Below are 220,198 nucleotides of genomic sequence, written 5' to 3'. Positions count from 1 at the left end.
GCAGAGAGAAGAGATGATAAACTGGCTGATCACACACACACACACACACACACACACACACACACACACACACACATACACACACACACTGACTCTGTTCTGCTCCAGTTTACTCTACTGTTTTCTCCTGCCTGATCCTCTCCTCCTCCTCGCCCTCCCAGCCTGAGAGCTGCTGAATATGATGAGAGGCTGAGAGAGAGAGAGAGAAGAGAGCATGAGAGAGAAGGAAAAAGAGAGCAGCTGTGACAGAGAGAGAAAGAGAGAGAGAGAGAGAGAGAGAGAGAGAGAGAGAGAGAGAGAGAGAGAGAGAGAGAGAGAGAGAGAGAGAGAGAGAGGCAAAGTCAAAGACAGGAGTGAGAGTGATAGAGAGACAGGAGGTGGAGGTGTGGAAGAAGCTCCTAAAAATATTCTGCCTGATGTTTCATGTTGCTCCCACATCAGAGTGCTCTACCTTCACTCAACAGCCTCACACACAACTAATACAACACAGCTGCTACTGTGGATCAAGTCCAGGTTCACAAAATACCAGGATTCATTAAACTTCATGTTTTAAGCGTCTTGTATCCACATAAAATCCATATGAGACCTCGGGCTGAAACAAGCCACATTTCCACTCCCACACCGCTCCTTCTCCAGTGGAGTACATGTACAGCAGAGAAGGAGAGGTGCAGCATCACTGACGTTCTCCAGTGAAACAGCTTGTTACAGCTACAGTGACTGAACCCCATCATCTAAATCATCACTACAACCACTGCAGAGTCAGACAAGAGGATCAGCCTTCTTCACATGTGTAAATGTGCAGGGGGGATGCACATGATTATCCGTTTTAACTGTTAACCGATAACAAGAACTTTGATTAATACGATCGGTAAATTTTTTTAGCTCCTTATGTCGTCAACTCATGGGGGCGTGTCAACACGTGCAGACTTCCATGTGCCATTAGTCATATTTCGCAGCAAAAACTTACACTGGAGGACTGACAGTATCAGCCAGTTACGCAGCGCAGTCCAATAGCCAACACGGACATAAATGTGCATCACCTGTAACGCAGGACGCGGTGATCTCCAGCCCGTTCACCTGTCAGAGGAGCTCTGCTGTCCCTCTCTCTTCAGCCTGGTGTTTGGCTGCACTTTGTATAAGAAAGAACAGTTCAACATTGGACGATCTGCTGTAACGATCAGCTGAGACAGAGCACAGTGGATGTGGCGCTGATCAGCTATTGCAACGCATATTTGTGTATTTTATAACAGCAAAAAACAACAAATTGTAGTTCAAGTTAATAGTTACATTTCTCATTAAGTAATTTACTTTACAAACTACTACTTCCTGGACATAGTTAGTTACTAGGGAAAGTAACTTATGCATTACTTTTTTATTCAGTTCTCTTATTAATGTGCAGATAGGCAGTTGTTTTGGTGTTCCTATGGCACAGTGTGGGACAGTGGGGACAACTGTTAATGATTATCTGTCATTTTGCTCATTATCAGTGGGACAATAAAACACCACTTTGAAACTACTTCTGAACAAGGTGTGTTGTTTGGTTCAGAGCCTCAGGAGAGAATCGCTGTGGACATAGTTTTCATGACTGCACATAGACGACAGATTAGTATTCTTGTCCTTTATCTCGAGGAGGGAAATGTAACATCTGTATTTCTGTGACAATAACCTAAACCTTGAATGCACCACTGTTTTGTGGGCTGGTCTTGTTGTGACCACGCTCACCATAGACACCAAAAGGTGATGGTCATAAACCGTATGGTCCTCTGAAGTTGCCTGCTATATTCACATAAAGTAACGAGTCCTGTTTAAATGGAAATAGTTGTAACTGATTTACTTAATTTGAAAAAGTAATTAGTTACACTACTCATTACTGCAGAAGAAAATAGGAATTAGTGTGTTACTTAGTAATTTATCACTGCACACCTAAATTCTTTCTCTCCTCACTCATTAAAACTGCAGATCAACACATTTAACATTCTTCTATACAGAAACAGTATGTGGTTTCAACGTGAAGCTGTGAACGTAATGAAAAAACAACAACAAATCAACTGATGGGTTTCCTGTAATATAGCTCCTATACCTATACCCTCCTGTTTTTCTTTTTTAATCAAACCACAATCCATGTTTAAATCAGTTCAAATAAAGCCTGTGACCTCTGAATCTCTAGATAGGGACACTGCTGCACCCCACACACTTCCTGTTGGAGGCTTTGACTGCAGGGTTACATAAAACCATCTTTATGCCTGCTGCATCTTCACAGCAGCAGAGGAGCCTCACAAACGTGTTGTCAGGGCTGAATAACCATGAGATCTGCTCTGAGATCAGCTCTGAGTGATGCAACGCCCTGAGCCTGCAGGTATCAACACTATCTGATTTTGACTGCTGCTGCTGTTTCAGAGCTGAAATGATTCACTCGCATCTGATCTTACAGTGAATGTTGGAAACTGAGCCACGGCCTCAGGTGGGATGACAAAATCCTGAGTAAACCGATCCCAGTTCTGTGGACAGGTGAAGCAAGGCCTGACAGTAAAAAAAGCTGTTTTAACAAAAAGGTTTTAGCCTACAGATATTGACTCCAGAGTTGTGTTTTGATTAATAATAACAGAATGAAACTATTCTGATCATCACTCAATCTGCTAGTTATTTTCGAAGAAATGTCAAAATGCCACTGGAATATCTTCTTTACAAGAATGTACTGTAGGCTGACCAGATGTCCATGTTTCCCAGAGTCCAGCCACCAAAACCTTTATTTTTTCATCATTTCTAGACAGAGAAAAAGTTAACTGGCTCACTCTTTGTTTAAGAGATCGTCAATGGGGACCTCTTTGATGGAAGGGTTCTTTCTCATTATAAGAGCGATCCACCAAGATTCAAGTGCACTAGAACCTTTTAGAACCATGTGCATTGTGCTGTGTCCAATATATTTGTCATCAAACTAACAAAGAGTTTATTTGGACATGTCCTGTACTTGTGCTAGCTGCTTAGAACTGTTATATATTGAAAATATTGTCATTAAAGGTGTTGAGAAATGGCCGTTTATCCTGTTTGTCGCGCCTCCTTCTACAAGTTTCCACGAGTTGCCGCACGAGTTTACCCGAGTAAGGAAAACAGATTTGATTGGTCGTTATCGAGCGGGCGGGATATTCAATGCTTGGGGCGAGACCAAGCTCGGTGTGTGTGTGTGTGTCTCAGACGTTTGATTGACGAATGACAGATCCAATATCACTGGCTGATGAATCGTGAGCAGCGTGACGCATAATTCATGTGCCTGCATTATCCAATGCGAAAAAAAAAAACACTTTCATCCCGGATTTACTCGAAAATAGAATTTTGCACAAAGTTTGGATCGTCTGATAGATGAGTTATTACACTAATTTTATGACCCAGAGTGGAATCAAATTCATTTTTCTTTTCTGTACACCTTTAAAGTCTACAATGATCTAAACCAAACGAAATTAAAGTCCAGATATAACCTCTAAACAAGTTGGTGACAAAACAAAATCACACCGCTGTGTGCATCACAAAACCAGAACAAAAACATGATGTTTCATGTTGATAATGTTTGCATGTCTGCATACAGTCATTAATCTCTTGGATAATAAGTGCAGAGTAGACGCAAGACAGAGAAAAACGCAACTGTTTTCTGACTTTATTTAATTAATAGTTACCTGTAAAAAGTTTTTACAGGTAACTTCACAGTTTTCCACCTCTGCTCCCTCTTTCTGAATGACTGCTGGTGGACTGAAAGGTGACAGGATGAGGCAGAGTTTTGACTGGTGGACAGGACAATTAGCAGTGAAGAGCTCATTACGCAATCCAATTATCAGCTCTAGAAAGGATGAGTCACTGACAACAAATAAAAGTCATCATCATTATCATCATCTTCACCATCACCATGCGGAGTCTGTGTTGGGCGTCCGCAGAGTGAAGGAGAGTGGGGGAGAGGGGGAGAAAGTGGATAGGAGTTTTGCTCACAGAGAAGTCTGTTGTCCATCGACTCACAGCTCCAGGACACAATCAACAACTGACAGGCTTCATGAGCCTCAGATGAATCAGATTCATTCACCCTTACAACATCACCAAACCCTGGGTTCACATCAAACATGGGAGCTCTCTAGACTCCAGGCTCTGAGATCAACATCATGTGCTGTTTAATCAGAGACTTGAAGTCAAAGTTTACCTCAGTTGATACCCACTGATCTTTTCCACTGAAATCAACTGATGTAAATGCTGATCTGTCCTTTAATTCAGGATAACAATAATTAAAGTCATGAATATGATGTGTGGCAGCCACATGTGAGTCCACATGTCCCTGACTGACTGACTGACTGACTGAACATATAACATAAGTGGCTGGAGTGTTTTTTATCACTCCTTTGCCTATCATGTTAAAGGGATAGTTCACCCAAAATTCAAATTTCACTCATTATCTACTCCCTCATGTCGACTAAGGGCTGGGAGAAGTTTCAGAGTCCTCCGTGTCTTCTCTGAGTTACAGCGGGGCTCCGTGCAGCACTGCATGTCCATTTAACGGTTGCGAACGGAGCTCACTTTTCTTCGTCCAAAAAGACACACCAAAAAACATCCAAATACCTCCATAGTGCTCGTCTGTAATGTCCCTCTTGTATTGAAGCCCCAACATGAGAAATTGTTCTGAAAAAAATTAAATAAGTATATGTTTTAAGCTTGTTTGTAGCGGAAGCTCCCAGCACTGCTCTTCCGTCATTTGGTCCGTCCAAATCTCGCGCGATTTGCATTGATACCCAGTCCACGGCTCCGCAAATCGCGCGAGATTCTGGCAGAGCAACACTGGGAGCTTCCGCTACGCTTTCTCATGTTGGGGCTTCAATACAAGAGGGACATTACAGACGAGCACTATGGAGGTATTTGGATGTTTTTTGGTGTGTCTTTTTGGACGAAGAAAAGTGAGGCCCATTCGCAACCATCATATGGACATGCAGTGCTGGACGGAGCCCCGCTGTAACTCAGAGAAGGCACAGAGGACTCTGAAACTTCTCCCAGCCCTCAGTCGACGTGAGGGTGAGTAGATAATGAGTGAAATTTGAATTTTGGGTGAACTATCCCTTTAATGACATGTCACCGGCCGGGTCAGAGTGGGCACCCATCTAGTTTCTGCAGGCTTGTGCTTGCTAAGGAGAATCACCACTGTCTCTGAGTGATCGTTTTGCAGTAAACACAGCTCAGTCTCTGAGTTCTGGTGATTATCTCAAATAAAATCAGGATTTGACCATAGGCAGTCCAGACATATGGTATTGATGAAGGTTTTTCAAATTCTGTCTTAATAACTGGGGAAACCTATAATTTCCAGCGATTCTGGAGAGTGAAACTGTGGGCCGTTTACACGTTTACACGTCATCAAATTGTATTTTACATTAACAGAACTTAAAATTGAATTATTTTTTGATTAACTGAAATGTTTAAACTCAGACAAGTCATGATAGTATATTGAATCAATAATAATCATAATTTGTGTGTCATCCAAGTTCAATAAAACAACAATTACAAGTAAAAAGTCTAACAGCATCTCAGAACTTGATTTTTTATTTCACAACAATATATTTCAGTAATGACTAAAGGTCCCCTGAATTAGTGTTTAGAGTGTGGAACAAATATTTCAGGTCTGCAGTCTTGTGACATGTGAACGTGTGATGCTATAAAAGACTAATCCTCCTCATCCAATCAGTTTCTCTCTGGGCCCGTGGCCAACGTGTCCAGCACGTTTCATAGACTGAACTGAACCAAAGCTGAGGATCAACAACATCGTCATCGGTAACCAGGCCCTGTGTCTGTGCGTTCACCGACACGTGGAGAACGTGAATGCACCACCACGCTAAATGTAGGCCTACACTCCCAGCAGAAAAAACTAGGTCAATGTCTTTAATTACTGTCGTGTATTTGCGTCCTCGTACCTGCACACTGGGACTGAAAGCAGAGACAGAGAGGAGGACGAGGAGAAGTATCTTCATCTCCATCATTCACTCATTCACTCTGAGTCAGTCTGTCCACTCCTGCTGCAGATGTTCCTGCTCCACAGAGGATTAATCAACAGCTTCATGCTGCAAAGCTGACGCTGATGATTTGTATGTGACAAATAAAGTAATCTTGTATCTTGTATCTTGATAGGTGAGGACGTGAGGGCTGAAGAGACGACCAGGTTCAAGGGAATATTTAACCAAACTGGATCATAAATACTGATCTTGTGTGTCGTCACTGTAGCACATGACCCTTCCTGGTCTCTGCTGAACAATGAACAATGTCAGCTTGATAACTTATATATACCGTCTCTCATATTCACACACATACACACACTGAAGGACAGGAAATCCACTGTGGCAGCACCACAATCGATCTCACGGCTCATTAACACCCAGCAGGAGTGTGTGTGTGTGTGTGTACAGTTCAGGTATGTTTCCCAATCAATAGACAAACTGCTTCATCAGAGGGCAGCCGAATGTCAGCAGGACACTTAAACCACCATGAAACCATTAAATAACCACAGAACAACTGCACAGTACTCAGTACACACAGGACACACTACAGAGTATTGTGTAGTACAGGTGTGTGCGCTCATCTGGCTAAAGGTAGAAGACAGATTGCCTCCTCATAGCAGAGCTCTGTGATGAGTCGTACACAGGTTTTCAAAGACTAAAATCACACATCACATCACATTGATTCTGCTCGTCATATTCTCTCTAAATCGTTTGAAGCAATCGTTGTCTTTTCTTTTAGACCTCTGTGGTCACAGCTGACTTCTCTTCACCGTGAGAAGCTGTCAAACCCTGCGTTTTTACCGAACAATCTAATTTTACTTCCTCTGTTTGTCTCAGACTGTGTTGACGGCTCAGGTGATGTTTCTTTGAGCTCTGTTTACAGCTGCTCTGGTAGGAGCTATTTCTGACTCGATATAAAGTTATGTACTATTGTTTAATGTAATGACAGGAAATAATAATAAATCTGACCAGCTGCCACAACACTTTTTCTGGAAACCGCAACACTTGAATGCCAAATGTGGATTAATCCTTTTCTTCCTGTTTGATAAAACTACAGTGAGCAGCAGGACATAATAGAATTAATTTCATTACTACTACTAGATGCTTGTACATGAAAACTGTCCACACTGTGGGACTATCCACTCTTATAAAGACTGCTGGTGTGTAAGACTTGTTTGAGTATGCACATGTGGTTTATTTGCAATAAGACAAATATAAATAACACCAGACTAATTTCTCAGAATTATTCAGCACGCACCACAAAAGAATGCTTTTACCCATCACCCCCACCACACACACACACACACACACACACACACTGACACATCCTCACACTGCAGCTAAACCAAAAAAAAAAAAAAGCATAGAAAGATGGGAACAAACGGTAGTGTGGGCGATGGAGAGGACAGCGGCTGGATGTTCAAACCAAATAAAGACACTTGCTGCATATCGGCAGCATCACACTCTCAACACCAAACATACAGAGCTGTATATTCAAAATATATTTAATATCACAATCCTTCAGTTTCTTCTTGTGACTCATCTCACAGAACCAATATAAACGTTGTATAAAAGTCCTGAATCTGGAGAGACTGGACTAGTGTCTCCATCACTGAAATGCTGTGGCATCCTCCTTAAAGGAACATTACAACAGTATTGTTCTTTTCTTTTCCTTTACCTCTTTCTTCTCTTCTTCTTCTTTTTCTTCCTCTTATTTTCAAACAGCCCCGTACAGAGGAATTCAGAATATTTCACATTGCATAATGTAGCTATGAACAGATGATTCAAATGAATAATCCAGCTGTGATGGGGAATGCAGACAGGATTCATTAGATCAATATTCTCTATCGTCTCTTGTCCTATAAATGAACTGCAGGGCTGCAATTAAAAATCTGTCATTGATAATTACAGCAACCAATTACAGTAATAATACGTCATAGAACACTGACAAAGAAGCCAGTGCATTGTCATGTTTTCTCTGATACTCCGTTCAGTGGCATAGAAAAGAAGCAAAGCCTCACAAATTGTTTCATCTATAATTCAGAGTGCAGACTAGCGACACACAGCCAGGCAAGCTGCATCCACAAACACTCTGTATGATGTGAACCCACTGTCCTTAGTTTGTTCACGTTGAAAAGTCCAGAAATCAATCAGAAAACAGAACAGAGTCCCCTCATGACTCATAACAGCATCTAACGATCACTGTCATTCATTCAACTCTCTCAGTTAATTTGTTGATCATTTTTCTCTAATTTGTGTTGTCCATATAATGGCACAACAAACCGCAGTATGTCCATCACTGACAGTGAGAAACTGAACATCCTCCAGATGTGACCAGTTCAGTCAGCCACAGGTGATCCAGATGTGTCTGCCATAACTGTTTCTGTCAGGGGGATGAATAAAGTTTGAATCAGTGCTGGACCAATTAACTGCAGCCAGTTTACGCAGCTCAGTAACACAAGACTGGAGATATGCCGCCATCTGCTGGACATCAGGACAACTGCAGCTCACAAACTGACGCTATGACCTGTACTGTTACTATGACAGTAACTACTACGACTGCAACACATACTACTAGTGCCACTACTACTAGTACTACAGTACTACTACTAATACTACTGTTTTAGAAGTGCAGTTTAAAGTCGTGGTCTATCTGACATAATTTGTCTGTCTAAAAGATGTAAAACAATGGTGATCACAGCATCCATTCATTTGTGTGTGTTAAATGTTTGATGATGAATCACTATTTCAGGAGATTCCACCATGCAAAATTCATGAATCTGAAAAAAGCAGTGTCTTAAAGCACACATGTACACAGAGTTTTTTTTTCTTACAGTTGATAGAACATGAGTGCCTCACATATAGTAAGAGGATTTACTCATGGACACAACATGACACCATGTAAAACACCCCCATCCTCCTATAGCAGCTGCATCCCCACACTAAAAGCCCAGCTGTGATGTTTGTTGTCATTTTGTGTCTTTTTGTGGACACCTCGACATCATTTTGTCTCTCCATGGCATCTTGACCTCTGACCTCTGGTGGGCCTGTTTGGTAATCCATCCATGACGGTATCTTCTGTATTTACTGTGTGCTGTGCTGTCAGTGATTACAACACTGAGCCTGATGATGATGATGATATGAGAGTGTGATCAGCAGAGGGAGACAGAGAGGCAGGGACGGGGCCTTTCATATGAGACTGGGCTCTAAACTTTACAGTTTACATCAAGGCTGATCTTTGCTTATTCGACTCTTCTCGACCTATTCGCTAAATATAGCTAAATATAGCTTCACAGTCACAGTCAGTTTCTTTTTTTGGAGAGTTTCATGATTTAACAGCTGGTTGTTGCACACAATGGCGACTGAGATGTATGAGATGTACTAACCTCTGCCACAATAGCAAAGTACCTAATGTTCTTTTCAAGGAAATGTCAGCTATTTCTATTTTAGCTATAAGTAAACTTCGAAGGACCTTTTGAGGTTTAGCAAATTAAGATAAGGCTGTCCCAACCACCAGTGACCATTGTCTTTCAAGCTAGCTGAGATCATGAAAAGAAGGCAATTAAAACTGGTGGACATGACCAGAGGGAACCTTTCAAGGTTTGTGCTCTCCAAAACGTTTGGCCCTGATAATGAAGACAAAGCAACATCCATCCATCCATCCATCCATCCATCCATCCATCCATCCATCCATCCATCCATCCATCCATCCATCCATCCATCCATCCATCCATTGTCTACTCCTTACGCCACAGGGAAGCTGTGGCGTAAGCTGTGCATTTGTTTTCAACGAAGCCGGCGAGAAATAGAGCAGTGCATCACGTTATTTATCATATACGATGTAACGTCTAAATTTGTGTAGTCCTATCTGTCATAGACAAGACATTACAGGTTACGGGGCACGTTTGTGTCACTGTGCCCCAGAGACGAGAGCTGGGACACCGGGTCGGAGGCTCTGATCTTACAAAGTTGGTTTTTAGGCCAAGACACGCTATGTGGAAGGCAGAGAGCCTCCATTCTCCCCAAAGCTGTTTAATTAAAGTGAAACTGTAGCATAGTTAAGCTAAAAATCCGGCATAGTTCCTCTTTAACGCTTGTTTCAGTTAATGTAAGAGGCATATGTGATTTCACCAAAAAAGAAACAACTCAATTTTCTTTTTGTTTTGTAGGCATCTTACTGCAGATTTGATGCTGTTGCAAGAAACCCATTCACATGATGAAGACAATAAAAAAGAGATGATGACAAAGTGTTTCTTTCTGCAGAGTCACATGATGTCGACACTGTCTAATACACTCGGGACGGTGGATATACGAGGTGCTGAAAGAGCTGAGGAAACCCACAGCTGCTAAGACAGAAATACATGACGCTGTAAATATAACTGAGACATCACTGTCAAGGTCACACACAGTTGAATGTTCTGTTTCTGTCACAGGTAAAAAATGTTGCTCTCTGCGTCTTTTCCTCTGGAACTTGAATCGAGGACACTCACACACCATCTGATCCAATAAACACACTCAGGTGTTCTTCACAGCTGATCTACAAATGTTAGTCCAGTCATTGATTCTAATGGTGAGTGAGCGAGCGAGCGAGCGCGCATGCATGTGTAAAGAGACATTTGAGACATGGGACGTGGTCAGCTGTGAGCTGATAAATGTTTGAGACACCCGATCAGAGATGTTAACAGTGATATTTATAATCTACTAATAACATGATGATGAGGTGAAGGAGGAGGAAGAGGAGAAGGAAGAGGAGGAAGATGAGGAGGAGGAGGAGGAGGAGGAGGAGGAGGAGGAGGAGGAGGAGGAGGAGGAGGAGGGGGCGGTGGAGGTATAGGGGGACCAGAGCTCAGTACAGTCTGTATACACCTACACTTACAAACCTTCAGCCTGAGAATAACTTCTTACAGTGTCCACTTCTGTAGTGTAGTGTGTAATGTGTGCAGTGTGCAGTGTGTAGTGTATTGTGAAAGCACAGTGCAGCACTGTGTCTTTCGAGCCAACCTGAGCAAAAGCTGAGTCCACAACCAAGCAGGAAGACAAGTGACTGCATAGCAACATTTCTTGACATTAAATAATAATTTGATCCGGCTCCATGCTGCTTTAAAACTCCCATCAAAGCACAGGGGCCTTTGTTTCATGACTTGTAGCCTGATGACTTTACTGCAAACAGCCAATCTCCTCCACAACATTTGTGTCCCTCTGTACAATTGACTGTGGAGAGGTCACCGCTCTGCACTGGGACACACTGTGGATAAACTATTCATGTATATTTGCATGTTCTTGTCAATTATTTGCATGTTGTCTGCTGTTGCCTCACAGCACCTGCACACAGACACACTGAGTTTGTTCCAGCCACTGTGTTCACTGAGCAACCACAGAGCTCGAAATATTTACACACTGTGAAAACACACAGAAACATTAAAAACAGATACAAACTGTTTTCCACTGCTTATCCAGGCTACCTGTGGTGTCCTTATGTAGTTGTGTGTACTGTAGGCTACATTAGCATTGTCCATATACTGTATATTTTTATTTTTAACAAAAACTTTGGCATCAGATCATCACAGCTGATTCTGATTTATCGTGAAACTGCTTTTAAATGAAACTCTCACGTGTCTGTTTTCATCTCTTAAAGGGATATTTCAACATTTTGGCAAATTTGCCTATTGCCATAATCTCCATAGTCTTAGGGGTAGGTTCATTACCTTTAATTGTTGGCGCAAGCTGTTTTGAGACCGGTCACTGGACCGGACACGTTTCCCTCATCAAACTCAAAACACAATCCAACAACTCCAAAACACTCTCGTGGACAAGTTGTGACCTGCACATTCACCACGCTATGATGTCCCCCTTTGCATGTAAACTTGGACAAGGACAGAATTCTGATGAGATACTCAACTCGAGCTTTGAGCATAGCTTGACTTAGCATTGAGCACACGCACTGATTGAGTTTTCAGGTAAACACCCAGAAAAACCAAATCATGAAGGTTTAAAGGGGAACTCTTTTTCGCTGTTTTGCTAACCCTCCTCCCGGCCATGTGCATTTGTTTTTAACGAAGCCGGCGAGACAGCAATCCATGGGGCGGTGGATAACGTTATATATCATACGATGTTACAACGTGTATATTTATGTAGTCTTATCTGTCATAAACAAGAGATTACGGGTTACAGAGCGTGTTTGTGTTGCGGTTAGACGAGAGCTTGGACACCGGGTCAATAGCACTGATCAGGGTTGGTTGGTGGCCAAGTGACACTATGTGAAAGGCAGAGAGCCTCTATTCTCCCTGTAACAAGTTAAAAGTCATTTATTAAACCTTCACAATTACTCTGAAGCTGTTTAATTAAGGTAAAAATGTAGCATAGTTCCTCTTTAATGGTGGGTTCAGGTGGGTGGGGCTTGGGTCGTGGCTGAGAGAAGTGACTGTTTTGTTATGACATCACAAAGTCACAGGAAGTCCTGACGCGTCTCTCTGTGGACTGAGGCTTTGATATTTCCACAGTATCAATATAGAACCTAGACCTGCTATATAATCACAGAACACATGAGCATCTACCTTTATACTGTGTGAGACATTTAATTTATTCAATTTCTTGTTACCTCACTGTCACCACTGTTATTCATGTATTCACTTCATGATTATACGCCATGGTTTTGTGTGTGAAGAGATTCTACTTGACAACTGAAAAATCAAAGCAAGCAGACAACAAGTCAAACTAACTCTGACGTTAAAGTACACCAGCCCATACTGCTGGTATCTGCCTCTGTTCTTGCTGGTATCAATGTTAAGTTAACACATCATTAAATCTTGAGTCTGTTGCAGGTAGATTTCCTTTAGGGCATCAGCAGAGGTAAGTAAAGCCCAGCATGGCGGTGCGGAGTGGACTCACCCTGCTGGCTGCTCTCTTTGTGAACGCTGCCCTCCTCCTCGTCTTCCTCCTCGCCTTTACTGTCCCCTGACAGCAGGCGACGGAACAGGCTGCAGTAACGGGTCATCGTGCCCACAAACCTGACTGAGCTCAAAGACCAATCTCAGAGGAGAAGAAGAGTCCTCCAGCAGTTAACTAATCAGTCAGTCAATCAGTCAGTTAATCACTCAGTGAGGAAGATAATCAATGAGCAGTCGCCTCAGCGAGCAGAGAGGTAGTTTAACAGTCAGAGGAGGTTCACACGGGTCAATCCAGCCTCTGGTGCGCATACCTCTGAGAGCTCACGCCCATGTGACGACACAGCACCCTGCTGCTGTCACTGACACGGAGCTACAGCCACACGGACACAGACACCAGCAGGAAGCAGAGAGGACTCCTCCCTAAACCTGGTCGTCCTGGACTCTGAGCGTCTCTGTCCAGGTGAGGTGGTCCTCTAATGAGACAGAGTCCTGGCTTCAATTCAGCAGCTGCGCATATCAACCGCGTGTCTGTTGTCATAAGAGTCCTGAGACAAAATATATTCCTGTCATGAGCGTGAATCATTTCACATAGTTCAAGCGCCTGATGCTCCACATGAAATTTATTGCAGCACAGCCTCCAGTCGCACACACACTACACAACCTCCAGTCACACACACTACACAGCCTCCAGTCACACACACACTACACAACCTCCAGTCACACAACCTCCAGTCACACAACCTCCAGTCACACAACCTCCAGTCACACACACTACACAGCCTCCAGTCACACAAACTACACAGCCTCCAGTCACACACACTATACAGCCTCCAGTCACACACACTATACAGCCTCCAGTCACACACACACTACACAGCCTCCAGTCGCACACACTACACAACCTCCAGTCACACACACTACACAGCCTCCAGTCACACAAACTACACAGCCTCCAGTCACACACACACTACACAACCTCCAGTCACACACACTACACAGCCTCCAGTCACACACACTACACAGCCTCCAGTCACACACACTACACAACCTCCAGTCGAACACACTACACAGCCTCCAGTCGCACACACTACACAACCTCCAGTCGCACACACTACACAACCTCCAGTCACACAACCTCCAGTCACACACACTACACAGCCTCCAGTCACACACACACTACACAACCTCCAGTCACACACACTACACAACCTCCAGTCACACACACTACACAGCCTCCAGTCACACAAACTACACAGCCTCCAGTCACACACACACTACACAACCTCCAGTCACACACACTACACAACCTCCAGTCACACACACTACACAGCCTCCAGTCACACACACTATACAGCCTCCAGTCACACACACTACACAGCCTCCAGTCACACACACTACACAGCCTCCAGTCACACACACTACACAACCTCCAGTCACACACACTATACAGCCTCCAGTCACACACACTACACAGCCTCCAGTCACACACACTACACAACCTCCAGTCACACACACTATACAGCCTCCAGTCACACACACTACACAGCCTCCAGTCACACACACTATACAGCCTCCAGTCACACACACTACACAGCCTCCAGTCGCACACACTACACAGCCTCCAGTCACACACACACTACACAGCCTCCAGTCGCACACACTACACAGCCTCCAGTCACACACACACTACACAGCCTCCAGTCGCACACACTACACAGCCTCCAGTCACACACACTACACAGCCTCCAGTCACACACACACTACACAGCCTCCAGTCGCACACACTACACAGCCTCCAGTCGCACACACACTACACAGCCTCCAGTCGCACACACACTACACAGCCTCCAGTCACACACACTACACAACCTCCAGTCGCACACACTACACAGCCTCCGGTCACACACACACTACACAGCCTCCGGTCACACACACACTACACAGCCTCCGGTCACACACACACACTACACAGCCTCCGGTCACACACACACTACACAGCCTCCGGTCACACACACACTACACAACCTCCGGTCACACACACACTACACAGCCTCCGGTCACACACACACACTACACAGCCTCCGGTCACACACACACTACACAGCCTCCGGTCACACACACACACTACACAGCCTCCGGTCACACACACTACACAGCCTCCGGTCACACACACACACTACACAGCCTCCGGTCACACACACTACACAGCCTCCGGTCACACACACACTACACAGCCTCCGGTCACACACACACTACACAGCCTCCGGTCACACACACTACACAGCCTCCGGTCACACACACTACACAGCCTCCAGTCACACACACTACACAGCCTCCGGTCACACACACACTACACAGCCTCCGGTCACACACACTACACAGCGTCCGGTCACACACACACTACACAGCCTCCGGTCACACACACACTACACAACCTCCAGTCACACACACACTACACAGCCTCCGGTCACACACACACTACACAACCTCCAGTCACACACACTACACAACCTCCAGTCACACACACTACACAGCCTCCGGTCACACACACACTACACAACCTCCAGTCACACACACTACACAGCCTCCGGTCACACACACACTACACAGCCTCCGGTCACACACACTACACAGCGTCCGGTCACACACACACTACACAGCCTCCGGTCACACACACACTACACAGCCTCCGGTCACACACACACTACACAGCCTCCGGTCACACACACACTACACAGCCTCCGGTCACACACACTACACAGCCTCCGGTCACACACACACTACACAGCCTCCAGTCACACACACTACACAGCCTCCGGTCACACACACTACACAGCCTCCGGTCACACACACACTACACAACCTCCAGTCACACACACTACACAGCCTCCGGTCACACACACACTACACAGCCTCCGGTCACACACACTACACAGCGTCCGGTCACACACACACTACACAGCCTCCGGTCACACACACACTACACAGCCTCCGGTCACACACACACTACACAGCCTCCAGTCACACACACTACACAGCCTCCGGTCACACACACACTACACAGCCTCCGGTCACACACACACTACACTCCCCCTGATGCCTCTACTGCACAGTGTCTGTCAATGATGTGAACTGAAAACTGACCTTGGATCTGCCATTAATGACTCAATCACACCTCTCAGTGATGGACAGACTGACCACAGCTCAGTGTAGCACAGACCAGACCAGCATTAGATGATGCTGTGTCGGCTGTGTGTGTCTGGTGGTGGTCAAAGGGACCGTTTGGCGCACAATGGTAGCCAAACTTCAGTCAGTCAGTCTACAGACATAACTTACCACCACTGGTGTGAATGCTGTATGAGTGAATAATGGTTTCTGTAAATCGTATGGTTAAAAAGGCGCTATATAAATGTAAGCCATTATTATTATTGCTGTACCGAGTCTGGGCACCTTTGGTCCTCTGGGTTCAGGTCTGTGTTTGGGTCTGGAGTCCTAATCTGGGATCAAGTCTGTGTTCAGGTCTGTGCTGAGGTGTGGACTCGGAGTCCTGCTCTGGGTTCAGGTCTATGTGTACATGTGATCCTGCAGTAACAGGAGAGGGGTTATTCTGAGAGTGTAAATATGAGGGCGTGGAGGGTGAACATGACTATTTATATCAGAGACCAACAACCTGACTTACACAGTTATAGATCCTGAGTTCATACAGTGAGGACCTGGGTCTGTAGACTGCAGCCAGAACCGTATCACTCCAACATGAATCCAGAGTGAAGAGAGAAGAAGACTGATGTTTGTCTTGCTTTTGTTGCCGCTCAGTCTCTGAACCTTATTACCAGTTTCACATTGAAACACCAAGCTGAGGTTTAACATTTACAAACTCTGGAAACCATGTTGGGAAAAAAATGTTTGAACACGACCAGTTCAATGTGAACAAACTTCATACAAACAAGTTCAAAGAGCAAAGACACAAGTTCAAACTGAGCTGGCTGATCACCACTGAGTCAGTGTGTGTGAATGTGTTGCAGCTCTGATGGAGAATTGGTGGGTTAATCCCTGCAGTTGGACTTGTCAGGCATCAAACATCTGCCATGTTATCAGGTTTCTTATCTCATGAATGGAGATCTCAACAGTAACAGCAGCAGAAGGTGGCTTATATTTTGAATATAGCTGATGCCTGATACCTGGTTAATACTTATCTACATTTAAAGCACTTGAATATGATCACTTAAGCGTACAGTATGTCATGATGACCTAATAAAAACTGGCATGTTGACATTTAAGATGTATTTTGATCATTCCACCTGGTAGCCTCTGAGCTGCACAGGTAAAGGGGACATAGTATGGAAATATCACTTTTTGAAGGCTCTTTAACATACTGTATGCCTGTGAATATTCTCATTTGTCCAGGTCATCGTTATCCCCACAGAAGTTTAAATCAAAAGCAACAAGCAGCAAAAGCAGCAAGCAAGCTTTGGGGATAACATACTGTATATTTGGGTGTTTGGCGTGCCTTCGGGCCCCCAAAATGTGAGAATTGACAAAGAAATCTGTAATTTGCATGTTCCCGAGGTTAAAACCCATGTGGTTTTGCGAGCTGTTCCTTCAGTCGTCATACAATGATGTCATTAGTTTTCCAATTTGCATATTACCACCCTACCTGTGAGTACCGGGGTGGGGCACGGTGAGCAGTGGTTCATTTGCATTTAAAGGGACAGGCACTGAAACCAGTCGTTCTGGACAGGGACATTTTGAGCAGATGAAAAGAGAGCTGTGATGTTTGATCCTTGGGGTATTTTGACTGAAGCATGTCACAGATATGTCTTCAAGACACCTGGGAACAGCTAACTACTAACAGCACAAAAGATAGTTAAAGTTAAAGATAGTTAAATGCAAGAAGAAGCTTTGTATGCCTGTTCATACATCTCATAAACTCTTGGCCAGGTCAAATAGAAACAAAATTACTTCTTTAGTATCCATTTGTAATGAAAAAGTTTGATTTCAGAATCACAGAATCGTAACTGAAATATCTCTTGATCAATATTGAGTGTCCCTCCTGCCCCTGCACCTGCACCTGTCACCTTGACCTTGTACTCTTCCTGTGTCGTTAATGTGTCCTGGGAAATAACAAGCTCTTTCCTTCCTCTCCTCCTTACTGGCTCAGGACCACAAGATTGGTGGGTTGTCCCACCCAAGGCCTGTGTGGAAATAAATAATAATAATGTCCTTTGCAGGTGCTCCAGTGGAGAAAAACCTCTGCCAAACTAAAACAATCTTACATGTCTGTTCAGCTCTTAATAACGATACAAACTAGATCCAGATTATTATCAAAATGTATACATTTAATTAATACTCATAGATTAATGTAGATTAGATTAGATTAGATTAATAAAGTCAGATTTTGATACATTAAGATCCTGGGTTTATTCTCAGAAAATCAAACGGAAATGATGTTTAGGGAAATTATCTTTTTAAAGGGGAACTTTGCAATTCAGTCACTTTTTCCCTGTTTTGGCCCCTTGTTGTTGGACATAATTTCACTGTTGTAAAAACTCACCACTATCCCCCACCCCTGGCCATGTGCACTTGTTTTCAAACAAGGCCGGCAAGAAGGCAATCCATGTCCCAAGCAGTCCATGTTTCATGCAAGACGAAAAAATCTGGGACATCGGAGGTGCTGATTTTACAAGGTTGTTTTTTTGGCCAAGAGACCCTAGGTGGAAGGCAGAGAGCCTTCACCCCATAACAACTCATTTAACTACAATTACTCCGAAGCTGTTTAATAAAGGTGCAAATCTTGCATACTTCCTCTTTAAAAATCAGAGTTTAGCACCAAAACAGTTTATCTCTGGATGGGACTTTGACACTCTCCACTGAACAGTTTGGTCAAATCAGCTGGGTATAAAACTGCTGACAAACAACAAACAAACAAACAAACAGACAAGCTGACTTCCTGAGCGGAGGTAATAAACTAAAGTGGATGAGAGTAGAGTGGGATATGGACCCATCTCTGCTGTCACATCAGAGCTCTATCACACTCAGTGATGGCGCTAATGGACGTAAAGTGATGATGAATATTTCAAATGTGATATCAGGATCAATACCTGAGCAGCAGTTAGTGCACTGATGTACATTAGAGCTTCTTCTCTGCAGTATGACAAACTCTGTGCATCCTTTATCAGAGTTTACATCACTACACCATAAAATAGTGTAGTAATAGTTGTTGATACTTTGTAGATTCATTTTTATGCTCTAGAGTCTAGCCTATATTTGTCTATAAGAAATATTCAAAGATGAAAAACTTAAACGGTCTCTAACCTGTATCTGCTCAGTTACCAGCCACTGTTGTTGTTGTTGTTGTTATAAATATTCAGACAGTTAGAAACATCTGCAGCCTGCAGAGTCATTCAGCTGTTTGTATTCTTGAAGTAGGATACACACAAAAGCAGAAATGTTTTCTTTTCATCAGAATCAAGCACTACATTTGCTTCTATAACTCACTCATTGAGAAATTGATCACATTTGCATAAACCTCATTTCAGCTGTGAATGGATGACGACGCTCCCTTTATCAGTTTGCATAAAAACACAGTTTGCACCACAAGTGATCAAACACACATTTAGAGTACAATCACTCTGAATGTAAAGACCTGTTTTACCCTCAATTTAATTTACTGGGAGGAGAGATTGTTAATGAGGCTCCATTATTAATTAAGGATGAAACAGTTCACCGAATGCCAATAAATGATGCAAACAAATGACAAACACAGTTATTTCTGTTTATGAAATGCCAAATTACAGTCTTATGTAAACATAGCAAAACCTGAGATGGTAATGAATGAAGTTACATTAGAATGGTCATTTTTCTTATGTATCTTGGATCACTGTATAAAATGATGTATACACTCAAAGGATCCATCCGTCCATCCATCGTCATATGTGTGCAGGGCAGGGTCAAGGGGGTTGGAGCCAACTGGGCTTTAATGATGCACAACATTCTTAACAGTCTTTTATTTTCTTGTGAAAATCTTCCCTGACTTTATTGTCTATTTGAATGTTTGTGATTCTGTTTGTGTTCATAATTATATATTTATATGATACATCATCATGACATCATCATCATCATCATGAACCTGACCATCACATGGTGTCTTAGTGAGAGGACAGCAGCTGGACTCGGACACAGATACTGATGTGTGATGCTGCTGTGTCACTGCAGAGTCTGTTCTTAGTCTGACCAGCAGGGGGCAGGCAGCAGCAGAGGACACAGCATCAGGGCGTGACAGAGGGGAAGGGGATGATGCCCCCCATCCCCATCAGTAACTGCTACCTGTATCACTGCTTCTCGTTTTGTCCAGCTCACTTCATGTATAGAATTTTTATAGGATTACTACAATATATATATAGATATACACACACACACACACACACACACACACACACACACACACACACACACACACACACACACACACATATATATATACAGTATATATATGTGTGTGTGTGTGTGTGTGTGTGTGTGTGTGTGTGTGTGTGTGTGTGTGTGTGTGTGTGTGTGTGTGTGTGTGTGTGTGTGTGTGCGTGCTTGCTTGCTTGTGTGTGTAAAGCAAGGGAGCAGCTATGCAGCAGTGTGGGTGGGACAGTAAAATACTCACAGCCCATCAAAACAGTGCATGTGTGTATATACTCTATACTCTCACCTGAAGGCTCTCTATCTCTCTAACGCACACACTGGAAAAATGTGAACATAAATTAACATTAAATACATTTTTGTGCAGCGTTCAAGTCCAAACACAGAACTCAGACTTGCTGATCATCAGACAGATCATGGAGGTTTCTCCACCGATTGTGTTTGTTTCCACTAAATGCCATCACACACGCACATCAGCCAAACATGCGGCTGAACACACTGCTGAAGTATTTTAGTTTTAACATGTTTGATGCACTGAAGGTGGAAATGAAGCTTCTCATGATTTGAACTTTATCAGCTATAAATAGAGTCGGGCACTGCTGTGTTGCCTTCACTGTAGGAAAACACTCAGGACACTAGTGCCGCAGGTAAAACTACAAGAGTCTCCTGACTCTGTCCCACAGTAACATTGTTGATAGACTGAGTCTCCTCTGGACTGCAGCAGCTGTGTGTGAATGTGTGTATGGCTGACCTCTACTCCACAACAATGTGTATATGAGTAAAGGAAACTGAGGAGTTGCAGCATCATCCAGAGACTATACCCTCCACCCCCACCCTTGAGAACACCACTATTACAAAACTATGCCGTCATCAGAGAGCCACAGACAGACAAGGGGAGTGGGCATGTGTCAAGACAGACCAACACACTTCTGTGGTGAGTCTAAACCTGAAATTGAATGACAGTAAGAAACTGCAACGACCACTGTTTTGTTTTTTCCTCAAAACAAAGGTAAGTTACAGGAGATCTGCTCACAGCTTTGCTTCCCTTCCACCGTGTCCCATCCAGCATTTATTTCATCAATAATAAAGTGAGTTCCTGGAGTTTACTTTGTACTTTGTACTATTAATGTCAGTGGGATTTTTAATGAGGTTGTGGGTCAGAACCTGGACATTCAGGTTTCACTTCAGCTCTTCAGACTCTTTAATTTCCTGTCACATACAAACAGGTCAGAGGCTCCAGGTGGGGACTTTTATTCTGACAAGGTGGCAAGTGCTTCCACAGACGGTGTGTGTGGATGGAGATGAAGCTGGAGCTAATGGGAGTGTGAATGCAGCAGAGACATCCATGGTGCTGCAGCCACAGAGCAGCACAACATTATGGTTCATCAACCTAGATCTACAACACAGCCAATGTGTGTGTGTGTGTGTGTGTCTGTACGTGTGTGTGAGTGTGAGAGACCATTTTCAGAAGAGCCTCATAAATAACTGAGAGGTCTGCTGACTCTCTCTCCACATGACGATACACTTTAAGGGTATGCTCACTCGCTCACTCTCCTCCTCTCTCTCACACACACACTCATTTGCTTTTTCTCTCGCCCCTCCGCACTGTCTCCATGGCAATGCTCTTAAAGGACCACACCTCATTTTTATAGACCGTCCTGTCTGTCAACAAAGGTTGCATTATGGGAATCTGGACGACATCATCATTTATCACTGTAACCATTAGCCACGTTCCAACACTAGCATCGATTATAATGAGTGATATTAGGCTCCATGCTAATGATGTAGCACTGAGAGGTGAGCACTGCAGGTTCTGTGGTGAACAGCAGCACAGACGCAAACTTCTCACACAGACGCAAATTAATCTGACAAAAAGATCATTATGACAGTCTTTTTTTTTTCAAGGTATTTGTTCGCCTTTATTCTAATACTGTAGTGACAGTGGGAGAGAGAGGGGATGATGCAGCAAACCAGCCAACGGTGAGAGTCAAACCCAGGCTGCTGCTGTTAGAACTGAACCTTTATGATCCATCCTCTGCAGGTGAACCAGTGAGGAACAATATAATGATCATGTTCTGACTCATGATCTGAATCTGAACATGTCCAATCCGATCCAAGCTCGCTCTGATTTTATTTTGAAAGTCCTAACTGGAAGTTTGATTCATATTTTGACTCCTCTTTTGGATGTTTGTCTGTTGCTGTCCTATGTCCTCCACAAACTGTATCACAACCAATCACAGTTTTTGCTTATAGACTGTTTGTCCATACAGCTGTTCTTTATTGATGAGGTGCTGTATGTACTTTAATTTGAAAGCTCAGTTACAGTCGTCCAGCTTTCTGTCCCTCTGCCTGCAGCCACGCGCGTCTCTGGGCCTATGGAGTAACTCTTGGGCAGCAGCAGGAGACGGTGGTTGTGGTTCTGCTCAGGTGGAGATCAGGTTCATGTGGGGCTACACAAAACTGACGTAGGCTTCGGAGCTCCAGCTGTTAGCCCCATCTGTTAGCAGGCCAGCTGTTCAACAGTTAACGTGGCCTGGTCTACATGTGCAATGTAGATCATTGGTCAAAGTAAGATTGTCCACACTATTCATTAGGAATCTGAGGTGCTTTACTGTCAATCTATCTACTGTGCGCTACTGTTCCTATTCAAATAAACATCAGGCCTAAAGAGAAGCTAACAACACTACAACACCAACCACCTGAAACGCTGTAGTGAGCAGATAAATCACACAGCTGTGATTTGACCCTCTACTTTCTATAAATAATAATATATTAAGCATATTTAATGTTTTACAGCCAGTGACTGAAATAATCTGTCATAATGACCTTCAAACATACAGTATTACTATTCCTTCACCATCTTACAGCAGCTGTGTGTCTGTGTGTTTTCAGATATGTGTGTCATACAGCTGAGCTCTGCACCAATTATTTATAATGGACAAGAGAATAATGGAAAATCAAGGGCACTGGTGGATAAAGCAATATGATGAGTCAAAGACTCATTACAAGCCTCAGAGTTTAGATAATACAATCTTCATCCTCTCCACACCTGGCTCTGGTTTGTAAAGTACTCATCTAACACAGCCTCAAGTCCTTCTAAACAGAGCCTCTTTATTCTCACCTTGTATCATTTGCAGAAGTGGAACTGTTGTAACCCTGTGGGCCCCAAATCTTTTCAAACCCCGGCTTTTCTTTATCACTAAGTTATATATGTCACTCAGACATCTGTACAGTATAATGTGATTAGTGCCACACAAAAAAACAAACTAAAAACAAACCCTTTTTCCCCCGCTCATTTTTATATGAATAAATTGCATTCGTCTCTTTGGGTTGTTGATGAAGTTTCTGTCTTCATGTGTTTATGAGTTCTGCTCGTTCTCTGGAGTGTTACAGTAAGGGTTGTTCATCTGCAAAGCTTGTGACTAGTGAAGTGGCCTTCTTCCTGTCCCAGTGACGGTCAAGAAGGTCACGGTGGCTGGTCTTAGGCGTTCGGACGCGTATATGTGCGGTCAAACAATGAGCGCCCAAAACGAGATTCCAATGGTAAAAACACACAACATTTGTTAACAACACTTCGTAGTGGCAGGCAGGACACAAAACAACACATCAATACGGTCAAAAACTGTTTGCCTTCGACCAGCAACACCTGGCACTGATTGTCCTCAGTTTAAATGCACCCCCATGACCCGAAGTGCGTGACGCCACGCCCACTTCCGGTGTCAACGGAGGTTACAACAATAAAACCTGCCACATACTAAACAAAGGCAAAAATGGCTCCTACAACTAGTATCATCTCACTGTCTGTTTTCTGTCACTACAACCAACTTCTCTTGACTGAAGAAGACATGCCACGCCTCTGAATCAGACTCTCTGATTGGCTGTTACAACACCCACTGGAGCCAATAGGAATGTGGAATTGAGTAACATGACTCTGGACAGAGACTAGAAATATGACAAATCCAGGAAAAACTTCTATCATGTGGTCTTGCTGTCAGGATTTGGCCAAGCTTTTGTCTCTCTTTGTGTTTTCCCACTCCCTACAGTAGGTGTTTGTGTTGTCTTGTTTTCCCTGTCTGCCATTTCCAGGGCTACACACCTGCATCACATGTGCCTGATGATTACCACTCATGTGCACCTCCTTGCAGTTTATAGCCTGGCGTAAACTTCCACTCCCCACCAGTTTGTCGTGGTAATGCTCTCGGCCTCATTCTCTATCACTATGGTCTTCTTGTGGCTTTGACTTTTGATTGTCTCTGGATATTAGCTCATTTTCGATTGTGTTATACCGTTGTCTTGGACTAACTTTGTATTTTTGCTTCCCAGCCCTGCCACCTTCCTGCCCCTGGCCTTGGCGCTCCCAGCCTCAGCATCTTCCCTCACGACTCCTTCACCTGTCCTGGATCCCTGTCGTTGTCTTTGTTTGCTGTCTGTCACCTCACTGTATATTTTAGAGCACACACTTTTGTAAATAAAACACCACTAATTCACTGAACTGCATTTGGGGTCCCGTTTCGTTCCATTCTGGTATTTAAATCCTGACACTTGCAGGATTACAATACTGTGCATTTTGCTACTGTTCAAATTTATAGCAGACTCATTCATAAATGATTTAATTTCACGTTAAAATCACATTTAAAGAATGTAATAAATGGATGAACTAAGAAATTAAATATAAAAGACTGGGTGAACGTCACTGTCACAAAATCTGTTTACACAATACAGAAAGGTTAGTCAATCTCCATGCGCTTCATTTTTATGAATAAGAGTAGTAATATTATTATAGAATGATAATGTAGACATAATACTTCATTTAACTCTGAGAAACACACAACCACTGACAAAGACTGACTCACACAGACTGACACAGACAATCAATTATCATTACTATTATCAAAATTATTAAATTTCTGTCAATAATCAATCTTCTTGTGTAAAATGATTCATAGATGAGCTGCTGTAAAATGGAAAGAAACACACATTTAAATTTTAAAAGAATCATTTTCAGCTTCCTTGTGTGGCTGAAGCACCCACTGCTGTAACTGCCTGTATGATGTAAGAAGAAGAGCAACAATCTTTTTATAAAAATGCACTGTCAAGTTTGAATTAAAAGAAAACCTGACTCCATGACTCTTAGGATGGATGGAGACAGAGACAGAACCAGTGCAGAGAACAAAAGGCCATAAAAAAGGGAGGGGCACACACGCGAACACACACCCGACAGCCTGTTAGTGCTGAGCTCAGCATCTCCTGCTGTTGATGTCCTTCTCTCACACAGTGGAGGAGGGGATTGTGTAGTCCATTTGTGTGTGTGTGTGTGTGTGTGTGTGTGTGTGTGTGTGTGTGTGTGTGTGTGTGTGTGTGTGTGTGTGTGTGTGTGTGTGTGTGTGTGTGTGTGTGTGTGTGTGTGGCTGATAACTGAGGTCTCGTCATGTGTTAACTGATGTTTGGGGTTCTTGGCGTTTAAGGTCAGATGGGATGGGATGGTCATGATGGAAAATGCCTGGTCTGAGAGATGATTGGTTCAGATGTTGGATCATTACAACGCTGACGTTGAATCAAGAAGATGATAAAAGTTAACTTGTGTCATTTTACATATTTTGGTGATCATCTTAGTTTCCTGATGGGCTGACAAATGTGATTCTCTGAATACCAGATACATCTTGAATAATGGGATATTGATTCATAAAAAAAAAGATATTTTAATATGAAGCTGTGACCCAGTTAGTCCACAGCTCCTCTGATCAGCCTGAAGGCTGACATGTACTTACTGACCCATCTGCATCCTATAAACTGTTGGTGAAAATAAATGAAGTACAAGTCCCACCTCTCTGTTGTGGGCCTCTGCCAGCTACACAAGGAAACATGGATCTGTTCTCTGAGAAATTCATTCATATCTTGACCTGAATACTGAATGAAACTGAATTAATACCTTGTGCGTTGTGAGCAAATTGAGACCCAGCTTGAAGGTGCGTTCAGGAGCGTTCTCTTTTGACACTGTGGATGCTTACTGTATAGCCCAGACCCCCCACACCACCCCCTTCCTGTGGCTGTGTGTTATTGTTATTGTAAAAGTAAATATGCAATGTTTGTTATTATGTGATTTCAGCTAAATCATCCTGAATCAGTCTTACACCCCCCCACACACACACACATACACACACACACACACACACACACAGTAGACAGTATTTGGCTGATGAATGGAAACACAAACAGAAATCGACAAGAAACACACACCTCCTCTGGGACACTGTGTGTGTGTGTCCACTCAGTGTCTCAGGTTACTCTGGGCAGTAGGTCACTACAGTCCTGAACGTTGTGGATCTGATCCCAGAATCAATATAACACCACACTTATTTGTCTGCTGTAAATAAACATACACTGAAACTGAAGCTGTCACGCACACACACACACACACACACACACACACACACTACTGTTCTCTGGTGGTTATGTTAGGTGACGCCTCTTCAGGCTCTGCCCCATAGTCAACCGTATAACAGCTGATCCAGACAGACCAAATCCAGAGCAGTAGGGAAAGGTGACTGTCCAACCCAATGCGTGGTGCGGCTGTGTCACATCTGGAGAATAAACCTATTGGCTATTTTTCATGCAGAACCGAGTCAAAACATTCAGAGAGAAGACCTGTTTAAGTCATATTCACGTCATAGCAGCTGCATGTGGAGACAGTGACACGTTTCCTGCCAATAGGAAATTAATTGATACTGAAGAGGAATCCCACAATCCAATAACCTGCAAACTCTGTGTATATGCTGCAGCAGCTCCACAGCAGCTCAGCAACACCTGCTGTCACACTCTTACCAAACATCCAGTGTGTTCCCTGCTACTGTTGGATATGGACACACCCTGAATGCATCAGGCTTTTAGAGCCCTTAGGCTTTTCTTCCCTTACTGTGTACCAGCAAACAAAAACTGGCGGATCAAATACATTTATTACAGTAATGCCCAGCTGTGTTTCTTGGCCTTTGACCTGCACTGGGACAACTACATGAAATCTGTGCAGACTCTCAAAACAGAGTGTATAAGACTCCTGCCCATTCCTTAGGAAAAATTGCTTATTCGTGATCAGGTTGTTGTTGTTTTTTAACAAACAACTTTTTGAAGAACTGCAGTCTCCTCCTGTGACCTTGACTGTTGGTGTGAAGAAAGCAAAGCTTATTTCTACAGCAAAAACAAAGTGCTGCAAAGGATAATATACACTAAAACACAAAGAGACACAATATATAAGCAGGGATTGAGACAGAGTCACAGAGTTGACAACGAGGAAATCAGTGAATAAATAAGTGTCTTTAGCTTGGTTTTAAATCTGTGTAAGTGGTTCCACCTTCTAGTAAGAGGGACAAGAAATGTGCTGGATGAGAACAAGGTGTGTGATGTCAAGTGGAGTCAAACCATTAAGAGCAGGGTTTTAAACTGGACTCTGAGGCGAAAGCATCCAGCTGCAGATGAGATAATGACGACTGAAGACTGCAGCCTGAACTACAGTGGTGCAGCTGTGATGTAGCAAAGGCATCAAGACAGATCAAAGATAACAAAAAGATGTTTAGCATGACACTTTATTTATGATCAGTCATCAATAATCAGACAGTGGACACTGTCTCTATCATGTCCTCCAGCAGAGGATCCACACTATTGGTCAGTATTGTTCTCAGCTGACTGGTTATCACACAGTCACAGTTGTGAAATCAGATGTGCCTTCTGTATAAAATGAGGAGATTCTTCTTCTTGTGCTTCATCTGCATGTTTCCTGACACTTCTTCTAAGAGATGATCATGCTTCATGAGCAGCAGGTGAAGTGCACAGAAGTAGAAAGTTCTAGTGAGGCCATCATCTGGTACGTGACCTTGACCAGGAAACGGTCTGGTCTAGGCCTGGGACAATCAGCGATCAAATCGTGTATTGGCGATTGGAGGGTTGCTAGGCGATTTGCTGGATATCAAGGCTCTACCATGCATTAAGAGATGTTACTGGGGGATATACTACATGAGCCCTGTATACAAACAGACCTACAATCCACTTTCTCTCTTCTCTCCTCTCTCTCTTATCAGCACACGGCGCATCTCTTTGATGCGAACGGACACAGCCCGTTTGCTCATGCTTTGGGGTTGTTCAAAAGAGTAACTGCAAATAAATATTGTTTTAATGTATGTTTTAATGTTGTGGCGCTGCCGCCTTTGCAGGTTAAAAGTTAATGACAGCGTCTTGAAGTGCAGGAGCAACATGCAGCTGTGCTGCGCTGACAATCTTGTTCACAGTAATTCAATCTAATGTCAATATAGATGACTATATACTATATATGACTGGTAGTGATCAACGTAAGACACGTACCAAGGCTGTAAACCCACGTGGCCCCATGAGAGAAGGCTAATACAGCAGATTTGCCTCTGTGTTGTGTAGAAGGTAAACACCACAGGACCCACTGGAAACTGTAAGTGTAGCTGTGAGTAAACAGAGCATGGACATGGAGGACCTCTGCTCCACTTTAACACCACAGTGAAGTCACTGAATGTTAGACAAAGACAAACATGGTCCCAGCAGTTATCTTGTCTTTTCTTATCTCAATTGGTTAATCTTTCTGGTCGCTTTTGAAGTCAAACAAACACTGAATATGGTTCATTAGCTAACACCTATGGACAATTAAGAGTCACTAATTAACCTGAAGCAGGAGGAAACCCAGAGCATGAAGACTCCACACAGCGAGCACCAGCGTGAGGCCACTGCACCACGATGCCGCCCTTAACTCTTTGTTTGGACAAAGCAACAAATGTGATGTCACTGGGCTGCAGGAAGTTTTAACTACAACAGGTACTTCTCCTGCTTTGTGACATTTTATAAATACATCAATTAATCAAGAAGATAATCAGATACCTGTAAAAATAGAAAATAGAACAGGAAATGTTAACCTGTACCCCCCACAGTAAAAGACTCCAACTGATGCAGAGAGGATTTAACAGTGACGCAAGTCCTGTTTATAACACCACAGCTCAATGTGCTGATCTGACCAGCCGCTTTATATTTAGTGCACAGTCATGAGAAGTCGTCTCCACCTGAACGTGAGGAGACACAGAGAGCGGTTATCAGTGCGTTGAACAGAGCTCAAGCTGGAGCTTGTGCTGAGCCACAGCTGCAGTGGTATTATACAGCGTTTATGTTATGAGCTGTCTCATGAACAGCAGAGAGCTGACTCACTCCAGCTTTTAACTCTCGTCTCTTCAGTTTAAAGAATCACAGACGTTTCACTGACATCAGCACAGTTTCCACTCGGCCTCCTCTCACGGTCCAGAGACACTGCAGACACAGGGAGCAGTGTCGTGCCGAAGGACACCACTCCGGTCTAGGCTTTAACACCAACAGTGAGATCCCGTTCACACCAAATCACGTGAGTTTGATGTGGATCAGAGACAGAAATCTGCTCAAACCTCTGGAGGGGAAGGTGAAATTGACACATAGGTACAGTAATCCTTTCTGCAGAGTGTGGAGATCCACTCATACATCCACAGTCAGCCTCCTCTGTTCTCCACTGACATAATGCATCACTACCATCTGTGTACATTTATTTGTAATCAGATGTGTGATGGAAACAACAGAGACACAGATCTGTGAGTGTGAGTGAGTGGAACTGTGATAAATCATATTTGGATTTTAACTGTATATGAAAACACTTAAAATGAGCCCTGACACTGATCATTATCATTTATTATTTATTAGCCAAGTTCAGCTCTGTATATAAAATGAAACCTAATCTGCCCACAGGTAGTCATCAGCTCTGATCTGATTCATCTGATTTCAATCCACAATGACCACAAGGATTCAGTTACATTAAAGCAGATATCAGTGGAATGTTTTTGTTAATATAAGTCCTAAATAGTCCTATTTTCCGTCAGCAATCACTTACATGAAGTATTTCAGCCTAAACACGAGTCTCTCCGTCACTCTGCTCTGCTGTAACCCGAGGAGAAAATTTTCCTTGTGGGATACAAGTGTTATCCAATGAGGAGAGAGAACGGCATGAAGGGCTGTGTGTGCAGCCAAGGGATGCGCGTGAATGTGGTGACGTAGCACGAGGACCAATTGATGCCTGACAAGGGCGGGGGCTGCTAACTCATGGTGCGTTCAAAGAAACTCGTACTTTGTGTTTTTCCTTCCTGTGAAGTCATACCAGTTCGATCTGGTACGAGTTCACGGGTCGGAAGTTACGAGTGGCCGTTATAGGGAACTTTCACAGACAACAGGATGGTAAAAACACGAGCTACGGGTTACCTGGAACGCTACCAAGTCGTAGTTGTGACTTGAAGCTGTAACTTACGGTTTCAAAAGCCTGCCTTGAACGCAGCATTAGCCGAAACGGCCGTGAAGCTGATATCTGCTTTAAGTGAATATCAGTGTTGTACGAACCAATTCAGCATGGGAATCTAGATTTCTTCCACATTCAACCAGTGAGCACCTCTGTTTCTTTCAAAATGAACCCTCACAAATTGGCTCAGCTGTTAACAATTTGGATCAAGGTTTTATTTTCTTTGGCTAATGGAAAAAAACAAAACAAAACATGACACATCTGTATTTTAGACAGGAATAATAATTAAAAATCTCTGCATGTTTTAAAGCTCCAAAGGTAAGTGTTTATAATAAAGGAAGATGTTAAAGCTCCATACAGTATAAAGGTAGATGTCCATGTGTAGTGTGATTATAAAGCAGCTCTAGGTTCTATATTAATACTATGAAAGCACAGAGAAATGCACACTGCCTGTATTTAGACACCAAGCCCCTCGAACCAGCTGTCAGGACTTACAGTACTGTGACTTTGTGATGTCACAACAAAGCAACAAACATCCTCAGCCATGCTCCAAGCCACGCCCACTATACCAAATCGAACCTTGCAGGATATCTTTCACTGTTTTATTTGAAATCTCCTGGATTTTTATTGGGTCACTCAGACAGTCAGAAGAGGTGGTCTTTGGTTCTTAAACCACAAATACATTTTTTTGTGGATCAACACTTCAAATTAAACACATATGGAGCTTTAAATGAACTCAAACAGCTTCATCAGCTGAGTGACAACGTCCACTGTAAAATCTGTCACTGACTCATCAGGCTGACAGCTGCAGACAGATGTGCACAGCTGTTCAGACCGAATACAGTAGAATCTACACACTCTTCACTCTACTCCGACCACCTCACATCTCTCAGCTGGAGATAACAACGAACATAAAACAGATCTCAGATCAGTCTGACATGTGTGGGTCTGTATCCATCCTGACTGACCACAGTCCAAGGATGTGGAGTATAGGGAATTTGAAAACAATCAACATATTGGATCATTCAAACAAAAATCATAATTATTAAGTCATTCATCTGCCAGCAACAGCACAGATTAGCAGGTTACACATGTACAGTCTATGCACTGCAGAGGGGTCAGAGGTCAGAGTCAGTTCCTGTCAAAACTAGTTGATGAGTCTGGTGCCGCTGTTGATGTTTGTGTTGTACATTTCTGTTTGATGTCTTGTTTTTACTGTTGTCAACAGCAACATGCAGAGGTTAGCTCGATGCTTATACGTGCACCCTCACAGTTTACATATGCTAATAACCGTTTCCACTGAGACATGCAGTGACAAAGATGAGAGGCACAACAACACTTTGCTGTGACGTCAACTAACGACATGATGAGGGTGAGACAATATCAAACACCACAGACAGCAGGAATCAAACCAGCTGCCTCTACTGGTGACTGGCCCCTGGCTTCAACATCAGCTTCAACATCTGGACCCCGGCCCAGAGAACTAGAACTAGACTAAAACTCCCAGAATGCATCACTCTGTATGGAGTCCTCTTCCAGACACACCCAAACACAAATAAACACACTTGAATCACGTCCTCCCATCTGCCTCTCTACTGCCTTACCTGTCTTTGTCCTCAGGCCTCATATCTATCTCCCATGCAGCCTCCACCTGTCTCTCGTTCAGTTGCTTGGCCCTCCTGTCTTTCTCTCAGTCCTACTGTCTGTCCCACCTGTCTCCCTCTCAGCCCTAATATCCATCTCTTGGCACCACCTGTCTCTAGGTTTCCCACCACTCTCTATATGATGTTTGCTGCCCCTCAGCTTTCAAATCTTCTAATTTGACAGCCCTGTCCCTGTCTGTCTCTCAGACATTTTGCCACCGTTGCTTTGTCTGTGCTCCTGCTGTTTGCTCTCCCATCAGTCTCCCATATTCAAATTCAAAGAATCTTTATTGAAAACATGACTGTGGTCAGTTACAGCACTGTCAATGCGGACTGCATACAACAGCATCACAGACTCTGTCCAACTCTATTGTCTGTCTCACCACACTGTTGTGTCTCTCCACCCTCCTACCTGTACCATGCCAACCGTGTTGACCTGATTCTCTCTTAGGCACCTCCGACCTGTCTGTCTCTGTGTCACCTGTCAATGTGTCTGTCTTTGCTGTCTTTCTGTTATCATTTATGTCTCTTAACCGTCCTGTCTCTTAAGCTGGGAACACACAATACAATTTTCATAGTCATTGCCGATTTAGAAAGGACTTGAAGCCAACTGAATGCACCAAAATCTCGCGAAAGCTCTCGTGGGATTGACAGTTTAAGGAGTGCAGATGTTTAGTGATTTTCACAGATGTGGTTAGTTGAGTTAACTTGCAGCTCGCTTTATTAGCGTCCTGCCAACAACATACAGCAGCGAACCGCCCGCGAATTGCCTGTGAGCTGCTGGGCAAACATGTCAACACACTCAAGAAAGAGTAAACAAACATGGAGGACATGACATGTTGTTTGCGCAGCTATCTGCTGTGAGAAATCCATTAAAAAGAAAAAAAAAGAGGTTAGATCAAGTTGTGGAGGACTCAACATTGGTTTCTGACGCTATTTCCTGTGTCCCACCTCCTCTTTTTCATTGGCTGTTGGCCAAAAGAGTTAAAGCTCCCGCACACTGTCTTCATTTTTATTTGGGATTACACAACGTCTCGGTCTTGAAGACCTTCATCAGGTAGTATTCAGGTGTGGACTGGGGGAGCATCTTAAATAGATTAAGTGGGCCAACATGGGCCAATCAGAACACATCTTGAGAAGACATCATGGAAACACAACAAGAGTCAGACCCATATTAGTAGGCTACATGAGTAGGCTAAACAATGAGATAAATAATGTTAATCAATGTACGTATCTGCCAATATAGGATATATAAAAGCTATAAAAGCAGGAGGAAGAAAATCATCGGTCAACTTAACGTCGGTCCTCTCCGACACACCTGTCTATCTTTGGAAGCGTTCATCAGTTTTTTTGTGTTCATTGGCTGTTGGCGACATGTGTGCAGTTGGGTCGTTAACCACACATACCTGAAAAATTCAAACATGTTTGAATTGCTGCGACTGAAGTTCGTGGGGTCAGTTCACCTATTGAACTTGCCAATTTGAGTCTGTACCCCATCACATACTAACAGATTTCTGCGTCTACCTGCCATGCTGACCGTTCCCAACTAGTGCTGACTGGTGCAGACCAGGCCCAACTGTGGATCGTGGGTAAAATCGTGGGAAAAAATAATGAAGTGTGTCCGTGTAACCATGTGTCAGACTTGCCTGTCTGTCTTCCTGTGCTGTTGTCTCTCTCTCTACTGTTTCTACCTTTGGAGCCTCTCACTTGTCTCTCCGACCTCCTGTCTGTCTCACAGCTGCGCTGTCTCTCTCAAAGTCCTTTTATCACAGTCAAACTTTCATGTCTGTCTCTCAGCCCTATCCTACCTGTAGCCTACCTGTCCTCCTCGCTCTGCCAGAGCTTTTACCAGTCTCTCTCTCTCTCCCTCTTACCTGTCTCGCTGTCCTTAACTGCCCCCTGTCCAAGTCTTTTGTCAAATGTACCTTGTCTTACCTGTCTGCCTACACCGTCCTGTCTCTTTGTCCAGCCTGTTGTCTGTCTGTCTGTCACCTGTCTCTGTCTCTTAAGTCTCTCCCTCAGCCCACCTGTCTGTCTCCCTTTGTGTTTTGCTGCATCAGCCTGCTCTCAGCATTTCAGGCGTATGGTTAAAAACAAACACACAGCAGAGCCACACACACACACACACACGTACGTACACACACTGCACCCCATCCCATAATAACCACACCTAAAAGCTCCAGTGCAGCTGCATTCAGGATGTGAGCAGCAGTGGCAGGCAGGGCAGCAGGATACCGCAGTACACTTCTACCCAACATGCATCACTCCCTCTTTCCTTCCTTCCCTCCATCCATCCATCCTTCCATCATTGCTCCATCCCATCAACATCTCCACCCCTCCACCCACCTCCCCTCCACGGAAAAAAGGCACCAACTTCCTCCCATACATCCCTCTATTCTCAGGAAACTTCCACCCATCCCTCCATCAGCATCCACCCTCTCTCCCTCCGTCCATCCTACCTGCCGGTGTCTTCTCTTTGCCCTCCATCTCCCGGTGCGGTGCGGCTGGTGTGGTCTTCTTGCCCCCGTCACAAATCCACTTGCCTACTTTCCTTCCTTGCTCTCCTTTCCTTCCGTTCTTTCTATCCTATCCCTCCTTTCTTCCTTCCTGAGTCAGCTGTAGAGTCAACGAACGTCGAGCCGGAGAAAATCTGATCGCTGATCAACTGATCGATATCGGCGGGAGAGAGGAGGAAGAGGAGGTAGAGGATGAAGAGGAGGAGGGAGCAAGGAGGGAGGCAGCAGGAGGAAGCGACCCACGCGGATAAAAACAGAAGCAAACCGCGGTGTTTTTTTTTCTTTTTTCTGGGAGCCTCCTCGGTTCTCTCCTCTTCTCCTTCTTCTTCTGCTTCTGTCTCTTTTGCTCCTGCGGACGTTCAGGCTCGTGCGTTCACCTGTGCCGTCTCCGCGCGCGCTACTGCTGATCTCGCTCTCTCTCTCTCTCTCTCTCTCTCTCTCTCTCTCTCTCTCTCTCTCTGTTTCTCTCTCTCTCTCTCGCTCTCTCGCTGCCCGCGCCGTGTTGCTGCAGCTCGAGCCAGGACAGCACAGTGACGTCATCACCGGGGGTGTTTTTAAGGTGACATATGAAGATGATGGCGATGATGATGGTAAAGATGGTAAAGATGAAGATAATGTTTATTATGTTAGGAAGGATGACAACCTTCAGATAATTTATGATGGGACCCTACATGTGTGGAGGTGTGGGGGGGGGGGGGGGGGGGGGGATCACTTCAAGGCATCATGGGATGAGAATGTCACCCGCAACCTGTGACACACACAAATGTGGACTCCAACACTATCTCCAGTCTTTGCACCATCAGTGACATTGTAACTCTGTATGTGTGTGTGTGTGTGTGTGTGTGTGTGTGTGTGTGTGTGTGTGTGTGTGTGTGTGTCTGTGTGTCTGTGTGTCTGTGTGTGTGTTATATGCTCCTTTGCCTCTAAACCAGCTCCGGTTCTCACAGTTCTTCAGGTTCTTGTCATGCAGGTAGATTGTTCCAGCATCTTGGAGAACCTGCCTCGGTTCTTCTGTGTCCTCATGTGATCCAGACCGAGTCCATGATGCTGAGATCAGGTCTCTGTCGGGTCCAGACCATTTGATATATCGGGACGTCTTTGTTCTCTATCACTGTGTATCTTGTTTCATCCTGCGCTCCAAGATAAATCTGGATCACTCGTACTCCAGTAAGGGCCCGACGATGCAGGGTCTCCATCCTGCTGTGGCCTCTGGTGCAAGAATACAAACCCCTCTACATCAAGGCAAGGCAGGGCAGGGCAAGGCAAGGCAAGGCATGGCAAGGCAAGGCAAGGCAAGGCAAGGCAAGGCAAGGCAAGGCAAGGCAAGGCAATTTTATTTGTATAGCCCGTTTTTACAAACAGTTTGTCTCAAAGGGCTTTACATGGCATCGTAGCAACATCCTCTGTCCTTAGACCCTCACATCAACTGAGGAAAAACTCCATGGAAAACCCTTTTAACAGGGAAAAATCGGAGAAACCTCAGGGTGAGCAACAGAGGAGGGATCCCTCACCCAGGACGGGCAGACGTGCAATAGATGTTTTTACAGACAAGACAGTTTACAGTTTATGTCACATCAGTCCCACAGTAGCTCAGTGATCCTTGTCTAAGAAGGAGCTGTTGTGGGAGTCTTATTAAATCTAAGCTACAGAAGTGGACAAATCTGCACTAATATGTGTCAACTTCCAGAAACATGGGATCCAACAGCTACCATAATGCACCTGGAGAGTGTCTTTCATTAGAGCAGCATCTTTCAAGCTCCTCATGTCCAGTTTGTAACAGACATTTGTATCATCACCATCAGTTAAACTAAAAACATTAGAGCAGATCAGCTCTTGATTTTAACATGTGTAAATGGAGTATAAATACAAGCAGATGTGAAGGGACTCTAAAACTTACAGTGTCCTTAACGAGAAAAAGTTGTGATGTGTGATATCTGAGGCTGAAGAATAAAGAGAGGAAACATGACATCATGACATGGATGAGAGCTGCTCTGTTGAGCCTGGATCAGTCTTACTTATTTTCTGACCAGTAATAGTCCCTCATAGTCTAACTAAACCCCCAGGTTTTGGCAGAGAGGAATAGCGGAACAAATTAAACATTTGTTAACAAATAGCCCATTATTTTCACTATATTTCATGCCACACCACTCAATTACATTTCTATTTGTAACATGGATCACTGCACTAGGTCTGCTGCAAGGAGGTGACTCTGGCAACATCACACCCTGAAAAACGTTATCAGTACTTGATATTGCTGCTTGATAGTACTAACCAGTCTATGAATTACATTGTAGTATAAGCTCACATGTTGAATACAGGTCAATGACAAAAACAGTTATTACAGGCTACTGTGTATTGGCTCAAACACTCTAGTATTAATGTACCCACCAGGGCTTTTTGCAGTTATAATACATTCATCCATGCAAGACACCACAATAAATAAAATATGCAGTTTTTTATTACATGTAGGTGATGAATGTGTGAGCAGATTGGGGAGTGCATCATGTGTTACTGTGCATCCAGGTTTTGAACCTATTCCCTTCAACACTTTCACGCTGCAGGCTGTTTATGGGACAGTTTCAGAAAATCCAGTTCAGTTTATACAGGGAAGATTATTTACAGTGCAGTATTATTTTTTTAATTTATATTAACATTTACTATCGTATTAATAAAATCTGCAAGTAAACAATGGAGACATGTCTCACATATCACCAACTTAAAACAAAAAGGCTGACCATTAATTATTGTATATTCAGTGTATCCACAGCTGTCAATTTCACATGTTCTTTTTAGTGCAGGATGGTTCATCATCACACAACAGAATTAATACAATACAGATTAGACTGGGAAATATAGCAGCCATGTTCATGTTTCTTTATCCCTATACATTTCATCATACTACATTCTATATTATTTGCCAAATCAGTTCCTACATTTTCTCTTAAAAAGGGAATTTTCTGCTGAGGTCACAAACACAAGCGTAAAAAAGCTCAGAAAATCATTAATATTTTCCATTAAACCTGTGACACTAATGTGTTAATATTTCTATATTTACTGTATGTACCTCTGTGTGTTTCCCTCCTCTTATTTCCTCTTGTCATGGCTTAATATTTCCTTTGTGCAATAATAAAAAAGAGTAAGAAATACTGATTCAATATAGAGATTAGTAAACACTGTAAAGAAAAGAGAATAAAACATGTATCCAGTGTTATTTTGGAAACTTCTCTGTATCTGTATCATGTCACCACAAAACAAGAAAATCCTTTGACTAGAATTAAATCAAGTTTGCGATAATTCAAGATTAATTGTTTTTTATTGGTATGTGCAGCTCTTACACATTGCTGGTTGTTTAAACACTGACTCATCTAAAACCCATCGAACTATTATAATGTTCAATTCAATTCAATTTCATTATCATTTTTTGTTGTGTTCAGTGGACGGAGCATCTGTCACTGACCAGCAGGTAACCAGAGAGCTATGCGTTTGTTGTCTGACCAGCAGCACACACTGAACTGTGTTTGTGTGTGTGCACAGCATATGTTGCATTTATATTTGGAGGGCGATGAATGTTTTACTGTTGGCACGGCAACTGGTCTGACGATGACGAGGAGCAGAACAGAGGGACCAGGTGGAGGACAGGTGCTGAGACAACAGGAAGCAGTAAAGCAGAGTCACCGCCTCATAGGCGTATCCCTCCACCAAGCTTAGAGCCCACACCGTGCCTGTCCACACTCGTGATGGTGTGAGTGAAGAGTAGAGAAAACAATACAACCAACTCTATCAGCCACACTAATGTAGAATAAAATGAGTGACACGGTAAAAAGATCTGATGAAAAAGTTCATAAATAACCTGATTGACTGAGGACAGAGGATTTCTGATGTGACTTGACCTTGTTGCCCGTTGTGATCCTGGTTCCTCTGTTTGTCGACTTTATCAGTGAGTTCAATAAGAGAGACTACAGAGTCAGTGTGTATTCATTCATTTGGCTGAGGAACATAAAGCTGCAGCCATGAAAGCAGACAATGCCTCAGACATGGACAGTAGCACAGAGGAAGATGAGGAGGACACGCAGCAAAGGGCCACCAGGCGGGGCCACTGCAGCAAGGACTAAAGCCTGTGTTTATGGGTTAGCCTCATAGACTGTAAAAGGTTAGCCTGCTATACCAGTTGAGCTATACAACGTCCCCAGGAACAACCTTCATAAGTGCTGGTCAGTTTCTTCTTCTTTTGGTCGTATGTGTATCCTCTGTAGTTTCATTGCTTTTATTATGTTGGTACATTTATGTTCAGAAACCCAGCGTCTCTACAACACAGTGAAGACTTCTGGTGGAGCTGTTGACACTGTGACTGAACACCTATTCGAATCCTGACTGGACTGCATCAGCAACCAGCTGGTCACGGAGACAGAGCAGTCCAGCTGAGACCACCAGCTGACCCAACGCTGAACTGGACTGACAGTGAACTGAACTGAGGCTCAGAGAAACAATGACACAGCAGTTTGAATTATTTTATCAAGTGCTATTTACACCAGTGGTTCACATGACAGGAGGAGATAATGTGTTCGTACCAGCAGTAGCCTTTCAGATCACAGCTCCCTCCTCACTGACTGGACCCCACCCTTCACCTGTGGCCTCTCACTAGTGTCCCCTGGTGGCAGTGAGGGGGACATCAGTGAACTGGCTTATAGACTCCCAGTGGGTTTGACTGGGTTTTGCATTGTGTAAACTAATTACATCCAAACCTAGTAATTTTTTTTACTTGTGTATGCACGTTTCATTTCTTTATGTTAATTATTTTGTGAAAACAAGTCATTATCCTGTGGCCACAACATCTTTATACTGTTCACACAAACCTGTTTTATACAAGATGGTCAATTTTAATATTGTGTGCACAAGTCCTATACCTATACATACAAATAAACTAACTGTATACTGGATAATTTTGTGCAAATTATAGTCTCTTGTCTGAAAGATAACAACTTCAAATGTGTTGCTCTTGCACACTAGAAAAATCTGACTTTGAATTAGCATCTTCTTAACCACTTTGAAAATTGTATTTAATGTTATAATAATAATAATACATTTTATTTAATAAAATTTTATTTATACACAGTTGGCTCTGTGGGGACCAGTGCCTTGCTCAGGGACACTGTCGTCATTCATAACTTGGGCCTGTGGTGATCAGCATGAGCCTCACAGCAGATTCTGCAGGATAATGTGACTATCCACCATGGAAGCAGATGTTCCCCGTGTCATCTTGTCACTGCTGGACCACAACTTTACTGTGTGTGGTCCAGAGCTACTGACAACTGATTACAAGACAGAGTTTTTATGAACAGAAGTGACCAAGCACAGAGCCTCTGGTTAAAAGACTTTATGATGATTCTACTGTACAGTGAAATATAGTGGAGAACCTTCACAGAGGGGGGAGGAGCTGCCATCTGAAGGGAAACCATCCAAGTCAACATTGCATAAAGAAATCCAACATCAGAACAAAGCAGAGCAGCAAGATACAGAGAAAATAAACTCACAGTTGAAAGGTTCTGAACAGAGATAGGAGTAAGGTCAAAGGTCATGATGCCCAGAAGAACAACACACTGATCACATTTCCACCGAGCAGGAGTGTGTGGCACTTTTATGGTGTGAGAAACCTCTGAGAGTGTGTGTGTGTGTGTGTGTGTGTGTGTGTGTGTGTGTGTGTGTGTGTGTGTGTGTGTGTGTGTATGTGTATGTGTATGTGTGAGTTGGTTTGTTAGTGTCCTGTGGTTGGTTTGTGTCTCACAACCAGTTTCAACTTCTCTTAGTGTCTTTTAGTCTTAATGCTACATGATATGTGTGTGTGTGTGTGTGTGTGTGTGTGTATGTGTGTGTTTTCACTAATTGCACTTGAGGATGGGGATATGGAGATTACATTGCCAGTCAGATGTCTGTAGGTTATTTGGCATTTTTTTGGAAATGCTTGGGTAAGGTTACAACAAAAATACAGAAACCGGGACTGATTCACCTTCAACACCACCAGCTCAGGACCAACTACAACTCCCATGATGCTCAGCCCTAAGCACACAACAACAGATGTCTGTTTGCCAAGTATCATGTTGCAGTTTTCTGGCTGGACAAAGGGCAGAGCCCCAGGAGCATTCTAGGATCAGAGCTTTGGGGGTGCTGAGTACCCAATGATGGGACCTTATTATCATCATGATTATAATGATTATTATTATTATTATCTGACCTGGCTCTTCCTGCGCTCTCTCCCTCTCTCAATCTTTCTCTCTTCCCCTTGGCACTGACAATCATACACAAATATATTGTAATCAAAAAGAAAATAAGACATCATTGGTCAGCCAGCTGAATTTTGTCAGCAGCTTCTACTTGACCACATATTCACAATTTGCTCTGTTGCCTTTAGAAAAGAAAGGTGGTGCAGGCATCTGGTTAGGAGGCTCCCTGGCAGCTGCCACTGGATGATTATCAGGCCCTGGGGTAGACTCTGAATACGTTGACTTGTGAAACTAGAAAATGCTTCTAGGGAAGGGGACCAGTCTGGAACTGTTTGACCTGCAGCCACCTTGGATAAGGGGAAGACGATTGACAGATTATTGTGAATTCAGTACCGTATGTGAGCAGAGAGAGGAGAGAATATACAGTGAAGCTAGCTGATACTAAATAAATATTAGGTCCAGCCAGATACTTGCTTTAGTTCTGATCTTTACTGTTTAAACCTACACTAGCAGAAGCAGAAGTCTTGCATTGGATTTTGCTGAGGGCTCTTTGGAGTCCAGAGCTTTAAACTGTGGCATTGATTGCACAGAGACAGTTGGAGTTGTTGGAGAGAGATCAGGGAGGCAGTGGGATGCAGGCAGGAGGAGGATATGACGGCAACCTCCTGGTGAGGACCTTCACAACAGGCAGAAGGACTGCAGACGTACTCACTCACTCTCGGTGCCATTTCTTCAAGGAATGAGGACACTTGAAATATATGGTGTGCCTGATGGGACGTCCCACCCTGAGCTTCACGCCATTAGAATAAAGGTTACAATGTTTCTGATACCTCTTCATTATAAACATCTATGGTTTCACATCCTGAGCTGGTCGAGATGAGTTGAATCTCCATCCGATCAAAACATAATAAAAAATATTCGGAAAAAAAAAAGTTAGGTTAAAAAAAACACAGTAGGTCAAACAAAACAGTGAAGCATATTGACACGTGCGATCACTTCTGATCAAAACAAAGAACATGGAGGAGAGTGAGAGGAGTCAGTGGAGAGAGATGCCAGTGATATCATGTAAAGAGAGACTCTGTGACAATTTACAGACGACGGTCACACTGCAGCGGATTCACCTGAGTGTTGAACAGTGGCAGAGTCAGGCTGAGGACACAGTGACGCTGTCCGATGTGTTCGCCGACAGGCTGGATTTTAAATTCACCGGAGAGAAACACCGTCTGCTTTCACACACACAGACACACACACATGCTCAAAGCTAACTCTGTATTGTACCTTCAGTGAGTCATTAGCTTTAGATTTAGTGTTACGCAGCTGATGCACACTCTCAGCTCTGACTGAGACTAAACTGCTGGAGAACCATACTGTCACCATGTCATGTCTCCAGTGTGCCTCAAGCCTGTATGTGTCTGTATGTGACTCCAACTATCCCATCAGCAGTTTTCCTTCAGAGTGGTTCAGTGAGTGAACAGCAAAACAATTAAGGTGTGTATTTGGTCTGTAGGTCAATTTGAACCTGATTTTAACAACTGTCCCCAAACTCCACACGGGAACTTTAAACTTCCTGTTCACTGACATCCAGCAGTGCTTTTAGCAGGTCCTAGACCTGAAGTCAGGCCATGATCAAAGCCGTCAACTCAACTGTTTGAGAACTCAGGTATTACTGCAGTATCACTGTGTACATCCTACTTTTCCACTGGTTAACACACATATTTCAAATGCACAGTATGACAGCTCCTCAGTAAAGTGACACTGTCTAATGAAATGATACATCATTTCAGAGCCAGGACGAACACGACGTCCACCATCGAGAGGAGAAGTGTTTTTTTTTGTAGTTTTTTTTTTTTGTACATTCTGTGCAAAGTTAGACAAAGAGTTGTCCACATATCATCATCATCATCATCGTCGTCGTCATCAGTCTCCGTTTCACCTCTGTCTACACATGAGCGTTCAGTCAACTTTCTTCTATTTACAGTTAGTTTCTAAGACGTTAGTACCATCGTCTCTCAGCAGGACTAAGACATTCTTCAGAGGGACAAAATCCACCTTCAAACAGAACTCATCATTTTCACTCATGGCTCTGAGACAATATGCACCATTTGGCATCCCCACCTCCTGAAGGTGTGTACAATCTCATACAGATCAGCCTCGTCAGACAAAAATAGCAACCTTCCATTAAATTACAAGATATTCTCTTATAATTTAGTTTTGGTGATTAGATCATATCTTGGAATAAATCTTACGATTTAATTAAGAGAGGAGCAGCCATCACTGACTCCTGAGAAAATTATTGTGAGGAACATTCAGTGAGAAACATTCAGATAACATTAATAGTTATAACTTAGCATCACGGTCATAGCTATGACAATACATGATTTGCTCAGGTTTAATTATGAGAAAACGTTTTTATATATGTATTAAATATTTTGAAATATGTCTTAATTATTCTAGAAGTCTTAATTCCTGAGAAGAAAAGAGCAAAAAATTAATTAAATAATAAGCTTGATAATCACTGATCAATATTCTGTGATCAAAAAAGAAATTACAGAATATTTAGTGTAACTTGTGCATCAGTTACAGTTCAACTTCTTTAATACATAAAATGTATTAATGATTTTTTGCTCCTGCAGTGGTAATGACTGGCCGGTGATTACATCATATTTTACATAAATCAAAGCAAAACAAATGTTACCTTCATGCTACCTGGGTATTAGAGGTTAATAGAGGCTGCTGTGATGTTTTCAGGAGGTGGTGGTCTGATCTCATTTCCGAAATCCCTGATAATCATATGAAACTGCCGTCAGATAGGAACATGAATCCCATCTGAAGGTGGATTTCACCTCGTCCTTCAGTTTTAAAAACAACCTGCTGCTATTCAGCTGTCTATTTAAAAGGCATTCAGCAGGTAAAAAAAACACAGGGCACACAGTGAAAGAGGAGGGAAGAGGGGAGAGGGAATAGAAAAATAAAAATAAAAAACTGTGGCAGACACAACTAGACGATCACCTCACTTCACTCTGTGGCAGAGAAACATAAAAAATGTAAAAAATAAAGTTTCAGAGGAGGAGGGGCACCAGGTGAGGAGGAGGAAGGCAGAGAGAAAGAGGAGGAGTAAGAGGAGGAGGAGGAGGAGGTCTGGGACAACGTTTCTCAGTCTCAGAAGAATTTGTCGTCGATGCGGAAGTGAGGTCGCGTGACGTCGTCGGGGTTGATGAAGACCGAGATGGATTTCCCAGGATTCTCCGTGACGAGCTGCTGGAGCTTCTTGGCCAGCCGGTCGTCCGGTTGATTCTCCCCGCCGGCATCAGACTGTGGTGACGGCAGGTTGTTGGAACTGCCTCGCCACTGCAGTTCCACTGTCAGCCTGTTGGCGGCCTTGGCGTGTTCGATGGTGGTGCGGAGGTGCTCGGCCGGGTCGGAGCGCACCGAGGAGAGTTTGCGGGCGTGCAGCATGGCCGTCTCGTCCGACAGGTGCTCCAGCATGTTGCACTGAGGAATGAAGTAATTAGGACACATCTTGTTGACAAGGCAGTGCTGCAGGTCGTCGATCAGGCCCAGCAGGAAGTGGGCGGAGAAGTCGTCCTGCGCCAGGTAGTTGGCAGGGAGGCGGTCACACGCCCACAGCATGATACTACGGAGGTGGTAGGGGCTGATGGCTTTGGGGCGGGACAGTAGCTTGATGATTATAGCTTTACAGGCCTGGTAGGCCTGCATCAGGCTGGAGGAGATACACTTCTTCAGCTGCACCTCGCTGCGGGCGAATGACAGGCGCCACTCGTTCTCCTTGCGGCCTTTGTAGGAGCAGGCGGGAACAAGATAGAAGCCGCTGATCACCTCCTCCTCTGTGATCTTCCCATCCCAGAAATGGTTCTCCATCAGCCAGCTCTGAGCAACTGCCGGCCAGCCTTTAAAGGACACCACAGGGACGATGTCGTACAGCATCCGACTGCTCCCAACGCCCAGGATGACCGAGATGATGGTGCCATTCCTCTCCACCTTCTCCACTCGGGGCATCCCTCTCTGCGGCTTCTTCTGCACCTCCAGCAGCACCAAGGAGATGGACTGGTAGAACCAGTCGGCCACCAGCGTCGGAGAGAAGAAGTAGTTGGTGGTCCCGTTGATGTGGTCAACGATGGTGCAGCAGTCCTTCCACTTGTTGATGGTTACTTCATCAAACAGGCGCAGGCTGAGCCAGGAGTGGCCCAGGGCTGAGTGCCTCATATCCAGGGTCACCGGCTGGTTGCGGTCATGGAGTTTGAGTGCTGGGACCAGCAGAGTGAAGTCCATGTCGTAGTCTGTGCCACGGGCGTAGACGCTCAGCTCATCCAGGTCCATATCCACCACACCCTCCCGCACCCCGCCCGAGAGGAGGAGGTACTCGTTGGCCACTGGGAGCTTCTGGTCCAACTTCTGGACCATTCCTGAGTTACAGAAGACATAAGAGTGATCATCATATTAAGTTACTACATATTTTCAGGCAGTGCCCCCTTGGATCAAAAGGTTTAGCATCGGGGCAATGTGGAGCATGATCTATATCGATGTTCGGCCCAGATGATCTGCTGATGCGAGGGGTTTACAGATCAAGTCTCTAACCTTACTAACTGCTCACAGACTCATCAGAGGCCATGAATTGAAGATTTGAGGAGGTGCTTCAGTTGATGTGGAACCAGTGATCCCTGGGTTTTGTTATCTAGACATCTCTTCATTTTGTAAAACTACCTAACACAACACATAATGTCTCATCAACGTACTATTGAATTATTACTGAGTAAGTTAGTTCCTGAGGCTTTTTCTCTTGTGGTGTAAACCCAGTTTAAATATTTATGCCTCTGTGCCACAACAGTCAGGGCTGGAGGAATTTTATTTTCAGGTTGTCTGTTCACTAGGACTCAAGGATGAACTGATTAGATTTTGAAGTCAAAGGTCACAGTGATCCCACCTCGACTCAATGATGAACACCCAGAGGAAATTTCTTATAATGCTACATCAATTAGATCTTCATTTATGGCATGGATGGGATTAAGAACATCAGCGGTTTATGCTCTTCCCTTTCTAGGGTTTGGTAGTAGGGTGGTGGGTAATGGCTCAGCCTGTGTTAATTCCTCTTGCTGTTTTCTTGAGAGCACTATCTGTCACTTGACTCTGCAACTGCTGCCACACAAATTTACCCATTACAGAAACCTACCAAACCCAATGATGTACTGATCATTTTTGGTTGCATTGCAGATGGTGCATCAACCTCACACACTTTGTAGAAGTTCCACACAGCTACATATTGATCTGATTTGAGGTTTTAAAGTTATAGCCAGGTAACTAGAACCGTTAATACCAATCTACTGACATATAAATAATATTTATATATATATATATATATATATTTTTTTTTACAAAGATCATTTGACCTATCATAACACTGACCTCCATGGGGTTTTCAAATTGTGCTCCACATGCCCCCAAACATTTTGTTTTATTAATCAAGAGAACAGCAAATATGAGGTTAGCCTACACTTTGACTGGTTGACTTTGTGTACGACAACAACAGTAAACTCAACCCAGGTGCAAACTGTAAGTGCCCTCTTAGCGTCTGCCTTTACCCAGTCCTGACTGACTGAAAATATAATATAATTCTGAACCTGTTCACCCAAAAACCTACTGGTTGACACTGCATTTCCTCACTGTGTAATGTTTGAGGCCGATCAAATGAGCAGTTGTTGATAAAAAAAAAACTATGGTCAGAAAGAGATTCCTACATCTAGTTAAACTTAAGACAAGAAAACTATTCGGTATCACCTGGCTGTCAGCTGATTCAATAGTGGAATCACTTTGGGTTTTCAATTAATTTGCTGACAATTAGAGAGATATAGAGATACTTAAGACACACAATTTGAGGTCAAGGCGTGAGACAAATGATGGCTCTTTGAGGACACAATTAAACAACTATGGGTCCTTAAGCACAGGGACTGCAGACTCTAACAAAGCAATAAATCCTACACTGCTCCAATTTCACCAAAGTTAGAGCCATGAAGTCATTTTTTACCCTGTCACTCTTGTCACTGATCTAAATAAACTCCACATGACAAACACAAGCTGTGAAAACATTCGGACCAGTTGTTGTTCCCTGTCTGGATGTTTCAGAGACTCCAGTTATTTCTGTGTGGACGTCAGACAGGATGAGACAGATCTGTCCACACACTGATGGTGAGTTTGGTTGAGTGGTTGAGTGTGTGTGTGTGTGTGTGTGTGTGTGTGTGTGTGTGTGTGTGTGTGTGTGTGTGTGTGTGTGTGTGTGTGTGTGTGTGTGTGTGTCTCTTAATCCAGATCTTGGAGGAGGTCCAGCAATATAAAGAAACCCTGACAGGAAATGTTTTGCTGATCAGATCTCACATTCCCACATCCTGCATTTTTCCTCTTCCTCTCACTCAGTTTCACTTTCTCTCTGCTGTTAATAATGTTTTATGAAAGTAGTGGAGCGGCCTCACTCTGTCAGGACACACAGTCTCATACATCATTAACTCTGCAGGAGGGGTCAACGACGTCTGACTGGATCTTTCAGAGATGCACCAAAGATTATTGAGGATCAATGAATCACATCACTTAATAGTAGATTAGCTGTGATTGTGAATACACAGAATTCCCATCTCTATGATCGCGGCCTGCAAATCACGTCCTCCAGACATAACACAACAAAATATGAGAATGAACCAAAAGACAGTGAGATCTCAACAATCTGTAGGTTTGTTACAAGCCAAGTACTGTTACATGGATCTTACATGAGTCTACAGTCAACTTGGGTACAACATTGAGTTTGCTGATTGCAGACTGGATGTTGATAACTGCTGCTGAATCCAATCCAGACTTTGACATAAATCAGTAGACTATAATGTCATCAACGTGCATCATCCATCTGTACTGGTATGATGGTGGACAATGAATGTGACATTTCATGCTGCACTCCAATTGGTTGGTGAGTAAACAAAGGCCACATTATGATACGGTCAACCTATATTTCTGCCACTATCAGAATTTTATCAGGTCACAAGACAGCAGCCATCTTTGAACCCCCCTAATACAGCAACATGGGGCCGAGCTGCTTTCAGTACAGCCCATAACTGAACTTCTGGCTGCGTCCAGATCAACTGTGCTGATTTAGCAGGGTGGTCCAAGCACACCTCAATCCAAAGTTATCCATTATTCATATGAAACATTAGTTGTGGATTTTGGCCTCGTGGTGAAAGATAAATAACTGATATAATTTTTTATTAGGCTACCTCAAGCCTTCAAAGGTGATTGTCTGCTGTGTCTAGGTCTAACATCACAGTAAACTGAATATGTTGAGGTTTTTCACTACCGCTGATGCAACAAGATCTTCGGCAATGACACTTTCTCTGGGATATTGTCTTTTGGTGGTTTGTAATCTAAACAATTCAGGAACTCATCTGTTGATTCAACCTGACATCTTGGACCAAATTTCATTTTCTCACTGTACCTGAAAGCAGCTTGTTCTGACTGTTTTTGTACTTATAACCCAGTAGTAGGCCTACACATCTAACCTGGGGAAAGTCTTTGAAGCGGATGGACATATATTCAAACCATAACAGGTTAAATGATCTGACAAACAACATGAGGTAAAGCCATAGAAAAGGGTAAAGCCTATGCTGCTGCACAGGTAGACCCGCCTCTACACCTTCACGGAACAAACAACCGCATCCTGAATCACGGCTCAGATCAAGCATCGCGCACTGATCCTCCAGCTCCACACCTGACTGACTGCACCTGCGTCTCCACCGACTCTCTGATATTAGATAACACAAAGGTCTGAGGGATCAGAGTGGGCATTACGGAACTGGCACCGTTTACCGTAAACCCGTTAAATAACGGGTTTCATTGTGTGTGTGTGTGTGTGTGTGTGTGTGTGTGTGTGTGTGTGTGTGTGTGTGTGTGTGTGTGTGTGTGTGTGTGTGTGTGTGTGTGTGTGTGTGTGTGTGTTTTTCCTCCCTCACCCAGCATAGAGAAGATGAAGTCCTTGGCCGTGTGGATCTCCAGCGCCCGCTGGTCGTCGTACTCCCGCTGGTCGTGCTTGCTGAACTCCTGGATGAGCCGGTTCAGGTCCTCCATGCGGGCCGCCGACCTGAAGTCGAGCTCGGGCCCGGCTGCTCCGCCGCCGTGCGGCAGCCGTCCGGCGGCCATGGTGGGGCTGTTCCCGAGGCTGCCCGCCGAGCCAGCCCGACCGGAGAGAGCAGGGGCCGCCATCTTTCCTCCGCGGTCACGCACAGGCTTACTGCTGCTGGTCCTGCTGCTGCTTCTGCGGGCTGCACCGAACCGAGCCGAGTCAGGCGACACCAAACACAACCACCGGAAACAAAGGCGCCACTTCCGGTGCTCACAACCTTCAAAGTAATGCGTTTCTTCTTGCGGGGTGTGGGAGGGTTGCTGCCACTGAGTTAAATAAATTGTTTTGTTCAACCAATCATACTGCTTTATTCTAAGGCTTCAAACTAAATTCCAGTTTATTTCAAAACAATCTCTCAAAATGTTTCCTGGAAAGGAAAACATTATATGATAGTAAGGCAAGGCAATTATTTGTGTAGCACAATTTACACACCAGACAATTTACAGAGAGTGTTTTATTTTTATTCCCCTTGTCATGAAAACTGAACTAAAACCAGAAAATTTAGATTTTTTCTTTCTTTTCCTTTTTTATTTATTTCTAACTTCTAAAATACAAAGTTTATTTATTTTCACGTTATTCCTCCATTGTTATTTCCACGTAAGTCCCAAGGCATTAAAGAATCAAGTTTAAATTTAACGTGTTATTAAAATGATACAAGAATACAAATACTACAGAATATTTATAACCCAAGCTAGGTAAAAATGAAAGAAAAGAAAACTGACTGAACAAAGAACAGACAAAGCATAATTAAGATGCGTATGTGTATACATCATAGATCAATATCTATGTGTATTATTATTATTATTATTATTATTATTATTATTATTATTATTATTATTATTATTATTATTATTATTATTATTATTGTATAATAAGAGATTGAAACATAGTGGTCTATGTTTAACTCGTATATTAATATAAAACTAATAATAGTAATAATTTTCTAATAACAATAAGAGTAGATTTAATACATTTTACTGCGAAAGTCCTAGACGGAAGTTTTAGTATGTGTTTTTAACATTAATGCAGACTTTTATTTAATTACAGGAGTTGTGCAGTTTCGGTGTCTGTCCTCCAGGTGTCGCCTGCCCCCCGGCCGGAGCTGAGCGGCGTTGACCCGGACATGAACGTCCTGCTGCGGGTAGAGAAAGGTCGGGGTTACCGGGCTCCAACATGGCGTGGAGGAGCTGTGCTACGCTGCTCAGACTGACCGGAGAAGACGTTTTACGGAGCTCCGTGAACGGCGGCAGGTGAGTGAGCCCTGCCGGGAAGAAGCAGCCTGTCCAGGCGTCGTGACCAGACTCGGTTCCCCGCAGTTTGCTCCGATAGCGTCAAAGACAGTGTGTTTAACTAGCGGGCTAACATTACCAGGGCAATTAGCAGCGCAGAGTTTGTTTGTTTCTGAGTGTTTCCCTCTCTGTCAGTTTCTACCCGACTTCCTTTGTAATCGCATCAATTATTTTTAAGACTGTGTTTATGGGTGATGGTAAGTTATAGCTGTCAAAGTGATAATGTGGAGAGTCTCAGTTCAGGATTTGTTTTCATTGTGAGTGTGTTTAAACAATATAAACAGTGACATTGTAGCTGCAGTGGTAAAAACCCACACAGTAACGTTAGTGTTTTTCATTCTATTATTAGTTTGGCAAGGTAAATAACACAGGGAGCATCTTGTTCAGTTAGTCCACACTAAGTATAGTGTTTAACTCCTTGTGTTTATAAACAAATGACAAAAAGCAAGCACAAACAAACAATAGGCCTACATTTAATGACCAGAGGACGCGCACCTGCTCCACATCTTGAAACGATACATTTCATAGCCTCCACAGAGAACATCTGTGGATTTACAAAATAGTGTAACTGTGAGCAGAAACAACTGTAGCACAGCATATAGTTGAATATGGTAATATAAAGCCATTTCACAGCCACAGCCATTGTTACAGGCTATATTGCTGAGTGTGTAAACACTTTCACCTTTTTCTACTGTGTGTAAAAAAAATCAGTCTCTTCGTTTGTCTATATGATCTGTGGTGTCAGTTCTCCATGTGTGGTGGGTGCAGATGTCCTCAGGTGGTCACAGTGGTTGAAGTTAGTTCTCTCTCTGTCCAGGAGGTGGCCTCACAGCTTACAGCAGAGATGTGGCTTCAAGAAAGTTTCCAGAAAACCAGAATCCAAGAAAGTGGAGGAGGAACTGGGATCCTCCCACTCAGAGTTATCTGAGGCTGTGAGCCAGCGACGGACCTCTACCCCCCACCATGTCCAGGAGCCTTCACCCAGCTCCCCCCGCGCCTACGGTCGGCTCATCAGACCGCTGGTCTTCACCGTAGGGGTAGGTGATGCCCACCTGTTTGTTTTAGTAACATCATCAGGTCAGAGGGGCGTGACGGCCAGGTGTTAACTCCATGTCAGTTTACAGGCTGCTCCTTCGGCTCAGCGGCCATTTGGCAGTACGAGTCTGTCAAGTTTCGAGTCCAGAGCTTCTTCGACGAGATCAGAGCTGATTGGCTGGAGAAGCTGCATCCTCAAAAACGAGGAGACATCCGCAAAGAGGTGAGAAATTATGACAAGAGAGAAGTGAGGAAAGCTGTGTGATGAAGTTGAGTAGATCACACTTCTTAGCGTTGATGCATCATCTCATACAGTATGGGCCTGTCCCAATATGCACACTCCATCACACTTACACACGTGGGCACTTTCACAACTTGCGCAAGTGTGTCGCATTTCTCCAACAACCAAAAGTGCAGCGCGCTTGATTTGCACTTTACCCACACTTAGGTTAAGACCGCATTGGAGCGGTATTTGGCCAAGTATAAATCCCACAATGCACCAGCTGGTGAAGTCTGCCGTCACCGGGAGCCACAGGCTACAAGCCACGTTTGGGAAATGCCATTGAATAAAGTTAAATAAAATGAATTTGACTTCCTATCTCATAAATTATGACTTTTTAATCTCATATTTTACATTCTTAACTCATGTGAATATTTTTCATCACGCTCTGTTTAATCCTATGTGTTTATCTTTTTTCTTTCTTTTTTTTTTTACTTACCGAGTTGGGCTTACACATTTATGATTTGAATCTTGCGCATAGAGACACGTTTGGAGTAGATGAAACTGTGATCCAGCAGCACTGTTTATCTGTTTATTAAAACTGTTGCTGTGCTGTGTGTGTTGGAGTTGTGCTAGTGTGCACAATGACTCTCAGATGACAGGCTTCACTTGTCAAGTAGTCTATGTCCCGATTGCTTTAAATTTTGCGCTTGGCCACTTAATACATGCCTGCACACTATATGCAAATGTACGTTTCTCGAGCAAAACATCACCAAAGTGCTTGCGTAACCAAGCACACTCAGCCAAGTGGAGAAATGGGAAAAGCCCCTATGTTAGACCGAAGGGGGGCGGAGCCATTTGACCTCTCTGTACCTATTGCCTAAACCCTGATTGGCTGTTTGTATTTCAGATCAACCAATGGTGGACCAGCTTGAGTGAGGGCCAGAGGACAGTCACAGGTGAGATGACTGACACCAGGACACACACACAGCATCATTCCTGACTTCCCTGATTTCACCCATCCCTTTTTCCCAGGGATCATTGCTGCTAATGCCATGGTGTTCTGCTGTTGGAGAATACCATCTCTGCAGCGCACCATGATCAAATACTTCACCTCTAACCCTGCGTCAAGTGAGTCCGCCTGCTCCTAATATTTTAAACTCACGTGCTGCTGGAAAGTCAAAGCAGCAGTTTGATTGCTGTGGTTGCTTTTGAAGAGTAGCTGTTGCTTGTCGTCCACCTGCAGGGACTCTCTGCTCTCCGATGATCCTCTCCACATTCAGTCACTTCTCTCTCTTTCACATGGCGGCCAACATGTACGTCCTCTGGAGCTTCTCCTCCAGCGCTGTTTCCATGCTGGGCAGAGAGCAGTTCCTGGCTGTCTACATGTCTGCAGGTAGGTCACTTTAAAACTTTGGGTGGTTTCCAGGCATGGACGTTTCTATTGTGAGTTTAACTAATGTCACCCTCTTTGTGTCCAGGTGTCGTTTCAACATTTTTTAGTTATGCGAGCAAGATGGCCACAGGAAGATTCGGCCCATCTCTAGGAGCAGTAAGCAACAATCTGTTTTCTTTAAAATGTCTTATAAAACTATTCATTTTCACAATGCCCTGTAGCTCCTTCCATGTCTGTTTGGTGCGTACCAATTAATCTGACCAAGATATACATAATTTAGGATAAGTAACAATCAAATAGTACAAATAAGGGTTTGGTGAATAAATAGGTGCTTTGTAAGTAGGTGCGCTTTCTGTAGAAGAAACATGTAGAATAGGTTTAGAGCACCGATTTCCAAATTCAGTGGGTCCATGAGATGACTGGATGACTGGAGCTAAATAAGCAATGATTTGTGTTTATTTTCAGGACTTTTCCTATTTGTTGTGAGATAGTGGAAACAGTTTGGTCTCAAGTAAGTAAATAAACAGCCTTATGTAAAAGTGACAGAACACAGAGGCTGGCTGGTCTCAGGTCTTAGTTTGTTTCATACTCTGTAGAAACTACAGTTATTACTGCATGTAAGTCAGACAGGATGAGACAGATCTAGCCACACAGTCAAGTCTGAGTAATGTGTGTGTGTTTTCAGTCTGGAGCCATCATGACCGTCTTGGCTGCCGTTTGTACCAAGATGCCCGAAGCGAAACTGGCCATCATCTTCCTCCCCATGTTCACCTTCACTGCTTCCAATGTAAGACTCCACCCACATGGTTCACCTGACTCACCTGCTCCCCTCTCATTACTATCTGACCCTCTGTGTACATGTCCATGCAGGCTCTGAAGGCCATCATCGCCATGGATACGGCAGGCTTGGTGCTGGGATGGAAGTTCTTTGATCACGCTGCCCATTTAGGAGGAGCCCTGTTTGGAGTGTGAGATGCTTTTATTGCTCAGCAGTTTCCTATCAACTGTCATTTCCCATCATGACTATCAGCAATGTTATCATTATGAGACTTTTGATATTTATAGCCAGGCCTTCGTTCAGGGCTGGTTTACATCAGACAGGCTTTTATTTCTGTTTGATTGTTTAAAATGGATTAGAAAGAATTGACCAATTGAGAGTATGAAAATATAATTCATGTTGCAGTGTTGAATGGTGAGCTGAGAGAGACAAGATTAACTTTATACTGAGCTCACATGTCATAGTGGATGGTCTTCTGTCTTTATCATTTACTCTCTCAATTTTAGATTTTTGATTGAAATTCTTTATTCAGTCGCATCACACAATAACATTATCGACACAAAAAATTATCGACAAAATAGTGACTGAAAAGGCACAGGCAGAAGCATGATGCTTATATTAATGCCTGTCCTACATACCAAATTAAGCTACCCAGCATTTTTACCATATAAAACATAAAACACAAACATAAAACAACAACTAACAAACAAACAAGCTAATGAACAAACTAAACTAAACCAGAGGAAAAAAACAAACAACAAAAAAACGGAACCAATAAGGTTACCAGTATTTAAATATATTGTAGTAAATACATTTTTAAATAGCAGAGAAAAAAAAACAAAACAAACAAAAACAAAACAAAAAAAATAAAGCTACCCAACATTGTTACAATATGAAAAACAAACAAACAAACAAGCAAGAAAACAAACAAACATAAAAGCAAAACTAAACCAGAAAAGGACCAGAACCAATAAGGTTACCAGTATTTAAATATACAGTGGTAAATACATTTTTAAATATCAGAGAAAACAAAAACAAAACAACAAAAACAAATAAACATTAACATTTGTAGCCTTCAAAAATTGCCCTGCATACCCTTTTTTTGTAAACCAAAAATGAACTGCACATTCGTAAATCCAGGTTAGCATCATTCCATAGTTTAACTCCCACAACAGATATACATCTCCTTTTAGTCTCTTTTCTAGCTTTTTGTACAACAAATTTACAAACATCACGCAAATTATATTTTGACTCATGTATTGAGAAAAACCTTTGTACACAGACAGGGAGTAACTTTAATTTAGCTTTATACATTATTTGCATTATTTTATAATAAACCAAATCATTAAATTTCATAACATGGGATTTTATAAACAATGGATTTGTATGTTCATAGTAACCAACCTTATTTATAATACGTATGGCTCGTTTTTGTAGGAGGACTATAGCATTTACTGTTGTCTTATACGTCGAGCCCCACACTCCCACACAATATGATATATAAGGAAGTATAAGTGAACAATAAATTAAACGTAGTGCCTTATGATTTAATATATTTCTGGATTTATACAGGATTGCTATTGACTTTGCAATCTTTCCTTTTATATATCTAGTATGTTGTTTCCATGTTAATTTATGATCAATAACAACCCCTAAGAATTTTATATCAGATACTCTTTCAATTTCAGCATCACATATTTTTAATGTAATATCCCCATAACCCATACCCCCATATTCTTATGTCTTCTCTCATTTTTCATGTGTGAGTAATCTGAGTGTCTCCCTGCTCCCCGCTCCCCCTCCAGCTGGTACATCCTGTTCGGTCACGAGTTGATCTGGAAGAACCGAGAACCTTTTGTGAACCTCTGGCACAACCTGAGGACTCGAGGAGGACCAGGAAGAGGAGGAAACGGAGGTGGCACCGTGTGAGCTGCTGAAACACACCGGGACTGATGGAGGGGAAAGAAATCCAGAATAAATAAATGTAAAGATGTATAAAATGTACAGACGTGCAGAGAAGAGACAGAAGCTGCAAGCTCCTCTCAGGACCCCTGCACTGTTCAGCTCTGTACAGGAAGCATGTGGAAGTCATGATGTGTCATGTAACAGATGGACTTAAAACTATAATTCATATCCATATTTATCAAATAATTTTATATAGACACCAAGCAGATTCATTATTTAGACAAAGATGAAATCATCGGATCAGTAATGATCATAAATTAATTTGACCAGTGCCAGGTCCAGTATCTTAAGACTGTAAAACAACAAGTCCAAACAGCTTCTGAAAGAGACCGAGTTCAGCTCAGAGCAGTGGTTTCAAAATGATCCAGACACCGTTTTACATCTTTTTTGTTGATTAACAAGTGCTCTAATGAAACATGCATGTTTTCTATAGGCCAGTGATGGATCTATTGTGTAGAGCTGATTTTCATGTAAAGAACGTATCCAGCACACGTTGTTTTATGAGTTAAACCCCTACGGTTAAACCAGAGGAGAACGAGGAGGAGTTGCAGTGTGTCACTTCTCTATGACAGTTTCACTTCTTTTCTAAACGTCTTCAGTTCTGCTTATTTATATTTGTTGGTTTTCACCAAAGTAAAAGAGTCAAAGCTGCTGATTCTGATGGCGACTGATGCTGATGCCTCCACTCTTCACTGCCATCATAATGAGGCTGCTCTGTTCAGTATAATTGTGTTATGGGTTGAATGTTGTTCTCTTGAATATTCCTGAAGGAAGAAAAAACAGTATTGCGTCCAATCAGGAATGTGTTTGGAGAAAACTGAGTTTATAAATCTGAATATTCACACATTACTTCAGATGATGTTCTGCTCTGTGGGTGTTTGTGCTCTCATCTGTCTCTGTGCTGGACCTGAGCTCCAGTCTCCTGCAGGCCCCTTCTCTGCTCCTGGATCTGGTTCCTCCCCATTTACACTGCAATACAGTGTATTGAACAGGATTTGAACTCTTTGTGCTACTCATCTACTGACTATATCTATAGTCTGTGTGATAATAGATTTAAATGGTTACTAGTGTTAAGAAGCTCACAAATCAGAACTGACCCAAAAACACTCAGTCTGGACTGAAATCTGGTTACCTGACCTTCCTCACAGCATTCAGGTTGTTGGATTAGAACAGCCTAATTTATTTTCCTGTTAATCTGCGGCTCAACAACCTGACAAATGAGTCAATAGAGAATTTGTCAGGTAAAGTAAGATGATCTTCCTACTCACCTAAATACTCTGAGTGCCTCAGTTCCCACTACGATCCTCACACTGAAGAGCACCAGAGGTAGAGACAAAGACAACTGATACCCATGCAGCACTCCATGCATGTTTTTTGATTAAGATGGTCTTTATTTATCCCCAAGGGGCAAATTGTAGTGCAGCAACAACCACAGATAAATGCAAATGCACACACTTAAACTACAATAACAACACAGTAAAGTGACACAAATACTGAAGATACAAAAGTGAAATAAGAAAAATTAATCACACAATAAATAGCATTAAAAATTAATAATAAAAAAAAACAATGTAAGAAATTGGTAGATGACATTTGTTGCATCAAATAGTTAGATACAGTACTTTATCCCCCAGCAGAAATTCAGGTATGATGATGATAATAATAGTAATAATTAAAAACAGTGAGTCCGTTCATGATCCACTATCCTGCAGTGAGATGAGATGTCGCTGCTGCTGTAGCTTCTCCTCTCATCTGAACCAGTGTTATGGAGAAAACTCATGATTCTGTTTTCAGGCAGGCATTGATTTAAAAATTTGAGCAAATGTCATTGGCTCGAGTCAGATGTTGCTATATCCAGATTGGCTCACAAAGAAACACAAATGTGTAATTTTCGACCTGAGCACCGCCCACAGCCAACCCTTGAGAGAAGCTCCAAGGTAAAAAAAACAAAAAAAAAACAGCTGTAACTTTGATGTTTTTTCACAGCTCAGAGGAACAGAACAGCAATATTCATCATCGGAAAGAAATGTGACAAACAAGCTTTGAAATTTGTGAGTGGTAATTGAAGTGAAGGGTTTCTACTTTATCTTGCCTGTAAGTTTAAACTTTCACTAGACATTTGATGATTTCATTGTGACCTGCAAACATGACATTAGGTGATAAACACAGCAACAGTTTAAGGTTCACATACTGTCACACAAACAGCGCACGCTAGACAACACACTCATGGCACAGTTTACTGGCCGCTGTACACTGTGGATCTGTGTGTGACTTTTAGACGGCCTGATATTATACTGATCTTATTTTAACTACAGTATTTATCTTCCAGTTTTACTCCGAGGTGCATAAATAATATAAAGACGTTTTTCATTATTTATACCACTTTTCCTTTGGAAGAGGCCTTCTTCAACTGGGCAGGTCACCTATTAATCCTAAACCTGATTAGCAAAACCTATGAATCAGAAGATAGTGATGTAGTTGTCAAACAGCTCTAAATTAGTTTTCTGCCACTCCATTAATTGATATCCCTGCAGCTCTAATGGAGTATGTCTTCATGAGCTCTTAATATTTCTCCAGCTGTTAGTTTTTTTTTAAAGTGTCCAGCAACAGTTGCCTGTAACCTTGAGTGAAGGGCACTGAGCTGAGGAGATGGACTCCAATATCAGTATATTGGCCGATGATGTAAATGCAAAGCAAAAACTTCATGCAGATCCCTGATATTTCTTTATTAGCCCCAAAAGATTTTCTGTTTTCAGCCATGTTTGTCTGGAGTCTGATGTGTATCGTTTGATGCTTTCCATGATCAGAGATCTGTTCTCTGTGAGTCCTCTTTTACTTAGTTTATGAGCAATAAGATGATACTAGCAGATCCATCTCTACTTGGCTGATTTATTGGTCATACTCTGATATTTTCAGGGTTGTTTAAAATAATTTGTGAGATTCAGTTTCAGTGGCATATGCTCGTAACAACAAAGCCTGAGGTGAAACTCTGGGAAAAGCTGAACCGCCACTGAACACACATCAGTATCGACATTCAGGAATCCCAGAGTTCACTGACCTTGAAGACCAACAGACCTCAGAGAACCAGACCAGGTTCACACATCACAGAAAGCAACCCGACAAAGCAGCAGGAGAGAAGAAGGAGCAGCAGAGACTGGAATCCAACAGAGACTTCACATTGACCTGCTGATCTGAGCCGACGGTAAGAAGCTGTGTTAGAGAGGCCAAATAAAAACCAAACTGTCGGATCACAGCACAGTGACCTGTTTGGTGATGATGAAACATGGACGTTAGAACCTGAAGTGGGACTCCTCACTCTTAAAACAGTAAAGGTTATGAACTTGTCATGAAAGGTATTTCAGATTTTTGTTGGTATGAAAACATGCAATTTATATCAGGACGTGAGGTGAGTGGGGTCATTTGGGCAGAGTGACAACCAAAGGTTTAATGTAACTGACTGTGTTAGAAAAGGGTCTAAAGCTGTAGTGTTCAAATCTGACTAGAAGTCATTAAAAATACTGATAAGAATTATGAATCCAGCAAAATGTTTTATCTGTTTAAGTAACATTAATCCATAATTGTAACATAATTACTTACTTTGATTTTATTATTATCTTTATTTTTATGTGCCTATAACTACAAATCCATCTTAAAATAGGAACATTCAAGCTTTTTTGGATATTATAATGAAGACAATACATTATCAGACAATGAGAGGCTAATGATAAACTAAAATTATAACTTTGTACTTTTCTATACAGTATGTCATGTAATGTCCACAGTATACTATATGAAAACAGTATCCCAGTATGTAATTTCATATTCTCTACAAAGCCATTCCTTTATCACAAGCTGGCCAGATTTCAATGCCATATATTCCATGTTTACTAGGAATGTGTCATCATTGGTCAGTGACCTCTGAATGGAACAGCAATAAATCTACCGTGACCTTGGATGGGACATGTTACAATTTGTCTGAAAATCTTGGATCTATGAGTGCAAGTCTTCTATCTCACAATGGGACAGCCTTGTCTCAGAGTTGTCAAACTGAAATGCTGAAATTAAAACACAGCACAGAAAGTAGCCCTGTTTGATTCTGCATCCCATAAACTGGTGGACAGGTGGCCTCGTGGTTGGATTTGTAAACCCAACCAATTATCAAGTAATGGGGTATGAAGAAGCCATGTGCTTTGCCATTTGAGACAGGATATATGGTGGATACTATTGTTTTTCTGTGTGGAAATTATTGTTCTTGTAATGTCAATATAAAAGTCCACAAAGATACAGGTCATGGCAGATATTTGCTAATTGCAGCATTGAACAAGCGGAAATGCAAAGGACCGAGAATAGAACCCTGCGGAACTCCACAAGTAATTATTGGCCTGATGGACTCGTGGTTCTCACATGTCTCCAAACATGTTATCCACAACTACTTGAGAAGCTCACAACATGTCTGTCAGGGGGTTTCTCTGCCCCCTCATCAATAAAGATCCCCTGCTGTCCTGCAATTTGTTTTCTCTCTGAGCTGGTTGGTGTTGATGATGTCTTGCTGTGTTTCCAGGTGTTCCAGGTGTGAGTGGAGACATAAAGCAACAGCAGCATGGCAGTTGGTCTGCAGATTGTAGGTCTGGTTCTGGGGGTGGTGTCCTGGTGTCTGCAGTCCAGCTGTACATCCTCTCAGGTGTGGAGGATGAAGAGTCAGATGGAGTCACTCACCACCAGCCAGTGGCAGTTTGAAGGTCTGTGGATGAGCTGTGCTGCTACTGCCATGGGATCAGTCCAGTGCAGCAAGTTCAAGACAGTGCTGGGACTACCAGGTGAGGACTCAGCACACAAACAGCTGCATCAGAGTTAACCCTTAAAAAAAGATTTATGAATGGCTTATTTTGTTATTATTAGTTTTTATATGTGAAATGGAAAAATACAAACATGTTATAACATACACTGATGCAGGCTCGCTATTTGGTTCTAGATCTAGTTAATGTTTCTACTCATTAAATTTATTAATGCATAGCCACTACTTATCACTGGCGAAGGAAGTCGAATAATGACTTTACAACAAAGACTCCTCTCATCAGTTATGTGTGGTAGTAACTGATAAATAAATGGTTGTATATGAAGAAACATGAAGATGATGATGGAGACAGTCAGTTCAGTGACCAGCAGGCCACAGATCAGTGTGAACGGTTGCATTTGCATCCTCACTGGGCTATAACACTATGCAGCATCTTAAAGAAAGGCAAGTTAAAGTGAAAGTAATATTTATGAACTTTGCAATTGAAATAATGTTTCTCAGCAGCCATGTTGCCATTTCAGCCCAAAATGACTGATATTATTCTATAATTATGGTCTCTGTCTTCTCCATCATTAAAAGTGTGTATTTCTGTTCAATCACCAGCTTTTTTTTTTTTTTTTTAGCAAATCCTTACAAAGATGTTTTTGAGTTGTCAATGCTGCTCTGTTCCAGCTTACCTACAGGCCTGCAGGGCCCTCATGATCCTGTCGCTGCTGATCGGTCTGGCCTCCATCATCGTCTCTGTGCTGGGACTTAAGTGCACTAAGATTGGCCAAACCTCAGAGCACACCAAAGACCAGATCGCCCTGAGTGGAGGAATCATGTTCATCCTGTCTGGTATGTGGCTGCAAGACTTTAAAGAGTTTAAATACAAAATTCAGTTATTATAGAGACCTATTACAGTAGTTCATCAGACCTGTAACATGTGTGCTGGGACTTTTGCCATGTGGTCATTTTCTCATTCATTCAGAAATGCTTGATGGAAGAGGACTGTCAGACTCTAATACTTGTCATTTATGAAACCTCTTTTATGTTAACATTATCAAATGACAGCAATGGAAAAGGGTTCAGACATTCAGACCCAGGTCAAATGTTTTGGCAGCATATGCAGTGTATTCATTGGCTCAGTATTAATGCAAACAACAGACAAGATACAACATACAAAAAACATACAACACTCAGGTGAACACATTAGTTTTCACCCCTTTCCCTGCTTGGATGCTTTAATTCACAGCACAGCGCAGAAACAACACAACTACACTGCTCTCTTGGAGGAAAGAGTGAGCAGCAGCCCTGAAATAAGTTTCAAAAAAACACAACCACAGATCAAAGCATCTCACATGGAAATCCAACACTGACAGTAGCGCCAACTAGTGGATGAGATGTGATTGATCTGAGCTCCTGTCCCATTTCTCCACACTTGGCTCAGTGCGCTTGGTTACGCACGCACTTTGGTGACGTTTTGCCGGCGGAACGCATACAGTGTGCAAGCATGTATTAAGTGGCCAAGCGTGTGGGGGGATATTTAAAAGCAATCGGGACACACTTGACAAGTGCAGCCTGTGCCATTGCGCACAGTAGCACAACTACGACACACACACACACAGCACAGCAACAGTTTATAAACAGTGCTGCTGGATCACAGTCTCATCTACTCCAAAAGTGTCTCTATGCGCAAGATTCAAATCATAAATGTGTAAGCCCAACTCCGTAAGTAGCCTAAATAAAACAAACAAGAATAACGAAAAAAATAAAATAAAAACATGAACAGAGCATGATGAATATAAAATATGACATTAAAAAGTCATAATTATGAGATAGAACGTTAATTTCATTTTATTGAAATTAATTAAATCGCATTTCCTAAACGTGGCTTGTAGCTCCCGGTGACGGCGGACTTCACCGTGGTGCATTGTGGGATTTATACTTGGCCAAATACCGCTCGGATGCGGTCTTACCTTAAGTGTGGGTAAAGTGCAAATCAAGCGCGGTCGTTGGAGAAATGGGACACACCCAAGTGTGTAAGTGTGATCGAGTGTGCATATTGGGACAAGCGCATCACTACTTGCAGTTGTGTGTGTCCTCAGTCCGAACAGAAAGGGAAATTGGACTGGCAGTGGAACAAAGGTCAATCAGCTATGTATTTATTTGTTTAAACTTCATTCAAAAAATATCTTGTATCTGCTAAATTTAAATAAAAGAGTATTTCTTCTATTCTTGGTCTTTTTTGTAACTATTACAGGTTCAGTCTCTGTCTTTGGACTTGGCTCATTCTCTGATGAAGCCATAAATAAATAAATAAATAAATAAATAAGCTTTTTTTTTTTATAGCATTTATTTGAATAGGGACAGTGCATATTAATGAACATTAGTATAACTAAAAGAAATACTGCTGTAAATATGCCGGATTATAGCCAGGCGGCTAATTTGCGTCCGACGTCCCTAATAAATAAATAAAATACAGCAGTACACCACAAGGAATAAAAACAAAACAATAAATACAATACATATAGCGAAATACATAAAAGTGCACTACACAGACAAGAAAGACAAAACAATAAAAACAATGTTAGACACGGTACTTGGACAGGACAAATATTAATGTGCAAGACATAACAGTAATACAACATCCAGACAGCACATAAGTAAACAATTAATCAGTCAGTTAATGGTCACACTCTTGTGTGCCCTTAAGCCACTGCTTAAGATTCCCTTTGAAAGAGGAGTAAGTGGGACATTCCCTTATAGTGGAGGGAAGACTGTTCCAAATGCCTCCCCCCACCACAGACAGCACGTTCCTCCCAAATGAGGTGCGCCTGTGGGGAATCTCGCAGTCACCTCTCTCGCAAGCCCTGGTGCTCATGCCTCTCACTGTTCTTTTTTTGATGAACTCTTTCAGTGGTGGTGGAGCCAGACCATGAAAGCATTTATACACAGAGCAGGCCATTCTATACATTTTAAAACTTTGAAAACTTAGAAAATTATACTTTTTAAGGACATTGCAGATGTGAAACGAAAAAGGTTTTTTGTCCAGAGTCTTTAGGGCTTTTTTGTAAAGAGAGTCTATTGGTTTAAGTGCGGTGGTACATGCCAGTGACCAACTCGTAAAACAGTAATCTATGTGTGAGAAAATCATACAGTGTAAAAACATCAGAGCTGCATTATTAGTTAATGCATTTCTTATTTGTCTAAAATTTGCCAAATTATATTTAACAGAATTGATTACTTTTTTAATGTGCTTTCTGAAAGAGAGTGTAGGGTCCAGAATCACTCCAAGGTATCTGAACTCGCCTACCAAGGCAAGCTCCTCCCCTTTCAGAAACACACCAGAATGATCTGACCTGAGTGGTTGTTTAGCAAAATACATACATACACTTTTCTTAACATTTAAGGCAAGACATGAATTAGTGAGCCAACCCTGAACATGAGACAAAGTTGTTGTAAGAATCTGTGCAGCCTCTGTCATGTTTTTAGCGGGAGTGAAAATAACCGCGTCATCCGCGTACAGCTGTGCGTTAACACCCTTACAAACATCAAATAAATCATTAATATACAAAGAAAATAAAAGAGGTCCGAGTATCGAGCCCTGGGGGACCCCCACTGGACAGCTCAGGTAAGGGGATTTGACACCGCCAACCACCACGCACTGCTTCCTGTCGGCCAAATAAGATTCAAACCAATTTAGGGCCTGGACAGAAAAATTAAATTTTGACAGCTTAGCCAGCAGTACCCGGTGGTTGACCGTGTCAAAGGCCCTTTTAAGGTCCAAAAAAACAGCTCCCACACAACTATTCCTGTCCAGGAAACATTTGGTTTTTTCTAAAAACATAGTTATGGCAGATTCAGTTGAATGGTGCGTCCGGAACCCAAACTGCATCGGATGCAATTGTGTGAGACCACTGTTGATGTGTTCTATTAGTTGAGTGGCTATCCATTTCTCCAGTATTTTGGAGATTACAGGAAGAAAACTGATGGGTCTGTAATTATTAAGTTCAGCTTTGCTTCCCGATTTAAAAATAGGGTTTATAACGCTCATTGTTTTTGTAGTCAGTTCATGTTCTGTTTTCTCCTCAGGTGTCTTCACTCTGACAGCTGTGTCCTGGTATGCTGCCAGAGTCATCAATGACTTCTACGACCCGCTTGGAGGAGTCAGGTCAGTAACACACATATTACATCTATCATTGTCAGTGATGATGATGATGATGATGATGATGATGATGATGATGATGATGATGATGATGATGATGATGATAACGTGGTATTCTGGTGCTGCAGGTTTGAGCTTGGCACTGGTCTGTACCTGGGCTGGGGGGCCTCTTGTCTGGCCATACTGGGAGGATCGATGCTGTGCTGCTCCTGCAGGAAGACCCCCCATGTCCGTCCTGCACGGTAAACCCACAGCACCACACATGAAGTACAGATGACCTTTATCATACAGACATTTTTACAGAATACTGTATTCTGATTGGCTGAAAGGTGTATTGCAGACACCCCATATGCAGAGGCAACAGTCCTTGCTGCAGTCGGCCCAGACTCAAATCCCACATCAGGCAGCCCTTTACTGCATGTTATTCGCCCGCTCTCTGCCTCCCCATTTCCTGTCTCTCAACTATACTATCAAATAAAGGCAAAACATGCCAAAAATATAAAAAATAAAAGGTGTTCAGTCAGATACAAACCAGAACTGACCTGTGGGAGAACTTTTCACAGCCCAGTGGGGTCATCAGAGCAGACGGACAGGTGCCTTACGGACTGAGGACAATGAGTGTGATATCAAATATGATGAATATTTTGGTGGAAGTCTAAACTGTTGTGCTGTTGAGTTGCTCTACCTTCTTCTAACTATCATCTCTGCACTGTTTGCTCCTGCAGCCAGTTTTCATACAACTACTCCACAACAAGTCGGGGACCCAGCATCTACAGAGCAACTCTGGCTTCAGACAACAGCAGCACCAAAGCTTATGTGTGACCGTCCCTGACACTGCTTCTTCCTGTCTGACTTACTGTCACAACTCAGACACACAAGCATCATAGTAATTCAGCAACATGTTGAGTTTAAAGAATCCTCTCAATTTTGGACCAAATCCTTTTTTTTATAAATACAAAATTTAAACAGTGTGAGTTTTTTTAATTAAAGAAATGTCAGTATGATTTTTTTGCCCAATCATTTTGTATTATTTTATATCAAATATATATATTTGCTGTATATTTACTCTTAAATTCTGTCTGTAAACCTCTGACTGACTTGATTTCTCTGTGGACAACGTCTGCTGGTCAACACTCAAGGACAAATTGGATGTCACCTCCAAAAATCTCAGCCACAAACAGCTCAGTCTGATGACGAATATCCTCTCCAGACTGCAAGCTCTGCTCTAATGAGAACACAGGATGCTTTGTGTGTAGTACATTTCTGAAGGATGGTTTCTACAATTCCTGACCTTCTTTGTATTAATATGTCATTTCATTTCTTTGAATGATCTCAATGCTTTATGTCTCTCACCTCATCTGGCACACTTGGATGTTTAGTTTTTCATGTGTTATTTCTTTATGTTCTTGATCTAAAGTGGTGGCTGGATATATGGTTGTGGGTTGTTTTGTTGCTAATGTCAAAATAAAATAAAAAGTTGAAAAAAATATTGGTCAGTTATTAGAACATTATCTTGTTTATTAGTGTTGATCTAAACTTTTCCTATGAAGACATTTTTATATGTCCATCTGTCTTTGACTATATATTTTTGTTTAGTCCCATTATCATGTATAAATATTCACATTTTCTTAAAATTAATAATTCATTTACATTAAATGTTTGTTACTGAACACTGGGGTTATCTTGAAATTATATTTGATGCAGTTCACCTCTGTGCCACTGGACGGCACCAGATCACTATCTATCATCATTACAGCACATCTGTTAAAAAGATGAACAGCTGCATCACAAAATATCTGGTTCTTGAAGATACTACAGACATAGAGACTGAAGAGACAAGCCACCTACAGCTCCCACGGTTCATTGCAGCAACAAATATCCAATCATAGAGCGTGAAATTTTGTCATTGAAGCTGAAGATGATGCTTTGTAGAAACCTGATCAAACAGTCAGTTGTCTATGTCAGATTCATTTCTGGCACTGAGTTTGGCATCAATCCAGCTACCGTGGGAACAAGTAAAGGTTTTAAATTTATATGGCTATTTGTATGGAGCCCAAAAAGGTGATTCAATGTTTTCAATCAAATTATGCTTGGTGAGATAATAAATGAGCCCAAACTGCCTCCTATTCACAGACTCTTCACAGAAATTGTGTGAAATGTTGTCATAATATGGCTAAAAAACAAACAACAGTTGACCTTTGACCCTTGTCCTGCAAAATTAAAAATCATTTGTGCCCAAATTAAAGAAAGTGTGTTGAAGTGTTACTGAGACATTAAGTCCTGGGGACAGAGGAGGACCAGTGACAGTCAGAGCTGCTGTCATGTTGTTTTTGGTTGCCTCTATGTCCTAAAAAGAATATGCTTCCAGCTCTGACATAATAAAATATAATGAGCAGCAATCAGCACTAATGTACACACAGTATGTAATCATGTAATCATGAGCCATGTTCTATGCTTTGTGGAGTGTGAAATGACATATAACTGAAATATGGAAACAAACAACAGTTTGAGATCTATATCTACAGTAGTTTACTGAAGGAACAACTTCTGAGTGAAAAACAAACATGGAGGGCAGCCCACCTTAAATCTCTATTTGGGGGCCACTGAGCAAACACATAGGTGGTCAAGGGCATGTGTTTAAAATTACTATTCTGAAGGAAAGTTAATAATATCTTGATGAAATCAGTGAAACAACAACAGAGCAACAGAAGACGACGACAAACAATGTCATGTCAATGTCATTGTTTCAGTCTGGGGACTAGGGCCCGTGAGGGGGGCGTGGGGGGCTTTCACATGTCTGTGTCCAGGGGCCGGTTGTGTCATAATCCATCCGTAATCAGTGTGTACAGTTTGTGGTTCCGGCAACTGGACCAATCATTAAGTCAAGGGTGTGGTGGTGGTGTGTGTGTGTGTGTGTGTGTGTGTGTGTGTGTGTGTGTGTGTGTGTGTGTGTGTGTGTGTGTGTGTGTGTGCGTTTTGTGTGTGGCTGGGGGCTGGGGGCTGAAAGGGGAGGTGGTCGGAGGAAGAGGAAAAGATGACCATTTCCCGCTCCAGCTAGAAAATAAAACAAACAGGAAACAGCTCCCAGAGCTCCCAGAGAGCTCAACAAGGAGCAAGTGGAAGTGGACACAACACCAGCAGACAGAGGAACAGTAGAACTCAGTAGAACCTGGTGAGCACAACGTCAGAGCAGAGGAGAGCAGGAGAGTAAAGGGCTGCAGAGAAACAGAGCAGAGCTGACCTGAGAACAGTAAAACCCTGTAGAGGAACATCAGGCCTGAGTGAATCATAATAGAGCCCAGTAGAACTCACTGTGGAGATTAAACAACCAGCACAAGAGCTGCTGACCCGGACTTACTGACATACACACACACACTGTTGCACACACGCATACACAGACACTAACGTGCACACAGACACTCCAACGTGCACACACACACACACACACACACATACTGTATGGATGCAGAGATGTCACAGTCGTGAGAAGTCGTGGATTATTTTTTCATTCTGCAAAAGAAGGTAAGAACCGCCTTGACAATCTCTGTCTCTCCCTCTGTCTCTCTCTCTGTGTCTGTCTCTAGTGTCACATTAAACCTTTAAAGTCTTCACATGAAAAGATCTAGAGAGAGGAAGTAAAATGTTTCCATGGATTCAGTGAGTTACACTGTCGGCAATAACCCCAGCCTTATTTTTATCCTGTATTTGGTCACCTGTGTGCACCTGTCCCTCTCACATCAGTATCTTTTCCTCTCCCACTCTCTCTTCTCCAGTATACTTTTTATAATAGAAAGTGTGCCAGTTGTACAAACAGCCCAGGTAATAATAATAAATCCAAATAACTTCTTTATTGTCTGCTGGCCTCCACAAGAAGCAGGTCTCACAATGCTCCACTTAGTTTGAGGCTGAGAAAGAATGTAAAAGGAGTTCATGTCAAAGCAATGTCCTCCCAACAGACAGTCAGAGTTTCAGCAGCTGAACTCACACACAAAGCTGTCCACAGTCCTGAAGTCCCAACTGTGCTTTTTGGCAGTGTTTCAAATATCATATTTTCTCTTGATAACATTAACAACCTTAATCATTTGTATACATTCATTTATATTCAGGATAAAATTATTTCTTAAAGTCTGGAACTGTGCGACGTCTGTCTGTCTGTGCTGCTGTTGAAAACCACTTTTGTATTCCCAAAGCAGCTTCAAGCTAAAGCAGCTCTTGACTTATTGATTTAGAGCGTGTCAGTCTTAACTTTAGGACTCATTTCTCTGACTGAGAGTCATTGACAAAACCACTCAGCACCAAAAAGAAGCAGCTAAGTGTAGGAGAAGTTCGTGGAGAGGACTCCTGACTCACTGAGAGCAGATCACAAAGAGCTGCTGTCGCTCCATGTCACCATGTTCTGGAAACCATCCATCATGCTGAATGACTACAGTTTCAGTTCAGTTCTTGAGTTTTTGCGCTGACATCAGCTGTAAAATGCTTTCTGAATAGAATACTGGCCCAGATGTCAGTGTTTCCAATGAGTTCTTACATGAAACAAAAATAAATGTGATTATGCATTTTAATGTTGTTGTTGTTGTTGTGTGTGTGTGTGTGTGTGTGTGTGTGTGTGTGTGTGTGTGTGTGTGTGTGTGTGTGTGTGTGTGTGTGTGTGTGTGTGTGTGTGTGTGTGTGTGTGTGTGTGTGTGTGACAAAGCATACAGTTGCCATGGTAAAAGTTGTCTCAATTGCTAAATACATATTTATCTTAACTCAACATTTACTGAAGTTTGGTATGCAGTTTGGATCCCATGCTTTAAACACATCACACAGTATATGAACCTGCTCATCCATTTCAAGCAACAGACATAATTGGCCTTTCCAAAATACTAGATTTAATTCTCACAAAAGCATGTCTGACAAGTCCCTTTGAGTCAAAAACTGTCCTTTTAACTTTTCCCATCAACCAGGAACTCCTTGGTGCAACTGTAATCAACTATGATGATGTCTCCTGCTTTCAGATTTCTCCTGATTACTGTCCACTTTCACCGGTGGAGCTGATCAAGCTGGGCGGGACTGCTGTCCATTTTTTATGAAGATGGATAGATAGTTGGATAGATTATTTGATTATTTTTGACTGCTGCCACAGAAAAATGGCAGGACTGAGCATGGGCAAACTGGGGCCAGTTGTCTGACATGACCCTGTCCGGTTGCCAACACAGCGCAAATTGAGTCTTGCCTTGTTTTATTGTTGTCTCAGAAATCTGAGTAGTGATGATCAACCAACATCAGATCTTCTCTTTAGGCCATGCACTGTGTTGAAACAAATCTTGGCTCCCGATCTGCCAGGGGCGTGTGGGTAGTTCATGGCTCTGTGATTGTCTCTTTTTGCTGCTCGGCATACTCGTTGCATGTTGTGCACCCTGCATCCCACATTCCAGGCCAGTATATGGTCTCCCATGCTTGTCTATGAGGCCTCGGCCCCGATGTGACTGCAGTGTAATCTGGTAAGCATTTCAGCATGTAGTGACTTGGGGATCACCACTCTCTGTACTCTAAACAACACTCCATTTTGCACACTTAACTCTTCTTTAACACGCCATTAGTCTCTGACAGCCCGCCCAATTTCATCCCTGACAGCTCGCCAACCTCTCAAGATAGTAACCTTCACAGCTTGCAGCTGACTGTCATCGTCTGTGTGTTGCTGCGTCCGTAGCAGTTACATTGAGGTACTCTGTGATATTTATGTGATCAATTACCAGCTGCTCGTCCACCATACTGCAGACTGTATGCTTCACATGCATAGCACCTGGGTGTCTGCTGAGAACAACCGCCCTCGTCTCGTCCATACAGATAATGATGGAAACCTCAGCACAGTGTTTGCCTTCCAAACACTGTGCTGAGGCATTCCTTCTCTATCTGCGCATAGTTTTGCTCCGTAGGTGTGAGTGTCCTTGAAGCAAAGGCAATCGGCTGTCCCGCCTGCATCAGACAGCAGCCCAAGCCATGCTGGCTGGAATCGCTCTGCACTGTGATGGGTTTTGACAAATCATAGTGTCGCAGCACTGCCGTCATTGTCACCAGCCGTTTTATCTCCCTGACAGCTGCCTCATGCTTTGGCAGCCAGTGCCACACTGTGTCCTTGGCAGAGGCTTGCATACTTCAAATAGCTGCAGAAGAAACTTAGCCAGGTAAGTGACGAAACTGATAAGTCTTTGCACACCCGTGACGTCAAATTGGGTTGGCATGTCCAAAACAACTCCAATATTCTCTGGGCAAACTTTGAGACTAATATAATATGTGGCCATGGAAACACAACTTGGCTACTTTAAACTTAATTTTCTTGACACTGAGCCACAGTTTGACTTAATCAGCTTAGCATCATGGTCTTTGACTGCCTCGTCCTCACTGTTGCCACAGCCTACAACAAGAACATCGTCTGCTATAGACTGCCACTGACACATCAAATGGAGCCCTCAACCATCTCTTCTGGCTCCAGGGGGTCCAAAAGGTGGTCAGGAGTCCACTGGCTTCATCCAGCTTGCGCTGCAAAAAAGCACCAACCATTGTGAACACTTCGGCTTTGGGCAGCTTGTAGAGCACATCCTCCAGTCTGGGCATGATGTAGGCACCTAGTTGAGATGGTGCAGCCGTCAAGATATGCGCAGTTTTTCTGGTCTTTTGACGATATCCATATTACTGATCCAGCCCTATGGGCTCACTGATTGATGTCATGCCCTTCTGCTTTGTACCTGGCCAGCTGAGCCTTCACAGCTTTCTTCATGGCCTGGGTAACGTAACGTCCCTGTTATGTGGTGCACACTGCACCAGCTGAACTCTCTGGAGAGTACCTCCACTGGACGCGTGAAGACATCTTAGTATGCTGTGATGACTGCATTTCTGGAGAGAGGCATGGTGAGACTGTTGTCCACCGCGTTGAGTCCTTCTACTCTAAGCTTCTCTGGGATGGTGAAGCGAATGAGCCCCATCTCTGACATGGACCCTGACAGAAGTGACAACTGCCTACAATTGTAAAATGATCCGGCTTTCTTGTGTCCATTTGTGTCAGCCACCGCTGCCATTTCCGGTCTTGGTTTGTCGCAAGAAGCAAGTATGGTAGAAGGAGAGGGAGATGGCTGGAGTCCAGGTCAAACTAGACGGCTCTGGAAGCAAGGTGTCATTGGAAAACAGCGCCGATCACTTCATGAGTTTTGGCTGTAACTCCATGGAATCAGCTCCCTTTACCTGGGGCTGTCAGACTCTCTGTTTTCCGACCTGTCTGCTCCCAACTGTGGAGCTGTTTCCACCACCTCCAGTGACTGGAATACGCCAGTGCTGTGGAAGGAATCCGCATCATCTTCGCACTCTGTGCAGGCTCCAGATTTTTTGTTCTTCATTTGAGCTTCTAATTATTAAAGTTGGTGAAAAATCCCTTTTACTGTACCTTTATCTACCATCTGCCTGGCACAAATGGCTCATTTGAAACTGACTTCACTGACTTTCTGTCCACTATTCTCAAGCTATCCAGATTTTTCATCGCTGGTGACTTTAATATGTTGATGATGTCTCCGACAATTTTGCCTCTAGCTTTATTAACATAACCTGATTCAACATGAATCAACTCATACAGACAGCGGAGGGCACACACTGGATCTTGTTTTTACTCTGGGTTTGAGTATTGACTGTGTACCCTCTGAGGATATTTTTATTACTGATCGTAACTGTATGTTTTTTGATTTGTCCGTTAATCTCGATTCCATACCCTGCAAATGCATCATCAGCTCTCACATCCTTAACCATCTCTTTACTGGAAAGTTCTCTACTGCTTTCTATTTTTACTCTGCTGTGGACAGTGACATTGACACAACGGTCCACTCTTTTAATGAGCACTGCCTTTCAGTCCTGGATGAGATGGCCCCTATTATAACCAGGCGAGCCCCCGTGATCAAGTCCTCCCCATAGATAAATTACACTATTGGTTCTGAAAGGGTCAAGCAATTATGGAAATTCTCTCAACTACAACTACGTGTAAACTATCTCTATTTATTTGAAGGAACTTTTGTTGTCTTTTGATAAGGCAGAAGGAATGTGCATTGATGTTGAACAGTGTTACCTGGAACTACACTGAAACACTTCCTCACTCCAAACCAACAACTAATACCATATGACCACAAAACAAACTGTCAATGATAAATGGCGCTTACAGTGACTGAATTCCTGACCTGTACATAAAAGTATCTCCTGTTACCACTGACTGTTTCCTCAGCTGGGTGTGTGTACTGACTGACAACTTCCTCTTAAAACCTGTGTGTGTGTGTGTGTGTGTGTGTGTGTGTGTGTGTGTGTGTGTGTGTGTGTGTGTGTGTGTGTGTGTGTGTGTGTGTGTGTGTGTGTGTGTGTGTGTGTGTGTGTGTGTGTGTGTGTGTGTGTGTGTGTATGCATGTCCATGTCGATGTGTGTGTGCCTGTGTGTGTGCTGACAGACTGATACAATAAGGGTGAGTTCAGGTCATTAATACTACCCGCTCAGTCAGTACAAGTCTGGTCCAAACCCTGAATCACTGTGCTGCTACTTACTGAGAAATCCTGCCAAGGTGAGCCCTGTGCATGCTGGGTGTAAGTTATCATGCCGTGAGCAATGCAGTCAGAGCCTGCTTCCTGTTTTAGTAACACAACATCCAATCCCATCAAAAAGAATTGTAATACCAGACAGAAAACTGCAACGGCAACAACAACAACAACAACAGAACAAAACTGTTACAATATTCAAAAGCCAGACACAGAGTCTGATCTGGATCAGTGAATCTACTACGCCCTGATCCCTGTTTTCATACGTTTTCCAATGGCGAGTTCATTGCAGAGTTTTGTCCAAGATTTGGTTCTGGTCAGTCAGGGCAACTGTTGCATACAGTAGTAGGCTATATCTAAACATTAAAATGTGCTGCCATGTACAGAATCACAACTAGTCATCGTAACCAATGAGAGAAACATCAGCTCAGCTAAGGACCCTCCTGTACTGTGACTTATTCATCTCAACTCACATCTCCACAAACCACATTTACGAAGCAGTAAATGTATCGTAATAAACACTTCATATCCTGTAATATACAATAATCTACTCTATTACTACTAATTTGAAAGGAGGCACACTGTTAATTTATTATTGAAATGTTCGGTTATCATTAAAATGTGTTTGTACAGGAGCTCACAGGCAGAGCAGTTGTTGTAATAAATCCCGTATTCATTCAGCTTATTGGTCTCAGACCATCAGCAATAACAAAGATATTTCAAGTCAGATCAAATTTCATCTTCCAAAAGCTTCTTTTTTTTTATCAGACAGTAAAGCACCACAGACACAGAGACAACACTACCGAGACGCACTGATCGGCTGGACATGGCAGGTGCTGGGCAGGGTCTCCCCCTCTGTTAGAACAGTGCTGAGTGACAAACAGGCATCATCTAGATGGATAAACTGACAACATATTAGGAGTCTTCATGGCCTTAACTTTCTTGCCTGAAAACAATCAAAACTTTATGAAATTAAATTAATGGTAAGCATTGCTTGGAAAATTGAGATGCATGATGGGTGATGCCATGACGTGGCTCTACTATGGCTCTCTGGCCCATGGAAAAGCAAACCAGCTCTAGCTCCAGCCCAGAACTAGCACCAGGTTCATCTTGGTGGAGAAGGGTATACGTGATTCTTTCCTTTAAATGGGCTGGTACGCACCAGTACACAGGACAGGCACCTCTGTATATTACTGCTCAGCATAGCATCACTGAACCAGCACTTCTCACCACGGCTCCACTTAAAGCACCACCCCTCACTGTTCAGGATGAGAAGAAGAAATCTTCTTTTGTTTTTTTGTTGTTGTTTTTTAAAGTTAAACATGTAACAGCACAGAACTCGAACCAATGAGCTCTCAGACTGTTGAGACTCCTCTGCAGTTTACTGAACCAGTCACATTAGTGTCTGATGTTGTACCTTTGCCTCTTGGGGATGTGTGTGGGGGAGAGAAAATGTGAGGAGTGTGTGGTTAAGAGGAAAATATAGAAAAGAGGAGAAGTGGATTGAGAAATAGCAGAGTAAATACTCTTTATCAGTGCTGTGGACAGAATGATTTACATCATCATCTTTTCTCTTTTCCTGCATCTCACAGAAACAAAACACTTAACTTTCACAGCTCTTAATCAAACATGAGTCAGGTGAAAGACTGGAAACCTGCAGTCTCACCAGATGACTGTGGTTTGTCCTTTTGTGTCCTCTTAGAAAAATAACAGCTGTTATTTTAGACCCACGTGAAGTGTGGTGTGTAGTGTAGAGCGCAGCCTGCACCACAGAACTGAAAGCAAACGGCAGAACTTTGTGTTTTGATTCTGTCTGTGAGCACCCTGAATATGAAACTTAATTCAACCAGTGACAGCAGCAAAATCAGACTTCTCCTTTTCTGACCCACTGACCCAACACATACCCACTTTTGATAATTTTACAGCTGCTGATTCAGCAACACAACTCTCTACTCAGCATGTATCTAAGTTTTCTCTTTTCACAGTCAAGGGTCACAGACAGTCAGCACTGCAGTAAGTTCTGCCTTTTGTGGTTATTGAAATCATTCACAATATGGAGACTGAGATCATCTGAACCTTTTACAGTACACAATGTGGCACTGAAAGTCAAGCACAAAGCCACAAATACTTATATTTGTAATGTTGTGTTATTGTTTGTCACACATTTGAATTGGGCATTTAAATCAAGTTTTATATCGACTTTAACTTTGTATTTATTTGGGTTCTGGTTTACTCTTTAGAAACATGTTTGTGGTTGAAACAGAGGAAACAGAACAGGCGAACAGGTGACCAGGTTGTTACAGAACCAAGATAACAATCTGTTCTCACAGTTGTGCTGTTCATTCATTCAGTTTGGCCCCTTGGGTTTGTGGATGAATATCTGAACAAGGACACACAACCACAGAACAATGTTGTTGTCTCCAATCTGAAAGAGCTTGCTCTGATGTAGGAAGGTTGGGGGCTTGTTACATGTCAGTGTCCCAGGGTCTGTTGTCTCTTCATCTGTCCATGGGAACATTAGGACAACAAACCTCTTCCAGCATGAAATGGTTTAGATTTAGAAGTGTTTTTTCTAGAGTTACTCAACGGGCTCAGAGTTGAGTAACTGTGGTGAGTCTGTGACCCTGGAGGATTCTGCTGGAGACAACAGTGTGTGTGTGTGTGTGTGTGTGTGTGTGTGTGTGTGTGTGTGTGTGTGTGTGTGTGTGTGTGTGTGTGTGTGTGCATGTGTTTGTGCGTGCATGTTTGTGTGGGGCAGAGATTTGACAAGAGATAAGAGAGATGAAGGGCTGGACTGTGGCCACAAGCCCACGCCGGCACATTTCAAATCAAAATTAATTCTGATATCTTCAGAGAAGTAAGAAAGGATGTTTGTGTGAAGGTGAACTGAGCTTCAGATCAATATTGTTCTGTGGAGGCTTCATGTTATACACTGTTGTATTCAGTTAGATCTTTGACCTGACACGCTGTTGTAGAGGGTGGTTGATGTTGTCTCAGATGTCCAGTATGTTACACTGCACGTGTCTCTCAACAACAGTCCTGAGTGAGTCCAGACTCCTGCCACAGTGACAGTCCCAGTCTTTTTAGCTGTGTTGTCTAGTCTCCTTGTGTTCAGGTCAGACCTGCTACTGCTCCAGCAGACTGCAGCATAAAACAGTTCAATGACCATCACTGTCCCTCAGACACAGTCACGCAGCCTGAGTGGTTGTCTTATCAGTTAATCCACAATCCAGGACCTGAAGCAGGTCACCTCAGTCCCTTTGAGTGTTAAATGCACTTTTCCCTCCCTCTGATAAAAATTCTGTAGGCTATTTGTTTTTGCACCTCTTCATATAGTATTTATGTATTTCAAATGTATAAATTTTTCTGCCTGCCACTTGGAACAGTAGTGGCAGTGGGGGCCAGCCAAAGTTTGTTAAAAAGAAGTCAGTCAGTTGTTGCTCAGTGCTTCATGACAAAAATGTCAGAAACCATTATGTCTAATGTTAATGTTACTAAGTTGGCAACAGTAAAAAGGCAAAGCTCCTGCTTGCCTTTTTCTCAACAGAAACGTAGCGAAAAAGGGTGATTTTCTGCCTCGGCGCTGGTCTCATATTTGGGTTTAAGTAAATATTTTGGAAACCGTTGCAAGTTAAAAACAGGAATCCCTTCTGCTTGTCTCAGAAAATCTTTCAATGGGCAGAAGGAAGGTATCTGGCCAAGCTCAGAGGCTCACAGTTCAAACAAGTGAACAAGGTTGTCTACAACTGCGGAAAAAAAATCATGTGTGTAGAAAGTAATTTGTGGCCGGGAGCAGCGTGTAAGAAGAAACATGTCAGTCCATTTTAGACAACTTCTCCCACTCTAGCCGATGATGTCACCTGCTCTAAGCCCAAACACTCTATGCAACAAACACCCATTATGATCTCAAATGTCTCCAAAAATAATCATCGTCATTGAACACTGATTGATCAAGAACATCAAAACATGGAACAATCCATAAATATGCAAGACGTGTGTCTGTATTTTAAAGTGTAAATGGAGTCTGTAGGTGAAAGTATGCCAGAGCAGTAGTCGTTTGCAAAAGTCCAATAATTTGTTCTTTTTCTGACTTATGTCACAAAAAAATGGTAGAGAAAAGTAATAGCACCCTGAGAGGGTTACCCTCTTGCCCCAATAAATGTAAAAATACAAAAATTGTCATGTTTGTTTTTTGATTATTTGGTTATTTATTTCAAGATTTTTCCAGTTCAGGGTCGTGTGTGACTCAGGGCAAGGTGACAAGGGTTAGTGTGTGTGTGTGTGTGTGTGTGTGTGCATTCCTGTGGCTGAGAGTCACCAGTCATTCAGCTGGTAAACACACATCTCACAAAAGAGCTGACACAATACTCAAAAGAGCTGACACAATACTCATTAACTCTACTTTCAACACAGGTCAACACACACACACACACACACACACACACACACACACACACACACACACACACACACACACACACACACACACACACACACACACACACACACACACACACACACACACATTAATAAGTTAAGTTCCCTGTTGAATGAAAAGTGACAGATTTAAAGGATTGGCAGAAAAAAAGAAAGAAAACACAACCATCAGAAAGTTGTGGACCAGGCCCTGGACCCAGGAGGGGCTCTGGTTTTTCTTCTGGAGCACGGCCAGGGTATCAGAGCTATGAAACACTCCCAGATGTCCAGTTATAGAAGGTAACAGAGTCTTACTGTAACATAAACCTGACAAAACTGCCCCATGTGGATGTGAGTGAAACAGGAAACATTTTTGCCTGTAGTAAAACAACATTCCCACAGTTTAGACCAGTTAAAATCACAGTAACAATACTGTCCAGACAGACTGTGGAGAAAGCTGCAAGTGCTGCAAGGGAATGCTCCACAGTCATTGAACCTTTAGTCCTTTTTCTTCTCATTACAGTAAAAACACAAGTGGAGGGTGTCGTTCAGTCTGAAGCTGTTCTTATCAGCACAGTTGTAAAGAGTGGTTATCTGAGTGACTGAAGCCTCCTCCTCCTCTGACCCCTCTCATCAACACAGAGCTGCTGCTTTTGTTGTTGGTCCAGTCTGGGATTGTTGTAGCTGAAGATGCAGGTCAGCAGTTTGAGAATCACTCAGACCGACAACATGTCACAGTCACTGTGGTCACAGTTGTGCTCATTTTGATATTTGATGTGTGAACATTAACCGAAGCTCCTTACCTGGATCTGCTGCTGCCGCATGATTGGCTGATTGGATAGCCTAATTACCCCGATGAGCAGGAGCACAGTATTCTCCCTGTTGCTTTCACATCTTACTGGTTTGGCGCAGACCTTCAGATATTTTCAGTTCACCATAAATCAAAATTGTGAAATTATTGGACCATGCTCCAGTAGTCCATACCTCATATAGGCTACCTAATTATTTGGTAACAACAAACGTTATTACAGCCATCTTACAAAAAAAGAGTTAGGCCTAAATTCTAATCAAAGCCTTCAACGTGTTTCCATCATCAATACAAGGCAGAAATAATCTCAAGTTACAAAAACAGATCGTTTTTTGTTTGTTTGTGTTTAAGAATGTCCACGTTTCATATGTTCCATCAAAATCTCTCTGAATTCAAATCAACTCTGTTGAGCTGGTAATGCGCCGCTCCCTTCTTGATGTCGACATTTCCGACTGCGCCTGAAGGCAGCATGAGCGGTCCACCCGGCGCCTCCCTGCTCTCTCCGATGGTCGAGCAGAGAGAGAGAGGGACTGATCGACACTCTGCTCTGCTCCGTGACGGTGCGACTCTCCCCGCCGCGTCTGACGCTTCAGCCCGGTTTCTCATGACGCCTTGATCCGCTGCTCCGCCACCATGACTCCGTGCAGTAAGTCAACTGTTTTAACTCGGTGCACACCTGCACACATTTGGAGTTTTATGAGGTCAAGATAAAATAAAAAAAGAAAAAAAAGTAAAGAAGTTAAACGTAGAAGGTTAAACACAGCACAAATTTTATATTTTTCAGTCATAAAAGCAGATTGATCAAATATATCGTTTATTGTTGGTGTGTGTTGGAGAATTTAGCCTATAGGTTACTTCTTCAACTGCTTAATCCGCTGATATAACAACTCTATAACATGTCAAAGTGAGTTTCTAAAGTCCAAGTTGGTTCAGGTCTCTCTTCAAACCTCACAAACATATTACCAACTAAAAACTGATAACAGAAATCTTCACACATGAAAAAGCTGAAACTGAAGATTTTGATGTGTTTTTTCTTGGCTTTTGACTTTGGAGGAACAATCAACATTTGATTAATCAAACTTCTCTATGAATCAGCTGATCTGACTGATTAGTAGTAGGCTAGAAATCCTCAGATGTGTCTGAGTATAGGCTACCTGATTAGATTCGCTGTCTTGTGTGGAAGTTTGATCTGCTGCAGGACTGGGCTCAGGTGTGTTCAGGTGTGAAGGACAGGGGAGGTCAGATTGCAGATTCATTGACACTGAATGATTCTGGTAACCGTTAAACCTTCGTTTGGTCTCTCAGGCCTTGTTCAGAAGCCAGCCCAAATATCCAATTTATTGCAAATCTGATCAGAATTTGGTAATACTGTATATCATATGCTGATTTAGTAAAGTTGCATATCTATTGCTAATTTACCTAGTGCTGGTCTGTGAATGCTGCTGAAGGTCAGACACATGGGAACACATGTAATTGTCCTGAGTCACATAATGGCAGAGGAGATCATGGGGAGGAAGAGGAGGAGGAGGAGTTAGACTTCAGATATCGGATATTGATTGAATTCCATGCCAGTGTGAGATGACAGGGTGTTGAAAATTGAAAATTGGTGAAGTGATGATGAGAAGAGAAGCTGCAGTTAGAAATGTTAACACGTGATAAACTCTGGGTGCTGTCTGAATAACAGGAGTCATCCTCAGATTGTTGACTGACCTCAACTGATTTGTTTGTGTCCACAAAGAGTTTGTGTTGTCTTGCAGCTCATGCATCTCTGGCATGTGGCTTCATTCAAGCCTAGGCTGTCACACGGCAGTGCTGCATTCACTGACACCGACTGCAGCTGGACTTTAAATGCTCCAGAGTCTGTCCATCCAACATCTTTTTTTCTTTTTTTTTCCACTTTCTCAACTTTTCTTTATTACTTCACCTCTCTAATTTTAGAGGGTAAAATGAGGGGTGAATGTAATGCCCCCCTGCCCTGCCCGCCCCTCACCTCAATTAAGACCAACAGGTGGAACACAATTCAGAATTTACTCTAAGATGAAGGGGGCAAGGGAGAAGTGAGAAGTGAGAATTCATCACCTCCATACTATTAATTGTGGTCAAACCATCATGGTTCAACCAGTCATGTCCTGTGAGAGAGGAGCTGCTGCACAACGCCTCTTTTAACGGTCATATAGCAACATGCTAGCTATTTTTAAAGCTCCTCAGACTGTGGCTTCTTGTTTTGTTGTGGCATTTTCCACTACAAGAGGTGACATAACAGGAAAAGTGAGCAGCTGCTCTAACCCAAGGTTTCCATAGTGCTGGGCGATTTGAAAATCAATCAAATCCATATCATGACTAACTGAACATTTAAATTCAATTACATGTTCTGTTTTTAGCCCTTAGTTCACTGACAAGGTTTTTACTATAACATGCTCAACTATTCTAGCTGGATATTTTTTCTAATGAAAGAGTACTCTAATCTTCGTTACTTTAAAAAATGATTGAATGAGACAAACGCAAATTAAATATTTATGGTTACTAATTGAACATTTCAGTTTTAATGTAAAAAGTAGAAAATACATGTCAGTCTCTCTATCTCTTTTTGAGCCTTGCCTTGCAAGTGCTGAAACAGATTGATGGTATTATCTTTAGTTGCTGGCTTTTCTTTGTTCAGTGTTGTCTTCACTAAAGCCAAAATGTGTCTTAATGATGGACACAGAGTTTTTCTTACAAGCTGCAGGAGTTACTCAGTGGACTTGGTGCTTGGAGTTCTCCTCCATGTTTTTTGCTTCTGTGTTTCTATTAATTAGTCCCAAATGTATTGTAATTCTGCACAACTCTGGCCCTTTGTCAGCTCTGCAGGGTCCTCCTCCACCTTGTGGTTCTGGTCCTGTGTGGGGACTGTACTGGACCTGAACCTGAATATGTTTCTTGTCAGACCGAAAACCTCAAGCCTCTAACCCCATATTGCTCATCACAGAGATCTGTACAGACTGTAATACAAATTAGTTAAAATGTGAGAAAATGTGTGAAAATAGTGAGATGTTCCCAAAAAGCTCAAGTGAACATGTTCAAATAGCAGTTGTAAATATGCAATACATAATATATAATATATATATTCTCAGACAAAAACTGATGTTGTCTGTCACTCTTTCTCTAACACACACACACACACACACACACACACACACACACACACACACACACACACACACACACACACACACACACACACACACACACACACACACATGATTAGACACTGGTCAAAGTTTTAGTGTAATAAAACAGACACACCCTCACTTTATAGCTAACTGACAGGATACACAGCCCTAATTCCAACTCAACTACAATGAATATACAAACTTTCAACATGCCAAACTAAACACCAGTAGTCTTATAGTAGCTATTTCTCCAAAATGTGACACAGGACAGACTGAGAGATTGTGGGTAATGTTGTTCAAGCAAAGAAAAATCTAAACTGTTGTAAGGTTGATTTTTGTCATTGTTGTGAGTTGAATACAGTTGATTATTCCTGTCAAAATCAGGAAAGTTAGAGTGGAGGACTTTCTCCAGGACTGAGTTCAGATTGGACCTAGGTCCAGTGTTGATCTCTCAATTTTTACACTACATTTATGAGCCTCAGATTTGTTTAATCAGGATCCAATCATTAGATCTGGATCTGGATGAAGACAAGTAAAACTATCAGTAGGTTTTCTACTTTGACGCTTCGAGTTTGATTTCTCCTTATCTGAGGGAGTTACTTAAGGGCGTTGCACAGAATCTCTCTTTTTTCCATAGTTATGGTAAAAAGATGTAATTCTATGGACATTTTACAGCCTTAATGCAACTTTTTCCATTGAAACTGTTTGGTGCTAGCATTAAAGGGGAGGCAGCAACAATAAAAGAGGGCACAACTACACTATCCTCCTGTTCAGATCCTGACTTGAAGTGATTCTTTAAGATAAGGAGAAAACTTTGACTAAAGTCAGGTCAACATTTAACTTCCACTATTTTTATTGTAAGGGAACCTTAACTCAGGCTCTCAACTTCTGCTTTTCCTTTTTTGTGTAGGGGTCAATGACGTGATGCAACCCAATGTCAAGTGGTGTAACTGATATTTCTTTCATAAAAATCTAAACATATACAGGAAAATATATCGGGACTGATGTGGAATAAGTGAAATTCACTTTTGCAATGCAACAATATGTTTCTTGACATATTTTACATAATTTATCACACATTATTTTGGAAAAAAGGTGTGTTTTTAGGATATGTCCTGCTCAGTATTCCCAAAATGTATTAAAATTTAAACATACAGACACAGAAAAAAATGTATTTCAGTTAAATATTTTCAGAAGAAAGTATATTTTTTATTAGTACACTTAAATCCGCTGTAGGTGGATACAAATACTTTCATCATTCTTTTGTTACATCATCTGATGACATTTTAGGGGCATTTCAGTCTTACTTTTGTTAAAAATGGTTCAAATGTAGGCTACATTTTAACAAATCTGATGCATGCTTTTAAAACAATTTTTAATTGAATTTCTGAATTGCGCTTGTCACTGACCCGTAGACATGGACCCATGTGGAGCTGTGACAGATACAAACTTGACTTCCAGTCAGTTTAAATGAACAAAGTTGAGCTTCATGTGAACTAAGTGTTCTCCATGGCAGATGTGAACTCTCTCAGACTCAACAACCTTCATTAGGGTACTGCTGCTCAAGTGTTTCACTGCTTCCTGTCTCCACTGCAGCCACACCCCCTCTTTAGGGGAGAGATAATATTACATTTTTCTGAGCAGCTGTTCTCCCCCACACATTCTGCTAAGGCAGCAGTTTTAACTTAATGAAAGACAGATGCAGTGTAGGTAACTGACCGTGCTCAGAGCAGGCTCTTATCTGAAATCATAGCTGGATTATGTGATAACCGGTGATTTGATGATCAGCCCTTAAATCATTTGAATCCACAGTGGAGTTCTGCAGATTGAGATTGATCAGTCAGTCAGTCAGTCGGGACCTGCTCAGTTATTCTGGTGGTGCCCTCATCATTCCTCAATATCTGTCATCAGCCTGCAAGCAAACTTATGCAACCAGCTGTATTATTACAGGATGTGATGGTGCAGTCTGTCCTCTGCGTGTCCTGAATGTTAAATACCTGCAAAACCCTTTTAACTTTCTCCATATGTGAAGAAGAAACTCTGACCAACAGATAGAAAAGAGAGAAAGCTCTGTGATCAGTCATGATGGTGGATCTGTGATGTTCAAGAGGTAAACAGAGGTAACACAGCCCTGCTCTGATTTAATCTGCTTTAGATGGCTGTGTTCCCTCTGTCCCCTGCTCCTTTCATCGTACAAAACTTTTGTATTTTCCTTTTGAATTAAACCTCTTTCTTGCTCTTTTCAATTTACAAATGTTCACAATTCACATGTAGCAAATATTAGGTAATAAAAAACAAACAATGAAATAGATTAAAGCAGACAGATTTCTTAGTGTATTATACAGACTGTCGTCTATTGTGGATGTGTGCAATAGACTGACCGGTGACTCTAAATTGCCCATAGGTGTCAATGTGAATGTGTGAGGTTGTTTGTCTCTATATGTATGTAAGTATGGATGGATGGATGGATGGATGGATGGATTGATGGATGGATGAAAGGACTGAGATATGGGCCCCAAATCTTCCTTAAAACATCGACTATTAGCTCTGTGGATAGGATGCTCATATGAAGCCACTTTTTAGCCACCTTTACTCTGTTCATTAAAACTAACTGACACTCTTTTTACCTCCAATGCCTTAACACTACTCTGCTTCCTGTTATGAAGGATAGTTTCAGTTTCAGTTGCCCTCCCTAGCATTTGCCTGAGTTTTTGTTGCATCTCTCCTCTCAAAAAGATACAGTGTTTCTGTAAGTCCCATTAAAAGATATTTAGAACTATGCTGATTAGTTGAATGCACACTATGGACATCATCCTCTCAGTCCTCCTCCTTCTCGTCCTCCTCCTGACTGCTGCTCTGACTCAGCCGTCTGGACTGTGATCACACAAAACAGATAATCAATCATAATGGACCAACTCCATCTAGACCAGACCTGATGCAGAGGTGGCTGATGGGACTTTGGAGCCATTTAAGTTCTTCTTTATCAGAGCAGGTCAGCTTTTATCAATCATCTACTCTGCTGCTTCTTGACTGGAAGCAGTCAGTCTGAAGAGTGTGACTCATCAGTGTGGGGCTGAACGTTTCAGTTTATTGACTGCTCAGGTGTCACTCTACCAACCTTCCTCTAAATCTGCTGGAGTAGCCTAGTGCTTTGTGATTAAAGGAGTAGAAATGACTCCTACAATGTAAGGTTACAGTTCCAGTGTTACTGGGTGTCTTTACTCTGTGTTTTTATTTTTGATATTTGTTAAATAAAGTCCCTGGCGAGTTTGTTTAAGAGGTGACTTGTTCTGTTTGGAAAACAGCTGATTTGATCTCAGCTGTGTCTGTGTCCTCTATCCGTTTCTTACACTGCAGTGTAGCTATGAGGAAGTTTTGCTAGTGCTGTATAGCTAATGCTAGCATTAGCAGCTGTTTGGGCTTACTTCATTGCTTTTATCTCCAGAGGTGGACAGAAACAGTTGCATTGCCTCTATCTGCTGTCCTACTGAAGCTAGCATGCTAACTGGCTAGGGCTGTCTCATCACTTTCTGATAGAGTAGGCCTACATCTAATGTCTTTAAACAGCTCGTGTCAAGTGGCAATGACTAACACCTACTCCCAGCAAGAAACCACAAATCAGCAGCAGAGAAAACTCATTTGCTCAAGTGTGAGGTTCAATAGCACAGAAAGAAAATAGGCTACTCCAATAAAAGTTTTTTACCTGACTAAAAACACAGCTGCATGATATTCAGTGTGTGTGTTTTTTTATTTTTTATTTTTTAACTTTGTCCCTCTCAGCAACCTTTGCAGAAACTCTTCAAAGTAAATTCACAGTCACTTGACTATTATATTTTGGTTGGCAAAGGTCAAAGTCACTGTGACCTCACAAAACTCAAGAATTCAAACACTAGCCTACTTAAGAGCAGCTGGAATAGTTTTAAAATACAGTGTTTTGTTAGCACCTGTATATGGCCGCCGTGACAGCAGCACCGTGCTGTTGGCTGATGAAGTGGTAGCTCTGTTTCTCAGCAGTGGTTCTGTTGTGGCTGTGTCCATCAGTGAGCGTCGTTATGAGCATGTGTGTGTGTGTGTGTAAACCTACACATTTCACTATCCACAGCTGTGGAGTATCTCACTGCTCCACTGGACCTGCCCGCAGTTAAAAGTTCGTCCCATTAAGGTTTCACTCACTGGTGACACAGGAGTTGATAGTTACTCTTGCCCCATCCCACTCCCACAAAAATACTGCTGTCATGTCTATCCCATAGTCTTCAGGCATAAATTAAGAGATGCCGTGAGAACTTGAAGCTCTTCTGTTACTGTTTTCTCTGCTTATTCATATTTCTCCTCAATCCAGAATGCAGCAGACAGGACATCTCCCACCTAGACAATGCCCCCATATTTATAACAAGTTCCTTTGCAGCATTGATACAATCTGTCTCTCTACAACAGCAAAGGGTTTTACTGTAGCTGCACGTGTGAGCAACTTTATTGGCAAGACTCCATGGCCTCTGGCAATTTGCATTTTGTGAAAGATGTTATTTTTTTGCATGTCTCCCAGCAGGCCACTTGTCCCTGACTCTCTTAGTTGATGAGAATTTTACATGTGTTGCAAACTGTGTACGTCTGTTAATGCCGTCACTTTTCATCCTCAAGAACTTGTTTAAAACTCCTGGCTTCCCCAAGAGTGTTGACAATAAAATTCAAAGATCACTGTCCTTCACCCTCCATTGCAACACTGTCTTTCCTGAATCCAAATCCATTGTTGTTGATAGTATTGTTTTTCGCAGCTGCACCAAGTGTTCATGTAAACACAGCACAACTGGTCGGGTGGCGGCCGGCAACCAACCAGCCGCCAGAGCAGACAGGGGATAATAAAAAAGGTGAGGGAATGACAAGTATTATGTTCTTCCATCGAGTGTTTTCCCTGTCTTGTCAGCAGTGGTTTTGTTGTGGGTGTGTTGATGAGCAGTGATGAGTAGTTGAATTACTCCCATCCCAGGGTTCCCATCGGAAAATTTGTCCTCCTCTAATCCAGAGGTCAGACCAGCAGGATAATGTTCAGAAAAGTGACATACCAAATCAGTGCCACTTTATGTAATGTGACGACCATTAACAGAGACATGTCACGTCAGTCCTTCCTTTAAGTTATGGGACCTCATAGAGAGAAGAGCTGAGTGATGAGCTGTGACTGTTCATCACTGACCTCAGTCTGCAGCTCTATAGCAACTTTACTGGCAGAGAAAAGGAGTTCATCACATTACCATTACACCACTTACCATTCCTGTGCGTGTGTGTCTCTGTGTGGAAACATACTGTAGCTGCTGCCTTGTTCACTGTCTGGTTGTACATGGTAATTGTTGCACTCTTTAAGGGTAATTTTCAGAATGACTGATCAAACCATATTAAAGTTCACATTTACACTGGCACTGTCAGATGTGCTTTAACCGGACTGGGAAGAAGAATAGAGTTTAGCTATTCAACAATAACCATCATCCTCATCCTAAACATAGATGGAGACCCATAACCACCAACAACTGGACTGAAGTCAACAACCTCTTTATATTGTGTTTCTTTTGTGGCTTATGTAGTAGATGGCCAGTTCAATCCTCTCCAGTCACAGTGTGTGAATATGGAAGAAATATCAAAAACACTCTCTGTTTAGGGTTCTGTGAAACACTTTGGTCAATTAGGCCGGGGTAGTGCAATATACGTGCAGTCCACCTTGTTTGAGTGTTTGGGGGTTGAGAGTGTTTGTATGCTATTTATTATTTAGTTACGTTTGTCCTTCACAATCACCACATATTCAACTGTTGAGGCAGTTTTTTTTTTGTTTTTTTTTATCTCTGTGACAACTGCACATGCAAGGAAATCGTCCATCATGTTGTACAGTGTGTGCTCTCCTCCAGTTGTATAACAGATTATCATGGAGTCATGAATTAGACTCAAACAGAACAGAGTGATAAAGTGTGAGCCAGAAGTCAGTGATCAGCTGTCAGCTCCTTTTATTAAATGATTCCTGTTTGTATTTTTAAACGTCCTGACTGTTCTCACTGTTTCCTCCAGCAGACATATATCATCTGATTATCTATACACTCATTAGTCATGAAAGACACACACACAGACACATACTCACAGTCACACTCACGCACTCACACACTCTCTCTCCACCCATGCTCGAGGTCAAGGCTGTGGGCTGGGCCTCCTTCTGATTGGATATCTGCTTCTCTTCCTTGTTTCCTGTTTGCGTGTTGTGACGTTGAAAGGTCACAACCTCTTAACCTCTTAATGTGACATTTATGTTGTGTTGAACATGTAACCATGTGAGGAAGGACGACACACATGCAGTTTCTGAAGACTGTTTTACACTTTGATTCGGCTGTCCTGCGAGAAGTGTGAGCTAGCTAAAAGAAAACGTGAGCTCTGTTTTCTCTCATTAGTTCCAAGTATCTACATGTTGCTCACACCTGCTGCAGATGTTCTTGGCCAATCAGATCATCGAACACCCGTCTGGCATGGTTGGATTATATGATTGGTGGTTTGTACTGGGATTGACAGGCTTTGTTTTCTGTACCTGAGCTGTTTGCTTCTAGAGGGCGATACTTTCACAGCTCAGCAATCTATCATCTCATCTGTTCGGATACTACGTCTTTGGGGCTTTTTCCCTTTAATTGATAGGACAGTTGAGAGAGATGGGAAATGGGGAGGCAGAGAGAGGAAATGACATGCAGCAAAGGGCCACCGCCGGGGAACTGAACCGGCTGCAGCGAAGGCTGAAGCCTCTGCATAAGTGTCCTGCTCAACCCAGTGAGCTATACGGCACCCCGAAGAAAACTTTTTGATATTCCTCCACAGACTGAACGTGTCACTGATGGAGAGACCTTTTGACCTGAAACACTGATGGGGCAACAGGATACTGATACATCTGAACATGTGTTTTCTTTTCCTTTCCTACAAACATGAACTTTTCTCTTTGTATCATGGTCACAGTACATGGACCGATTCAGCAGCTGTGTGTATGGGTCCCCTTATGACCACCATTTACCCATAACACCCTTTATGTGCAGAGACATTTAAATGCAGCCATCGTCTAGACTCAGATGTCCTTATGTTCTGTCTTCAGTCTTGTCTGATCCTTGTTGGTCTTGAAGTTGGGCCTTTCCATTGCACCACAGACTGTTGAGTTACAGAGACCCAGGAGTCCTCACCTCACTCTGTCACACTATCGCTGTCCTTTCCGCTCCAATTGTTTGTGTCCAGCAGCTTCCGCGATGCCCTGGGACCCTCTTGAAGAAAACAGATTGTGTGTGAGCGCCACCAGGCTCCGTGTGGGTTTCCTGAGCCTGCCGCCGGGGCTGCTGGGTATTTATGGAACCAACACTACTGAATCACTTCCCACTTTGCCCCTTCATGCTGAGCACCAGTGTGTATGTGTGTGTTTTCCTTAGTTTCATGTGTATGTGTGTGTGTGTGTGTTTTTTTCCTTTATGCTCGTTCTTATGGAAGGCGTGTGTGTGTGTCTATTTCTGACTGCAGCGGTGTGTCCTGTGCTGGTGAGACTGGAAACCAACAGCATGAACAACATCCGCTCCCATTCCACTTCACACACGCAAACACACACCCATCCACAGTCAAAGTTTCTCTTTTCACCTTTTATCCAGTTTGAGACGTGAAGTGAAAACTTTCCTCGTTTCTTTTACAATAGTGAACAGAGATGGGAGGAGTCAGCATCAGTGTTGATGTGGTACCATTACTATAACAACATAAAACACTGTCTAATGTTATGAAAAATTAAATTAAGCTAATTAAGTTGTGTAACGTACCTGTACTTCAGTATTGCAGTAAAAGCATTCACTTACTTTCCACCCCTGGTTTGGTTTTTAAACAAAACTGAAGACTCTGAATTACTTAAAGCAGAAGTAAGCGGAATGTTTGTGTTAATATAAGTCTTAAATAGTTATATCTTCCGACGGCAATCACTTATATAGAGTGTTTGGTCTGAAACACGGGTCTGTCATTCACTCTGCTCTGCTGTAAGCCGAGGAGAAAACTTTCCTTGTATCCTACAACCTTTATCCAATGAGGAGAGAGAACGGCATAAAGGGGCGGTCCTCTCTGTGTGTGCAGCCAAGGGATGCGCGTGCATGTGGTGACGTAGGGACGAGGACCAATAGATCCATGACGAGGGCGGGGACTGCTAACTCCATCGGCTGACAAGAAGTTAGCCAAAACGACCGGATCGCTTACTTCTGCTTTAAACAATCAAATGAGAGAACAATTATATTATCGAGTAATGAAGATGAAGATCATTGACTTCACCTCTATTATACAAACCAGGACACATGAGTTATTAGAAAGAAACACTTGTACTTGAAAGGAGAGTGGAGTGGAGCTGAGCTGATGGTGTGGACTTTGAATTAGGGCTGCAGGATTTGGTTAAAATAAATCATATTGTAATTGTTGCTTGATTATAAAAGGAAAATACACAGATTACTGCTCATTTTGAAACATATTTCTCAAAGTATTAAAATGTCCTAAAAAGCAAAAAAGATACACGCACATCCAAAGTATTACAGGTGCAGGACTAACAAACAAACAGACTTTTAGAAAAAGGGTGAAGTTCCTCAAATGTTTGTTGTAGGCTGTAAGATCAACGTTTCGATCACATAGATCTTCGTCAGGATGTCAGAACCTCTATGTTCACACCCAGATATCAACTCCATCTGCAGTTATCTCATATGTTCCCTTCTTTGTTTTAAGATGTATTAGTGGAAATATTGTCTTAAGATAGTTGTTGTGAGAGGATATCAGCAACACCTTTGTTTCACAATAACCTGAAGGTTCAGAAAGACTGAAACGTGTTTAGTAAAAGTTGTTTCTCTATGTTTGTCCTTCAACTTTCAATCCTCTTTTTAATTATAGAGTCTGCAGGTTTGTTTGTTGCAGTTTGTAAACACAACATTCAAATTGGGGAAATCATCAGTCAGGATGCCCACTTCCTGTCTCCACTAATGGTTTCACATGAATCCTCCCAAACAGTCATTAAGAGACGTTGCTCATGACAGCAGGTCATCAAACAGAGAGATGCTGTTCTCAGTATACATTCAGAGCCATTGTGATAAGAGGAACAGCGTTGATCTAAAACAGTTCACTCCGGCCTGAGGAGAGTTTTCCATGAATCATTACAATGAAATGACTGATCTCTTCCCAGTAAAACCTCCTCCTGTTAATGTTTGATAAGTTATTACTTATTAGTTTATGGTTGTGGGACCATATGACATCAGACGTTTTATACCAGGGGGAGCTGCTTACTGAGGAACAGTGGGACCTCCATGTTTTATGGTGTGTTTGCAGTCCAGCGTCAGCATTGTTACCATGGTTACCTCCAGGCTATTACTCTGATATAAACTGTAGAGTTTCATCATGTTTAACACCTGGCAGCCAACTGCAGACCTCACACGAAGGTGATACTTGACTCGCTACAAGCTTCGTAGAAGTCAAGGACAGCTCCTGTCCACAATCACACCTATTGACATGACAGAAGCTACACATACAATATTAACTCAAAATGATTTATGTGAGTGAAATGGCCTTGCCCTGAAAACGATGAAATTCCTGGCCTGCTGCCAGCCAATGAGAGTGCAGATTTTTCACTTGTCACTGTAGTTTCAGAGTCAGATGGGAGTCCAGAGAGGTTGAGCTGATCCTTGAACTCAGGGGTCATTAGTGAATCCTTGAGTAAAGAATCTGCCAGAAGAGCGTCAGTGTGGTTGCTGAGGAACATACGCCTGGCAGCCAATCAGTAATGAGCTGTGTCTGTTGACACGACACAAAGTCAGATATTAAAGCATGTTCCTAGTTAAACTTTACCTGGATTGGATTAACAATGTTAGGGTATCATTTCACAATTATGTGGAACGTTTGGGTGTGTCCACATTAAAGACACAAAGCAACAGCGTGATGTGTGTCAGCCACAGACCAGCAGTGTTAGGTTTTACTTCATTGTGACTTATATTGTTTAATGCAGGGACAAATCTTTAACAAAGAGTTTCCAAAGTGAACTGACTGCACCGCCACTCCATTGGGGTCTGTTGGCGCTGTGAACCAGACACAAGTGGACTCCAATCTTAATCTAACGTTAGCTCGTACCAAACCAGTGGTCTAGATAGTTGGACTATAAAGTGACACTTGGAAATAGTTTCCATAGTAAGAAGCTGAAAACATTTGATTGTATCACAAACTGCCACCTCACCCATCCCCAACAACCTGTAACCAACCTGGGCATTTCTCAAAAAGTGAAGGATGCACTTGTGTTTCTATATGGTTACTATACTGTATGTCACCAAGTGTTTGCCTCGGTGTCGACCTCTGTGTTATCTGAGCGGCTGTCATAAAGTGACTGTCCCAGTGAGGGTGGAGTCTTATCAGCAGCTCAAAGGCTAAAAATGGGTTGACACCAGTGTCTGAACGCAACACGCTCATCAGGTTGTTCATTGTAGAAGAGATGCTGCATTGGAGCACATTATAAAAACAAGCTGAGTACTGATACACACCACCACAATTCAATTAATAGTAAATCAGGGAATATTCACAGAATAATCATTACTGGAAACTTTTGATTATATGACATATACATTTATTTGATCCATTTTATTTTAATTCATAGATCCTTTTTAATAGAAGAAGTTGAAGGGCCAGCACTCACAAAATGACCTTTAGGTAGCTTTAATGGAACAGGTGGCGAGGCACAAACGTTTCGACAGTAGCAGTCTAGAGTCATACTCTCAGCTGCTAGTCACTTCCTCTTTTCAAAATAAAAGCTAAAGTATATCTAAATAGCAAAACACACGTCATCCTAGATCCTTTTTACGTAATAATCCAAAAGCTCATGACACGCAACAGTGTGTCTAACAAAGTAAGGCTAATGCTTTAGGTTCGTCTGGAAGGTTCAGCTGTATCTGACCGCAGATTGATTTCACTTCACTCTGACATGTAAAGGATAAAGGTCATAGGTCATTTCATTGGTACATGTCTGAAGTGTTATCATCTAATTGATTTATTTTGTCGAAGTGTGTAATAAAATGCTGGATGATTTCAATTTTGACATTTAACCAAACTTTGTTTTTTTAAGCTCCATATTTCCCTCTTTTCTGTGTTTTATTTGAAGTGTTGCAGCCATCCATTTTCTACACCAGTTACCAGTGCATGGGTGGGGTACACCAGGTCATCAGTCTATCACAGGGCCAACATATAGGGATGAACAACCTCACACACTCACATTCACACCTGCAAAATTTAGAGTCACTGGTCAATCTAATGTGCATGTTGGACTGTAGGAGGAAGATCGATATATTTGTGATTTTAAGAACCAAATACTATCTTAGAGTATTTTTACACAGAGTAAGCGGTTCTTGAATAAAGTGGACGTTCCTTCAGTGTGGTCAGGAGACATCTACGTTCACACTGCAAAACAAATGTGGACACATAATGTCGTGGGCCATCTCTGAACGTGGTCTGAGTGATCAGATCCCAGATGTGTCCTGAATTCATCTTGGGTGCCTTCACACCTAAGCTAAGAGCTGACCACTTTTGTTGAATCACCTGAGATGGATGTTTAATACCAGGTCTGATTTGGGCCGTTGATACTGTGGTAGTATAGATACAGAACCTTGACCTGCTTTACAATCAAAGAAGACATGAACGTCTGTTGGGACCTTCATGTTGGAAGTTTGTTCTCTCTCATTTTACTTTTCTGTAACACACTTAAATTGTGCCGCCTGACTTACACATTGATAACTAAATCTCCCTCCCCTCTCTCCCCAGGATCCTCTCTCCCTGCCCCCCCTCCCCCAGCTCCATCATGCCCATCCTTAAGAACCTCCCAGTGCGCCTGAAAGGCGGTGGTCCAACTCTAGACAACGCTTTGATCCTCCGAAGGATGAGCCTCAACATCACCCCCCACCATCACCATCACAACCCCTTCGATGATGATGATGACAGCCTTCATGACAGCAGCGCCCATGGCAACCGCTGGTCACCCGGCAGCTCCCTCCTGGATGGAGATGTGCCGAGGGACCGCAACCCGTTTGAGGATGAGGAGGATGAGAATGAGGCCAACGAGGGCAAAAAGGGAAGCGGAGGAGGAGGAGGAGGTTCAGTGAAGGGTGCCTTCAAGTTTAAGTCGCCACTGAAGACTCTGGGAAAGCTGGGGAAGACCTTGAGAGGGTCGGGGAAGAGCAAAGGAAGTGCAACCCCCTCCCCTCAGGGGTCGCTGCAGGGAACCCCTTCACCTGCAGAGAAGAAGAAGAGGGGGAGGAGGAGCTCTGAAGGAAGTCTGCTCAGGTACAGTGGGATAGAAACTGTTGAGGCAAGGTGGGAGGGGAAAAAGGGGTTAGACATTTGTTGAAGTAACGAGAGAAGAGGTTGAGAGGGACAATTGATTTTTTTTTATTTTGATTTTATAAATTCATGCTTGCAGTGAAGATGAAGCAGAATATATAATAATTATGGTCTGCTAAGAGAAGGATGAGGGAAATGTATCTTATTGGGCAACAATATTGAGATACAAAGCTACAGGGAATGATTGGACAGAGAGGGACATGAGGATGATTTCAAGGTAATGACGAATGAGGTTGGTTTCCCATAATAAAGACCAAAGTTTGGGGTTTAGGTTAATGGTGGAATAGAGGATGACTGTGTATACTTTCCCCCTTCATGTCCCTCCCAGGTTTGCAGGAAAATATCGCGACACCCTCAGTTCCTACAAGGATTCGTTCACCAACGGTGAGCTGAACTGTTCAGAGAGCGAGTGTGACTCCACCAGCCGCCGCTTGTCCTTCATGAAGATGGTGGGTCTGGGGAAGCTGAAGAGGGAGTCCATGGCCGACCACTCGTCTCAGGGCCCAGAGGAGCAGCTGGTGCAGGAGGAGGTGGTGGAGGAGGTCAAACCCAGAGAGCCACTGTCAGGTAAGAAAAAAGAAACAATTGACTCACACTGACTGTAGACTAGACTATGTTGAGATTTTGTGTCCACTCACCCCATCCCTGCCCACAAGAAACTCCAGCTCAGCACAGTGTGTCTTCTTGTCTCTTCTCTGGCTGTCGACATGACAAGTAGTGTTGACTCTTCATTCATGACTGTCAGGGGGTTTGAGACACTTCTGTTTGTGTCCTTGGGGTTCTGAGGAGCTGAGTCCTGAACCAAGAGTGGAGTTGGACTAGATCAAGCGACACTGAGGAGTTGAATTAAGTCTGAAAGAGATAGAGGAGACCAGAGATTCTTCTTAGAAACACACTCTCTCTCCCTTCGTCTGTTAACGCTGTCGTCCAGCTTGTTTTCACACCAGCCTGAATGATCTTATCTTTGTCTGTCGGCAGTCCACCAGCTATTTTAGACTCCAATGCCGACAGTAAACTGGACGGAGTAGGGGCTGGGGGAGTGGTCTCTCTGCTTATAGTGCCCCCAATGCCCCCCTCCACCCCCACTCCTCAGGTTAGTGAAGGTGACCTCACAGCCAACTGGGTCACATTGTGATGCTGTAATTTCCCAGGAGTTCACACAGTGTGTGTGTGTGTGTGTGTGTGTGTGTGTGTGTGTGTGTGTGTGTGTGTGTGTGTGTGTGTGTGTGTGTGTGTGTGTGTGTTATAGATCATAAGTATTGGGCTGGTCCTGGAAATTTTTTAAGGGCGTCTATTGTTTATCGCACCCTGTTTACTCTCCTCTTTTCTAATGAATGATTTGAATGTGTGTGTGTGTCTGTGTGTCTGTGTGTTTGTGTGTGTATGTGTGTGTGTGTGTGTGTGTGTGTGTGTGTGTGCGTGCGTGCGCGCTTTCAGTTCCTCCACACCCTTGTTTACACGTTGAAACACTTGCTCTGCTTTATTATTCCCACTGTGTTTCATTAGAACATATTGTGTGTGGTAGATATAAATAGATCGTAAAGGTATGTCTATTTTTATCGACACCACTTACAATGAACGACACCCTTCTTTAACAGTGCTCTTCTTGTAAGAAAATAAACAAAATGAGAACAAATTAATCATTATTTATGTTCTCATATGTTCTCAGTTAACATTACCAAACCTCGCTTTTCACTTTTCATCATTTACCAATGTTCATATGAGGTAGTTCACTATGTGTCAGCTCCAGGCTGCAACTAACAAAACACACCAGACTCCATGAAGGATGAACTGCGAGCTGGTTGGTTGTAAATGTATGTGACAGACTCTCTGTCATATACATGTTTCTAGAGATGCACTAGTTTTCACCCTTATTAAACAAAAGACTGAACCACACTTGACCATGTTGACCATACGCTGTTATGATATGTAGTGAACAACTGAAACACTCAGTTTGAGTTGACTTCTGGTTATCAATAACTTCTCCCTGATGATCTGCTTCCACCACTAAATGTGGTGGATCGTTTGTTACTCATGAACCTGCAGCTGCTTTCACATGTTCTTGTTTCTTCCCTTTCAGTTTGTTGTTAGAGCAGGACTTGTAGTGTTATTATCCTGTCCTCATCAGTCCAGGAGGAATCGAGCACCTCAGTTTTGTAGGACATCGTCCCATCACAGTTACAGAGTTTTGGCATCGACTTGATGTAGAAGTATCACTTGTCTTCACTGTGTGTAACATAGTGAGTCAGACTCAACAGGGGACAATCCTTCACAGCTGTGAGTAAAGTGAAGCCCTCAGTCCTGACCTGTGTCTTTTTTGATGCTCTCACTGTGACAGTCAGCAGCTGTTATCACTGTGATCTGGAGTCAAATGGTATGCTCGGTCTCCAGCCACTGGGGCCAGACCAGGAGCCAGAGCCCTTTGTCTGAAGTACGATGATGATCACACAGGCGTGAATACGAGCACAGCATCTAAGTTCAGTTTTAGCATGAGCAGAAAGTTCTGGGTGTCAGATAAAGGCTTGTTTTCACTTGGTAATAAACCACCGTGTCAGCAGATGAGTTGACAGAGAGAGAGAGAGAGTGTGTGTGTGTGTGCGTGGGCGTGTGTTGTGTAAATGGGACATAACAGTGATGCAGGTATAAATAAGCCCGAGTCCTTTACTTCTGTTTGGCAATAACACAAACACATACACCTACTGTACATGGTCCTGGTCTGTGGTTCAGTGGTTCTGGATCACGTTGTTCGACTGTTGATACTTCACCGTAGGCTCAGCTGCAGGTTCAGCTGAACCTCCTGCGGTGTAGAAGCTGCATCTTCATTTGAAACCATTTCACATAAGAACATCATTAAGTTCAATCCAAAAACACTCCTTTAATCAAACGACCAGCTCGTTGAACAAAAGTCCAGACCAGGTTGCAAAAGCTGAATTTAATTCAGTTAGTTAGTGAGTGTTTGACCTCAGTTTGACTCTGATGGTCTGTTCATGTTTTCTCTGCATGCATGCAAGAGCCCAGAGATGAGCCCCTCAGATGCACTTCAGTCGTACATCTGCATGCAGGTATGCAGCAGCACAACCGCATCAAACATCAACACAACCAACCACCTCCACAATGCGTTCTGCGTGAATGGTGGAATAAGATAAGCCCCATCACTGAGCTGTGCCAGTTCAAGTTGAAAATGAACTAGCTCAGATTCATAGCTCCTTTCGTTAAAGTTTTGTCCTCGGTTCCAAAAATGAAGTGTTCATTTGTTCCTTTTTTTTTTTAGTTCGCTGTTCTGTTAAAATAAATAAAATTACCTCCATCAACAGCCCTAAATTACTGCCACTGCCAAACTCAGTTCTCACAGAAAGGAATTACATTCAAACTAAATTATGAAAATGATGAAAAGAATACTGAGTAATTTACAACTTAAATAATGTATAATTATATACTGAAAGTGAAAAAATTAGATGTCTTTTACAAAATGCTGTGAGCATGGGTGTTTCTAGACTCTATGGAGGCCTGAACCCCCCCATCCCCAACCCCCGCCTACCATCACCACCAATATATAATATCTTCCTCTTCCAAAAACAAATTAGTAATAGTGTGAACAGAACAGGCTGTTCTGCTGACAGAAGAATTGATGTTGACATCACTGTTAGCATTGATAACAAATGCATTATTCTACTGCTAATGGAAGAAATTTACATTGGCAGCACTAACTTATTGTATGCAGTTATGCAGCGCATACAATAACAATGTTCTTTGTACACAGCCATTGGCAACATCATGTTGTCATTAATATGGACCAATATTGGCTTGGGATCATCAGCTTGGGACTGTCGGCAATTACAGTACATTACGGTTGCCTGCCCTGTTGCAACGCCCCTGGCCTCACAATTTGTGATTATTCTTAATCTTTGTTGATTGTTGATAAAAATGCTCCAAATGTTTATTCAAACTGTCCTCAGCAGCAGTAAATGCATCTGTTCTGTCTGTAGTGCAGCACCATACTGTGGATGCTGGGGGCACAGCATTCACTTCAAATTCACTCACATTCTCTTTCATCATTTATAAACTGATTTGTTGAGTTCAGCATTCACAAAAATATGAATGCTCATGTACAGCACTGCCCCGTCATCCTCCTATACATGTGAAGGTTATCAGGAGGCTGTAAAGGTTAACACCATTATTTATATATGATGAAATCCCTGTCAGGTAATGATGTCAATTATTTTCAATAAATCCAATAAAGTGGTGAGTGGATGATTTCACAGTTCACAGTGTAGTTCCTCTAGGTAGTAAGCATGAGGCCCGAGATCGTTTTCAAAAACAGGGTTTATTTATAGTCACCGACCACCCCGTAAATACTGAAGAGAAAAGAAAGTAAGTAAATAATTAAATAAACACAATAATGCACAGCCTGTAGCTTAATACAATTTACACAATTAGGCAAGGCCAGGCAAGGCAATTTTATTTGTACAGCCCGTTTTTACAAACAGTTTGTCTCAAAGGGCTTTACATGGCATATAACATAACACATAACAACATCCTCTACCCTCGCTTACACCCTTACACCAATAAACATACCTCGTAGACTGCACTCTATCATAAGGCCTCAATCTTGTCTTCTCTCTTTGTCTTCTTTGTTTACGTTTTAGCTCTTTAATTAACTTAAATTAACCAAATGCGGAGACAACCAACCGTGTTGTTCCTCCCTCACCATGCTCTGCCAAGTGGTGTGTCACATGTGAGGCAGTTACACACAGTTTGCATTGTATCACAGATGCTCAGTAGTTACCTTTTACTCAGCTGACGCTGACTTCTTATAACCATCTCAGTGCCTGACGATATAACTATAGTTTTTACAATATTTGCCTGTCAAATTAACAAAATTGTTTTGTTATGAGTATTACAGTATTTCTCAGTTGTTGTTACCAATATTTGTAGTTTTCACAAATAAATGTGATTAAAATCACATGTTGTTGTTGTAAATATAATAAAACATTCTGTTTTAATAGTTTACAAATGTTCGCTGTGATTTAAACAAAAAGTAAATGTTTTGGGGTTTACAATACTTTTCTGTAGTGATTTTACATAGTTTTTATGTAAATTTCACAGTCATTTTTTACAGTGTAGTCTGTCAACTCCAGTGTGTGTGTGTCTGCATGTCAGATGAGGGCTTGTTTTCAGTTGCAGATGAACTACGTCAGCAGATTAGTTTACTGTGTGTGTGTGTACTGTGCTGTGTTGTGGGTCAGTCAGCCCACGTAGAGAAGTGAGTTGTTATGAAATTAAATATTTGTCTGAGCTTCTGTTTGGAGTAAACTTTGTTGTCTCTGTTGTCTCCATCTTGTTTCATTGTCTTTGTACTCTGACAAACTGCTCACCATCAGTGTGTGACTGTGTGTGTGACAGACCGCTGAAGTAACAACTGGACTCTCACCATGTTTCAAGGTGTTGCTCACACCTCACACTGTCAGGAACAACCAGTTCCCCGGTGTCCAGCATCGGTGAGGTCCATGTCACTGTTTAGCTGAACGAAACTTTGGTACGTTGCTTCTGTAGCTTTGATTTCCTGGTTGAATGATCAGTGTGCTAAGCTACACCACTGTCTTCTGACGGCGTTTACATAAACCTTCAACCCACCTCTAAGGAGTAAGCTCAATGAATAATCAATTATATTTATTTAACCAAATATGTCAATTAAATGTATGGGGAGTCAGTTAGTGAGTGGATGTGAGAACTGAGAGGTGGTGCTGTATGTATGTATAAACCAACAACCAAACCAAACCAAACACAGAAACAATATGGTGGTAACTCGACCTACCATTACCTGAGGAGAAACAGAACAGAAGCAGCAACCAAGGACTAAACAACCATAGAGGACCATGGCAGAGCCAGAGAACTGTCCCAACAACCAGCATTTCTTTCCTCTTCAGCTCTCCTGCAGCTCCTCTCATGCGCTAGACGTGTCGTGCATGGTTATTACATCAACCAGTGGTGGACAAAGTACACAGCCGCTGCATTACTTGAGTCCCACTAGATCCTCAAGGTCAAACATTACTCCAGTTCAAGGTAAAGTTATTTTTCCATAGGTTCCATGTATGTCAGCAATCAGAGCAGGCAGAGCGCTGCCATGAAGCTGCTTTATTTCTCTAGCTCTGATTTGCTTGTTTCACTTGGTAGCAGGTGTTACTGCTTCACGCACCAACTCCACAACCATCACTGTTTCCTCCACATTGAGTGGTTGGTGGAAGGTTTTCAGAACATGGTCCTAAAGTTAGGACTGACACTCAGTATTTTTAGGAGTTTCTCCTAAATCAGCCATGCTTTGACTTTAAGATACTTTGTGAATACAGGCCATGGAGCTCAGGTGACTTCTTCAGCGGTGGTGTTGTTGCTGGACTCCGATTGACCTTCATTCAGTCTGAAGGGAGAGTTTAGATTGGAAGTGAAGCAAGGGAGAGAGCGATGAAAGACAAGCTCAGTGTTCCTTACACAGAGAGAGAGAGACAGAGAGAGCGAGCGAGGCAGGAGTTTGCTGTGTACGTGTGTGTGTGTCTGTGCGCGTATGCGTTTCATTAATCCATGGTCATGTTACCAGCAGCAACCCTTCGGGTGATTTGTTGGCGAGTCGCTGCAGGTTTCAGTCAGAAGGTGAAACATGAAACAGGAAGTCCACGGCTGCATGGTCGCTGGACTCACCACACTCAGGTTAGAGTTGTGTAAACTGTATATTAGTTGCATATTGTCGAGTGTAGCTCAGCACAGTGTGTTAATAGGAGGCTCACACTCAGGACTTGTCAATCATTAGCAGGCCCTTCACTGACCAACTGTCTACTGCCGATGACTTCCTGTCAGACACTTACACACACTTACACACTGATAATCACTTATCTGGCACATATAGAGTGGCTTCTGTTCTGTCAACACACACACACACACACACACACACACACACACACACACACACACACACACACACACACACACACACACACACACACACACACACACATACATACAAAAAGGTCCTCAACTCTGTTTTTGGCAAGCGCTTCAGATCTGAGTCTAATATACTGTGTGTTATACAGTGGGGGATTGACGACACAAAAAAAATAAATTGTGTGATACAAAAGAAGCTGTTGGAACATTTTTGATCTTGATCATTTTTGACAAGTATGACGAATCAGCGGGCTCCTAAAATGGGTGGGTTTGGTATTTTTATGGTCATTCTCCATGGGAAACTTTTCACAGTATTTTGCCATTTACATCACCGGGGTTATTTGAATCTCTAACAAACTCCAAAGTGCACCATTGATCAGTGATCTTCAGTGATAATTTGCCTGAGTTTTCTTAAAGCTATGGGACTAGTTATTCACTGAATTTCTATGGAAGAGGATTGATTATGATATTATTATTATTATAACCTTTATTTATTCTCGAGAGACATTGAGGTTGCCCTCATTTTCAATGTCATCGAGTTTACAAACCAATTAAAATATTGACAGTGGTTACCGTCATTTGAAGTGATTACATGACAATATACAGTTAACAAGAAACAAGAAAGACAGTCATCTGAAACAGTTACAAATGGAAACACAGTTATCCATGACCAAGTAAGTAACTCAGTGAGTGAAGGGAGCGCGTCCAATCTCAGGATGTGCTGTAACGCATTCCAAGAGCTAGGGGCATCATAACAAAAATACTTGTATAGACTCTAGGAACTTTAAGTAGCAGTAGTTCAGCCGAACGGATCATGTAAGCAAACAATATAGCGCCCAATGTGTATAGAAAGCATAGAGTAGGCCTACCTGATTTATTTACACTCATTCACCATCACACAGTGGTTCACATTAAACAGCACAGACAGCTACGTATACAACGTGTCGTCAGCGACTGAAGGATGCAGCATGCTGCCTGCTGAACTACTGCTGTGGGTCAGAAGCATGTGTCCACTCCACCAGCATCATAGTTGGTACAGCTCTAGGGTGATCTCATGCTGCAGCTCCAACATCCTCCGCCCAGAGCAGATTCTGTGGTGTTGTTTACTTTATTGAGCATTTATAGAGGAGTGTATCAGTGGATGAAGAAGAGGTTAACAGGAATATGTTCCTGTTTGATCCTGCAACAAAGAAGCTGGTCTGTGCTAACACTGACTGATGGTCTGTGTTTATCTCACATCAGTTTGAGGTTCATCATGCCCTCATGTCCTCCTCTACAGAGACTGAGAGAGACATTCTGGTCTGGTGTGGGGAGACATCACAGTTCAGATGAGAAGCTGCGGAGTCGTGAGACGTCAGAGGAGTGAGTGGCTCTCTGAGAAAAGAAAAATGTGAACACATAGCTCAGGTTACAGGCTGCACACACTACCACAATACTGCCACTGTTCACCCTCTCTCATACACATGCATGCTGAGTGTGCACATGAAACACACTTGTATAGGTACCGTCTTAAACTGCACACACACACACACAGTTGACTGACTCAGCAGCTTCTTTCCTGCTCTCCAGGGCTCTCTTACATCTGCACCTTTTGTTACCAGTGGAGTTCAACTGTTCCACCATGAGTTTTACACCAGACAGTCAGTGTGCACATGGCAATGTAACCTGTTCACTGTCTTCATCACAAAGTATGAGAGTTTTGTATTTTTATAAACTGCTGCTGCCATTGTTTTGAAGAACCTCACAGACATGTTTCATCTTTTCAGAGAGAATCAACAGGACAGTTTACAGAAACACGAGGCAGGAAGTAGACTCTGTACGAGAGGAAACAGTCTGAGCCCAATCACACTGGTTCAGCTAATCCCAGCTGAACTAAACAACCAAATAACCTGAACTGATCATCTGCTCACATTGTTCTATGTGTGTGTGTGTGTGTGTGTGTGTGTGTGTGTGTGTGTGTGTGTGTGTGTGTGTTCCGGTGTCAACATTGAGGCGGACAAAGGAGACATCAACATCTGGAAGTCCAACATCCTCACTGTCTCTCACCAACACACACACGCACTCAAACTTTTACTTTGAAAGAGTTAGCCTTGGCGAAGGTCTTTTCTGACGCAGCAGTAGATGTCGGAGAAGACATCATTTCCTGTCCCGCTCTGTGTTTGTGTGTGTACTTCCTGAGAGTGTGTATTATCTCGTGGCTGCAGTATTATAATGTGATGAAAAACTGAGTCACATTTCCTCTTTGTTTATCAGCATCAGTCTGTTTCTGGTTTGACTAGTTTCGTTCCTGTCGGTAGCACTTCGTAATTCACTCATGGAGACAGGAGCTGATGTTGTGTGAGGTGACTAAGTGATAAATGGTCTGATTCAGTGTGACTCCCACTTCCTGAGGATTTCATTATCTCTGATATCCCTCCAGAATAAACCTCCAACCCTAAACCCGAACTCAGGTTTTCTTCCAGTAACAGCTCCTCCAGTTGTCTCTGCCACCAGTAACCAGTGTGTCACTGGTTTATACTGAAGTCAACAGAATGTGGTTGTAATTATGACCGGGGTGTGTGTGGCTAACGATGATTGGCACCACAGCGCTGACGTTAGAATCTGTCACAGGAACGCTCCTCTGTCTGTGTCAGGTTGGTCTGAATGAGCTTGGACGATGTCATCGCAGTGCTGGTGTGACATCGTCACAGCTCTGAAGGTCAGAAAGAGGATCCTCCCTGAATGACCTCACACAGACGGACAGTAAACACTGACCTCAGTGAAACACCCTGTTTACCTCCCTTGTCTCCTGGTCTCTCATGTGTCTGGTCCGTGGTGGAAGGAGCCGGCTGGACTCCAAACTTTAACTGACAAACCTACATTTAGATATACAACTTGTTTAAATGGTTTCTGCTTAAAATGAGCTCAGATCTTATTGGCAGCATGAGAAGCTTTCAGTCAGAGTCCGTGGTCACCATCCCAAGGAGAACAGTGTTCTCAACAACACTTTGTTTTGTCTTTGTCAGTTTGGTCTCAGAGGAAAAAGGTTGGTTCACTTCTCACCAAACTCCAATAAAGATACACATAAATCATGCAACCAAAAACAAACAGAACCCAGAGGTTTACTCTAACATCATCTAAAGCTGGTGCTGTTAGATCTGTCCTCAGCTTTAACCTTCTCTATGCTGCACAATCCTACACACATGTGATCCATGTACTTCAGCATACAAAGACCTGAACGTGGCCTGCCTGATCTGAAATTGGCTCAGATGTGATGTGTGTGTGTCTGAACATGCTCAGCCTGTTAATATGTGGAGCTGAAACAGAAAACCTGATCAGTGATTCTGTGGGAACCTCCAGCTCCGTCCTCCTGAGGTTGCTTTGATGTTCAAATCAAACGAACCGTCCTTCAGAGCTCAGTCAAGCCAGAAAGGACACACGCCTGGGTGTCTTTGAGCGTGTGTGCGTGGGACTTGATGAGCAGCTGTTAATGCTAATCAGTCAGAATGAAGAGTTTCATTGTGGAGTCTCTGACCTTTGAGGTCGACACTGTCTCAGCAGTGACCTGCAGATCTCACTGAGAACACGTCACGTAGAACACGAGTGGAAGAAGCTTTACACAGAATGATTTGCAATATTTTAATATTAATTATCACGTGCAGTAGAGATAATTCAATTCATTTTAAACAGAATCAAAAAAGTAGACAAAGAGCAGGCAAGCTTACCTCTACAGTACAGTATATAACATGTTGACTGTATCAGTTAGAAATGTAGCAAGAGCCATTAAAAGCTTCACAAACTAAATATTTCCTGTTATCATGGGTAGAAATCACAGGGGGGGCAGGGGTACGTGGCCCCCACCCCCACCTGCCTTCTGAGGGTTGTCCCACTCAGTGTATCATTGTAAATCTAACTATGCAAACTGAAGTAATGTACCTGGCTCCCTCTCTGCACCATCCTTTCCATATATCCAGACTAAGATCCGCAGCACTGGTCCTGCCTGCAGCCGCAGCAGCAGCACACAGACAGAACGTGTGCTGGACGTCACTTTGACCTCTGACCAGACACAGTCATTAGTGAGGTCAGAGGGACAGATACAGTCTGAACCAGTCTCTTTGTGTCTCTGTGTGCTTCAGTGCTGGAGATCCTGCAGCTGGTGAAAAAGCGAGACCTGCTCCTGGCCGACTCTCACATCCTGGAGCTGGAGCAGGAGTGTAACGAGTCGTCCACCACTGAGCCGGAGGACAGCTCCGTCAAAGATGGCGGGCGGAGGAAGGCGAAGGATGTGGAGCTGCTGTACGAGGAGCTGCAGAAGGAGCTGTGGGCCGTGGTCAGGGAGTCTCTGAGGTCCTCCACAGCTGGGCCGAACCTGGGCCTGGTGGTTCAGGTGAGGGATGCTGCTGCTGCTGCTGCTGCTGCTGCTGCTGCTGCCATGGTTGCAATGGTGGTCAAAGGTGTCAGTGCATGACCTCACGTATCGGTGTGTGTGCAGGTGCTGGAGCAGGAAGAAAAGGCAGACAAAGATTGGGCCGTCACAGAGGGAGCTGCTCTTGGGGGCCCGAGGCCTCGGCGGCTGAAGCAGAGGTGGAGGGAGGCGGTGGAGGAGGCAGCAGAGGCCTCTCTGCCTGAGAGAGCAGAGTTCACAGCCGGGGAGCTGGATGGATACCTGAGCCGACTGCGAGCTCGTGTGGTGGAGGACTTGGGGGCTGCCAACAGGAATGTGGTCTCCATCTACCCCGAAGAGTTCCAGGCCTTCCAGGTGAGACACATCTGGACACAGGAACAGCTGGTGTATGTGAACATCTGTGGTCCGTCTCATCAACTGTTTGATCGGTTCACATCAAACATTCATGATCCTCAGAGGACGAATCAGGTGACTTTCTAAATTCATCCAACTTTAACCTTTGATCCGCTAGGTGTATGTGCAGAGTTACCACCAGGCGGTCGCCAGGCAACTGGAAGCCATAACTGACAACCAGATGGAAATCACTGACATCTACTCTCTGCTGGACTGGCTGCACAACATATACGACAGGTACACCACCAGTTGAGTGTCTGTGACATCAGATCCAGTTCCTTCAGAGGTCCCTGGTTTTTCTGAGAAAGGTTGTGTAAATGTGTGTTTCTGTGGGCGTCATGTTTTTGTGTTTTCTATGTGTGTTGTTACAGAGATGTCCTGGGGACTGTGTGTATCACAAGTCCTTTTTGCCGCTCTCAGCTCAGTCCCCTGCTGTCGTCAGAGACTGTGGACAGACTGGAGCTGGACTGTCTCAACTCTGTCAGGGTGAGACACACGCACGCACACATTCACACACGTGGACATAGACACACTCTCATTTTTCATGTAGGATTGATGAGGAATCTCTGTTCTTGAAATTTGTTGTATTGCTGTTTTTTTATGTTTTTCCTCCCTGATAAATGATCTTTTCTACCATTAATTATTAGGACCAAACAAAAAAAATATCTTCTAGTGCATCTATGATTGCTATTGTGATGTTAAACTTGAGGTGTGTTTGTTTTGATGCCTGGCTCCTCTCTCTACAGGCTAACGTGACCACAGAGCTCAGTCAGGTCCTGGACGAGGAGGAGAAGAGGTGGCTGGAGACTCTGCACATCGAGGAGTATCAGATCACTCTGGCCAAGACCGTCATACAGGTACACACACCCAAAGCCACCCTCTGGTCTGAGGGGGTGAGGTGTATGTCTGACTCCACCCAGCAGCTTCCTGTCTGTTTAAATAAAGGTTATTGAATCAGAGCAACGTGTGTTACATAAGGGTGGATTCCACTGCATCTGTACACTGATTGTTTTCTGATTGTGTCCTTCAACTGCAGCCAAAGTCAACAGTGAGCACTTCCTGGTCTCTCTCTCTCTAACACACACACACACACACACACACACACACACACACACACACACACACACACACACACACACACACACACACACACACACACACACACACACACACACACACACACACTGAGATCCAGTGGAACCAGCTGCTGTCCTCTAGTGGCCACCACTGATCTAGTTGCATATTTGGATCAAGTGTTGGTCTCATTAGTGTTGTGCAGCTTTGTGAGCATATTGAGAGAGGTTGTGTTCAAATTAAAGTCACCATTTGTTGTCAGTTGTTGTCATTAAAAGAGGTCACTACACTGACTGTGTGTGTGTTGTTTTTCAGAGGCTGCAGGTGGATTTGGAGCGGTCTGCCTCCATCAACAGGAGTCTGGGCTCCAGAGTGGCTCAGTGCAGCCTCAACGGACTGGCTGACTTCTTCTACAGGTACACACACACACCTGTACACACACACACATACACATAGACACACACAGAGTGATCATGACTTGTGCTGTCTTTTAGTTTCCAGAAGAAAGTTGAGATGTTCCATGAAAAGGTGCAGAACGGCATGTTTGGAGACAGTGAGGATGGATACGTGTCCAAGACCATCGCCCTGGTCAACTGCTGCCCTCCCTTCAGGTAGAGACAAACTCGCTCCTGCACCAGAGCCTCAGCTTCATTCAGGCTCCCAGAGTTTATCTCATCAGCTGGTTCCTCAGTGGAGAAAATAAAGGTATCAGGAGCAAGAACTTCTAGTTTCTCATCAGTGTGTGTGTGTGTGTGTTTAGAGGCTTCGTGCAGCGCTGTGCTCAGTGTGACCCGTCAGTCAGTGAGGACTCTCTGCGTCGAGCCAACAAAGCTCTGGACCACGTCGTGCAGCAGGGAGTCAGAGTCCTGTCTGAACGGCTTTACCTGCACATCAGGGTATGCACACACACACACACACACACACACACACACACCAGTCAGTCACTTAAAGCCAGTGAACAGTGGACTCAGTGTTTATCGTACAGTCACTTCACCTCCTCTGTCTCTACATGTTCAATTTGATTTTGAATCCTTCTTTTATTTTGTAAAGAGTGTTTATTCAGCCTTTTGGAGTCTATGACGAAGAGAAAGACTGTTGATTTATAGTCCCATAAGTTCAGTTCTGTTAGATTTGATTAGTGGAAGTCAACATTTACTTTAGTTTAGTTAAGTTAATGATTTGATTTAATAGACACAGTACATCATATTTGGTTAGTATTTTGGTTACTTATTTTGGCTGTATTTAACCTCACAGGTCTGTTTTATGTGCAGTTTCACAATGAAAACATTTCAATCAATCACAAAAATAACAAATTCCACTAAATTAGTATTGATATTTTAATTGTATTGATACTGATACTTTGTGATGGATCTATGGGTGGACTCTGGTCTAATGCTCAGTTTCTTTGGGAGGATAGTAACTGGAGATTATTTATTTAGCACAAAAGATGTTTTAGATGTTTTTGGATGCAAACCGAGACAAAACTTAGGAACGCTTTTTTGGCTTCATCAATTGTCTTTGATTTGAGGTGTGACAGTTGGGAAGAAAATCATCATAAAGTGTGCGTATGTGTGCGTTTGTTTCAGCCTTTCTTTGAGCGGCTGGTGAAGAGGAAGTGGCTTAGTAACACAGAGCCGTACGAGCAGATCGAAGCTCTGATCAAAGATTACTTCAAGAAGTATCACAGAATGGACAGCCCTCCATACCAGGTACACACACACACCTGAACAAAGAGAAACCATAACTGAGAGCAGATGCAGGTTATTCTCTATGATCATTTCTCTCGCTTGCCTTTTCTTTCTTTCTTTCTTTCTTTCTTTCTTTCTTTCTTTCTTTCTTTCTTTCTTTCTTTCTTTCTTTCTTTCTCTCTTTCTTTCTTTCTCTCTCTCTCTGTCTCCGCCCTCAGCTGCTGGTGGCGGAGGTCCACCGGCGGGTGGTGATGGAGTACCTTCGCTCGGTCATGCGAGGAAGAATCATCTGCACCTCAATGAAGATGAGGAAGAGGATGGCTGGTCGGCTCAGAGATGAAGGCACACAGATCAAAGTCCTCTTCAAAGACCTGGTCAGTGTTCAGACTCAAAGGTCATGATGACATTCACCTCCTCAGTCCATCTGTCCGCTTGACCGTCTCTCTCTCTCTCTCTCTCTCTGCCAGGAGTCTCCATCCAGCTGGTTGGACAGCGCTCTGTCTCACATCTCAGAGATTATCCAGCTGGAGGATGTCCCCTCCATCCAGATGGAGGTGGGAGTTCTGGTCAGAGAGTTTCCAGACGTCAGGTACAAACCTGTCCTACTCCTTCTCTTTTCTAATGGACATTGGCCGTACAGTACATGGATGTAAAATCAGCATCAGAAACCCTAACCCTAACCAATATTATGGAATAAACAGTTGCTGTCTCAAGTCCACACAAGTCATGTGCAGATGCACCCTTGATAAAATGGGTGAATCGAGAATACTCCCTGATATGTGATCTGTGCTTCGGTATGCGGAGATACAAGCACAGAGAAGAACACTGATTTAGATATGGCTCAAGTTTAAAGTGGTTAAAGAAGAAATGTCTTATCTCTGATCTTATAGGAATATACAGTAGTTCAGGTACAGTTGTGAGATGATGCCTGATACACAGTCTGTTATGGAGGTAAAGTTACCTGAAGCACAAGAGTACTCTTCAGGCTGCATTCAAGAGCAGTTCTTGCAGCCAGCAGGACACGTGTTAATAAACAAACTCTGACCTCATTAATCGTACATGTTACAGCCTCCTTTATAACTTTAGAATGTGAATCAGCTGTTTATGTTTTATTCTTGAAATGCAACAGTGCAAACTTTGTTCAGTCGAAACATAATGCCATCACTGTCATTGACCATTGACCAACAGAGCTTACCTTAGCTGAAACAGTTGTGTTCATTCCTCACTCTAGTCACCGCATCTCTCTCATGATCCGTGCTCTCTGTGTACAGGAAGAAGCACGTGTCGGCCATCTTGAACATCCGGGGAATGACTCGGCAGGCGGAGCGCCAGGAGATCATCAACATCGTCAAAGACATCGAGAGCAGCGACGGCAGCGGCTCGGCCCGGCTCTCTCGGGACCGCGCCCTCTTCTCCGAGGTGCCGGTCACCTCTGAGGTCCACTGTCTGAACGTGGGCCTGAGCCGCATCGCCCTCACCGCCTCATCTTGCTTCACCACGCTGCGCCCACGCCGCCGTAAAACCAGAACACCTGTTCAGGAAAACCCAGACGATGTTCTCTGACAATCTGGGTGCCAAGATTTTAGTTTTTCCAAGACACCCCTGACACACTAAGGGTGTTTTTTATTTCTAATTTAACTCTAGTCATGATTATTATCCACTAAACTGACACCGACTGGATTCTTGCATTGGGCTGCTGCTTCAACAACATCCACCAAACGGACCTTTTCTCCCTCTCTCTTCACGTTACCAAGAAGCAGCAGGGAATGCATGAAACAATGAGGGTGATTAAAGGACATAACAGAGATAACTGAGGACAGAACTGGACTGAATAGGCTCCTCTGACACTCTGTCTCTCTCAAGAAGGGAATCAGCTCAAACTGATCTGAAGTCAGAAATTCACCTCTGAATCTGGGATTTCTTCAATTAAAATTTGAAATCTGAGGATGGAAAATAATTCATTTGGGTTCAAAGTTCACATGTGATTTTTCTACAGGTGGATTTAGGCCTGGTCACAACAAAATTCATTATTGTCCTCACTAAACAGCTTGGTTATATAGAGACAACTTGTTATTTGGCCATTTGCAAATGGGGCATGCCGTGTTACTTACTAATGCTGCCTATACAGACCATTATATTGTGACTTTACCACTTTGTTGCGCTGTCCAGATGTATAGTGACAGTACTCATTGTAATGGACTCATAAGCTGTTTCCCAAATCAGGCACCACATCCTTCAGAAGGATTCTGTCTGCGGCGCTGTGGCCCTTTGTAGCCGTTGTAGATCACACAAGGCTGAACTGAAGTAGTCCACCGAGTGCTTACGTTGTGTGTCACCAGCCTCTGACACCGACAATCAAAACATGTAACACGCTTTCATTTGATCAGTTGCAGCAAACGACCGTGACAGAGCCACCGAACGGAGGTTGTAAACTTCCATTTGATGTTACAGTAACATAATAACACCTGTGACTGGTCTCTGATGTTATCGTTGTAGCCTCTTCAGGTGGAGCTGTTTTTACTGTGTCATATACACTATGATATATGTGTAACATTCAACAGCAGTGATTCCATCTAAATAAAGTGACTGTGTGTGAGGAACTGACCCGTGACCAGGCCTTAATGATGTATACAATTTCTGTAATGTGATTTAAAATCATATCCTTGAGAGATTTTAGTTGTTGCAGTTTTGATGTTGATTGAACACGTTTAACAGGATCACAGTTCATGTTTGTATTAAATCATATGTTCCATTATTTTCAGATTAGATTAAAGAGTCTTAAACATGTACAGCTGCATGACTGACATCAGGGCAAACTGCTGGATTCCTGGATTTTGAACTGAAAGGCACTTTATAGAGGATCAATAAAAGGAAAGCTGTTCTCTGCTGAGGTGGACTCTGGACTGAAGTGCATTCTGGGACAAAGATCACAAAAGGACTGAATTCACAATGAAATTTAGGATTTGTTTTGGGGACCTTTAGGGATCAGGTTTTCAGAGGAGATGAGCTTCTAATCCCAGGATCTGGAGATGCTCCATGACAAAACTGGGTAGTTTTTTTTATTTTTTTTATTGTTGCACAGATGTTGACATGTATTAATCAAAGGTACTAGACAAAGATCAGAGTCTCTGTCTGCTGATTGTGTATTTAAAGCCGTGATTATAGGGTATAGCTCAAACTCCTTGGTGTGATGAGGTTCATTATATGAGTGGGATTCAGATATAAACAGAGATATATTATTTCTTTCTACTGATAGAATAATAGACTTTAACTACAGAGTATCTGGTGTTGATTCAAGTTTAGATAAAGGAGGGCTCACTGTGTTAACATTAGAGGCACAGAACTAGCTGGGATTAGACATCGTCTCATATTTTATTGATTTATTCTGCATTCCCTTACATTTCATGTTATGGTTTTGCATTTTTTAGCTAAGGAAACAACTTTCAATTCCTGCTGTTCATTTTAAAAATCATGATTTTTTTTCAGCATTTTAATTCCTCCCAAACTTCACATCCCATAAAAATCTGCCATTTTTTATTTGGAGATCACATTGGTGAATTAAGGAATGTTTTGATGTGTGAATTTCATTTTTCTCAGATCAGAGCTACATCTGTCTGTTCTTCATGTCTGTATGAAGTACGAATGACTCTTTCTGTACAGAAATCAGCTTTCACATCACAATAAAATGCATCAGTTCACTGTTGTGCTTTGATTTTCCCCCACTTCCCCTGCCAGCAACCTGATGAGCCAACAGATGAAAGAAGCTAGGGTTACTTTTATTTTCCACAGTGTAAAAACTGTGGCTGCTTACAGAGGCTCACCACTGGATGGTGAAAAGCCCCTGATATCACAGAGGACAGAATTAGGATAATGAATACACTTGAATAATATGAATAATGTAATGTAAATGTAATGTATTGCAAATTTTAGCACTTTGACATTTGTATTGCATATTCAGTTTGGGACATGACTAAAAAAACTGACCCACGGTGTAACTTTTAAGTGCTGCACCTACAATTTGTGAAGGAGATCAGATAAAGAAAGTTAATAGTAAGAGCTAGTTTATAGTCACACTTTGACAAAATTCGATTTGTGGATGAAGATATATTCAAAGTAATCACCATGTCTCTGGTTTGATTCTGACCTGAGACATACTGTTACAGGTCAAATGTCTGTACCTGGCCATGTCCAGTCAAGCTGCTCTACATTGAGAGCATGGTCAGGTTTTAGGAGATTATAAAAGATAATTAATGGGAGGGTCTGTTTGGAAGTTTGCTCTTCTGTTGAGGGTGGTTTTTATTTGTTGACAACAGGCCCAAGTGTCAAGTGTCATCAATGACTTTATAATATGAGAGGCGATAATAATAAATCCTCTAAACAGCACTGCTTCATCAGGGCAGACTGTAAGCTACAGTGAGACAGATCATGGGACCTCAGTAGAAGAACAAGAAATGGTAGAGACAAGAGTTATAACACTGGCATTTCCTCATGACTGGACTTAATGTTGAATCACAATATTTCTTCCAGACTGGTGCGTAAATAGCTGCTAATGCTAATGTTAGCTGTGAAACAATATTAAACTTACAAACGGAAGCTTTATGGGTCATTCCAGAATTGGAGGACATTTAAGGACTGAAACACCTCAAAATTTTACTATTTATTTGATCATTTTCTGCTATATATTTAAGAAATACAGGTAATTAATCATCAAATAATTATGTTTGGCCAGCTCAGGACTCAAAGTGACACTTTTTATTAGATATTCTATATATTGTGTGTGCTGCTTGGTGCAACCCTGTTACCAATACTCAGGAACCTGTAAAGGTATTATATAAGTATTTATCTATAAATATTTGCCAAAATACATAATGAATATAATCATACACACTACCAAAATGACAATAGGATAAACCCTCATGAGCTGATACAGTCATTTAAGATAATTTTAAGATAAATTACACAGTAACAGGGTTGAAATTAGAGTAACAGGGTTGAACAAAGTAACAGGGTTGAATAGATTAATTACTTTTGATTGTAGATTATGACATAAATCGCAACCCTGTTACTCTGGAGTAACAGGGTTGCAAGTAACAGGGTTGCAAATCAATGCTTATGTCAGCTGTTTAGCAGAAGAAAGATGCTAGCTATGGAATGTAATGTTACTGTAAGGTTGAGAACAAACTTAGTTATTTAAAGGAACAAAGAAAACTTTGAAAATATTTTGCCTTATTCTGGTAATATGAGTAACAGGGTTGCATTGGTTAGAGTGACGCACTCAATCAGGGCAGACAAAATATGAAAAATATGAAAAATAGAAGAGAGGACTTACCTTGTGTCTACCCATGCTATTATCTAACAGTTTGATAATACAAATTATTTTGTGTCATGTGTCTCATACTTGTTTTTCTTCTTCTTCTATGCTAAAAAGGTTTTGGTAACAGGGTTGCGTGGATGTTGAGGGACACAACTTTAGTGCAAAATTACTTTTATTTAAAATATGTTTATGATTAAACTAAGTGTTTTTACACTTACAAAAGACATAAATCAACAAAATCATACAAAAAAATTAAAATTTTAAACTTATTTTAACCGCTTTATTTGACATGCATGTTGGCCATCAAGAGGGTGGGACAAGAGAAAAAGGCCATTTTAGGGGGTGCTTAGAGTTATTTTGTATTTTAAATAATATTTTGGAACCAGTTTTTGTTTAACTATATTTATATTTTGTCTCAGAGTAATTATAATTTTCACCACAAATGCAAGTTTTGGAATTTCATGCATGATTTATTGAAAATGAATGGGTGGGACATGAAATGTCCTCCAATTCTGGAATGACCCTTATAGTATAATCTAGTGCTGTCTTCACTGTCATTGTTTACTTTGGCTTGACTCGTTGGAATTGCAGTAAAAGAGTCAAAGTGAAAGTTTGATGCGATTTATTGAAGTCGTCTGTCCACAGAGTAAAATGTTTCACAAGTGTTAGTGGGAAGTTTCCTCCTACAGAGATTAAAATATCACAGACAGATTTAAATACAATAAAAACAGAATGAGGACACAGTGACACCCCCCCTCCTCACCCTCTTCAGGTAATAATGAAGTCCCGCCCACTTAATTTTCTGTTCCTGTCTAAGATTATCATGGGTGTACATCCAAACTCAACTCCACATTTTAACAGCATAAACCAGTGTTTGGTCTTTAGCATTAAACACATGCCTCCTCTTAAAGCACCATGGGAACTGTAGTTAAATTGTCTGAGTTTTATGTTAAATGTTGGAGTGCTCGTGTTTCTGAAAAAGTCTGAATAAAACCACTAGAAACAAGTTTCTTCTTTAAATAAAGCTTGATCAAAAAATAGTCTGTTTGGATAGTTTTCCTGATAAATCAGTCTGCCTTTGTCGATACATACTGTTATGGCAGAGAATGGAGAGGGGCGGGGCTTCTCTACACCATCATTTACCAAAATAAAATAAAAACGAACAAATGAAACATCAAATAGCACCAACATTAATTTCAGGCTAAATAAATACTCTGATGACATTTACAGTAAAAATATAAAACGGTTGAGTTCAAACATATTTACAAATCACAGAGAGATGATACAGTATCAGAACCAGGATTAGGACCAGGACCAGGACTAGTGCTGGAAACTGAAAAAGGATCAGATATAGAAGCTAGACTGAAAAATACTTTTTTATAAGTTCATTTCGTTTACTTGTGTTAACCAGACCACTTAGTTAACACAATTCAGAAGATGTGACCATCTGAGACCAGACAAATCTTCACGTGAACTTCATCTAACACATAGAATAAACAAACAGTTTTTACAGGATGAATGTGGAGGAAAACCTCTGTTCACTTTCTGGTTCCAACCCTGTCCTGGTTCTGGTTCTGGTTCAGTGCAGCTCATCCTGTTCAGATTGTCACTACTTATCTGTTTAGTGTTAAATGAACTTTCAGTTGAATCATTTCTGTGTTAAACTGCAGACGTCTCATAGTTTTTTTTTTTTTTTGTAAAAGAAGCTGAGGGGGGAGCTCAAACGTCTGATCTGAAGAAAACTGGAACAAAAACACATTTCAAAGTTTAATGTCAAATATATTCACAGCTTCTCACACGAGTCTGTCTCTACATGTTCACAAAATACTGACTGACCAGTCTCACGCAGTCGCTGCCTCTCAGCTGGCCAATCAGAATGCGTTTTCACTACACTTCTGTCTGGCCTGTGGGCGGGGCTGGAGGCGGGGCTAAATTTCACTTGGGTGTTAGTCCATGTCCTCTGATGAGAACGTCACTCCAACGCACCAACCAATCAGCTGTCACAACCTCGCATGTGACTTTGTTGTGCTGCCGTAGTGTAAATACCTCTAACTTTCTGTTAACATTTTGGTGATACAAGGTTTTCACCTGACAATGGTGACTAATAAATACGACTTGGAACAAATGAAAAGGGCTTTTGATAAATTCATCACAACATCACGTCAGGGTTCAAACTGGGGTTGAACGATACAAGTTTCTACTGAGATGGAGGATTAAAAGACATTGTCAAGAAAAGTGCTGTATAAATAAAGTTTATTATCATTAATTGATTGGGTGACTGCTGGTTCAGTGCTGCTGTTGGCTGCAGGTCTAAAACACTTTCTCTGATCTTACATGTAGTTGAAGAACAGGACGGGGCCAAAAGAACTTTTCAACTTTTACGTTTGGACAAAAGTCTAAATAAATAATATTTTGTGCAGAGAACATGTGTGTATTCAACAAGTTGGCGTAAATACAGATTACAACTGAATAATTATCAGCTCTTGAACAACTCAAATGTTTTCTGAGTCTTTACAACATTAACAAAGTTCTCTATAAAATTATTGATTATCCATCATAAGGGTTCCTTTGACTAGTTCAACCACAAATACTGAGAAACAAATCACTGGTTTTTGTTTGTGTAAGACTGAAATATTTCTGACTTTGGTGCCTCCATACTAGAGAGAGACAACACTGAGGAAACCAGCGCGTACACTGCACTCGATAAAAAATATTAACATTTTCATACTTAGTTGGACACAAGCAGGTAATAAACAGTCTGATCGTGTTGTCAGGTCAGATGTCCACCTGCTGGGTCCTACATCTGCTGCGTGAGTGGGAGACATGGTTAGTTATACTGAAGGTCTCCCAGTACTTGGTTCTACAGTACGTGTTAATCTGTTTATTCTTACAAAACGATTTCATCCAGAGGAAACTTGGAAAAAATTGTTAAGATCTATGAACCTATTTATTGATGAGTCTTTGACATTCAGCTGAGATCAAACATCATGAAAGCCTAAAATTAAACAGTGACATCAGACAACCTCAGTTCAAACATCTGTGACATTTGGTTATATGAAATTAATCAGTTTGATCATTTGTACTGCTCTAAATTCAGATGAACAGGATTAATTGATTGATTGAATGATTGATTGGCCGACTGAATGATTGATTGGCAGCGTTACCTTTAACATGACAGTCTCTCAGTAACAGAGACAAATTAACAAGTCTCGTCTTGTGCGTGCCCTCGGAAGAGGACGAGCTCCTCCCTCCTGCAGGAGGAAGTGAGGTGTCTCTTCACTCCCTCCTGCAGGAGGAGGTGGTGTTCCTCCTACTCACTTCCTCATGCAGACGTTGCACCTCCCAATGTTCTCCCTCTGCTGCCAGGCCTCGGTCAGTGTGGTGGAGGGCTTGTTGGAAGTGGAGGTGCTCGTATCCACTCTTGTCAACCAGAAGCTGTAGATGTTGGCAAAGTAGTGGCAGGTTCCTCGAGGCCCCTGGCACTCCACAAAGGGCTGGGCCCTGAAGTCTGTCAGACAGCTCCCTGATGATGTCAGAGACTGACCACCGCCCTCGTCACCTGCGCCTGTATGCTGTAACACAGACAGGACACCATCAGTACCAGGTGAGGGACAAATCCCTCTCCAGAACATGTTGTTACACTTGCTGGTGTCAGTTTAACCTTAGTTAAGTTTAAGATTATCTTAAATGGTAAATGGTCTTGTATTTATATAGCGCTTTACTATACCTGAACGATACCCAAAGCGCTTTACAGTACATCACATTCACCCATTCACACACACATTCACACACTGATGCAAGGCGCTAACCACGACCCATCAGGAGCAAGGTGGGTAAGGTGTCTTGCCCAAGGACACTACGGCAGCAACCGGGACAGAGCGGGATTCGAACCGCCAACCCTCTGATCATTGGACGACCCGCTCTACCACCTGAGCCACTGCCGCCCTCTTAAAGGGACAACGAGGAGTTTGTATTTGGTTATAAAAAAGTCTCATATTAACGTGGATGAATCTACGTTACCCACACTTGTTAATGGGTCCATTTTCGATAAATATATCGTTTTGTATCGTTATTTTGTTATTATTATTAGTGGTGGAAATGCTGGGTGGGCCGCCCATAATCAAGCGTAGTGTTAGTTCTGGCAGGCCACGACGTCAAGCTCTAAATCAGCATCAACGGCGTAGCTGTCAACACCGAGCAGATCAGCTGATGGCTCAGCTGACTCCCCGTTCCCTATTGGGGAATTGCATTCAGAGCGCGCTATTTAAACTGCTCTAGCCCGACGTCACCTCCCTTTCTGCTTTGTCTGCTGGTTTCTTTGCAACCTGATCTCCTTCACCCATTCACCCCAAGTCTAAGATCTCTACCTCACTAAAGCTTTACTGATGTCCCTCACTGGTAAGTTGCTTTGGATAAAAGCTTCTTATTATATATATTTATATAGTGCATACAGGGTGAGAACACATAATCAAATAATACAAGGGTGCAACATAGTCAGTATTGACTAAAGAGAGAATGAGAGAGAAAGAGAAGAACGGATGAATGGGAAGGAGATAAAAATAAGGGGAAAAAGTAGTGTAGTGTTTAAGCAAAACCCTTTGACCTCCGGCTGGTCCCCGAGTGCGGTGCGGTGTGGTTTCATTTTTAATATCTGTTTTTTGTTGTTGTTTTTTGTTTTTTTTCCTTTATTCTTTCTGGATTGGATAAAAGCTTCTGATAGGTGGGTAAAAGTAAATGTAGTAGTAGTACTTCAGTAGTGTCAGTAGTTTTAGTAAAGCAGCTCGTAGTAGCAGTACAGTTATTAGTATGATAAGCAGCAGTAGTAGTATTGCAGTCAGCTGCACTCTCAGTACTGCAGTACCCACCATGAGGAAGGAGTATCCGGTCCACAGGCTCGTCCAATCAGGGGGGCAGTCTGGTTGGTTGGCAGTCTGGCTGTGCAGTGCAACAGGGGCAGAGGGAGCTTCACACACCACACAGCGACTGATGTGATCTTCAATGGAAGGTCCGACCACAGGTATGCTGGGTACTGCCGCAGTTGTTGACAGCCAATAGGATTTATCATTACGACTGGCATAAGAGCAGGCTCCCATGTTACAGGAGGAGAAGGGCATAGTGGAAAAGACTCGCATACACGACCCCGCCAGACCTAGAGACAGCATCAGAACAAATATTAATCAAATATGATTATAAAGAGACTCAGCAACAAATATTTATAAAAGCTGACTTTACCAAAACAACAATCTTTGAAACAGCTCTGATGAAGCGATGTGTTACTGTGGATGTGTGAGATTGTTCAGGGAACAGGAACACTTTGAGAACATCCTGAACTGACTGACATGTCCTCTTTAGAAGACTCAGCACGACACCTGGTGTGGATGAGTCTAAACCTCAGCTCTGGACACTGTGGAACTGTCTTGGTTGACTCTTCCTAGTTCCTGTGGCCTGTTGGACCGCAAAAAGAGGACCAGAAGGTGGGCTTCAACTATCAGGGTACCACACTGCTCAGCCTCTTTTGGAAAGATTGTGTGAGGCGGCTGAAAACAGACTGAAATCAGTCGGAGGGAGATCCTGGGGGGTCTTCAGAGTTTGCCCATAATAATAATAATAATAGCATTTATTTGAATAGGGACAGTGCATATTAATGAACATTAGTATAACTAAAAGAAATACTGCTGTAAATATGCTGGATTATAGCCAGGTGGCTAATTTGCGTCCGACGTCCCATAGAGTCTACACATGATTGGTGGATCTGGAGCAGATTAATAACCGTTATAACTTAAATGTTTCTTAATGGTTGTACTTTGATATGCTCATGGGATCAAATGAACTTATTCTGCACATTCAACATACAGGTATACCATATTATTATTCAACAAATTGAGAATGGCTCCCAGCTTGATAGGGATTTGTAAAGACCCAAAGATCACATAATCTGTGCCTGCAGCAGGAACACTGGTGGCCATTCCTGAGGCCAAGCATGAAAGTCTGTTAGGGGATTAAAGGAGGGGGGCTGAAGAAGGAACATCTGCTGACTAGGTCAAAGCTCAGGTACGAGTAGTTAACTGATCATCAGCATCTGAGTAAGTTCCTAAGTCCTGAAAGATGATGGACAGGGATCATGTCTGGAGTGAGACTGTGGTGATGGCACTGAATTATTTGTTAGACTTAACTGCTAATAACAAATTTTAGTTGAACGAGACGAGAATCAGACTTTATGTCTTTATGAATCTATGTGTGTATACCTACCCAGGTCCTGAGTGTGAGCCTTCTCCTGACCCTCCAGGTACAGCAGACTGTATCCGTCCCACAGGGGCCTCATATTAAAAGGACAGGTGGGAACTATCTTTGATTGGCTGTGCTTCACCAACAGGAAGCCCGAGTTCAAGGTCCTAGATTCTCCAGGATAACCAGGATCACCAACTGGACCAGGATCACCTGAGTCAAAGACCACAACAGGAAGTTACATCAATAACAATTTATTATTGTGTTTTAATACATGTGTTTTTATGTATTTTATTTCAGTGTTCACAAATCCACAGATGTTACACAATTGTCAATTGCGTAACATCTCAACAAATTGTTGAATAGATAGTACGCTATGAGTTGTGATTTGTGGCCTGCAGGCTGAGGCCTTTTTAAAATGTGATCTGAGAGGCTTGTTCGCTTCTGGTACCTTGTGGCTGCTGATAATCATTTGTCTCTGAGACATTATTTTTTCATCATATGAAGTGGCCAGAAAGAGAAAAAGTTCAATTGTGAGTCCTCTCATCCAGTGATGACTAGATTAATCTCCCTAGGGGCCTAGGGCAAGAAATCTGTTGTTGGGTCTCCATTGTACATACAGTAGCAGTACATATGTTTTTCCGCTAACTTCAAGCTGACCCAGTTGCTAGTATCCTGTCCAAATACACAAATTGGTATGTTTGTCTCAAAATGAGGTATGTGTCAGTCGCACTGCAGGTGCATTGCTATCTTTGGAAAATATAAAGTGATTCACCCCAAAAATCCTGGTCTAATGCTGCGTTCACATGGAGTCCGGTAAACGGCAAATGCCGCTGGACGGAACGGTAAAAACAAACAAACTGTCGGATGGCATGGCACAACGGCAAGACGCGTCACCATGTTGCTACGGCAACGTCAACATACTCATACTCAGACGTCACGTTCGGTTGAGTTTACCGTCGCGGTAGACGGCAAAAGTTAAAATATTTGAACTCGGGACGGCATTGCCGTTTGCCGTTGCCGTCCACGGTATTTTTTGCCGGCCTCCCCCAAGTTTTACCGTCGTCCTCTCGTCCACTAACATGGAGTCCGGCATGCCGTCTGCCGTTTACCGGACTCCATGTGAACGCAGCATAAAATCTTGTATTATCAGGATGATTACTGGTAAGACACAATGAGATTGATTCACTACAAATAGGATCAAATTGTGTGTGACCCACATGATGCCACCAATGCCAAATTCTGAGAGGACCTGAGGCGCTTCGGGGTCTGAGGCCCCTGGACGGTTTTCCTCTTTGTCAGGTTGGTAGTCCATCATTGTTCATGTTTTAGTAATAAATCCATGATGCACCATGGGCTGTCATTCTTATTGGCTATTGACTGGATTTTGTATCAGCATCGGATTAAAGAGAGCTGAGAGAGTCTCTGTCACTGCTGCCTGAGTGCACCTCCAGTTTGAACTTTCTTCAGAGTAGTGTTTTTATTGTCAGACAACCCAGTTTGAGTTGACCAGCTTCTGTTGTTTCTGCTCTATGTCAAGGATGCAGCTAAAAAAAAAGGTACAATGATCTGTGTCTGTACTTGTGTTCCTGTAAAATTTACTGTATGTGCCACCAGTCACAGTCCAAGTCCTGCACACATTCCAGGTCCACATGAAGCCATGCAAAGCAATGTGATGGTGGATAATTTGAGCCAGCAGACTCTACTTAAATAGATTTTCACAATTTAATTTTGTTAAGATGTAACAGAGATGTGAGGAACAGAATTAGCCAACACCTCTCAGCAGCAAGCAGCTGGAGTCCTGAGTTGGCAAATATGGTCTTGGGGAGAACAGTCTTCCTTAAGTGAATTACTACTGACCTGGGCAAATACTGTGAGAAGTGTAAGATGTTCACAATCAGATTAGCAAAGACAATTGGGTTTCTCACCTTTTGCTCCATCTACTCCTTGCTCCCCTGGTAGGCCTGGCTGTCCTCGGTTTCCATCTCTACCAGGGGGTCCAACAAAGCCTATTGGTCCCTCAGACCCAGGATCCCCCCTCATACCTTGGACACACCAACCATTTTAATAATCACCTGATGAACTGATGCTCGATTTGATTCTCTTAGGACCTGGTCCGACTTATGTTGCTCACCTTTGATTCCCTTCAGGCCACTTTCACCTTCGAGGCCAGCCTCTCCATCTCTACCTGGAGGGCCAGGTGGTCCTGGGGGGCCAGGTTGTGAGGGAGGGTAGGTGGGGCAGGGGGAAACTCTGCCTCTCTCTCCCTTTGGTCCCTCTGGTCCTGGAAATCCTTTTGGTCCTGGAAGCCCACTCTGGCCGGTACAACCTCTAGGACCCTTACTACCAGGTAATCCCATCAGACCTGGTGACCCCATAATACCTGGTCTCGCACACACGAACACACACACAAACATACACATGCACACACCATTAGAGGTGGAAGTCACTCAAACACTCACAGTGTTATTGTAGAATGACCTGTCTCTCTGACTGAAGGTCTGCCAGGTGTTTCAGATACGTGCGGAGGGTCTGACCTTTGAGTCCACATTCTCCGGGGTTGCCTGGTAGCCCTGGGGGCCCTGGAGATCCCTTTGGGCCAACCTGACCCCGGCATCCTGAGTCCCCGTTATCGCCATCATCCCCAGGTCCTGGAGGGTTTAGACCTGGATCCCCCATGACTCCAGGAAATCCTAATACATCAACACACGTCAGAAGTCATATGGCGTGATCTCTTTAAGTTTATTATCCCTAAATTTCCACTTCTGACCTGGCTCTCCATCTGGTCCAGTACAACCGGGATCTCCACGAGGGCCTGGGACTGGATTTTGACAGTTGGGGCCAGTTTCACCTGGAGGTCCAAAACTACCTGGAGGTCCTGTAAAGGCACAAGAAGAAACATTACTGACAGAGTCAGAGCGGAGGTTTGGTCTTCAGATGAATCACTGATGTTAACATCCCTGTTGTTCTGAATGTATCACAGACCTTTGGGTCCTGGGGGACCTCTTGGTCCTGGTTGTCCAGGCTGAGATGGACCTGAGGGGCCTGGAGGACCTGGAGGACCCTTATCCCCTGGAAGACCTTGGAGACCTGCAGGACCTTGCACACCCAGACCTAAAAATAAAAAGGGACCAGTATTTAAGGGAATCTGTTTATGTTTTCTTTCATTTCGTTTTTTTTTCTTCTTTTCTTTTTGAGGATAAAAGAACATACATACTAGAGCTTTAAAGGTACATTGTGTAGGAATTACTCCCATCTAGCGTTGCGGTTGTATATCGCAAGCAACTCAATCGTATTTTTCATGCTGCATTCACGTGATATTGGGCAGATGTGGGACGGACAACAGCCGCTGCACGTAATGGCATAAACAAGCCTCTATGTAAACAAGTGGTCTGTCAGCACATGGCAAAACGATACACGTGACAATATGTTGTCATGGCGATGTCGTATTGTTTACCAGACCCACGTTTTACCGGCTTTCTCTCGACTTCTGTGACTAAAATGAAATCTGGTTTGTTACCGACGGCCGTCTGCCCTACTGCAGGTGAATGCAGCATCAGTGTAACGCTCCATTCCTCCTCACTGCGTTACCACGGTGACTTTTCACAGACGCCACCTCAACCTGAGCCGACAGCTCCGGTGTCTCCGGTGAATTTCCGTGCTTTCCTACGGTCAGCTGCCACTGAATGTAAAAACATAGCGACACGACATGGCAGCCAGCACCGCGCTTAGCCGCTCCATGTATGAATGATATGAACGGCAAATTCAGAGCTTACCGGAACACTTCAGTTTGTTGATGGGGGTGATTACTGATGAATGAAAAACATACTTTTGAACGAAATAATAGTTTTTCGTGAATAGATAACAGGAGAAGTTACACAATGTCCCTTTAAGAAACAAACAAACAAACAAACAAAAAAAAAAAAAAAAAAAAAAAAAACTAAATATGTCTCTGACTTAACTCGAGCAAGTGGAGGTTCACCAAAATGCTTCAATCTTTAGGTTTCGCTGTAAAAACAGACTTAAGCCTTACTTGGTTATCTTGCCAACCAGGGCCAAGTTGTTCAAAAGGTTTATTCTGGATTGGATCAGTCTGATCCAGTCTGATCCAGATATAATTATTTACAGGGGGGTCAATACTCACGCTCGTTTATAATGATTATTAACCTGCCAAACTCCAGACCCCCTTGTCCAAAGTGGGGAATAACAGAAAAGGTCTTAGAACCACATTTCTTATCAAAATTACATTTTTGCAAGTTGGCTCATGCATATAAGAAGGTATGCACAGTGCACACTGTTTCGGCTACCTGTTCGGTCATAATAGGTTTATATATACCAACATTTTTTCTTCATTAATGTGAAGTTAATTAATGTTTTAAAAAGTGTTGGGGACAAATTGTTCATAACAGAAAGTGATGCCTATGCATTGCAGACAAGTCTAAAATTGTTATCACATGAACACAATTTAAGCTTAAATTCCTGCATTTTAAACACAAAAACTAACAGGAGGTACATAACCTAATACATTGACCTCCAGACCACCGCACTTTGTCCACTGTGCAAAGGTATTTTTCCTCACCATTAGTGGTCATAATAATGACTATCCACTATTGGACTGCTTTACCTTCCTTATCCTACAAAATGTTTCAACTGGAATTCATGTTTTGGTTAGTTCTGTAGTTATGTTGGATTCATAGGTGTTTTGTCAAAGCGTTTTGCGCATCTGTCTGCTTGCATGGACATTTATCCTATTTAATTTAAAAATGAAATCTTGCTAAACTTCTTGAAACAATATACTGGTAATCTGAATGCTTCTGTTTCTTTACGTCTCTTTTTTTAAATCACCAGGATCAGGGAAAGACAGACAGAAACCATCACTGTAGGATTCAATTACATCTAAAAAATCATCCAATGCTAATTGAATGTGAAGTTTTACACAACACATGAACTTGAACCTGACGTACAGAATTTGTTTTTGTTTGTCAGGTTGCTGAACTCTACCGTGGTCACATGACATCCGGTGGCTGTGTATGTGTGGACATAGATAAGATGTGACAATAGACTTTACCTCTAGTTCCCATGTCCCCTTTCACTCCTTTCAGTCCGTCCAGTCCATGCAGTCCCAGTGGTCCAGGAGGACCTGATGCAAAAAAAAAAATGTCAACGGCAATCTGTACCTTGTAATTTGTCAGCAATTACAGCAATTGTAATATTAAAATGTATAATCAGTCAAAGCATATTCGGAGTCAGCCCTGCTGTTTAGAAATCTCCTGGTTCGGGATTCACTTTCTGTTATTCATTTTCACTTTTTTTGTCTCTGTGTTTCAGAGAGCTGACCAGAGGATGTCATGTTAGTGTCAAGCTCTTTGCTAACTCAGACTAGCTACTAGATTTCCATGTTGACTCCACCTTGTGTCAGATCAGTCCAGACTATGACACCTTATCAACTTTGCACTTAGACCTGGTTTCAACCAGTGTTACTAGGCTAACACTGGTAACAGGGCTAGCAGGATTTACAGGATCCAAATACAGTTAAAAAATCTGCTTAACAAATCCAAATCATTTTATATCCCTTAGTGAGTCTTTTTAAGTTCAATTTATTCTGTAACTTTCAGTACCGCCAACACCATCTGTCATCATAGTCACCTTACTCAGTGATTGGTTAACTGTGTGGAGATGAGGGTGGAGTTAGGACTTAAGTTAATTTTTTTCTCACCTTCCATGTGAACAGCTAAGGTTGACACAGAGAGTGTTTTCTACTCTTTGTCATATGATCCTGACAGTAATGGGGTCTCTTGATCCAGATCAGACATCGGGGGACAGCCCTTCACCACTGAATAAAAGATGATCTAAACCTCTATAAAAAAAATCTACCATGAACCGATGACAGCAGATCTGGATTGAGGTTCTGACCTTGGAGTCCTGTGCAGCCCTGTGGTCCTGGAGGACCATCAGCACCTGCTTCACCAGGAAGACCTGGACAACCTGGACGACCGCCAGGACCCGAGGGACCAATCACACCTGAAATAAACCGGATAGAGAGAAGACAGGCAAGTTGACTGCATAAAACTCAATCAGTCTGAAACAATCTGACATTGTGACAGTGACCTGAGATACTGGTCTATGTACCATTCTGCTCCAAGACGGACTCAACAGATCCTGTTCTTTACCGGTTTTGTTTGAGTAGGTCTCACAACTCAACTGATGTTACAGAGTGAAGGTAAAACAATGATGAGGTCCAGGAGAATCTGTTTACCTGTTGGACCTGGTACTCCATGGGGGCCTTGATCTCCTTTGCATCCTGTATGTCCTGGAGCCCCAGGGAAACCAGGTCTTCCAGGATCTCCTTGAGGTCCAGGAGTTCCTGAATGAGAGAAACATTTAAGGTGCCCTGATAGTTGAAGCACTGATTTCATATTTTGTCATTATCTCCATTACAAAACATGTTTTTCTGAATTATATGAGATCACCTGGGGGTCCGCTGTCTCCAGGAGGCCCCCTGTTTCCAGGTAGGCCAGGAAAACCAATAGATTCTCCTTTATCACCTGAAACACAAACACAAACTTGATACAGGAAGCTGCAGGAGTAAAATCTTTGGTCTCTTTTATGTCATGTATTAAAGGTGTCAAACATTCTGCTGAGTCATGGTGGTCAGTACCTTTCTGTCCTGTACACCCTTGGCGACCAGGCTCTCCATTTTTCCCTGGACATCCTAGGTCACCCTGAAACAACAAACAAACTTGATCAATAATCTAACAATTTAATATTTCAACAATCAAAATACAAACTTCTGTTAACATTCTCGGATATCATTTCATCACTATTTCTGACCTATGTACACTTTATTTTAACCTTACCTGATTCCCAGTTGGCCCAGGAAAGCCAATGAATCCTGGAGGTCCTTGACGTCCAGGTGGTCCGGGGGGTCCCACCATACCACAGGCACCTGGGCCTCCAGGGGGTCCCACATTGCCTGGGGGTCCATTGCTGCCTGAACACCCTGGCTTACCTGGAGCACCTCGCTCACCCTTATTTCCTGTTGAAAAGAAGTGTTTGATGTTGAAAACTTCATCAACAACATATTATACAACTGGTGTGTCCTGTCTCCAGAACTTTGCCCAGATCCCAACACAAAAAAAGCTCTCACCTTCTCCTGCCAGTTTGTCTTTTACATATCTGCTCTGCAAAAACATTTCGCTATAATACAATAGAAAAACACACTGACTTCAAGTAAAATCATCTGTCCAGGCAGCAAGACAAACTATCACAGTTCAAAATGAAAGGAAGAAAACAAGGGTACTAACTGTATGTATGGCAAACCCATACTCAGTACTAGACTGGACTGAACTTGACTTTCTTGGAATTGGCCTGACTACACTTAAATCAGCTTTACTTCATTTTAACTCATTCACATGTCCTTATTCAACTAGATACAACCTGACTTATCTCTGCCTTATTTGACTCAACTCATCTTCACCTCCGTGATGTCACCCATAAGTTTCTGAAGAGTGGCTTTGAAGTGGGCTGTTCTGCCATCACCATCTTGCCCATGCCTGACTGGGCAATGGGCATGTGTACTACCGAGACGTTGGCACTTGGCACATGCCGGCTTGTGGCTAACAGATGCTTAGTCAACTGTCACCCATGGACAGCTTTAAGTTAAGTAACAAGTTCTGACCTACACATTCCCCGGAACATTACGAGACAGAGTTGTTTTCGAGGTAAATTCATGCAAAACAGCTGATGCGCGCTCCGTTTTCCGGCAAGCAGTCTCTGCATTTGCTTCGAAAACAACTCTGTCTCGTAATGTTCCGTTATTATCTCACAGCGTGGTGAATGTGCAGGTCACAACTTGCCCACCAGAGTGTTTTGGAGTTGGAGTTGGAGATTTTTGTTTTTTAAATTGTTCATTAATTATTCACAGGAACCAGGTGGTTGTTCCCTTCATTAACAAGCCAAGTTAAATACAAAATGTCATTACTTTATTTTATCCTTATAGATGTTTGAGTTAAAGTGTGTGATAATTAGTGGATTAATTCGGGAGTTATGGGCAGTTTTTGAGGTCACAGTGTTTCAGATGTAATCCCTCTGGACGTTTCTTAAATACTGCATTAACAACATGCGACCACTGTTACCTTGAACTTTGTCCACAAAGACAAGAAACCAGCTAATCTTAGAGTACAATAAATGTAATTAAGGCATTACTGAGATGTCATGTTTATGAGGCTGGAACAGATGGATGGACAGACAACCCGAAAACATTATGTCTCTACTCTGGCTTTTACCCGTATAGAGAGAAGTACCATTTTTGTTTAGTCAGACACCTTGAGAGAGAGTCTGGTCTGTTACCCTGCATCGATGCAGACTTAACACTGTGTGTTGGAGACTTAACCCAATTCCACTTCAGGGTCATTGGTTTGGAACCAAACTCAAAATTGGACATAGGGTTGTGTGAGTTAGCAGGTCGAGCATTGTCAGTGTCAGGAACATGAGAAATGTGCTGATGTGCCCGGGCCAACCAGAAAATAAAAACTGTTTTGACACTTTTAAAAGACGCCATATGTAGAACATGTTCAGTATGTTATCTTCCTGTCAAAGCACCACTTTCCTTTGATACTATATTTTTGTCAACCTGTGTGCACTGTATTCAGCATGTGGGTGAATCAAAGACCTACACTGCACTTTGTTTTGACAGGTTTTGGAGTAATGATATGGCTCTTACCTCGTGGTCCAAGGAAGCCAGTGATGCCAGGAGGTCCTGGTTTTCCTGGGCCTCCTTTGATGGGGACACTCACACTGTCTCCTTGAGGCCCCTGAGGCCCTTGACATCCTGCAGGGGAAACATGAGAGAGTTTTTAACACAGTTGGAGTGAGAGCTGTATCACAGTGAATAACATGTTAATTTGTTTCATTGGCATGAGACGAATGAACATAAAAATACCCATGTTTAACCTCATTATGTAAAACTGGTCAAAACAATACTACTGAACTGAGATTGTAGTACAGGATTGCAGTACTATAGCAGGGATTACTGCACTGCAGTAGGGATTACAGTACTACAGCAGGGATAACAGTACTATAGCAGGACTGCAGGACCTTTCTCTCCTTTTGGCCCTCCACATCCTGGACCTCCATCTCGTCCATTGAGCCCTCTCTCCCCTTTCAACCCTGGAGTTCCTGGGGTTCCAGTCCGTCCTGGAGCTCCTGGCTCTCCTTGTGGGCCTTGGGGTCCCAACAAACCTGAAACAGAGACTCTTTCACAGAATCTGTGTCATGACAATACATTTAAACACTGGTGTGTTATTGCGAGGAGCTCACCTTTCTGACCATTATACCCAGGCAGTCCAGAGTCTCCTTCGGGGCCAGGACGGCCCTGAGGCCCAGGGTATCCTGGAACACCGAGAGAACCCGATTTCCCCACAGGGCCTTGAGGGCCAGTACCTGGAGGACCTGGCACTCCAATGTCACCTTTCTCCCCATGACAACCTAAAATGAAACATAATGTAATCATAGATTAATATGCGATTCTGAAACTTTCTTTAATACTTTTCTGAAGAAATACTATAACCAATTACTGCTCTTAAAAATGTAATGTAACATTACGTAAAGTAAAGTAGTAAATAATTTACCTGGGACACCAATGGCTCCCTGAAGGCCACTGGGGCCCCTGGAACCAGGTTTTCCTGGGTCACAACGTTCAGGTTTGGGGCCTGGGGAACCAGGGGCACCTGGTGCTCCATCCTGCCCTATCTGGCCCTTTGCTCCAGGGCTTCCTGTCAAACCCTGGATTCCTGGACAAACACAGAAAACACACGAGTTATCACAGCAGAGCAGAGGAGAAGCAACAGGAGTCAATGTGGATCAGATTAAATCTAATCATCATACTGAAATCAGTTAGGTCACAGTCAACCCCTTATTGCTTCCTTTTACTTGTATATTTTATGTTGTTAATTTTTTACCCTGATCCTTCATTAACTGTCTGACATGTTTTTAAGATGGTTAACAGGTTGCACCTGGACAATTGTACAAGTGTGTGAGGGAGTAACACGAAGTTTCCCATAACACAGTTCCTGTTGATGACTCAATCAATGGGATCTGTCGACTTGACATCCGTCGCCGGATTTGGTGTGTCTGCAAAGGTGCAGACAGTACCTGGAGGGCTGTCTTTTATTCATGACAAATTTGCAGTGTGCCTGCAGCACATTTAAAGGTGAGGAGAGGAGCTCATTTGATCTGAGTAGACTGTGGTAAACCCACTCACGTCGTCTCCACTCCCTCTTTCCCGCTTGTGCCGGTAGGAGGGACGGAGGTGGGAAAGAGGAGTACCTGCGCCAGGATGCACGGCGCACGAAACTTGCTACAGTGCTAACCAATAGACCACAGTGCCACTCCCTATTGATATTGATATATTCCTGGTGGCTCATTATCCAGAAGTGGTGGTCAGCCACTTCTACAGCCTGCGGTTATGTCATTGCTACTCTAAAGCTGCTGAAGCTGCTGAAGCTGCTGAACAGGTCAAACTCTATACTAACATAACATATTCATACATGTTTGGAAATCAGTCAATCCCCCTTAAATGTCAATCATGCAATAAGTAACAAAAATGAGAAATGTCTGGTAGTCTGTGCTGTAGTTAAAGCAGAAGTAAGCGGAATATTTGTGTTAATAAAAGTCTTAAATAGTTATATCTTCCGACAGCAATCACTTACATAGAGTGTTTGGTCCGAAACACGGGTCTGTCAGTCACTCTGCTCTGCTGTAAGCTGAGGAGAAAACGTCTTGTATACTTCCTTCTATCCTACAAGCTTTATCCAATGAGGAGAGAGAACGGCATGAAGGGCTGTGTGTGCAGCCAAGGGATGCGCGTGAATGTGGTGACGTAGGGATGAGGACCAATAGATCCATGACGAGGGCGGGGACTGCTAACTAACGAAGTTAGCCAAAACGACCGGATCGCTTACTTCTGCTTTAAGATGAAAAAAACAAAAAACGTCCTTTCAGTCATCATTCACTCTTCTCACAGTTTCTAGATTTGTGATGCGGAAACATGACAAAGTCAGTCTATTAAACCGAGCACGTACATTAAACCATTTATTAGATTTGCTTTTTTTCCTATGAATCTTCGGGAACCCTCCTGTTGTGGCCTTTGAATTAAACCAAAGGTTGAAACAAAAACCCACAATGATGCTCCTGAGGGCAGCAGAAAATGTTGATATTTTTAGAAGCAAACTGAAGACAAATCTTTTTGGTCTACATTTATATTTAATTTAATTTAGTTATCTTCCTGTTTATTTATATATCTTAAGTTCTTGAACTGGTTTGTCCTTTTATTCAATCATTATTTTCTGTATTGTTTTCCTTTTGATATCTTGTTCCTTTCCCTGGTTATTTATTTTATTTCTACCTTTATTTTTTTTGGTTTTACTCACTTCCAAACATCTCCTCTATTTTAGCATGTTATTATACTGTCTTTGATTTATAAAATCCTATTTTTTATTTTATCATTTTATCTTTATCACTCTTTCCTTATCTTTTTTTTTGATTGATTGATTGATTGATTGATTGATTGATTGATTGATTGATTGATTGATTGATTGATTGATTGATTGATTGATTGATTGATTGATTGATTGATTGATTGATCACTCTACATCACAAGTCTATTCATTCACCTGGAAGTCCGTTTATGCCAGGAGGACCAGGTACTCCTTTTGGTCCTGGAGAGCCCACTGATCCCGGGAAGCCAAGAGGACCTGAGGGTCCAACATCAGAGTTCCCTGATGGGCCTTTGAGCCCAGGAAAGCCGGGATTCCCTGGAGAGCCTGGAGATCACACATTTAGAGAGCTGATGAGTCAGTGTCTGTTCTACATTCACATGTTCATATCTGAAGAAGTTCTCAGAAGATAAACTTTTTAATCATGCGTGTAGGAACAACTTTGGTTACACATGATCTTCGTGTTCACATACGAGAAACTACAACTGTATGATCAGTGAATTGTGAGCCTTTAGTGTGTGGTGCAAATGCATTTGATGCCTTTTTCTTTTTTTCTTTTGCTATTTTGAGGGCAAGAAAATGAGTCAATAGGTGCTTGGTTCAAAAGGGTCTCTTAATCCATCATGTTTTATTTTAATTGAGTGTTTTGGATGTAACATCCAATAAACTAATTACAGTGCCCCCCCCCCCCCCCCCCCCCCCCCCCCCCCCCCCCTCTTTTTCAAGATAATTGTGATAGGGGAGGGCAATATATTTGTTTTGTACTAATCTGTGCCTCTTCGCATCAGATAGGGTCCATGAATTTGTTTGTGGATATGGAAGATGTTGAGTTTACAAACAATTTACTCCAGAACTCTTTGGTGACTGGATCCAGATGTTGTCAGTTACTGTACCTGGATCTCCTCCATAACTCTTGCCCTCTTCTCCTTCTTCTCCAGTGTCTCCAACAATTCCTGGAGGGCCTGTAGGAGCAGGAGGTGATGTATGTAAAGATACTGTTATAGACAACATACAGACATCAAGAGGTGTGACACATATGAGGTGTGGTACCTCTGGTACCTAGTCGTCCACGTTGTCCATCAAGTCCAGACTCTCCTTTGTCTCCTTTATTTCCATCAGGTCCAGTGATCCCACGAAAACCTGTAGGACCAGGGAGTCCTGGGTAACCTAGACAAACAAACAGGTGAACAGCAAGTCAGACACACAGGTGGTCAGGCAGGTGAAGAGACTGACAGATGTTACGGGTGGTATTTACCTGCATTCCCAGTGTCTCCCTTCTCTCCTGGGGGGCCTGGGTTTCTGGGTACACAGGGCAGAGTGTCACCTGTAGGGTTAGGATGAGCACAGATCAAACATGAAGTGGGGGAGGTCAATAAGTAAAATACATTTCACAAATTTTAAGTATTAATTAAACAATAACTTCAGATTGATTCTAACCAGGGGCTCCTTTCAACCCAGGGGGACCCACGGGTCCTGTCAATCCTGGCTCCCCAGGGCGCCCACGCTGTCCTATCGCTCCAACTAGATTTGCTCCTGGAGAGCCTGGAGGTCCTGATGGTCCCTTTAGCCCTATTGATCCTGGGAAGCCTCTGTCTCCAGGAAAGCCGCCAAAACTGTCACCCTAGACATATGCAGGAATCAGACATGCAGCACCAGGAACATGACTCAGCCAGAGGTGCAGCCAGCTGTGCAGTAGCATCCCCAATAGGCTTCAGAGTTCATGAATGCAACAATTTGAACAAGCAAAACCCAGAGTAAATGACCCCCATATACTGTACAGTATGTACACAGATCCATCACTGACTCATGTGATACTGAAGAAAAGATGGTTCTAGTCCTGCAGTTAGATGGGGCGTCTCTTTTCAATGTCTTGCAAAGCATGACTTCTAAAAAATATTTCTAAATGTTTTAAAATGAAGTGATCTCCAAAAACATAAAAAAAACAAACAAACTGTAAACTGCAAAATACTACAAACGCGCTACCACCTCAGTGTGTGTTAAAAGACTGCGTCCAAAAACCTGGTGTTGGAGCCAAAACTATAATATGATTATTTGCTAAAAATATATACTGTCTAGGTGCATATCAATAAATTAGAATATCATGGAAAAGTTCATTTATTTCAATCGTTCAATTCAAAAAGTGAAACTAATACCTGATATAGATCCATGACACACAGACTGAAATATTCCATGTCTTTATTTCATTTAATTGTAGGATGATTATGGCTTATATTTAATGAAAACCCAAAATTCTGTACTTTGAGCAACTTGGATTCCACCACTTCTTGTCTACTCCGTATACAACATCTATTGCACGTCTGCCCATCCTGGGTGAGGGATCCCTCCTCTGTTGCTCACCTTGAGGTTTCTCCAAATAATTCCCTGTTAAGGGTTTTCTTGGGAGTTTTTCCTCAGTCGATGTGAGGGTCTAAGCCCTTTGAGACAAACTGTTTGTAAAAATGGGCTATACAAATAAAATTGCCTTGCCTTGCTCTGCCTTCCTCCAGACTCTGGGTCCATGGTTTCCAAATATAATGCAAAACTTACTTTCATCTGAAAAGAGGACTTTGGACCACTGGGCAATAGTCCAGTTCTTCTTCTCCTTAGCCCAGGTAAGACACCTCTGACGTTGTCTCTGGTCCAGGAATGGCTTGACACACTAGACCCAAAAATGCAGAGCTAAGGCCGCTATCAAGGCAACCTGGTCTTTAATAAGACCTCAGCAGTGCCACAGGCTGTTTGCCTCCATGCCATGCCGAAATGATGCAGTAATTCAAGCAAATCCAACAAACTATCACTTAATATCAAAAAGTCTTGTTTCATCTGCTTTGGGTTAAAACCAGGGTTTCCTAACTCTTCTTTTAAAATTGAAATTGATACAATACCTTTAACTAATGTGCATTATACCCGTTTTCTTGGCATACTGCTTGATGAATCTTTGTCCTGGAAACCTCATATTAGAGCCATAACCACCAAGATGGCCAAAAGCATTGGAATACTTCGTAAAATTTGTCTCCTGATCAACACTGAGGTTGCCATTATGTTATATTATGCAATGGTTTATCCATATATAAATTATTGTAACATCATTTGGGCCAGCACTTACCAAACTAAGCTCAAGCCCATATACCAGCTTCAGAAAAGAGCAGTAAGAATAATAAGCTGTGCTTATCAAAGACATTCTTCACAGCCTCTATTCCTTCAGTCGGGTATCCTCAGTGTTTATCAAGTGACATCTTCAGATTGGTTTATTTGTTTATGGTTCCCTAAAAAAACTCCTTCCATCATCTTTTCATTATATATTTGCATACAACTATCAATTTCACACCTATTCCACACGTAACTCTTGTCACCTTAGAACCCAATATTGCTGTACCTCTCAATCACAGTTCTGTATACTTTATCGTGGACCAAGAATATGGAATTTATTACCTGTACATTTTTTTGATTTATCTTTACAACAATTTAGGAGAGCACTAAAGTCTCTCCTGCTAACCAGCCAATACTTTCCACATGGTCTGCCTATCTAAACTGGGATTATTTTATATTTCTTATCATATGTTTATCAAGCTTTTTGTATTGCATTGTACAATGTTAAATCATGTTAAACCATGTTTGTATTTATTATGTATGAACAACTTTTGTACCTCACAAATGTATGCTCATTAGCTTAGAACTGTAGTCGGAGAATGCCACCCTACAAGCCCCTGGAGGGTTTTTTGGCATTCCCCCTCACATTGTTTTGGATTTTATATGTTATATCTTTTTTAACTTTGATATGTGAAAATAAATAAACAAACAATAAACAAACAAACAAAAGGAGCCCCAACCAAGTATTGAGTGCATATAAATTGACATACTTTCCAAAAAACCAAAAATTCTGTATTTTTTGAAATTGTTCTGATATAATATTCAACTTTTTTGAGATACAGAATTTGGGGTTTTCATTAAATATAAGCTATAATCTTTACAATTAAATGAAATAAAGACATGGAATATTTCAGTCTGTGTGTCGTGGATCTATATCATTTTGAATTGAAATATTGAAATAAATGAACTTTTCCATGATATTCTAATTTATTGAAATGCACCTGTATATACTTATTAGAATGATGAGATTACTTATTTATTAGTTTATGTTGTGACATGGTGTTTTTTGGAAAGTGCCATTTCAGACAGCCGATCGGCACATCATTGATTTGCAAATCAGGTGTGTGAGTGTTAAGATCGAGAGTCACCCTCTCTTTTGTTTTTTGTTTTTTTTTGACAACTTGTATTAGAAAATGTGACTTCATTTTTTCTTGTTTGGCCTTTTAATTTGACGTGCCTGTCCTGCCACAGTCAGAGTAACTGACTTGTTTTGTCAAGTAAAAAAAAGAAAAAAATACATTGTGGATAATAAATGCAACAAAAGGAAATGCAAACCAGGAGGAACATAAGCCACTGGAAAGTTGCACTCTTGTCTGGTGCATCAAAATGGATAACAACAGTTAGCAACACAAAGAGTTAAGAGGAGTTGAGAGACTGATGTTGAATCGACAGGTGGTCTCTCCCATCTGTATTGTTAGGGTCGGATGTGGGTCGCCAACATTTTAAAGATTTTCAAGTTCACCATGCGCTGGAAAAGAGTGAACCACTGATCTTTAGTGCACTGTCTCTGGACCAGTGTGTTGGGAGCAACTGACTCACCTGAGGACCAGGGTTTCCAGGGGCACCTGGACGCCCTATACGTCCTATTCTCCCTGAGAATCCTTGTCTGCCTGGAGGGCCGGTCAGGCCCCTGTCTCCCTTCTCCCCTGGAGACAAACAGAGATACTGATACAATGACATGACAGTGACCTAAGTGCTGTACTGGTGTCCAGAGCTCAGGACAGGTGAGACAGGATGCATGCAGGTGATAAACTCACCTCTAATATCCACCACAATGAAATCTCCCTTCTGACCCGTTGACCCTTTGACACCTGGAAATCCACCCAGGCCCTGAAAACACGACCAATAATCAATAAAACTGATAAATCGCAGCACAAAAAGAACAACAAACAACTTGGGTTATTGATACTAGGTCTGACTCAGTGGTTTTGTAACTCACCGGTTTTCCGCTGTCTCCAGTATCTCCAGGTAAACCTTTCTCCCCTCTAAGCCCTGGGGCCCCCTTCATTCCTGGATGCCCTGGACTCCCCGTGTCACCAGCAGGGCCAGGATCGCCAGGTAGTATTATAGGAGGGCCACAATTGCACCCTCCATTAGAGCCTAAACACACAAACACACAGCTGAAGTCAGGTTGTGGAGTTTCTCTGAACAACATCCTGGAGCCTCGGATCTTTCCACTAAACCTCACATCCAGGAGGAAACTGAAGGTTATTTCTCTCCATGAAACAGATTTCCCTCTGTGGTAAGAGAGAATGAAAGACCTGCTAATAGCTAGCTTTTGCCAATAGCACACAATAGTTTAATTGGCACTTACACCTAGGCCAGGTGGTCACATGACTTTGCAGTATACACAGGTGTTTATTGGTTCTCATCAACACCCAGCAGAACACACTATAATTGTCACACCTTTTCCTGCTGTCACACTTCTCAGCACTGACAGCAAATGATCGGATTTGAGGTTTCACTATTTACTACACTTTGGCTGATGTTTGCTAAGAAGAAACTAAACCTATTTATAACTTTACTTTTGAAGTATCCCTCAATAGACAATAATCAAGAATCAATAAGTCCAGATAAAGACCTTTAAATCCTGGGTATCCCTGAGACCCTGGGGGTCCTTCTTGACCTGGATCTCCAGTTTCTCCTGGGGCTCCAGGAAGACAGTAATAACCTGATGAGAGAAAGGAGTAGTCAGTAAGGCAACAGAGTTAAGTGATCTGTGCTAATTAAGATTATCAATATGATATACCTTTAGATAATGACATCACCATGTGTGTCTGAAAGTAAAGAGTGAACAAGATTTTCTTGTACCTGGACTTCCTGGTTCTCCCTTTGGTCCTCTAAATCCAGGACGTCCCGGTTTTCCAGGTTCTCCTGGTGTGGTTTCTTTTTTATAGAGCTCACCAGGGTCTCCTTTTTCCCCCTTGCATCCTTGAGCTCCACTCTTACCTGCATCACCAGCTGGTCCTGAGGAACCATCAGAGAATTTTATTCATCTCATGCCACCTCAACACATTTCACCCTCATTGTCACTGTCAGTACTCACGATGCTGCCTTGCTCATGGGCTGCAGGTACGTACCAGGTATGGAGCTGCCTGAGGCTCCTGGGGGACCATGCACTCCCATCACCCCCATGTCTCCGGGAGGGCCACTCAGTCCAGGGAAGCCAGGGTCTCCAACGTCACCTGGAACAGTTGGGTGACATCATCACCAGTGGTAACAACATAAATTGTTGATGACCTCATACCACAGTGATGACATGATATCAAGGAGACAGGAACAGAATCTGGTGATCAATCGTCAAGGTGCTGATGATCAGTGTGTTCATATCCATACCTTTGTGTGTGATGTCTATCGCTTGAGGAAAACCCTTAGGCCCTGGATTTCCCATCACGCCCTGGGAACCAATAGATTCATGACACACTATATAATCAATCCATAATTAGGCAGGTGCTCAGACGCCCTCCAACACTGATCATGCATCAGATTCATTACAGAAGATACACAGAAACATAAATGATTGACAAACTGACTGACCTTAGGACCTTCTCGTCCGATCAGACCTGGGAGACCTGGGCTTCCTTGAATCCCCTGAAACCACATAAACACAAATAAACCCTTAGAACAAGACAAATCCTGATTTCGGATTGGCTGACAGGTGTATATCATGTAAGGAAACCCAGAACATGGGGACATAATTATTATCACATGATGATCACCAGGACCCGGCCGGGCCCAGCCCAAAGGAGCGATGTGGGCCCGCCTTCCAGTAGGCCCACCACCCGCAGGAAGGACCATGAGGGGCCGGTGCCGTGTGTTTTGGGTGGCAGCCGTGGGCGGAGGCCCCGGCGACCCAATCCCCGGACAACGACTCTGGCTTTAGGGACACGGAATGTGACCTCGCTGGGGGGGAAAGAGCCTGAGTTCGTGCGGGAGGTTGAGAGGTATCGACTAGAGATAGTCGGGCTCACCTCCACGCACAGCCTGGGCTCTGGAACCCAACTCCTTGAGAGAGGTTGGACTCTCTTCCACTCTGGAGTTGCCCACGGTGAGAGGCGGCGAGCTGGTGTGGGCTTGCTCATAGCTCCCCAGCTCAGCCGCCATGTGTTGGAGTTCTTCCCACTGAACGAGAGGGTCGTTTCCCTGCGCCTTCGGGTCGGGGATAGGTCTCTCACAGCAGTGCAGAGTACCCGGCCTTCCTGGAGGCCCTGGGAGGGGTGCTGGAAAGTGCTCCAACCGGGGACTCCATCGTTCTGCTGGGGGACTTCAATGCCCACGTGGGCAGTGACAGTGTTACCTGGAGAGGTGTGATTGGGAGGAACGGCCTGTTTTGTTATTGGACTTCTGTGCTAGCCACAGTTTGTCCATAACGAACACCATGTTCAGGCATAAGGGTGTCCATCAGTGCACGTGGAACCAGGACACCCTAGGCCGGAGGTCAATGATCGACTTTGTAGTCGTGTCATCTGATCTCCGGCCGTATGTCTTGGACACTCGGGTGAAGAGAGGGGCTGAGCTGTCAACTGATCACCACCTGGTGGTGAGTTGGATCCGCTGGCAGGGGAGGAAGCTGGTCAGACTTGGCAGACCCAAGCGTATCGTGAGGGTCTGCTGGGAACGTCTGGCAGAATCCCCTGTCAGGGAGGTCTTCAACTCCCACCTCCGGGAGAGCTTTGACCGTATTCCGAGGGAGGCCGGAGACATTGAGTCCGAATGGACCATGTTCTCCACTTCCATTGTTGACGCGGCCGTCCGGAGCTGTGGCCGTAAGGTCTCTGGCGCCTGTCGCGGCGGCAATCCCCGAACCCGGTGGTGGACACCAGAAGTAAGGGATGCCGTCAAGCTGAAGAAGGAGTCCTACCAAGCCTGGCTAGCTCGGGGGACTCCCGAGGCAGCTGACGGGTACCGGCAGGCCAAGCGGACGGCAGCCTGGGCGGTCGCGGAAGCAAAAACTCGGGTCTGGGAAAAGTTCGGGGAGGCCATGGAGGAGGACTACCGGTCGGCCTCGAAGAAATTCTGGCAAACCATCCGACGCCTCAGGAGGAGGAAGCAGTGCTCCGTCAAAACTGTTTACAGTTGAGGAGGGGAGCTGTTGACCTCAACTGGGGATATCGTCGGGCGGTGGAAGGAATACTTCGAGGATCTCCTCAATCCCACTGACACGCCTTCCGTCGAGGAAGCAGAGGCTGAGGACTCAGAGGTTGATTCATTCATCACCCAAGCTGAAGTCACTGAGGTAGTCCGGAAGCTCCTCAGTGGCAAGGCACTGTACCTCAAGTCTCTGGATGTTGTGGGGCTGTCGTGGCTGACACGCTTTTGCAGCATCGCGTGGCAGTCGGGGACAGTGCCTCTGGACTGGCAGACTGGGGTGGTGGTCCCTCTCTTCAAAAAGGGGGACCAGAGGGTGTGTTCCAACTATCGGGAGATCACACTCCTCACCCTCCCGGGGAAGGTCTATTCCAGGGTACTGGAGAGGAGAATTCGGCCGATAGTCGAACCTCGGATTCAGGAGGAACACTGCGGTTTTCGTCCTGGCCGTGGAAGGCTGGACCAGCTCTACACCCTCCGCAGAGTGCTTGAGGGCTCATGGGAGTTTTCCCAACCAGTCCACATGTGTTTTGTGGACTTGGAGAAGGCTTTCGACCGTGTCCCACGTGGCATCCTGTGGGGGGTACTCCGGGAGTATGGGGTCGGAGGCCCTCTGCTGAGGGCTGTACGTTCCCTGTATGATCGGAGCAGGAGTTTGGTTCGCATGGCCGGCAGTAAGTCAGACCTTTTCCCGGTGCGTGTTGGACTCTGGCAGGGCTGCCCTTTGTTTTTGTCTGTTCATTATTTTTATGGACAGAATTTCTAGGCGCAGCCAAGGGCCGGAGGGGGTACGGTTTGGGAGCCACTTGATTTTATCTCTGCTTTTTGCAGATGATGTGGTCTTGTTGGCTCCCTCGAGCCAGGACCTTCAGCACCTCTAAGTCTGAGGCCATGGTTCTCGACCGGGGGAGAGTTCCTGCCTCAGGTGGAGGAGTTTAAGTATCTTGGGGTCTTGTTCACGAGTGAGGGAAGAGATTGACAGGCGGATTGGTGCAGCGGCCGCAGTAATGCGGTCGTTGTATCGGTCTGTCGTGGTGAAGAAGGAGCTGAGCCGAAAGGCGAAGCTCTCGATTTACCGGTCAATCTACGTTCCCACCCTCACCTATGGTTATGAACTCTGGGTCATGACCGAAAGAACGGGATCCCGGATACAAGCGGCCGAAATGAGCTTCCTCCGCAGGGTGGCGGGGCGCTCCCGTAGAGATAGGGTGAGGAGCTCTGTCACCCGTAGAGCCGCTGCTCCTCCACATCGAGAGGAGCCAGCTGAGGTGGCTCGGGCATCTGTACCGGATGCCCCCTGGACGCCTCCCTCGTGGGGTGTTCCGGGCATGTCCAACCGGGAGGAGGCCCCGAGGAAGACCCAGAACACGGCTGGCCTGGGAACGCCTTGGGGTCCCCCCGGAAGAGCTGGAGGAAGTGTCCGGGGAGAGGGAAGTCTGGGGATCCCTGCTCCGACTGCTGCCCCCGCGACCCGGACTCGGATACAGCGGATGAAAATGGATGGATGGATGGATGGATGGATGGATGGATGGATGGATGGATGGATGGATGGATGGATGGATGGATGGATGGATGGATGGATGGATGGATGATGATCACATTTCTCTTCAAGAAAATGGTGGAATGCTCTCTGTGGTTTGGGATGAAGTCTCTGCTCTGAGTGAAGGGGTTTAAGTATCCTGAGATCTTGTTCAGGACTGAGGATAGGATTGAGAGGGAGACTGGCAGGCGGCTCAGATCTGTATTACCAGTAACGCGAGTGTTGTACTGGACTGTTGTGATAAAGAGAGGAAACCAAGGCCGAGGGCAAAACTCTCTATTCACCAGGTCATCCTTGTTCCAACCCTCTTCAGGTTGGTCATCACGTTTGGGTAGTAAGAAAATGAATGAGTTTCCTCCACAGGGCTTTTGGACTCTTAGAAATAGGGTGAGGAGTTTGGACATTCAGAGAGGGCACTAAGTAGAACAGCTGCTTCTACCCAATGAAAAGAGAATATTTTGGGCTGGTAGGAGGCCTCGGGGTAAACCAAAAATATACTGGAGAGATTGTATATCTCATCTCATCTGGGAATGCCTCAAGAAGATTGGAAGGCTGGCTGGCTAGATGGATGGATGGTAAAGAGACTTACATACAGTATCTCCAAAGCACGGTGTCAGCACTGGCTCCATTACCATTCTGCTATTGAGGAAAAGACTCTGGCTTGTATGTGTTTCTTTAGTCCAATCATAATCACCAATGCTTGCGCTGAATCCAGGACGCAGCAATGTAATATATTTTCAGAGGGGAAATTGTTTTGGAGTTCAGCACTGTCATTAAAACAAATTCCCCACAAAAACAGAAACAGGATTTATATACCACAGCTCAGGTCACAGCACCTTTCAAAACCTTCTGTGTTCACCAGAGAGCACTGGAGACCCAAGGACTTGTAATGTGAAAACAGGGTTTATTCAGTGTTTTGCTGTTTATAATCGCCTGGTCCGGTTGTTTATAGAGGACACCACACCTCTGCGGATAATTCAGCATCAGGACCAAATCTTGTGAAGCACTAAAGTAATTAGTCTTCTTAGATTTGATGATCCCACTGAGTTCTCTAAAGAATAATCAGCTCAAAATGGGGCGCTGAGTGGTGCAGTAGGATGAGCAGCCCCCATGTGTAGAGGCTTCAGTCCTCACTGCTGGTGGCTCCAGTTCAAATCCTGCATCGGGCCGTCCTTTTCTGCATGTCATTCCCCCTCCCTCTGCCTCCCCACAAAAATCTCAAAATGCCTTTATATACTATATATATACGTAGTAGTTTCTTTATTTTTTTTTTCATTTTTTATATTGTTACACTGTGCTATATTGACTCACCTTGAATCCTCTCTCTCCGAACAGACCAGGGTTGCCAGTAGATCCCTAAAACACATGAACACATCACATGTTTACGTGGACATCATGTTTCATTAGCCATGTAAAGGATCAGATTAACTCTGCTCTATTTGTGTAAATCTGTCACTCAAGGTTCAGCATTCATCCTGTAACTGTTAGCTGAGGCAAAGATAAACCCTGCGTCTCCACTCTTGTCAAGAAATAATTTCCATGACAGTGGGCAGGGATACCAGGAATCACTCTACTGGCTAATTCCTCTAAATGAACATCTCCTTTAAAATAGAAGTATTCTACATTTTATTTGACTGGGACTGATCAATACTGATAATAATTACAATAGAGATAGACAGGTAATTACTTACTCTGGGCCCAGGGAACCCCGGAACACCTTTCTCTCCTTTGATACCTGTAAGAGAGTCTAGGCCCTGAACGTCCCCATACACACACACACACAGACACACACATGCAGAGAGAGAGAGAGAGAGAGAGATAAATAGTGTCCAATTGTAGCACAAGTGTCCAACTGAAGCCATGTTCCTCCAGACAGGTGTTACAGATGTTTGGTCAGAGCTTACCGGCTGCCCCTGAGCTCCGCAGGTTCCTTTGAGCCCTTGATGACCCTGAGGAACCAACAGAACCCCCCATTATTTAGAACCCAACCCGACTGAGGCAGAACTTTATGAGAACCACATGAACAGCTGTATTGTGATTGACTGTAACAGGCTGAGGTAACACCCACTTTGTCTCCTTTGATGTACAGGTCTTCTGGAGGATTGACGTACTCAAATGGCCCTGGGGGTCCCTGGGGGCCCTGATCCCCCTGTGGATGACACAGATCACACCAAGCCACTGTCACTAGATATCTATCTGTAAAAATGTAACTCTCAGACTCTCAGGCCCCGCCCTCTAAGTGATCATTTAAGTTGCTGTCAAAAGGAGAGCATCTCACGAAAGGGGCGTGGCCAGAAGAAAAAAACACCTGTACCTCATCTCCTTTCTGTCCGGGCAGAGATCGACCTTTTTCTCCCTGAATGTGTATGTGAAGAATAAAAATAAAAAAAAACATCATCAGTGAAGTTCAGACACTACAATTCACCATGGCAACAAGTCAAAATACACCATGACAATGGGTAAATAAAGAGAAGGGCTGCCATTTGAATCCAGCAGACACAAAATTGTTAGTATGTGACATTAAGAAACAACAACAGAGTATGAGCCGGAGGAAGTAAGTCCACACATTTACACTTGACATCAGAAAAAAACTCCTTATGAATGAAGATCTAGATAATATGTACAGTAATATGAAACTTACAGGTGGACCCCTGGAACCAGGCAGACCAGGCTGACCCTTTACAGACACACAGATATATGTTATCATTGGATGTAACAACAACGACCACAACAATAGCCTATAATTATGACAGCTGCTTGTACTTCACTTACATGTATATGGATTACATATGTGATAATAATAAGACTAGTAATTGACTCACGTCAGACCCATCCAGTCCTGGTGTACCCACATCTCCCGCTGAACCAGGGAGACCCTGCTCACCCTGCACACAGACACACACTGTCAGTGATGTGACTGACTCATTTGTCACAAGATGTTGTTGTTTGTTTTGTGTTTGTTCTCACCTGCAGTCCAGGAAATCCAAGATATCCACCTTCTCCCTGTGAGACACAAAGACACACACACACTGATGTTATCAATAACCTGTGTTGTACATTGGCAATCTATAGGCAAGCCTACGCATCTTTATTAGAGCGCATTTCATACCAAAAGGCAACTCTATGTGCTTTACAAAGCATTTAAAAAGAACAGAAGCATCGTGTATCTGGTAAACTGATACATGATGCATCTTAAAATGTTTTTTCAGGGGGCAATATAGCTCAGTGGGTTGAGCAGGCACCCCATATACAGGGGCTACAGTCCTCTCTGCAGCCGGCTCCAGTCCAGAATATGGTGGCCATTTGCTGTGTCATTCCCCCTCTCTCTGCCTCCCCATTTCCTGTCTCTCTCAACTATCCTATCAATTAAAGGCAAAATGCCCCAAAATATACTTTAAAAAAAAGTATTGTCCATTTTTATTAAAAAGTGAATAGTTTATGATTTTCACGTCTTCCAAAACCCAGCTGACACACCAAACAACTTCACACACACACTCACATTCACACCTATGAGCAATTTTAGTTGAATCGACTTTGTGATTCAAACTGTATGACACAAAAGGCAAAATGGTCTTGCCCCTAAAATGATAATCAGTACTGTCTCAATTCCTGTGAGTTTCTCTGTGTTATGTAAAGTCACTGAGGCTCTTAAGGACTTGGCCTGTTGATTATTTCTTCATATTTTACTAGGAGGAACTGAGGCAGGCAGTTGTCACTGATTCATCACATTAGTCATTTAATACAATAATCAGCCGTGTCAAATGTGTCAGAGTCAAGTGAGGTCAAGGTGAACTTACAGGTACTCCTGGGTACTGTACGAAGTAGGTTGATGGATCTCCTGGGAATCCCTTTGGTCCTGGAAAACCCTGTAGAAAAAACACATTTACCATGGCGATTACAGAATACAGTGCTACATTTTACATAGTACTACAATACATCCATACACTTACCATGACACATAAAAATAATAGAAGCCTAGTCCCTCATGGACTAGTGCTAGGGACACTAGGGAATATTATCACTACAATTTTTGTTCTCCTTACACTTATTTTTTTCTTCCCCTAAAAGTGTATGATTATTGACCAAACACTGCATCAAATTTCCAAAAAAAAAGAAAGAGAGCAAAAGTGAATGAGTGGAATTCGTTTGAGGTCTTCCTGAGATACAGTCTATCAGTATGTCTTTTCAAGGGGGAGAGTTTTGCACATTGGACACTGAAACCTTGCAACAGTGAGGGTCCACTTGAAAGGGGCCGTCTCAAATCAGCATCTGAGGGTCCCATGGACTCTATACATCCAATACCTAAAAGCATCACTGCCACAGTGTTATTAATCATCTTGCTGACTTTTTGTTGTCTTTGCAAATTGTTTTCTTTTTAGTGTTGGATTCAAAGTCTCCAAATATTTGAGGATTCTCAAATATAGGACCAGTAGAGTGATTTGGAGTTTCACTCCAACATTTTGACTGTTTTAAAGTGAGACAGACACAACTGCAGTTAGAACTGTCAGGGTCTTAGGGAAATTGTAGTAGAAGTGCTCAAACCCTGATAATTGATGTTTGCAACTATGTTTTAATTTCAAGATAATTTTAAGACACAAACAGTTCTAATCAGTGTTATTGACTAATCAGTCTCACTGACCGGTCCTCCATTACGCCCATCTTCTCCAGGATATCCAGGATCTCCTCTCTGCCCTCTGGTACCATTACATCCATCAAGACCTGGAAAACCAGGTCCTCCTGCAGGCCCTGGGTGTCCCTGAAAACACAAACACAGATCAGACACAAGACTATTTATTGATTCCACACATGGGAAATTTGGTCGTAACAGTAGCATTCAATAAGAACATAGCTAAACAAGGTAGAAAAGTTATGCAAATATAAAAATATAAGAGATTGGACAAATCAGTCAAGATGGCAGACTGAAGAGGCGGGGTTTCTTACCGGGACTCCCTCTAAACCCGGAAAACCCAGAACGCCGACATTTCCCTGAAAGAACAAATTAACAGTCAAGGGGTTCTGCACAGGACCAGTGAGAACAGCAACAAAACATAAAAACAGAAACCGTTAATTCAGACCAGAACCAACAGAACCAGGTTTATTCACCAAGTCTCCTTTCAGTCCTGCAACTCCTGTCGGCCCCTCATCTCCTCTCAGACCCTTTTCTCCTGGAGGGCCCTGAGCACCTGGGAATCCTGGGGGTCCCTGATGGCCCTGCTTCCCCAGACCACCTGGAGAACCCTGCAGAGCACAAACAGCACAGTTACAGAACATGTTAGACGCTGGCAGGACATGTTGTATAATCTGGTAGAATCTTCTAGTAATTCTAAAGAACTTGATGGAACCTAATAAAACTGTCAAATACACAATGGGAAGACAATGGAGCACACAACTACTGTACAGTCTGTTTATACTGTTCATGTATTCAGGATGTTCGTCACTGCAGTGATGTAGTGTCGTTCTCTGACCACACGAGGGCAGTGTGACACAATAACAACAACAATAACAACACGCACTCAACCACACACACACACACACACACACACACACACACACACACACACACACACACACACACACACACACACACACACACACACACACACACACACACACTCAGTCTCTGTCCCATGGAAACTGTATCTGATTCAAAAACTGATCTAAATCACTTGTTTAAGTCTGGACAAGATAGTTTAACTAACAACATGAATGGACTAAAATTCAGTTATTTCTCTCATTTCTTTCCGTAACAAACATGTGAGGAGGTTGTGTGACAATCAAAGAATATAATACAGCTACTACAACAGGTGACAGGTGTTGTAAAGGAGGGAGATCGTGAAGCTGTCACTCAACTGAACTGGGGGCTGCAAGATGCCAAAATAAATGACAACAAAATCATAAAATTGAAAAAACAAACAAAAAAAAAAAGAAACATTTTGGACCTCTATGTAGTTAACAGAATATTCATTTTACATTACATTTATTCTAAGAATATGTGTTTACTGTATGTGGGATATTTCTGTTGTAGCATAGACCACATTCAGGCACTGTGAGAAAGCTGGAGCTCTGGCAAAAATGAGTTCATACTGAAGAGAACATTTTACATACGAGGAAACAGGTGAACTGTTTTATAATGTTGCATGGTGTTGACATTATTTTGACACATCTCATCATTTCTATCACAGTTTTTCACAATTGTTAAAACACATTTTTCGAATCCACCTGTCCTTTTCTCATAATTCTAAACACAAAACTCTTTTCTCAAACTACATTCACAAAACCTCAGATTCTTTTTGCAAAACCAAACCATCGCCTCAAAATAGTTTTACCTATGCTCAAAACCAAACAATGTTGTCAAATCTAATTGGTCAAAATAGAAAAACTGCTGAGCAGTCATTACACACTACACCAAAAAAAGGAACAGTGTTCAGGGCATGTAGCTCCTGGAGAAATGTTTGCTGATCAGAAGAGAAAAAAAAGATTTCACAACTCTGTGGATTTAGCATTTACTCTGCATTCAACATAAACTGTAGTAATAGGTACTGTCAACAAAAATATTTTCATCATCATCATCCTGAATGCAGAAAGTCTACAGCCTAATGCAATGTAAAGGGTAGAAGATGTACTGTGTATGACTGTACACAACTGATCACGAAGTCATTGAGCTTCATCCGGTCTTTGAGCTGGGTCAGACCTCAGCACTTCATCAACATCACATTTGTCCTGTTTACACTTCACGTAGTGTAGGTGTCCTACACTCCAGTATGGCAGTCGTGCAATTCTACAAAAAGTGAATGTGTAAAATATCTATAATGTGTGACTGAACATTTTTATATACAGTAACTTTCATTGATAAAACAGTACAGTCAAGTACACTCTACCTGTTGTCTTGTCTAAAATCTCTGGATTACTGTAGCATGGACACAGAATCTACTGATGTTTGGTTGGACTCTTTGTTCTTTCTGTCATGCCATGCACAAAGACATGGTCGATGACAGCAGTCTGAATGCCATCAGTAATAATCACTCTTTGTCTTCTTGCATTCTGAAGTGGTTTATATTGGTTTTCACATCATGAGAAACAAGTTTGATCAATTTTGAGTTGTTGTGTATTTTTGTTTAAGTTTTGTCACTTGTATTTATGCATTATGCATCACAAGAGCATCACAGTGATGACTGTGTCTTATTGCATGACAGTTGTGTTTAGAGTTTTGCAAAAGGAATGACTGAGATCTACAAATAGTGTTTTCACAAATACAAATAGTGTGAAGATTGTTTATGGTTTTGTCAAAAGGATGTTCAATTCGGGGAATGAGTATAGACAACTGAGCAACTGATTCACACAACAGGAATTGGTATTTTAGCAATTCAGAAAAAACTGTAAAGTCTGTCAAACTCCTGGGATGAATTCAGAAACAGCTGATTTCTCTGTGGGACCCGACGGACACGGGATCTGAGAACATTCAATAGTTTAACATGAACAAACAGTTTTGAGTCTGATCGTTGTGTTTTCACTACAGAAATGTTTCACACAACTGTTCTCTCTTGGTTTTAATCATTTAATCATTCAGGATCTGACTGCTACCTGAGCAAACCTGCGATCAAATGAGTGCACAACAGTTTCTTAAAATGTGTAATGTATTGATTCTGGATAATCAATGAAGTGTATCAGGTGGCAGACCCTGGTACTGAACATTACTGATGAATCTGATTGTTGATTGAGATGTGGTGTGTGTGTGTGTGTGTGTGTGTGTGTGTGTGTGTGTGTGTGTGTGTGTGTGTGTGTGTGTGTGTGTGTGTGTGTGTGTGTGTGTGTGTGTGTGTGTGTGTGTGTGTGTGTGTGTGTGTGTGTGTGTGTGTGTGTGTGTGTGTGTGAAAATCAGTGATGTGAAGTGTGAGGGTATTAATGTGTGGGAGTGTGTGTGTGATGTGTAGTGAGTGTGTGTGTGATGGGATGTGACAGCTGTGATCTCTGATAGTCCTCTCTCTGTCCTTCTTTCTCTGAAACTACTGAACTATGAAATCACTGAGACAGACGCCTTCCCACAATCCTCTCTGCCTGTCTGCTGCCCCCAGCTGTACAAACACACACAGTAACACAGATACACACTGAAACACACCCACACGCCGACAGACACACACACACACACACACACACACACACACACACACACACACACACACACACACACACACACACACACACACACACACACACACACACACACACACACACACACACACAGGTTTCTGTTTGTGGTCTGAGCAACAATCAGTCAGATAATCGTTGTTGTTATTTACGCAATCAGCTGGCCATAATAACAACAGACTGTCATGGGATGTTTTATGAGCCGTTTGATTGGCTCCTAAATTTTTCACTAAAAAGACACAAGTTCAAACATCTGGACCCATCAAGCCATACTGAGACTGTGGCAGAAACATCTGGACCACAACATACACAAATATCCTGACCCCACTGTGGCGATGGGCAGATACATCCGCCACACTTTGAAAAAACAACAACATCTGGATCCTACTCTTACTGTAGCTGAAACATCTGGACCACACTGTGACTGTGGCAGATACACCTGGACCACACCATGTACACATTACAGTAACATCTGGACCATTCTGATACTGTAGCAAAAACATCTGGACTACACTGTAACTGTGTGCAGATACATCTGAACCACATTGTGTACACATGAGCATCTACCATACTGTGCTTGTTGCAGAAACATTCTGGACTATACTGGAGACAGAAACATCTGGACCACACTGGGACTTTCTAGAAACATCTGGACGGCACCATGTACACAAACATGTTGTAGTGTTGTCTGTTCACTGCGCCGCCTGTTTCATCTGTTAACAGGATCTTTCTGGAAACACAAGTTTAGGGTTTAGGGAGGTGTGTGTGTGTGTGTGTGTGTGTGTGTGTGTGTGTGTGTGTGTGTGTGTGTGTGTGTGTGTGTGTGTGTGTGTGTGTGTGTGTGTGTGTGTGTGTGTGTGTGTGTGTGTGTGTGTGTGTGTGTAATCTGCTGACTCAGTTTAAGGCAAAACACAGCTAATTTGACTCCAACACATTCCACACTAGCACTCCTCCATCCAACAGCTCCTTATTACACACTGTGTTTGTGTGTGTGGTTTGGGACAGTAAAGGTGTCACATGTCTGTTAACTGAGGAAACTGCCTACAGCTGTGATGATGTCATGCTGCAGCTGGGCTCTGATTGACTGCTGTGTGTTAGTGGGCGGAGTCTCACCCTCGCTCCTTTGGCTGGAAAACACTGACAGGTGGAGCAATCCCGCCCAGCGCACGGCTCTGAGTGGTCGCCCTGGAAACGAAGAGAGAACATAAACATTAGGGTGACATCATACCAAAAATCAGCATCACATTCTCAGGACATCTCTGCATCAACGACACCTGACGTCAACATGATGTCAACATGACGTCGCTTCAGTCTGAAACAGCCGAGTGTGTGTTGGCAGGTGTATTTGTTCCCACCATCACCTGGCTGGGACTGGTGTTCCCCCATGGCCAGATAGTGGTGTTGTTCAGGAGCTCCTATTCAGCTCATCCAAGGTTAACAACCATCTGGAGCTGTGACACCGACATTATACTATAGATCATTGCCCTCTCCTGGAGTCGGGCCTTGGTGTAGATTGTTGGCAAGCACCACTCACACTCACCCAAGAATAAGAATAAGAATAATAATTAATCCCCAGGGAAATGAATTTGTCTGTCAGATCATCTACCATTTGCATGAGATTTAAAAAGCCTAATGGCTGTTGGTACATATGAACTTCTATATCTCTCTGTCCTGCATCGAAGAGAGAGGAGCCATCTACCACTGCTATTTGTTTTTTTTTGGTCCATCAAGGTTTTATGAAGTGGATGATCTGCATTGTTCAGAATGCCCTCTCACATCTTCAGTGTGAATCTCTCCACCACATCCCCCAGTTTGCCTAACCTGGCTTCAATCACAGAGCCACCTTTTTTTTTACTAGTTTGTCCAGTCGCCTTGCATCCTTGTGTCTAATACTGCCTCCACAGCAGACTGCAGCATAAAACAGTATACTTGCCACCACAGACTGATAAAACATCTACCCCATCAGAGACATCGAAGTGGTGCCAAACTATAAATATCTAGGTGTCGGTAGGTAAGAGAAGTCCTGCCTATCTGAGGAAATAACTCAAATTATTTATCTATTTACTGTATTTGGATCCCTATTGGCCACTACCAAGGGTTCAACTACGGAAGAGTATTGAGGCCACTCATGAAAAAAAATGAGAGGAATGTCAAAGAAATGTCGAGAAAAAAAAGTCGAAATGTCGAGAACAAAGTCAAAATACAGTGCCGAGAATACACTCCAAGGATGCGCGCTATTGTCAGTCGCACTAAACTTGAAATTTTGACTTCACTCTCGACATTGTATTTCGGCTTTATTCTCAACATTTCAACTTTATTCTCAAAGTGCATAATGGGCAAAAGATAGAGGGCTAGTTCTAAGCCTATTCAGCTTCCCTGGCACAGCTCACTGAGAGAGTCAAGGGTTTGGTAGGCTACTACTATAACAGTGACCGTGCACAGTTTAGTGATGTGATCGTGATGTGATTGTGGTGCACATCTGCTCGGCCCGGTGGGGGATCTATGGCAGTGCCTCACTGCTGTGGGCCCCCTCACTGGCCTGTAGCATGATGGGTGCCCGGGTGGAGGCATCCTGGCCGTGCTCCGTGACCAGCACCCAGTACAGACGGCCTGGTGTTTCCTGACCTGGCGCCTCTGTATTCAGCCACATGTTTCACGTTTCTTAGATCTTGCGTCGTGTGTGTGTGTGTGCGACGTGCGTGCATTTGTATGTGCTTTTGCGTATGGGTGTGCATTTGGGTGGGGTTTTTATGGGCTGGGGTGGGGTGGGGTGGGGTGGGGGCGGCTTTTAAACATTTAAAGCGCTTTGTGCTACATTTTTTATGTATGAATAGTGCTCTATAAATAAAGTTTATTATTATTATTATTATTATTATCCTGATCCTGGTACATTGGACCTGCTGTGTTGCAGGGACAGTGGAGGGCTGATGGGAGGTTTTCCAGCCACATCTTCATGTGGTTTGTGGACATAAAGCCCTGGGGTGTGTTGTGGGGGGCGCTGTGGGAGCAGACTGGGTCAGTGTCTGAAAACATATGTATGAATGTTCAGACTGCAGCGGAGTGCGATTGTGTGTTTGTGGTGTATTTTGTGTTTTCAGACAGTGAGGAATGTAAACACGCTGCAGGGAAAGACAAGCATCTCTGAGATTCTCGGGAAGCAGACAGCTGATGGTGATGGTGTGTGTGTATGTGTGTGTGTGTGTTTATCAGATAACGTCAGTGACAATCATGCTTCATTTTTCCTGACCCACACACTCTTTGAACCATTTGAATGAGGACACGAGAAGCAGCCTCTGTTCATCAGATATAAATTTGTGCTGCAGTTGGAGCCAAACACGTGTTCATGTGCATCATGTGATCACACACACGTTATCATTAATACCAGCCCAACAATAAAGCACACACCTATTAAAGAAAAAACATTGGGATGCTGTGTAAAACAAAGATAAAGAAGAAATATGATGATTTACAAAACATGTAAACCTCATATTCAATTGAAAACAGCACAAAGACACATACAGTATCAGTTGTTTAGAAATGTGATTATGTTTTTGAAAAGAACTTGCTAATTTTGAATTTGATGCAGCCAGCAACACATTTTAAGTTTAGACAGTGACAACCACAGACTGGTAAAAGAAAACAGCAGGTGGATTAATGGTTAATGAGGCTACCTGGCAACAGGTTAGTAACATGATTCTGTAAAAAAAGTTCACCCTATCACAGAGAGGCTGACCCTTTCTGAAGTAAACTCTGCTGGCAAATAGTGCATCAGTTTAAGAGTAATGTTTCACAACATGAAAGCTCAAAGAATTGTGGGATTTCACAGTTCAAAAGCCAGCAGCCATGATGGTAAGGGGTGCATTAGTGTGCATGACATGAGTAACCTGTAGCCTATATTTGTGAAGGCATCATCAATGTTGATATGGACGTGGACAAAATTGTTAGTCCCCTTTTGTTAAAGAAAGAATAACTTCAATTATAGCTGCTGCACAGCGATGGGTCGGGTCCGGGCTATTTTTGGCAAATGTAGGCAATTCTGAGCAACAAACAGGAGAATAGCCTATAGGAAGACAAGACAGTTGATCTTATAATGTTAATTTTGCACCAGTTGAGGCTCGACCCCACAACTTCTGGAACCAAAGTCTGGCTGAGCTAATTGGCAAGTGGTAATTCAACAGTGGCTTCACAAGTTGAGTAAGCCATTCACTGTCATGCAGGCAGATTTGAAACCACTGTAAAAATGTGATGGACTTCATAATCTTTAATAGGTTTAAATATACGAAAGTTTCTTCAATATTGAGGCTACAGTTTGATGAACGTTGTGAAGCTGTAGCAAATATAGTTGATTTGTTATGAATTTTCACAGTTTTGAACTTTAGATGCTTGCTGTAGTGCCACCATCAGGACTATTGGCTTGAGTAGTATGCCTTGATAGTCTTGAGATTTCATTGTACCCTGCACAGATAACACCCTGTGCCAAGTGCAGCAAAGCAGCCCCATAACATAACCAAGCCTGATCCATGTTTCAAATTAGGTAGGATACAGAGGTATTTTCTTTGTATGCTTCATTTTTGTATCTGTAATGAGCTGATGTGACTTGCCAAAAAGCTCCAGTTTTGTCTCATCTGTCCACAAAGCTTCTGGGAAAATGTCCTTTGGTGCTTTACTTTTGTCCGTTTCAAGTTATTTCAGTGACAATTGTGGGTTTTTCTTTCTTTATCATTACCTCTTCACAGCTGTTCACTGCAGATTTTACATCTAAATCTGAATCTTGCCATGTTCAGAAGTACTCGATACGATACGGCCATCGTGGCATGTGTGAAGAAGAGACAGGAAGATGAATACAGGGACCTGGGGCATTCATGGACTGGTGCAACAAGAACAACTTGTTGCTTGATTCATCAAAGACCAAAGAAATGATTATTGACTTTGGCAGGTCCAAAAGATCCTTGCGACCCGTGACTGTGGATGGGGTGGACATTGAGTGGGTTCAGTCATACAAGTACCTTGGAGTACACCTTGAAGACAGGTTGGATTGCTCTGTATACAAGTGCTGTGTACAAAAAGACACAAAGCAGGCTCTTCTTTTTGAGAAGACTCAGGTCCTTTGACATCTGTAATGTAATGCTGCGCAGGTTCTGTCAGTCCATCATTGCAAGTGTTATATTCTTTGCCATTGTCTGCTGGGGTAACAACATCAGGGTCAGGGACAGGAACAGACTAGACAAGCTCATCAGCTGGTGGAGGCTGTGGTTGAGTGGAGGATGGGGTGTAAACTGAAGGCCATCCTGGGTGACTCCGAACACCCTCTACACAGGACTCTCACAGGTCAGAGGATCAGCCGCAGTAACAGGCTCATCTCCCTGACCTGCAGAACAGAAAGATTCAGGAAATACTTAATTCCTGCTGCCATTAAGATGCACAATGCCCATTATTTATTATTATCATATAGAATATTTTAGGTTTAACAAAGTATTTTCTATTCTATTCTATTTTATCAACGTCTGTATAGGGTTTGGAGCAACATACGTATGCTGCCAGGAGAACATTTGTTTCAGGGAAGGCCTTGTGAAGAGTTGAGCAGCTAAAATTGAATATCAAGCTACAATGGGGAGACATTTCACTTTAAAATGAGAACATGTCATACTGTCCACGATGTTTATGTTTAAAAAAAATTGCATTATCATCGAATTTAGTATTTAGTACCTAAAAGGGAGTAACCTCAATAGTATGAAAGTGGTTCTGTCTGCAACACTTTGCAAAAACATGCAAGAATACAGTTTCCACTAATGGTGGAGACACAACTTGTTTCAACACATGAAGCAAAAACACACAGCCAAGCACAACCAGGCGATGAGGGCACGTGAGGAGGAGACACTAGCAGTGATGTGCGGGCCCAAAAGTAAACAAATGATTCAACTGCCCATCCCTGGAGCACTGACTGGTTGCAATATGACTATGGCACTATCATTTGGTCAAGGAAACACTGCCAATCCAAATAGAGGAAAATGGGAGCTTTAAGCAACTGACTGAAATACGAAAGTACAACATCCCAGTTCAAAAAGAACATCCCTGCTTGCCACGTATGACGCATGTCAGGACAAACTATCAGCTACGCTAGCATCAGTGGAGATTTTTCAACCAAAAATGTGTGGTTGAGGTGATCATGGAACTATCAGCCTGATTGTGCACTACAGTATGTCGACAACAATTCAAGCTACACAACTCCTGTCTCGAGACCATCGCTCTCACTAACTGGCATGTGACTTTTACTAAAGATTTCCAGATTTTTCCACTGATGATTTATACAGCATTATGAAACTTAAGTATGAATATAACGGTATTTTAAGTGATCAGGTAAATAAGCAAATACTTAAACTTAAACAGAAGCAATTTGAGTTGAATGACAAGCCAGGAAAGTTGCTGGCAAGACAGCTTCACGGTGTTCAGGCAAATAGATCTATTCTTAAAATCAAGTCTTCTACCGGGGAAACTCTTACCCACCCTCAAGATATAAATGATTACTTTAGGGAATTATACTCGAAGTTATATGAGTCTAAATGTAAGGTATCTGATGAAGAGATAGGGGAATTTCTCAACTCTGTAGACCTACCTAAATTGAGTGAACACGCTAAGAATGAGTTGGACTCTAATTTTACAGTAAATGAAATCTGTGAGGCAATAAAATCATTTCCTAATGGTAAGGCGGCAGGCCCAGATGGGTTTAGTGCAGAGTTTTTCAAGTCCTTCACTGATTTCATTTCTCCACTGTTATATAGAATGATTCAACATTCTATTGTTAATAATTCATTCCCGCCAACGTTTTATGAGGCCAATGTTTGTCTTTTACTTAAGAAAGGGAGAGAGGACTCGGACCCATTGTCCTACAGACCTCTCAGTTTGTTAAATTCTGATCAGAAAGTGGTTGCTAAAATGTTGGCATCTAGGTTAAGTAAGCATATTTCATCTATAGTCCACCCTGATCAAAATGGTTTTGTGTGTGGAAGATATTCTTTTTTTAACACACGCAGATTATTTAACATTATGTATACTAAACATGAGGTAAATCTCAAACCAGTGATTATTTCCCTTGACGCAGAACGCGCTTTTGATCAGATTGAGTGGAGGTATATGCATGCCACTTTGAGACGGTACGGATTTGGCGAATTTTTCCTATCTCTCATCAATATCCTTTATGCTAGTCCTACCTCTGCTATTCTCACTAATGGCAATAGGTCATCATCTTTCAAACTTGGACGTGGGACTAGACAGGGTTGTTGTGTTAGTCCGCTACTGTTTAACCTTGCACTTGAACCCCTGGCTATTAGTATAAGACAGCTATTAAAGCCATTAAAGGCATCACAATTGGTAACACTGAATGTAAAATATCTTTGTACGCGGATGATTGCTTGATTTTTTTGTCCGACCCCTGTTCATCCATCCCTCCACTTCTCTCATTAATTAATTATTTTGGTAGTATGTCCGGATACTCCATCAGTTGGAGGAAAAGTTCACTTACGCCTCTCACTTCCAATCTAGATCCTCTTTTTCTTAAATCCCTTCCCTTTGAAATTGCCAAAGACCAATTATCTTACCTGGGCCTGTCTATTCCTGTAAACTCTAAACATTTAATCAAAAATAATTTTGACGTCCAGGTTGAGAAGCTTAAAGCAGAAGTGAGTGATATATTTGTGTTAATATAAGTCTTAAATAGTTATATCTTCCGACAGCAATCACTTACAAAGAGTGTTTGGTCTGAAACACGGGTCTCTCAGTCCCTCTGCTCTGCTCTGAGCCGAAGAGAAAACATTTATCGTATCCTACAGTTTTTATCCAATGAGGAGAGAGAACGGCATGCAGGGCTGTGTGTGCAGCCAAGGAACGCCGTGAATGTGGTGACGTAGGGACGAGGACTGTTATGGTGCGTTCAAGGAAACTCGTATTTTTCCGACCGTGAAATGGTACCAGTTCGATCTGGTACGAGTTCACCGGTCGGAAGTTACGAGTGGCCGTTATAGTGACTTTCACCGGTAAAACAGGTCGGAAAAACACGAGTGGGTTGCCTGGAACGCTACAAAGTCGTAAGTTGTGACTTGAAGCTGTAATTTACGATTTCAAAAGCCTGCCTGGAACGCAGCATTAGCGAAAACGACCGGATCACTCACTTCTGCTTTAAGAGAAATATTGATTATTGGAGGTCTTTGCCACTTTCTCTCATAGGCGGATTAACGCTATTAAAATGGTGACGCTCCCTAGGTTTATGTACTTGTTTCAAAATATTCCCATTTTTCTTTCATCGTCATTCTTTAAAAAAATTGACTCTATAATTTTGCCTTTTATATGGGGATATAAAACTCATCGTATTTCCAAGGCTCATTTACAAAAGCCTAAGAAACATGGTGGTCTTGCCCTTCCTAATTTTCAACATTATTATTGGGCAACCAACGCCAGAGCTTTAATTTTCTGGCAGGATCTGCTCCCTCAACATAGAGAGCACTGCGATACACCTAAGTGGTTACAGCTTGAATCACATGCTGCAAGAAATAGCTCCCTTTCAGCTCTTTTGTTTTGCACGAAAGATTATCCTTTGTCTTTGGTTGAAGATAGTTTTGTGCTGTATAATTCAATTAAAATTTTAAAACAAATTAAAGCCGCAAGCGGCGATGACGGGCCCTCGCTCACCCATGCCACCGCGGGGCCTGAGGCATGTCGGGGCTGCAATGCTTCGTTCATCCACCAGGTGGCGCTAAGCAGTTGTGGGTGGGTGCGTTCAGGGGCGGCCCCTCATCACTCATGTGAAGTTTGGAGTGAATCGGACAAAGCATGAGGGAGTTATGAGCAGTTAAAGGTTCGTCCACCAGGGGGCAGTAATGGGATGCGTGCAGGTGTGTTCAGGGTCAGTCCCTCATCACACATGTGAAGTTTCGTGGAAATCGGACAATGTTGATGTAAAATATGGTACTTCCTGTTTCCACTAGGGGGCGAATGAGTGAGATCGCCTATGAGTACATAGAAACGTTGAGGTCGTGACCCTGGACCTGTGTACCAATTTTCATGTTGATAGGAGTTCATTAAAGCCATCCAAAGGGCAAACGTATTGTCATAGCGAGGAATGTTAGCCACGCCCCCACAGGGACGCCATTACTCGTAGCTTCACAGCGTTCATAATGTAACTTCACCAACTGGTTCTGCATGTTTTAGAAGTGGAATGAAGTTGATGGGGCAAAGTATGTACATTTTCCAAATTTTAGTACACTTCCTGTTACCACCGGGGGGCGCTATGAGTTACGTGGGAAGTTAATATATCGGGACCTTCAGGGCGGAGCCTTCGTCATGTCCAGCAAGTTTGAAGTTGATTGGATGAAGTATGTGGGCGTGAGAGCCACTCGTATGTGCATGGCGAGCACGCCATAGTGTATTGAGCGCTGGCAGCCACGCCCTTTGACCTACGGACGCACGGAGCACAAGATAAGCTCAGCTAGGTCTGGAGATGTGGTGTACCTAATTTGAACTTGATCGGGCGAACGCTCTGGGAGGAGTTAATTTTAGGCGGGAAAAATCAAAACCAAAATGGCCGACTTCCTGTTGGGTTGAGGTCATGAGGTCAAGAGGATTTTTTCTATATCTGGGTATAATACATATGTGTACCGAATTTTGTGTGTGTATGACAAAGTAAGACGATGGCGATGCCATTGACATGTGTTTGTAGGGGGCGCTATTCAGCCATTTGGCCACGCCCATTTCCAACGACTTTAAAATATCAAATTTTTCGCGAGGCCTGATGTGCTTGCCAAAATTCACGCGTTTTGGGGCATGTTGAGGCCCCCAAAAATGCGATTTTAGGGAGAATATAATAATAAACATAGCAATTACAATAGGGCTTTCGCTGGGCGACTTGCAGTCGCCGCTCGGGCCCTAATTAGGAAGGTACTTCAACTACCTGATTTTTCTAAATATTCTCCTATTTGTTTTAACCATTGTTTTGTTCCAGCTAAGTCTGATCAAGCCTTTGTATTCTGGAGACAAAGGGGTCTTGTTACCTTCTCAGATTTGTACACGCATAATCATTTAGCTTCATTCAATGAGTTGAAGGAAAGCTTTTCCCTTCCTCAATCCCACTTTTTTCGCTATCTACAAGTAAGGCATTTTGTTAAAGAAAATGTAAACAACTACATAAATCCTAGTATGGAGCACTCATTTTTTGCTATAATGAAACTAAAGCCAGGATCTAAACACCTTGTTTCAAAATTTGTTTCATTGTTTTCTAAAGTTTCAGTTTTGTCAACAAACCATATCAAGTCTGCATGGGAGGCAGATCTTGGTACGGAGCTGTCCGATGAGGTGTGGAGGGAAGGGTTGGAAAAGATTCATTTAGGTTCAACTAATGCCAGGTTGCAGCTGATCCAATATAAAATCATGCACAGATTACATTATTCCAAGGTAAAACTCAGTAAAATGTATCCTGATGTTTCCAATTTGTGACAGATGCAACCAAGGTTTAGGGACTCTGGGGCACATGTTTTGGCTCTGTCCAAAGATTGTTTCTTTTTGGCAACAGATCTTCTCATGGTATAGTAATGTTTATGATGTGCAGCTGGATCCAGATGTAGTTTTTATATTGTTTGGTTGCTCCCAAGCTTTCTTTTCACTCCCTCGCCCTATGCAGGTGACCATCAGATTTGGCACCTTGGTTGCAAAAAGGTTGATACTTTATGACTGGAAGGCCACTGACCCTCCTAGCTTTTCCAGGTGGCTGAGGGAAATGGTCTCAGGGATACACCTAGAAATGCTTCGCTGCAATCCGGGTACTGTTACACCACCCGTGGAGACTGACTGTGTCTGGGGCCCCATTGCGAAACATATTAACACAGTTCTGTAAATGTCTGGGTAGTGTTTGTCGTTGTTGTTTTGTTTTGTTTTGTTTTGTTTTTGTTCTTCTTGTGTTTGTTTGTTTGTTTGTTTCCTGTTTCGGACGTGTGCTTTTGTTGCTGTTTTTGTTTGTTTTGATGTTGCTGTTTTTATTGTTTAGCTTGTGTACTTGTTTGTTGTGGGGAGATTGAAGTGATTTTTGAAAATAATAAAAATATATAATTGAAAGATTTCCAGAGAAAGCACTATCTACGTTGGCTTTTTGTACTCACATTTAACTCATGCTCTGTGACTACGATCGCACTATAACGCTGCCTCCTTGTGGCAATAGATTTATTTATGAATTTTTAATTTGCTTCAGTGAAATAAGGTTTAATGTGTGTGCAAACTTGCTCACCTCCACCCAATCAGCAGTGCACTACTGTAGATATCCTTAGGTCATAACATGCTGAGCAGGACAGTGCCCTCATTGCAGCCCTTTTCACTGACAATGTACCTCCAATTTGTCAACATTAGTTACACCCACTGTTCAACCTCAGAAAAAAGGTAACCTGTTTTTTACATGTTGATTTCACTTTACACATGGCTGTTATCACGTTAGCTTGTAGTTCTCCTGTAGTTCCTGTTGTGATCTCGCGTCTCCAGCAACTCTGGGACTCTGCTCCACAACACAGCGGATCACGAACACATTCAGTTAACAAGGGTGAGCGCCATTGGTTGCAACCGCTGTGCAGACAGAGTGTGTGGAAATTAAGGACAACGCCACATTTCCGTTCAGCTCAGTTTATGTTGACCACCATTGAAGATATGTACTATGACTTTCAAAAGGAATAACCTCCATGGCAGACCAGCTGGCTCACAGGCGCATTGCTGCCCCAATAGGTCAGTTGTACAACTGTCTCGTGTCCAAAACTTTGACTTGTGGGCTGATCAAATTCACCCACCACTTCATAAATGTACCTGAATTTGGCCAGTGGCGGGTGCTAATTTCCCACCCTGGGACTCATCACACATATCGTTTATGCAAATTTCCTGGAAATATGGTGATATCATTTTGAGGCTCTATTGCACAACAGCGACTGGTCTCCTCGGTCTCAAACACTGACAGAGAGTTGTTAAAGGTGTACAGAAAAGAAAACTGAATTTGAGCCCACTCTGGATCATAAAATTAATGTGATAACTCATCTATCAGACGATGTAGGCCAAACTATATGCAAAATTCTATTTTTGAGTAAATCCGGGATGAAAGTGTGTTTTTTTTTCCGCATTGGATAATGCAGGCACACGGATTATACGTCAGCCTGTACACGATTCATCAGCCACTGATATTGGATCCGTAATCCGTCATTCAAACGTCTGAGACATGCACACACACACGGAGCTCGGGCTCGCCCCAAGCTTTGAATATCCCGCCCGCTCGATAACGACCAATCAAATTCGTTTTCCTTACTCGGGTAAACTCGTGTTGCAGCTTGTGACAACTCGGCGCGACAAACAGGACAAACGGCCATTTCTGTACACCTTTAAAAGAAGAGCTGATGCAGCAGAGTAGTAAACACGACCCTGTCCACTTTTATGACATGTGTTGCAGCATCAAATTTAACATTTAATGTGTCTTTATGCTACTCTCAATTAAAGTGGGAGGTTTACATGTTTTGTAAATCATCACATTTGGTTTCTGTTTATGTTCCATAGTGCCCCAACTTCTTTGAAAACAGGGTTGTACTAATACCTTCATGGTTAAATAACTAATATAGTGTAGTGGTCTACCATCTGGAGTGGTCTTTCTCCCAAGGGAGACAATGAAATAACTAAACTATTAAAAATTGGCGTTTTTACCAAAGTAAAGGATTTGAGCAGTTCCTCCACTATTGACGGATGCTGCTGTGGGGGACAGGTAGGAAACCCCTGTTAAAAAGGACCTGACACTGTCCCCCTCATACGTCCCACACTGAGGGTCCCTGTTGATATACTGAATGTTTTTTCTTTCTGTGGGCCCCAGACGGTGAGTTTCCCAGCATGCAGCAGTGTTTGTGTAGCAGCCACATTCCTGCAGCGTTGTGTAAACGAGGTTATCAGTCAGGCGTGGCTATCAGCAGCAGGAATGTGGCTATCGCTCTATCTGCTGTCACGACTTTGTTCTGAAAGTCTGTGCTCACACCATCCTCCCTCCATCAGTCCTCCATTTATCCTCCATCACCGCTCTCTCTGCTGTCAGGACCCTGCTGTGGACCGGTCCGCACTCACACTGTCCTCCCTGCATCCTCCATCTTCACTCCATCTGCCCTACTATCATCCATTAATCCTACATCCTCCTGCCATCCCCCCATCATCCTTCTATCTGAGACACCACACTGACACCGATTGGCTGAACAGACAGCGGTGCAGTTGATTGGCTGGCTGTGCCTATTCACAGACAGACTGAACCTGACAACCTCAGCAGGATGGAAAAGTTTAGACAAGAGAACAATCTTTCTAAACCTCTGCAGGGACATCTCTACATCATGTGTCCATCCTGGATCAGTTCATCATCATCCCTCCTCTCCATCAGTCAGTCCCTGGTACAAATAAATAAAGACCAGAGGACCTGGGTCTGATCCCTGTGGGACGCCAACAGATTCTCAGGCAGGTGATTCTCTACCCCCACCCGTAGGTCAGTCATCAGTGAATTTTCTCTCACACCCTGCAGCACAAACAGGTTGTTCTCCCAAACTGAAGAGAAGAGATCTACACCAGATGTTGATGTCCCTGGCATTTTGAGGCTGTAGCAGACGAACACGGTGTCAGTGTGACTCTGCAGCCATCCGTCACACTGTTACTTGAGTTCCCACACTCAGTGTCATAAACTATAAACTGTTTTCTTGTCTGTAACAACATCTATTGCACGTCTGCCCGTCCTGGGTGAGGGATCCCTCCTCTGTTGCTCACCCTGAGGTTTCTCCAATTTTTCCCTGTTAAAAGGGTTTCTATGGAGTTTTTCCTCAGTCGATGTGAGGGTCTAAGGGCAGAGGATGTTGTTGTGATGCCATGTAAAGCCCTTTGAGACAAATTGTTTGTAAAAATGGGCTATACAAATAAAATTGCCTTGCCTTGCCTTGCCTTGATTAAAACAAGAAGTAGATAAAATGGATAAAAAGTAAACAATAAAGTGAAGTATAAGACTCAGTTTAGTGCTTGCCACAGAAATCAAGAGCCCAGCTTCATAAAGATTAGGCATAGATGACAAATTTTCTGTACCATTTAAGCTGATGTGGACAATCTTGTACTAAGGCTGTGGGTGAAACTTAAACATACAACATACATGGTGATGGGATATATAGACATGCTGCTGTCACCACCCTTAAGCCATTAGACTTAGTTTCCCCCCTGTTAAGAGCAACAGGTACAAGCACTCCTTTACCCCCTATGACCATCTCTATTTTAAATTCTGGCCAGGGGAGGGGATAGTTAGTTAGCCCTTAAGCATGAAGTGTAATGCATTCAATTGCATTCATTGTGTTTATTGCATTCACTTCACAGTTTAGAAATATGATTTAAAATTGTTTAAATCATTATGCTCAAATAGTTTTCACTAGGAAATTAGTTTTGTTTTCTGGTTGTTTGCGTGTTTTCTTTAGGGTCCGGGCAGCTAAGCTGCCAGGACACTATTGTATTCCTAGGAATTCTTCTTCTTCTTCTTCTTCTTCTTCTTCTTCTTCTTCTTCTTCTTCTTCTTCTTCTTCTTCTTCTTCTTCTTCTTCCAAGGAAGTCATACTTCCCAAAACTCACCAAACTTCACAGAAACATCCAACCCCATGCCAGATTCACTCAACTCCAAGGACATGTGCCCCCCCCTTCACCACAATGTAGCCTCAATACTGCTGAAACTTTTGTCCACTTAACCCTGTAAGAAGAGAGAGTGTTGCAGAATTACAACAATTTTGGTTATCCCCAAAAAACGTCTAATTTTTTTTTTTTTTTTGGTTCAACCATATTAACATGATCATTGGGTCCTATAGTTTGTTCTCACATTGCGATTGGATCCCACATTTGTATATAAGTGCCCGCCCCCAGGTCAAGAAGTCACACAACCTCCAATTTTTTGATCGAGCAACATCCCTTCGATTCACTGGACTGGATTCATCTAATTCAAGTAAGTAAAATGCTTTGAATATTTTTTTTTTGTGTTTATTACAATGTGTAGAACATGAACATGTATAGTTTTTGTGGAAAATATGCCCTACATTTTATTTAGAGCTTGTTTTATAATTGTTGCAATATTACAACGCTGGGTCAGAGTGGTAGCCAAAACAGCCCTGTTTTTGAGAGGAACTTCAATTGAAATTTTCACAATATAACTTTAAACTACACATGATTTACACATTCTAGCCTTCAGCCTTATATTGGATTACATGTTTACATATTTTTTATTGTATTAGAAACTAAAGAGCAAAGATATATTGCCATATTTAAAAATTTTAATTTACTTAATTTCTAACCACCTTCAACACTCAGTATTTTCTCCTTATCACAGAATGCAGGACTTTCTAACAAAGAAATTCTGTTTGTGCATGTCTGCCCTTTGTTTTAGTCTCTATTGATAAGAAACTGTTCCTAGCAATTCATAGTCAAAGCAGGGATGCTCCTGGTGCATCTGTGGCATTGTCCTGGAACAGGTGTTAATGTTCATGGATGTAAGGTGTGGTTGTAAGCTGGAGGCTACATGCATTTCCTATTACGATGATAATCACAGTCTCCAATAGGTCAATAGGTCAGTATTGTGTGACCAGTGAAATGTGTGAAGAGGCTACTTCAGTGCAATTTGTAAACACTTCATAATGAAATCAGTCTCCCCAACACCCCATCTTTCCTGTTGGCCATCTAGAATCTAGTAAGCATGTGTGCTATTTGTATATACATTTGTTTCAATTTTATTTTTTCCATTTCAGAATGCCACCAGCAAGGCGAGATCATCGGTACAGCGTGCAGGATGTAATTGCCATCGTCCAAAACGGAGAGAGGACATGGGACATGTGGACATGGATTTCGACGACACTGATGCAAGTGACGAAGAATCCGATAGCGATGCCTGTGTGGACAAAGAAAACCAAGAACCTACTGATTGCCGAGCCAATGTGGACATTGAGCCCCAATCAAACAAACACATCATGCCCCGTGACAGATGTCGCTGGCAAAAAAAAAAGATTTTATCAGTCCCAATACTGATTTTTCTGGTCCAGCTCTCACTGATGCTGTCAACTCCCTCCACACACCACTGCAATACTTCCAAAAGTTTGTGTCTGAAGACATGGTTGAAGCTCTGGCAACAAATACGAATGAGTACAGCATTCAAAAAGGTATACTAATACCCAAACCAAGTGTGATGCTGTGAGACTGGGTTGGATGTCTGCCTCTGTTTTTCAGAGGACAAGAACTGCTTCTGGGACTATCACTGTAAATAATATAAATAAATGTCAAAGTTCTTCTTGTTGGAATAAATGACTCTTCATAACAACATGACTGAGATTATTATTCATGTTATATACTGGCTTGGGAAAAGCAAAACCCTGCAAATGAATCCTTAGTTCTGTATTGCTGTTCAGACAATGAGTGGAAATACAGGAGATTCTGCTCCCCATTAAGCCCAACGTTGCAATATTACAACATTTCTGTAAAACCTTACTAAAACATACATTTTTTTAAAACACTCCATTTTCAGCCCCAAAGGCCTCCTACAACAACATCTGAATGGTTGAATTTTTTTTTTTTTTTGCGTTTTTCTATATTTGGGTTTTACAGGGTTAAACTCATTACAAATTATGAAGTCCATCACTCTGTTTTTTCAATAACTGTAAAACTTTTAAAATGTATCTCCTCCCACAATTTTTGCTCAATTGACACCAAACTTGCTACAGAGCATCTCCAGACCGTCCTCCACAAAACTTGTTTCTCGGATTTTTGATTAAGCAAAAATTAAGCCTACAGTGCATGAAAACGTTTGACTGTAAACAGTACTGTAAACATATACCATCAAATTCTTGCTAAATACATTTTCAATTTTCCTGAAAAAAATTTAGAATATTTTGGAGTCATGGTTGATGAAGTTTAGCAAATATCAGAATTTTATCTCAAAAACTTTTTTATTATTTTATTTTCTAGAACATTTTGAATTCTGCTCTCATGGGAACAACTGCAGTCAATGTAAGAGTGACATTTTTAAACATCAGATTTACTCTTATGAAGCAAAACACTTATTATTAAAAACAAATCACCAACATTTCCATGCTGTCTAGATGCAATTTATGTATTAACAGATTTTTGTTTAGATAACAGAATTTCTGACATTTTGACCATTTTTGAAATCTGCCTCTACAACAGCTGCCCGGACACTGACTCCCTGAGTCTATTTGAGAAGACACACACCATGTCTCACTTCCAGGTAATTAGCTCACTGAGTTAAGCGCTGGTTTGTGGTGCGAGGGGCTGTGGGTTCAAAACCCAGCAAGGGTGATGATGATAATGACACATCAAAATGCCAGAATCCTCATGCCGACATCACAGCAAGCCTCTAAATTAAAAAAACAAAACAAATAGCTTGGACCGGACCATGGGTGAAAGTTCACTAAATTTTGCACAAAGGTCCAGTGTCATCTTCTTCTTTCTACTTCCAAGGAAATCATACTTCCCATGGGTGAAAACTCACCAAACCTTACAGAAATGTCCAACCCCATGCCAGATCCCATGTATTATCAGATTTTTGTTTAGATAACAGAATTTCTGACATTTTGACCATTTTCGAAATCTGGCTTGACAACAGCTGCGCAGGCATTGACTCCCTGAGTCGATAAATGAAGCTACACAGCAGGTCTCACTACCAGTCAATTAGCTCAGCGAGTTAGGAGCTGGTTCTTGGTGTCAGAGATTGTGAGTTCGAGACCCTGGTGTATCTCTGATTAAATAAAGGTTGATGATGATGATGATGATGATAAAATTTGTTATTGTAGAATCACACCTCTTCCTCCAGCAGTCAATAATGAACAGAAGCCGATTTGTAGACAAATATTATCATCCATGAGAATTTGACAGGAAGCAACAAAACAGCAACTGAGACTAACAATGAAAACATGCAGCAGCACATCAAACATAAAGACTACAGTACATGAACATGACATCTGCTGCTCTGGACACAAAGCCAATGCTCATGTTTCTCTCAGAAGAGCTGAGCTCAGTTAAATGGATAGTTCAACATTTTGGCAAATGGGCCCATTGCCATAATCGCTATAGTCATAGCAGTAGATTCATTACCTTTAATTGTAAGTGTAAGCTGTTTTTAGTGAGTGAGTGGTGAGGTTGATGAGGAAAACCAAGAAATTCCATGAGCCTCCGTAGCGTAGCTCTGAGCAGCCTGCCGCTCCGCTCCGCCGTTCTAAAAATAGCTTGCACCGACAAATAAAGGTAACGGACCTACTGCTATGACTATAGCGATTATGGCAATGGGCCAATTTGCCAAAATGTTGAACTATCCCTTTAAACATCTAAATCATCCTCTGGATCGTATGTTCACCAAAGAAATAATCCATGGTCTGGAGAGACACTTTCGCTGTCAGAACATGCCAATTGGATCAATAACATCAATAACATCAATAACATCATTGCAGAGGCCCGCATCAGCATCCATCGAAAACAGAGTTGAGCTCTTCTCCACAATCTGATTGTCTTGTCATCCTGTGAAAGTGTCACTCACTGATAAAAATCTCCTCACTGAGGCTGCACTTCAGATCAGCTGATTGTGCTGTGTGTGTGTGTGTGTGTGTGTGTGTGTGTGTGTGTGTGTGTGTGTGTGTGTGTGTGTGTGTGTGTGCGTGCGTGCGTGCGTGCGTGCGTGCGTGCGTGCGTGCGTGCGTGCGTGCGTGCGTGCGTGCGTGCGTGTGTGTGTGTGTGTCCTATATGTGTATGTGTCAAAATTGCAGGTATTGGTTATACACATCAGTGTCATGGCAAATTCACCATTCAAATGTCACCCTGTCTCTGTCTACCACCAGGATAAACGCATAAAAGTTTCACTTTAAAAAATCATTCATCAGATACTGATATTAAGTTGGGTGCCCGGTGGTCAAGTGGTTAGAGCACGTCCCTTATGGGCATTGTCTGCACCAAGAGGGGGTTCGACGATCTTTACTGCATGTCATTCCCCCAGTCTCTCCCCCTGATTTCCTTTCTCTCCTCTCACTGTCCTATCAAATAAAGTTGAAAAATGCCCTCAAATAATAACTTAGAAAACAAAAGTTAAAATAAAATAAAAAGTCAATATGTACTGTCTATGGGAAATAAAGCTAAATATTGTGTTGACATTGTGTGGTATTGCTCTGGCAATATTTGATCACTGACATCAGCATCCATCAGCACATATCACCATGGTTCCACATTCACCAGAGAGAGATAAGAAAGGTGAGAGTGATGACAGCATGGATTACTCCAAAATAAGGAAAGTTGATGCTGTTCACCAAACTTTTAAAGATGAATGGCACTGACTCCAAGCCAAGATTCAAATTACTGGCAGGGCAGTCACATGCCCATCTCTCTCACTAAGGGTGTTTCCACACTGGTGTGGACCAAGGGTGTGACTGTTGTGTGATCCAAACGCACCACTCTCAGGCCCAAAGTTCTGATCTAAACAATGCCTGTGTGAAAACACCCTAAGATAGTATATACTTATTTTACTCTAAGTTTTTGTCTTGTTCTCTTTAACTTAAAATGCCTGGGACTACTATTATTTACTATTATACTACTATTACAAGTGCACTATGTGAAAAGTTTCCTGCATTGAAAATTGACAATAAATATGAAAATGTACATTGCTGATTTTATTTAATAGGGTAGGCTATAAGACACAATTTAGACTTTATGAGGTTTTGACCTTTGGCCTTTGACCTTTGATCCCCTGAAAGATTAGTAACTGGACCTTACTGAATTACAATTGAATCAAAACTCTAAACTGTTTAACAACATCACATTAGCAGCACATAAAACACCTTCACAAGAGCTGAACTCACCCCAAGAGCTGCTGGAGGAGCTGTCAGCATCATCAGGAGGCACCTGGAGGAGCAAACATACAGGTGAGTTATCAACTGGGCCAACAGACTGCAGCTCTGACTGATAAATCATCACCCATAGCAGCAAAATGAATCTTCCAGCCTAACATATTCATGGGTCCTTGGGCCGTGTTGGGCAAACATACTTCCACATCTGGGTAGATTCTGACTGTTATCCTCCTGTTTTTGTCCAGATGTGAAAGTACAGTCTGACAGTCATGCTGTAATGTGGGCCACACTCGAGCCATGGGACTAGGAGTGTATTTTGGTTTATAGCTACCATGCAAGCAGAGGCGGTCTCTGACTGTCAAACCAGCCCTTCATTTTGTTTCTGGTCACTTGAAAAACTAAATGTGTTTCTGCTCCAGCTGCTGAAAACTACTGCATCAACCATCTACTCATCCTTTTATTTTCGACTTACCAGAGCCAGGTGTAGCTGCAGGGGGCGATGGAGGAAGTCAGCAGCATCTTGTCCCCCATGCAGAGGAATTCCTGGCCACGACACAGCCGTCACTGACTCCGCCTCCAGCTGGATCTCAGCCAATGAGGACGCTCCGATGTGCGACACTGGTGGTCGTCCTGTGGACACACAAAGACACACTGAGACTAAAGACACAGCAGAGCCCAGAATCCGAGCCGTACTTCATGTTTGAAGGGTTCATCCTCTGAGGAGCAGGACTCAGTTCAGGAAGGTTCAGGATTCGTCTGAGAGCTGCTTATGTGAGTCATGGCAAACAGTGCACAACATCTAAACAACAGCCATCAGACAAACATCTGGCACAAAACACATAGACCATGAAGAGATAACAAGGCGGTGGATGGACTACACAAGCGAATAAGAGACATAGACAAAGCAGCAGCTCAGAGACACTCAGACACACATCATGGTCCTGGTCTGAGAACAGCTGTTAGATCCTTCACGTGCCCAGATGACTAGATAATCCAGTTCACAGACCAGTACCAGTGATGATGATGATGATGAGGATGATGATGATGATGATGATGATGATGATGATGTCACAGCTGTGGGTGAAGTAGTTTCTGTCTTCGCTGTGTTTATTTTTATTTGGATCAGAGAAAGCAGTATTGATACTGAGAGGATAATCCAGCTGGAATCAGTCAACTGAGATGAATGTGTGAGACGTGAGAGCCTGAGTCTGTACAACATTTCTAAATCAACCTGTGCTTCAGTGCTTCGGTCTAAGAGAAAAACTGATCCACAGCTACATTATAAGGGGCCAGTCTCACAAAGACACATCAGATTGGTCTACATCTGTCTTATATTTTAATGTTAGTCAGACACAAAAATAAAGACTGGCTCATTTTAAGCCAAAACTAGAATCACCTCCTAACCACCTGTCTGCCTCCTCCACTCAAACTAGTGAAGACATTTTGTCATAATTGCTGAGGGACATCTTTAGAAATTAGGGCTGAAGAAAAAAGTTGAAGCTTTGAAGCTTCGATCGTTGACATGGTAATCGATCATGAAGTCCCTGATCGATTTTTTTTTTTGACACCGGTTCTCATCAGCAATTGTTACTTGAAGTGAGTAGGCTACTTGACATCCTGGAAACCTGCCTGATAAGTTTGGGAGACATGCAGTGTTTCCCATTATGTCCGCCATGAATAGACCCCCCTCAGCTCATAATTTGAGCAAAGAGAAGATGACAGAGGAAAGAGTTTTGAGACCAGATAATATTTTTTTTTAACTGTTTCACTCCTAAATGTCCTTAACTGTTTAATTTTTCCTTAAGCCAAACATTTTCTGCCGAAGGAAATGAAGCTCAGTGGTTGGAGGCTGTTCCTTGGTTGGCTTGGCTATATATTATTATTTGAGAAAAAAAAATGTCTTGGTTATCCAGAATTATCCATAAACCACAGATAACCACAGACTGGAAAAGCAGTTCAGTCTCATGGCTGACAGGAAACTTACTGGACAATGTCTATGATGCCAGGTGAAGAAATTACAGCAGCTCAGTCATCTCCTGCGTTTATGTTCCCAAGGAGAAATTAGTGACTGAGCAACATGACTGTCTTCAGACAGTTTTTTCATTATATTGTATAAATAACTAAAAGATTTCCTCTGGGAAATTTTGATAGGGCTACGGAAGCTACTGCCGGTGTTACAATCTCTGTCAACATGGGAGTCAAACCCACGATCTTATGGTCAAGACAGAGTTATAGTAATTAGTTGGTGTGTGTGTGTGTGGTAGAGGAGTGTGCACACACATGTGTGTTGGTGTGGTGGTTGTGTTTGACAGAGACTTACATGTATGGGGACGGCTAGTGTGACGTCACAAATCACTTCCATGTCCAAACCCCTACTGCTAACATTCAGCAATGCATGTTCTTCATTGCTGTACCCGTAAAACACACACACACAGTTTATCATTTAGCTTGAAACATAGAGACAGGTAATGTTATATAAGCTAATAGGGATGCACCGATTATTCGGTAACCGAATATATTCGGCCGAATAGTGCAAAAAAAGCAACATTCAGCCTTCGGTGGAATGAGCGCAAAGCAAGGCCGAATATTAAAAAAAAAAAAAAAAAAAGTCTGATAAATACGCGATTGCGCGACGATCGAAACGGCAGCTTCAACGCCCACTCCGTCCGTGGTGACGTCTTTTAAAACAGTGTTTCCCAACCTTGGGGTCGGGACCCCACGTGGGGTCGCCTGAAATTCAAATGAGGTCGCCTGGAATGTCTAGTAGCCTAATTGATGAATTAAAAAAAATATGACCAAGAAAGGTTAGGAACCACTGTTTGAAAAGACACTTGGGTTTTTTTGGAATGTATTTGCATACAGTAGATCTTTCAGCACTCACAATGGGCCGATATAAATGAAAAACTTTATATAACTTGTTGTGCTTTTTTGATGAGCAACGGCAACTGGAATATTCAAAAACTGTCAGAATAGTCAATAAACTTTTACTTTCTTTGAAAATTAAGTTTAAAAAAATATTTTATTTAAAAACTTTATAACCACTTTCGGTATTCGGTATTATTCGGTTATTCGGCCAAGCGTTTTGATTTTATTCGGTATTCGGCTTCGGCCAAAAAAATGCCATTCGGTGCACCCCTATAAGCTAACATTTAACACTAGTACGTTAGCTAACGTTAACCACCGTGACGTAATCTGTAGAGAAAAGTCATAAATTGCGTTTCCATCAGCTGTTTAGATGCGCATCTAGATGTATCGCATCGGAAAATGATGATAGAAACGCTGTAATTCGAATTAAAATCCCCTGATTCGCACAAACTGAAATACGCTCGCTATGGCCGGGTTTTGGTTGATTCGAATGGGATGGAAACAGCTGTATGCGAATTAAGTGTGACGTAGCGCACTTTCACCCCATCTGCTCCCGTGTTTGCAGTTCACTCACAAGACAACATCAGGGTTTCTGCTAATGTCACAGAACAATTAATTAATTAATTGTGGCGCACCGCCACGGCAAAATAAAAGCCCCCACACACCTTCATAATGATGTTACTGCACAGTTCTTCATAGTTCTCCTCAGTAAAAACGAAACTTATCAACCAGCGCATCCAGCGTTTACCATTAATAAAGGCTGTGGCGGCCGCGACTCTCTCTCTCTCTCTCTCTCTCTCTCTCTCTCTCTCTCTCTCTCTCTCTCACACACACACACACACACACGGACAGGTCGCGTTATGACGGTAATAAACATATGCGCTAAATCGTGCTAATGTGTTCAAATCAGACCGTCAGTCCGTCCGGGGGGCGGGGCGGGGGGGGTGCAAAGTCCGTAGATGGAAACGAACGATTTGAATTTCTTTTAATCGCTATAGTCATAGCAGTAGGTTCATTACCTTTAATTGTAAGTGTAAGCTGTTTTTAGTGAGTGAGTGGTGAGGTTGATGAGGAAAACCAAGAAATTCCATGAGCCTCCGTAGCGTAGCTCTGAGCAGCCTGCCGCTCCGCTCCGCCGCTCTAAAAATAGCTTGCACCGACAAATAAACTACATAGCTATAGCGATTATGGCAATGGGCCAATTTGCCAAAATGTTGAACTATCCCTTTAAACATCTAAATCATCCTCTGGATCGTATGTTCACCAAAGAAATAATCCATGGTCTGGATGCGCATTTCCCAGTAATTCGAATCACTTTGGATGGAAACATGGCTATAGACCCCTTCATGGCCTACGTCAAGACATTTGCTGGAGGCAAAACAACTGACCCAGCGATTGTTTAGACAGGCATCTACTGTGTATGGGACAGGTTTTAAATTAATTTTGAATGAATGTTATGATCAGTAGAGATGGAAAATATATAATAGGTTCTGTTTAAAAGAGTAAGAATAGAAGGAAAGAGTCGGATCCAGAGCAGCATTCATTTACAAGCACTGATTTAACTTCTTGTGCTCCGCCGCCGGCCACAGCCTCCTTTCCTTGTGTCAGTCCAAGTTCTCAACGGGTTGGACCGAACAACACGACCGGACGCACCGGGTTCAGGTTGAAAATATTTAGGCTAATAACTCGGTACGCGTCGGACCAATGGCTTATTATTTCTTTCTTTTTTTTTGCTGCAGTCCGAGAATGAATACTCGTGAGTCCGGGGCTGCATCGGGTCCAGGCTTCAACACCTGCGGATCAGACCGGGTCGGGTCTTTGAGATGTGGCAGGACTGAAGAAGCTCTGCAGCTATTTTATAGCTGTAGAGGCCAAGGCCTTGGTGTGTTGGCCCGTGGCCCTAACAAGAGACAGGAGGAGGAGGAGGATGCTACATAGACTGCACTTGCACTTGCAACTGAGCTTCTCTTGTCCTACCAAACACTCCAAGTGCTTTGGAAGCCACATTCACCAATGCACACATTTCATACAGCACTGTTCTACTATTCACATACCCGCCATCAGTGTGTGTGACACTTGCATACTGCAGAGGGGAAGAGGCAAGAATTATGCAAATGGACGATGATGTTGTTGAGGGACAATGACTAGTATGATCACTGTTCACTGACTGCTCATGCCTTTGCAAATGTCAATTTGACCTGTTTTCCCTTTGTAAGTTTCAAAGTGAATTCAGTCATTAATTGGTAATGATGAAAAGACAGAAAACATGAAAGGAGAAGCAAGCAAAACGTTCAATTTGTGAGATTTTTGTGATGAACACAGAACAGAAGGTTCATCATCATCGTTCATCATTGGTTGACTACTAACTTCACTAACTACTTATTATCAATGTTTATTTTTGTCCTATAGAGTCACAGAAGACGGAGGATCAGAGAACAGACTGATCCATTGGTCAGAAAGTATGCTATGATTTAGTTCACCATCAGATAGACTCCCATGATTAAATCTTGTGGTCAATTTACTTTCAGACCACAAAAAGACCACCTGGAGACTGAGATGCTTGAGGTTCAGCTGTTTGGTCAGCACAAGGGTTTGACTGACAGTTTAGCCAAACTATCCAGGAGAACACACAGGGCTCATAGTATTGAGTTGAAGAGATTAGATGTGACAGTAATTAAGCAGGTTCAGTGGCAGTCAATGATCTCATGAAGTTCTCCTGAACAGTTGAGTATGATCTCGTTAACAGCGACCTGACACTTTATGATAGACAGGTTCTGTTTTTCAGGAGAATATTGATTATCACTGAAAACAGATGGTCATGATTGCTGTCATGGTTCTGTCCTTGTTTTCACTCCCTTCGTGGTCTCTTGAAAAGTGCATGACCCACCATTCCCCATCCAGCTACTGTACCAGATGTCCCAGACCTTTCCCTCCATCCCTGGTCACCATCAGCTCTCCTGCTATTTAAAATGGCCAGTTTCATCAGCTGCCCACTTGATCAAGTCCCTGTTCCTCATTTGGTTCCTGAACTCTCTCACCTGTGCCTGGTCATCTGCACTGAATCATTTTGCATGATGACTGAGGTAAAACAGGCTGATCTCCACCAATCAGAGGGCAGAACATCACCTGGTAGTACTGTATATGAAAGTGAAGTAGATAAACTTATCAGCAGTGTGATCCACAACATCAGTCTTGGATTCTGGCAGCTGAACTTGAGTTAAGATTTTAGTCAGTGATTCCTGACCTACTTACAAGTTTCCACATCCCACTGTCAAAGTTATACACTGCATCCTGATTGGCTCCAAGCTGATGATGATGTCATAAATCCTACAGGTAGATCCAGGTTTTACAGTGAGGCATCACTCCATATGAAGAAGTAAAACACTGGTTCTGATCAAAACTGACAAAGTGATTACAATTAACGAGTTTACTCCTGGACTCTGCTTAAACTTTTAAGTCCACATCCGTTTCCTGAGTGTCACTGGCTGCAACTTCTGCATCTGTCCAACAGCTGCACTGACTTTGACGATAAAGATCTTTGAACAGAGCCTTAATCAGTTTGTAGAATGTGAACAAACAGCTGGATTATGATGCAGGTGTTTCAAGTCAGTCAGACCTCAGCTATTTTCTTCACAGTATTTTACAGTTTCATGTTTCACAACAAACAAACAAAAACAACACAAAGTTAAATTAACATTATTACAGCTGCTCTGCAGAACAAACTCTGATTCACTATGATTTTTCTTTTCTTTAAATATCAAGAATCAATCAATATACTACACATTAACAAAGCTCCTCGCGACCACAGACCATAGTGATCCTCCTGCAGCTCACCAGTGATCCAGGCTGGAGAATAGTAGTGGAGTAAAAGTACTCCGTTACTTCTCTCCTCCCCTTCAGCTTCATCAGCGGCTCATTAACTGACTAATTAATTAACTCGTCAATGACGTCAGCAGCTCATTAGATCACGGTTAGCAGTTAATTAACGGCTACACAGCAGATTGGAATCGATGATCAGAGATTCAGCAGCCGCATCAAACAGCACGTACAGCAGACTAACGGCTCAGGTGAGCCGCGCACAGGTGAGTCTTACCTGAAGGTCTCGCTCGGTCTGGAGCCTCAGTCAGTTCTCATGTCACAGACGCACAGACAGAAAAGTCCCAACTTTATCCGCTAAACTGAAGCCGCAGCGCAGCGCTGCACACACAACCCGACACCTTCTAAACGGCGGCAATCACCTGCAGGGACACACGCGCACACTTCCGGTCCCAAGCGCCCACCCTCCACAATAAAAGCTGTGGAGAGAAAAAGAAATGCTGATTTGAGGTTAAGTCGTTTTTTATCAGCTGATGATTTGATCAAAACTATTGATCATCAGTGATGATGTGATAATATTTAGGCTGCTCTGAAGTTCATTGCTTTAAACATGTAGGTCTCCATGACGATGGTCGAGTCTTCACATCACAGGCACAGATCAGCGACATCAGAACATGAGCATTAAAAAAGTCTAGGCATATGAATCAGGTTACTGTTTTACAGTGATGTATGATATGGTCACAGGCTTCACTGAATATAAGCAGCTGACATCGCGTTCATATCAGAGTAGGCTATAAAACAAAACAAAAAACAGAGTGATGCTCAAAAATAGACAGGCAGGCTGCTACTCTTTGTGCTGCAGCTGTTTGAGTTGATGAGTTTGTAATGGAGTAGGCTACTTTAATCTTATTGTCAATGATCTAAATAATCTCTTCTCTGTAGAACAAAAAACATGTAGAGACATATTATTTTGTTCAGATAGCTATCAATGGAAACGGTGTCACCTTACCACTTATCACAATGATTTTCTCAAATGCTGTTCTGTTTCATTTTTACTAATAAATCTAGCAAAAATATCAGCAAAGAAAAATTGTTTCTAAATCCAAAAATCAAGGGCTCAGGTTGTTTTGACCTTGAACCTGACTGAAATATTGAGTTCAAGGTTTTGTCAGCTCTAATGCAATATTACAGATCGGCCAAAAAAAAAAAAAGTAGGCTACATCCTTTCTTTTCTTTATTATTATTATCAGCAAAAGTAAAAACTGTCAAAAGTAAATGCCCTCCTTTCCAGAATGGTGTTAAACCATGACGCCTTCAGGGTATTGGAGTTTCTTTCTTTTATTTTCATCCATACAGTAACACTGTAATAATGTGTCCTGTGTTTGTGGTTAAATCAATGGCATATAAACAGTCAGGTGGGTGTAGAGCAGTAAAGTAGGACCTCAGTAAAATGTGATGTGGCTGTATATATAAAGTAGGCCTAGGCTACCTCATGGTATGGCATGGCATAAACTTTATAGTCCTCTCAGTGCTGTTTTTTTGTACTTGTTTGCACTGAGTTATCTAGGTCAGTAAAGGAACTGAGCCGTGGAAGAGGGAAACCAAGTCTTATCAGATCTGCGTTTTCAGGCTTTTATTTTGTAAGGGCAGGACCAGAAGTCCCTGTGTTGGATGTAGTGGCTTTGACTCTGTCACTGGACCAACTCTCCATCCTGCAGCAGGTTGCTCTGTACGGACAGGATACGCTGCACGGACCCCCTGTGGACTGAGCCGAACCGCGCCGAACTGAGCCAAACCGAGGAGTGGCCTACGCTCCGAGCCGCTCTGAGTTCACCCTGGAGTCCGTCTGATCAGCGGGAAGTCTGTGGCCGTCTGTCCGTATGTATGGAGGCTCCGGGCGGCCCGAGGCGGAGGATCATCCCGCTGCTGGTTCTGTTGGTCTGCTGCTCTGCCGCTCCGGGACATGCCGAGAGGGTGAGTGAGCGCACCTCGAGCCATACACACAAGCACGCGCGCACACACACACACACACACACACAAACACACACTCTCACGCACGCACGCACACTCTCACACAAACACACACACACACACACACACAGGGGGTAAATAGAGGTTTAATAGAATAATAAGACTGACCTGCACAGACTGACTCTGTGAGTTTTTGTTGACAGAAGAAAACATGAAGATGTGGAGAGACTTCAGCTCAAAGGAGCTCTTATTGTGAACTTCATGCCAATCTGTATTTTGTGTGGAGCTTTGTGGCGTGTAAAGATCTGATTTCACTGGAGAGGTTTGGTGCTTTATTTTGTGTGGGTGTGCGTGTGTGTGTTTCCATAGTAACAGACAGATGTGTGTGAATCTAGTGTTTGCTCTCTTTTATTGTTTTTAACAGCAAAGTTAGAAAGACTGTGAGTGTGCCACTGAAAGGCCTGACAGTGTCACCATCATCACTGTCATCATCATCTTCAACATCATCATCATTATCATCATCATCAGCTCACACACCTTAGCCACACCTACTGGAGCTTATTGTTATCATGACCGTTGTTATTATTATTATTGATGTTACAACAAGTACTAGAGGGACTTTTCTGAGATGTCAGTATGACCACTTTGCTGTGAATCATGGGAAATGTTGTGAGCAGGTGTGTTGGAGCTAAAACACCTGCTCCTGAACACCTGAACTTTTCAAACTTGTACTCCAGACGTCACCTGATTATCAGACTTGACACGGCTCCAGGCCTCACACTGCTGCTTTCACATACAACACCTGGAGACATCTTCAAGCACACTGTCTGTCTGACTGATCTGTTTGTACCTGGTATTGAAGTTTAAATTGAGGTTTCATTATGTTAAACTCAGCTGAGGTGAGCTGATGTGCAACATCTGTGTCTGCTTGACTCATGTCAGACACTGTATCACAGGTTAAAGACACATTAGTGAGCCATTGATGGGCCAGTCTGTCACAGACTGAAACTCTTTGAGTTTGGGAAAAAGCCACCTCGGACCATGAGGAAATTGGCTGGATGGGTTTTTTGGGGGGACGTTTCATAAACTTATAGTCTATAGTCTAGTAAAAAAAAAAAAAAAAGTCTTCAGCTGCAGCTGTGCTCCAATGAAAAATACCACACCTTGTCCAGTGGAATCTGTGACTGACTCCTCGTGAGGGAAATGTTTTGCTGCAGGACAGAGGGAGAAGCTGATGTGAAGATAAAGTGAGGACAATGTGAAGACAGACTGAGGATGATGTGAGGACAAAGTGAAGGAAGAGAGAAGATGGTGTGAGGACAAAGACAAGATGATGTGAGGAGGGAGAGAAGATGTGAGGACAGAATGCAGACAGTGCAAACAGCATGAGGACACAATTAGGAAGGACTGACGACATAACAGTGATGATGAAATGAGGACAGTGTGGACATGATAGTCTTCACTTCTCTCTGTCTTCACACTGTCTTCATTATGTCCCACTGTCCTCTAATCTGAAAACCGAGTGAAGACAGAGTGCAGTCTCACCTTTCCGCAGTGCAGGCTACTGAGCATGCTCAGTACATGTTGTTCCAAACATCTCTCCTGTTTACTGAGGAAATAAGAAAATGTAGAAAGAATGTGAGACAGGAAATAAAATCAATGTCTCTGTCTGTCTGCACACTGCGGAACAGTGCTGGGAAATAACTAAATACATTTACTCATGTAGAGTTTAGTCATACAGAAGTATTTACTTTGTACTTCTACTGCATTTTGCCTCTCAGCTTCTTAGTTTCCTGAAAATAATTTACAATGAATTGTTGTATTGATGGAGCTTCACATGTATTCAGTAATTAGACTCCACTAATGTTGTACACAATTCTGACATCATGAGAACTTGTCATACTTTACGTACATCTCAGTGATATACTACTTTTGTAGTTTTACTGAGATCAGATTTGCAGAACTTCACAGTGTGAAACTTCCTCCACTGCTGCAGTCAGACAGACAGTCTGCTCTCTGTCTGTTGTTTTAGTTCGTCTGTTTTCAGTTTCAGCCTTTTGTCCTGAGCTGCTGTTATTACTGACCCAAATACACACGTGCACACACACACACACACACACACACACACACCCAGCATGAAGAACGTGATGAGGCAAAGTGTATTGTCCGTTGCTGCTGTAAGTCATGTTGATAGAAGAGATGTCACGAGAATGGAGAATTTCACGAGAACTTTAGGACCAAGTCAATGCCCAGACTCTAAAAGTGTGAAGGAGCTTGAGCTTCTGAATACTGTAAAAGTAAAGTAAAGTAAGGAATTGAAATGTGATTCTTCCAAGACTGACACATGTAGAATCAAAACTAGAACAAGTGTTTTAGTCTGTTAACAAACTCAAAGATATGGAAGAAGAGACACAGTGAACAGTTATGACAAAATGTGGCATGGCAAGCCAGTGCAGGCACATCAACAACTCTACCATGACTTGTGGGGGAAAACAAACACACAAAAACTGGTCTATGGAGATATTTATAATTTGATCTGGCAAGCTTTGGACAATGGTATTTTGAATAGGCTCAGTTTTCACAGTGCTGGTTGGATGTTTTACAGAATCAAAGTTACATCATGCATCCATACACAAGTTGCATCATGCATCCATACATACACCATGGGCACAGTCCTTGTTAATTGTAGGACTGCACAATATGCAAAAAGCATCAAATTTAGATTAAATCGGCAGATGTTGCAAAAATATAAAACTGATAATGTAATTTTGTTGGGTCTTTTACCAAACACACATGTCCCTTTACGTTGTTAGTATATGATTGGTTTGCCAGGGTGTCTCTGTAGTTGCTACAGAGACACCCTGGCAACAACACTTCTGGTGCTGACGATGAAAAAATGTTTTCAACACAAAAATGTTGTGACACATATTTTGGTTGATCGTGGCCAATTTTTTTCGACCAATCTTGCTCATTTATAGTAGAAATTAGTAACTTGGTCCCCCAATACCAAATTTGGTGTTGTTAGGTTGAGCTCAAAATGCTTTGGGAAGCATATTCCCAATCCTATTGTGAATATATCTACCAAGATTTATGATGATTGGGCAATGGGTTAAGGAGTTATGGCCAATATTTCTTAAGCCCCGCCCTTGTGAAGATATCTTGGTCAATAGCAGCCATATTTTTTTGACCAATTGGCTCATTTATAATAGAAATGTGTATTTCAGTTCCCTCTGGCCTTCCCAAATCCACATCTTTGAGCCTCACTTACAGCGTCACTATCTGGTCAATTGGGCTCATATTTCTTGGGAAGAGAAATGATGTGCATCATACATCATTTCCAGTCATTGGGCCAAGTTTCATGTTTCTAGCCCATTCCAGCTCACGAGAATTTGAGCTCAAGTGGCAGACAACAAATAATGATTAACCTGAGCAAAAACAATAGGGTTCCCTTAGAACCCTAAATACACATTAGCGATTAAAGGCAGGTATGCTAGACTGCACTGATGTATGAGCAACATCATCACAAGAAATGTCCTGGAAATGATTTTAAGATAGAGTCATCTCTGGTCCCTGTGTGTGAACCTGGTGTGAACCTGGTCTCTGGATGTGAACCTGGTTTCTGTGAACACTGCACTTTTCATCCACGAGAATATTTGTGAGTTTATGGTGCAATCATATCTGTCACCTGAGGGGTTTCCTATTCTGGACCGTTCGAATAATGCAGAGACCTGTGGAGTTTTAGTTCAACCTGAATCAAGAACAAACAGGAGAATGAATGTTTGATGTTGGAGCCTTCACAGTGAAGTCTGTGTGGACCGTTCTGGGGTCAGATCTATGGTCTGAAAGTCTGCAGGTCAGCTCCTCCCTCTCTGAACCACCTGAACCTAAAGACTGAATGTGGAACAAGTACCATGATAACGCGCTGCAAGGCGTGTTGAGACATCTCCTGGTACCGGCGTCCTGCGGGATGTGAGACAGGAATGAAGATAAGACAACATCAGACCTTCATCGGCCTGTCTGTCTGACTGCCTTCTGTCTGCTGGTCCACTTTATCTCAGGAAGAGCACTGTTACACCTGCAGGATACATAGAGATGTTTGGGTTAAAGTCCTCAGAAATATGTCAGATAAAGACATCGTGAGGAGACATGTTGAACAACAATACAACAGTGTAAACCAGACTTTAAGTTAAGTCTGGACTAAACTAGACCTCTGTTACCCCTGCAAGATTCAGCAAGGGGTCTGGGTTAAAACTCATACTCTGTCTGATGGACAATCATGGTGAGGATGATGATGATGATGATGACCAGAGCCTATGGATTGGCATATGGACCCGACCTGAGACTGGAGGGAATCAGGATCTGGATCAAAGTCCCTAACCCTCAGAGCTGCAGCACAATGATGCTACTTTTTTTTTTCAAATCAACTTTTTTTTTTAAATTATGATTTTACATCTTCCTGTAGAGGGGAAAAAAACTATGATTGTCTATGAATGCACAATATAGCAGATAAAGGTTTAATCTATTTGACTGGTTAATGACTCTCTGATCAGCCAGGATGAGTTGAGAGTTGACTGTTGTAGGAGGATGTCATTGATAAATGAGTCAGTTCTGTAGAGTTGGATCAGCGCAGGGCCTAGACTCTGTCACTTTCTTCTTTTTCATCATGTGTGTTTTGTTGAAATTTGCATGGATCATCAGAATAATTTAAAAAGTCTTCTTCCTGTCTCTGCAGGTGTGTCACTGCAGTGGGAAGTCATTATGTCACTGTGATGGGGTCAAAGGTCAAAAGGTGAGTGGGAGGATCAGGTGGGACAGGTGACATAATGAAGTCAGAGCTGAAGTGTTTCAGTACCTGACTGTTTTCTACTGTGTGTGTTTGTGTTGTTACAAACAACTGACAACTGGCCACAGTCATGTGTAGACATGTACAATAAACACACATTTATCTGGCACATATTTCATAAATGAGTGCAGGGATTTTCATATTAAAAGTAGTTTAATGGGAAAAAAAAAACATACGACAGTACTAGTGAATGATGAAAATCATTATGACATCAACACTAAAATCACATTTTAGATCATGAGGGTTAGAGGTCTCTGTTGATGTCATGTCTGCACAAACTCCACCAATCAGGTCTTAGGACAGGATGTTAACACCTGGGCCAAAGCAGACCCCCAAGTCCCTCACCTCTGCCCCTCAAGACTGAAAATGTCCCACCCACCTGTTGGAAATGACACCCTTGGTTTTTGAAAACAAGTGTCAGACCTCCATGACCCTGGATCAGTTGGTGGCTACAGTCTGCTGCCCTCCAGTGGTGACCTGCTATCACTGCACAGGTCCAGGACATGTATGATAGAGGGGGGGGCAGACAATCAGAGAGGGGGATTCCGATTTACCTGACTTTCTCACTGCTTAGTCTTATCAGTATTAGAGGATTTGTCCTTTGCACACAAAAGCATCAGTTGTAACAGTCAGTGACACAATATGCTGATAATGAACAGTGAATAGTAAATAATAGAAAGACAAATAGAAACTGTTGGAAAGGGAAATGCTTGAAAATGGTTGTCAGTCACAGCTTTAGTCTTATGAACAGCCATCAACTGTAAACAGTCGTGTTTGCTAAACACAGACTCAGTGAAAAAGACTGATCAGTTATCATCTTTCTGTGTTTTCAGTCCCACACTGGTGGGTCTCTTGTTACTATGGTTTATCAGCTCATAGGATCCTGACAGGGACAAAAGAGTTTATTATAAGGTAATTAAAGGTGTACAGAAAAGAAAAATAGAATTTGATCCCACTGTGGGTCTTAACATTAGTGTAATAACTCATCTATTAGACGATGTAGCCCAAACTTTGTGCAAAATTCTATTTTTGAGTAAATCCGGGATGAAAGTGTGGTATTTTTTGTTCGCATTGGATAATGCAGGCGCACGGATTATGCGTCATGCTGCTCACGATTCATCAGCCACTGATATTGCGTGAGCTTAGAATGATAAGGTTCTATCTGTTAATGCCTGTGTGGTGTTATTTTAACATTTTCAACATTTTTTTAATTAGTTATTCATAAAATAAAAAGGTTCTATCGACCAAAACACAAGCCGAGTTGGAACTTTGATGCTCAATATCTCGGAACTACCGAAAACGGAGATAGAACCCTATAATTCTAAGATCACGGGATCCGTCAAACATCAATCAAACGTCTGAGACACACACACTGAGCTCGGTCTCGCCCCAAGCATTGAATATCCTGCCCGCTTGATAACGACCAATCAAATTTGTTTTCCTTACTCGGGTAAACTCGTGCGGCAACTCGTGGAAACTCGGCGCAACAAACAGGACAAACGGCCATTTCTGAACACCTTTAATAACAAAGATCAGCAGATGTTTTTATAGATCAGGGTGTGATTTTACTGTTTGAGTCTTTGTCCACTGACCTGAACGCACTCTTTGATCATGACAGTGATGAAGCCTCTATGCACCTCTTCACCACTGCAGCTGAGAACAACATGAGGAGACTCTGTGACCACACCAACAACGACACACTGTTTACAGTATATTATTAATATTAATCATAGTCCATAGATCACTGTTCAGTATTTAAAAGGTTCACTGAAGCCAGAGAAAGTAGACTGTAATATGGTTAACTGGATATGTTTAACGTGTCTCATAGTACAGGTTTCTGGAGTGTTTCATGTGGGTCTAGTGGGTTTGTAGGTATTTGGTGAGAACTTTAGTTCAGTTACAACTTAAACATATAACAAATTAATTGAGCTCTCTGAAGTTAATATTCAGCTCTTGAGGATACTTAATTCATTATATGCTGTAGAAGATCCAGAGAGAGCCGGAGTGATCTTATCTCCTCCGTCTCTGCTCTTCACACTCTGTAGACTCAGTGGTCAACAAACTGAATATATTTTATTGCACAGAGATAATCTTTACATCAGCGTTCCTTTTATTGTTATCTTCACTCTGCTGTAAAACGCAAACTGTCCTCAGATCTGCGTTCAGCTGCAGTGGTGTCTGAAGCCTTTGTGTCTCTGCTACAGTCTGATGTGACTCAGGTGTGGATTGGGAGACCACCCAGGTGTGGACTCTGTGATCTCAGGTGTGTTCAGCAGCAGGAGAAGAAAAGCTGGTTCCTCTCTGCTGAACATGAAACATCATCTGTTCACCCAAGTGCACCTGGGCTGCAGCCAGGATCTCTGCTACACCTCTGAACTTTACTTTACGTTTGCTTATGTTTTGTCCCTTACAGGGTGAACCTGGTTACTTTGGAGAAGATGGACTTCCTGGAATGATTGGTTACCCCGGAAACGAGGGTCATCAGGGGCCACAAGGGGAGAAGGTAACACCTGTTCGTTGTTATTATTTCACTTGTAACCTCTTAAGATTCATATGTTTAATAATGCCCCTGTGACCTCACAAGTGTTCAGTCATTTCCTGTTCATTCAAACTCCTGATAATCCCATTATCAGATCAAAATAATATTTCACAGCCTGGCGGACAAAACAAGATGTTGATATGTTAACTTCAGCTTCATGTTAAAGGGATAGTTCAACATTTTGGCAAATTGGCCCATTGCCATAATCGCTATAGTCATAGGAGTAGGTTCGTTACCTTTATTTGTCGGTGTAAGCTATTTTTAGAACGGAGGAGCGGAGCGGCAGGCTGTTCAGAGCTACACTATGGAGGCTAATGGAATTTCTTGGTTTCCCTCATCAAACTCATCAAATACAAAATCCCAAAACTCCAAAACGCTTTCGTGGACAAGTTGTGACCTGCACAATCACCACGCTATGAGATAATAATGGAACGTTACGAAACGGAGCCGTTTTCGAGGTAAATACAGAGACTGCTTGCTGAAAAACTGTCCCTGAACGCAACGCGCATCAGCGGTTTTGCATGAATTTACCTCTAAAACAACTCTGTCTCGTAACGTTCTATTATTATCTCATAGCGTGGTGATTGTGCAGCTCACAACTTGTCCACGAAAGCGTTTTGGAGTTTTGGGATTTTGTATTTGATGAGTTTGATGAGGGAAACCAAGAAATTCCATTAGCCTCCATAGTGTAGCTCTGAACAGCCTGCCGCTCCGCTCCTCCGTTCTAAAAATAGCTTACACCGACAAATAAAGGTAACGAACCTACTGCTATGACTATAGCGATTATGGCAATGGGCCAATTTGCCAAAATGTTGAACTATCCCTTTAAAGGCAATACATTTCTGATGCATACTTAAAGAAGATACTTGTCTTGTACTTGTACTTGTACTTGTACTTGTACTTACTGAAGGATTATGACCTTACAAAGGTTTAATTAAATCACACAGATCACATGAAACCTCAGTGGTACAGGTTTCTGCCAACAGACCTAAGATTCTCCACACATCCACTGACTCAAAATATATTTCAAGAAGCATCACAGCCAAGCGACTCTTAATTTCCTGATAACACACATACACTTAGTCTGATTACAACAATTACACTGATTTTTTTAAAGCGGCCACCGTATGTTTGTGAAACCAGATCATATTCTTTAGTTTGATGATCCTTTTCTCTTTTGTCCATCCTCAGGGTGATGGAGGAACACAAGGAAGTCCAGGCCTGAAAGGCTCTCGGGTAGGACGACAATTATTATTTTTTTAACAATGTCTTGCCCCTTTTTAAATTTCCCAGTGAACCACTGGTCCATCGCTGGTGCTTTTATTTCTCTCATCTTATAATTTCAGATCTTAAGTTGACTTCAGTGTCATTCTGGGACTGTCTGTATCTGGCTCTGTTTCAGCCTCTTCTGCATCTTCTCAGACTAGAGCATCATGTTAGGGAAATTTACATCTGGTACCTTTAAAACTGTGACTGTAAACTGCAAATAAAGGTCAATATCAGGTAGTAATCGGCTGTCTCTCTGTGTTCTCCAGGGTCTTCCAGGGAAACCTGGTTTCCCAGGACCTCCAGGACTGCCGGTAAGAACATTTACACACTAACAGTCAGACAATTCACAATTTAAGCCACAAGCCCTGATACATTATGTTTCAGTAAATATTTCAGCCACCATAATTTTTAATTTATGTTATTATTAATATAGTATTTAATTTCCACAATGTTGTTACTTTAGCAAAGCAATTCTACCTCAGAGCACATTTAAAGAGTTTAACTCAGGTTTTTAAAAACTTAACTGTTAAAAGGAATACACAGATCACAGTTACTGCCGTAGGCTATTTTTATATATTTTTCTATCCTTGAAATGTTTTTTATTGTGTCATTATGTGTTCTGTTGCTGTGAGACATGTCTATGGTGGTGAAACCAAAGAGGATTTTCCACTCTGTGGATAATAAAGTTTTCGTATTCGTATTCGTATCAGGGGTGATGAGGGCATGTTACTGTACATATCTTATAAATTATTTCCATATTTCAACTGCAACTAATGTTTATTTTATAAGGGACCCCTCCTTTTTTTGTTAAACAAGTGAAACATATTCTTACCAGTTTGTACATTAAAATAATTGTTTTGTATTTTGTTTTAATAGAATTTTCTAATATCTTTATAGGATCAGTGTGTAGGATTTAGTGCCATCTAGTGGTGAGTTCAGATATCAATAAACCCAATACCTCACCTTTAGGTAAGATAAAATGCAAAGCCCCCATCTAAGGCTAGTGTATGGTTCGTTCATTGTGGACTACTGTAGAAACATGGTGGTCCAACAAGGCAGCTATGTGTATGAGGCCCTGCTTCCTCTGTAGATATGAGAGACCCATTCTAATCTTATGAGTTTCATAATCTAATAAACAGTTAGTCTTATTTTCTTGTGACTATACACATTAAAGCCGCTTTGGATGTCATTTGACTTCAACAGCATCAGAAACAAGTTAAAATACTCAGACACGGTCTGAGCGTTTAAAAATAAGACTCAAATAACTGTATGAAGTTACCAATGAGAGGAAAACGATTTTTTCTTAGTGTGGTACATTACATTTCTTGTTTTTCAGGGACTTCCTGGACATGAAGGATCAATTGGCAGACCAGGATTCCCAGGATGCAATGGGACAAAGGTGGATGATCATTGTATTTCACTGAAGGCAGTGTGAATACTGCCTACCAGGTTTCTTGCAGAGGTCTTACACCATACATCTTGACTGGGGTCAAATGGTTTGTGCTATAATTTAACAAAAACTGAATATTTCAAAAAATGATTGGCTGATCAATAAAGTAAAAAACAGTAGATAAATTCAGGTGGGTTCTGCTGTTCTGCCTGTATAATAGAAAGATGAGGAGAGAGAGAGACAGACAGGTTGTGTACAGTCTGATGGGAAAATGAGATGCATGTATCTCTCAACAAGAGTCCTGAGTGAGTCCAGACTCTTGTGTCAGACTTTTTACCCCATTGTCCAGTCTCCAAGACACCACTGCGAGGCTGACGTTTTTATATAATCTCACAGCGTGAAGAAAAACAGAAGACTTTTATTACCAAAGTGTGTGAGCAATGTCTTCATATTTATCAATCAAATGTATGATGTTCAATCAGGGAGCCGGAGACAGGTGGCCTTGGGCTATAGGCCATGTGCGAGTTAAATGTGGAAAAAGGGGAGAGAAAGTGGGGAAACTCTATCTCAGTGCACATGGTTTTGTAGAAAGGCTGAAGAAAAAACAGATTATGATCTAATCTGTCAAGTAGTGGTAGAGCTGAAGCAGTGTAATCCTCCTTCATGTTTGCATACAACAAATCGGATCAGGTGTCTTATTTTCACTTGTGGCACAGTCAACATCCTGAGTGAAGCCAGTCAGTTGAAACTTGAAAGGGTAACACGGGAAATATTAAGGTCTAAGACCAACTGCCAAAAGTTCAACGTCCTCACATGTTTCTTCTTTCCCCTCTCTGTCCACTCGTACAGCAGTAAAACCAGTTACATCCACACAACAGTCTGGAGTGTTGTCCTTTAACCAGGTATCTGTAATAAAAACAAAAAACATGGGACTACACTTCTTAAGTGTCCCCAGTCTCCGGGCCCAGTATTTCAAAACTTGTAATCTGGATCAGAGTAATCCGGATAATGAAATCCTCCTTTTCTCAGTCATGGATCACGGTGATCCTGCTGACTTTATCTGAGTATTTCATCACAAAATCCACAATACAGCTTCTTCAGCTCAGCTGCTGCTATGGGATGTTTAACTCATATCTGGTTCACTTGAAAGCAGCGAGTTCCTCCCTCATCTACATTATTATTGTCAGTTAAAACAAAATCATACCAATCCACAAAAAATACACTAATTTACTGCCAAAAAAAGTAAATCCATAAGGACTTCCTGCCACTTGTTGCTGGTACATTATTTGAAAGTTAATAATCTAATATCTCATTACAGAAAGATTTTTACTCCCCAGGCTGCTAATTAATCAACAATAACAATATAATCTGATGATGGACAGACAGATCTTTATGCCTGCATAAAGATGCGTAGATATGAGTCTTTAAAGGATAGACCGAGCTTGATTGATTGATTGATTGATTGATTGATTGATTGATTGATTGATTGATTGATTGATTGATTGATTGATTGATTGATTGATTGATTGATTGATTGATTGCTTGATTGATTGATTGATTGATTGATGTCTTTCAGGGGGATGTTGGGTACCCAGGATACCCTGGGGTTCCAGGACCTCCAGGCACACCAGTAAGTCCTACCTGTGCAAAGCAGTGATTGACTGTTGTGAAGACTTCCTGTTTTCCCCTGTCAGTCATTTAGATTTATCACAGCAGGCTGAGGCAAAGCTAATTAGCGCAGAAAGCCTAAGCTAATTGCATTGATGTTTTTCAGGGTCAGACCGGACTGCGAGGTCCAAAGGTAAGAGATCACACCTGACCCTCTTCACATACTGTCATACAAAAATCATTCCAGCATCTAGGCTGTACTAGATTATATGTATCTCTCTGGTTTTGTCCATCTCTTAACAATTTGTCTGTGAAACACTCAAAAACAATGTCATTATTATTAATGATGTCAAAACTGCCAGATTCATTCACCAATTCTTGGTAGGTTGAATGGGAAATTATTTATTCTCTTAAACTGATCCACCCAAATTTTAATAACGTACAATGCTTGAAGCTGATGTTTCAACAAGGCCTGCTCTCATTTTAAGATTTAAGACTTTTTGGACCAGCGTCACAGAGCCCTCAGCAAGCAGGACACCATATTGTTAGACCTCTGACTGTTCCTGCTCACTTCTGGTTTTAGGGGGACACGCTGGTCTACTCCATTCAATCAGAAGTTAAAGGAGCAAGAGGACCACAAGGACCGTCTGGACTAGAGGTCAGTCAGTGTCAGACATTTTATTTTTCAGGCAAGACAAATGTCCTCAGTTTTTTGAGTGTAAAAAGGAGTGAAACCATGACTACACACATTTTTCTGCTGAGCACTGTAGACTGTACAGGCTGAGAGATGTCAGATTTACTCACATGATAAAAACTGTATAGATGATACCTTTCTATTTAAATTAATTCATTAAAGTCAAGTTAATCAATACAGTGATGTCTTGTATTTAACCAGTGCTCTGATTAGCTGATGAATGATGTGTTCTGATTTACTGTTTCTGTTTCAGGGGTCGAGCGGAGCTGCAGGTCCACAGGGACTACCAGGACCAGCAGGACCCTCTGGAAATCCTGTAGGCTACATATCTGAGACAAACTTTATTTAAACGTCAGTAATGATCAGCACATCCAGGAATTGACATCAGGTGTTTGTTTTTTTTCCTTAGGGAAGGCCAGGTGCACCAGGGTTGCAAGGAGAGAAGGTAAATGGGAGTCTGAGCCTGAACACTATGTTTTACCTCATGACACCCACACCTGTGTATCAGCTGATAATGAGTACTAATCAGGTACCAACAGCTGTGAACTATCGCCAAGTGCTGATATGTGATACGGTGCTGTCATTGTTGTATGGCTCAGGTTAAACCCCGATAAAACCTGAACAGATACATGATCGATTTACACAAGACCTACTCCTCCCTACAAAATCCTTATAGACTGAGCGTATTGACTTTCTGCTGGCGGAGCTATCCACTGGAACATTTTCCCCAATTGTTGATATTTCTCTAACCCACTATGTTTCCCAAACTATCGGACATCACCTCCGTGTAGGCAACTATTTTAGAGCAGAGAAGAAGAATTGGCATCTGAAAAACATTTAAATTAATAAATTATGTGGTAGCAGATCATCAAGTGTTTCTGATACGTTTCAGTATAAGGATCGGAACAACTCTATTCATGAAATAACCTTCAGGCTCTGGACTTGGGAAAAACAAGCTTTTTTAAAGTAAATACAAAGGTCTGTGTATAGAGTAATTACAAAGCAGGTCTAGGTTCACTATTATAATACTGTGAAAGCATCAAGACCTCAGTCCACAGACAAATGCACAAACCCTGTATTCAGTAACTGGCCGTCAGGACTTAAATGTGACTTTGTCATAACAAAGCAGTCTCCGCCCATTTAGACCCACCATCTAACTTTGTAGGATTTGGTTCTCTTCAATTGTATCTTGCTCACAAGTTGTTACAGTGTTCATACAACTAAGTAACTTGTTGACAAGTTAGTATTTTGTCTGTGCAAATTTCCATCTTGCCCTCACCCATCACCATGTGATCTGAAAAGGCTTTGGGGGGATAGAGGGGATTATATTTAAATATCATCTCATTCATCAAAAAATCCCATCAACTCCCCCTGATGTTTGAATGACCAATGTGCTGTTGGATCAGTCTATCAATATCAGGTCCTGATGAGACTGTGTTTTGTTTCAGGGTCAGGAGGGTCCCAGTCCAGTCATCCCGGGTCCCCAGGGTCAGACAGTAAGTTAACGGGATTCAGAACTGAATGTGTTAATGTGAAGGCAGAAATATAACCTATTTAAACTGTGAAACACTCTCATCATCCTCACCATGACATTCATCATCATCATCATCATCATCATCATCATCATCATCGTCACAATTTCTTTTTCTTTTTAATTTATGTATTTAGCGCAAACAATATCATTTAAAACAGCATGGACAATCATCATGACTGGGAAAGTCAAAGGGGAGGTATGAAACCCAAGGGCTTATATAAAAACCTCACCCACATATTCCAAAAACAAATTTGTTACAGTTTAAAAACAATAACATAGGAAATAATTAAACAGTAATGAAAAATAAGTAGAAAAGTAAGTGATTAAACAGTAAATATAAGGAAGTAAGGAAAAATACATACATGAATGAATAATACAAAACAATAATAATGAATGAGATGATGAGAAAAAGAAGAAGGAGAGAGAGAGTGAAAAAAAGAAAAACATGACAATAAATGTCTTATGTTTGATGGTACATATAATCAACATATTATCTAATTTGTGAAAGAATTTCTTTAAAAAAGGGGGTAGACAACATGAGTTTACTTCTTTCTGCCCTCCTTCATTCAGGAGTTGCAGTATTGTTATTTTTTTGAGTTGTTTTGTTTTAATTTTTCGATGAATGAAACAAATAAATAAACTAAACTAAACATCCTCATCCTCATCATCATCATCATCATCATCATCATTAGCTGTACTTGGTTTTTAGGGCGATCGTGGACCTCCAGGGATTCCAGGACAGAAAGGAATCAAACTTTATGCTGAAGGACCCAAAGAACTGAAGGTCTGTCTGTCTGTCTGTCTGTCTGTCTGTCTGTCTGTCTGTCTGTCTGTCTGTCTGTCTGTCTGTCTGTCTGTCTGTCTGTCTGTCTGTCTGTCTGTCTGTCTGTCTGTCTGTCTGTCTGTCTGTCTGTCTGTCTGTCTGTGTCAGCCTCTCTGTTGATCCTCACTAATGTCTTTCGCCATATCTTAGGGAGAACCAGGTGACGTTGGAGCTAAAGGTTGTCTTGGACTTCCTGTAAGTCAGACCTGTCTCTCAGTCTCTCCCTGTCTCATATCACATTCACAACAGCAGTTGATTAATATTTGATGCATTTGAGTGATGCATTTGTTTCTTCCCCCAGGGTCTGCACGGGAGACTGGGGCCGAAAGGGCAAAAGGGAGCGCACGGTGACCCCGGAGCACTGGTGAGAGCGAGAAAGAAATCAGATCATTTTCACTGGTAATGATCTGAAATTCTGCAGAAACCTAAACCACTTCATCGTGTTCTAACTGCTGTGTGTGTTTCAGGGTAAACAAGGGAAGGAAGGACTCGTTGGAGAGCTGGGGGGCCAGGTAACTCACCTTGGGGCCTGAGACTTGTTTAACTTTCTGTTAATGGTAATTAACAGAGATGGTAATAACAAAATGTTGCCTCAGTCAAAGAGAACTTGAACTTGCAGTCTTGACATTTCTCTTCTCTGTCACATGGACGACATGTCCAGTGCAGACATCTTGAAACATCCTCAGACAGTTTCTGCTGTAGTGTTCATAAACTACTGACAAAAACATCCTGGCTGACTGAACCTGTGTGTGTCTTCAGGGAGACCCAGGGGATCGTGGGTACCTCGGTCCTCCAGGTATCGACGGAGCCACGGTGAGTCTTGTGTTACTGTAAGTTCTATTGCAGTAGTAGCACACACACAAGGAGTGGAAACCAGGGCATCTTGTCTCACTTTTTGCTTTCATTCCTTTTTTACTTTCTTCCTCCTGTTGGACAATTCATATCACTATTCATCACTATTTATTCTCCTTGGATGGCACTATATTGTCAATTGCCTCGCGAGTTAAGAGTTTTATTTATTTATGCATTCAGATATATGTGATACATTTGTACATCCCATGTTCGATCATGTTACCTCTATATGTGTGTTGTTTATGTGTGTATATGTGTATTTCTATGGTGGACTGTAGAAACAGAATTGGCCTTCGGGGATTAATAAAGTTTCCTTGACCTTGACCTTGATATAAAAACGTATTACAGCTTACCCCAGAGAGTGATGCTTTTAGTATTTCTAACTAGACTTCAATCTTCAATACAGGACCTTATCAAAATGCACCTCTACTCCTTTATATTCAATGCAAAAGTAACATCATTTAAAATGGTTACGTATCACAGTTTTTATGTGTCAAGATGCCGTGGTTTCTCCTACCGTGACAGATCTGAACCTGCTCTGACAACACAAACTGTGCTCTGTCGTGTTTTCAGGGGGAGAAAGGTGAACGTGGTCCTCTAGGTGCCCCAGGAGAGGTGAGTCTGACTTTCTTTGCTGGATATAGCTCAGTGATTGAACGGTAATAGTTCTTCCCAGTTTTTATCCCAGACATTCCCACAAGTCTGCACTAAAAAGCAAAACACAACAAAATGGTAACATGTAATAACACTGTGGCTGTGTTTATATTTATGCTGCTACAACAGTCAATGTCTATTTATTTATTTGTTTACTTTTTACATGATCTAATGTGTGGATGTGTGTTGTGCGTGTGGTTGCCGCTGTGCCACTTTTACTGTTCGATTTATCTCAATTTTATTTTACTTTTGCGTTATAGCTGAGCCCTTTTTTAACTGATAGCTATATATATATATTTTTTTTTTTACCAGATTGTCTGGAATAACATATACTTCAAGGGCCAGCGTGGTGACACTGGGCCCCCCGGACCCCCAGGAGCCCCTGGAAGAGAAGGTACCACAGACTCTGATCAGTTGAAAACACCGGGGGTCTACATTAACTTCTAAAGATCTTCTCTAATCATCTGTGACCTGTGGTAACAGAGTGTACAGTAATGTGACAGATCCTTTCAACACAGCAGTGTACTTCTTCTTCTTTCTTCATTCTTTTAGGACTTATTGGTTTCCCTGGATTGCAAGGCGAGCCAGGTACATGTTACCCCATCACTCCCACTCTGAGTTTCTTTACTAAAGATAAAATCAATAATAACAATGGTGATCAGGTTGCACAGTGTTGTGAAATATTCAGTCAAATGTGACATTTGCATTTCTTAGCTGGTTTATCTTTTTCTTTGGGGACAGCATAAATTTACATAAATCTCTTATTCTTCTCTCAAGGTGTGGTTATCGTTGGGCCACCAGGACCCCAAGGGCCACCTGGTTATCCCGGACCCAAAGGAGACCTAGGAGAGCCCGGGCCCATAGTCAACGGGCCCCAAGGAAAGTCTGGCGTTCCAGGAGCTCCGGGACCTGAAGGAGAACCAGGAGAACCAGGAATTCCAGGTGATTAAACTTTTTTTTTTAATTATAAAAGAAAAACAAAAATGTATAGAGCATGTATACATCGATGTTCTGTCTAACAGACTTCGAGGTGGGAGGTGTTGGTCCTCCAGGACCTAAAGGTCCACCAGGCCTCATTGGACTTCCTGGGACCACAGGGCAGAATGGACAGCCGGGTAAGTGGGTAACATGAGGGGGGCATTATGATGATAACATGCCATCATGACTGTATACAGTATGATGTACTGGTCTGATTTGTTGTTTCTATACTCATAACTGTACAACAGCACCTGTTAGGATTCAAATTGCAGATTTGAATGTGATTTTTAATGAAGACACAATGGATAGGTCAGTGACAAATAAGGGTTGGCAAGAGGAGCTATTAGCTATTGAGCTATAGTATGAGCTATATAAACAACTTTAAAAAATGTTTTCCATTGGATTTGTTAAAATGTAGATTTTGCATTAATGCTGGTTTTATGTGATTTGAAATTAAATTTGCACCATTTTTTTTTAACAAAAGTTATTTTAAATATTTTAAAATATTGTATCCACCTACAGTGGATTTAAATGTACTGTGACATTAAATTAAAATAGATTTCTTGCTGTGTTCCCATATTTATTTTTTAATGCATTTTAGCAATACTGAGCAGCACATATCCTAAAACCACTAGGTTTCTACTATGCTTAATTCACTCGATATTATATTAAAAAAACTTACCACATACTTCAATGTATGCCTACATTTATTATTTTAAATTGTAACCTTTTTAAAATTGACTAAACCATATGGACACAAAAATTTAGCATCACGTTACTGACTCCCATATAGACACAACTGTTTAAACAGCACAGGAGAGGGAGCTGCATATTTAGAAACAATCTGAGGAAAACTCAGTAAAATAAGAGGCACAAGATAAAGTGGAATTAGATAATTAATCAGAAAATAATCGTCTAGGATAATGTTTTTGATAACTAATTAACTGATTTACTAATTGACTGGTGTTTCACAGGTGAGACGGGTGACATGTGCTCAGTTTGTCCTCCTATTTATGCCGCCCCCGGACCCCCAGGTAAACCAGGAGAACCTGGTAAAAATGGCGAGCCAGGTAAGAACTCCCCTGATGTAGTGATTATCTGAGCTATTGATCCTGTGATTGACAGATTGACAGTTGAATTTTCACTGAATCTCAACAGTTGTAAACAGTCAAATAATGTTCTTATAATAAAGTAGCCAGGCCATAGAAAACAGGATTTGGATCCAGACTCAGTGTGAACCGACAGCCTCTGTGATGTCATTCTGTTTCCAGGTTCAGATGGTTTTCCAGGACGTAAAGGTAACCCAGGGCTCAAAGGTATCACAGGACCATCTGGTCAACCGGTGAGCTCACCAGCAAATATTTTTAAACATTTTACATTTCAGTCAGTTTCTCGCAAACTATTGTACAGTCAGATTTTTAAAGGCTCTGTTCTCCGATTCACAGAGAAGGCCCGTAGTGTGTTTCTTTATCTAATCTTTATTTTTTGGAAGTATCTCAGCTGACCAGTACAGTACACAGTACAGTACACATGTACTGGTACTTAAAATGCCATACACTGTGTAAATAATGTGAAGTATGTTCTTGTGAATTCACTACAGTGATGAGTATCAGAGCTGCAGCTGGAGAGTCTAGTTCCCCCAGGAGAAACTCATTTATGTTAACAAATAAAGTTTTATTGCCATGTGCAAAACAAGAAAAGAAAAGTGAGAGATGTCAGTCTTTGGTGATTTGACTCCATCATGATGCAAACATCATACAAAGAGGAGAAGCTGGAGATCTGGATGTGATGATGATGAAGGCTGGATATGAAGACCAGAGGTGGTTGCAACAAACATAGAGCAGAACAAATCTGAAAGTACGACACATACAACATGATTAGCTGATTGAGAGCATGGAGATCAGGGATACGTTTGGTTGCCAAACACCTGAAATCAGCTGATTGCTAGGAGAGGCTGAGAGAGAGAGAGAGAGAGAGAGAGAGAGAGAGAACAAGTGAATTGTGAATACAGGTAGAATAATAGTCCAGGCAAAATAGCGTTTTAAAGAGAGTCTTTCTGATTGACATTGATATGACTGTTTACATGTCTTTTCCCACTCACAGTATATAGTTTTTTTTATATATATAGTTTTTCCCTCTACTTCTTCTTCCTCCTCCTCCCAACAAGCAACCAACAGATTAATCAGGCTTCTGATTCAAATAAACAAAAAATATCTGTCTGTCTCAAGGGCCCCTTTGGGTTCCCTGGCACCCCGGGGGAACCAGGACCTGTAGGTGACCCGGGGTACATGCACAGAGTGGGGCTGAAGGGTGAGGAAGGATCCGCTGGGGAGCCAGGAAAAACAGGTTCTGAGGGGAGAGACGGACCTACTGGAATTTCAGGACCGAAAGGTGTTTTGGGGCAGAAAGGAAATCCTGTGAGTGAATATTCATCATTCAGGTATGAGAGGGGGTCCGTCTGTCGCTGAACTTTGACTCAGTGGTTTGTCGATGATCCTCCAGGGGCCTCCGGGACGGAAAGGTGACAGGGGCCCAATTGGGGGCACTGGTCCTAGGGGACTGACAGGACAGAGAGGACCTCCAGGACCTCCTGGTATTGGTGCTCCAGGACCTCCAGGACGGCAGGGCAATGTGGGAGTCCCAGGACAGAGAGGAAGTTCTGGAAAACCAGGTGAGTCCAGGCGAGACTGTCCAGGTTTAGAGCAGACTGGAGTGGGCAAGGACTTGAGCTAAAAGTCGGTCTGCATGTTGTTTCAGGTGAAAAAGGTGCTCCAGGTGAAATCAAAACATATCCAGGAGACCCAGGACAGAAAGGAGATAAAGGCTTATCTGGAAATCCAGGACCTGAAGGTGAGATGGGTTTTCCTGTTGCAACTTTCATTTTAGATACAATGAATCATCTGTGAAAGTCAAACTTAAAAAAACCACCCAGTGTGAACAGGTCCCCGCTGTGATCAGGATCAGAACAAAACATTTTGTGAACAAAAATGTGTGCGCAAGAGAAGATGTGTTTGTAAACTGAAAATAGTTAGGAGTTTTAATTTTTCCTTTGTAAACAACAGCTTTGTGAAGAGGACGTAGGAGAAGACCTTTAAACTCCCAGTGTTTAACATGCAGTGTTTCAGTTTTAACAGTAGTAGTCCTAGTGCACATCTGTTACAAAACAGATGTTTCTCATTAAAGGTCGAGCCTGTATGGTTTCCCTAAGAGTCACAATATAGACATATACAAAAGAAAACCTGCTTAATCATCACCTACTGGCTTCTACTCATGTGTGGTGGGGACTGTGTCTGTAGAGACAGTCTGTTGTGTTAACAGCTCCATCTGCACCACCTGATTCACCTGTGTGTTCTTCTGCTCTCAGGTGGGACAGGACCTCCAGGTTTTCCAGGATTTGTTGGTCCAAAGGGCGAAATAGGAGATACAGGATTCTCTGTGCAGGGCCCCCCAGGCTTCCCAGGGGTGAAAGGTCAGTGTCGAAACAGCGGTGAAGAAAACAATTGAGAAAAACTGAAAATTATAAATAACAAACACAGAATTGAACTATTTAAAACAAAAAAGAGATAATGAAAAGTACTTTGTGCATTTTCAGGTGTCAAGGGTCTTAGAGGGACTCCAGGTTTACCAAGTTTTGGTATCAAGGGACGAGCGGGACCATCGGGCCCACCAGGGATGCCAGGTCCAAAGGTAGCATGGACTCATACAAACAGGAAGACATGAATTAAAAGACTGTAAATGTTCCAACAGGTTTGAGAGAGTAAAGTTATAATCTTCACTCACAGCTGTCTATCATCTCATACATGTGTTCAAAGTTCTGGTAGGACAATCAACCACAAACACAAAAAGTCAGAGAGACGTGCTGCTACTGGTCTGGAAAAAATCCAGAGATATCAGAGCTTTGGTAACTCCCGATGAAAGCAGCTGAATTCCTCATAAGAACATCCCACTTCCTGCCTCGTGTTGTGATGTTGAAGTCATGTTGAGCAGTGTGAACTGATGTCATCATCTCTTCGACTGTTTTTCTGTTCTGCTGGTTTCTGTGATCACAGGGAGACAGGGGAACCGGTTTCCCAGGCCAGCAGGGTCAGCCCGGCCCTCGGGGAGAGGATGGCTCTGTGGGACGCCAAGGAAACCCCGGATTTCAAGGACGAGATGGAGTTCCAGGACGTCCAGGACAAGATGGACCACCAGGACCCAAGGGTAGCACATTTAAGTTTTGAATCCAATAAAAGAATCTTAAGATGACAGATGCTGGAACAGGTGTGAAATGTGCTCTTGACTGGTCATTTGGTCAGTCAGTCAGTTCATTCTCTGGCTTTGATTTCACTCAGTCACATCCTAGTATGCAAAGCTTAACTGGCTGCCGTACCTGTTTAGCTTGAACGTTCAGCAAACAGCTTGAGAATTGTTTCTAGAACACTTCATCTAAAGGTCAAGTACAGTTCAGGAACTCCGTACTCTGATGCAAGAGTTTGAAAATGTGCTAACTGAACTGAAGTGGAGTTTTTTTGCAGGTCGTAGTGGCCTGGATGGTCCAACTGGCCCTGTTGGTCAGGTTGGAATTTGTTTGCCCGGAGAGCCCGGAGCTGATGGAGAGCAAGGACAGCCAGGTGTCATCGGATTCCCAGGTACCAACTGTGCGGAGGATTGTTCATTTACAGTATATTCATTTAACAAGTCCCTGAGATCTGTCCCACAGAGAGTCTAACCCAAACTAACACAGCCTCTGTTTCGAAGGAGTCCGCGGCTTAAAGGGGGTACAGGGTAACCCTGGGTTGCCGGGTGTGGGATTTCCTGGGCGTCAGGGACCAGTTGGGGCCCCAGGGTTTAATGGACGTCCAGGACCAGTAGGGGCTGTTGGACTGAAGGGCCGGAGAGGGACTGATGGGGAGCCAGGAAGCCCAGGTGAGGAAGGATAACAATGATATTTCTGCTGTATCATTTGTTTCTATATTCTTTCACAAAAGGTTTTTCAGAACAAAATAAAATGAAAGGAAGGAAAACTGGAGGGGCAGTGACATAATAAACAACAATGCAAATGTATTACATTTTTCATCAACACATGAAAACTATACTGTAGTCCAAAAGATGGATGCAAATTGCAAATTAAGTAATTTCTGTCTTAGGTTTTTTTTCTGATATATTCATCTATGGATTGTCTGACTGTAGCTGCTGACTGGTAAAAGCCAATGACATTTCTTCTTGCAGTGCATTTATCTGTTTGCCTTTAATGGTAGCTAGCATTTCTAGGTCTTATAAACTTGTAACAGAATGATTCACTAAATGAATCTTGAATCCAGTGAGGATTAGACAGGAAGCAGCAACAGAAGCTTAGGTCTGTGGTAGTATAAGCATGGTGGCTGTGGGATGTATTGATTTCTGATTCAGAGCCCATGTTAATGGATTAGAGCAGACACACTGGCTCTGAGATGTGCAAGCATCACATGATCTTGAGACGCAGCACCTAGCCAACACAGAGAACAGTTTTAAAGTTATTTCTAGGATGAATCTGAATGTGTTTAACCATCGAGCTGAAGGTTGAGACAGTGACAATTGACTAACATTTGCTGTCAGAAGAATAAGAAATTAATTGATATTGAAGATAAGCCACACATTCCAATTACCTGTAAACTCTGTGTAGGGACAGAGCTGCGGCAGCAGAGACAGTCGGTGTGCATTTGATTTTCCACAGTAGCTTGGTGACGCCGGCTCAGCGGCTGTCACTCCTACTATGCATCCAGTGTGTTCCCAGCCTGAGCTAATGCTACACAATGAGGTGCTGCAAACATGAATCCTTCAGAACAAGTTTTGATTGTAAATTAAAGCCTTACAAGGGTGGTACAGCCAACATGAATGTGTTTTAGGTTTCAGAGGGAACACGGGTCCTCAAGGACCTCCTGGGTGGCCAGGGGATGATGGGAAACCAGGAGAGACAGGACAACCAGGACCAAAAGGTTTCTTTCATCCATCCATCCATCCATCCATCCATCCATCCATCCATCCATCCATCCATCCATCCATCCATCCATCCATCCATCCATCCATCCATCCATTCATCCATCCATCCATCCATCCATCCATCCATCCATCCATCCATCCATCCATCCATCCATCCATCCATCCATCCATCCATCCATCCATCCATCCATCGTCTTTTTTAATTCTAAATATGTCTGTCTGTGTGTCAGGTGAGGTCGGAGGGGATGGTATCGGTGGTTCCAAGGGACCTACGGGACCTCCAGGGAACAGAGGGATGCCTGGGCCAAAAGGAGTTCCAACTTTTGTTGAGATATACGGAGATCCAGGAGACCCCGGGCGTCCTGGTAACTGATTCTATTATTTTCTATTAAGTGGACATCCTCTGTGTTCCTCAGGGATTTACTCTGGTCCTCATTTTATTTATATTTTATTTATATTAGTCAGTTTACATTCCTTAACCTTTGTCTGTTTCATATTAAGCTACACCCTGTTAAAGACCGGAGGACAAAGCTAACCACTAATGCTCACTGCACTCAATGTTTTATGTTCTTTCTTAAAAAATATATTGTGGTTTTACAGGGGTTAATATGTTAAATTGTCTCATAGCTGGAAGCAGTAACTTAATGGAGACTTCACTGTTTCCTGGTAATTGCCTACTACACCCAAGAAGACCTGTCCAAAATATATGACTTATATGACAAGACTGTACTTAAACAGCATTTTACAGCAAAGCACACAGATACAAATCACTGATGTTAACACATGAAGAAGTATTTGAACTAATCACACATCAATGTCGGGGTACTTCAGATATAAAAAGACACTATCATTATGTCTGTTGATCCTCTTCATTAAGATTCTCTAGGTGTGTCTATCTCTCTGCCTGCCTTCTGTCTCACCCGTAGGGCTCATGGGTTTCACTGGGATTAAAGGAGAGAAGGGCTTCCCGGGATATCCAGGCCCAGATGGCGGCAGCGGCAAACCTGGAAGTCCTGGTCCAATAGGTGAATACAGCTACCGAGAAACACTGTTTGTTTATTTGGATGATCATATTTGGGAGCTTCAAGATGACACAACACCCGTTTTTGTTGCATTGTGTTTTTATTTTTATGTTTAGCATGACCCTAAATGTGTATGTGTCTCAGGACCTCCTGGAGACCCCAGTAGACCTGGGCAGAAAGGCCCCCCCGGTCCTGCTGGTCTCCCTGGTAACACAGGAGAAATGGGGATCCCAGGTAACCTCCTCATCCTCACCCACTCCCATCCTCAACACAAAATGTCTCTCCATCTCATCACAAATATGATCTGCAAGGTTGACATGGGGTTTGGGGTTAAAGTTCCTCTGCAGACATGTTTTAAACTCAGGCCTTGGCTCCACCCACCACCTGCTGGCTCCACGTTAACAGGCGAAAGAGCAGAGAAGTGTCAAGTTGTGTGTGTTTTTGTGACTGACCACACCTCGCAAAAGTCATATAGAAGCATTACCTCAACACATTCTGTCCTACCAGTTGCATCTTTTGGATGAACAGGAGCTGTGGTCATAGTGTCTTTTCAGGAATAGGTGAGAGGGCCAACTGAGCTCTTACCAAACTTGTAACCATTAATTGACACAACAAGGAGGAAACATCAGAAAGACTCAGGAACTATTTTGAACCTCAGTCAAACCCAGACTCAGATTAGGAGTCTGTTGCATCCAGAACCAGAGACTAGCAGGTGGATCTTTTATGTGTTCATGTGGTTTGTTAGCTTGTAACTTGCAATGGATGACAGAGTGTCAGAGTTTAATGCCAATGCTAACGCTGGCACTCTGCACAGACAGGGAGATTTAGATACAGTATCTACTGCTGTCTCTGTTTTGGGCACTTCTCGTTTGGCTTCTCTGCAGGCGGTCATGGGCAGATCAGATGATCCGCTAGCCTCTCTTGCAGATTTATTTACTGATCTTATCTAGCATCCACCAACCCACAGGGGAGCATCTGTTCCAGTTAGGACTCAAGACTGTGTATACCACACACGGGGCTGAGATGTCCAGCATATAAAAGTGGACAAAAGTAAGACGCTAGGACTAACTTGCTGCAGCACAATTATTCTGAAGGGAAACTCCCCTGAATAAGACCCAGGATGTGGCCAAGCCACAAGTCAAGTGCGCATGCAGACCTGTGGGAGGCTGCTGACTGTGACTGTATAGGCCAAAGCAATAGACTCCATCAGCCAATGGGAGAGGTGTTGCTTTGTGACTTACAAGGGATATCCCAGGTAACAAACATCTGTGAAGGTTAAATCCAGAAGTCTTTGTACATCTGAGCGGGCCAGAGAGCAGGCTGGTGTGTTAACTGGACAGCTGGGAGATTAGCTGGCTAGCACCTACACAGACTTCAAGATTTTCAAGAGTTTCACACTAAATTTGTCTGAGAGAGACAATAAACTTCTGTCTTTGTTTTTCTTTATCTATCTCATTGTGTTCTCCGCCCAGGTGTGAAAGGTGAGAAAGGTTTCCCAGGTCCTTGTGGGAAACCTGGTTCAGATGGAAAACCAGGATCAGGAGGACCTAAAGGTGTCAAAGGAGAACCAAGTCCACCTGGACCGGGATCCAAAGGATGTAAAGGAGAGAAGGTATCTCACTCATTACCCACAACATTTTATTCCTTGCTTTTTATGCCTGTTTTTATGAAAGCATTTATCAAATATAACACACCTCAGTCCATCAGTTCTCTCTGGATAGAATGAATCTGTTCAGTTGTTTTTCTGTCAACTCTCCTACACAGCCACATTTGTCTCTAATAAAATGTACTGTACATTTTCCGCTTTGTTTTTTCACACTTCAATGTTTCTTTTTCTCTTATTCAGCTCAGTTTCCTCTTTCTATCATATTTTTCTTTACTCTCTTTCATCTTTCGAACACTAAACACCAAAGGGAGATAAAAATAAATAATAAACATAATAATTCAAGTTATTAAATAGAAATAGCTATCTTTTGTTTTTATAGATTATTGCATATAGACATAGAAACCTTTTGTACTTAAATGCTCCTGAAAGTGTCTCTGAAGTGTCCTCTGCTCTGTCCTCACAGGGAAATCCAGGTTGTCCAGGACCTTCAGGTGTAATGGGGAAACCAGGAGACCCTGGGAACTTTGGTCCTCCAGGAAGCTGTGGTGCCTGTGGCCCCAAAGGACACACTGGGTCTCCGGGATGCAGAGGTGATTCTTTACTGTTTATGTGTCCTATATCTGCAGTTCTTGAGTGTGAATTTTGATGCATCCTAAATTTATCTTTGCATGTTTGTAGCTCAGGTTTTTTTGAAACAGCGATCGGACGGAATGTAAGAGTTTCGCTTTTACCACACACTACTGTCATGCATACACGCTTCTCTGTGTGTGTGAACAACAATAACGGAGAAACAGCGCTGTGCGGAGATGAATGAATGGAACGATATTGCATTGGTCGAGCCAAAAGTCGAAAAACCTATACGTAGCGGGCGTAATTTTTTTTGTCTTTGCAGAGCAGAAGACTGAACTGGGCAACATTTCTTCCACTTCAATCATCACTTGTTTCAAACATCATTTTTCAAACATTATGGTTTTCTTTGTCTGAGCTTTGATTGGATCTTTTAATGGGTTGATCACCTTGGTTTAATGGCAGGGACTGGATAGTCAGAAAGAAAGAGTACTGAGTGGAAACATTCAGTCAGTTTACTTTTTCTTCTGGCTATGTACGCAAAATTTGAGCTAAAAACTGACTAAAACACTTGACTGCAGATTATTATGTTCTTCATGCTGAATGAAAATCACTCCTTTCTGTTCGTGTCTGCTCAGGTCCACCTGGATCTCCTGGTGAAAAGGGTAGTGATGGTCCTCCAGGACAAAATGGCCCCCCAGGGCCCACCGGACTCCCAGGTACATGAAAAAGTGTTATAAATACTGTCGTTAATGTTATTAGGTAGTGCTACTTTGTCCCTGTTCAGACCTGGTATTAACATCCATCTTGGGTCAAGTGAATGTACCCAAGATGTATTGAGGGCGCATTTTAGATCAGATTATTCAAACCACATGTGTCCCGACCACAATGCAGGACCTCCTACTTTACCAATGTCCTCTAGAGGACCACCTACTCTACTGACATCCTCTAGAGGACCATCTTCTCTACAAACATCTTTTAGAGGACTATCTCCTCTACTGACATTTCTCTCGAGGATATAAAGCAGATAGTGAGATCCAATCGCAAGTGGTTGGTTGAAATGCATTTTAAATCAAGGTGTGCACAGACACACTTAGAGCTGATTAGTGTGATCAGATCACTAGAGATGCGGGTTGATGCAGGTCTAAATAGGACCTTTGATGTAAACACAAGGTGATATGTCTAAGGACAGAGGATGTTGTTACGATGCCATGTAAAGCCCTTTGAGACAAACTATTTGTAAAAACGGGCTATACAAATAAAATTGCCTTGCCTTGCCTTGCCTCCTACTTGTGCGTTTTTTAGGTAACAAGGGGGCTCCTGGAGATCCTGGCCCAGCAGGTCCCAGAGGAAACCAGGGACAAGATGGGATACCTGGACCACCTGGAGAGAAAGGAGCCATGGGGGGTAAGAGACTGGACTGGATGAAACCAAATCTGATTGGATAGTAACCAGCTACCAGCCTCATTCGGATTGGATGAAAGTCTACAGTCTACTTTTCTTTCCTCAGCTCCTGGAATTGGACCCCGGGGCCCAGAGGGGGAGAAAGGTCCAACGGGTGAGTCCCCTGCTCCGACTTCATTTTCAATTAGAACTGTGGAGTAAGAAATAAACCGTCTATGTTCTCTCTCTTCTCAGGATGTGTTGGAGAGAAAGGTCCTCCTGGTCCCTGTGGACCTCCTGGTCCTACTGGTCCTGGAGGAAACCCAGGTTGTTCTGGCCCTTCTGGACCCTCTGGTCCTCCTGGTCTTCCTGGCCAGGAGGGAATATGTTTCGAGGGGAGCAAAGGAGAAAATGGATTTTCAGGAGGACAGGGGCCAAGAGGTAACTACTGCTGAACAGACAGATAAGCATCTCACCACAGGGTCAGGGTAGCTGATCTGGAGCGTTAATCCCTAAACCCTAAAAGTTTAGATCAATTCATATGTTCTTCTAAAGTTGGTGGAATAGACTCCGCTGTGTGACTGAGGAATCAATAAATCCAGGAGTGCATGAGAGGTGTTCGCCCCTTAAAATTGAACATGTGTCCTAGGTCACATATGAAACCTTAGAAGTAGAGTTGGGGTAAACCTGAATGAATGTGATTAAATGACTCAAGGTTAAATCTCTGACCCCATGCACACAGTATGTCAGAACCTGGTGCATGACCAAATACCTTCAAAACAATTTCCCATTTCCCTCATCTGGCCTTTGACATAAAAAAAATAGTTCAAAGTCTCACAGAGCTGCTGGCATGGCTGTAGACTCTACAGTAGGTCTCCTCCAGACCTGCCAGTTAGTTCTTATGGACCTGACTCAGGAAAAGTATACTCATTAAACAATATAATCTTCACACAACCAGATATGACATGTGGCTCCAAAGATTCAGAGAACAACACAGATGTTAAATGAACCTTTCTGTCCACCTCTCTGTCTTTGTAGGTCCCCAGGGCACCAGAGGTCCTCCTGGTCCTCCAGGTCCTGGAAATAAAGGAGATAAGGGCTCTAAAGGATCAACAGGTTCCTCAGGACCACCGGGCTTCCCTGGTGAGCCTGGTCCACAAGGCAAACCGGTCAGTACACCCTATAGTTACACTGACAAATTCAACTCAGTCTGGTCAGTTTAAGTAAATGGTAAAACTGTGAACATATAGTGAATTTAGAACTTAGCTTAATCAATTTCTCCTTGTATTAAAGCTCCATATGTTCCTATTCTCAGTGTTTGTGTGTTGAGCCATCAGAAGATATATTTGTGGTTTTAAGAATACACATTTCTTTCAGGCTTATCTCTGGAGCTCAACAGGCCAGTGTCAGCCAATCAGAACAGAAGACGTTATAATCCTCTCTTCTGATTGGCCGACTGTTTTTTTGAACCGATAATGGGTGGGGCTTGGGTTATGGCTGAGAGGATTAATTGGCGACTCTAAATTGCCCATAGGTGTGAATGGGAGTCTGTCTGTATATGTTAGCCCTGCGATAGACTAGCGACCTGCCCAGGGTGTACCCTGCCTCTCGCCCAAGGTCAGCTGAGACAGGCTCCAGCTCACCCGTGACCCAAGTGCAGGATAAGCGGTATAGAAAATGTATAAACAATACAATTGTTGTTGTTTACAGGGTAATGCTGGATTCCCAGGCCTACCTGGAACCAAAGGCTCGATGGGAGAAACTGGTGTCACAGGACCTGTCGGTAAGAACTGCAGTCAATGGACAAACATTTGTTTCTGCCAGCTGCATATACCTTCATCAGTCAGTGTCCATGGTCTTCAGAGACCAGCAGCCTCTGTAGACGCATAGTTTTGCTTTTTACCACAGTTTTTTTTTTTTTACTATAAAACTTTCTCTTTGTGGGTTTCAGGTTTGAAGGGAGATGAGGGATTTCAAGGTTTTGCTGGCCTGCGAGGATCTTCAGGACCACCTGGGAGGAGAGGTAACATGGAGGTCTTATGCTCCAACAAACTTTTAATTGCACTGCCACAATTTAAAGCGTACTGCCACTGGTGATATTACTAACCCTGTACTGTTCCTTGCAGGACCTAGGGGGGAGGATGTAACCAGGGAGGTGATCATGGTTCCAGGAGACATAGGCCCACCTGGAGATCCGGGAATCCCAGGACCAAGGGGATCTCCAGGGCTTCGTGGGAGACCTGGACCTCCAGGTGCGTTTCAATCTCAGTTTTCACGCTACAGGTGTGTGCAGTTTTAGAAACAGTGTTGTGTTTTGTGGCTGCAGGTTTTAAGGGCAGAAATGGGCAGGCTGGCCAAAGAGGACCAGGAGGTCGCCCTGGATTGAAGGGGGATCAGGGAGAGAGAGGATTCCCTGGAGCACAAGGTACGACATCTGATGTTCTGTCAGCTTTTAAGTCATCAACATACAACTGTGAGACTAAATACTAAGTTGAGTGTCCAGTCTATAATTGTTCAGATAATAGTGAGTCTCAGGCTCAGACCAGTGACAGATAATGGTTTAGATTTAATGTAGATAAATAGTTTGTGAACTTTTTCTGTGTTAAACCAGACCAAACCAAATATCTGTGGTTCTTCATTTTTGACATTGAAGTTCCCTGGTGTAAAGAGTTTTTAATTTTGCAGTTTAATTGCACAGACATTTGCCTATTTGCACTATTAAAGGCTGCTAATCAGTCACGGATCTCAAGCCTCCTGGCCTCGGAGAATCACCTGATTTTAATCCAGAGCTGACCCTGTGCTGACAGGTCTGGCAGGTGCACCTGGCCTGCTTGGTGCTAAAGGTGTCCGAGGTCCGCGGGGTCCCTGCGTGGACGCACCAGAGAAAGATGGTTTCCTCTTCACCAGACACAGTCAAAACCTCGTGGTCCCAAGATGCCCTGCAGGATCCAGCGAGGTGTACAGTGGATACTCCCTGCTGTTCATCAACGGAAACAACCGAGCTCATGGACAAGATCTGGGTAACACGAAGCATAACTTTTCTACTCCACTTCAATATAAAGCAGCATAAAGAACTATTTACATGAAATCTGAAGTCACCGACTGAATTAAAACAATTCAGTTGCCCAAGTAAATAATTCAAAACACAAATTATAAGAAAATAAGATAAGAACCAAGTGGAAAATATGATCATTTTATCAAATAGAAACAAATGTTTCCATCCCTGGTTTATATAGAAAAAAATACAGATACTATGAAAACCACAAGTACACAAAGACCCAACATATGTAAAAAAAAAAAAAAAAAAAAAAAATACACTGTGTAGTGCTTAAATGAAATTGTATAAATGAACACATGTTTGAATTGTGTTGATAATATAGCATACGTGTTGTTTGAACTACTAATATCAAGGAAAAGTCAATGATGCATGAGTAGGAAGCTGATTTGTTGCATTTCTTTTGTTCTATCACTATCAAATGTGTGAGGAACATGTACTACAGTAGGCTACTCAGCAGTGCAGTGTACAATATTCCTAATGTTCAGACCTACTCTACTTATAATAGAGCGACCTCACATCACATTCATGTTGTGTCTCTCTCTCTTCAGGTACACTAGGCAGCTGTCTCCCTCTGTTCACCACCATGCCCTTTATGTTCTGCAACACTGACAGCACCTGCCGCTACGCCTCCCGCAACGACTACTCTTACTGGCTGTCCACTAATGCAACACTGCCAGGCAGTGTCCCATTCATCTCTGGACAGGCACTGGAGAGTTACATCAGCCGGTAAAACAGCATGAGCATCATCATGCACCAACATGAGCATGCATGTTACTATGTGATTCCAGTTTTCAGGTGCTGTGTACTGTATGTGTGTTGCTTTGTTGCAGGTGCACTGTATGTGAGGCCAGAGCCAATGTGATGGCCATCCACAGTCAGACCAGTGTCATTCCTGAATGTCCATCTCAGTGGGATCGGCTCTGGTTTGGATACTCCTTTGTCATGGTGAGCTAAACTTGTTGGATTGCCTTGTGTCAGCCCACTCCCATCTTTCAATCTGATATGCTTAGTGAGAGCTGAGCGTCTTCAAACGACCTTGTCAAATGAATTAAAACTTTAGTTGGAATTTGGAGCTTCAACACCAACAGCGTCCCTTGTTAGCTTATAAGGACAGGAAGGGACACCTTCAGTGTAAGCCATGATGATGTAAGTGTTTGAGAATTAGATCTTTGACCCTGTTGATCTCTAGGAAACTGGAGTTGGGGCAGAGGGGTCGGGTCAGCCCCTGGCCTCACCTGGATCCTGTCTGGAACACTTCAGGAAGATTCCCTTCATCGAGTGTCACGGCAGAGGAACCTGCAACTACTACACCGACTCCTACAGCTACTGGCTCGCTGCTCTCAACCCCAACGACATGTTCAGGTACAACACTCCTTTAAAGACAAACTGTGTAGAAATTCCTTCCATGTAGCGTTGAGGTTCCAATTGAATCTTATTCTTTATGTTGCATTCACGTGGAATCGTGATGGTTTTCAAACAGATGCCACCTCAATCGTTTCTCCCAGAGCCAACCACTCCGGTATCTCTCTCTGTGAGTCAGTATCTCTGTGGTTACCTTACTGTCACGCCGCCACTGAACGGAAAAGATGGTGGCACGACATGGCAGCCAGCATTGAGCTCACCAGCTCTACTGTATGTTCAAAGCTTACCAGAACACTTCAGTTCGTTGATGGTGGTAACCACTTATTAAAAAATTCAAATTGCACTCATTATCTACTCACCCTCTGGGAGAAGTTTCAGAGTTATCCGTGGCTTCTCTGAGTTACAGGGGGTCTCGGTGTAGCAGTGCATGTCCATATACGGTTGTCTTGTATTGAAGCCCCGAAATGCGAAATTGTTCCGAAAACAATTAAATAAGTCTATATTTCAAGCGTGTTTGCAGCGGAAGCTCCTCTTCCTGGTCCGTCCAAATCTCGCGCGATTTGCGCCGGCGTCAGTGCGATTACGGACAAGACGGACATTACATACGAGCAGCATGGAGGTATTTGGATGTTTTTTGGTGTGTCTTTTTGTTACGAAGAAAGTTGGTATCCATTTGCAACCGTTATATGGACATGCACTGCTACGCCAAGACCCCCTGTAACTCAGAGAAGGCACGGAGGACTCTGAAACTTCTCCCAGCCCTTAGTCGACATGACGGTGAGTAGATAATGAGTGCAATTTGAGTTTTGGGTGAACTATCCCTTTAACGGCGTGTTCAAGTGCAGTACTCCTTTAACGACATGTTCAGGTACTCCTGTAATGATATGTTCATGTACGGTGTGAAACACATTGTGGTGCTCTACTTTGTGTTTGACAAGAAGACACAAAATGTCTTCTTAGTCGTGAACTGGAAGCAGTTGGATATTATGAGCCCACTGTATGGGACTTTTCTCCGCAGGAACTCTGACTGCAGCACTCAGTGACTGAACATCTAGTTACATATCTGTTTATGTCTCTCATCTTGCAGTAAACCAAGGCCTCAGACTGACAGTGGCGACTTTCCAGGCAGTCTGATCAGCCGCTGTCAAGTGTGTATGAAGAGGCTGTGACCAGCAGACCGGAGAGCTGCAGCTCATACTACTGATACTACCACTGTAAATACTGCTGCTGCTAACACTACTGATATTAATACTACTGACAACAGTGCTACTCTGTCCTGTCTATTCACACCAGCACTGAGTCAATAGGGTGGCCACAGGACAGCTTGGTGTTGAAGAATGGACCAATCAAAGACTAATCGGTTTTCATTTTTGTATATTGTTCTTTAATTTGCCAATAAGACATGTCACTCCAAACTTACCCAGAATCAGAAACTCAATTAAATGCATGTAATCTGACTGTTACCAGCTCACATCTGAGTTATTTAGCTGCATTTTGCACAGTGTCTGGAGAACAGGCGGAACAGCTGTTAGTCAGCCCTATTGCCACATTATCCCAAGCTAATTAGCCCTGATGCTAACCCTTGGATATGATGTGCTCACAGCAGATAAACAGCCTACATCTGATAATGTTGTTATGTTAAGTACTTGAAGTAGCTTGTTAAAATAGGTACTGTAAAATGAATGGACTGTATTAGTGTTAATGTTGGATTTCATTTGGGTGCTACTTTTTCCAACTCAGATGCTTTAATCAATATCCCATCAGTGTGGCATGAGCTCTGTAGTTGAATGTTGATGAAATGCATTTTTGAAGTTGTAGTTTTTATGTCAACGAGCGTCTTGTAATTTCGAGTTTGTCAATTAGGTGGTTTGTTACCTCTTGTTCTGAAAGTTTGATGTCCAACACAGACTGAATATGACACATGAAGTCACGATGTCTGACTCCTCATTGGAAATATCTGAGCTGGGTGAAAAACAAAAGTAAATAAATAAATAATATAATGGATGTATCAACATAGAGAAAACATTGCTTTCCTATTTGACGTTTTGATCAATAGTTAAACTCATAATCAGTGATCAATAATTCATTACTAAACCCAGTGTTGTTTTGTGGCTTGACACCTCAAAGTGTGTTACCTTCAGTAACTGGTGCTGGTGTGAGTACACAGCTGCTACTACTAGTACTACTGCAAATACTTGTATAACTCTTGCTGCTGCTGTAACTGATGGACAAAGATTGTTTCAAAAAATGACTCTGTCCTCATGTCAAACACTCTTGTACTTCCTCTTTAAAATTGACTGCACTGCGAACAACAAAACGAACAGAAAACAGAAAAATCATGATGTGTTAATAAATGAGTGTGTACAAGTACAAATGTTATCCTGCTTCTACCACCACTGCTCTTATGGTATTGATGAGGCTGTGATCACCCCCACTACAGTGTTTTGGGTAGTTTAATGTGTACTACCATTGTTACTATACCTACTATTACTGCTACAGTGCAGGGGAACTTTCTGTATTATACAGAAATACATGCATTGAGTTCTGATATTAAATTAACAGGTGGTATTTCTGCTTCTATTGCTTCTACTACTGCTACTATCATCTACTAATTGTTCTAACCTCAAAGTCCTTCTACTGCTACTTCTGTTACTTTTACTGCTTCGACTATTAAAAGCACTGGTACTGGTCGTACTACTGCTGCTGATACTGTAAGTACTACCACTGGTTATACACCTGTTAGTGCTCCCCCTGTTTGTACTACTTTGTACTACATCTGTGACCGGTTACAGCCTCCAACGGCTATTGTAGTACTGCTACTCTCAAATCACTGGTACTACTGCCATCACTGGAGCTGCAGTACCCCCATTCTGCCAAAATAGGACAATGCTGAAACACAGAGAAGAAGAACAGAATGGAGAAGAAGACTGCAACCAATCAGCAGCCTGCTAAGCTGTACTTCCTCTAACAGCCACCTGGAGGAGCCCAGAGGAAACTTTTAGTTAATGACTACAACACAGCAATACAAGATCAAGACTTTTTTTTTCTGCACAGCAACAAAATCTGAGCCTTGTTTATTGGATACATCTTAAAGCAATGCATGCTGGGATTTGTTGTCTTCTCTTATAAAGTGACATCTGATTGATTCGTCATCAAACAATAATCTAATAAATACCGTAGATGTATGAAGTGTTTACAAAGTCTGATCACATTATGTTCAAGTCAGTTTAAAGGGTTAGATGCTTGTTGTTTTCAGATGTACATACTCGTGCTGTTATTGTTACATTTTCTGAACTCGTGATGATAACCTTTTTCTGTTTGTGAAAATGATCCTTGTTGAGTTTAATTAAATGTGTTTTACAGAGGTTAGATTGGTTTCTCTTTAGTCCTTGTCAAAAAATGTCACTCAAAGGATCAGTTTATAGGTTCACTACATTCGTTATCATATTTTCATTAGTGTATAATTAGCTTGGGTCTTCCTCCAGGCAACCAGAACAGATAAACCAAATGGAGAGCACTTCATGTTTACATTACATGAAGGCCATCACATGTTCTCCAGACTTGGAAAGGGAGGGACGAGGGGAGGCGTATTCAGCTGATTATCATCTGTAATGTGTAGATTGCCTAAATGCTGTTTAACCTGATTAACAGCCATATGATGTTTTTTTTATATATATAATACAAGACATGAGGAGAGAATAAATAACCAGTCAATACCGTGACCGAGTGGTGCTGAAAACCAGTCACATCGGCAGGGTGTCATGTCACAAATGTGTGTGTGTGCACTGACACTGTTTCTGTCTGTGCTCTCAATCAGACACCTGACTCTCATCTGCCTCATCAACAAAACACAAAGCCACAGTATTTAAGACTGGTCTCTGCTTTCACTCTCTATCTGTTCGTTGCTCAACCCATTCTGGGGTTTTGATTTCTAACAATACGAACCGGCCAGAATGGAACCAGCAGACCAGGTTCAGCGTTAGGGTTTGATTCCACCCAGAATGACCCCAGGCCAGGGAACTGGACCCAGCACTGCCAACCCCACCAAACAGTGTGTAACCCACTGCTAATAAAAAACATAAACAAATCAAGGATGCTAACTAGGCTAACTGTTCAGACCCATCTGCTGGGTCTCTCTGGTTCTGGTCACAGACTCCTGCACTGATTGAGGGATCAGGATCAAGATTTCAGGAAGATGATCTTGGCCTTGTTTTCAATGTAGGGAACCCATGTGTAACAGGGTAAACCTGTATCGGCTAGTTAGGGTCCGGGCAGCGCAGCTGCCAGGACACTATTGTATTCCTAGGAATTCTTCTTCTTCTTCTTCTTTCTTCTTCTTCTTCCAAGGAAGTCATACTTCCCATGGGCGAAAACTCACCAAACTTCACAGAAACATCCAACCCCATGCCAGATTCACTCAACTCCAAGGACTCCTAGGGGGGGCACAATAAGCGTTTAAATTTAAAAACTTTAAAAAATTCCTACCAAACCAACGGTAGATGCTACAGTTTTGAAACTTCACCACAATGTAGCCTCAATACTGCTGAAACTTTTGTCCACTACAAATTATGAAGTCCATCACTTTGTTTTTTTCAATAACTGTAAAACTTTTAAAATGTATCTCCTCCCACAATTTTTGCTCAATTGACACCAAACTTGCTACAGAGCATCTCCAGACCGTCCTCCACAAAACTTGTTTCTCGGATTTTTGATTAAGCAAAAATTGAGCCTACAGTGCATGAAAACGTTTGACTGTAAACACTACTGTAAACATATACCACCAAATTCTTGCTAAATACATTTTCAATCTTCCTGAAAAAAATGAGAATATTCTGGAGTCATGGTTGATGAAGTTTAGCAAATATCAGAATTTTAATTCAAAAACTGAATTTTTGAGAACATTTTGAATTCTGCTCTCATGGGAACAACTGCAGTCAATGTGAGAGTGGAATTTTTAAACATCATATTTTCTCTTATGAAGCAAAACACGTATCATTAAAAACAAATCACCAACATTTCCATGCTGTCAAGATGCAATTTATGTATTATCAGATTGTTGTTTAGATGACTGAATTTCTGACATTTTGACCATTTCATCACAACAGCTGCCCGGGCACTGACTCACCTGAGTCTATAAATGAAGCTACACAGCAGGTCTCACTACCAGCTTATTAGCTCAGCGAGTTAGGAGCTGGTTCTTGGTGTCAGAGATTGTGAGTTCGAGACCCAGCAAGGGTGATGATGATGATGACAGATCAAAATGTCAGATGTCCTCAAGCTGTCTAGATGCAATTTATGTATTAACAGATTTTTGTTTCGATAACAGAATTTCTGACATTTTGACCATTTTTTAAATCTGCCTCTACAACAGCTGCCCGGACACTGACTCCCTGAGTCTATTTGAGAAGACACACACCATGTCTCACTTCCGGATAATTAGCTCAGTGAGTTAAGCGCTGGTTTGTGGTGCGAGGGGATGTGGGTTCAAGACCCAGCAAGGGTGATGATGATAATGACACATCAAAATGCCAGAATCCTCATGGTGACATCACAGTAAGCCTCTAAATTAAAAAAACAAAACAAATAGCTTTGACCGGACCATGGGCGAAAGCTCACTAAACTTTGCACAAAGGTCCAGTGTCATCTTCTTCTTTCTACTTTCTACAAGGAAATCATACTTCCCATGGGTGAAAACTCACCAAACCTTACAGAAATGTCCAACCCCATGCCAGATCCCATGTATTATCAGATTTTTGTTTAGATAACAGAATTTCTGACATTTTGACCACTTTCGAAATCTGCCTTGACAACAGCTGCCTGGGCACTGACTCCCTGAGTGGATAAGTGAAGCTACACAGCAGGTCTCACTACCAGCCAATTAGCTCAGCGAGTTAAGAGCTGGTTCTTGGTGTCAGAGATTGTGAGTTCGAGACCCATCAATGGTGATGATGATGATGATGACAGATCAAAATGTCAGATGTCCTCAACACAAGACAATTGTCCTAATGGTGGCATCACAGCAAGCCTCTAAATTTAAAAATCCAAATAGCTTGGACTGGACCATGTGCGAAGGCTCCTAACATCTTAGAGTCACAGTAGATGTTTAACAAATACATATCATTATTTTACCTCAAAAACTGATTTTTCTTTTTACTGTGGTTTCAAATCTGCCTGCACGACAGTGAATGGCTTACTCAGTGCGATAGACAACGGTCTTTGGTTCCTGAGGTTGTGAGTTCAATCCTTATCTGATGCAAATTGCAAATTATAAGGTCAACTGTCCTGTCTTCCTATTCTCCTGTTTGTTGCTCAGAATTGCCTAAAAATGCCCAAAAGTAGCCCGGACCCGACCCATTGCTGCGCAGCAGCTATAATAATCTTTGTATTTTGTGTGACACTGTGGTGGATTTTGCTGTGGGTGTGGTTTTAACAGAGTGAGTGTGGCTTTAACAGAGTGAGTGTGTCTGCAGTGATTGCATGGTGACGGGCTAACTGGAAACAGGTGTGCTGGACAGGTCGGCAACCAGCTTAATTACCCACACACACTCTCTCCTTCAGTCTCCCTCTGATCTTCTCTGTGACAGGTACCTGTGTGAATGTGGTCTGAGGTCTTAAGAAATTGTAAGTTGAATGTATCTGGTGTTGAGTCTCCCTCTGATCTTCTCTGTGACAGGTGGCGTGTGGCGTAGGCTGGAGTCACTTTGGGCGCTGGGTCAGGTTGGAACCTCAAGGGCTGAACAGAAGCGCTTTGCCTGCAGCAGTCGTAAGCAGCACAGCACACAGCGCCAGCAATGATGATACAGCCCTGACACCGAACCAGTACACCAACTGACCAGCAGATCCAGCCAGCTTGCCAGCCTGTGTGAGTGAAGCCCGGCCACTCACCAGGCCACACGGAGCCACACTCTCAGCCACCGACTTCCACACTTTTTAAATTACTTCCCCCATAGACTTGATTAGTTTTTTATATATTTCTATAAATAAAAAGGACTCCTTTAAACCGTACCTTTTGTCTTGTGTTGCCTTGTCCACTTTCACTGGTTGGTCAAACAAAGAACACTTTACACATGTTTAACTTTTAACTAATCGTACAAGATTATTTTACATTGCACCCTCAGTATTTACTGCAGAGGCTCAACAGACCTCAAAAAGCCCAGAAAAACAAGTGCAAGCAAATGTTTTACCACTTCACACCACAAATACAGACTCCACCAGTTTCATTGCAGTCACTATGTTGTGATTCTATCTAGTTCACCCCGGAAAACACAATTCTTCTTCCTTATTTTTTTTTTTGGTCTGATGCATGAGCATCAGCTCTCACTAGAGTTAGGCTACTAACATAGTACATCAGACTGAAGTGGGATTTCTACACAAGTGAATACTATCTTTAGTCACATTATGTACCATAAAATGTAATATATGCACACACATACATATAAGATCTATGTGTTTGATAAATATTATAAAATATCAAACTTGGATGGTGTCAGTACTGTCTCAGTCATGTCTGATCATGATCGTTAATTACATTTTCTTGTTATTTTCAGCTTGTGATTTCACTCAGTAACTCAGTGTGGAAAGAAAAACTGTAGCCTACGCATCACAGAGAGGAAGAGTGATGTCATCACTTTCCCATCATGAGAGAGAGTGTGTGTGTGTGTGTGTTCATGCCAGCAGCTCCTTAGTGGCGGCTGCCTGCTGTTAATGTGTTACCGCGGCAACCAGCTGCCGCTAATGTGTTGTTTATTAGTATTCGCAGAAGATGAGGAAGAAGTCAAATCAGTTTTATCTCCAAAGCTCAGAAACAAAGATTAATCATCTGAACTCACAGATGGGAAATCAATCACACTGATTATTAATATTCAAACATTTTCTTTGTTTCTGCCAGAGGCAACCAAAGTCCACAATTACACATTCATAAAGAAAGAGCGACAATATACACTGTGCAAGTAGCAGAACACAGTGTTGAGATATGACACATGCAGAGCAACAGTGACATGCAGACATGACACAACGATCAGAATAAGAAGTGTCAGATATAGTCAAATTTATAAAAATGATCTGTATCTGATTGATCTGTAAGACACAACTCTGAGAGATCAGACAAAGTGTGTCATAAAATACCAGTAAATACATCAAATGGAGCAAACGCCAGTTTGGGCACAGGACCAGGGGCCGACTCTGAACTGCTGTTTCAGTTCAGCTGCATCAAAAACAAACAGATCTGAGGAAACCACACTGCTCAGAGAGTAGATTGACACACTCACACTTTTAACCTCTGGCTTTGTGCTGTTGGATGTTGCCATCCAGCTGTGGACCAGCCACTGTTACAGACCCTGGTGTATTTAACTCTTTGTATGTTTCTTTTCTGTTTGTATGTAAGTGGAACATGTGTGTTCATCAACTACAACTGCAATAACTTGAAAGTGAGTCTCACTGTGAATCACAGTGTGACTTATGAAATGATTGTCAGTTGGTCAACTTTTCATGCGGATTCAGTCCATTTAAGCCATCGAGTGTCAGTGTGTATAGCAGCCGCTCCTCATCCAGCTTCAGCTTCCTGTAGTAGGCAGATCTTTGTTTTTGGTTGGTCGAGGCCACTAAATGCTTGTCGCTGAAGGCTACTTAAAGATGTATGGTGCTGACTATGGTGAAATGTTTTCCAGTAATATACATGTGCACCTAAATGGATCTGATTTTGATCACAGAATCAACAGAAAGCATGAATGAGTTCAAACAAGCTCCCAAGAAGCATCAAGTATTTTGGTATAAAAGCCCATATTTTTAATGCACAAATGTCTGCCATTTCTAACAAACCAAACCGCATTAAAATTGGTTGAAGATTCAGTGAGTTATGATTATTTTACCTGTGCATACACCTCCTTCGTCAATAGAAGTGAATGCACTGGATGCAAAAGCGAGTACCCATCAGGAAGGCGGCCGCACTGATGATCAATGAAGTGTCTATCTATATTACCATGGGCCTAACTGACCCAGAAGTACATGTGAACAAGGTTTGCAAGATCTCGTAAACCCCCCCCATGTCCCTTTCGGGGATTCGTTTGAAACATCAATAGTTAAACACTCTCAGAAAGTTCCCTTTTGAAGTTCTGCTGGTTTTGTGGTGGTTAGTGTCAAGCTGCACTCCACATTGCCAGTCTCCTTCCTGTATGCTGACTCGTGCCCCCTGAGGTGAGCTTGATGACTGTTGAGTCGTCAGCGAACTTGATGATGGTGTTGCACGAGTGGACCGTGGTGTACTGTACAAGTGGTATAGGTGTACAATGAGTGGAGTCACTGACATACGCTGATGCTAAGGATGGTAGTTTGACAACGTGGGCAATTTGTGAGGAAGTCCTTGACCCAAGTGCAGATGGAGTTGGAGAGGCCCAAGTCCAGTGGTTTACTGATTACAGTAGATTGTCCAGAATGATTTTATTAGACGCTGAGCTGAAGCCAATGAAAAGCATTCTCATAAACTGTCTCATCGCAGTGTGAGTTGCAGCAGCTGGCAGAGAGTGAGGTGTGAATGCAAGCCAAATTACAGATATTAAATGCCCTCATATATTCAATTTGCCACACATATGCACATTATTAATTTACTGTGTATATATCTGCATGTAGGACTTTAGATTTCATATATTTTTGATGGTAAAATTGCTGCAGTGAAATTGAGAGGACATGTGTAATTGAGTGAAGCTTGTCACATGAGTAAAGCAATGCAGCTATCAAGTTTTTTGCCAAGGCTCCGCTCCATAAATAGTGTTCTGGTTCATGATGAAGTGCAGATAATAAACTGGTTTAGATTCTCTACAGCCGTTCTGTTGGATCTATGTGCTGGACTGGGACCAGTATTAGACAGGATGGGATTATTAAAATGAGTGAATGATTAATCAAGTTCCCTCCTCACAGAGAACAGGTAAAATCATCAAGGGGCAGTTTGCAGCAATGTCCAGTTTCTCAAATTAAATCAGTGTACTCATATTGCAATTTGTT

The 220,198-nt window shown here is 42.6% G+C and overlaps 6 protein-coding genes across 7 annotated transcripts; 4 read left to right on the top strand and 2 right to left on the bottom strand.

The window, feature by feature from the left end:
- Positions 1-41,015: 41,015 nt before the first annotated feature.
- Positions 41,016-49,259, bottom strand: LOC310995547 (nucleotidyltransferase MB21D2). Its single transcript, XM_083984634.1, has 2 exons — positions 49,001-49,259; positions 41,016-45,421 (listed from the first exon to the last, which is right to left on the bottom strand). The coding sequence occupies exons 1-2, from the start codon at positions 49,248-49,250 to the stop codon at positions 44,157-44,159; spliced, it is 1,515 nt and encodes a 504-aa protein (XP_083840760.1). The 5' UTR covers positions 49,251-49,259; the 3' UTR covers positions 41,016-44,156.
- Positions 49,260-50,326: 1,067 nt separating this feature from the next.
- parlb (presenilin associated, rhomboid-like b) lies at positions 50,327-56,681 on the top strand. The gene is made up of 10 exons (XM_083984512.1): positions 50,327-50,420; positions 51,277-51,496; positions 51,577-51,717; positions 52,625-52,673; positions 52,750-52,845; positions 52,961-53,110; positions 53,196-53,266; positions 53,796-53,897; positions 53,981-54,078; positions 55,694-56,681. The coding sequence occupies exons 1-10, from the start codon at positions 50,344-50,346 to the stop codon at positions 55,815-55,817; spliced, it is 1,128 nt and encodes a 375-aa protein (XP_083840638.1). The 5' UTR covers positions 50,327-50,343; the 3' UTR covers positions 55,818-56,681.
- Positions 56,682-58,898: 2,217 nt separating this feature from the next.
- On the top strand, positions 58,899-66,295 carry LOC310996479 (claudin-1-like). The gene is made up of 6 exons (XM_083985888.1): positions 58,899-59,055; positions 60,415-60,670; positions 61,321-61,485; positions 64,723-64,801; positions 64,924-65,037; positions 65,521-66,295. Exons 2-6 carry the CDS (start codon positions 60,454-60,456, stop codon positions 65,615-65,617), a joined length of 672 nt encoding a protein of 223 aa, XP_083842014.1. The 5' UTR covers positions 58,899-59,055; positions 60,415-60,453; the 3' UTR covers positions 65,618-66,295.
- A 1,623-nt stretch (positions 66,296-67,918) lies between these two features.
- Positions 67,919-112,230, top strand: LOC310995403 (exocyst complex component 3-like protein 2). Of its 2 annotated transcripts, none has more exons than XM_083984454.1 (15): positions 67,919-68,317; positions 93,517-94,035; positions 94,421-94,659; positions 105,141-105,391; positions 105,497-105,763; positions 105,921-106,039; positions 106,174-106,288; positions 106,549-106,659; positions 107,192-107,292; positions 107,371-107,487; positions 107,637-107,772; positions 108,463-108,585; positions 108,783-108,938; positions 109,032-109,153; positions 109,836-112,230. In XM_083984454.1, the coding sequence occupies exons 1-15, from the start codon at positions 68,259-68,261 to the stop codon at positions 110,125-110,127; spliced, it is 2,727 nt and encodes a 908-aa protein (XP_083840580.1). In that variant the 5' UTR covers positions 67,919-68,258; the 3' UTR covers positions 110,128-112,230. The 2 variants fall into 2 exon arrangements, with proteins under 2 accessions (XP_083840580.1, XP_083840581.1); XM_083984455.1 differs by lacking the exon at positions 67,919-68,317 and adding an exon at positions 79,096-79,208.
- Positions 112,231-116,763: 4,533 nt separating this feature from the next.
- Positions 116,764-176,488, bottom strand: col4a4 (collagen, type IV, alpha 4). The gene is made up of 47 exons (XM_083985658.1): positions 176,369-176,488; positions 169,883-170,040; positions 169,423-169,465; positions 150,635-150,706; positions 146,480-146,614; positions 146,318-146,362; positions 146,016-146,132; positions 145,174-145,242; positions 144,344-144,379; positions 144,199-144,261; positions 144,018-144,053; positions 143,691-143,732; positions 143,445-143,525; positions 143,281-143,325; positions 143,068-143,130; positions 142,688-142,732; positions 138,286-138,339; positions 138,085-138,145; positions 137,829-137,933; positions 137,560-137,715; positions 137,330-137,419; positions 136,688-136,848; positions 136,506-136,578; positions 136,288-136,394; positions 133,036-133,219; positions 132,854-132,922; positions 132,658-132,765; positions 132,492-132,560; positions 131,776-131,925; positions 129,733-129,894; positions 129,422-129,589; positions 129,200-129,343; positions 128,826-128,933; positions 126,961-127,139; positions 126,762-126,825; positions 126,574-126,648; positions 126,360-126,467; positions 126,017-126,124; positions 125,172-125,243; positions 123,089-123,217; positions 122,874-122,981; positions 122,641-122,796; positions 122,238-122,486; positions 122,032-122,148; positions 120,128-120,316; positions 118,744-119,027; positions 116,764-117,450 (listed from the first exon to the last, which is right to left on the bottom strand). The coding sequence occupies exons 2-47, from the start codon at positions 169,939-169,941 to the stop codon at positions 117,193-117,195; spliced, it is 5,016 nt and encodes a 1,671-aa protein (XP_083841784.1). The 5' UTR covers positions 169,942-170,040; positions 176,369-176,488; the 3' UTR covers positions 116,764-117,192.
- A 1,487-nt stretch (positions 176,489-177,975) lies between these two features.
- col4a3 (collagen, type IV, alpha 3) lies at positions 177,976-211,371 on the top strand (the record flags this gene model as incomplete). Its single annotated transcript, XM_083985657.1, has 51 exons — positions 177,976-178,065; positions 182,795-182,851; positions 185,319-185,408; positions 186,636-186,680; positions 186,980-187,024; positions 188,050-188,112; positions 189,680-189,733; positions 189,878-189,904; positions 190,295-190,369; positions 190,659-190,721; positions 190,815-190,850; positions 191,854-191,901; positions 192,649-192,723; positions 192,913-192,957; positions 193,064-193,126; positions 193,230-193,274; positions 193,522-193,575; positions 194,188-194,229; positions 194,581-194,662; positions 194,821-194,856; positions 195,046-195,210; positions 195,291-195,383; positions 196,221-196,316; positions 196,518-196,588; positions 197,475-197,663; positions 197,749-197,917; positions 198,004-198,096; positions 198,611-198,715; positions 198,839-198,933; positions 199,296-199,446; positions 199,761-199,874; positions 199,984-200,151; positions 201,111-201,200; positions 201,435-201,569; positions 202,131-202,229; positions 202,371-202,460; positions 203,699-203,838; positions 204,296-204,422; positions 205,038-205,118; positions 205,705-205,806; positions 206,038-206,223; positions 206,821-206,951; positions 207,493-207,565; positions 207,734-207,805; positions 207,909-208,034; positions 208,109-208,207; positions 208,590-208,802; positions 209,389-209,566; positions 209,671-209,785; positions 210,030-210,202; positions 211,290-211,371. 51 exons carry the CDS (start codon positions 177,976-177,978, stop codon positions 211,369-211,371), a joined length of 4,956 nt encoding a protein of 1,651 aa, XP_083841783.1.
- Between the last annotated feature and the right edge of the window lie 8,827 nt (positions 211,372-220,198).

Source organism: Trachurus trachurus (genome assembly GCF_905171665.1).
Source record: "Trachurus trachurus genome assembly, chromosome: 13".
In the NCBI taxonomy this organism is placed as follows: domain Eukaryota; kingdom Metazoa; phylum Chordata; class Actinopteri; order Carangiformes; family Carangidae; genus Trachurus; species Trachurus trachurus.
This window is presented reverse-complemented; position numbering and strand designations above follow the sequence as displayed.

Bases quoted from the DNA above. Each gene is read 5' to 3' on its own strand.
- LOC310996479 (XM_083985888.1), top strand. From the start codon at position 60,454: ATGGCAGTTGGTCTGCAGATTGTAGGTCTGGTTCTGGGGGTGGTGTCC. The intron at 60,671-61,320 runs GTGAGGACTCAG...GCTCTGTTCCAG, and splicing joins GACAGTGCTGGGACTACCAG to CTTACCTACAGGCCTGCAGG. The intron at 61,486-64,722 runs GTATGTGGCTGC...TTTTCTCCTCAG, and splicing joins AATCATGTTCATCCTGTCTG to GTGTCTTCACTCTGACAGCT.
- LOC310995403 (XM_083984454.1), top strand. From the start codon at position 68,259: ATGCAGAGATGTCACAGTCGTGAGAAGTCGTGGATTATTTTTTCATTC. The intron at 94,660-105,140 runs GTAAGAAAAAAG...TGTGTGCTTCAG, and splicing joins ACCCAGAGAGCCACTGTCAG to TGCTGGAGATCCTGCAGCTG. The intron at 106,289-106,548 runs GTGAGACACACG...CTCTCTCTACAG, and splicing joins ACTGTCTCAACTCTGTCAGG to GCTAACGTGACCACAGAGCT.
- col4a4 (XM_083985658.1), bottom strand. From the start codon at position 169,941: ATGGGGGACAAGATGCTGCTGACTTCCTCCATCGCCCCCTGCAGCTAC. The intron at 144,262-144,343 runs GTGAGAACAAAC...GTCTGTGTGCAG, and splicing joins TTGGATTTCCTGGACTGCAG to GGTGAGCAGGGTCTCCCTGG. The intron at 132,561-132,657 runs GTACCAGAGGTA...CTGCTCCTACAG, and splicing joins TGGACAACGTGGACGACTAG to GCCCTCCAGGAATTGTTGGA.
- LOC310995547 (XM_083984634.1), bottom strand. From the start codon at position 49,250: ATGGCGGCCCCTGCTCTCTCCGGTCGGGCTGGCTCGGCGGGCAGCCTC. The intron at 45,422-49,000 runs GTGAGGGAGGAA...TCTGTAACTCAG, and splicing joins CTTCATCTTCTCTATGCTGG to GAATGGTCCAGAAGTTGGAC.
- parlb (XM_083984512.1), top strand. From the start codon at position 50,344: ATGGCGTGGAGGAGCTGTGCTACGCTGCTCAGACTGACCGGAGAAGAC. The intron at 51,718-52,624 runs GTGAGAAATTAT...TTTGTATTTCAG, and splicing joins GAGGAGACATCCGCAAAGAG to ATCAACCAATGGTGGACCAG. The intron at 52,674-52,749 runs GTGAGATGACTG...CCTTTTTCCCAG, and splicing joins GGGCCAGAGGACAGTCACAG to GGATCATTGCTGCTAATGCC.